General features: G+C 46.6%; 2 protein-coding genes across 4 annotated transcripts; both read left to right on the forward strand.

Moving 5' to 3' along the window:
* The first annotated feature begins 30,265 nt into the window (after nucleotides 1-30,265).
* On the forward strand, nucleotides 30,266-196,485 carry TXNRD3 (thioredoxin reductase 3). 2 transcript variants are annotated; one of them, XM_029601336.1, is made up of 17 exons: nucleotides 30,266-30,845; nucleotides 30,930-31,072; nucleotides 46,964-47,024; nucleotides 49,845-49,954; nucleotides 52,301-52,408; nucleotides 52,944-53,016; nucleotides 63,570-63,689; nucleotides 64,144-64,286; nucleotides 73,408-73,523; nucleotides 105,434-105,659; nucleotides 105,827-105,919; nucleotides 107,063-107,139; nucleotides 142,103-142,259; nucleotides 151,955-152,062; nucleotides 164,032-164,127; nucleotides 183,963-184,097; nucleotides 194,552-196,485. In XM_029601336.1, exons 1-17 carry the CDS (start codon nucleotides 30,281-30,283, stop codon nucleotides 194,612-194,614), a joined length of 2,394 nt encoding a protein of 797 aa, XP_029457196.1. In that variant the 5' UTR covers nucleotides 30,266-30,280; the 3' UTR covers nucleotides 194,615-196,485. The 2 variants fall into 2 exon arrangements, with proteins under 2 accessions (XP_029457196.1, XP_029457197.1); XM_029601337.1 differs by lacking the exons at nucleotides 30,266-30,845; nucleotides 30,930-31,072 and adding an exon at nucleotides 31,441-31,461.
* Nucleotides 196,486-208,522: 12,037 nt separating this feature from the next.
* Nucleotides 208,523-239,770, forward strand: LOC115089556. Of its 2 annotated transcripts, none has more exons than XM_029597609.1 (7): nucleotides 208,523-208,837; nucleotides 215,521-215,574; nucleotides 219,291-219,377; nucleotides 225,634-225,785; nucleotides 237,593-237,725; nucleotides 239,050-239,196; nucleotides 239,483-239,770. In XM_029597609.1, exons 2-7 carry the CDS (start codon nucleotides 215,531-215,533, stop codon nucleotides 239,661-239,663), a joined length of 744 nt encoding a protein of 247 aa, XP_029453469.1. In that variant the 5' UTR covers nucleotides 208,523-208,837; nucleotides 215,521-215,530; the 3' UTR covers nucleotides 239,664-239,770. The 2 variants fall into 2 exon arrangements, with proteins under 2 accessions (XP_029453469.1, XP_029453470.1); XM_029597610.1 differs by having other exon boundaries at nucleotides 215,526-215,574.
* Nucleotides 239,771-255,710: the final 15,940 nt, after the last annotated feature.

Genomic DNA, 255,710 nt, shown 5'->3' on the forward strand with positions numbered 1-255,710 from the left:
AATGGCCAAGTGAAAACGCAACTCATGATACCATGAATTGGGAGGCTATGTTAAATGTTTGTATAACAATGCCCACAGCCAGTGCAATTGCTGCAACTGAATCCTGGAGCAACCTCACCTTGGACATTACAGACAAACACTGCCCTCTCATCAAACGTGAACTCAATCCCACGACCAAAAACCTTAAACCATGGTACACTGTTGAACTGAAACAAAAAAAGAATGACCTTAGACAAAGAGAGAGCCTGGCGGAAAGACCCTTCCCATCAGAAAGCTTCCATTTTCAAATCCGCACTTCACACTTACAGATCCTCCACACTAAATGCCCAACGTGATTTCTACTCTGCAAGAATACACGATTATATCTACAATCCAAAAGCTCTCTTTTCATACGTCTCCAAACTCCAAACCGGATGTGCTCAGTTATGCGCATGGGGTACGCACAATTTTGCACACGGGATAGAAAAGATGTGCGCAAAACTCGGTTGTGTGCGCTGCTGTGTGCACAACTATTTTGTTCTCAAACTGGGAAAAGAAAGGTGTCTATAAATATGACCAGATCTGCGACCCACAGGGAATGCTGGAATTTAGGGTTTTACAAGATAAGAATAATTTACCATCTTCTGAACTCTTCCATTATATACAGCTGTGCCACTTTCTGCAATCCTCTGGTCTGAAACAGGAATTAACTCGAAGTACCATGCTGTTTGAATCTATGAGTAAATTTGCTGACAAAACACAGAAATCAATGTCTAAGATATATAAATTGTTAAATCAGGAAGTAAAACAAAAGTTTTCTTTTGTCAAAGCTTGGGAAACAGACTTGGGAGGGGAGCAGAAGGAAGATTTCTGGGCAGAAATGTATTGTTTAATTGGCAATGATTTAATCTCTGCCTAGTTGATTGAAAATGGATACAAACTACTCTATCACAGGTTCTACACTCCTCCACGGCTCCATAAAATCAATCCTATGATACCAGATGAGTGCTGGAAGGGCTGTGGAGAACGAGGTACGTTCTTCCATTCTTGGTGGGCCTGTACCTTAGTACAAGAATATTGGCAAACGATAACTCGATGGCTTGGTAATATATTTCAAACTGTGTTGATACTGACTCCTAAGATCGCTTTGCTTAATGAACCATGCCCCTCAGTAAATACATTTCAACAAAGATTAATTAAATTTGTATCCACGGCTGCCAGATGTGAACTAGCACACGTCTGGAGAGGCACACGTCTGGAGAGGTAGAGTGGTCTCCTCCATTATAATTGTTCAGACTCGAACAGAAGAGCTTTATTGCCTGGGACGGATAACGGCCTACAAGAATAAACACTTTCTCACATTTCAAAAAATGTGGTTCCCCTACATAAATTGGAGAACAATGCAGATCTATCATGTTAGGCTCCTCATAATATGTTCAGAGGATTAACCCCCTCTCATGGTTTCCTTTGCGTAGGGAAGCAGGCAGGTAGAGGGAGGGGGGGATTAGTTGGGGGAGGAATACTATAAAATAAGAGACAGACTTTTGTTTGAAGAATTTTTATTGCAACATATCATTGTTAAACAATGTTTGAAACATATTATACACAGACACTGTGGTCCACATTTTAGTATTTAGAGAATAGCCTTACTGTATTGATATGAAGTTATATGAAAATAGCAATATTTCTTGTTCAACACCTGAAAGGTGAGATTCGTTGTTACTTTTTCTGTTATGAACCTTGTATCATTGACTATGATCTCACATTCGTGTATTTGCTCCTATTTATGTTTGAAGTCTCAAATAAATGTTGAATTAAAAAAAAAAAAAAAACAAAAAGAGTCCTGCGAATGGAACATCACTATAAGCGTTCTGTGATAAGCCCCTTCCCTCCTAGGGAAGGGGCTTATCACCAAGTGGGAGTTTTGTCTATTTTCATCAGGTGACTAATTCCTCAGTAAGTGAATCACCAGTTTCATCAACCAGCATATGCCTGGGGAAGAGAAAATCATCAATTACTTGTGACATATTTGTCTGGCAAAAGGGGGGAGGAGATGGCTGAGAGAGTTGACACAGGGGCAACCCGGCAAGTGACATCTTCATTTTGTTTGCCACAAAATGTGGGGTGGGGTAGATGCCTGAGAGAAGAGCAACCAGGTGAAGGAAGAACATTTTTGCAATTTTTGCAGTGGTGCCTTTTCATAGGTAGGGTTGTTCCTGTTTGAGTTCCATAATGCAGGTGTAACTTTGTGAGCATTAATTTGTGTACATTATATCAATTCCTGGAAGTCTGATAGGTGCTATATTTTTGTTTTGCATAGAATGCAGAGTGGCTTTTTTGGGTTTCCATTCCAGTTTCTGTTTCCATATTTGTAATTTGTGGGCTTTCTGTACTTGGTGAAGGTTGATTTTATGTGTGTAACCGAGGGGAAGTATTTTACTAGCATGTAGGCATTTGTATCAATATTATTTGTTATGCTTTCTCAATAGAACATGCATGGTGGTAAATTACTATTTTTTCATAAGGAGGACTTTTGCACCTGGTAGAAGAGAGTGTTTATCGGAGAAATTACTTACCTGATAATTTTGTTTTCCTTAGTGTAGACAGATGGACTCAGGACCAATGGGTGTTGTGCTCTCCTGATAGCAGATGGGAAACGGAGTCAGATTTCAAAGCTGACGTCACTCTACATATACCCGTGCAGGTAGCTTAGCTCTTCAATATTCTCCTTGAAAAGCTATTGTGGAAATATGTGGGCTTAAATAACTTGATTAAACATAATTAAACTTGGACTGGTTAAACTGATTTCCAAACTGGAGATCACCAGTGCACTCAACCGATTAACGCCGACACTGGACAAACTAAGGGTGTCTTGAACTAGGAGTAAGGCCTGGCTTACCCATACTTGCTTTAGTCTCAAGGTTTGTTATCCAAGGTTCTCAATTTCTGGGGCAGCCGTGGGCGGGATGCTGAATCCATCGGTCTACACTAAGGAAAACGAAATTTATTTATTTATTTATTTATTTGCAATTTTTATATACCGACATTCGTTCGGGGAACATCATATCGGTTTCCATATAACATAAAAGTAGCCAACTGGGCTTTACAATGAACTGATAGGAGAACTGGGTATCAGGGAAGGTGGGGGGAAGAGAACAAGGGTAAGCTGTACAAATTAACAAGAGATATAGTAGGGATGTATATATACAAGGAGGGCATTATGTACAGGAGACTTATTTATAGAAAGCATCTGGGGGGGGGCGTTTAGAGGGAGGGATAGGATGATTACTTAGGGGGACGAGGGGAGGGAGCAGAAGGTTGGAGGGGGAGTGGGGTGTTCACGTGAAGGCTCGGGAGAAGAGCCAGGTCTTGAGGTTTTGTCGGAATTTTCTGGGGCAGGCTTCCAGGCGTAGTTGGGTGGGCATGGAGTTCCATAGTGAGGGTCCAGCTAGGGATATTGCACGTTGCTTGGTGGAAGATAGGTGAAAAAGTTTGGGCGAAGGAGTGTGAATGTATGCTGTGTAGGGTGTTCTGGTGGGTCTGGAGGAGGGACGGATGATAAGGCTGTCTGGGAACCAAAGCATCTCGGGATTGTGGATGGCTTTATGTATAAGGGTGAGGGTTTTGAATTGAATTCTGGCAGTGATGGGGAGCCAGTGGAGTTGTTTAAGAACAGGTGTTATGTGTTCGTTTCTACGGGAGCCAGTTAAAATGCGTGCTGCAGCGTTCTGGAGTAGTTGGAGAGGTGCAGTGCTGTTCTTTGGGAGACCTAGGAGTAATGCATTGGCGTAATCTATTTTGGATAGTATGAGGGCTTGAAGGGCAGTTCTAAAATCATTGTGGTGCAGTATGGGTTTCAGTTTTTTAAGGGTGTGTAGTTTGAAAAAACAGTCTTTGATGGTGGATGTAATAAATTTCTGAAGGTTGAATTGTGGATCTAAAGTGACGCCTAAGTCTCTTACGGTTTGGGAGAAAGTAGGGGCAGAGGGTGATTTGGCTGGGGGGGTGGGAATGGGGTTGATGGCTTGCGGGGAGATGATCATGAGTTCAGTTTTTTTAGGGTTCAGAGCTAGATTAAGTTGAGTGAGGAGATGGTCGATGGACGAAAGAGCAGTGTCCCATCTTTTTAGGGCGTTTGGTATGGAGTCGGTTATGGGAATTAGGACTTGTACGTCGTCTGCGTATACGAAGTGTGGGAGATTGAGATTGGAGAGAAGCTGGCAGAGGGGGAGGAGGTATATGTTAAAGAGGGTGGATGATAGTGAGGAGCCTTGTGGTACGCCCCTTGTGATGTCAATTGGTTCGGATTCATGGTTTTCGATTTTTACCTTGAAGTGTCTATCACTGATGTAGGATTTAAACCAGAGAAGTGAGGTCCCGGCTATGCCTATGTCAGCTAGTCTTTCGAGTAGGATAGAATGGTTGATAGTATCGAAAGCTGCTGATATGTCTAACATGGCTAGTATGAATGTATGGCCTTTGTCGAAGCCTTTGATGACAAAGTCTGTGAGGGAGAGAAGAAGCGTTTCAGTGCTGAAACGTTTCCTGAAGCCATGTTGTGATGGGAATAGTATTTGGTGTTGGTCTAAGTAGTTTGAAAGTTGGGTGTTTACAGTTTTTTCTAGGATTTTCGCGACAAAAGGGAGGTTGGAGATGGGGCGGTAGTTGGTTAGGTCGGACGGATCGAGTTTAGGTTTCTTGAGGATGGGTTTTACAATAGTTAGTTTGAGTTGAGTCGGAACTTCTCCAAAGGAAATGGAGGTGTTGATGATGTCTGCTAGCGGTTGTGAAATGCTGTCAGTGATGGTTAAGAGAGTTTTAGATGGAATCGCATCATGGGGGTGTGTGGAAGGGCGCATCTTCTTGAGGATTGTGGCGATTTCAGTTGAGGAGGTGTTTTCGAATGTGTCCATTTTGAAGTCAAGTACTTTGAGGGTATAGTTGGTCAGTGGATGAGTGGTGGGAAAGCGGGAGGCAATCGTTGTAATCTTATTGTAGAAGTATTGGGCGAGTAGGTTGCATTTGGTTTTAGGGTCTTCGCATGGTGAAGTTGGTGTGGATGTTTTGGTGAGGTTCGAGATGAGAGAAAACAGGGCTCTTGGGTTAAATTGGAAGTCGTGGATTTTGGAGGCGTAATGGTCACGTTTGGCTTTGAGGGTGTTGGTTCTGTAGTTGTGTAGTAGATTTTTGTATTTGCTGAGTTGCTTGGTGGATCGGTCTTTGCGCCATATTTTTTCTTGGGTTCTGAGATTGTGTTTTTGTTGCTTTAATTCAGGGGTGTACCAGGGTTGCTTTGTTTTTGTGGAGGAAAGGATCTCTTTGGTCATTAAGGGACAAAGTATGTTGGCAGTGTCTTCCGTGATATGGTTCCATGTGGTTAAGGCCGTTTGGGGATTAGAGAGGTCAAGGTTTTTGAGTTTGTCGGAGAGGGTGTCAATAAGGTCTTCTCTAGGACAGGCTTTTCTGTATTGTATTGTGGTTTTTGAGGAGGGTTGGCTGGGGATGTTTTTGATGGTGCAAGAAGTTTTGATTAGGAAGTGGTCTGACCATGGAACGGGAGTGTAAGTAGTGTGTTGAGGGAGGAGGTGGGAGTTCACGAAGATGAGGTCGAGGGGGTGTCCACCTTTGTGTGTAGGACTGGAGATGATCTGGTGAAGGTTCATCGCTTTTAGAGATGAGAGGAAAGTTTCACAGCTGTGAGAGAGTGGGAGAACATCCCACTCTCTCACAGCTGTGAGATGGTAGCAAGAAGGAAATTATCAGGTAAGTAATTTCTCCATTTCCTAGCGTGTAGCCAGATGGCCTCAGGACCAATCGGATGCACAAAAGCTACTCCCGGACAAGGCGGGAGGCTGCCCGTGGCCCACTTAGTACTGCCCTTGCGAAGGCTGTGTCCTCCCGGGCCTGAACATCCAGGCGGTAGAACCTGGAGAAGGTGAGTATGGAGGACCACGTTGCTGCTCGACAGATCTCTGCAGGTGACAGCAGCTTGGTTTCTGCCCAGGATACTCTATGTAGGCTGCCTTGATTACTTCTTTGATCCAGCGGGTTATGGTTGCCCGCGAGGCCGATTCCCCTTGGTTTCTTCCTGCTGTGAAGGACGAATAGGCGGTCCGTTTTGCATACCGGTTCTGATCTTTCCAGGTATCGGACTAGGAGTCTGCCAACATTCAGATGGCAAAGAAGGCGTGCGTCTTCCGAGTCCTTATGTTCATCTGGAGATGGTAGCAAGAAGGTTTGGTTCAGGTGAAACTGGGAAACCATTTTCGGTAAGAAAGAGGGGACCATGCGCAGCTATATGGTTCCAGGCGTGAACCTGAGGAACGGTTCCCGACAGGATAGTGCCTGAAGTTTGGAGATGTGACAAGCTGAACATATTGCCACCAAGAATGCCGTCTTCAAGGTTAGGAGACATAGTGACAGACCGCGAGTTGGTCTGAAGGAAGTTCCCGCTAGGAAATCTATTACTAGATTGAGATTCCATAGAGGCACTGGCCACTTTAGGGGTGGTCAGAGTTGTTTAACCCCTTTCAGGAAGCGGGACACATCTGGATGGGTTGATAGTGTGATGTTGTCCACTTCGGCAACTTGGACCTTGAGGGAGTTGAGTGACAACCCCCTTCTTCATACTGTCCTGCAGAAATTCCAGGATCATGGGAATTTTGGCTGTCCGCGGGAGAATCCCGCGGTCCTCACACCAGGCTTCGAATACTCTCCATATCCGTATGTAAGACAATGATGTGGAGAACTTGCGTGCTCGGAGCAGGGTGTCAATCACAGCTTTAGAGTAACCTCTCTTCTTCAAGCAAGTCCTCTCAAGGGCCAGACAGTAAGAGAGAATTGAGACGGATCTTCGTGGAGGATCGGACCCTGCCAGAGAAGGTCGCTGTGTGGAGGTAGGCACAGAGGATTCCCTGCCAGTAGTCTTCGTATGTCTGCATACCATGGTCGTCTTGGCTAGTCCGGGGCTACTAGTAGAACTAGTCCCCTGTGATGCCATATCTTATGGATGATCCTGCCCAGTAGTGGCCATGGGGGGGAAGTGTAAAGTAGGTCTTCCTGTGACCAGGTCTGGACGAGAGTGTCGATTCCCCGGGATTGTGTTTCTCGTCTGCGGCTGAAAAACCTGGGAACTTGGGTGTTGGAACAGGTTGCTAGTAGATCCACGGCTGGGAGGCCCCAGCGAACTACTATCAGCTGGAAGGCTGTGGTCGACAGTGTCCATTCACCTGGGTCTAGGCTCTCTCTGCTGAGGTAGTCTGCTGAGACGTTGTTTTTCCCGCGATGTGGGAGGCTGAGATTCCTTGTAGGTTTATCTCTGCCCATGCCATGAGTGGTGTATCTCCAGAGACACCTGTTGGCTCTTGGTTCCTCCCTGGTGGTTGATGTAAGCCACCGTTGGCGCATTGTCCGACATTATTCTGATTGACTCGCCCTGGAGTCTGTTGTTGAACTGTAGGCACGCTAGTCTGACTGCTCGAGCTTCGAGGCGGTTTATGCTCCATTTCACCTCTTCCTTGTTCCATTGTCCCTGGGCCATCAGTTCCTGACAGTGGGCTCCCCACCCTTGCAAGCTAGCATCTGTGGTGAGCAAGATCCAGTTCAGTGGGGATAGGCTTACTCCTCTGCTTAGATGGTCTTCTTGTAGCCACCATTGGAGCTGAGCCCGAACCTCTGCTGGTAGTTGGAAGTGAAGTGAGTAATCCTGGGACAGTGGGTTCCAGCGCAATAGAAGAGAGCGCTGGAGCGGTCACATATAGGCCCTTGCCCACGGGACAACTTCCAGGATTGATGCCAGGAGACAGAGGACTTGAAGGTAGACCCATACTCTGGGGTGTACCTTGGACATCAATTGTTGCAATATTTCCATCAACCTCCTTTTCCTCGAGGGGGGAAGGAAAACTTTGTTCTGTTTGGTGTCGAACCGGGCCACCAGGTACTCTAGAGACTGAGAAGGCTGTAGACTGCTTTTGCCTGTGTTCACAACCCATCCGAGATCCTTCAGTAGGCTCTTGACTCTGTTGATCACCTGCCGGCTCTCCTCCGGAGACTTTGCCCTGATCAACCAATTGTCCAGGTAAGGATGTACCAGGATCCCTTCATTCCTTAGGGTTGCCGCCACGACTATCATAATTTTGGTAAAGGTCCTTGGGGCGGATGCCAGACCGAAGGGCAGTGCCAGGAACGGGTAGTGTAACCCAGTATCGCAAAGCGCAGGAAGCGCTGGTGGTCCTGATGGACTGGGATGTGAAGGCAGGCTTCGGAAAGGTCCAGGGAGGTTAGTAACTCCCCGATTGTACTGCCATTATAATGGAGCACAGGGTTTCCATGCGGAAGTGTGGTACTCGTAGGTGGCATTTTACGTTCTTGAGGTCCAAGATGGGTCAGAATGACCCTTCCTTCTTGGGAACAATAAAATAAATGGAATAGCGCCCAGTATTTTGCTGGGGCATGGGCACTGGAGCTATTGCCTTCAGGCTGAGCAGTCTTGTTAATGTGGTTTCTACTGCCAGTCTCTTGGAGTGAGAGTGGCAGGGAGATCTCATAAATTTGTCTCGAGGAATGCTGTGGAATTCCAGAGAGTATCCTTCTCAAATGTTTAGGACCCATTTGTCCAACGTTATTTCGACCCATCTTTGGTAGAAGAGGGTAAGTCGATCCCCTATGGCTTCTTCCTGTGGATGGGCTGGCGTCTTCTCATTGTTGGGCACGGCTGGAGCCTGCCCCTGTTCCCCTCTTGGAGTGTCTGCTCCAAAAGGACTGGGGCCTTCCGGATGGGTGAGATGCCTGGAACTGTGTGTTCCTGTAGGGTCTAAAGTGTTGTGATCCTCTGCCCTTGGTCTTTCTGGGGCAGGAACGTTGAGGTCTTTTATTCCTATCCTCTGGTAGTCGGGGCACTGGAGATTCGTCCCATTTGTTGGCTAACTTCTCCAATTTGCTTCCAAACAAGAGAGATCCTTTAAAAGGCATTCTCGTAAGATTCGCTTTAGATGTTGCGCCCGCAGACCAATTTCGTAGCCATAGTTGTCTTCTGGCTGCTACTACCGAGGCTACGCCCCTGGCTGAGGTGCGTACTAGATCTGAGCTTGCGTCAGCGAGGAAAGATGCCCCCGGTTCCATGGTCTCTCCGGTCATATTTGCATCTCTTGAGAGGAGTAAACAGGAACTTGCCACCAGAGTGCAGCAGGAAGCAATCTGCAGTGACATTGCTGTTGTGTCAAAGGCCTGCTTAAGGATAGACTCCAGTCGTCTGTCCTGCGTGTCCCTTCAGTGCCGTTCTTCCCTCAATGGGAATCGTTGTTCGCTTTGATACCGCACAGACCATAGCGTCCACTTTTGGGAAATGCAGGCGTTCTTTACTCATAGGTTCTACAGGATACAGGGCTTCCAATGTCCGCCCCCCTTTGAAGATGGCCTCTGGAGCATTCCATTCCAGGTCAATCAGCTCCTGGATGGCTTCCATCATGGGAAAGTAACATGAGGCCTTTCGAAGAGAAACCAAGATGGGGTTCTTCTTTGGTTCCGCCATCGGGTCAGTGCCCGGGATACTCAGCATCTTCAGACTCTGAGAAACAAGGGCTGGTAATTCGTCCTTGCTGAAAAAACAAAGCATAGTTCGGTATGGTTCCATCCCTGGGGGGATTTCCCCTTCTTCCAGGGAGTCACTCATCATCTGAGGTGTCTGGATCCCTGTTTGGGAAGTACTTGGTTAGGCGAAGCATCCAAGTAGTGCTGGGAGGAACTTGCGCCTCCGGCATGGGTTGAGCCTGTTGCGCAGCAGGGGCTGGGTGTGCCTGAACGAAGGTCTGCAGTCCTTTGAAAAATTCCACCCAGGAAAAGGTCCCTGGGTCCATGTTGTTCCCCGGAGGAGTTGGATTAAGGCCCCCAGAGGTGCCCTCAGGTGTGGGAACAGAGTTAGATATACATAGGTTCAGTGTGGCCAGGTCGGAGCCATCGTCAATGGTTCCAGACCCCCCCGACAGTAGGGGGTCGGGGCTTTGGTTCCCCTTGGGCCTCTTTGCACTGTGGGCACAGGCAAGACTCCATTCAGGCTGCGCGGCTCTTATGTGACAGGGGGAGACCCTTGGCCTTCTTGGGTGGCGGTGCCATCGTTTGTGTGTGAGGCAGCACAAACGCGATTGTGCACGCAGCAGTGCGCACGGCTACACCTAGTTGTGTGCACCGGATGTGCTCAGTTATGCGCATGGGGTACGCACAATTTTGCACACGGGATAGAAAAGATGTGCGCAAAACTCGGTTGTGTGCGCTGCTGTGTGCACAACTATTTTGTGTCCTTATGGACACACTCAAGTTAGGCGCCCCAGCCGCTCGGCCTGCCCCTCGCATACCGCCGATCAAGGGAATATGGCGCCGGCAACACCACTCGCAAGATGGTGCCCTCCGAGGGTCTCCACGTGCGTGGACCCTTGCACCAGATCGGGGCCTAGCACAAGTCGGGCTGCTCAACCTGATCGGTGTCTCTACCTCATCGGATGAAACGATCGGTACGGCTATTCGAGCTCTGGAGTCCGGAGCTTTAAAGTTAAGGATTTCTACCTTACCTGGTCTCCGCGCTTACTGGTTGTGTGCCGGGCGGTCTCCAGCTGCGGAGGGAGAGGGAAATACGTTCACTGCTGCGCTCGATTCTGCACCCACTGCCTTTCAGCCACACTGGGGGCTAAATCCATGCCGGGAACCGGCTACCAGACACCAAGGCTTACCTCTGAGGGATCTCGGAAATCACCTCAGGAATCTCGACTGGGGGAGGGACCCTTAGGTGTCACCACAGGAGAACGGGGCTAGTCTTCTTTTGTTGTAATTTTCTAACACTATTCTAGTGTGTGGGATAGTGTCCGCATCTGCTAAGGAGACAGAGAAATACTGAAGTGCTAAGCTACTTGCACGGGTATATGTAGAGTGATGTCAGCTTTGAAATCTGACTCAGTCTCCCATCTGCTATCTGGAGAGCACAATACCCACTGGTCCTAGTCCATCTGGCTACACACTAGGAAAGTCGCTGTTATTGAGATGTCACCAGAAATATCTTTTTTTGTATGGTAAATTGAACGGGGAATGTCCTAGTTCTGGTCTGCACCCATTGTTGGGGGGGGGGGTCGAGGGGGTTCTTGTGGAATGCAGAGTGTTTGCTTACATTTAGCCTGGTGATGATCATATGTTCAGTGTGTCACGCATGTGAGAACCGTCAGGTGTGTCCAGACAGAAAAAAGGTTGAGAACCACTGCACTGGACTATCGTAGTCCGCACCACCAGCTCACCCTGTTTACTCCCACCGTGGAGTAAAAACAGCCAGTCCGTCTTCCTGAGAAGTTTAAAAACCTCCAAATACCTCATGATATGCCTCTTCGCATCCAGAGTCTAAAACAAACGATATTCATCCACATCTCTCTCCCTTATCCAAAGTTGGCAGGAAAATTGATTGATTCAAGTGAAAATCCGAGACCACCATTGGTAAAAAAAGACTGTATGCGGTGGCCATATGGGAGTATATTTTATATTATGTCATAGAACACTCCACACACAATCTGATAAAGCAAAACTGTTTACTAAATGTTGCTAATATATGGATAATGAATCAGCAAAAATAAGTAATATCAAAATTGAGTACAGTATCACATTAAGCCATATATGTCAATACAGGTAAATAGGATTAAATTAATACAGACAGAAATAAATATAAAATATTACACAAAGAACACTTCCCCTGTACATCTTCCCTCTACAAGACAGTGTCCTTGAAAAACCTGGAAGACTGTGAGCTTGGGGACCACAAAAAGAACCAGCTGTTTTGCTCTTTGCTCCTTTCATATCATCCAAATAAAATGAGTAAATGCAATTCCATATATATCTTTTTTTCTCTGAACTAACCTCAGGGTCTGCAAGCACACTAAGTATTTCAATTTGCTCTTTTTACAACCAGGAAGGCTCTTCAGTACAAGTCTTTGATCTTTGTTAAGAGACACCAGATGTTTTTATACAATCCTTGTATTATTATACAATATTTTGTTCCATAATCATTAATCATTAGAGCCTGTTCTGATCCATCACAAAGTCTTCTGGGGATCTAGCTAAGCTGCCTAAAATTATCTTCTTATAAAGATGGGACAGTATGCAGCTGTATCGCCCCTGGAGTCACTCGCAGAAACTGCTCCTGGCAAGACAAGGCCTGCAATTCAGAAAATCTATGTGCAGATCAAATTGCCACAAGAAATACAATCTTCAAAGTAAGTACTCTCAAGGAGAGGCTATGCAGTGGTCGATAGGTGGGACCCACCAAAAAAATCCAAAATCAAGATTAAGACTCCGCAAAGGACGAAGATGCTTCACCCTTTTTAAGAACTGGGCCACATCCGGATGGGTTCACCATTCACTTGACCTCGGAAACAGGCAAGAGCCACTACCTGAACTTTCAAGGAATTAAGAGCCAACTCCTTAATTAATCCTGCAAAAAATCCAAAATGATTGGGATCTCAACCAAACAAGGATGAATCCCCTTGTTCCTCACAGCAAGCCTCAAATACTCGCCAAACCCGAGCATAGGCTAAGGAAGTGGAGAACTTTTGCACTCAAAGCAAAGTGGCAATTGTAGCTTCAGCAACTAAGCCCTCTCAAGGACCATACCGTAAGACAAAATTGAGTCGGATCTTCGTGAAAAAAAGGCCTCTGCTGCAGTAGATCCCCGTGGACCGGTAATCTGAGAGGCAAGTCCACCAGGAGCCTTTGCAGATCTGCAAACCACGGCCTCCTTGGCCAATCTGGTGCCACCAGAAGCACTATCCTCATGTGATTCAATTTTCTGAATCATTCTGCCCAACATGGGCCACAGGGGAAAGGCATATAAAAGCTTGCCTTCCGGCCACTCCTGCACGAGGGCATCAATCTCAAGGACTTTAGATCTCTCCTCCGACTGAAGAAGCAAAGAATGTTCACATTCTATGATGTCGCCAACAAATCTAAAAACGGGAGGCCCAGTGGTCCATTATGAGCTAGAACGCTCCTTTGACAATTGTCATTCTCCTGGATCCAGACTGACTGCTGAGAAAGTCTGCTCTTACACTGTCTTATCCTGCAATGTGTGAGACCAAGGTTTCCTAAAGATATATTTCCACCCATTTCATGAGTTGGGCTATTTCCTGCAACACTTGCTGACTCTTGGTTCCTCCCTGGCGATTGATGTAAGCCACTGTCACATTGTCTGATAGTATTCGGACCACTCGATCCTGCAAGCATGCCAACTGAATGGCACGAGCTTCCAGCCAATTGATGCTCCAGTGAGTCTACTTCATCAGGTGCAACTAAAACCTTGCTGGGCAGATTGGAAAAGCAATGTGTGTTCTGTGGTCATTTCTTTCTGTTCCTATTTCCAGCCTTAGCAACATAAATGTATTTTCAGCTAAGGTCCACTAGATGGCAATATTTTCTCACATTTCCATGAACCACAGGGCTCCTGAAATCAGTCCTCCATTGTATGCAGACATTCGGCACACAATTTCATAACGCATGCACCAAAAACAAATGTAACTCATATAAGCCGGTGCACTATTGGCGTGTGAAAACAGATGCTCATGATTGAGCAACCGCTCTCCTAATACACTCCAATCAACTTCTCCGGGACACCCATGGGCTGCCACTGTAAAAATGAGGCGCTAGGAGAAATTGTGCGGCCCTAGTGCTTCCTTGGCAGCAGGCGCCCAGGAAAGGTGTCTGTCAGCAGGTTAGGAAAACAGACGCTCAATTTAAAGAGTATCCCTTTTCCTAATCTGTGCATAGCCACAGGTTAGGAAAATGGATGCTCGTTAATTGAGCGTCTGTTTTCCTAACCTGACTGCCAGCACACTTTAAAAAAAAATGTTTTTAACGTTCTCCTTTTTCTGTTCCTCCAACTTAAGATTGCCGCAATATTAAGTCAGAGGAAGTTCAGAAAAGCAGTATTTTCTGCTTTTCTGTCAACTTTTTGGGCTCCTCAAAACTTAACGCTTGCTCGGGGCAGGCGTAAACTTTTGAAGGTAAAAATGTGCACGTGGAGCACATTTTTTGCATCCTGGGGAACTAGCAATTCATATTGTTGACGCTATTACGTCAACAATATGAATTTACATGCAATGAGCACTATTAGCTATGCTCGTTTTGGACACACTAAGTCCTGTTTTGCATCATGGATTATGGACATGTGTCCAATCTGGTGTTAAGTCGTGCACTGCGGCCAGTGCATGGTATTGCATCTGCCTGTTAATGCAGTAAGCAAAAAATATGCTCATGCATCAGGAGTTACAAATGTGCACTCAGGGAGTCTCTCAGACAGGATTTGTGTGTATAAAAATCATGTTTATGGGCATAACAGACTTTTATGTGCACATAAAATATGGATTTATGAACACAAAAATGCTTTCAATGCAGAAAACACTTAATGCACACATATTTATGAGAAGAAAACATTCTTCATGCATGCAAAGATTGCTTTGTGCACACAAATCTCAAATACAGGTTCTAGCACCAGAATTCCTTCTTCTGCCCATTGACTGACACTTGTGCTGGAAACTTTACTCCAACTCAGACCAGGAATAAAATTCCCAGCAATAATAAAACATGAGTTAAACCAGCGCACCTTTCTGCATTAGGGTTTAATAGCTACTGGCTTCATTAGCATGAGATTTCCATGCGAGGGCGCTAAGCAACATGCACAGTTTTACTCACATTTTTTGTGCACAAAACTCCTGGTTGCATCAGGAGTACAGTTTGTGAACAAAAAAATATGGGGTAGATTTTCAAAGGGGTACGTGCGTAAGATACACGCCTACCCCCCGAAAACCTGCCCCAAGCTCCCCCTGCGCGCGCCGAGCCTATGTTGAATAGGCTCGGCGGCACGCACAAGCCCCGGGATGCGCATTAAGTCCCGGGGCTTTGCTAGGGGGGGGCGTGTCAGGGGCGCCACGATGTTCCGGGGCGTGGCCGAGGCCTCCGGACCAGCCCCCGGGTCAGGTGATGGCGCGCCAGCTGCCCACTGGTGCGTGCGAGTTATGCCTGCCTCGGCCAGGCGTGAGTTTTCAAACAAAGGTGGTGGGGGTGGGGGGGGGGGGGGGGAGGGAATGGAGGGAATGGAGGCAGGCTGTGCGGCTCGGCGCGCGCAGGCTGCCGATTTTGCGCAGCCTTGCGCCGACCCCGGATTTTAAAAGATACGTGCGCCTATGCACGTATCTATTAAAATCTGGCATACTCTTGTTTGCGCCGGGTGCGCGAACAAAAGTACGCGCAGGTGTACTTTTTTAAAATCTACCTCTATGTGCACAACTGGTGGTAAAACTGGGCGCTCCACCCAGCATACCTTAATACATCAGGCCCATTACTAGTATAGCTCATTTATGGAAACTACTCACATCTATTTGTAAGACAGAAAGGGAACTTGGCATAATTTCAGGTTTCTCATGCCAGCTTTTATCAACTTGGCTCATTTGGTTTTGACTTTGGGTTTCACATGTATGAGTTTTTACCCACCAGTGAGAGATTGTATGTGTGCACTGGTGCAAGGAGTTCCTGGCTCTCAGAGAACGAGTCCGATCTCTGGAGGCTAGAGTGGCAGACCTGGAGGAGCTGAGGCAAGAGAGGTACATTGATGAGACCTTCAGGAACATAGTAGCCAAATCCCAAATTCAGTCTAGCAGCCCCAGTGCCGCCTTGGATCAGAAAGGTCTCCCAGTAGGAGAACATCACCCTGGTGTAGCAGGAAGTGATCCTGTAGCAAGGACCTGCTCTCCAAGTGATGTATTGTCCTCTCGCACTGAGGACAAGTCTCCCAGGGCTACTGCCCAGGAGGAAAGGGTTAGGCTGGCCATCATAGTTGGTGATTCAATTATTAGAAATATAGATAGTTGGGTGGCTAGTGGACGTGAGGACCGCCTGATAACTTGCATGCCTGGTGCAAAGGTGGCGGACCTCACGCGTCACCTAGATAGGATTATAGACAGTGCTGGGGAGGAGCTGGCTGTTGTGGTATATGTGGGCACCAACGATGTAGGAAAATGTGGGAGAGAGGTTCTGGAAGCCAAAATTTAGGATTTTAGGTAGAAAGCTGAAATCCAGAACCTCCAGGGTGGCATTCTCTGAAGGGGTTCCCTGTTCCACGTGCTCCCCAGACGCAGGCAGAGCTTCAAAGTCTCAATACGTGGACGAGGCAATGGTGCAGGGAAGAGGGATTCAGTTTTCAAAAGAATTGGGGACGTTTAGGAAAGGGGGAGACTTTTCCGAAAGCTGCTGGCACTAACTTTTAAAAAGGAGATTCAGCAGCTTTTAAATTAGAACATAAGAACATGTCAAACATGTCATACTGGGTAAGACCAAGGGTCCATCAAGCCCAGCATCCTGTTTCCAACAGTGGCCAATCCAGGCCATAAGAACCTGGCAAGTACCCAAAAACTAAGTCTATCCCATGTTACCATTGCTAGTAATAGCAGTGGCTATTTTCTAAGTTAACTTGATTAATAGCCGTTAATGGACTTCTCCTCCAAGAACTTATCCAATCCTTTTTTAAACCCAGCCACACTAACTGCACTAACCACATCCTCTGGCAACAAATTCCAGAATTTAATTGTGTGTTGCGTGATAAAGAACTTTCTCCGATTCGTTTTAAATGTGCCCCCTAGTCCTTCTATTATCTGAAAGAGTAAATAACTGATTCACATTTACCCATTCTAGACCTCGCATGATTTTAAACACCTCTATCATATCCCCCCCTCAGCCATCTCTTCTCCAAGCTGAAAAGTCCTAACCTCTTTAATCTTTCCTCATAGGGGAGCTGTTCCATTCCCCTTATCATTTTGGTCCCCCTTCAAGGGGAAAAGCCAACAGTCACTCAGCAGTGTATGGTGCGGAGGAATGTATCTTTGAAGGATACTAATGAAACAGGAGAGTTAGGGCATCCCCACAGAGAGGTTCCAATAAATGCAAATGCAGTCCCTGTGCCCACAAGTAATGAATCACCTGAGCTAAAAAATTCCAAATTATCCATAACAACTGAAAAGCAGGCTGATAATACAAACAAAAAACTCACTTTGAAATGTTTGTATGCCAATGCCAGAAGTCTAAGAAGTAAGATGGGAGAGATAAGAGTGTATAACAGTAAATGATGAGATAGACATAATTGGCATTTCAAAGACCTGGTGGAAGGAGGATAATCAATGGGACAGTGCCATATCAGGGTACAAATTACATCGCAATGATAGGGAGGATCAACTTGGTGGGGGTGTGGCACTTTATGTTCAGGAAGGTACAGAGTCCAATGGGATAAAGATCATACAAGAGACCAAATGCTCGGTAGAATCTATATGGGTAGAAATCTCGTGTGTTGGGTAAAACAATAGTCAGACAGATGATGAAATGGTAAGAGAAATCAAGGAAGCTAACTAATTTGGCAGTGCAGTAATAAAGGGAGATTTCAGTTACCCCAATATTGACTGGGTAAATGTGACATCAGGACATGCTAGACACATAAAATTCCTGTGTGGAATAAACGACTGCTTCATGGAGCAACTGGTTCAGGAACCAGACAGAGGGAGCTATTTTAGATTTAATTCTTTGAACGCAGGATTTGATGAGAGAGGTAACGGTGATGGGGCCACTTGGCAATAGTGATTATAACATGATCAAATTTGAACTGACTGGAAGGGGGACAATATGTAAATCTACAGCTCTACCACTAAATTTTCAAAAAGGAAACTTTGATAAAATGAGGAAAATAGAAAAAAACTCAACGGTGCAGCTGCAAACATTAAGTGTACAATAGGCGTGGACATTGCTTAAAAATACAATCTTAGAAGTGTAGTACAGATGTATTCCACACATTAAGAAAAGTGGAAGGAAGGCAAAACGATTACCGGCATGGTTAAAAGAGGAGGTGAAAGAGGCTATTTTAGCCAAAAAATATCCGTCAAAAATTTGAAGACGGATCCAACTGAAGAAAATAGGAAAAAGCATAAGCATTATCAAGTTAAGTGTAAAATATTGATAAGGCAGGCTAAGAGAGAATTTGAAATGAAATTAGCCATAGAAGCAAAAACTCATAATAAAACCTTTTAAAAATATATCCAAAGCAAGAAACCTGTGAGGGAGTCGGTTGGACCGTTAGATGACAGAAGGGTTAAAGGGGCTCTTAGGAAAGATAAGGCCATTGCAGAAAGACTAAATGAATTCTTTGCTTCTGGGTTTACTAATGAGGATGTTGGGGAGATACCGGTTCGGGAGATGGTTTTCAAGGGTGATGAGTCAGATGAACTGAACCAAATCACTGTAAAACCTAGAAGATACAGTAGGCCAGAATGAAACTAAAGAGTAGCAAATCACCTGGACTGGATGGTATGCATCCCAGGGTTCTGAAGGAACTAAAAACTGAAATTTCAGACCCATTTCAATTAATTTATAACCTATCATAAAAATCATCCGTTGAACCTGAAGATTGGAGTGTGGCCAATGTAACCCCCAATATTTAAAAAGGGCTCCAGGGGAGAACCGAGAAACTATAGACCAGTAAGCCTGACTTCAGTGCCAGGAAAAATTCTAAAGATCAAAATCACAGAGCATATAGAAAGACATGGTTTAATGGAACACAGTCAACATAGATTTACCTAAGGGAAGTCTTGCCTCACAAATCTGCTTCATTTTTTTGAAGGGGTTAATAAACATGTGGATAAAGGTGAACCGGTAGATGTAGTGTATTTGGATTTTCAGAAGGCGTTTGATAAATTCCCTCATGAGAGGCTTCTAAGAAAATTAAAAAGTAATGGGATAGGAAGCGATGTCCTTTCATGGATTACAAACTGGTTAAAAGACAGGAAAGAGAGAGCAGGATTAAATGGTCAATTTTCTCAGTGGTAAGGGTAAACAGTGGAGAGCCTCAGGGATCTGTACTTGGACCGGTGCTTTTCAATATATTTATAAATGATCTGGAAAGGAATACAAGTAGTGAGGTTATCAAATTTGTAGATTATACAAAATTATTCAAAGTAGTTAAATCACAAGCAGATTGTGATAAATTGCAGAAGGACCTTGTGAGACTGGAAAATTGGGGATGCAAATGGCAGATGAAATTTAATGTAGACAAATGCAAGGTTTTGTTTATAGGGGGGAAAAAAAAGCCATGCTGAAGTTACATAATGGTAGGTTCCATATTAGTTACCACCCAGGAAAAAGATCTAGGCATCATAATGGATAATAAATTGAAATTGTCGGCTTGGTGTGCTGTGGCAGTCAAAAAAGCAAACAGAATGTTAGGAATTATTAGGAAGGGAATGGTAAATAAAAGAGAAAATGTCATAATGCCTCTGTATCGCTCCATGGTGAGATTGCACCTTGAGTACTGTGTACAATTCTGGTCATCGCATCTCAAAAAAGATATAGTTGCACTGGAGAAGGTACAGAGAAGGGTGACCAGAATGATAAAGGGGATGGAACAGTTCCCCTATGAGGAAAGGCTAAAGAGGTTAGGGCTGCTCAGCTTGGAGAAGAGATGGCTGAGGGGGGATATGAGAGAGTATTTAAAATCATGAGAGGTCTACAATGGGTAGATGTGATTTGGTTATTTATTCTTTCAGATAATAGAAGGACTGGGGGCACTCCATGAAGTTAGCAAGTAGCACATTTAAAACTAATCGGAGAAAATTATTTTTCACTCAATACACAATTACACTCTGGAATTTGTTGCCAGAGGTGTGGTAAGTGCAGTTAGCGTAGCAGAGTTTAAAAGAGGTTTGGATAAGTTCTTGGAGGAGAAGTCCATTAACTGCTATTAATCAAGCTGACTTAGAAAATAGTCACTGCTATTACTAGCATCAGTAGCGTGGGATATACTTAGTTTTTGAGTACTTGCTAGGTATTTGTAGCCTGGATTGGCCACTGTTGGAAACAGGATGCTGGGTTTGATGGACCCAGAGTGACTCGCTGCTCTCTTGATTAACAAATATTGGTACCTAATCAAACCAAATCACATTACCTCAACACCTTTCCAAGGTGAGTAACTGAACTTTTCAACCTTTTTACTTAGGTATACACTGCTCCTAGCTTATTTCTAGCTTCTGGATACTTTTTTGTTTTTTAATTCATACTTTATTAATTTTCTCATTAATACAATCTTAAAAAGAATCATAAATCTTATGTCCAAATAGGTAAATTAAAAATAAAGTAATACATTACATATTAAATTTCATATTTGGCATAATCATAATTGGGGGATGATCCAATATAACTATATATATACAAATTTTAACACATAATATTTGGAGGAAGTGGAGTATTTATTCATTTTGGACGCCTGCCTCTAAGATCGGAGCTAGAGTTTTATCTTTTAGAAATGTTTCCAGATGCATCGGATCATTAAATCCAAATTTTTTCCCCTGGTAATTAATAAAACAAGAACAAGGAAATTTCAAGAAGAAAGTCGCACCCAGAGCCACCACTCTAGGCTTTAAGGAAAGAAAATATTTCCTTCTAGCCTGGGTTGCTCGGGCAACATCAGGGAATATTTGGATTTTCTGACCACAAAAGGGAACATTTCTATTCAAGAAAAATGTTTTGAATAATACATCTTTATCCTGTTCTGCAATAAAGGACACGAATAAAGTTGCCCTATTTTCTATTAGATCTATTGACTCTTCTAGAAATTTTGTTACTACTAAAGTTACATCATTTAAATTTTCCCTTTTCTCTGCAGTGTTTGACACAACCTTTTCCGGAAAATAATATATCCTTTTCCTCATAGCTTAATACCTCCTTTAAAAATTTCTTGAACATCTCCAAAGGAGACAGCAACCGTGTTATAGGGAAATTTAACAATCTCAAATTTTTAACTCTCAAGATATTTTCAGTAAATTCAATTTCCCTATGTAGGATTAAACTGTCTTTCATAAACGTATTACCAGAATTAGAGATTAATTGTACCTTAGCATTCAATCCCATTATATCTTTTTCACAATTTTCAATCTTTCTCTTTTGTTCTCCTAAGGCCAATCTATTATCATTTATCACAGAAGATAAAGTGTTATTCATCACAGTAATATTTTTATCCAGCTTCAAAATCATACGCCATAAATCTAGTAAAGTAATATTGTCTGGATTAATTCCAGACTCAATACTACTTTCTATTTGAATTTGAGGAGAACTAGGTAAACTAGGTAATTGATTTTCTAAAGGTAATACATTTACCATCATAGGTAACTCTGCCTGTGGATTTAGGCCTAAGTTACCTTGGGCTAGCCCTACCATTTCTTCATTAGCCTTCCCAGTGGATGGGGAACTGGATGGCTGAGGTGGAGACGTCGGTTCGCCTGGACTCAAGGAGGCTTGTGAATTGCCTCCCAAGCTGTCCATCGTTGGCATTTCCATCTGTCGGAAGACATGATGGTCCATCGGGCCAGTTCTTGGTCGGTATGAAACTAGTGAAGAAGTGAAGATTTTCGCCTCTCTTTTCCTCCCCATCAGTATAAAGAAAGGATGAAAAAGTTCCATCCAGACCCCAGACTACCCCGGACTAAGCCGGACCAAGCCACGCACGGCTTAGGCGACGCGGCGGCGGCTGCGGTGCGCCGCTGCCCCGCCGAGGTTATAGGGTGTATCCCCGCCTCCTCCGCGTCATCAGTCAGCGCCGATCTTCTCACCTGCAGAGATGTAATTAAAACAGGTTTTCCCGCACTTCCTCCCCTCGCTCCCCCTTTTTTTGTTTTTTTAAATACAAACACTCAGTTCTGCTTACTAGCTGCCTTACTGACTATTTAAAAATACAAACTCTAACTTCTGTTTATTCACTGCCTTACTGACCATTAAAAGCACAAACACACTAAATAATATTCCCCAATACTTTTAAAAAGACAATGTCCCAAGCAAAAACGTACTGATTCCTTTCAGCCACCAGCAAGGTGATCCTCTCCTCTTAGTGCTCTCAACTTCTTTTCTCCTACACTAACACAAGAGAACTCCAATCCTCCCAAATGGCTCTTCTTTCTTTCCCTCCTCTGTCAGATTGTCCTGTACAAGAGACTCTGTGCTTTCAGCTGTTATCCACCAAAAACTTTGGAACAAAGTATCACTTCCTCTATGTCTTGAACTGTGCTAACTCACTTTCAAGGTAACAGCAAAGGCATGGCTTTTCAGCCAGGCCTTCCTTGCAACACCTTCCAACCTACTTAAGATTTTTAAGTTATGCATCACTGGGTTCTCAATGCTATTCTAATTGTAAATTTGATTCTATAAAGTTGATTTCAATGTGGCTTTTTTTTTTAAATTTAAAATGTATTATAAGCCACCTTGAGACTATTCTCAGGAAAAGGCAGAAAATGAAATATCTATAAATAAATAAGTAGTCGATATTTCCCTGCTCCAGCAGGCTTGCAATCTAAGAGCTTGATTTATTAAGCTTTTTCACACAGATACAGAATTGAAAAAAAGCTTTAGTAAAGCAGGCCTTACGTTTATACCTGAGGCAATGGAGAGGGAAGTGACCTATGCCCAAGATCACAAGGATCGTGAGTGGGAGAAGCAGGATTTGAACCCTGGCTCCCAACTACTAGAAAGCTACTTATTGCTGATTATGAGGCCGATTCAGTAAAGTCCACGGGAGAGTGGACGAACACCGGCAAAGGGCCGGTGCGCGCGATTCTGTTTTTAAATTAGGTGACGTGGTAAAAACGGGGAAAAGGAAGCTCTAGGGACACTAGCGCGTCCCTAGCGCCTCCTTTTTGACAGGAGTGGCGGCTGTCAGCGGTTTTGACAGCCGGTGCTCAATTTTGCTGGCGTCAGTTCTCGAGCCCGCTGACAGCCATGGGCTCGGAAACCGGACGCCGGCAAAATTGAGCGTCCGGTTTTCGGCCCGACAGCAGAAAAGCAGTTTTTACTGCTTTTCTGTGCACTTTCCTGGCACTGGAAGAAATTAGTGCCGACCTTTGGGTTGGCGCTAATTTCTGAAAGTAAAATGTGCGGCTTGGCTGCACATTTTACTTTCTATATCCCGTGCACATACCTAATAGGGCCATCAAAGGAAAATTAGTTCTTACCTGTTAATTTTCGTTCCTGTAGTACCACGGATCAGTCCAGACAGTGGGTTGAGCCTCCTTTCCAGCAGGTGGAGACAGACTAAAATTTGAAGGATGCCCTATATCAGGACAGAGCCTATCCTCTACCCCTTCAGTATAACGTATGTCAAAGCATAAAACAACAAACCCAAGAATAGGATCAAGCAAGTAACTGTAAAGCTCAATGGAGCAAATATAGAATAATGTAGAAAACATGGTATACCTATACGCTCTTGCATCAACTTGGTATAAGAAAACGACCAAGGCTTCCGGTGTAATTGCTCAGTAATCTTGCACAAAGAAATATATGGAAATCTGCAGACCTGCAAGAAAACAAGCTTCGAGAGGACAGAAGACAGACAGGGAAGGGCGTCTGGACTGATCTGTGGTACTACAGGAACGAAAATTAACAGGTAAGAACTAATTTTCCTTTCCTGTACGTACCCGGATCAGTCCAGACAGTGGGATGTACCAAAGCTTCCCTAAACTGGGTGGGACCGAGACAGTCCCGCTCGAAGCACTTCCCGCCCAAAGGAACCGAACACCGGAGCGTGTACATCCAGACGGTAGTGCCGAGCAAAAGTGTGCAGAGATGTCCAAGTGGCGGCCCTGCAAACCTCCTGCGGGAAGACAGATTGACTCTCCGCCCACGAAGTAGCCTGAGAACGCAGAGAATGGGCCTACAGACCCTCAGGAAGCGGACGACCTTGACAAAGATACGCCGAGGAAATGGCTTCCTTCAACCACCGCGCAATCGTGGTCTTAGAAGCCTGTTTACCGTGGTTGGGACCACTCCAAAGGACGAAGAGATGGTCCGATACCCGGAAGTCATTGGAGATAGCGAAGCAAGACTCGTTTTACATCTAGCCGACGAAGGTCGCCACCCGCCGTACCCGCAATCTCCTCCGGAGAGAACGCTGGGAGTTCAACTGACTGGTTGACATGAAAAGCGGAGATAACCTTAGGCAAGAAGGAAGAAACCGTCCTGAGAGAAACCCCGGAATCCGAGAAACGCAAGAAGGGCTCCCGACAGGACAGCGCCTGAAGCTCGGAAATACGGCGAGCAGAGGAAATAGAGACCAGAAAGACAAGTCTTTAGAGTAAGATCCTTGAGCGTAGCGTGGCGAAGAGGCTCGAAGGGAGCCGCACAGAGAGCACGAAGGACCAGGTTGAGACTCCACGAAAGACACGTGGACCGAGAAGGGGGGGCGGAGGTGTCTAACAGCCCTCAGGAAACGAATCACGTCAGTGTTACGGCTATGCCTGCTATGTAGCCGCCTCACCACCAGAGGTCATCCACGAGCATGTCCTTCTGGCTGGCCCACTCCTTCCTTCCTGTCTACTCTATACACCAGTCTTGTCTTTATAACCCTGTCTAGCAGTACCATCGGCGCTTCAGCATCGAGCTCCTTTGGGCTCCCTGCTCTAGCCTCCCATGCTTGGCCTTCTGTCCTGTTCTGTATTGTCTTGCTTGTGGTGTTTGGCCTACGGGCCTTCTGTCCTGTTCTTATTGCCTTGCTTGCTGTGTTTGGCCTACGGGCCTTCTGACCTGACTGCCTTGCTCTGTGTGTGTGTGGCCTACGGGCCCTCTGCCTTCTGTGTGTGTGTGTGGCCTACGGGCCCTCTGCCTACAGTGTGTCTGTGGCCTACGGGCCCTCTGCCTACCGTGTGCGTGTGGCCTACGGGCCCTCTGCCCCGCTTTGCTGCCTTCGGGCCTATGTGTTTCATGTTCATTGTCAGTGCTGTCCTGGTTTGTCTGTACCGTTCTCTGTCAGTCTTGTTTTCTCATCTCAGTCACTTATACCTCCAGCCATTATCACTCTTACCTGCACGCTTCCTGAATTCATCCTTACCAGCACTCAGTTCCAGTTTCCTGTACACCTGTACCTGCATTCACATTCACACATACCTCCATGCAGTACCAGTACTCAAGTTCACCCTTACCTACATGCATCTGATATTAGGTATCCCCAGTCAGTGTGAAACTCCATTTGCCTATTCCACCTTCCCACTTGCCCAAAGGGTTCATTCATTCCTGCCTGCACCAGCCAGCATCTGGACTCTTCTGCAACCCTGCCTCTCTCCACCCGGAGACACCCCTGTTAGTGGTGTTCGACTCCTGACCGGAGCCCATTCGTGACAGTCAGGGTGAGCTGCTAAGGCATGACCGTCCACCCGACCCAGGAGAGAGCCGAGCGCAGAGACTTGAATGCGTAGAGAACTGAAGGAGAGGCCCTTAGAGAGACCCTTCTGAAGAAAAGAAAGAATCAAAGGAATCGAGGCGGAGCGCACAGGGACACCCGCCTCCGTACAAGCGGACTCAAAAACCTTCTAGATGCGCACATACGCCAGAGAAGTCTACTGCTTCCGGGCTCGCAGCAGGGTGGAGATGACCTCCTCCCTATAACCTTTGCGCCTCACGAGATGCCGTTCAAAAGCCAGGCCGCAAGACAGAAGCGATCGGCCTGGTCGAAAAATACAGGCCCCTGCCGGAGGAGACGAGGGAGATGACCGAGGCGCAGGGGCCCATCCACCACTAGATTGATGAGATCCGCGAACCATGGCCTTCGCAGCCACTCGGGAGCGACGAGAATCACCGGTCCCCGGTGGACCTCGATTCTCCTGAGAACTTTCCCCACCAGTGGCCACGGGGGAAACACGTACAGAAGGACGTCCGCTGGCCAAGGTAGAGCCAGAGCATCCACGCCCTCTGCGCCGTGCTCCCTCCAGCGGCTGAAGAACCGATTGGCCTTGGCATTGCGCAGAGTCGCCATGAGGTCGAGGTGAGGAGGACCCCACCTGTCCACTATCAGAGCCATGGCCGCGTCCGAGAGCTCCCACTCTCCCGGATCGAGCAACTGCTGGCTGAGGAAGTCGGCTTGAACATTGTCTTTTCCGGCGATGTGAGAAGCCGCAAGGCACTGTAGGTGACGCTCCGCCCAAGCGAGGAGACGGCTGGCTTCTAAGGCTACCAGGGGACTGCGAGTGCCCCCTTGGCGATTGATGTAGGCCACTGTGGTGGAGTTGTCGGACAGGACTCATTCCACCTTGCCGCGGATCAGGGGAAGGAACTCCTGAAGCGCCAGGCGGACCGCCAAAGTTTCCAGTCGATTGATGTGCCAGCGCGACTAAGTCTGCGACCATGTCCACTGGGTGGACTGAGAAAGCCAGACCACACCCCAGCCCAACAGGCTGGCGTCCATGGTCACTATCGTTCACTGTGGAGCTTGAAGAGGCATCCCTTGCAGAAGATGAGGAAGAGACAGCCACCACTGTAATTCGTCGGCAGTAGAATCCAAGAACGGAATGACTACATGGAACTGCTCCGACACTGGCTTGAACGGGACAGCAAAGCTTTCTGTAATGGACGCATATGAGCAAAAGCCCAAGGGACAAGGTCGATGGTAGAAGCCATGGATCCCAGGACTTGGAGATAATCCCAGGCTGTCGGGGAGGGTAGGGCAATCAAAGTCTGGACCTGATCGATCAGCTTGAGGGCTCGCGTCCGAGGTAAGAAAACCTTGCCTACTCGGGTGTCTAAGTGGGCTCCCAGAAATTCCAACTCCTGGGAGGGCTGAAGCTTGCTCTTGGAAAAGTTCACTATGCACCCCAGAGAGGCAAGGAGCTCCAAGACGCGATCCACCGCCCGCCGGCAAGAGGTCTCCGACTTGGCACTGATGAGCCAATCGTCCAGATAGAGATGGACGAGAATCCCCTCCCGGCGCAAGGCCGCCGCTACTACTACCATGACCTTCGTGAAGGTGCGAGAAGCGGTCGCGAGGCCGAAGGGGAGAGCTCGAAACTGGAAGTCCTGGTTGAGAATGTGGAATCGGAGATACTTCTGATAGTCGTGGTGAATGAGAATATGAAAATAAGCTCCTGCGAGATCGAGGGAAGCAAGGAACTCTCCAGGGCGGACCGCCGCAATGACCGCCCGCAGGATTTCCATGCGGAAGTGGGGTATCTTGAGAGCCCGATTGACCCTCTTGAGGTCCAATATTGGGTGGAAGGACCCGTCCTTTTTGGGCACGGTGAAGTAAATAGAATACTGGCCGGCGCCAATTTCCCTTTCCGGGACTGGGACCACCGCCCCCAGATCCAGAAGCTTGGAGAGAGTCTGGACCACCGTGTCCCTCTTGGCCCGGCCACAAGGCAAGAAAAGAAAGAGATCTGGAAGTTCCCTGACGAGGTCGAAAGCGTACCCGTCTCTGATAATGTCGAGGACCCACTAATCCGATGTGATCTTGACCCATTCCTCGAAGAACAGGGAGAGGCGTCCACCGAGGTAAGGAACCGAGGAATGGGTCGGCTGAACTTCCTTGCGTGGCAGGTTTAGCGGCGGCATGCATGGGCTGGCCCTCGCGAAAGGGCTGTCTGCCACGAAAGGACTGCGACCAGGACTGCGCACGAGAAGACCCCTTCACAGAACCGCCCCGCCCCTGAGAAGCGAAGCGACGCTGGCCCCTGAAGCGAGAGCGAGAGGCCGCGAAGGATCGGGAAGACTTAGGGCGGTCCTCTGGGAGCTTATGGACCTTGTTGTCAGCCAAGGAGTCCATAAGCTTCTCAAGATCCTTGCCAAAGAGCATCTTACCTTTGAAGGGCAGTGTGCCCAGCTGAGTCTTCGAGGACTGATCAGCCGACCAGTGGCGTAGCCAAAGGAGCCTCCGGGCCGCCACTGCCGAAACCATCGCCTTCGCCTGGACACGGACCAGATCGTAGAGGGAGTCCGATACGTAAGCAGTGACTGCCTCCAGACGTTCAGCTTGTTCTGCCTCACCTGGCGGAAGCTCCCAGGCGCAGAGTAACTGTTGGACCCACTGGAGGCCCGCTCGCATCATGAGACTGCTACAGCAAGATGCCCGGACCCCAAGGGCCAGAATGTCGAAGATGCGCTTCAGGTGAGCCTCCAGCTTACGAACTTGTGAATCCTTCAAGGCCGTGGAACCTTCCACCGGAATCGTGGAGTGCTTGGCCACTGCAGAAACATAAGAATCCACCGATGGATATCGCAACAGCTCCAAGCCCTCCTCTGGGAGGGGATAGAGCTTATCCATCGCACACCCCACCCAAAGCGCACCCTCAGGAGCCTCCCATTCCCGCAGGATAAGGAGCTTAAGCATGGGGTGGACGGGAAAGGCCGAGGCTGGAGCCCTCCCAGAACCGGGTTCATATCCTTAGGGAGCGAGGCCATGAGATTATCCACGGAGGGACTCTCCAGACCCAGCTCCTGCAAAACAAAAGGGAGGAGGGGCTCTAATTCCTCCTTACGAAAAAGATGGAGGGCTCTAGGGTCATCCCCCTCTGGGGGGGGGGCATCCACCGAATCCGAGGAAGCAGCGGGGTCCGAGGACACGGGAGACACCGGGGGGGGGGGGGGGGGCACCCCCGGGACCACCTGCACCCGAACTGGTCCTTGGGGATCCGCGGCCAATCCAGTGTTCAACGGTGCTGAGCGAGGGATTTTTGGCGGGTGGGGGGGCTTTCATCCAGCTCATGCAGGCTAGCTAGATAAGATTTGTGCATGAGGAGGACGAAATCCGCTGAAAGAGGGACCCTGGATTTGATGGGGGGGGGGGGGGGGGCCGAGGGAAGGTCAGGACCCCCTTCCTGGGCACCCGCGGGGGCCAAATCGGGTGTTAAATCAAAAAAATCTGGCCCCCCAGCCCCAGGGAGCACTGAAATCGGCCCCGATGAAAAATCCAAGATGGCAGCCGTTCCCGGGCTCTGCCGACCCGGGAAAGGCCTAGCCATGCCGGGAGGAGTGGAGCCCCGGGCTAAATTTGCTTGTCCTGCCGAGGAGGGACCTTCCCCACCTGGCAGGCAAGCAGTGCAGAGGCCCTGCCGCGAAAAACGCGAAGAGGGCAGCCCACAAGAAAGGCAGGCTGCCAGCCGGGAAATAGCTAAGCTGCGGCTGAAGAAAAAAAGGCTGAAAAAAAAGCTTGATTGACAGCCTGCACAGCAGGCGGGAAACCTGCTGCCTTCTGCTTCTCTGGCTGCCGGTTCTAGCCCTACTCTGACCAGAAAAAAATAAAAAAGCTGGTCAACTGCTGCAAATAAGTTAGAGGTAGGTGAGTACCTGCAACTTATTGAAAGTTTGAAACTTTTAAACTCCTTTTTTTTTTTTTACCGAGCGCAGCAGCGGGTTAAAAACCCTCTTGGCAGCCGGGGGGGGGAACGAGGCCCAGAGAGCGTCGGTCCCCACACCTGGAAGCGTCCACGGACTCAGGACTATGTAGGGAACCCCCTCCTGCAAAAGGGGCAAAGCCCCCCTGAGCCAGGCAAGAGCTGGGAGACTGACATCTCCCACACAAAAACAGTAAAAGCACTAAAAGAAGGCAAAATTTCCTTCATAGGTTTTTTTTTTTCCCTTTGTTTCTAAAACAAGCGGGAATCAACTACTTGCTTGAGCCGAAAAAGAAAGAAGAGGCTGACTAGCCTACAGCAGAGAACCGAAGGGGAGATGCTGCACCTGCTGGAGACAGACGAAACTGAAGGGGTAGAGGATAGGCTCTGTCCTGATATAGGGCATCCTTCAAGTTTTAGTCTGTCTCCCTCCACCTGCTGGAAAGGAGGCTCATCCCACTGTCTGGACTGATCCAGGTACGTACAGGAACATGCATTTGCATGTTGAGGGCGCTATTAGGTGCTGCGTTATCCTGGAAAACCAAAGCTCAACCGTGGTCTATGGCACTGCACCAAGAATGAAATTGGGCAGAGGCTAGATGGTCCTCATCTAACTGTAGGTTTCAGTTTAAGCACTGATGGGAGTGGAAGGGTAGAATGTCGTGAGCTTCTGAGGCAGGCTGCCTGCTGGGAAATCCTGATTCCTGAGTTAAGTTCAGGCTCAGGTTGGTAGCTCACCCGTCTGCCAGCAACATGTATTCGAAGGGATCACAGACAAAGAAACATTTTTTATCCATTACTTTAAGAAACAAAAGAATTCAGTGATTTCAATCCTATTACGTAAAATCTCCCTACACCAAGCTGTTTCTAGTATTATCTTCATATGTTGGAACATAGCCTCAGATGAAATAGCTCCAATAACTTTTGAGTTGAAACATTTTTGGTGACATAACTGCAAGCAGACACATAACCAAGTGCAATAAACATTGTCATGTAACTGAGTGTAGTTTGGCGGCACCGTCTCCCGTATATAGCACCTCAGGAGGGCCCGGTGAAGCTCCCAATCCCCTTCACACAAACGTGTGATCTTTTTGGTTCAGTCCAGGCCGGCAATGCCAGCCCGTCGCCGCTCCTCGCATACTCGGCGTGCATCTCAAAGCCCAGCGGAAGCAACCCAGCAGGAAGCAACCCAGCAGGCGACCCCGCTTCCAGTGGAAGCGGGGCAAGGAAGCACCATAGGAAAGAGAAAAAGTCGGCGTCTTCTGCGGCAGGAAAAGTCACAGCAGTCGGGAGCGCGCGAGCACAAGCCAAAGGGCTCGCGTGTAAACGCACGACGGGTGGCCTCAGGAGGGGAGGTCGAGGACGAGGCACCGAGGGGAAGGGGCAAGGCCCCGCGGAAGGGGCCACGGCGGGCCGATCGTCCTGGAGGGGAGGAGACGGGAGGAGAGGGAGAGTTGAGCGAGGGGACGGCGCAGAAGGGGCGGGGTAAGGTTACGCGACGCCATGCGGGCCGGCGGGTGCGTGATGAGAAAGCGAGCGGGAAGAGGAGTTCAACAGATACAGTCGCCGGAAAGGCACTTGCCGCCGGTACTGTGATTGCACATCCGGCCGTCAGGTTTCTCGCCGAATACCCGCAGCTCTTAGGCTATACAATTCCCTTCGGCTTCCGAGGCAGAGGTGAGGCGTCTAACAACGCGCGTGTGTGAGGGAACGCTGGCCGACAGGCCGGACAGTGACTTACTCTCTCCTCGCTTCCCTCAGAGAAGGAAAACCCGGCCGCGGAGATCATGGCGCCCACCGGCAGCGCAATAGAACGGGCCACGATCACCAGCCGAATCCGGGCGCTCGTCGACGCCAACCGCGTGATGATTTTCAGCAAGAGGACGTGCCCCTACTGTAAGAAGGTGCGTCATGGGTCGGGGTGAGTGCGACACTGAGGCCCCCGGGGTCTAGGAGCAGAGCGGAGAGTGAGGCTGGGCTCCCCGGGAACAGGTGGGGAGGTCGTCCATTCTTCCCGTGATAATACAGGGAAACGTTGCTCTGTCCGCCTGGCGGCAGTTCGGGAGCCGGGCACGTGTAAGCGTCCCCGGGGGTGATAGTAACGTCCTGTATCTGTTAGGAGTTTTAACAGGAAGGAAACGGACGCAACCGTTGAGGAGAGGGGGGCGCCCATCACCTCGCCGGCTGCGTACACAATGAAAAAGTCCACAGTCCGCTCGAATGTACGGAAGTAAGGCCATTCCTCTTTACCGGATTAACTCGATACATTTCTGGGCTAGCGTCTGGTTTTTAGGTCAGTACAGAATGAGTATGTAAAGGCGGATGATGTTGCCTGAATATGCAAGTGTTTCATAGATTACATTACACTGGTGAGAGGGATGGTGCTGTGTTAACAGAGAAGACAGGATTATGTCTGGTAATGCGTGGGGAAACCCTTGCCCTTACTGAGTCATCATATATTTGTTCTGAACATAATGTCCCTCTTCATAGGCCTGGATTAGGAATAGACAATGTAGGCCAGGTACTTGTGATTTGGATTTGATGGACCCTCGGTCTGACCCAGTATGGCATATTACTTAGGGCACCACATTTTGAAGGTGTGAAATATACAGGCCACATAAGAGCCTGCTTCTGCTTGTTTTAGGACCACAGACTCATTCTTCCCATGGGTGCCAAAATCTTAAATCTAGCTCTGCCTCTTCACATTTTCTACATTAATTATATCTTCTACATTAGAGGAGGAGCATGAATTAGTTTTTTTTTTGGGGGGGGGGGTTGTTTTGCTTCTTGGTAGCTTTTACTTCAGGTTCGGTTAACTTTACCTGCTTATTCTGTTTTGTTCAGATGATGAGAGTATAGCACTCAAAAGCTAGTCAAGAGATGTTTTAAGCTAATCTAATGATTATCCTTTGTATGTGTCTGGTTATCTTTTTTTGTCCTTATTTTCAGCTCGTAAACTAAAAGGTCCCAAACTTATTAAATCCTTTGTCTCACGATGATGATAAATCACCTGTGGCCTGACCTATCATCCATTTACTTAATAGGAAAACGAATGATAAAACTACTAGCACTACTTATTTTTGGAGTGCTGCTAGATGTACATAGAGCTCTGCTTATTTCTGTTGGACTCCTAGATGCACACAGCACTGTATACATATGAGTACACTGTACTTGCATGTAACTCGCTTTGAAGTGGCTGACCAGGCATGAAAGGTGGAATACAAATTAAAAAGCCCTTGCTCTGTGGAGCTTATGGCTTCAAGAAACCATTTGGCTATCACCAGAATGACTGACTGGGAAGGACGAGTTGAAGATCAAAAGTAGTTGTTAAAAATTACAGTTTCAGGTACAGTTCATTGGTATTGCAAGTGATGAATTGTTAATGCATCCTTGAGCAGCTGGCCATATCCTGGGGAGGTTGCAGTTTCCTCTTTATTTTCTGTGGCTTCTTTACATTTTATTTTCCTTATGCTAATTTTGTGCAGCCTTATTCTTTTCTGAAAACCACTACCACACATGCCCTACGTTATTCATCTTATCTACCATTCTGTCAACTGCACTGTCATACTGCTTTTGAACTTCAAAGTTTTCTTCCTTTCATCTAGCCCATCTCCATGTTCCCTGACAGTATCTCACCCTTGTAGTTGTCATTGCACCTTTACCTCTCTTCTCCTCCTGCTGTTGCTCCTACTCTCAGTTGGGAATATCTGTCCCATTCCTGGCCCACCGAGGCTGATTTCATCCCATAGATGCATATCAAACTGTTACCCCTCCAATCTTACTATTCCCCTTTCTCCTTCCCTCTTCTCTTCCTTTCTCATGCTCCTTGTGGCATGTCCACTCTGTTTACAAGAGTTTGTCTATATTTATGACCTCTTTATTTCTCATACTCTTCATCTTCTTGCCTTGACTACAACCTGCCTTTCCTCTGAGGATTTGTTGCTCTCTCATGGAGGTTATTTTTTCTCCCATACACCTCACACAAGAGGCTGTGATGGTGGTGTTGGACAGCTGCTCTTCCCCCTCCCTCCTGTAGGCTTCAATGAAGCCAATAGTATTGGCATCTGTTCTTTTCTTCATCCTGACGGCTTTTATAGATCGCCTTCCTTTGTGTTTTTTGGGCTTCAATCCCTTCTTCCACCTTAATCCCACCCTTTCTTCCTTTGAGGCCCATTGCCATCTGCCTATTCACCCTACTACCTCTCTAGATAGCTGTCATCTTTCAACCTCCTGATAAATCCCCCTCCTCCTTTCTCACCGATTTTTGATTCCTGGCTCTCTTTCTTTGACCCATTTTCCTGTCTCTTATTCTTGAGGTCTTTAACCTCCATGTTGATGACCCCATTTGACTCTCATGCCTCAAAACTCCTTTCCTTAGCCTCATTTGATCACCAACTCTGCTTTTCCTAGCGTGTAGCAGATGGACTCAGGACCAATGGGTATAGTGTACCCCTGATAGCTGTTGGAGACGGATCAGATTTCAGTCTGACGTCAGCCCTAGTACATATACCCCTGCAGGAAGTGCAGCTCTTCAGTATTTTCCGTCTCCATAGCAGTTAGGGACTCTTTGCACGCTCACACAGCGTTAGAGTAATTTTACCAAAGAAAACCAAAATAAGAAATCTTACCTCTACAGACGAACCCCGCTCTCCTGCGGTGACACCCATTGGGTCCCTCCCCCAGTTGAGAATTCCCGAGGTGATTTCCACGATCCCTCGGAGGTAAGCCTCGGTCCGGCGGCCGACCCTCGGCAGGGACCTAGCCCCCGATATCGGGTGAGGCTGAGAGGCAGCGGGTGCAACTTCAAGCGCGGCGGTGAAGGTATTTTCCCTCTTCCCCCCCCCCCCCCCCCCCCCCGCAGCCGGAGATCGCCCGGAATGAGACCGGGAAGCGCCGAGACAAGGTAAGGTAGAAATCTATTTAAAAGTCTCCGGTCTCCGAAGCTCAAGGAGTCGCATAGGTTGCCAGCCGGAACCAGTGCCACTGGGTTGATCTGTCCTAGCAGGGCTAGACCCCGGTCAGATCGAGGGTCCTCCCATGTGGAGACCCTCCGAGGTCGTCGCCATATTGTCCGCGTGGTTGCCGTCACCATTTTGATCTGTCTGCCATTCTGATCCGTGTGCACAGAGGCGAGCCGTGCGCACAAATACCTTGTGCATACAATGCCGCGCCCAAGTACCATGCGCACATGCGATGCACATAGCCACACGCTTACTGTGCCGGGCGCATAACTTCGATCTGTGCGCATAACAGCGTGCACATCTCCCTGAGCACGCATCAATTCTACGCGCACAACTTCGACACATGGGAGTGCACAACTGTCTTCTACGCGCACAAGCCATGGCACCACCAGAAAAGAAACTCAAGGCTCAGGGCCTTTGCCCAGCATGCCAGATTAGAGTTGCACAACACGAGGAGGCCACGGCCCTGTGTATACAGTGCGAAGAAGCCCTAGGGGATCCAACTCATGGCCCTCCCCAGCCGGTACCGAGTTACAGCCTCTCGAGCAGTACGCCGGACCTAGCATTGCACAGTGGGACCCCCCTCAAGCAGGGCTCCCCAGGGACACCGCGCCCTTAGTCTAGACCCAGCATCTATCTCCTGGGTGGAATTCTTCAAATGTCTGCATACCTTCATCCACATGCAACAGGGGCCTCCTATAATACGGCCACAGGCTCCACCAGAGGACCTCAACATCCCGGGACCCTCTATGCCTAGGGAAGTGATCCTACCGCCCAGAAGCTCCATCTTCGGGACACGGACAACTCTGATGAGGATTCAGAACCCGTGGAGGAAGGGGGAACTCCCTCTGGGGACAGAGCCCCATAGAACCATGAGACACTTCTTCACCAAGGACGAGCTTCCAGACCTGGTCACACACAACTTAAAAGAGCTTGCTATCCTGAGCACAAGTGCCTCGGGGGAACCTAGATGAACCCCCTACTAGAAGGACTCCTTCAGACCTCCTGCCATTTCCTACTATTATAAGCCATCCAGCAACTAATTGACCTGGAATGGGATGCCCCAGAAACTACGTTGAAAGGGGGGCTGTGCTGTGGCAGCCATGTACCCTCTGGACCCAGCCGCCAAAGATCTCCTGGCATGTCTGAAAGTGGATGCCATGATCTGCACGGTCTCGAAGCGCACTACTATCCCGGTAGAGGGAGGAGCAGCACTCAAGGAGGCTCAAGACAGACGTCTGGAATCTATCCTTTGACGTCTCCGCTATGTCTTTACAGATCGCGGCCTGCTGTGCCGTGGTGAGATGCGCCTGCTTATCACAGACCAGGAACAACACTCCTGGGGAGGCTCTGAAACCAGCAGTATCATTCCTTGCGGACGCCGCTTCTGATCTGGTACTCATCGCAGCTAGAGGAGTGTCATCCACCATGGCAGCCAGAAGACAAATCTGGCTCCAAAACTGGTCGGCCGACTCATCCTCCAAAACAAGACTCAGAAGGATGCCTTTCAAGGGAACACTTCTGTTTGGAAGCAGCTACCGGTGGACAAGAATAAGAGAAACCAGCGATCCTTCCCTCGAACCTCCAGGGGCAGAGGATCACAGTGCTTCAACCCATATAGAACCACATATCAAGCGGCCCACCCCGCAGGCCGAAGCCAGTCCTTTCGGAACAAGCACAACAAAGGGGGAGCCAGCTCAGGCCTCAGCCGCACCCCATAATGAAAATCAGCCAACCCGTCCAAAGGAAGAAGCCATAGGGGGCAGACTTGCCCTATTCTACCAAAGATGGGTCAAGATAACTTCAGACAAGTGGGTCCTATCCATCATTCGAGAGGGATATTACCTGGATTTCCACCACTTCCTCCGGACATATCTCAAATACTCTAAATATATGTCGTTTCTTTCTAACATCACCAAAATCTGGCCTTTCCTTTCTGAACATGCTGCTAGATCCCTTATCCACTCTCTCATCACGTCTTGTGTAAACTATTGCAACTTGCTTCTTGCAAGTCTCCTAGCGAGCCAGCTCTCTCCACTGCACTGTATCTAAAATTCTGCTGTATGGCTTATCTTTCACCAAAGTCGCTACACCCATATAACTCCTCTTATCAAGTCACTACATTGGCTCCCTGTCTGTTCCCGCGTACAGTTCGTGCTCCTCTTATACTTATCTACAAGAACCTTCACTCTGCAGCTCCTCACTACTTTTTCTCTTAACTCTCTTCACCCCTTCTTGTGGATGTCGCTCATCAGGCAAGCCACTCTTGTCTATGCCCTTCTCCTTTACTACCAGTTTCAAACTCCCTGCTTTCCACCTTGCTGCACCATGTGCTTAGAATAAACTTCCTGAGCTGGTGTCATGTTCCTTCTCTTGCATTATATACATGTTTTGAATGTACTTTTAAATCTTAACCCCTGATTGTCTCACTTACAGATTCAATTTTTAACCATTGTTGTACTAAATGAAATTCTCAGTGTCTCTCTTCCCATGTATATTTATCTTGACCAAATTGTAAGCTCTACTGAGAAGGGACTGTTGCTTACATTTTTATACAATGCTCTGTATGTTGAGTAGAGCTATAGAAGTGTTGCATAATAGTAGAATTGCATTTTGTGCAATCCTAAACCAAGTTAGAAGTTCACACATTTTATTACCATGTATTTGTGTCCAAGAATTTAATCAGCAGTTCTGTGCTGATATTGCTTATCAAGTTAGACATTTTATTTTACAAATGGTTTAGTTTTAAACTCTGGCTAAGGACATTCATTTTCATTTTTTTAAATTTTCCCAGTAACATATCAGTGTTTATTGCAACAAGAACAAAACTATTTTCTTGGAAAATAAATCATTTGTTTCTACTGATTTCTCCCATTTTTATTCTTGTAACAATCACTGATAAAACTGAAAATGAAGGTCCCTGGCCATGGCACACAGTTTGCTTTATCCACATTAATATCAGAAGAGAGGGTTTAAGGACTTAGACCTATTTTGAAAAGAGTTGTTAGGAAGCATACTCAAGCATCCTTTATTGCCATTTATTTACTCTTTTAGCCCGCAAACTTCAATACAGTCGTTCAGTGCGGCTTTCAATAAAACATACATATTCAACATAAAACCAATGTAACGTATGAATGTATTGTAAAAACGGAATACAAAATTTAAATCAAGAAAAGGCCTGACCTAACAAAAAAAGCCTTTACCTTACTCCATTGTTTTATGAAAAAAATTTGGTCAGGTATGCCAGATACTTGCTAAATATGGTTATACTTCAGGTTGTCCATTCATATTAGGAGGATGCGATATGTTTTTGGAAGGGTAAGAAGAGCCTGGAAGCATTTGCCCCTTTCCCAGAGTCGGGGGTGGATTGGCCTATCGGGGGATCGGGCATCCCCCGGTGGGCCGGTTGCTCCCATCACGTGATTTTTTTTTTTTAAACTTCCCGGCCAAAGACAAGAAGAGGGCACTGCGGCCCGAAGAGAAACCTGTGGGCAGAGCCGCTGGAAGCACTAGGCCTGGGGCACCGCGAGCAGAGGTATACCGAGGGGAACCAATGCTCCCGGGTGCAGGGAGGCTCATGCGGTGCTCTGACAAGCAGATCGGCAGGGCGTGGTGAGGCACACATCACAACGACCTGAAGAAAAAGATCACGTTTAAACGCGCTGCTGCTCCTCCTCCTTCCTGCCTGTGCGGCCCCGGAAGTAAACGTTGCTGGAGCCACATGGGCAGGAAGGAGGAGGAGCATCGGCGCGTGCAGAAGAGGAGCAGCGCTTACGGGCCGAATCCCAAGTCGCAGTGGCCCAAGAAGAGGAAGAAGCCCGGTAACAGGGCCGCCGCGGCCCGAGAAGATCAGGGCCATTGCAGAGCCCATCCTGCGGCGACCCGCGAAGAGGAGGCCCAGAGGTGAGAGAGAGGCTGAGGGTCTGTAGAGTGTGTGTGTGTGCGTGCGATGAGTTGAGAGACTGTGTGTGAGAGTGAGGACCTGAATGTTTGCAGAGACAGCATGTGAGAGCCTCTGTGTGTGTGTGAGAGAGAGAGAGCGAGAGCCTCTGTGTGTGTGTGTGTGTGAGAGAGACAGCATGTGACAGTGAGAGCCTCTGTAGAGCCTCTGTGTGTGTCAGACAGCATATGCAAGAGAGAGACTGTGTATGAATGATTGTATGAGAGAGAGCATGTGAGAGTGAGAGCCTGTGTGTGAGAGAGAAAGCATGTGAGAATGAGAACCTGACTGTGTGTTTGAGGGAAGAAGATAGATGGAGAGAAAAGAAATAGAAAAAAAGACAATATGAAAGGAATTGGCAAAAAAATAAGAAAGGGAAGGTGGGGGGAAAAAAAGCCTGTCACCAACCAATTAGAAAACTAAGATCAAACAGTAAAGGTAAAAAAAAAAAATTACTTTTTAGTGATTGGTACATGTAATCTTTGGGAATGTGCAAGAATAGCACTTTCTCCATGCGGATCTCACAATGTACGAGATCAGCATGGAGAAAGTGCCTGCACAGAGGAGGCAGCAGAATGGGCTTCAGTGTCAGGAGCAGCATTCGGCACCTCCCCAATAGCCACGCAGCAGCAGTGACAGTGGCAGCAGAGGAATGAGAAGGGGTTCCGAGGTTGCTGGCAAAAGAGAGGGGGGGGGTCTGCCTTTAGTGTGTGCATGTGTATGAATGGGACTCTGCCTGGGGGTGGGTGTGTGTGTGAGAAAATGACTGGGAGCTTGCCTGGGTGTGTGTTTGTGTGTATGTGTGAGAGCATGAGTGTGTATGAGAAAATCCAAGGGAGTAAGAGTTTGTGTGTGGAGGGGGAGAGAGAGTGTCTTAGAGCTGAGAGCGAGAGGTTATGGTGGATATAAGAACATGAATGTGTATGTATGTGAGAGAGAATGGACATGTGAGTATGTATGAGAGAGAGAGGATAACCTAATCCTCAACAATATTAGGGTGACTGGAAATCAAGAGCTCCCACAGAAGGGGACAGCAGGGGCTTTTTAAAATCCTTATTAGTTTTAATTATTGAATATTATTTGATGTCTGCTCTTTTTGAAATATTTTATTGTTATATACAAATTTTTGAAAATTTCCCCGAGTTAAATTACTGAAGGTTCTATTCATCAGCAGTTTTGAAATATATATTTTTAGTATGATTTTCCTATTATGTTTTATAGTTCTTGATTTTATTATTTGATGTTTTATGAGGAATGATGGTATTTTCTGTTTTTCCATTGCTGCATTACATACAGTCTAACTTGTTGTGATTTCCAGTTCAGTTTGTCTGTGCATATTTTATGGTCCCTTTATTCTGTATTTGGTGACTCACCAAATTGTATGTGTAATTGGGTACCCATGGGCCAGTATGGAGAAAAATCCCTGGGCCACTATTTTCCCACAATCCGCCCCTGCCCAGAGTACAGCCAGCTTGGAACCTGTTCCACCCACTTTTCCAGTTTTTTGCTTTGTCATTGTGGCAACATTTCTTTTATGGAAAAGTAAACTGCTTTCTGCAGTGCCATCACAAGTGTGCCCTTGAGAGTAAGACTGTCAACTTCCAACTCTAGTGGGTGTAAAAGAAAAAAAAAGGTTCTCAGTGTCTTTTTATTTATTTTTTTTTCTTTAAAAAATACTATTTACTGAATTAAAAAAAAAAAAAAGAGCAATTTTAAGTTATATCTTGATTATGCTCTGTTCATCTGTTCCATGCCTTTTAGTAGGGTATAATCAAGTTTTATTTTATTATAGGAAGTAAAGGGAGCTCCAAACAGGGAGTCTTAATGTAGATATAGGGCCAGCAATATGAAAGGCTTTTTTTCTTTTATGTTTACAAAATATTTAGTATACTTAGTATATTTAGAAAAATTGAATGAGAACACATTTCAACGATCACAAGATTCAAACAATTTTATTGGCATAACAATTTTACATGTTACCGAAGTAATATACAGAGTACGGTAATTAAAAATACAAGGGTAGGAAAAGAAGGAAAATTACATTTCCAGGTAGTTTGACAGGAATGTCTTCTTTGGGAGTGTGGGTTTTTGTGTCCATGTATGATTAGTAACTTCCTCTCATAAGGTTGTACCTGGTTGATTACATAATCATTGGCGCTACTGCTACTATTTCTATAATGCCACCAGCCATGCACAGAACTATACAGATGAAAAAAATGGATGGGCCCTGTTTCATTCAGAGGTAGTTTGGAATTTATTCCGTGTTATTTATTTATTTTTTATTTAGGTTTTTTATATACCGGCATTCATGATACAATCACATCATGCTGGTTTACAGTTGAACAGGGTGCAAAATAAACTTCAAACTAGACTATGGTGCGGAGAAAGCACCATACAAAAGTGTTACAAAAACTAATGTGCACATAGAATGCAATTTTCAAATTGTTTCAGTGAGACAAAGACGATGTGTGCTTTTTCCTGCAGGCTTTGCAGCAATTTTTTCAGAACAAAAGTATGCAAGTATTTCTGCTTCAAAACTTGTTGCGGGTACAAAGTGTGCACAATTATATGTGCCCCTGCTCTTTCTGTGCTTGAAAGTAGATGTATGCATATTTACCCCCTCCCCCCAACCTAAACATAACTCTGGAAGCGCCATACTGCAACGCAGCTATGACGTTTGGAGTTTTAGCTGCATATAGGAGGGCAATTTTCCGATGGGAAAAGTGATATTAACCTTTTATTTCATCTGTGTAGAGATTTTCAAATTGTCTACATTGTATTTAAAATATTTACTCAAAAGCCATTACTTATGTGATGGTGCACAAAGCAAGCTCAGAACTTTGGGAGGACACTTCTCAAATTCATTTCCACAAGTAAAAAGCATTTTCTCTGACAAGCAGGATGATAGTCCTCACAGATTGGTGATGCAGAAAACTTGTCAAAGTTTCTAGAACTTTGACTAGGCACACTGAGAATGCCCTATTCTATGCGTCCCCGTGGCGTCCTCTCTGGTCTCTCTCTTTCCGTGGAGCTATAAGCCTCATGGTGTTTGAGTTCACTTGGACTGTGGAAAATCTGCTTTTTTTTTCTCACGTCTTTTTGAGTTTTTTCTTGTTCTGTCGCTGGGTCCCCCTCAGTGCCTTCCCATAGTGTCTCCTAGTCAGGGTTTTCAGCAGTTCAGGTAAGTTTCCTTTTGCAGTCTATTCCCTGTGGAGGCGGTGCATCGGTGTCTGCCAGCCATCGATGCCTCACCACCAGTGTTTTCGGTTCGTGCCATACTTGTTTCGCCCAACATGACCATGTCTGGTTTTCGGTGATGCCCCTTGTGCCCGAGGACCATGTCCATCACAGATCACATGAGATATGTATCTTTTGCCTGGAGGCATAGCATGATGTCCAGGGTTGCTGTTTATGTGCCCAGATGACCCCCAAAGGGGGTGTCTGCTTCGATATGACAAGATGGAGCAGCTCTTCGGGTTGACATTGAAAGACCAAGGAGCCGCCCAGATGGATACCGAGCCATCAACATAGGCGGGACATTTGGTTCCATTGATGCCGTCGGTGGACCGGGGAGCCAGAAATTGACCATTGTTGATCTCCTCCAGGTCAAGGACGTCTGGTTCTTCGTCATCTGCCTCTGCTCCGGGGAAGGTCTGGGTGGAGCATTGAGGAAAGCTGAAGAAGCATCGGCACTGGTCATTGCCTATGCAAAGTGCTGGGCATGGGATGCATCAGCTTTGGCAGCAATGCCCCCAAAGTGACCCTACGGTGAGGAGTGCCAATCCTCCAACAGTGCTGAGGTCTGCGACAATCTCCACCAGTCCTGATGCCAATCACCGATCCACCTCCATCTGAAGAGGATCTGGTCATCTCTCCTTCCTCCCAGTCGGAGCTGGTATCAGCAGCATTCGAGGAGGAGCTGACGTGCCGTGTCCAGCTAGCGGTGGACCAGGCACTGCAGGGCTTCAGTCCTGTGGCAACGGTAGCACTGGACCTGATGTCACTCATCCTTGTATGGCTGCTAGAGAAGCTTGGTATGCTCATCGGTATGTACCAACCCAGGTGGCGTCGATTCTTGGGACAGCGTCTGTGCCCTGCAGGGCACAAAGGCCTTGCCCTACTGATACGGTGGTTGTTGCTGATTCCGAGGAGGAAGAAGCTCAACAAAGGCTGGCAGAGACGCCAAGGCTTGCACCCCCCAGTCCAGTTTTACCAGTGCCTGAATGTCTGGACAAAAGCCGAGGACCTAGTGACCCATCCCTTGTGGCTTACAATGGGGATGAGGAACCATATGATCCCTGTGGGGGATGATGTTTCTGAGTCCTAGGAGGGCTCAAAGGGTCTCCCTTCAGACCCTCTTTTTCCAGAGGAGCAAAAGAAGTCCTCCGCCTTAGGACTTGATCTTTGCAGGTTTTGTGAGGGTAATGGTGGAAGCCTCCCTTTTCAGTTAATAGGGGAGTGTGTTAGGCACAGAATGCTTGAGATCTGCCAGTTCGTGGAGCCTCCTTAGGAAATCATAGCAGTCCCAGTACATGAGATCCTTAATGAGTTGCTGCTGAGGACATGGGAACACCCCCTTACGTTGAATCCCGTTAAGGCAGACAAGATCTACCACCTCCAGAAAGCTGTCTGATTCGATAAGAGTTAGCTGCCCCACCAATTGGTTGTGGTCGAATCCACTCTCTAGGCCCAAGTGCGCTCATATACATTCCTCAGCACTCCCAGGGATGGATGCTCTTGGAAGGAAGGTATTTCAAGGCGCCATGCTCATGGCCTGCATTGCTGCCTTCCAGCTCTACATGAGCCAGTTCTCACGGGACATCTGGAAGCATGTGCAGGAGGTGGCTGAGCAGCTGCCTCAACAGCCACCCTCATGTTGGTGGTGCATAAGGGTCTGGAGTGTGGAATACATGAGGTCCGTGCAACCTACAGTGTCTTCGAGACGGCATCAACAGTCTCTGCAGTAGGAATCGATGCCCACAGAATGGCATGGCTGTAGGCCTCGGATCTCTGACCAGAGGTATAGGAACTACTTGCTGACATTCTGTGTACTGGGGAGAATTTCTTTGGAGATAGGGTAAGGGATGTTGTGGCCCAACTTTGGGACCACCATGAGATTCTCTGCTAGCATTCTGGACCTATCCTCTTCTAGGAGGCTGGTGAGACAGGGCTAAGGAAGTCTTTCTTTCGCCAAAGGAAATTCTATCCTCTTCCCCCTCGCTCCCGTCAACACAAACAGGGCTCCTGCGGCTGTTCTAGGCAGCAGAGAGCCCCCAAGTCCCAGCTGGCTCCTCATTAAACTCCAGGGATGGGGTTTTAATTGGATTGTGGGGAGCATAGGCCAGTTACCCGTACCCGGCATGATGGACCTTCCAGTCGGGGACAGGCTGCAGTTTTTTGTTTTGTTTTTTTTAACTTTTATTGAAATTTCAAAGATTATAGACAAGCATATAACTTGCAGCAATTAACATGAGAGGTGGTTACCAGTAATACAATTATATAATTATAAAATAAATTAAGAAAAAAATTAGTCTTGTAGACACGAACCAGATCCCATACAATATTAAGGAAAATAGGGAGATCCAAGATGAGAAAAGGAGCGGTATATATTATATGATTCAAACCACTAAAGCAAATGTAGGCAGCACCTGATTCTACTAAATTCCGACTAATAAACACTAAGCAGAATTAGCTGGGGGATGGGTATCCAAGAAACTACATAAATGAACAGGATCAAAATATATTTAGATCCAAAGTAAGTAATGAAACATCGACAGAGAAATTGCAAAATAAATTTTGCACCAAGTGCCAGGACCTCTAAACACATTGAAAGAAATTTCTTATGGCATTCCTGGGTGGAACATGTAATATCTGGATATATCCAGACTCGCTGGCCAAAAAAAGACTATGTTGAAAAAAAGATCTTAAAACTAAATCCGTCTTGGGGGAAAAAGCAAAAGAAATAGTCCCATGTTTAGAAATAACCGTATCCATTGAAGATTCCAGGAATTAATTCAAATTCAAGTCCAAATCTTGAGCATGTTCAGTCAAATTCAGATCTGAAGACTTGGTCATGTATGCTTTGATGGTAGGTATAACTTCAGGCTGCAGTTCTTTGCAAACCAGTGGCCTGGTATAATCTCAGACCAATGGGTTCTATCCATCGTCCATCAAGGGTATCAATTGAATCTATTGGGTGTCCCATCATATTGCCCTCCATGCCCATCTTGGGGGCCGATTGCGCATAAGGAAGTACTACTAGTAGAGCTCTCCTCCCTCTTAACTGCCAGAGCGGTTGAGCCCATACGACCAGGGTAAAGAGGGTGGAGATTCTACTCCAGATACTGCCTGATTCCAAAGAGAACAGGAGGACTCTGTCCAGTCTTGGACCTAAGGGCTTTGAACAAGTTTCTAAAAAAAAAAGTTCAAAATGGTTTGAACCATTTTGAAAATGCTTGATCTACCTTTTGCAACCTAAAGGGCGCATACACAGATATTCCCCGGTCACATGAAGTATCTTCGATTTGTGGTGGGGAAACAGCACTTCAATACTGGGTGTTGCTGTTCAGGTTCGCATCAGCCCCACAGGTCTTCACAAAATGCCTGGCTGTGGTGGTGGTACACCTTCGGAGGCTGGGAGTGCATGTCTTCCTGTATCTGGATACTGGTTGGTCAAGAGCACGTCTCAGGCAGGAGCCACCAGGTCCATGCACTTGATAATCCTGGTGTTGTAGTCACTACAGTTCGTTCTCAACTACCCAAAGTCCCATCTTAGCCTGTCACTTTAGTTGGACTTCATAGGAGCCCTGCTAGACATGGCTCAGGCCAAGGCCTTCCTGACTCGCCAGAGGGCTGCCAAATTGACGACCATTGCAGTAGAGAAGCAACAGAGCCAGCAGGTGTCAGCCTGGCACATGTTGGAGGCTGTTGGTCCATATGGCTGCAACCATATGGACCATGTCACTGCCTTGGCATGTTTACTCATGCGCTGAGCCCAATGGACCCTAAGATTGCAGTGGCACCAGGCCACTCAGAACCTCCAGGATTGCATCAGTTGCCCCCGCTCTAAGGGACTAATTGTCCTAGTGGTGGGTACTTTTAAAATGTGGAATGGGGGATCTCTTTTCAAAGTCTTCCTACCCAAATTGTCCTAACTATGGATGCATCCACCCCAGGGTGGGGAGCTTGTGTAGATGGGCTCAGCATTCAGGGTCTCTGGTCTACTCAGGAACGCTTTTCAAATCAACTTTCTGCAGCTTCAGGAGTACAAACCAGATTCTTTCTGTAATGAAGGAAGTACCTCTATGGCCTGATGGAAAAGGAGATTTTGCACTTCTGTCTGAAATTGGTGGAGATGATGAGAAGCTGGTGTGCTTTGTCACCAGATTTGGTAGTTGTGGAATGTGAGATAAGTTGAGATGGTATCCCTGCTGCATGATGGAAAGGATCCATCGGTCCTTGGTAATGGATTGTCATATGGGTAAGAAGGTATTTATTGATGCCAGAAAACAAGCTGGAGGGCCATGATGGTGACATGAAGATGAGCATGTTAGCTGCGAGGCCTTACTGTTTTTACTTTGAGTTGGTTTGCGTCAAAGATGCCCTTAGAATGAAAAGGCAAAGTGCAGGTTTTTCCTCACGAGACCCAGTATCTTTCAGGCCAACAGCAAAATTACCTGCCATACATTCAGTTTTTTCATAATAAAGTGGTGCTGCACACCAACCCCAAATTTTTACCCAAAGTGGTCTATAGTTTTCACCTGATCATTCTCTCGACATTCTGCCCCAGACCCTCACGCTCAAGGAGAAAAGCGGTTGCATACCCTGAATTGCAAAAGAGCAGTAACCTACTACAAAAAGAAGACAATCTCACACATCACAACTCATCTCATATGACCCTAATCATCTGGGCTCAGCATGACTAAGCATTCAGCACTATTAAGATGGAGCACAGTTGCAACTCCATGGTCAAAGGCTCATCAGATATGAGCAATGGCAGCTTCAGCAGCCAATCTGCACAGTCTGTCCCTTGAAAGCAGCTACATGGTCATTCATATATTCCTTCCAATCTCATTGCTGTCTAGACAGACAAATGGTGCTGGTGCCATAAGTCTGGCAGTACTAACTCCATGTTCTTCCTCACTAATCTGCTTTCCACTGGAAGGGGGACACTGCTTCTGCCAAAAAAAAAAAAAGGTATGCACTTCTCGTACCTCACACACATCTTTTTTGACAACCCTCAGCTTGGGATTCCTCAGAGATCATGGCTAATTCAGACTGCTTATAGACAGAAAAGAGCAGGTTTGCTTACCGTAAATGGTGTTTTCCATAGATAGCAGGATAAATTAGCCATAAGCGATCCATCCACCTTTCACTTTGTTTAGCTTGAATATAATACGATGAGTCTGCAGAGTACTGACCATGCAGGAACTCCTGTACATGCTCATTAGAGCTAAAAGCTCTGCTAACTATGAGAGAGAAGTCTGTTTGTTGCCACCAGATAGTATCAATCCAGAGATCATAGCTAATTCATCTTGCTATCTATGAAAAAACTGTTTATGGTATGCAAACTTGCTCTCCTTTGGCACTAGACAAGAGATTTTTTTGGAATGTTTTCTGTATGGTGAATGATTATTGATTTGCAAGTGTATATTTTTCTACAGGGGCATATCGCTACTATTCAGCCTTTTGACACACACGTGCCCACATCAAAATTGTGTGGGTTTTCAAATTTTTGAAATATACTAAAAAATGTGACTGCTATTAGTTGATTAATACATGTTTTGTATTGTATTTTATTTTCTGAAAATTAGCTTTCAGATTACTTCTAGTGTTTTGGGAAAACTTTCATTTTTGCATTTTTCTTATATCCATTCTAATTTTATTTTTTACAGGTGAAAGATCTTTTTGATAGCCTAAATATAGAATATTGTGCTTTTGAACTTGATGACTCTGGTAAGAAACATTTCTTTCTATGCAAACTGCATGTAGAGTACCACACAGTATAAAAATACTGCATGTGACACTTAACAGAATTAATTCACACAATTTCAGGCTTCTTGTTCAGTCATTGCTTTCAATTCAGTAAAACCTGAGTGCTTACTGTCATTTGGTGTAGAATTAATAGAAGGCTTAAAGTGAAAGATTAAGTTATTGCTTATGAAGAGTATTACAGGGTTATGCTACACAGACCACTAAAATGTTACCAGTTTCTGTGGAAATTTACAGGCAGCTGCATGTGTCCTGAATAAGGATGCATGCAGGGCTGGAAAAATCCTAGGGGCCAGGTCACATGGATGCCTACAATTCAGGAAAGCATAAAATATAAAGGAAACAATTTTAAAATATATTCAAGACCCAATTAAAAGGCCAATTAACACTACAAACAAAATAGCCATAACAGCAAGTGAAAAAATGAGAGAAAATAAACTTTTGTTGGCGCCTAAACATTTTACACTAGCACCTAAACTTTTCTAAATACATTTTCCACTCCTAGAAGATCTGACCAAGCACTAGAAACCAAGACATCAGTTGGATTAATAAATCATGCTTGATAATTTTGAGTGCATGTCTTCTCAGAGGACAAGCAGGATTGTAGAACTCGTACATGGGTGATGTCATCAGATGGAGCCCCGTTGCAGAAAACCTATGTCAAAAATTTCTAGAACTTTGACTAGGCACATTGAGCACAGAATACCCTATACCATGTGTCCAGCGGGGTCCCTTTCCAGTCTTTTTTCCATGGAGCTGTAAGCCTTGCTGTGTGATTGAGTTCACTTTGGCTGTATTTAGCCTTATAGAAAACTTTTTTTTTTTTTCCACGGTGTTTTCTCCAAATCCATCGCCGGGATTCTGTGCCTTCCCGTAGTATCACTAGTCAGGGTTTTTGGCATTTGGGGTAAGCTTTCTTTTTGTGGTCTGTTCTCCCTGTGGCAGCGATGTCCGCCGATCATAGACTCCCGCCGCCATCACTTTCGACTTTGCAGCCCTTTTGTTTCATTCCATCCTGGTGATGTCCAGTTTTCGTCAGGGGGACCAGAGTTTTCAAAATTTGGGATTTAAGTAAGCGGACGGATGTCAACTGATTACTTAAAAGTAGATGTGCAGCTCAAACCACGGCAGTGACTGAAACACCAAGGCGTTGAGGGAATCGAAAGCACTTCGAAATTTGAAGTCCACGGGGACTTTCTCATGTGTTAAAACTGCACGATCGGAAGAGGTACCTTTAGACAGACCAAGAGGTCTTACGAATCTGTAGACCTCTTGGTCTGTCTAAAGGTACCCCTCTGATATATTTCCCAGTGTGGTCATATCCCGCCGGTTGAACATGAGAAAATCTTCAAATCCATAAGTTGCAATATTGGAGACCTTCGGGTCTGGTTTACAGTTTGCTTTAAGTAAACCTTGTCCCGCGATGGTCCCAGCGATGGCACTCTTTCGATCGTGCAGTTTTATTAACACATGAGACAGTCCCCATGGACTTCAAATTTCGAAGTGCTTTCGATTTCCTCAACGCCTTGGTGTTTCAGTCACTGCCGTGGTTTGAGCTGCACATCTACTTTTAAGTAATCAGTTGACATCCGTCCGCTTACTTAAATCCCAAATTTTGAAAACTCTGGTCCCCCTGACGCAAAACACGGCCGTGTCGGGGTCTTCTAATTAATAAATATTCTACTGTGGTATTGAACACTTGTGCACAAACAGAATAAAAAAATCAATCTTTTGTTAAATTGTTATTGCCCAGTATAATTATTTGCCGCACATTATTTTTTTGCTAATTACCTATATGTGTGCATGTTCAGTTTTCACCAATGCCCCCAGTACCCGAGGACCATGTCTGTCTATCACTGATCTTCATGGTGTCTGAATGAATCCTTTGCCTGGGGGCATCGCATGATGTCCAGGGTTGCCACTTATGTGCCCAAATGACCCCGAAGGGGAGTAGGCTTCGACATATTCATTGTGTATATCCTGAAAACCTGACCTATTTGTGGCACTTGAGGATAAGACATGTCATCCAGGCAATTCAACTATTAATCCTAGTTTCTGCCTGCAGTTTTTCTATTACAACCCAGGAAAGACTCAGCAGCTGGGCTACTGAGAGAAAAAGGTGCAGCTGCAGCTTGGCAGACTCTCAGCAGCCAGGTCACAGACTGGGAGGAGCAGCTGTGGACTGTGGGTAGAAAAAGAAGTGGGGTTCTGGGGAGGGTGAGGGAGGGACAAGAAGAGGAAGTGATTAGTGGATGGGAGCATAGAGCAGCCAAAATTCCAGAACAGAAAATCAACAAATTAAAAGCAAAGTCCCTTCTCCTCCCTTCAGCCCCCCCACCCCCCCACCCCCAAAAAACAGACAAAAAGGCAGAAACAGAAAAAATAGAGCAAACCAAAAGAGAAAATGCAAGTAAAGAAAACCAAAAGTAAATTTATAAGTGGGTGGGGGGGGGGGGTGCGGGGGTGGGGAGACACAGTTCCTCAGGAGTCTAAATATTTCAGAGGGTGCTTTTTTTTTTTTAAGTATTTTTCCACTCCTCGTGATTGTACTAAAACCTACCATGTATTTTCTGATTTTCAACAAGTTCTGTGTGATATGGATTGCAAAGGACTGTATCTTTGAATACCGTTCATATTTGACCCAGAAGGTAAATACAAAATAAAGAAGGCAATTCATATGGAATAATTGAAACATACTCTGACTGTACAGATTCTCTTGCCTGAAACCTGCATTTTGCAGGCCACATGGTTGTTAATGGATGCTGTTTTGAATGTTTTCTTTAGAGGCTGGATCCATCTTTCAGGACGTGCTGTTCGAGATGACTGGACAGAAGACTGTCCCCAATGTCTTTGTGAACAAAACCCATGTGGGTGGAAGTGATAAGACTTCAGAGGTGAACATTCCTTTGCTTGTTATATGCACTGTTTAAAATATTGTCAGCAGTGAGCACTACCAATTGCCAGTTATGAGCCTGATAACTTTAAACTTGGTCTCCATTTACTTCAGGTATGTAGTTGCTCATATTAAGCCCCGTCATCCTTTCTAACCAGCTTGGTTTGCTTTAATGGTTTTTAAGAGTTTAAAAGAGGTTCACATTTCTAATGCAACAGCGAACCCAGTCCTATATTTTCCATCTGGAAATCCTTCTCCTTTTCTTCTGTGGTAGTAGCAGTCGGCATCTGCTCCTCATATCTATTTTTGAATTAGATAGCTTTTTATTACAAAATATTTCTAGAATTTTTTGAAAGCTTTTTATACGGAGGACAAAAGTGCAGAAACCTATTGGCATTTGGCCATAATTGTTGATTTCTATCATAAAGTCATGTCACAGCCCTCCCCTCTCACTTATTCTGAGTATTTTTTCATTTTGTGATTCATTTTTCATTACAAGGTAGCCCTCTTGTCATTAGGTTTTGGAGAAATTTGCCATCCTTTTGTATCTAATTTGTCAGAGCACACTGATCTAAGCGGTAGTAGAATAGTTATACTATTCTATTTTGTAAAGGTGATTTTTAATACATTTCAAAACAGAAAAAGTATTAGATTTAGATATTAACAGAATTCAAAAGAGCCTGAGAAAAGCACAGAGGGATCTGTAGTTAAGTGAAGGGCAAGCCAGAGATGGGCCTTAATGGTCCTGATCTGCCTTCATGTCTCTTGTTTCTAAATTTGTACCTCTGCAGAAGAGATTTTTGTAGAATGCCTATAAGATCGTATTGAATCACAATAGAGGGTAAAGTATCATTGTGTACAAATGGTGCTGTACTTTGCATTGCAGATGGAAGCAGAGAGTACTGTATATGGGGGCAGTTTTGTAATAGTCCACATAAATTTGAAGGCAATTGTCCGCAAACTTCATAACAGTTTTCAAAGGGAAAGCAATGCGTACTTCCCCTTGGAAATGTATCCTGTCAAAATTACCCACACACAATTATTCCTGCTAATTTGTGCATAAGTGGAGGGGGTCCCCCCCCCCCTCAGTAAAATTTATGTGCATACTTTTAGAAATACAAAAATTATGTAAGTGCAAATTTTTCTCCAGCCCCGCTCCAAGGAACTTCTCTGCCCACTGTAGGTAAATGTACATGTACGCAGATATTCAGGCACAAATCAGGTGAGCAAGCTCAGAACAGGCCATTTCTGTGGGTAAAGCAATGTTTTTCTCAGAGGACAAGCAAGATGGTAGTCTTCGCATATGGGTGACATCAGATGGAGCCCCGATGCAGAAAACATAGACTTCGGCGAGACTGTCAGTATCGGCGGGACCATTGATTCCGTTGAGGTCATTGGTGGATAGAGGTGCTAGAGACTGTTATTGATCTCCTCTGGCCCAAGGACACCGGGTTCGTCTTCGACCTCGGCAATGGGGTAAGACCGGACCCAGCATCGAGGGAAGCCTGAGAAGCATCAGCACTGGTCCCTGTTGATGCACGATGCCGGCCACAGGGATGCACCAGCTTTTGCTGTGATGCCCCTGAAGCAGCCCCATGGCAAGGAGCGCCCATCTTCTATCAATGCCTAGGGTCCATGATGGTCTCCACCAGTCCTGGTGCCAGTACTCCTCGCAGGTCTGATGATCTGACAACTCCTCCTTCCTCCCAGTCAATGTTGGCATCGGCAATGTTCAAGGAGGAGCTGGAGCCCTGAGTCCAGTTGGAGCAGGTGCTGCAGAGATTTGGTCCTGTGGCATGGGAGTTGGTGCCACCCATTCTCATACCACTTCTAGATAAGTTTAATGTGCTTATTGATGCGTTACCAACCCAGCTGGTGTCAGCTCCCAGGCAGCATCTGTCTGGCGGGGCACTCCGGCCACATCCTACCCCATACGGTAGTCGTTTCCGGTTCCTCTGAGGAGAAAGCTCAGCCATGGCCTGCAACCCCCGTCCAGTTCTGCCGGTACCTGCACCTCATGATGTAGGCTGAGCACCTACTGCCCCATCTCCTGTAGCATACAGTGAGGATGAGGGTCCCTCTGACCCTTGGGGGAATGATCCAACAGATTCCTCCTCTGAGGATTCTGATGCTCTCCCCTCAGATCCTTCTCCAGATGAGCAAAGGAAGTCTCTGCCTGAGGATTTAACCTCAGGGTGATGGCTTACAATCTGTTTATGAAGGGCCCTCTTCCCCCATCGCCATGCACTAGATCATGATTTTCAAAATCCGAAATACTTTTGACATCTTTCATGACCTATTTAATAGTTTTAATGTGTATAGCAATGTCTCTTGGAATTCCTTCTAGGCTCACCAGACTGGTTTGCTGAAGAAGCTCCTGGGTGAAGGCATAGTGACATATGATTATGATCTCATTATTCTCGGTGGTGGCTCTGGGGGGCTTGCATGTTCAAAGGTATGAAGATTAATTTACTTTTGGTATTTCTTCTACAGCATGTTCTGTCTGTAAATTATTGAAAAAATGTTGGCAAATACAATGAACTCTCACCACTGTCATGTCTGTGTGTGGTTTTTTTTGTTTTGTTTTTGGGGGTTTTTTTTAAACTAAATTATCAGATTGTCATGATGGAAAAGGTTTTCATACGGCTGATAAAAAAATTTCTTTTAATATATTGGTTTCCATATGTTCTGTGATCTCATTACATTTACATTTTTGGAAGACTGAGGTCTTGAAGGTGGCATCCAGTATACCTAAAACATTTAATATTTAAATTTTACTGTTTAAAGCTTTGTTTGCAGAAGCTTAAGATACTGTGAACTGTACTACAACTGTTTATTATATAAAAATGTGTTAAAGGTAAATTAAAAATGTCAGACCTATCCTTGGTTAGAGGTACTGTTTTATCAATGATACTTTAAATGGAGGTGTTACTGACAGAAGGTTTTATTGGAAAACAATGAAATAGATTTGAGTGTTCTTTATTTTGTAGGAGGCAGCTGCACTTGGAAAGAAGGTCATGGTGTTAGATTATGTTGTACCAACACCCCTTGGTACTTCATGGGGTAAGGTTCATAATTACCGTTAAAGTGCCAGTATTTTGGGCTCGCATGGCTTTTAGTGCTTTTAAGCTCTTTTTTTTAATTGTGAATGTGTTCTGATGAGCAGCAAAAGCAGTTCCCATATGTCATGTATTCCTTTCTTGGGAAATGAACCCTATGGGATCTAGAATGCATTCTGTACATCTTACATAATACACTCAGAGGTAGATCTTAAAAACATACGCTGCTTGGCCGAGCCGCGCAGCCTCAGAGGGAACTTTCCTTCTGCATCCCCCCCACCCCCCAGCCTTACCTAAATCCCCCCCCCCCCACCACCACCACCACCTTTGTTGGGCAAGTTACGCCTGCATGAAGCATGTGTTGCCAAACACCAGCAGGTGTGTTGTGTCTCCCGGTGTCCCACTGCCTGTTGCACTTCCCTTCTCCCTTTTTCCAGCCCCCGTGGGCCAATTGGAAGCCTCCTTTCTTCCTATCCCCATTGCCCAATGGGAAGCCTCCTTCATTCTGCCTGCCCCCGCGCAGGCCAGTCGGAAACCTCCTGCCTTCTACCTACCCGTGGGAGTAGGAAGAAAGGCGGAAGCTTTTGATTAGCGGGTGAGGCAGGCATCAGAATGCCCGGGGGTGGAGTGGGAGGAATAGAAGTGTTGAACTCCGAAGCGAGGCCACCACGGGAGCCCATTCCCATGGTGGCGCAAAAAGAAGGCCCGCCGGAGTAAAGCCGCGGCGGAACTGGAGCCCATCCCTGCAATGAAGAAAAAATGTTTTTTGTGAGAGCGATACAGTGTGTGTGTGTGAGCTGGTGTGTGTGTGAGTGGGAATGAGTGCCTGGGTGAGAGCTGGAGTGTGTGGGTGGGAATGAGTGCTTGGATGTCTGTGTGTGAAGGGGTGCCTGTGTGAGAGCTGGTGTGTCTGTGTGTGAAGGGGTGCCTGGCTGAGAGCTGGTGTGTTTGGGTGAGAGCTGGTGGGTGTGAATGGAAGCCTGCGTGAGAGCTTGTGGGTGTGAATGGATGCCTGGGTGAAAGCTGGTGTGCATGGGTGCTTGGGTGAGAGCTTGTGTCTGTGGGTTTGAATGGAAGCCTGGGTGAGAGCTGGTGTGTGTAGGTGTGAATGGAAGCCTGGGTGAGAGCTGGTATGAATGGGTGCAAGAGCATTTGTGTGTGATTGAGAGAGAGACTGGTCAGTAAGATGACTGGTGTGAGAGAGACAGAGACTGATTATGGGGTCTAATTGGAGGTGTGTGTGTGTGAGTGACTGGTTGTGGGCGCTAAGGAAGAGGACTGTGAGGACAGAGCTTCAGCAGCCCTTGCTGCTTCTGGTGAGTGCTATTGGCCTGGAAGGGAAAGGAGGAGTAGGAGAGTTGCTGGAGAGGGTAAGTAAAGGTGGCTTTTTAAACTTATTTTTCTTGATTGACTGCCATTTTAATTATTGGGTATTATGCGAAGTCTGCTGTTTTGAAATATTTTATTGATATTTGGACATGTCTTAATTTTTATGAGTTTTTAATTGTTGGATATTATTCTGTTCAGCAGCTGTTTTGTAACATTTTTAGTATAGCTTTACAATTATTTCTGTGTGGGGCTCTATAGCAGCTTGGCTTATTCTGTTTTCCCAATAGGAAATGTATTAGTGTTTAGGGCCTGGTTTAATAGTTGTATTTCTTAGGATTGTTACTTTATTTCAAGGGGGTTTTTTTACCGACATTTGTAGGTACATCTGTTTTAGTGTGTTCCATAATACAGGAGTAACTTTGTGCGGGTTAGTTTGTGTGCATTATTGCAAATCCTGAGTTTGTTAGGTGCTATATTTCTCTTTCCATTTCTCCAGGTTCGCACTGCATGCAGAGTGGTTTTTTTTTGTTTTCCATTCCAGTTTCTGTCTCCATATTTATAATTTGTGGTTTTTCTGTACTTAGTGAAAGGTGTGTGATCGAGGTGAGGTATTTAACTAGCATGTAGGCATTTGTATCAATCTTATTTGTTGTGTTTTCTCAATAGGATATGCATTAGTGGTAAATTTACTGTCTTTTCATAAGGAGGGCTATTGTGCCTGGTAGTAAAGGGAGTTTGTTTTGCTTTTACTGAGATGTCATCAGAACCAGAATATCTTTTTTGTATGGCGAGTTGTACAGGGTAATGCTCTAGATCTGCTCTGCACTCATTGCTGTGGGTTCAGAGGATTTCCTGTGGATGCAGAGTGTATGTTTACATTTAGCCCTGTGATGGACACGTGTTCAGTGTGTCAAGCATGTGAGAACAATCTGTCAGGTGTGTCCCGGCCAAAAAAAGGTTGAGAACCACTGATCTAGAATATTGTGACAGATAAGGATTATGGATCCCATTTAGTCTGCCTAATTGCATTTCTAGTACAGTGCCAAAGATCAACTGATCTCTGGCTTTCCTCTGTATTTATCTCGGGCTTTTTGGCTTTTGTACAACTTTTTGTCTCCACTCCTTCCCCTGGAAGGCCATTCCATGCATGGCACATTTTCTGATGTTTCTCTTGAGTCTCCTCTGAAATTCTTACCATGGTCTCTTCATCTGGAGTATTCTTTCTCCTAGGACAAGCAAGATGGTAGTCCTCACATGAGGGTGACAACATCCGATGGACCCTGGCATGGAAAATGTTTTGTCAAAGTTTTCAGAAGCTTTCATCAGCACACTGAGCATGCCTAGCATGCCGCTATCCGCACGTCCAAGCGAGGTCCCCCTTCAGTCTATTTTCTGCGCTGCAGTTACCTCGCAGTTCGTGGAGTTCCTTTTTCTGTGTTTTTTTCCAGAATTTTGGGTTTTCCCGAGGGGGGGGTTCCATAAGCATGGCCATCGGTCGCCGTCGAACACTACTCCAGTTCCGGAGTGGCACCAGCGGCCACTGGGCTGCTACCAAAGCGACACCGGCCATTGGAGGCCCCATCCTCTGATACCCCCAGTAGTCCGAGGCGTTCCCCACAGACACTGGTGCTGGGCACTGTACTACCTCGGAGACCTGAGGAAGAGCCGGTGACGCCTCATCCTGATCCCTCGGTCCTAGCCACTCCGGACTTTCAGGAGGAATTAGATCACAGGGTGTAGTACGCAGTGCTTAAAGCTCTCCAGAGCGTCGAGCTACCGGTGTCCGAGCCTCTGCCATCAATGCTAGCACCCCGATGGAGCGTCTGGATGTCTTCCTGGGCACCCAACCAATGCAGCCTGTGCCCATGGGACCTTCTGTTACCCAGAGGCCACTGATGCTCTCTACTGGAGCGATCCTGATTCTCGGGTCTTCCAAGGAGGGAGGATACAGCCAGTACCATGTTTCCCAGACCACAGTTCCTCGAGCCATTGCCGGGTCCTTCCGGCCTTCTGCAGCCTCCAGTCCCCTTGATGCCAGGAGAACCATCCATTCCTGCGGTGCCCTCAAGGCCCCTGAAGCCATCTGAACCCAGATCTGATGCCCCTCACTGACCTCGCCCACGGCACGCTGGTCCTAGTGAGGAGGAAGAGCCTTACAACTCTTGGGGTGCTGACTCCATGGAGTCGACCTCCATTTATTCGGAACCCTCTCCTCCAGAAGAAAGGCACTGGTTGCCGTGGCCCCCCCCCCCCCCCCCCCCCCCGAGGACCTGTCCTTTGCAGGATTTGTCAGGACCATGGCTGAGGCCATCCCCTTTCAACTGCTCACCGAAGAGGACCAGTGACATAACATGCTGGAGGTTCTCCAGTTCGTCGACGCTCCTAAGTAGATCGTGACAATTCCTATCCACAACATTTTCAAGGACCTCCTCCTCATGTGGGAGCACCCCATTTCTTTCTCCTCTGTCAATACAAAAGCTGATGCCACCTACTTCAAAAGGACGGCGGGACCATGATTCTGGTGGTGCCCTTCTAGCCATATCAAGTCTGGTTCCCGTTTCTGCAGGACTTGGTGCAGGCCCCTTTCCTGCTGGGGACAGTGCCCGATCTTGTCTCTCAGAATCAGGGCGCCCTGCGCCATCTGAACCTCCAGGCGTTGCCTTGACTGCTTGGATGTTGAGAGCGTAGTTCTTCAGCCTCTGGCACTCTCGGACTGCATCTCCCAGGTACTGGTGGCATCCTGAAAACCCTCCACCAGAAAGTCCTACAGCTTGAAGTGGAAAAGATATTCTCACAGGACAAGCAGGATGGTAGTCCTCACATATGGATGACATCACAGGATAGAGCCCAATCATGGAACACTTTTGTCAAAGTTTCTAGAACTTTGACTGGCCCCTACTGGGCATGCCCAGCATGGCACCAACCCTGCAACCAGCAGGTGGTCCCCCTTCAGTCTTCTTTTTTCCATGCAGCCATAGCCACGCGGTTAAGGAGCTCCACAGAGATTCCTGACAGGAATTTTCCTCACGGAATTACTACAACCTTTCTTACCCCACAGAAGTCCCTCCTTCAAATTTTTCAAGCCGCGTTACTCCGGTAAGTTTTCTGCCCGTTTTCGGTCGATTCCCATCGAGTTTGGCCCTCGCAGCCTACTGGCCTCGACCGTACCACGGCTCAAATTTTTCATGGCCATGGCGTTGGGTTTCCATCGGTGCCCGGACTGCAATCGCACCATGTCCATAACAGACCCTCATAAGGTCTGTGTAATGTGTCTTGGATGTGAGCCCGATGTCCTGACCTGCACCAAATGTGCCCTAATGACACCAAAAGGTCGCAAAGCCAGAATGGAGAAGATGGAACTTCTCTTCCGTGCTCAAACCCCGACGCCGTCTATTGAACCGGCACCATCAACTTCGCGCCAGTACTGACCACCGACCGGTGACCGTCCGGCATAGACGACTTCTTGGCCTTCAACCTCCTCTACTCCCCCTCAGGACCAAGGGGATCGTAGAGAGAAACATCGCCACAGACATCGGAAGTCTCGGACCATCAAGGGAGCAAAATCATTGACCTCGCCATCGTCCGAGCCGCCGTCAAAGAAACCCCGTCCAGAAAAGGCACCGACCTTTTCGGCGACCAGGTCACCGAGGCAACCCTCACCCAAAAGGGGAATGGGAGCCGCGACTCCGCCTTTAACGGTGGTCCCTCTGGTTATGCCTCTGCCTCCTTCTTCCGTTCCTGAGCCGGGGCTGCTTGCTCCAGGTCTCCGAGAAGAACTGGACCGGCTGGTTCAGGAGGCCATCGACAAGGCGATGTATCGACTCCAAGTTCCTCTGGCACAGACACCTGTACCGATCGTGGAACAGTCCACTGACCCGATTCTGGCAGCATTGGCACCGCTGCTCTCGAGGATGGAAGCGCTCATTGCCGCTTTTCCACCGATGTATCCCGGGTCACCAATGGCTCTGGTGCCCTCTCCTCTTACCTTGTCATCAGGAGGAGAAACACCGTTCCACATCCCTCCATCAGGAGTCCTACCGATGCCTCAGCCATCGATGCCGATGCATCCGTTAGCACCACCGATCCATTCATCGACGCCCTCGATGCCTTCATTGGTGCCTCCAATTATTCCTTCGGAGCCTAGACCAGGACTTTCAGGGATTCCACAGTCTCGTCCCCCTCGGGCTCCTAGAGTGGCAGGTGCTGATCCCTATGATACCTGGACTGATGATTCTTCACCAGACACAGATAACCTGCCTTCACCGCCTTTTCCTACTGAAAGCAGAAAGCGTTCTCCTCCTGAGGACCTTTCCTTCCTAAATTTTGTGAAGGAGATGTCTGACTTGGTTCCCTTCCAATTACAGACCGAACAAGATGACAGGCATCAAATGATGGAGCTGTTGCAATTCCTGGATGCTCCCAAGGAAATAACCTCCATCCCTGTTCACCAAGTTCTTCTGGATCTCCTCAAAAAGTACTGGGAACACCCTGGCCCTGTTGCTCCAGTCAACAGGAAGGCCGACACCACTTAATTGGTACAGTCAGCCCCAGGTTTTCAAAAACCTCAATTGGATCACCAATCTGTGGTTGTAGAATCTGCCCAAAAGAAGGCAAAGAGATCAAAACCCCACACTTTCTTTCCTCCAGGCAAGGAGCAAAAATTTCTAGATGCCATTGGTTGCTGGGTCTTCCAGGGCTCAATGCTCATCTCCCGAATCGCCTCTTATCAGTTCTATATGACCCACTACAACAGGTTACAAGACTTGACAGACTCCCTACCTCAGCAATTTCAAGATCAGCTCCAAACTCTAGTAAACAAGGATTTTGAGGAGGGCAAGCATGAGATAAGATCATCTTATGATATCTTTGACACTGCTAGCCAGGGTATCTGCAGCTGCTATCTCGGCAAGAAGATGGGCCTGGTTCAAGTCTTCGGACCTTCGACCTGAAGTGCAAGACAGATGATCCGACCTGCCCTGTGTAGGAGACATTCTGTTCGAACAGATTCAACGAACGGTGGCGGAACTCAAGGACCATCATGAGACCCTGAGACAGCTCTCTCTGATGCCTTCTGAGTACTCCTCAAAACAGCCTTTCCGAAAAGACACTAAGAAGTCCTTCTTCCGTCCGAAGAAATCCTACCCGCCACTGGCTAGAACTCACTCTACAAGACCATTTCAAAAAACCCAGTCTCATCACATACGAAAACAAAAGTCGCAAGCAGCTCCTCAGCCGGGCCCTGCTTCCAGTTTTTGATGCCTGCATAGAGAGCAGCAGCCAGCTTCCACTGCCTCACATACCAGTGGGAGGTCGATTGTGCCATTTCAACAACAGGTAGCACTCAATCACCTCAGACCAGTGGGTCCTAGCGATAATCGCTCAAGGTTATCATCTCAACTTTCTCTCCATTCCACTGGACTCCCCATGGAGAACATCCGATCACTCCATCCTTCTGGAACAGGAAGTTTCCCTCCTTCTCCAGTCCAGGGCAATAGAACCAGTGCCCTACTCTCAGCACGGCCTAGGGTTCTATTCCCGGTACTTCCTAATCCCCAAAAAATCGGGAGGCGTTCGTCCAGTTCTGGATCTATGTGCCCTCAACAAGTACCTCCATTGAGAAAAGTTCAAAATGGTAACCTTGGGTTCTCTTCTTCCTCTTCTACAAAGAGGAGACTGGCTCTGCTCTCTAGACTTCCAGGACGCATACACTCATATTGCGATAACTCCATCTCATCGCAAATACTTGAGATTTCTGGTAGGCCCCAAGCACTATCAGTACCGAGTGCTTCCATTTGGCCTCGCGTCTGCACCACAAGTCTTCACAAAATGTCTCGTAGTAGTTGCAGCCTTCCTCAGGACTCAAGATGTTCATGTCTACCCCTATCTAGACGATTGGTTGATCAGGGCTCCCACTCAGCAGACTGCTCTGTCGTCCCTACATCTTACCTTACACACTCTGATTTCGTTAGGATTTCTCGTCAACTACGACAAATCCTACTTGGTCCCATCTCAAACCTTATCATTCATAGGGGCAGACTTGGACACCTTGCAGGCAAAAGCTTTTCTACCTCGACAACGAGCTCTCACTCTCGTCTCTCTCGCACACCAGCTGCAGTCTCAGCGCTACACGACTGCATGCCGTTTTCTCATCCTACTGGGACACATGGCATCCTCAGTTCGGGTCACCCCAATGGCCCGTCTAGCCATGAGTCATGCAGTGGACTCTAAGGTCACAATGGACTCAATGCATTCAGCCCCTGTCGACCATTGTCCACATCACCGACTCACTCTGTCAGTCTCTCGCCTGGTGGAAAAATCAGATCAATCTCCTCCCAGGCTTGCCCTTCCAGGCTCCAGACCCTCAAATAACTCTCACCACCGATGCTTCCAACCTCGGCTGGGGAGCCCATGTGGCCAATCTGTAGACACGAGGAACTTGGTCTTCTGAGGAAGCCAATCACTAAATCAATTTCCTGGAGCTTCGAGCAATCAGATATGCTGTCAGAGTATTTCAGGATTGCCTCTCCAACCAAGTCATCCTGATTCAGACAATCAACCAGGTGGCCATGTGGTACATCAACAAACAGAGAGGCACGGGTTCCTACCTCCTGTGTCAGGAAGATGCGCAGATATGGGAGGAGGCCCTCTCCCACTCAATGTACCTCAGGGCCACCTACTTGCCGGGAGTGGACAATGTGGTGGCAGACAAGCTAAGTCGCACCTTTCAACCGCATGAGTGGTCTCTCAACCCATCAGTAGCAGACTCGATCTTCCAACAATGGGGTTACCCTCAAATAGACCTCTTTGTGTCACCTCCAAAACCGCAAAGTAGAGAACTTCTGCTCTCTCACTTGCAGCCAACACTATTAGCCAAGAGATGCGTTCTCCCTCTCATCAGATCTCATGGGCAAACGGTCTCCTATATGCATTCCCTCCACTTCCTCTTCTCTCGAAGACTCTCGTGAAGTTACGTCAGGACAAGGGAACCATGATCCTGATAGCGCCTCACTGGCCACACCAAGTGTGGTTTCCAATACTTCAGGATCTCTCCATTCGCAGGCACATTCCCTTGGGAAAGGACCCACTTCTGATTATGTAACACGACAGGTGCCTGCGCCACCCCAATCTTCAAGCCTTGTCCCTGACGGCATGGATGTTGAAAGGTTAATCCTTCAGCCACATAACCTTTCTGAATCCGTTTCCCGTGTCTTGATTGCTTCACGGAAGCCTTCCACAAGAAAATCCTACCTTTACAAATGGAACAGGTTTCAGTCATGGTGCTCTTCTCAATCCCTTGACCCCTTTACCTGTCCAATCACGAAGTTTCTGGACTACCTCTGGCACTTGTCTGAGTCCGGTCTAAAAACTTCCTCCATCAGAATGCATGTTAGTGTGGTGGCCGCCTTCCATAAAGGTGTCTGGGATGTTCCCATATCAGTACAATCCCTTGTAACACGTTTTCTGAAGGGCTTGCTTCATCTCAAGCCTCCACTGTGTCCTCCTGCCCCTTCTTGGGACCTCAACCTGGTTTTGGGTTGCTCATGAAACCACCATTCGAGCCTCTCCAATCCTGTGACCTACCCACCATATACGAAGTTCTTCCATAATCGTGTGGTGTTGCTTACACATCAGACGTTCCTGCCCAAAGTGGTATCAGATTTCCACCTTAATCAGTCCATCATGGTGCCCACCTTCTTCCCCAGGCCTCATTCTTACTCGCGGGAGCAAGCCCTTCATACCTTGGACTGCAAAAGGGCCTTGGCTTTCTTTGATCGTATAGTAAGCTACAGGCAGTCCACCCAGCTCTTCGTATTTTTTGATTCCAACAGACTGGGAAGGGCGGAGGGTAAGCAGACCCTGTCGAACTGGTTGGTGGTCTGCATTGCCTTTTCCTATCAGCAGGCAGGCCTCCTGCTCGCTGGTAGAGTAAAGGCTCACTCTGTGCTGGCCATGACGGCATTGGTAGCTCATCTGCGCGCAGTTCCCGTCACTGAGATTTGCCGGGCCGCAATCTGGAGTTCTCTTCACAAGTTTGTGGCTCATTACTGTTTGGACAAGGACGGCCGTAAGGACAGTGCCTTTGGTCAGTCCGTCCTCTGCAGCCTGTTCATACTGAACCCAACTTTTCACTTCGTGCTCTGTGGGAACCAGACAGTCCCTTTTCGGCCCACAGCGCCACAGTTGTTGTTGTGCCCATTGGCACTTTGGTCGGTCGCTGTGGTTCCTATGGTGGCCCGGGACAGTCTGGAGCTTGGTACTCACCCACATGTGAGGACTACCTTGTCCTAGGAGAAAGCGCAGTTGCTTACCTGTAACAGGTATTCTCCTAAGATAGCAGGATGTTAGTCCTCAGGAATCCTGCATACCTCCCCATGGAGTTGAGATCTCCTTATGGTTTGTTTTATTTTTTTGCTCGTATTTTCATCTGTTACGAGACTGAAGGGGCACTTTGTGTGGATGTGTGGATAGCAGGCTGGGCATGCTCAGTGTGCTGGTCAAAGCTTCTTGAAACGTTTGACAAAAGTTTTTCGTGCCAGGCTCCATCAGATGTTGTCACCTACATGTGAGGACTAACATCCTGCTGTCCTAGGAGAACACCTGTTGCAGGTAAGTAACTGCATTTTCCTCTGAATGAAATGAATATTTAACTCCTCACCAGCTTTGCATTGCATATGTGGCACTAATGCTTTTGAGGGAACATTGCTTTCTGGTCATAGCAAGTAGAACAGCCCATACTGTATTTTTAAAGGCAAGCAATTGCTTTTTCTAAAGCAATTTCAATACAAAGAGTTAACATCTGAAGAAGGGACTATATGGTCTGAGAAGTTCATACTACAGCATTTTCTTTTTTTGTTGATTCAATAAAAGATGTTAGGACCAAGTTAACAAAGGACAGACTACCAGCCTTCCTTCTCTACTTATGTCTATGGCAGTCAGTTGAATGCTAATTCAGGAGCTCTGCCTTTAGTTGTTAAACTAGCCATTACTTTGAGATCTTGCTGCAGATTAGATCAGTGTCTTTGCATATTAGGATGTGTTAGATTTGGTTTTCAAATTTAAAGTGATGGTATGCTTGACACACATGCTCTTTGAAATAGAAACACACTTCAGACACAGCACCTGCAAAACTATTTTTTATTTGACATGTTTTCAAAGTAATGAATTCTAAATGAGAGGAAGTAGCTTCAAACTAAGTGTAATGTGTGTGGGGTTTTTGTTTCCCCTCAGGACTTGGCGGTACCTGTGTAAATGTAGGTTGTATTCCAAAGAAACTGATGCATCAAGCAGCACTTCTTGGCCAGGCACTAAAAGATTCAGCAAAGTATGGATGGGAATACAAAGATCAAGGTAAATTTATAGTGACTTCACTTGTGTACTGTTTTCACAATCAGTTTGTTACAGAACAGTTCTGTCTTTGCTTTATTGGGAATTATATTCTAAAATGAGACAAAATTAGTTGGGCACATTTTACCATGTAATGCTCAGTATAAAGTGAGTTGTGAGGATTTTTTTTTGTTTTTTAAGGAAGAAGCATAAAACAATTTGTGAATAAATAATGCTATACATATTCATAAAATCACAAGTTGCTCTAATATAAACAAAGCTATCAAACATATTTAGTAAATCTTCACATGAAAGTGATACAAAGTCATGTGACTAATATTCCCTCAAGAATTTATCTTGTTCATGTGAGGGAATCATTAGTGAATAGGATTCTAAAAGTTAATCTAATAGTCATTTGTTAGATGTCTTATCTAGGTGTAAAGGATGAAATGTAACCTTTGTATGTTTTTTAATCTAGTTCAGCACAACTGGGAAGCCATGAGAGATAAAATTCAGGATTACATAAGCTCTCTGAATTGGGGGTACAGGGTAGCCCTCAGAGATAAGAACATTAAATATGAAAATGCTTATGGAGAATTTATTGAACCACACAAAATAAAGGTATGTAATACTATAGCAATGTCTTATATCGAGTTATTTCTTTTTCTGTTCATTATTTCTTCTGGCTACTGGAACACTGGTCTGGAATGTGTCCAGCTTTGCTACATTAGCAAAGATGGAAAATGAAGCAACAGTGAATGGCGTACAGTTTGAGGAAATGGCTCAATAGCTTGGACCAATTGAGTTGCTTCAGTTTATTGCTCTTTGCAGTTATACTGTAGAGAGAGACAGAAGGAAAAACAAGAGATTCATGCAGCACTGTGTAGAATAGCTAGCAAGTAACTTTCATGAAGTATGCAAAAATGTAACTTGGCTCGCTTTTTTACCAGCTTTTTACACGTAGGATTTTCTATGGTGTTACAGTAAATGCAAAGTTTAAAGCAACAGGGTTGGATGATCCAATCAAGTTTCATGAACATGCTAAAACTATAAAAGATCAGCCATTGCAGTGTGATGACATACCAAAGGTCTAATTACCTCAAACCAAAAGTTTGTAAAAGTTAGGCATCACAAATTTTTGCACCTACACGGACTCTCTCCAAAATGATATTCTTTACTACTTTAGTTAATGGTGTATGATGCTGTTTGATTTAAAGACATAATTGTTATGTCATGCTGAGCAGAAAATGGATGAATACATGTCTCAGAGAATCTAGTCTCAAAGTATTCTTGTCTGCTTTAAGAGTGTTTCTGATTCTTATTTGTATTTTTTTAAATCTTATAGATCTTTGAATTTATATTGAATGTTATTGTCATATCAGTTCTAAGGTATACGTACATAGATTTTCTTCTTTAAAATATTTTAGTAAAAAAGCAAGAGCTGTTTTGGACCCAGCATTTTCCTTCTCCTTTTGGACTTTCCAGCTCAATCAGAACCAGGGTTGGCATCTGACACCATGAGTCATCATTTGTAATCACTACTAGGCTGTGTATGGAGAGCATTTGTGATTAATTCTTTGGCATATTTTAAAATGAAGTGTATTAGCTTTGCCATGTCTGTCTGCCTGTCTATCCATCCACATACACACGTTTCATGCGCATCATAGGAATACACCTAATTTCTGCAATGTAAGACGCATGTAGTTTTCCAGCTTATGAATGTTTCTGTCATCTGAGAGAGGGTATATGTGCATGTCATCCTGTTTGGATAATTCTTCTGTTAATGGATAAGGCCAGACAAGTCCAGTTTTCCCCAGGACCAAAATACCTACTGTATTCTACTTTGTCCCCCATGTACTACAAACAAATGAAAAAAGTTTCTCTGGGATGTTACAACACTACAAAATTAATTTGATTAGTGTGTGCAGGGGTGTTCTGTAGCAAATGCAGAGACTGCAACAGTAAATATTAATACATAACTAATTTTTCATCCATAGAAATTCACATCTAGTACTGGATTCTAGAAACCTGCTTTCCATGTACGTACCCGGATCAGTCCAGACTCCTGGGTTTTGCCTCCCTCCAGCAGATGGAGACAGAGAAATTTTGATGGACTCTGCCATAAATACTAGGATGCCATCTACAGTCAGTCAATATTACTCTGTCTCCAGCAGATGGCAGATGCAAAACTACAGTCTGTGAAGTGAATTAGTGTTGGCTTAGGATTAGGGCTAGCATAGATAGTTTTTTTTTTCTGCAGTATTTGATTTTCAGTGTTTAAAAAAAAAACAAAAAAACAATCAGGAGACAGTCTTTTCGCCTCCCAGAGGGTTGCTAAGTCCTGAGGGAACCATCCTCTCTGGTTTTCGAGGCCGCTGATGTTCAGGGTTGAGAACCCTATTTCCAGCTACTCACTGTACTGGGGGTGGTACTGCGGAGCCCGGCTCACTCCCCTCAGTAGGATCAGACCCAGAGGCTCTGTGACAAGTAAAAAAAAAAAAAAAAAAGTTTTTCCTTTTCTCTTTTTCTGGGCTCTCCTTTTCCTCCGACCTCTTTGGGCTTTCCTCGTGCCGCTTTCGCCACGCCATTGGGAGGTGCTGAAGGGAAGTTGGGGGTGTGAGTATTTGGCCATGCCGAGGAGAGCCGCATGTAAAGCTTGCGGCGCCGCGCGTATCCAGCTGTCCAAAGAAGGACTTTATGCCTCTTGCCTCTCAGGAGGAGAAGGGAGCCTCTGCAACCCTAACGAGGGTCGTCATGTGGGTCCAGACTGACTCCGGCGCATTCGGAACCCTGACGGCCCCGAATTTCGTCCCGTTCCCGCTGAGCACGAGAACGGGTGCCATCTTGAATTCGCTCACGGTAGCGAGTGCGGCAACGAATGCAGCGATGGGGGAAGGGAATCTCCCACCACGCTTATCCCCACAAAAGATAGCCTCTGAGGGGGGGCGACTCGGGGTGGGGGGCTGGCCCACGTGATTTGGGGAAGTCCCGACAGGAGATGCTGAGGATACTTCCTCAGATTCTTCGTTTAATTCTGACTTTGTGCTTCTGATGCACAAAGCTTTCAAAGCCAGAAGGCCAGGCAAGAAGAGGGGCAGAGATGCCTTGGGATTTTCGGACCCTAAGGCCAGGCCACAGAAGAAGGTGAAGCATGTGGAGGAGACAGGTCGCCCACAGGTGCAGAGACCTCTGAGGTTTGAGGCACCTCAGGAGGTCTCGGCTACTTCTTCGGAATCTGAGGATCCGGATGATCCGCATTTACCTTCCCAGCCTCCGAGGGGGGGGGTGAAGAGGAGACAGACCCCATCCCAGGAGTTCTGTGTGGGGCTCATGGGATGGATGGCGATGATCCTAAAGTCATCAGGCATTTTCGTCGGTATGAGTTAGGCCCTCTTATCCCTGTCATCTTACGAGAACTGGGTATTGAGGCCCCCCCCCCCCCCAGGAAGAGCCTCGGCTGGGGGCTACGGACCCGGTTGTGTTGGGCTTGCGGGGGCCACCTTCCTCCTTTCCTTTTCATTTTCATTTTTCAGCCTCGGACTTACTCTTTCGGGAGTGGGATACCCCGGATTTAGGGCTGAAGGTAGCCAGAGCTATGGATAAGCTGAATCCTCTGCCGGAGGAGGCCTCAGAGCTCCTCCGACTTCCCAAAGTGGATTCGGCAGTTTCGGCTGTCACAAAAAAGACCACCTTTCCGGTTACCAGTGCAACGGCACTTAAGGACTTGCAGGATCGGAAGCTGGAAATTCAGCTCAAGAAAATTTTCGAAGTCTCAGCACTTGAGGACCGTGCGCCTATGTGTAGCAATTTTGCTTTGCGGGCAGGCCTTCGCTGGGTCCAGCAGTTGCTAGCCAACAAGGCATTATCGGAGGAGGAATCCCTCCAGGCAGGGCGTCTGGAGGCAGTCATTGCCTATAGTGCAGATGCTTCTCATAACTTGCTCCACACTTCAGCCAGGTCCAGGTCTGTTATGGTTGCAAAACTGGGCGGCAGATGTCTCTTCCAAGTCCCAGCTGGGATCTCTGCCCTTTAAGGGCAAACTGCTCTTTGGTAAGGAGCTGGAGGACCTGATTGTTGCGACTGTCGCTGCCCGACTGCTTCACTCAGTCTACCTTTTCTTTTCTGCGGCGACTCCTGCTCTTCATGGACGCCTGGTTGCCATGGCGTCCGTCTGCCGTCCTCTCCGGCATCCCCGGACTGACTTGGGCCCTGCCTTCCGCCATGCTTTTGAGGTACCTTAGGGCGTGCGCGCCGCACGGCCCTCATTCTTATTTCCTCATTGGCGTGTTCCTCAAGGATGGCGTCCTGTGATGAAGTCACGCTGCCCGGATATTTAAGCCTACTGTTTTTTGCTAGCCGTTGAGTTAGCAAGGGTGATCTTACGAATGGGATTCGCTCTCCGTACCCAGCTACTCTGCCTTCCAACTTCCATTGGACTCTTTCTGCTAATGGGGTACCCGCTCCTCGGGGGCCTCTTTGCTTGTTTTAGGTCGCTATCAGGTAACCGGTACTCGCTCCTCGAGGGCCCATGTTCCCTGACCCGCTGCCTGCATCTAACTCCTCTTCTACTTGCAAGAATTCACTACAGACACCATCAGTGAGTACTATTATCATCTACTCCTCAGAGCTGTCTCCCTGGAACCGGGTACTCGCTCCTCGAGGGCCTGCCCCCGTTCCAGTGCCATCTCCTACGTGGAACTGCTGTGTGAGTACTTTGCCAACAAGTCTCTACCTCCAGGGATTTGGTACTCGCTCCTCGAGGGCCAGCTCTCCCTATCTCGGAGCTTCTCCATATTTGGGACTCTGTGAATGTTCTATTGTACTCACTTTCTCAGTTCTGTCCACTACAGCACTGCTACCGGAAAGACTGCTGTTCTAGCGCCCTGGGGAATACTAGCCCAGCTGGCCACATCATCTACTCACTACTGCCACCTCTGGTGGCTTCTCAAACTGTCTAACTAAAGAACTATCTGTGTTTGTGTGTCCAGAGCTGAACCTGACCTGTGGCCCCTCACAGGACTACCCCCCCCCCCCCCCCCCCCCGTGGGCATGGTCAGCTGCCACAGTGTCAAAGGGTCCACCCAAACCTCACTAATTATAACACTGATACAGTCCCTCGGTGAGAATAAAGTACACTGCTTGCCTGAGGACAGGCCGAAGTCTAGAGAGTCGTTTGGCTTCAGATCTCTGTTTCGTGGGGGCCGAAAACCTTGGACATCCTGGCCACCTGCTTCCTCCTTTTGCCAAAACTCCAACCGACAGCAGTCTTGGTCTCAGTCCTTTCGGGGACGGCGGTTTGCTAGGCCCGGTAACACCCAGTCTGTTCCGGGTGGCAAGCCTTCGCAATGATGGGGGGCTGGTCCACTCCTCTGTACCGGTGGTCGGAGGCAGACTGTCTCTGTTCTACGAGGAGTGGGCCAAGCTCACGTCGGACCAGTAGGTTCTATCAGTGATAAGACACAGCTACGCTTTAGATTTTGCAATGCGGCCTCGTCATCAGTTTCTCTTCTCTTCCTCTGTAAACGCCACCAAGCACCGGGCAGTCAGGGAGACTCTTCAACGCCTTCTAGATCTCGACGCGATTACTCCCGTCCCTCTGGCGGAACTTCTGCAAGGTCGGTACTCCATTTATTTTGTAGCTCCAAAAAAGGAGGGAACCTTCCGGCCCATTCTCGATTTAAAACAGGTTAACAGATGTCTTCGGATTCCCCATTTCCGCATGGAGACATTGTGGTTGGTGATTGCTTCCGTACGGCGGGGGGAATTTCTATCATCCCTGGATCTGACAGACATATCTAGACATCAGGATCAGGACCGATCACCAGAAGTTCCTGTGGTTCTCTATTCTTGGACAGTATTACCAGTTTCAGGCTCTGTCTTTCGGACTGGCCACCGCTTCCAGAACGTTTACCAAGATCATGGTGGTGGTAGCAGCTCAACCGCACAGGGAAGGATATTTGGTGCATCCATATCTGGACGATTGGCTGATTCGGGCAAAGTTGGACATCCTTTGCCAGGAGGCGATAGACAGGGTACTTCAGCTACTGCGTGCCCTCGGATGGGTGGTCAACCTGTCCAAGAGTCATCTGATTCCCTCCCAGTCCCTGGAGTTTTTGGGAGCTTTATTCGACACTCAGGTAGGCAGAGTTTTCCTCATGGCGGAACGCATTACCAAATTGCAAGAGCAGGTGAGAGCCTTCTTGTCCAAACATCTGCCGATGATCTGGGATTACTTGCAAGTTCTGGGGTCTATGGCCTTGTCCACATGCGGCCGTTGCAATCAGCCTTGCTTTCTCGCTGGAATCCGGTCTCCGAACAATTTCATCTGCTGTTGCCTTTACCAGACACAGCACGGGTTAGTTTGGACTGGTGGCTCCTTTCGACAATCTGAACCTTGGGATTCCCCTTGTCGTTCCGGATTGGACAGTCTTGACTACGGATGCCAGTCTCTCCGGGTGGGGAGCGGTTTGTCTGCGACAGTCTGTGCAGGGACAGTGGTCCCAGGAGGAATCCCAATGGTCCATCAACCGCCTGGAGACCAGAGCAGTATGCTTGGCGTTGCAGGCCTTTCTCCCACTTGGGGGAAAATCAGTCAGGGTTCTTTCCGACAATGCAACCACGGTAGCCTACATCAGTCGCCAGGGCGGAACCAAGAGTCTGCCGGTAGTGTTGGAGGCTCGACTGCTGATCAGCTGGGTGGAGCAATACCTGGTCAGTCTTGCAGCGTCCCACATAGCGTGGGTCGACATCGTTCACGCGGATTTTCTCAGTCGACATTGTCTCGATCCCGGAGAGTGGGAGCTCGCTGTGGGAGCCTTTCAACTCATTTGCGACAGGTGGGGCACGTCCTGCATGGATCTGATGGCAACGTTCCGGAATTCCAAAGCCCCACGCTTCTTTGCTCGCCGCAGAGAAACGGGGGCAGAAGGAGTAGACACTCTAGCGCTTCCCTGGCTGATGAATGTGTTGCTTAATGTTTTCCCACCTTGGCCACTAACCAGAAAGGTGATCAGGAGAATAGAGCTTCATCCGTCCGAAATAATCCTAGTGGCTCCCGAGTGGCCGCAGCACCCATGGTTTGCGGATCTAGTCAATCTCGCGGTGCAAGGTCCTCTGCGGTTCCTGGATCTCCCAGACCTGCTTCATCAAGGACCTGTATGTTTCGACCAGGTCGATCGCTTTTGTCTAGCGGCATGGCTTTTGAGAGGCAACGGTTGAGGGATAAAGGATATTCCGATGCAGTAGTCTCTACGCTCTTGCGATCGTGTAAGACTTCGCGTCCCTGTCTTATGTTCGCATATGGAAGGTGTTTGAGGCTTGGTGCGTAGAGAGGAGGATTTTATCTACTCGAGCGTCCGTGCCGGGGATTTTGTGTTTTCTTCAAGCTGGTTTGGCAAAGGGATTATCATGTAGTTCCTTGCAGGTGCAGGTCGCAGTGCTTGAGTGTTTACGTGGTACCGTTCAGGGAGTCCCGTTAGCAACGCACCTGGATGTGTCTCGTTTCCTTTGTGGAGCAAAGCATCTACAGCCTCTGATGTCCCATCCTTGCCCATCCTGGAATCTAAATTTAGTGCTTTCGGTCTTGTGTGCTGCACCATTTGAACCTTTGAAAAGAGCGACGTTGAAAGTGGGGTTCTTAGTAGCAATCTCATCTGCTCGACGGGTTTCTGAGCTTCAAGCTTTGTTGTGCAGAGAGCCATTCCTGTGGATTTCGGATTCGAGGATATCCTTGCGGACAGTTCCTTCCTTCCTCCCGAAGGTAGTCTCCTCTTTTCATTTGAATCAATCTGTGGAGCTTCTTTCCTTTTCGGATTTGGACCGTTCTGATCCTCTCTCTCAAGACTTGAGGAAATTGGATTTTTGTAGGGCGTTGCTGCGTTATCTTGAGGGTTACTAATGGTTTTCGGGTATCGGATTATCTCTTTGTGCTCTGGAGTGGTCCTAATCGAGGTAATTTAGCATCAAAGATCACTATCGCCCGATGGTTGAAGGAGGCTATCAATTCGGCTTACTTGCTGAAGGGCAAGTCTCTACCTCAAGGGCTTCGGGCACATTCTACTCATGCTCAGGCTACATCGTGGGATGAATATCAGCATATTTCGCCACAAGATTTGTAGAGCGGCTACTTGGAAATCGTTACATACGTTTGCCAGGCACTACCACCTGGATGTCCAGGATCCAGGTGCTGGGGGCTTTGGAGCAGGTGTGCTGAGAGCAGGCCTCTCCGGATTCCAGCCCGGGTAAGAGAGCTCTAGTACATCCCAGGAGTCTGGACTGATCCGGGTACGTACAGAGAAAGGAAAATTGGTTCTTACCTGATCATTTTCGTTTCTGTAGTACCACGGATCAGTCCAGAGTCCCACCCGTTTGGCGTTCGCAGGAATCGAGATTCCGCTCATTCAGCTTTTCTTGGTTTTAATTGAAAGATCTTTGTTTACCGTGTCTCACAGGCTCTGTTCCCGTTTGGGGGTTTAGTGAACCAGTTTGAGTTGTTAGGTTATTGTATATAGTTGTTTTGGGTTAGTACCATTCTGCTTTGTGACTGAGCAATACTGACGGACTGTAGGTTGCATCCTGGTATTTATGGCAGAGTCCATCAAAATTTCTCTGTCTCCATCTGCTGGAGGGAAGGCAAATCCCAGGAGTCTGGACTGATCCGTGGTACTACAGGAACGAAAATTATCAGGTAAGAACCAATTTTCCCTTCTAGTCTTCCAAGTAATTCTGCTTTTTTTAGGTTGGGATGGGGAGGAGGTAGAGCTGCAGGCAGCAGCTGTATGTCCTTTCCTCTCCTCTCAGCATAAAAATACCTCACAGTCAGGCCGAGCGCACCGTTAGCCCCCGTTTGACGCGTGTTTTTTGACGCACTATTACCCCTTATATAGTATGGGGTAATAGCGCGTGGAAAACGTGCGTCCATTCCCCCCCCCCCCCCCCCCCCCCGAAACTAATAGCACGCTGAACATGCAAATGCATGTTAATAAGACTATTAGTTAGTCCCGCTCGATATAGAAAGTAAAATGTGCAGCCAAGCCGCACATTTTGCTCTCAGAAAAAAGGCAGGAGTTAATTTTGGCCGGCACCAGGAAAGTGTACAGAAAAAACTGCTTTTCTGTACACCCTCCGACTTAATATCATAGCGATATTAAGTCGGAGGCCCAAAAAAAAAAAATCTGCCCGCGAGTTGGAAAACGGACGCTCAATTTTGCCGGCGTCCGTGTTCCGAACCCATGGCTTTCAGCAGGTTCGACAACAGATGCCGGTAAAATTAACCGTCTGCTGTCAAACCGCTGACAGCCACCGCTTCCGCCAATAAGGCACTAGGGATGCGCTAGTGTCCCTAGCGCCTCCTTATTAGCGCAGGCCCTCATTTGTGTACTGAATCGCGTGCCCAGGAGAGTGGCCTGGGCGCGCATTGGGAGAGTGGGCGCTTACCTCGGAGCGCCAGCTCTCCCACGCGGTTTACTGAATTAGCCTGAGTGGATGCAGATCTCGCAAAGAGTGTGAAGTGGGTAAGCCAGCAGAGGAAGCGTGCAGTGCAAGGAAACATTTTTTTTTTTTTTTTAAAGCATTTGACTGTTTCTATAAGAAATATTCTTCATTAATAATCTGCATACATGCGAGGGGCTCAGTCCCTTGGTATATGAAATTGGAGACTTCAAGAATGGCAGTTTGTGGTCAGAAAAAATGTATGGAATTTTATATGCATATTTGTAATTTTGCTCATTTTTCTGGATACCAGGCAACCAACAAAAAAGGAAAAGTAGCATTTTATACTGCAGAGAACTTTGTCTTGGCAACAGGTGAAAGGCCCCGCTATCTGGGCATCCCGGGAGATAAAGAATATTGTATCACAAGGTGAGAGCAAAACCCTTATGGACGATTTACCTATGTTAGATTTACAGGACTCTTAAGGCCCAATCACTTTGAGGCTATATGAATCTTGGATTTGGTTGGAGTTGCTAATGCTCTGATTGTATACAAAGGCAACATACTGGGCAGTAATGAGATAGCAGCACAGAATGAAAACCAGGATAAGCATGGAATAGATCTGATTTGTTTGCTCAGATAAGCCAAAGTTATTTTATTTTTTCTAATGAAAAAAATAAACAAAGTACAGAGCAGTTACTTGAGTTCTGCAATGGAAAGGATGAAATGTAAGTGTCCATTCTATTCTGGTTTCAAATTGAGAGAAGCTTCAACCATGGTTCCCTGGACGTACCCGGATCAGTCCAGACTCCCTGGTTCTGCCTCCCCACCAGCAGATGGAGACAGAGAAGTTTGACGGACTCTGCCCTATATCCTGAGGGTGCCACCTACAGTCCGTCAGTATTTCTCTGTCTCCAGCAGATGGTGGAGGTGCAAATCCTACAGTCTATAGACAGGGTTTAAAATAGAAGATTAACCAGGGAATTTGGTCTTCAGCTGGTTTAATTTGGTTTATGATGCTGGATTGGTAATAGAGTACCTGTTTCTTTAAAAAAAAAAAAAAAAAAAAAAAAAGCAGAGAAAGCAAGTGCTTTCCCCTTAGCCTCCCAGGGAGTAGTCAGGTCTTGAGAGGGCCATCCCCCTTGGTATTGAAGCTCAGCTCTTCGGGGGTTGAGAACCCCGATTTACAGCACGGTTCTTCGCAGGGGGTGATACCGGGGAGCTCGGCTCACTCACCCCGGGACAATCAGGACCCGTTTTTTGTCTGTTCAAGTGCAGGGCAGTCAGCCACCGATTTCTACTACTGCCGCCGTTTTCTTACCGCCGCGGCTGCTGAAACATTCTTAACCTTATTTTAACCTTTTTTTTTTTTTTTTCTCGGCTTGGAGATGCCTCGTGGCGCGGCCTGCAAATCGTGTGGAGACGCGCACGTACGGCTTGTGCGCAGCCTGCCTTCCCGGTGGGGAAGGAATTTCCAGCGCAATTGGGGGAGCCGGTGCACGTCCCCGAGGGGGGTGCGGCAGCATCAGAGCATTTGCGGCAACTGCTAGCAGACCTGTTCCAGCTGAGCGCAGGAACGGAGGCCATTTTGGCCACGTTTTGTGAGCTGGAACCAGGTACTGAAGGGGGGAGGGAATTCCCCTCCTACTCTTTCCCCCATGGACCCTGGGGGATGCTGTTACCCCGCTAAGTCTCCTGGCCTGACAGAGGAGGGCACCGAGGGAGCCTCAGACTCCTCCTCAGATTCTTTTTCATCTGACTTTTTATTATTGCTGCATAAGGCCTTTAAGGCCAGGAGAACAGCTCGTAAGTGCTCTGGGGGGCGTGTGTTGCAGGAACCCAGAGCTCCAGATAGCCATAGGAGCAAGAAGGCTCAGGCGACTAAGGTAGTGCTGGATCTGAAGCCCAGAGAGGGTTCCGGACTTGTCCTCGGGAAGATTCATCATCCCAGCATTCAGACCAGGATGCCCCAGATCCCAGTGGGGCTTCTCAGGAGAAACAGCCTGACGGCGACCAGGATCTGACTAACGATTCTGGAGGACCACAAATTGTGGACAGAGATGACCCTAAGGTGGTCCACCTTTTTCGCAGAGATGAGTTGGCTCCCTTAATTCTGGCCATTCTGAAGGAGCTAGGTATTGAGACTCCACCAGAGGATTCTCGGATGGGTTCGGTGGATCCGGTCATGTTGGGCCTGCATGGTCCAACTAAGTTGTTCCCCTTTCATCTCTCAGATACTGACTTGCTGTTCCGAGAATGGGATACTCCTGACCTGGGTTTGAAGGTCAGTAAAGCTATGGACAAGGTGTATCCCTTGCCATTGGAAGCATTGGACCTGCTCAGAGTTCCTAAGGTAGATGCAGCAGTTTCGGCTGTCACAAAAACGACTACGATCCCTGTGACGGGAGCAACGGCTCTCAAGGATTTCCAGGATCGTAAATTGGAGGTGCAGCTCAAAAAGATTTTTGAAATGTCGGTGGTGGGAGTCAGAGCTGCCATGTGCAGTAGTTTTTCCTGGAGAGCAGGCCTGCACTGGGTTCAGCACCTCCAAAATAGCACTGCCCTGTCAGAGAAGGAAGCGGTGCAAGTGGAACACCTCGAGGCGGCGATCGCTTATAGTTCAGATGCTCTTTATGATCTTCTGCGTACTTCGGCCAGGTCTATGGTTTCAGCAGTTTCAGCCTGAAGACTTCTCTGGCTAAGAAATTGGTTTGCGGATGTCTCCTCCAAGGCTCAATTGGGCACATTGCCTTTCAAAGGAAAATTGCTTTTTGGGAAAGATCTGGAGGACATGATCCAATCTTTGGGCGAAAAGGTACATCGGCTGCCTGAGGATCAGCCAAAGTCGAGGGGCGCAGTTTCAGCTCGCTCTTGCTTCCGAGGGAATCGCAGATTTCAGTCTTCCAGGTCTTCTGGATCTTCCTTTTGACAGCCATCGGGCAGGTAACTGTCCTGGCCCCAGTCCTTTCGAGGCTGGCGCTTCAGCAGACAAGGCATTCAGCAGTCCTCCAGTGCACTCAAGTCCTCCCAATGATGTGAGGCCGGTCCATTCCTCTGTTCCAGAGGTGGGAGGCAGGTTGTCTCAATTTTACGAGGAATGGACTACTCTGACATCTGATCAGTGGGTCTTCACTGTGATAAGGCAAGGTTACGTGTTAGATTTTGCACGGCGCCTTCCAGATCATTTTCTCGTCTCCCCGTGCTCGTACGCTGAGAAGCGCTGGGTGGTAAAAGACACATTGTAGCGTCTCCTCGACCTCTGAGCAATCATGCCGGTTCCGCTGGCTGAACAGCGCAGGGGTCATTACTCCATTTACTTCGTGGTGCCCAAGAAAGAGGGGTACCTTTCAGCCCATTCTCGACTTAGAGTAAACAAGTGCCTCCGAATTCCACTGTTTCGCATGGAAATTTTGAGATCAGTTATCGCATCTGTGTGAAAGGGAGAGTTCTTAGCGTCTCTGGATCTCACGGAAGCGTTTCTGCACATAGGCATCCGATCAGACCATCAGAAATTCCTGAGGTTCACCATCCTGGGACATTTCCTGTTTCGTGCCCTGCCATTCATCCTCGCCACAGCGCCCAGGACCTTTACCAAAATAATGGTCATTTCCTGGCGTGTAGCCAGATGGACTCAGAACGAATGGGTATAGTATCCGCGTGCTAGCAGTTGGAGACGGATCTGACGTCAGCACGGGCGTATATATACCCCCACAGGAAGCGTAGCAACTTAGTAATTTCCGTCTCCAAAGCAGTTTGGAGAGCCTGCACGCTCGCTGAGCGTGTTTTCCAAATCTACTTTCTATTTTCTACTTTCTACTTTCTTACACCATCGAGCCCCGCACTCCTGCGGTGATACCCTAAGGTCCCTCCTCCAGTAGAGTTTCCCGGGGTGATTTCCGTGATCCCCTGGAGGTCTAAGTCCTCGGTCCGGTGGCCGAATCGCGGCAGGGACATAGCCCCCGGGCGAGGTTCGGGTGAGGCATACGAGGCGCCTCGGTCCCGGCGTGGACGAGGCAGCGGGTGCATATCCTCAAACGCGGCAGTGAAGGTACTTGCCCTCTCCCCCCGCAGCCGGAGACCGCCCGGGTTCCAGCCGGGAAGCGCCGAGGATCAGGTAAGGCGTACATCTCTTATTTCTGGTCTCCGAGGAACAGAGGATCGGCGGCGTGGCACGCTGTGGAGGGCGCCATTTTGTGGGCCTTGTTCAGGTATTGAGCGCCCGTAATAGGCGCGGCTCTATTTCTCCTTGTGCGTATATTGCCTTCTTGCTGAGAGAATATTGAATGCCATTGAGCGTGTATTGCTAACCACATATTGCTGACAGCCTGTTGAATGTCATTGAGCGTGTATTGTTAACCGCTTGTTGCTGAGAGCCTATTGAAAGCCATAGAGCGTGTATTCCTAACCGCTTATTGCTGAGAGCCTATTGAATGCCATTGAGCGTGTATTGCTAACTGCATATTGCTGAGAACATATTGCATATTATTATTGTGTGCCTGTTGTATTAAGCGCATTTGCTGCCGCATATTATCATTGTGCGCCTGTTGTATTAAGCGCATATTGCTGCCGCATATTATCATTGTGCGCCTGTTGTATTAAGCGCATATTGCTGCCGCATATTATTATTATTGTGCGCCTGTTCTATTAAGCATATATTATTGCCGCTTCTCATTCAGCGCATACTTTTCAATGGAACAGAACGCTTCAGCGGCGCCACCTGCCTCAGGCATTAAAGCCCTGGGCCCCTCTGCTCTGCATGCCAGCTTAGAGCCACGCACAGTGAAGAGCCAGACTCCCTATGTGCCCAATGTGAGGAGGCCGTGGGACTCTCGGGCCAGGACCAGTCTCAGCCACGATTTGCTGACAGTTCCCCAGGGGCTACCCCGGATTTAGCGGGCAGTCTCGACCGATCGGGAATCCCGGGGGATCTTGTACCCCGGCGATTAGAGACTACTTCCATTTCCTGGGTGGATCTCTTTAAGGGGATTCATGCCTTTGTACAGATGCAAACGGCTTCCCGTCCGGGCCCTGCGGTTCCTGCTGCTCCTGTTGTTCCTGCGGTTCCTGCGGTGGCTGCGGCGGCCGCTGCGGTGGCGGCTCCTGCGGATCCTGTTCCTGGACCCTCACGCCCTTATCGTGAGCGGGATCTTCCGCCGCTGGACAGTCCAGATCAGTCAGACCAGGAGGTTTCACTGGACGAGTCCGAACTCCCGGACGAGGGGGAGCTTCCCCCAGGGATTGTGAGCCATATAGAACCATGAGGCGGTTCTTCCCCAAGGAGGATCTCTCCGACCTGGTGTCTCAGTGTCTGGCGGAGTTGGATATTACAGGTCCCAGCGCTATGGTACCCTCTGCACAGAATCCCCTGCTGGAAGGTCTTCGTCCTACAGCCCGCCATTTTCCATTCTTGCAAGCAGCACAACAACTGATAGATTTAGAATGGGCGGCACCAGCGGCTTCCTTCAAAGGGGGCCGGGCCCTGACGGGCATGTACCCATTGGCACCGGCTATACAGGACCTGCTGACGTGCCCTCAGGTGGACGCCTTGATTAGCGCTGTGGTCAAGCGCACTACCATTCCAGTTGAAGGGGGGACGGCCCTCAAGGAGCCTCATGACTGGCGACTGGACGCCATTCTGAAACAGACCTTTGAGGTGGCAGCTCTATCTTTGCGGATCGCGACCTGCTGCACAGTGGTGACGCGTGCCTGTTTGTCACAGGTTAGGAACAACGCTCCAGCAGCTGACATGGAGTCAGCTCTTTCATTCCTCACGGATGCTGCATCAGACCTAGTCCGGACAACAGCTAAGGGGATCTCATCCTCCGTAGCCGCCAGGAGGCAGCTCTGGATCCGGAGATGGTCAGCTGATGTGCCTTCAAAGACACGCCTCACCAGATTTAAGGGCTCTTTACTATTTGGCAGCGACCTTGATAAACTGGCCAGCACATGGGGCACCTCTCCAGTGCCTAGACTGCCGGAAGATCGGTTCAGAAAAGGCCAGCGCCCCTTTCCAAGGCCCTCCAGGGGCAGGAGTTCACAGCGCTTTGTTCCTTACAGGAATCGCTACCAGGCACCACGTCCTCAGGCCAGGAATCAGTCCTTTCGGACCAAGCAGCGCAAGAGGGGAGCAGGCCCGGGCTCAGGTCCCGGCCGCGCCTCCCAATGAGAATCCGCCGATTCATCTGGGGGACGGAGCCATAGGGGGCAGGTTAACCCTCTTCTACCCCAGATGGGTCGAGATCACGTTGGACCAGTGGGTCCTCGCCATTATCCGAGAGGGATATTATCTGGACTTTCATCATCTCCCTCCGGACAAGTTTGTGGAATCGTCATGTCCCATACACAAGAAGGCAGCATTGGAAGCTACCTTGGTGAGGCTCCTGTCCTTGAACGCTATCATCCCAGTACCTGCCTGGGAAGTGAATTCTGGACACTATTCCATTTATTTCATGGTACCCAAGAAAGGGGGCACCTTTCGGCCTGTACTGGACCTCAAGTCCGTCAATCGATACTTACGGGTCCCGAGGTTTCGCATGGAAACTCTGCGCTCCGTCAAGACCGCAGTACAGCCAGGAGAATTCCTCACGGCATTAGACTTGTCAGAAGCCTACCTGCATATCCCGATCCATCCGGTTCATCAGCGCTACCTACGCTTCAAGGTTCTAGGACGCCACTTTCAATTCCGGGCTCTGCCCTTCGGATTGGCCACGTCACCGTGGACCTTCACCAAGGTGGTTGTCGTGGTAGCAGCGGCCCTCAGGCGGGAAGGAATTCTGGTCCATCCCTACCTGGACAATTGGCTGATCAGGGCGAAATCACGAGAGGAGAGTCATCGGACAACCGACAGAGTGATCGCCCTTCTGGAAAGCTTGGGCTGGGTAATCAACCTCAGCAAGAGTTGCCTACAGCCTTCCCAGTCACTGGAAAACCTGGGAGTACAGTTCGACACGCAGGCAGACACAGTCAGTCTCACTACCAAGAGAAGGTTGAAACTTCAGACACGTGTCCAGTACTTGATGGGAGCCAGTCGGCCCATAGCGTGGGATTATCTGCAGGTTCTTGGTCTCATGGCATCCACCCTGGAAGTGGTACCTTGGGCAAGGGCCCATATGAGACCTCTACAACACTCCCTGCTCTCTCGCTGGAGCCCTCGTCTACGGAACTATTCCACGCACCTACCTCTGCTTGCCAGAGTCCGGACACAGTTACGGTGGTGGCTGCAGTCCGACCACATGAGCAAGGGGTCGAGGATGTCCTCCCCCAGGTGGACCCTGCTCACCATAGATGCCAGCCTGAGCGGCTGGGGAGCACACTGCGAAGGACTCAACGCACAAGGGCGGTGGCGCAGAGAAGAGTCAGCGTGGAACATCAACTGTCTAGAGGCTCGGGCAGTCCGATTTGCATGCCTTCGATTTGCTCACAAACTGAAGAACAGAGCAGTCAGAGTGATGTCCGACAACGCCACCACGGTGGCATACATCAACCGTCAGGGCGGAACCAGAAGCCGACAAGTATCTCTGGAGATCGCCCCACTGATGGTTTGGGCAGAGGCGAATCTGCAGGACATCTCCGCCGTCCACATTGCCGGGAAGGACAACACCACGGCAGACTTCCTCAGCAGAGAACGTCTAAATCCGGGAGAGTGGCAGCTGTCACCCACAGCCTTCCAGATGATTGTGGATCACTGGGGGATTCCGGACATGGATTTACTGGCGGACAAGTCCAATGCTCAAGTACCCAGATACTTCAGCCGCAAGCGTGACCCGTTCTCCCACGGAATCGATGCCCTGGTTCAGCCGTGGCCTCCAGGAACTCTGCTATTCGCCTTTCCTCCGTGGCCTCTGCTGGGCGCCATCATCCACAAGATTCAGAAACACCGGGGCCTAGTTCTTCTAGTGGCACCAGACTGGCCAAGAAGACCCTGGTACGCAGACATGAGAAGACTTCTGGCAGGGGAGCCTCTTCCCCTGCCTCCTTTCCGGGACCTTCTACGTCAAGGTCCCATCCTCCACGAGGATCCAGCTCAATTCTCTCTTAAGGTCTGGCCATTGAGAGGGCTAGACTGAAGAAAAGAGGTTACTCGGAGCCCGTGATAGATACACTCCTCTGAGCTCGCAAGTTTTCCACATCCCTCACCTATGTAAGGATCTGGAGAGTATTTGAAGCATGGTGCGACACTCACGGCACCAATCCACATGTGACCTCGATCCCTATTGTGTTGGATTTCCTGCAAAATGGGCTTCAGAAGGGTCTCTCCCTCAGCTCCATCAAGTTTCAGGTGGCTGTGCTGTCTTGCTATGGCCCCAGGAGGGATGGCAAGACCATCGCCAAGCACCCAGATGTTTCTCGCTTCCTGCAAGGCGTCAAGCATATTCGTCCGCCACTGAAGTGGCCAGTGCCCTTATGGAACCTCATCCTTGTTTTGGATTTCCTCGCGGGATCCACCTTCAGACCCCTTCGGGGCCTGTCTTTCCGTTCTCTAACCTTGAAGATGGTGTTCTTGCTGGCTGTATGTTCAGCATGCCGCATCTCAGAGCTACAAGCACTGTCCTGCCGGGATCCATTTCTCAGAATCACTCTGGAGGCTATCCATCTTCGTACTGTTCCCTCCTTTCTACCGAAAGTGGTTTCAAAGTTTCATCTTAACCAAACCATATCCTTGCCTACCACGGTGGGTTTGAAGAAATCTGAAGAAGGGCGTTTATTACGCCATCTCGACATTGGCAGATTGCTGCCCAGATATCTGGAAGTGACACAAGAACTACGAAAGACGGACCATCTGTTCGTCCTGCACAGCGGGAGGAAGCAAGGTGAAGCGGCCTCGCGGCCCACCATCGCCCGCTGGATTAAAGAAGTTATCAGAGCAGCTTACGTGGAGGCTTGGAAGTCTCCGCCTCTACAAGTCAAGGCTCATTCTACCAGAGCACAAGCGGCATCCTGGGTGGAATCTAGGATGCTGTCGCCTGCAGAAATATGTAAAGCGGCGACATGGTCCTCCCTCCATACCTTCTCCAGGTTCTACCGTCTGGATGTCTAGGCTAGGGAGGACTCAGCATTTGCGAGGGCGGTACTACATGGTCCTCAGGCAGCCTCCCGCCCAGGCTGGGAGAAAAGCTTTTGTACATCCCATTCGTTCTGAGTCCATCTGGCTACACGCCAGGAAATGTTGAGATTACTTACCTGATAATCTCCTTTTCCTTAGTGTAGACAGATGGACTCCGCATCCCGCCCAGCTGCCTGTGTACATGGGTTTCACCGATTCAAGGTAAGCCATGTCATTTGTTTACATCAGAGCGTACACTCTACCAGGTGTCAACGCCTTCCGGTTGGGATTGCTGGCGGTCTCCAGCTACTATCAATCGGTCAGAGGAATCCTGTTTCACTTTTCACTGAGCGTCAGTACACACATCCATAACAGCTTTTGCAAGGAAGATTACTAAGTTGCTACGCTTCCTGTGGGGGTATATATACGCCCGTGCTGACGTCAGATCCGTCTCCAACTGCTAGCACGCGGATACTATACCCATTCGTTCTGAGTCCATCTGTCTACACTAAGGAAAAGGAGATTATCAGGTAAGTAATCTCAACATTGTAGCAGCACAGCTTCGGAAAGAGGGTTTCTTTGTTCATCCGTATCTAGACTATTAGCTGATTCGGGCAAAATCAGAAGTGTTATGCCACGCAGCGATCCGTCGGGTGGTTCAGCTATTGGAGTAGTTTGGATGGGTGGTAAACTTTGCCAAGAGTCACCAGTTCCCTCTCAGTCCTTAGAATTTCTAGGAGTCCGGTTCTATACACAACTCAAGCCGGGTTTTTCTGATGGAGGAACGCATTGTCAAACTGCAGGAGCAGGTTCAGAGTTTATTGGGCAAGCAGTCTCCCAAAGTCCGGGATTATTTGCGGGTCCTTGGATCCATGGCATCCACTCTCGATTTGGTTCCCTGGGCCTTTGTTCATATGAGGCCTCTGCAGTTGGCGTTGCTCTCCTGTTGGAGTCCGCTATTGAAACAATTTAATCTCCCGCTGCCTCTTACAGCTTCTACTTTTTCCAGTCTCGATTGATGGCTCAACTTGGTCCATTTCAGCCGCGGGGTATTCTTGGAAGTTCCAGAATGGACGGTGGTTACTATGGACGCCAGTCTTTCTGGCTGGGAAGGCAGTGTGTCAGGACAAATCTGTGCAGGGCCAGTGGTTGAATAAGGAATCTCAGTGGTCAATCAATCGTTTGGAGACCAGAGCGGTCCGATTAGTTCTGCAAGCCCTGCAGTCGAGGCTGCAAGGGAGGTCGGTCAGGATTTTGTCCGACAATGCGACCACAGTAGCCTACATCAGTCGGCAAAGTGGAACAAAGAGTCGTCCGGTAGCGAGAAAAAGCACAACAGTTGATACTCTGGGCAGAGCAATAGCTGGTCAGCCTGGTGGCCTCTCACATCGCGGGAGTCGACAATGTTCAGGCCAACTTCCTCAGTCGCAACAAACTCTAGCCTGGGGAGTGGGAACTCTCTCCAGAAGCGTTCAGTCTGATCTGCAAAAAGTGGTCCAGACCCAGTATGGACCTCATGGTGACGTTTCGCAATGCCAAGGCTCCTCGTTTCCTTGTCGTCGCTGTGAGACAGGCGCAGAGGGAGTGGACGCCCTGGCTCTGGCCTGGCCGCGAAACATGCTCCTCTACGTGTTCCCGCCATGGCCTCTAATAGACAAAGTGCTGTGGCACATAGAGTCCCATCCGTCGGAGGTGTTATTGGTAACCCAGGAGTGACCACGGCGTCCATGGTTTGCAGACCTGGTCAACCTCGTGGTAGACTGACCTCTCAGGCTGAGAGACCTCTCGAACCTTTGGCAGGGGCCCATTTGTTTAGAAGAGTCAGATCGCTTTTGTCTAGCAGCATGGCTTTTGAAAGGTAGCGTTTAAAGAGCAAGGGTTACTCAGACACAGTGGTAGCTACTCTTACAGTCTAGGAAGTCCTCTACTTCCCTGGCCTATGTCAGGGTTTGGGGGATTTTTGAATCGGGGTGGCTCCTAGGGCGGCCTAGGTTCCTCATATTTTGTCCTCCTTACAGGTGGGGCTTGTGAAGGGCCTTTCATGCAGTTCGTAACGGGTGCAGGTGGCGGCTCTCGGTTGTTTCCGTAGTAAAGTTGGTGGATCACCGTTGGCTGCGCATCCGGATATCACTCATTTCCTCCGAGGCGCTAAGCATTTGCGTCCGCCAGTCAGGCCTCCTTGCCCGTCGTGGAGTTTGAACTTGGTACTCAAGGCTCTGTGTGGGGCACCTTTTGAGCCAATGAAAAGGGCTACACTAAAGGATCTTGCGTTAAAGACTGTTTGTTTTTCTGGTGACTATTTCCTCAGCTCGTAGGGTATCGGAGCTTCAAGTCTTATCTTGCAAGGAGCCCTTCTTGAGAATTTCAGACACAGGGGTTTCCTTACAGGACTGTTCCATCTTTTCTTCCAAAAGTGGTATCCTCCTTTCATTTGAATCAGCCGTTGGAGCTCCCATCCTTTCCGGTTGTAGATCGTTCCGATCCCAAGTCAAAAGATCTAAAGAAGCTGGACATGCGTCACATTCTTTTGCGTTATTTGGAGGTTACTAATAGCTTCCAGATGTCCGATCATCTATTTGTATTGTGCAGTGGACGCAACCGAGGGCAAAAAGCGTCCAGGGCTACGGTGGCCCACTGGTTGAAAGGGACTATTGCTTCAGCATATATACTTCAAGGCCGTACGCTCCCGATTGGATTGCGGGCGCATTCTATCCGTTCGCAGGTGACTTCGTGGGCTGAATGTCAGCAGGTCTCACCACAGGAAATTTGTAGGGCAGCTACATGGAAGTCATTGCACACATTTGTGAAGCATTACCGGTTGGATGTTCAAACCCCAGACTCGGAAGGGGGGGGGGGGTTTGGTGACACTGTGATCGGAGTGGGACTCTCAGGGTCCTACCCTAACTAGGAGAACTCTGGTACATCCCAGGAGTCTGGACTGATCCGGGTGCATACAGGGAAAAGATAATTGATTCTTACCTGCTAATTTTCATTCCTGTAGTACCACGGATCAGTCCAGAGTCCCGCCCGTTTTCTCATTACAGTATTTGGCGAGTCTGCTCGTCTACTTTAAAAGTAAAAATTAATTTTCTACAGAATTACTTAGATACTTTTTTCTAGGCTCATGGGTTCTGTTTGTCTTGGAATTTGTGAGCGGATTATCTGCCGGTTTCTTCCCCGCAGTTATGGAGCTGTTACAAATTGTTCTAATAGTTTAGTTAGTTCTGCTTTGATACATATAAATACTGACGGACTGTAGGTGGCACCTCAGGGTATAGGACAGAGTCGGTCATACTTCTGTCTCCATCTGCTGGTGGGGAGGCAGAACCCAGGAGTCTGGACTGATCAGTGTTACTACAGGAACGAAAATTAGCAGGTAAGAACCAGTTTTCTTTTTTCCCCCAAACTAGTCATAATGTCATGACATTTTCTAAACTCTTGATCTGTAAATATTCTTTTCTACATATTTGAAGGATAAAGTGCTTTCACACCTACTCAAAGAGCTTCCATATTAGGTGCTACAACCCAAGAAAGAGATCTAGGTGTCATAGTGGATAACACATTGAAATCGTCGGTTCAGTGTGCTGCGGCAGTCAAAAAAGCAAACAGAATGTTGGGAATTATTAGAAAAGGAATGATGAATAAAACGGAAAATGTCATAATGCCTCTGTATCGCTCCATGGTGAGACCGCACCTTGAATACTGTGTACAATTCTGGTCGCCGCATCTCAAAAAAGATATAATTGCGATGGAGAAGGTACAGAGAAGGGCTACCAAAATGATAAGGGGAATGGAACAACTCCCCTATGAGGAAAGACTAAAGAGGTTAGGACTTTTCAGCTTGGAGAAGAGACGACTGAGGGGGGATATGATAGAGGTATTTAAAATCATGAGAGGTCTAGAACGGGTAGATGTGAATCGGTTATTTACTCTTTCGGATAGTAGAAGGACTAGGGGACACTCCATGAAGTTAGCATGGGGCACATTTAAAACTAATCGGAGAAAGTTCTTTTTTACTCAACGCACAATTAAACTCTGGAATTTGTTGCCAGAGAATGTGGTTCGTGCAGTTAGTATAGCTGTGTTTAAAAAAGGATTGGATAAGTTCTTGGAGGAGAAGTCCATTACCTGCTATTAAGTTCACTTAGAGAATAGCCACTGCCATTAGCAATGGTTACATGGAATAGACTTAGTTTTTGGGTACTTGCCAGGTTCTTATGGCCTGGATTGGCCACTGTTGGAAACAGGATGCTGGGCTTGATGGACCCTTGGTCTGACCCAGTATGGCATTTTCTTATGTTCTTATGTTCTTTCATGGTTGTGATGGATAAGGCTAGCTCTTGTGCTGCACTCAACAGGTAGTGTCTTCTATTTTACCCCACTCTAAGTCCTAAGACTCTTTAGCATTGTAGTTCATGGATTTACCTCGTGCAGCAAATATCCAGAATGCCTTAGTATGATCATATGTCCTGCGATACCCCCATGGTTAGCATACCTTCAAATGTATGAGAATATCACTAAATATCATTTTGGTGTAATTGCAATGAGGGGAGATGAGTACCTTGCAAAAGTTAAGTTTGTATGAAACATGGACACTGTTTAAAAATGCTATCTTGGAAGCCCAGATAAATGCATTCCATATATTAAAAAAAGTTGAAAGACCACCAAACGACTGCCAGCATGGTTTAATGGTGAGGTGAAAGGCAGTTAAAGCCATATGAATATCATTTAAAAAATGGAGAGCAGACCTAAATGAAGAAAATAGGGAAGAGCATGAGTACTGGCAAATTAATTGCAAAACAGTGGTAAAACAGTCTGAGAGAATGAGAAGCAGCTTGTCAGACAAAAACTAGTAACTTTTTCCAAGAACATTTGCAGCAAAAAGCTTATGAGAGTCGAGCCAGCAGATGACCATGCATTGCTCAGAAAAGAAAAGGAAATAACAGAAAAACTGAATTCTTTGCCTCTGTATTTACTGAGGAGAATGTTGAGAATACCTACATCTGAAACATGTTTTGATTCTGAGTAACTAGAACAAATCTCTGATAATGTAATAGATCAAATTAAACTAAAGTATAAAATCATCAGGCTTGGATGGCATCCACCCCAGACTCCAGAAAGAACTCAAACATGAAATTGCAAACCTGTCTCTAATCTGTAACTTATCATTTAAAACGGACCCAATGCCCGAAGACTGGAAAAGTAGACAGTATGATAACTTTTAAATGAGCTCTGGGGTGATCTAGGAAACTAAAGACCTGTAAACCTAACTGCTGGGCAAAATGATAGAAGCCATTCTTCTTTTTTTCCTTAACAGGACAGATATCAATTTACATGTTCAGCAATAATCTGAGGAATTCAATAACAGTACAGAAAGAAAAGCAAATGAGGGACAATAGATTATTTTCTTAGCGTGTAGCCAGATGGACTCAGGACCAGTGGGTTATGTGCTCTTCTGCTAGCAGATAGGAGACTGAGTCAGATTTCAAAGCTGACGTCACTCTAGATATATCCCTGCAGTAACCTCAGCTCTTCAGTATCTCTGTCTCCTAGCAGATGAGGACACTATCCCACACACTAGAATAGTTTTAACAAATACAGCAAAGAAAAAGAAAATGTAACTTTAATGCAACAAAGTGTAGTTCCAAAACCTTCCCCAAATATTGTATATTGTGAATGATCCCTCAAGAGAATGACATTCTTTTGATCCAGGCAATCTCAAAGAACTGAGATCTCCTTTGTCTATAGGGGACTGTTTCCAAAATGTTTGGTAAAAGCTGTTCTTAGAAACAAAATCACTGGCTATGTAAATAGACTGGCATAATGGGGGAAGAATCAAGAAAAGTCCAGTATATTAGAATTTTTTTTAAGGTGTAAATAGAGGTGACACAATTGATTATAGCATATTTGAATTTTCAGAAGGCATTTGATAAAGTTGCCATGAGAAGCTCCTCAGCAAATTGGAGTCCTGGTATAAGAAGCAGTGTCCTATAGTGGTTTGGTAACTGGTTAAAAGGCTGGAAAGAGAGGGTAGGACTAAATGGTAAGTTTTCCAAATGGAGAGAAGTCATTAGTGGAGTACCACAGGGATTGGTACTGGGATCTATGCTTTTTAACATTCATAAATGATCTGGAGAAGGGAATAAGCGAGGTGGTCAGATTTGTATGTAACGATTATTGAAAATTGTTACAACTGTAGCGGATTAAATGGAACTGCAGAAGAACCTTTTGAGACTAGGAGACTGGGCACCTCAATGACAGACAAAATTTAATGTGGAAAAGTAAGAAGATGCACAGATGAAAAAATCCCAACTACATGTACACATTACTGGGTTGTGTATTGGGTGTCACCACCCAGGAAAAGGACCTTGGAATTCACGAGAGCATAAGGCTTTACCATACTGGGTCAGACCAAGGTTCATCAAGCCCAGTATCCTATTTCCGACAGTGGCCAAGCCAGGTCACAAATACCTAGAAGGGATCCCAAGGGGTAGATATCCCAAGAATAAGTGGCTATCTGCAACTCTCCCTTAATAACTGTTAATGGATGCATCTATACTAATAGCTTTCACCCCATCCTCTGGCAATGAATTCCAGAGCTTAATTATGCGTTGAGTAAAAAAACGTTTCTCCTAGGACAAGCAGGATGGTAGTCCTCACAGATGGGCGACTGCATCAAATGGAACCTGGCACAGAAAACTTTTGTCATAGTTTCTAGAAACATTGACTGGCACACCGAGCATGCCTAGCATGCCACTATACGTGAGTCATGCTCACTGGTTATTTTCCATGGTGATGTCCGGTTTTCAGCAGTGCCCGCCGACCATGTCCATTACTGATCCGCACGAGGTTTGCATACTCTGAGGGCTTTGCACGACGTCCACAGGTTTCAGCTGTGCGATCAGATGACTCCCAAAGGCCATTGTGCTCAGCTAGACAAAATGAGAAACTTTTTGGTTCAAAAAAGTGTACTCCATCTATGCTGGCATTGGGGATGTAGAAGCCCAGGGGAACCCTTAGGTACTTTTCCATCTCTACGCCCCCGGTAGGTTCGTCCCATGAGCAATGAGCTGGTGATAGTCCCTCTCCATCACTGATGTTTTCCAAGGCATCGGGATCTTCAGAGTCCTCGGCACTGCCACCAAAGAGAAGCCCCATCCTCCGGTTAAACCAGAGAGTCCCGGATGTTCCCCATCGATATCTGTGCCAGGCACTGAGCCTCGTCCCCTCCATTGGTCCTGGCTTCCCCAGACTTTCAGGAGGAGTTGGACTGCAGGGTACAAAGTGCGGTGCTCCATGCCCTACAGGGCATCAAACTAGCACCAGCCCCTATACCAGTGCCAGAGCCTGTGCCTTCTCTGTTGGGCATCCCTGCTTGAGCGACTGGAAATCCTCCTTGGTGTACTCCAGATGCAGCTGGTGCCCGGAGACCCTCTGTTACCCAGTGGCTACCAGTGCCTTCAAGTGTGATACCAGTTATCGGGTCCTCCGTATAGGAAGATGTACTGCAACCATCTGCACTGTCTGGTGCTTTGGTCCCGCTCCCATGGTTCCCCGAATCCATGCCTGGACAGTCGGGAGCCTCCCTGCCATTGGTGCCTTTGCTGCCCTCGAGACCGGCAGAGCTCCCGATGCCCTCTGTGCCCAAATCAAGTGGCTTGGGCAAAGCCCCACCCAAGCTTCTCTTGGAGCCTTTGCCACAGATGAGAGATGCAGATCTCCACTAGAGGATCTCTCCTTTGCGGGATTTGTCCAGGTTATGGCCAAAGCCATTTCCTTCCAGCTCCTCACAGAAGAGGATGCTCAACATAAGATGCTGGAAGTCCTCCAGTTTGTTGATGCGCCAAACGAGGTGGTGGCTGTCCCAGTCAATGAGATCTTTAAGGAACTTCTTCTAAGGATTTGAGAACATCCAGTGTCAGTTCCTCCTGTTAATAGGAAAGCAGACGCCATCTATTTGGTTCAGCAGGCATTAGGATTTGAGATGCGCCACCTCCCCCACCAATTGGTGGTAGTGGAGTCCGCTCGCAAAACAAACCAAACGCTCCCACACCCATGCCTCTGCCTCTCCAGGCCGAGACCACAGGGAGCTGGATGCCCTCGGTAGGGCATTTTGGCTAGGTGGACAGTAATATACCCCATTACTACGAGTATTTTATTCTCTCTTTCACCTGGAATTTTTATCCATAAAGATTCAACATTGCATTTTGTTTCCTGCAGAACTTTTATCCTGTTTGACTCCATGCTTGCTGTAACATATAGTGCCACCAATTTGATCCATCCTATCATTCCAATATAATTTGTACCCTGGAATCCAGTGTCCCATTGGTTATCCTCCTTCCACCACGTGTCTGAGATGCTAATTATATCTACCTCTTCATCCAGCGCTTTACACTCTACCTCTCCTATCTTTTTTTTTAGACTTCTAGCATTTGAATATAGACACTTCAAAGTATATTTCTTGTTTGTATTAACAGCCTGCTCATCAGTTGACAGGGGTAATTTTAGAGTCTTTCTGCACTTTACTTAAAGGTACCTGATCCCCTTTGGCATTTATTGCAAACTCTCTACTAGGATGCCCTATTTTCCCTGTTCTCTTAGTATCCTTCAAAGATACATCATTCCGAACCATATGTTTGAGCGACTACTCTTTCCCCCATCATCTAAGCTGCACTATCTCCTTTTTAAAGGTTAGTACCAACAACCTGGTTCCACTCTGGTTAGAGTGGAGCCCATCCTTTTGGAAAAGCTCCCCCTTTTCCCAAAATGAAGCCCAGTTCCTAATAAATCTAAAACCCTCTTCCTTGCACCATCGTCTCATCCACGCATTGTGACTTTGGTGCTCTAACTGCCTCTGGGGTCCTGCATGTAGAACAGGGAGCATTTCTGAGACTGCAAACCTGAAGTTTCTGGACTCCAGCTTTCTACCTAAAATCCTAAATTTGCTTTCAGAATCTCCCTCCTGCACATTCCTATATCATTGGTACCCATGTGTACCAAGACAGCCGGCTGCTCCCCAGCATTATCTAAAATCATATCAGTGTGATGCATGAGGTCTGCCACCTTTGTACCGACCAGACTAGTCACCAAGCGATCCTCGTATCCACCAGTCGCCCAGCTATCAACTTTCCTAATAATCGAATCACCAACTATAACGGCTGTTCTAACCCTTCACTCCTGGGCACATGCCCAAGGTGACCTATCCTCTGTGTGAGAGGATGCTACATCATCTCGAGGACAGGCCCTAGCTACAAGATTTCTTCCTGCCTCATTAAGCTGATGATCTCCTTCCAAGTGAACTTTCTCTTCTCTTCCAAATCACAGTGGCTACCAGATTGGAGGTGAGTCTTACCTACTATGTCCCTGAAGGTCTCCTCTATGTATCTCTCTGTCTCCCTTAGCTCCGCCAGGTCTGCCGCGCTAGCCTCCAGAGAACGGACTCTTTCTCTGAGGGCTTGGAGCTCTGCACTTAGTGCACACATATGACCAGCTGGGAGATAATCATACATGTGGCACTTGGTGCAAAAGTCTGGAAAGCCTCCCTCTCGCTGCTGGACTACTACCTGCATCATAATTTTGTTGATTTCTAATAGATTTAAATTTTCTAAATGAGCAGGGATGTAAAACTAACCTAAAATACTTTGGTCTATGGATTTGTTTTGTCTGCCAATGACCCTCAAAACACTCCAATTTCCTAGCGTGTAGCAGATGGACTCAGGACCAATGGATATAGTATACTCCTGCTAGCAGTTGGAGACGGATCAGATTTCAATCTGACGTCAGCCCCTAGTATCTATACCCCTGCAGGAAGTGCAGCTCTTCAGTATTTTCCGTCTCCATAGCAGTTAGGAACTATCTGCATGCTCTCACAGTGTTTGAACCAAATTTAAAGAAGAAAACCGAAATTTAAAGGAGAAACCTACCTGAAGACGAGCCCCGCTCTCCTGCGGTGATACCCTTGGGTCCCTCCCCCAGTTGAGATTCCAGAGGTGATTTCCGTGGTCCGGCGGCCGAATTGCGGCGAGGACCTAGCCCCCTATCCTCGGGCGTGGCTGAGAGGCAGCGGGTGCACCCCTTGAGCGCGGCGGTGAAGGTATTTGCCCTCTCCCTCCGCAGCCGGAGACCGCCCAGGACTAAACCAGGAAGTGCCGAAGACAAGGTAAGATAGAAGTCTTCTGTTTGAATCCGGTCTCCGAGGATCGAGGAGGAGCACAGGTCACCAACCGAGACCAGTGCCACCAGGTTGATCCGCCCTAGCAGGGCCAGGCCCCGGCTATTTTCCAAGGGTCTACCCACGTGGAGACCCTCCGAGGAGGTCGCCATATTGCCTGCGTGCTCGCCGTTGCCATCTTGGCCCTATTCGCCACGCCGCCCGCCGTTCGGCCCGAACGCACAAACCGAGCTAGGTGCACAAAGCACTCGTGTGCATAAGTTGAACGCACAGAGCCGGGCGCATATCTACGGCTAGACGCACGGCTGCTCGCACAACTCACACATTCATCTTAAGCGCACTGGAGCGCACAAGAGCTTATGCGTCGACAGCCATGGCACCACCAGAAACTGGGATAAAAGCTCAAGGCCTCTGCCCAGCATGCCACATCAGAGCCGCACAAAGCGAGGAGGCCGACGCCCTGTGCACACAGTGCAAGGAGACCCTGAGACCCTGGTTAGGCAGGAGGGCAGCATTAAGCCTGGGGGAGTCAGTTGCCTTGGCTCGCCGGGTCCAGTTGCTTGCTGGCAGGTCTGTTTTTTGTTTTTTTTTCAGTCTTCTTCCCTTCTGTCTACCTTCCTTCAGGCTGTGTGGGGTAAGTATGTGAATTTTGTCTTTAGGCTTGCCTCCCTTTTAGTACGTTTCAATATTGCTGTGGGCTGCTTCTGACCGCAGGGGTGTAAGTTGGTAGTGCTGACCCCTCCCCCCTCGGTGGAGTGAGTAGATCGTTGCTGACCCGCGGCCCCGCAATGTGCCATTCCCCAGGGCCGCCGGCCACCGGGAGGTTAGATTCCTCGGCGGCTCCTTCGGGTCGGTGGGGGCGGGCGGTCTGTGTTTTTTTCTGCAGCCAGCCACTGAAGATTTCGCCGCGCTCTCGCGCCCCCCCCCCCAAGCTCACAATGCCGCAATCGGCGGCCTGTTCTGCATGCGGCTGGCGGGGGGGGGGGGGGGGGGGCGGTGGCAGCTTTCACGGGAGGGGCATTGCGCGAGCTGCCTCCCCGACGGAGAGGACAGCTCTCAACAGGGGGACGCCACACGCGGACAGGACTGTGCGGCCAGGAAGCGGCAGGCCCCGTTCCCTCTGAGCGCGGGAATGGTGGCCAGGGGGTGACGATGGGGTATCCTTGCGCAAGGTACCATCTTTTCTGCCCAAGGTGGTCTTGGCCTTTCACCTCAACCAGTCGGTTGAGTTGCCTTCCTTTTCCTCGTCGGACTCCAGAGATCTTCACAAGCTAGATGTTGAGCGATGTCTGCATTATTTGGCAGTCACCAATGAGTTTTGGCTTTCGGATCACTTGTTCGTCCTTTGGTCAGGATCTAAGAAGGGTCGTATGGCCTCCAAACCGACCATCGCCCATTGGCTGAAGGGAACGATTGCCGCCGCATATCTTGGGGCTGGATGGCACCCGCCGCTGGGAGTTAAAGCTCACTGTCTTCGCTCTCAAGCTACGTCCTGGGCGGAGAGTACTTCGGTGTCCTCGCAGGAGATCTGCAGGGCGGCCACTTGGAAGTCGCTCCATACTTTTGCGAGACACTATCGCCTGGATGTCCGGGCGCCAGCTTTCGGTTCCTTCGGGGACAGAGATGGGACAAAGATGGGAAAGAAGGGAGAAGTGGTGATCGTTGGAGACTTTAATATGCCAGATGTAGACTGGAGAATCTCATCTGCAGAATCTAATAATAGAGAAATAGTGGATGCCCTGCAAGTAGCTTTGTTCAAACAAATGGTTATGGAACCCACGAGAGAAGGAGCTATACTCGACTTAGTGCTCACTAATGGAGATAATATCTCTGAAGTCCAGGTGGGCGCCCATCTCGGCACCAGTGATCATCAAACGGTATGGTTTAATATCACAAAAAGGATACGGAAAAGAAGCACAAAGACCCGAGTTTTGCAGTTCAAAAACACGGACTTTGATGAAATGGGGAAGTACCTGGAGGAAAAACTAAAAGGCTGGGAGAACGAGAGAGATGTGGATCAACAGTGGACCAATCTAAAAGGAGCAATTACCAAGGCAACTAATCTATATGTTAGAAAAGAAAAGCAAAAGAAAAATGAAACCTATCTGGTTCTCAAAGGAGGTGGCTGACAAAATAAAGGCTAAAAGAACAGCATTCAAGAAATATAAAAGATCCCAAAGGGAGGAGCACAAAGAAGAATATCTGGTAGAACTGAGGGAGATGAAGAAATTAATCAAGATGGCAAAAAGTCAAGCGGAAGAGAGGATTGCCAAGGAGGTAAAGAGAGGTGACAAAACATTTTTCAGATACATCAGTGAAAAGAGAAAAGTTCAAAGTGGTATAGTGAAATTGAAAGGTGGAAAGGATCAATGTGTGGAGAGAGACGAAGAAATGGCAGAAATATTAAACGAATAATTCTGTTCTGTGTTCACTAAGGAGGACCCTGGAGAAGGACCGTCCCTAGTTAACAAGAAACTGGAGGGGAGTGGAGTAGATGTAACTCCATTTACAGTAGAAAATGTATGGGAAGAGCTGGAGAAACTGAAAGTGGACAAAGCCATGGGGCCTGATGAGGTTCATCCCAGGATACTGAGGGAGCTCAGAGATGTGCTGGCGGGTCCGCTGTGTGACCTGTTCAATAGATCCCTAGAAACGGGAGTGGTGCCGAGTGATTGGAGAAGAGCGGTGGTGGTCCCGCTTCACAAGAGTGGGAATAGAGAAGAGGCTGGTAACTACAGACCGGTTAGCCTCACAGTCGGGAGAATTGATGGACCAGAGGCAGCATGGATTCACCAGGGGAAGATCCTGTCAGACAAATCTAAATCTGATTGACTTTTTTGACTGGGTAACCAAGGAATTGGATCAAGGAAGAGCACTCGATGTCATCTACTTGGATTTCAGCAAAGCTTTTGATACGGTCCTGCACAGGAGACTGGTGAATAAAATGAGAAGCTTAGGAGTGAGTGCCGAGGTGGTGACCTGGATTGCAAACTGGTTGACAGACAGAAGACAGTGTGTGATGGTAAATGGAACTCTCTCTGAAGACAGAGTGGTTTTAAGCGGTGTACCGCAAGGATCTGTGTTGGGGACCGGTCCTGTTCAATATCTTTGTGAGCGACATTGCGAACGGGATAGAAGGTAAGGTTTGTCTTTTTGCGGATGACACTAAGATCTGCAACAGAGTGGACACGCCGGAAGGAGTGGAGAGAATGAGACGGGATTTAAGGAAGCTGGAAGAGTGGTCGAAGATATGGCAGCTGAGATTCAATGCCAAGAAGTGCAGAGTCATGCATATGGGGAGTGGAAATCTGAATGAACTGTATTCGATGGGGGGAGAAGGGCTGATGTGCACGGAGCAGGAGAGAGACCTTGGGGTGCTGGTGTCTAATGATCTGAAGTCGGCGAAACAATGTGACAAGACAATGGCTAAAGCCAGAAGAATGCTGGGCTGCATAGAGAGAGAGGAATATCGAGTAAGAAAAGGGAAGTGATTATCCCCTTGTACAGGTCCTTGGTGAGGCCTCACCTGGAATACTGTGTTCAGTTCTGGAGACCGTATCGCCGAAGAGACAAAAACAAGTTGGAGGCGGTCCAGAGAAGGGCGACCAAAAAGGTGGAAGGTTCATCGAATGACTTATGAGGAGAGATTGAAGAATCTAAATATGTACACCCTGGAGGAAAGGAGGAGCAGAGGTGATATGATACAGACTTTCGGATACTTGAAAGGTTTTAATGATCCAAAGACAACGACAAACCTTTTCTGTTGGAAAAAAATCAGCAGAACCAGGGGTCACGATTTGCAGCTCCAGGGAGGAAGACTCAGAACCAATGTCGTCAGGAAGTATTTCTTCACAGAGAGGGTGGTGGATGCCTGGAATGCTCTTCCGGAGGAAGTGGTGAAGACCAGAAGTGTGAAAGACTTCAAAGGGGCGTAGGATAAACACTGTGGATCCATAAAGTCTAGAGGACGTGAATAAATGTGGAAAAAAGGATCTGCATTCACAAAAAAGCGGGGAGTAGCTTGCTTGTTATGGCAGTTACTACCCCAAACCAAATAAGCCTGATACTTCACCTTCAATGCATATCCAGCATAACTCTCTGCTTCAACGGCAGGGGAGAAAGACTGATACTTCTCGCATATCCAGCATAGCTCTCTGCTTCAACGGCAGGGGGAATGAAGAAAAGTGGATCTATATACAGACAACCAACAAGGACTGAATTACATAGTCTGGGTAAACAAATAAGCATGGGTGTAGCTTGCTTATTGCGGCGGTTACTACCCCTAACTAATTAAGCTAGATATTTCACTTAAATGCAGCTCCAACACTGCTCTCTACATTTAAGGTGGGGGTGGAAGGGAAATAGAACCAAAAGGTTACTAAGAGCCAAGAGTAACAGATAAGTATGAGAAGAAAAAAAAAAGTGCGAAACTTGCTGGGCAGACTGGATGGGCCATTTGGTCGTCTTCTGCCATCATTTCTATGTTTCTATATGAGTCATTCGAGCGGGTCTGTCTACGGCCCACCCTTAGTAGGGAAGCTTTGGTACATCCCACCGTCTGGACTGATCCTGGTACGTACAGGGAAAAGAAAATTATTCCTTACCTGCTAATTTTCATTCCTATAGTACCATGGATCAGTCCAGACGCCCTCCCTATTTTGGGGATTTTGATGGGGTAAGCCTCTGCTCAAATGTCATTTCCGGCTCTCCTGTGTACTCCCTGGGGATCCAGGGTCTCTTTGTCTTACAGTTCTGTTGGCAAGTTCCAGTTGGGGTTCTTACTGTAGTTACAATTTTGTCTGACGATACTTTGAGAGCGTTTAGTTATCCCAGGACAAGCAGGATGCTAGTCCTCACATATGGGTGACATCAGTAATGGAGCCCTAGGGCGGGAAAAACTTCCGTCAAAGTTTCTAGAAACTTTTGACTGGCCCTGTGAGGCCACTGAGCATGCCCAGCATGCCATGATATTCTCTGCCACAGGGGTCTCATTCTAGTCTTCGTTTTTCCGCACTGCTGTCAGCATCACGGTTACCGGAGCCCTCTGAGATTACTCTGTTTTTGACTTAAAAAAGTCATTTTTTTCATAATCTCTCCTTCACAGGATCTCACTCTTTTTTTTATTCTTCAACGGCTGGTGAGGTAATCTAGCGTTTAATTTTATTAACAACGCTTTTTTGAATTTTCTCAGTCATCGACGGCCGTCGGTGACATCATGACGTCGGGATTAAAAAAATGCCCGACTTGTAATCGCACAATGTCGATTACAGATCCGCATCTAGAATGCGTACGCTGCTTGGGTGAAAAACACGACAGCTCCTCTTGCCAGCAATGCCAAGAGATGACACCCAAGGGACGAAAATTGCGACAGGAAAAAATAGAACAACTTTTCCGTCTACAGTTGATTCCTTCACCATCGACTTCATTGAAGTCATCACCAGTAGGAGCTTCCAAAAAAGTTTTACTAAAAAAAGCGCCGACCGGACGGTTTGGGAGACAGCTCCTCGCCCACACCAACGACGGCATCGATACGTTCGGCTACGGAGGTAAGGCCTCGACATAAACACCATCATCGGCATGCCTCTGCATCACCGTCCATATCTTCCCACGAAGAACCGAGCGAAAATCGGCCTAAGCACAAGGACACCTCGATGCCTACTAGGCCTACCGCAGTAGAATCAGTTACACCGTAGGTAGTCATGTCTCCGCCTCCACAGGTGCCGATTGCTTCCCCGATACCGCAAGACTTGACATCATTTATCAAGGAAGCAGTATTGCAGGCCATAAAAGACCACCCCACATACCGGTGACGTCTCCCTTACCTACGACGTCACCGATGCCGATGACCGATGTAATGCCGATTGACGGCATCGATGCCGGGAACCTTCCTGAACCCAGGACCCTCCCCGATTCCGCAAGAATCATGGATGCAACGAACATCAAACGTTCCTTCGATACCGATGTCGATGCCTCCTCTCTCTTCGGAGATTACATCGATGCTAACTACAGCCTCGGTTCAAATATCAATGCCTATTCCTACTACTATGCCGTCACATAGAAGGACTGGAATATCGACGATACCATCGATGCCACACACAACACAGACGATGCCGCTTCCTGCTGGAGCCCCAGTATCATCTGAAGCAGCATTGTATTCAGTAATACAAAAGAAATACCAGGATTTACTGGACTCTTTGCCCTTAAATCCACAGGAAGAGGACTCTTCTCCTCAGGAACCCTACCAGGGCCCTCTGGATTGCCTCCTCCACCAACAACTGGGAAGACACTACAGGACACTCCAGACTATGACACATGGAGTGATACTGCATCAGATACTTCTGAAACCTTCATGTCTGATCCTTCCCCACCACACCCTAGGAAACAATCCCCACCAGAGGATCTTATCTTCTCTGTTTTTGTACAAGACATGGCTGACTCTATCCCTTTGAAGTTAGTCAGAACAGGATCTCCGCCATCAAACACTTGAGGTGCTACAATTTGTCGACCCTCCTAAACAAATCATGGCAATACCTATACATGATGTCCTCCTACAGCTTCAATACCGACTGTGGGAACATCCCTGTTCTGTTCCCTCAGTCAACAAAAGGATGGACTCAACATACTTAGTTCAAGCCACACCTGGCTATCAAAAATCACAATTACCACATACTTCAGTAGTTGTAGAATCTGCACAGAAAAAGGCTAAGAGGACAAGACTTTACTCTTCCAATCCTCCTGGGAAGGACAACAGATTTCTAGATTCTCTAGGCCACAAGGTGTTTCAGGGTGCAATGCTTAATTCAAGGATAGTATCCTATCAATTATACATCACCCAATACCAGAGAAACCTCTGGAAGCAAATGGAGGACTTTATCCCATCTCTTCCACAAGAATATAACGAACCTGCACAAAACCTCATAAATAAAGCTTTTGACGCAGATAAACATGAGGTAAGAGCTGCATACGATTCTTTCGAAACAGCATCAAGAGTTGCAGCTTCGGGCATAAGTGCCAGGAGGTGGGCCTGGCTTAAGGCCTCAGACCTTAGGCCAGAGGTCCAAGATAAATTGGTAGACCTCCCCTGTACAGGGGACAATTTATTTGGTACAAAAGTACAAGAAGCGGTGTCTCAATTAAAGGAATATAATGAGACCTTACAACAGCTATCCTCCCCTCCCCTCAGGACCCCACTACACAGGCCACCCGCAGAACTCAAAGGAGGGACGTAAGAAGACCCTATTATCGTCAGAAAAGATTTTATCCTCCTACAGCTAGGCCTAGACAATCCAGAACCCAACAAAGAACACAGCCTCGTCAGCAGAGAGCACCTAGGCCCCTACCTGCTACACAAACAGATCCTGCGGCGGGCTTTTGAAACTATATCCAGGGAACTCAGCCTTTCCATAAATCCTCGACCAGACCTCCCAGTAGGAGACAGATTATCCAAATTTTCAACAGTTGGATAACAATAACAACGGATCAATGGGTTCTGTCCATAATATCTCGAGGATACCAACTCAATTTCCTCTCAATTCCCACAGAATTTCCTCCAACTCAGGTTCATCTCAGCAAACATCACATGCTTCAGCTACAAATAGAATTATCCACCCTTCTGAAATCCAGGGCTGTAGAACCGGTGCCCCAGTCTCAGCAGGGCAGAGGATTCTACTCCCGTTACTTCCTCATTCCAAAGAAAGCAGGAGGCCTATGTCCCATCCTAGATCTCAGAAATCTCAACAAATTTCTCAAAAAAGAAAAGTTCAGGATGGTTTCTCTGGGCACCATGCTTCCACTTCTTCAAAAAGGGGATTGGCTTTGTTCTCTGGATCTTCAAGACGTTTACACTCACATTCCAATATTCCCTCCTCATCACAAATATCTGTGCTTCATGGTAGGCCATCAACATTTCCAATACAGGGTACTGCCATTCGGACTTGCCTCTGCCCCCAGAGTATTCACCAAATGTCTGGCAGTAATAGCAGCACACTTACACAAGGAAAGTGTCCATGTCTTCCCATATCTAGACTGGCTCATCAGAAGTCAATCTCAAAAAGAAGCAATAGCTTCCCTCAACCGAACAATTGCTCTACTTCACTCCATGGGTTTTCTCATCAATTATCAAAAGTCCCATCTCACACAGTCACACCTGCTTCAATTCATAGGAGCAGAATTGAACACCATCCTCTCAAAGGCCTTCCTACCCGAGGATCGGGCAGAGACACTTTCTTTACTGGCAAACTCAATTCACTCACAGAAAGAATCAACAGCTCATCAGTTTCTAACCTTACTAGGACACATGGCCTCCACAGTTCATGTCACTCCTATGGCAAGGCTCACCATGAGAGTTACCCAATGGACTTTAAGATCACAATGGATCCAAGCCATTCAACCACTGCATTCTCCAATTCAAGTAACCCACCAGCTACGTTCTTCTCTACTTTGGTGGGCGAACAAGGACAATTTGTGCAAGGGCCTACCCTTCCAACAACCAGTCCCACAGATAACTTTAACTACAAATGCATCCACCTTCGGTTGGGGAGCTCACATAGACAATTTCCAAACTCAAGGAACTTGGACAAAGCTTGAAGCAACATTTCAAATAAATTTCCTAGAGCTTCGAGCTATACGTTATGCACTACATGCATTCAAGGATTGCCTTTCTCACAAGACTGTTCTCATACAAACAGACAACACAGTTGCCATGTGGTACATCAACAAACGGAGGTACGGGCTCGTATCTCCTTTGTCAAGAAGCCGCTCAGATTTGGGACTGGACCCTGAATCATTCAATGTTTCTCCGGGCCACTTATCTAGCAGGCATCCACAATTTAGTGGCAGATCGACTCAGTCGTCAGTTCCAACCAAATGAATGGTTCCTGGATCCCCTCAGTAGCGACCAGGATCTTTCAACACTGGGGACAACCAACAATAGACCTCTTTGCATCGCACCTGAATCACAAAGTGGACAAATTCTGTTCTCTACACAAACAGAAGAATCAGCCAGCCAAGGACGCCTTTGCTCGGCCCTGGAACTCAGGCCTACTATACGCGTATCCTCCAATACCGCTCATAACCAAAACTCTAGTGAAGCTACAACAGGACAAGGGGTCCATGATACTCATAGCCCCATATTGGCCTCGACAAGTAAGGTTCCCCACACTTCTAGACCTCTCAGTCAGGGATCCCATTCGCCTGGGAGTAGCCCCCACTCTCATAACTCAGGATCAGGGTCGGTTGCGCCATCCCAACCTCCAATCCCTATCCCTGACAGCATGGATGTTGAAAGCTTGATCTTACAACCACTCAATCTTTCAACCCATATCTCTCAAGTGATTATAGCTTCACGTAAACCTTCCACATGAAAGAACTATGCTTCCAAATGGAAGAGATTTACTTTGTGGTGCAAACAAACTGATATTGATCCCTTCACCTGCCCCACGACTTCATTTCTAGACTACTTATACCATCTTTCAGAATCTGGTCTCCAGACTTCATCTATAAGGATACAGTTAAGTGCAATTTCTGCTTTCCATAACAAGATAGCAGATGCACCAATCTCCACACAGCCTCTTGTCAGCAGGTTTATGAGAGGCTTAACTCAACTCAAACCACCAATTCGGCCTCCAGTCACAGAATGAGATTTGAATTTGGTATTGACAAGACTCATGCGTTCCCCTTTCGAACCCATAGATTCCTGTGATCTTAAATTTCTCACCTGGAAGACTATCTTCCTCATAGCCATTACATCAGCCAGAAGGGTTAGTGAGTTACAAGCACTTGTCACGTACTCATCCTATACAAAGTTCCTACATGACAGAGTGGTTCTCCGTACACATCCAAAATTCCTCCCCAAGGTAGTTACGGAATTCCACTTGAACCAATCCATAGTTTACCCACATTCTTTCCAAGGCCTCATTCTCACTAGGGGGAACGGGCCTTACATACCTTGGACTGTAAGCGTGCGCTAGCATTTTACTTAGACCGCACTGCAGTCCACAGGAAATCCAATCAACTCTTTGTTTCCTATGATCCAAACAAACCGGGTAAAGCAGTGGGAAAACATACTCTCTCCAACTGGCTGGCAGATTGCATACAATTTTGCTATGAAAAAGCAGGCCTTCCTCTCCAAGTGCGAGTAAAGGCACATTCAGTAAGAGCAATGTCAACATCAGTAGCACACTATCGCTCAGTGCCAATCCTTGACATTTGTAAAGCAGCAACATGGAGTTCTCTTCACACGTTTGCAGCTCATTACTGTTTGGACAAAGAAGGTTGACAAGATTCAGCCTATGGACAATCTGTCTTAAAGAACTTGTTTCCAGTTTAATCCCAACTCCTTCCACATCCTACCTGCTGTAATCTTCGGCTGACTCATTTTCAACAACAATGCTTCACTGTTGCTTCACTACAAAATGACTCAGCCTCTAGCTTGCTAATCACCCATATGTGAGGACTAGCATCCTGCTTGTCCTGGGATAAAGCAAAATTGCTTACCTTGAATTAGGTGTTATCCCAGGACAGCAGGATGTAGTCCTCACAGAACTCACCCGCCTCCCTGCGGAGTTGGGTATGTTACCTTTTCTTATTCTATTTTTTGCTGAAGCTTATTGCTAAATACGAGACTAGAGTGAGACCCCTGTGGCAGAGAATATCATGGTATGCTGGGCATGCTCAGTGGCCTCACAGAGCCAGTCAAAAGTTTCTAGAAACTTTGACAGAAGTTTTTCCCACACTAGGGCTCAGTTACTGACGTCACCCATATGTGAGGAATACATCCTGCTGTCCTGGGATAACACCTATTACAAGGTAAGCAGTTTTGCTTTACTTGATCCCTCCGTCTCTTCTCTTCTTGGCTTTGTTAGTCTAGTTACTGAGAATTGAGGCAAGGGAGGTGAGGTTATATAGGACCTCCCCCCCGAGCTTTTTGTTCTGACTCCATCTGCTGGACGGGGGACATAACCCACTGTCTGGACTGATCCATGGTACTACAGGAACGAAAATTAGCAGGTAAGGAATAATTTTCTTCTCTCTGTACCTGGGGACTTTAGACTCCAGTCACCCCGAAATTGTCATGGATTAGGGAGGGTTAGAAGGGATAGAAGGTGTGTGTGTGTGTGTATATATATATATATATATATGTGTATATATATATATATATATATATATATATATATACACACACACACACACACACACACACACCTTCTATCCCTTCTAACCCTCCCTAATCCATATATATATATATATATATATATATATATATATATATATATATATATATATATATATCCCAGAAGAAAGGGGGAGGCCTGAAAGCTGTAAGTGTGTATGAGAGTGCCTCACACACACAAGCATACACACCTACAGCTTTCTTCTGGGCCTTGTCTTTGCTGCTGTTGGATGGCAGCGCTGCTCCTCACTGCCAGAAGGGAGGTGGGAGGAGGCCACTGCTACTGTGAGGCTCCTACAAGATTAGGGGATAGGATCACATGACCTTGCAGATCTGTCTCTAGCAAAGGCAGGATGGGCTCTGCCGTGGCCTTGCAGGTCTCTCTCCCGGCTGCAGCAGGTTGGGCTTTGCCGCAGGCCGCAGGCCCGCAGGTTTCTCTTTGGCCACAGCAGCCCCTCTTCCCTTTGGCTGGAAAGTTTAAAAAAAAAAGTGATGGGAGCAACTGGCCCACCGGACAAAACCTGATATCATGATAGGCCAGTCTGCCCCTGAACGGCTCCCTTATGATGAGAGGTTACATGCATTAGGGCTCTTCAGCTTGGAAAAAAGATGTCTGATAGGGGATATGATAAAAGTTCTAAAATTATGAGTTGGATGGAAAAAGACAAACAAGGATGATCATTTACCTTTTCAAATATTAAAACAAGAGAATAAGCCATGACACTAATAAGCAACAAATTAAAAAAAAATTGTAGAAAGTACTTTTTCACTTGGTGCACTGTCAAGCTGTGGAATCTGTTACTAGAGTATGTTGTCAAAGCAACTAACTTACACAAGTTAGTTGCTGGAGGAAAAGTCCATAACATATTAGAACATAAGAACATGCCATACTGAGTCAGACCAAGGGTCTATCAAATCCAGCATCCTCTTTCCAACAGTGGCCAAACCATGTCACCAGTACCTAGTATATACCTAAACAAATAGATATCAAGCTACTATTCTTTACCGATTTAATAGCAGTTTGTGGATTTTTCCTCTACGAACCTATCCAAACCTTTTTTAAACCCAGCTACACTAACTGTGCAATAACCACATGCTCTGGCAATGAATTCCAGAGCTTAACTATGTGCTGAGTGAAAAAGTTTTCTTTGATTTTGTTTAAAAATGAGCTACTTGCTAACTTTATGGAGTGCCCCCTGGATCTTCTATTTTCTGAAAGTAAATTTAAATTAACCTGTTTAAGTCCTTTTATGATTTTGTAGACCTCTATCATATCTCTCCTCCAGACCGAACAGCCCTAACCTCTTTAGCCTTTCCCCAAAGGGGAGCCATTCCATGCCCCTTATCATTTTTGTCGCCCTTCTCTGCACTTTTTCCAGTGCAACAGTCTTTTTGAGATATGGCAACCAGAATTGCACACAGTATTCAAGGTGCGGTCTCACCATGGAGCTATAGAGAGGCATTATGACATCCACCATTTTATTTGCCATTTCCTTCCCAATAATTCCTAACATTCGGAAGGGGATGGCAAATGTTAGCCAGGGAGGTTAGGGAAAGCTTTTTGCTTTGCGTAACAAATCTGTCTTTGGTATCTGCCAGATATTTCCTAGAGATCTGGACTGGCCACTTTCGGGGACACAATACTGGGTTCAATGGACCTTGGCCTGATCCAGAATGGTATTTGTTCTTATGTGATGCACAGTGCATCTGCTAAAAAGCTGCTGATTTATGTGGGTGGCTTGCAGGTTATCACAGGAAACAGAATGGCTCTCTATGGAAATTCATATAATTCTGCAGTGTCATAAGTGCTGCCATGTCTTATGAGAATTGGTATCTAATGTGTTTGGAATTCCAGCAATTAGATCTCTGCTGCTGTCTGTAAATATTGTAGCGAGAACTCCTTGCAGGAAAAGTATATTTATTGAGATTTCCCTTTACTTTGTCCTTTCTTTTAGCGATGACCTCTTCTCACTAAGCTACTGTCCAGGCAAGACTCTGGTTGTGGGAGCTTCTTATGTAGCTTTAGAATGTGCGGGGTTTCTTGCTGGCCTTGGGTTAGATGTCACAGTGATGGTTCGCTCCATCCTTCTTCGTGGCTTTGACCAAGAAATGGCAGAGAGAACAGGTGCATACATGGAAAAGCATGGCGTGAAATTCATCAGAAAGTTTGTACCTACACTGGTAAGTGTTCTGTTTTATCACTCAGTACAAAGTAATCTGTTTAGGTGGGAAGAGTTGTTTCACATGTAGGCACTTTTTTATCTTTGAGAGGGAGTTCAGTTTAACAGATGTGAATCAAGTGTAGAGTTTAATGCCATATTCTGACTCTACTAATGCTATTCATATAGGTTAAATGTTTGGAAGAAGGCACACCTGGGACATTGAAAGTGACAGCAAAGTCCTCAGAAGGAGAAAAAATTATTGAAGGAGAATATAACACTGTGAGTATTTTGTGGTTGATATTCCAAGCTCTAGCTGTTGAACTGAAAAACTTCCATTTCTCATTCTACTCTGTAACAAACATTTTGTATGAGAGAGAAAAGCGCGTGGATCATTGCCACCAGCCAGAACATTTGTGCTTATTTCAGTTAGAGCCTAGGGAAGTAGTTAGCAGATTGGAGAATGACTATGGTCATTTCTTTTGAGTGATGACAGCAGAATAAAGTCTTGAACTCATCTGTCTGACCTTTTAAAATTTATTAAACCTCCCTGTGCTTCATTGTTTGGAATTGTTTCTTTTGACCTAGTTCAAATTGCTCAACAGTTGCCCTTTTCTCCAAACCACACACATCTTAGCTTGTAACAGTTAATATAGCAAGTTTCCTCTTTCCAGAGAGGTGATGAGGAACTCATGTTTCAGAGAGGGGACTGATGTAATGAAGACACGGGATAATTGTTTCATAGTAACTGTTTCAGGGGCAGTATGATGCCTTAGTCTGTAAGTAACCAGTTGATTATTAGCAGATGAGATTTTTCAGGGGAATGAGTGATCTGCAGCTACCCTTAATATCATCAATTTCCATTGACAGGTAGAAGTAGTATTGATTTTAGATTTCCTCATATTCTCAGCTTTTATTAAGCACCTCTCTGCCCTCTTGCGTGCAATGGTACTGGCGGAACTTCCTAGGCGTATAGGTCAAATGAAAAGATATTTCTCATAGCTGCTGATTTGCATGGTATTTTTTTATTTTGTATTTTTGAGCAAATGTTTGAATCAAGACAGTGCTATCACAGCTCTTGAAGAAATCCCAAAATCATAAGATTGTATAACCATCACCATGATTCTGTTCTTGATGTAATTTTTTTTTTTTTTTTTTTTTTTTTAATGCTTGGTTTTGTGTGAACTGGCAATGGTTTTTGGATCGGGGCTTGGGAGGGGGAGGAGGATAGTGTTTGCTGTCTGTTGAAAAATACATATACAAACTAAGTGCTAATTTCCATGTTAGCTTAAAAGTCATTTGCTTTATTTCAGCATTTCCTTTCAAGCATTCTTGAATCAGTTGTCAGGTTTTAACTTACTAAATATATCAGTAAAGGTGACATACAGAAATAAGTTGTCTATTAATGTCTGTGCTTCTGTGCAGGTTGTTATAGCAGTTGGTCGTAATGCGTGCACTAACAATATTGGCTTGGAGAAAATTGGTGTTAACATCAATCCAAAGTAAGTTATTTGGTTTTTGGGGAGAGGAGGAGTTAGTACTACTGCCAAACTTTGAATCAGTTTTAGTCATCTCAGTTTTTATAATTTTGTTTCCCTTTTTAACAGACAAGCAGGCATGAATTAGTCATCATTTGTGGGTGATGTCATCTGACAGTACTGGCACGGACTTAGCTCTCGGAGCTCAGTGTCCCTCAAGTGTCCTCAAGTCCCTCATTCTTTTTTTATACGAGCTACTGCGCAGACATGTCCCAGTCCCTTTCTCTTAAGTTTTGTGGGATTTTTGGGCCTTGTACTCTTATCTGCCGAATTGTTTGCTGCTGCCTTGGCAGCCCCTCAAACAAGTGGATTTTTTGTTTTGTTTTGTATTTTTTTCAAGAACTTTAAAAAAAAAAAAAAAAATATGTCGTTCCTGTTCGTACCCCAGATCAGTCCAGACAGATGGGCTTTGAATCCCTACCAGCAGATGGAGGCAGAGAACTAAAAATGTTAAGACACTGCTACATAACTGAAAGCGCCACCTGCAGTCCCTCAGTATTTCTGACTCCAGCAGATGGTAGAGGTGCAAACCTGCAGACAAGAAAAGAAAGAGAGAAGGGACAGAAGAAGAGAAGTTAGAAGATGCTCCCTGAGGTATTAGGTTCCTTTGTGGACCATCCATCAGGTTGAGCCGCGCCTGCTGGGGATTGGTAATCCCTGATCCGCTTTAGCCCGCAGCCAGGGCTCCTGGTTCCCGCTTATCCCCTGAAAGCTCCTTCCCGGGGTATTCCTTTTTTTGCTTGAATTTCTTCCATTGCTGTGGCTGCTGTTTCTTTTAAAGAAAAAAAGTGTTACATTTCTCTTTCAGCAGCAACCGCTTGGGCTGTTTCTAGTTTTATCATCTGGGCAGGGCCAGGCTGGGGAAGGGAGCAGAATAGCTCCTCTGCAGCTTTGGGCTGCTCGAGGAGCCAGAGGCTGTGTTGGGCAGTTTTCCCCTCCTCTCCCATGTGCTGTGATCATGCGGCTTCTGTTCCTCTGCAGCAGGCCCAGCCGCTTGGAGACAAGATGGCGCCGACAGCGGTTTCCTAGTGCAGGAAAACGTCAGGCCGGTGGCCTGGTTTGGGGACAGCTGAATGCAGTGGTGCTATGCCACGATTCATTTCTGGAGGGGAGGGGCCCTCGGGAGTGGGGGGGGGACGAGGCTGGTAGGAGATCCACAGGTTCCCAAGGCTCTGTCAGGATCAATACTGGGAGCCTAAACAGCCTGTCACGCAGGAGAAGGGCTACAGTTTGGAAGGTGACGGACTCCCAGGAGCCCAGGGACTCCCCTCCCCCATTGTCTCTGACAATCCTGTCGGGTGGTGTGGGGGAGGAGATGTGAGCTCTGGGTCAGATAGGGGAGAGGATGACATGGAATTTTGTCTTGCTTATGAATAAGGCCTTATTCTTAAAAGTACTGGCTATAAAAGGGCATTCCCTGTACGTACCCGGATCAGTCCAGACTGTGGGTTGAGCCTCCTTTCCAGCAGGTGGAGACAGATTAAAACTGAAAGGATATCCTATATGAGGACAGAGCCTATCCTGTAACCCTTCAGTATTCGTCTGTCTCCAGGAGGTGTAGCAGCTCACCCTTCGGTTTCCTGCTTTAGGCTAGTCAGCCTTTCCTTTCTTCCTTTCTTCGTGGATCAAGCAAGTACTTATTCCTTAGGGATCTAGTGTGATCTTCCTGTAAAAAATAAATAAAACAGGGAGTTTTAGTTTTTCTTTTGTGCAGGAGACGGTTCCGCCTCCTGGCTCATGCCGGACTCAGGGGGGCTTTGCCCCTTGTGCAGTGCATAGCCTGAGTCCATAGCAGCTTCCAGGTGTGGGGACCGAGTCTGGTGTCCAGTTCTCGTCTCCCCCTCCTCTGGCTGCCGAAGGGGCTTAAAAGCCCACTGCTGTGCTCAGTCTGTAAAAAAAAAAAAAAAAAAAGTAAAAAAATAAAATAATTCTAAGATATGGTGTAAAGTTAAAAGTATTCAAGTGCTTTTCTAACTTACCTTACAGCAGTAGACCCATTTTTTCTCATTTTGGTCTTCGGAGGGCTTGAACCGGCAGCCAGAAAGGCAGGAGTCAGCAGGTTTCCCCCCTTCTTCATTCCAGGCCTGCAGGCTGCCAATCAAAACTTTTTTTCTGCAGTTTTTTCCTTTAGTGCGGCTCTCCCTATGCCGTGGCAGGCAGCCTGCCTCTCCTGTGCTCAGCCCTCGTCGCGATTTTCGCGAGAAGGCCTCTGTTCTGCTTGCCTGCCGGGTGGGGGAAGGTCCCTCCTTGGCAGGACAGGCAAATTTAGTCCGGGGATCGAGTACCCTTAGCATGGCCAAGGCCGTTCCTGGTTCGGCAAAGCCCGGGAACCGCGGCCATTTTGGATTTTTCAACGTCTCCGTTTTCGGAGCTGCCTGGGGCTGGGGGGCTGATTTTTATCAGATTCTCCCCCCGATTCTCCCCCCCCACGGACCCCCAGGAAGGGATCCCTGACCTCCCCCCCCCCCCCCCCCCCCCGGGGAGTTTTAGGACCCATTTTTTTCCACTGTATTGGTCCTCCTGCATAAGTCCTATTTAGCTAGCCAGCAGGAGGAGAAGGAAGGTTTCCCACCTGCCCCCCCCCCCCCCCCCCAAAAAAAATTTTTTTTTTTTTAAATTCCCCGCTCTGTGCCATTGTCTACTGGCCCGGTTGCGGAGCCCTCGGGGTCAATTCGCGTGCGGGTGGTCCCGGGAGTGCTCCCCCCCTCCCTGATCCCCCGATGGACTCGGTAGCCCCCTGGTCACCAACTCAGTCTTGCTGGCACGTGCATGCGCGGAACGGCATCAGCAGTGCCTGGCGACCTCCCACATCAAGGGCATAGACACTTGGGTTCTTCCATGGCTGACAAGGAACTGCTATACGTGTACCCTCTGTGACCGTTAATAGGTTGAGTGTTTAGGCACATCGAGAGGCATCCAGGCGAGGTGGTACTGGGGGTGCCGGAGAGGCTGTGAAATCTGTGGTTCGTGGATCTGGTTCAGTGCATAATTGACAGGTCTTAGAGATCAGCTCATTTGCAGGGGCTGTTAAGGCAAGGTCCTATTTTCTCAGATTAGGTACATCACAGTTGTCTTACGACTAGACTTATGGGAGAGCAAGCGCTTGCGACAAAAAGGATACGCTGAGTCCATGATTTTCAAGGACTTAATTTACAATTCCTTGCAGGTTCAGGCGGCAGCCTTGGGGTGTTTCAGAGGATATACTCCTGGGAAAAAGTTGTTGGCCTCGCATCTAGATGTTAGGAGGCTTTTGAAGGGGGTCGAGCATCTGCGGCCACCGGTGCATAGATTGGGTCCGGCATGGAGTTTAAACTTGGTCTTATGGGTGCTTTGTGGGCCTCTGTTTTGAGCTGTTGAGGAAGGCATCATTAAAGGGCCTCATGCTGAAGTGGTATTTTTTATGCCAATTAGTTTGGAAGGATCTCAGCGCTGCAGGCTTTGTCCTGTAGGGAACCATTTCTGGCTTTTTGAGACAAGGGGGTGTCTTTGTGCACCGTACCTTCGCTTCTATCTAAGGTGGAATCTTCGTTTTACCTGAATCAGACTGGAGCTCCTACTTTCCCGAATAGATCTGCTGAGTCGCCGGAGGCAGAGGTCACAAACAGTTTTCTGTGGTTGGATCATTTGTTTGTATTTGGAAGTGCCAGAAATTTGATGCAAGGCCTCCAAGGGCATGATAATGCGTTGGCTGAAGGAAACTATATTGTTTCAGCCTACCTTTGTAAGGGGAGAATTCCAGAGGGGTTGCATGTGCACTCTGCTAGAGCGCAGGCAGTGTCATGGGCCAAGTGTCAATTAGTGTCGCCTCAGGATACTTCTAGAGCGGTGACGTGGTCTTCTCTTCACACTTTATCTTGCTGTTACAATTTAGATGTTCAGGCTCTAGGAGAGCTGACTTTTGGCAAAAGTGTGAGAGGGTGTCTTTCACCGGCCCACCCAGTGTTGGAGTGCTGTGATACATCCAACGTGTCTGGACTGATCTGGGGTAAGAACAGGAAAGGAAAATTGGTTCTTACCTGCTAATTTTCGTTCCTGAACTACTACAGATCAGTCCAGAGATCCAGCCCCTTAATGTTAAGAACATGAGAAATTGCCATACTGGGTCAGACCAAGGGTCCATCAAGCCCAGCATCCTGTTTCCAACAGTGGACAATCCAGGCTACAAGTACCTGGCAAGTACCCAAAAACTAAGTATATCCCACGCTACTGACTATTTTCTAAGGCAACTTGATTAATAGCAGGTAATGGCCTTCTCCAAGAACTTATCCAAACCTTTTTAAACCCAGTTACTCTAACTGCACTAACCACGTCCCCTGGCAAGAAATTCTAGAGTTTAATTGTACGTTGAGGGAAAAATAATTTTTTCTGATTAGTTTTAAATGTGCCTCACATTCACATTTACCCGTTCTTGACATCTCATGATTTTAAAGACCTCTCATATCCCCCATCAACCATCTCTTCTCCAAACTGAACAGTCCTAACCTCGTTAGTCTTTCCTCATAGGGGAGCAGTTCCATCCCCTTTATCATTTTGGTTGCCTTTCTCTGTACCTTCTCCATCGTAACTATATCTTTCTTGAGATGCAGCAACCAGAATTGTACACAGTATTCAAGGTGCAGTCTCACCATGGAGCGATAGAGGCATTATGACATCCACCGTTTTATTCACCATTCCCTTCCTAATAATTCCTAACATTGTTTGCTTTTTGACTGCCACAGCACACTGAGCAGGCGATTTCAAAGTATTATCCATTGTGATGCCTAGATCTCTTTCCTGGGCGGTAGCTCCTAATATGGAACCTAACATCGTGTAACTACAGAATGGGTTATTTTTCCCCTATATGCATCACCTTGCACTTATCCACATTAAATTTCATCTGCCATTTGGATGCCCAGTTTTCCAGTCTCACAGTTCTCAAGACCGTTACGGCAAGTCTGTGTTCTGTCATGCTTACTGGGAAGAACTGTCAGAATGTGTATATATATACAGAACCTTAAAGACCTTTGCTAGATTGAGGTTAGTTCCTTGGGTTGATTTGTGTTTTTTCTGTTTGGGGAGGCTCCAACTTTTGGGTTTGGTGTTCCCCCTTATTTAGGGGGGGTGTTGGGTTGTTACTCTATAGTTGGCTTGGGTAGAGGTCAATACTGATGGACTACAGGTGGCATTCTCAGTTATGTGGCAGTGCCTCAAAGTTTTTAGTTCTCTGCCTCCATCTGCTGGTAGGAATGCAAAACTCACTTGTCTGGACTGATTTGTGGTACTTCAGGAACGAAAATTAGCAGGCAAGAACCAATTTTCCTATGTATGGAGAAGGCCTAGAAGCCTGCAGTCAATAAGTGTGATACCAAGCAGAAAAGCCGCTGCTGTCTGAGCAAAGCTTCAGGGGATCCTTGACCCAAGTTGATGGGAATCTTACCAGTCTTTTATGCAAGCACAGGAAGATTCCCTATCTTCCTTTCCCCCACCCAGTTCCAACTCCTGGATCCACCTCAGATCATGGGTTTGAGTGTGATGCAGTTGCCTATGGCGCTTAGAGGAAGCACTGAGAAAAGCACCTAAGTGTTATGGTGTCCCCTTTTAATGTAGTTTCTGCAGGGCTCAGCTGAAGCAGGCTTCTCTACACCAAAGTGGGAGATAGCCTCCTTGGTGCAGGTCTCATCATCAATCATGACACTTAAGTGGATCGGCACCAAGGGGAACTTATTTTATTCAGAATCTGGAAACTGTCCATGTCATTAATGCAGATCTCACATTCTAAGGTGCCATTAGTGGTGGTGGAGTTGAGCACTTCTTTGCGTAAATCCAAGTGTCCTACACTGTGTGTTATGGCATGGATGAAGGTCCCATTGGCAAAGAACAGGGCACTGATCAGTATGAATTGTTGATGCCACTGGCACAGAGAACCTATGAGCTAGCTTCCTGTTCAGCAGTAACCACAGCAGCGGGTTCCTCTTCAACTTTACCAACAACACTGAATGAGCATGAGCCAATCTGGGTTTCAAAAGAGGATGTTTCTCCTCCAACTCTAGAGCAGGATCCCCCAGCCATTGGGAGCTGAGCTCATCCAAGTTAGTGAAGAATTTTGAATTACTTTACTCCTTTATGCCCTGAAAACCATAGAGGGAGATTAGAACCTCTCCTGTCCGAGATGGTGACATTTTTCCCATAGTGGGAAAAGTCCTAAGTCTCACACCATTGTATACGTCTGAGAAGCTTCCAGGATTGGAAGTAAGTGCTCACTGAGATGATTTCATTTCATTTTCATTTTATTAAAATTTATTAAATGCCCTACACAAAAAAGGTCTGGGCGATTACAGAAAACATACATAATATTAAAAAAAACAAAAAAAAAAACTTGACAAACTGTCTTTGACAAGTCATTTAATTTCATCGAAATCATACATTTCACACATGTTCAAATAAATTCCATAAAGTTGTTACGAGGTTGGCAATATATCATACATCATACCTTACAGAAAAACTCAATCTTGATGTTAAAGACTCCTCCTCTTGGGAGGAGTCCTTTCACAAATCAGAAGGGGAAGAATTGAGTTTAGTCCATTCTTTGGGATGTCTCCTCCACTGATCTGTGGAAGTGTCCTCCGTTGCCACCTTCATCAGGGTCATGGCTTAGTGTTCCCCTGTGGTCAGGAGATAAGGAAGATTCTGTAGGATTCCATCTGATTCCCTGCTGGAATTGCCTTAGCATGCCTTCCTTCCAGAGGATCTCTGCTGTTCCTGGGTGTTAAGTAAGCTGGCAAAGAGTGTCCATCAGTATTAGGAAAAAAAAGGACCTGAGAACAGATGTCTTTGGGCTCTTTTAATTGCTCCAACCCACACCGGATTCTATGGCTATTCTGGTTCACAAACTCCTGAACCTTCAGATGAGGATTTGGCTGACACCTAGATCATGTCTTCTAGTAGTCTGAAAACTGGATCTGAAGTATAAAGTTCAGACCGCGCTGGGATTTCAGATGATAGAGTTGGTATTGAAGCATGCTAAGTGCACTTATCACTCTGATATGCCCCCTGCAAAGGATCCTAAAACATTGTATGCATTTGACAATGTATGGTGTGCCCAGATTGCAGCTCACCAGCCCCACATGGTACAGTATTTGTGCAAACATGTCGAAGGTGAAAACCTTTGATGGAATTGTTGGACCCAGAGCTAATCTTCCACCAAGCACTGGAAGACTTGAAGGAATGTGAGAATCCTCTTACCTGTGCTTTTTACAAATCTTTTGATACTGCATTAGGATTTCAACTGCTTCCATGGGAGCCCAAAGGCTTATATGACTGTGAACAAGTGGCCCCCGTGAAGATGTGGATATGCTCTACAGAGGACAACTTGTTCAGTGACACAGTTCAAGAGATGGTAGCTCTAAGAAGCATCAATCCACCTTAGTCATTTCCTGTGGCAGGAAATCAACCTGCTCCAACCCAAAACCAGTATTTTTCATACAAACGTCCAGGTCTTTACTGCGCTGTGAGAGCTGGGTCTGTGTTTGAGCTGTTGAATGATGTCACCCATGTGTTATGGCTAATTCATCCTGCTGTCTATGGAGAACCCAGATTACAGGTTAGCAACATCACTAGACTATTCTAATATTGTTGGTTTTGGCATATATTGACACTTTGTTTTATTTGCATGTATAGCCTGTTTTTCCACAACAACATGCTCAAGGTGGGTTCACAGAGGTATAAACATTAAGCATAGTTTTGCCATAAAGAACATTAGAAATGGCCACCAGTGTAAGGAACTGTGGAATAAAATATTTAAATTCTATATTTCTAGTGTCTGTCTCTTATTTTGTTGATATCTGTAGGCTTGCCGTATTTTTAAGTTTAATTTGTGATTGACACAAGTGAGTTTTAAATTGCTGCTGATCTGAGAAGCACTTCATCCAGGAATGAATGAAGTTGTCAAGTAGAATACTAATTGTACTTGAATTTCAGCTGAAGTTAGTCTACAGGTTGGACGATTAATTGCTGGATATTTGGTAGCCTGCCTTCAGATGAATGGTAGTTCATCATTTATATTAAGCCTTTACCAAAGATAATTTTCAATGCTTGATCAGAAATGTAAAAAAAAAATGAATACAACCAGTCAAATGTGAAAGGCATCTTGGGTGGTGGTGAGAAGACATGATCTATAATTTACAAGGTGGAACATTAGTAAACAATTACAAAGAAAACTGCAAGGTAGGATGGAGTTTGAAATGTAATCCTGCTCTTTAAAACGTCAATGATTCAGCAGTTTAGCTTACTTATCTGCCGGATGTGTGTTGAAATTAGTTTGTCATACTCAGCTTTCCAGTATCTGTTTCAAAAGACTCATGTATATGTATGCATATTTTTCTCCATTTTTAGTCTTACAAGGAAATAACTGCTTAAAATAACTGAAGCGTGTTTGCTTTGAATTTGCATTCTGTACACTTTGCTTGAAATTCCAGGAACCACCTTTTCACTTTAGCTACAGATATATTTCTAATGATTATCCTCATAACTGTCTACTGACCTGAACTGAATTTGCAAGAGAACAAAAAGCAAAATCCTATTCTCAAGTTTAACCCACTAAGTTCTGATAACTTGTATTTAATGCAGTCACACTCTTGCCTATGTCATTAACCCCATACATAGCAATGGCTGCCATTTATTCTTTTTAATAGTATTGCAGACCTTGCTCGTATTGAACTTTTAACATAGAAGTGAAGGCAAAAAAAGACCAAATAGTCCATCCAGTCTGCCCAGCAAGCTTATGGTAGCATCTGCCATGCCATACAGGTCACCCCCATACTTAAGTTTCCCAGACTGTCAAAATCAGGGCCCTTGTTGGTTGCTGTGTGAGTCCAGTTCCCTGTTACCTCTTGCCGTTGAAGCATAGAGTAATGTTGGAGTTGCATCAAAAATATCAGGCTTATTGGTTAAGGGTATTAACAGCTTCATCTGGAGGTGACCCCCATGCTTTTGTTTTCCCAGACCATAAAATTCAAAGTCCTTGTTGGTTTCTGCCTGAATCTAATTTCCCTTTTCCTATGTTCCCCCTGCTGTTGAAGCAGAGAGTAATAATGGAGTTGCAACTGCAGTATGAAGGCTTAATGGTTAAGGGTAGTAACCACAACACTAGCAAGTTACCCCCATGCACTCTTCATTTCCATCCTCTAGCCTTTAGGGATCCACAGAGTTTATCCCATGCCCCTTTGAAATCTTTCACTATTTTTGTCTTCACCTCTGGGGAGAAAGGGCATTCCAGGCATCCACCACCCTCTCCGTGAAGAAAATGACCCCTAGTTCTACCGATTTCATTCCAACGGAAAAGGTTTGTCGATTGTGCATCATTAATACTTTTCAGGTATCTGAACGTCTCTTATATCTCCCCTGCACCTCCTCTCCTCCAGTGTATACATATTTAGGTCTTTCAGCCTCTCCATCATTTTGATGGTCCCTTTTCTGGATAGCCTCCATCCTGTCTGTCCCTTTTGAGATACGGACTCCAGAACTGAACACAGTACTTTAGGTGAGGCCCCACCAAGGACCTGTATTGAGGGGGTTATCACCTCCTTTTTCTTACTGGTTAGTCCTCTCTATGCAGCCCAGCATTCTTCTGGCTTTAGCTTACACCTTGTCACTTTAGCGATCTGAAGATGGCAAAGCAGACACCATCACCCCAAGGTCTCTCTCTTGCTCTGTGCACAACAACCCTTCATCCCCCATCACATACAGCTCTTTTGGATTACCATACCCCAGATGCATGACTCTACACTTCTTGATATTGACTCCCAGCTGCCATGTCTTCAACCACTGTTCAAGTTTTCTTAAATCATGTCTCATTCTCTCTACTCCTTCTGGCGTGCCCACTCTGTTGCAGATCTTAGTATCATCCACAAATAGCCAATCTTTACCTTCTATCCATTCCACAACGTCGCTCACAGATATTGAACAGAACCGATCCCACACTGAACCTAGTGGCACTCCGCTTAACACTGTTCTTCTCTCTTCAGAGTAGGTTCCATTTACCATTATACACTGTCTTCTATCCGTCAACCAGTTTGTAATCCACGTCACCACCTTGGCCCTCACTCCCAAGCTTCTCATTTTATTCACAAGCCGCCTATGCGGGACCATATCAAAAGCTTTGCTGAAATCCAAGTAGATCACAACGAGTGCTCTTCCTCAATCCAATTCTTTAGTCACCCAATCAGACAATCTGATTTTTTTGACAAGACCTTCCCCTGGTGAATCCATGCTGCCTTGTGTCCAGCAGTCGTCCTGAGTGTAGATAGTTCACTATCCTTTCCTTTAGCACTGTCTCCATTAATTTTCCGTCCACCAAGAGGTGAGGCTAACCGGCCTGTAGTTTCCAGCCTCCTCTCTGCTACCATTCTTGTGAAACCGGGACCCCCACTATTCTTCTCCAATCACTCGGCACCATTCCTGTTACCAGGGTTCTATTGAACAGGTTATGCAGCGGACCTGCCAGCACATCTCTGAGCTCCCTTAGTATTCTGGGATGAACCTCATCCAGTCCCATAGCCTTGTCCACTTTCAGTTTTCCTAGCTTTTTCTATATATTCTCTTCTGTAAACGGAATCTCTCCCAGGACAAGCAGGATAGTATTCCTCACATGTGGGTGACATCAGATGGAGCCCAGCACGGAAAACGTTTTTGTCAAAGTTTCTAGAAGCTTTGACCAGATACTGAGCATGCCCAGACTGCTGCTATCCAGGCATCCACGTGAGGTCCTCCTTCAGTCTCTTCTTTTCTGCGGTGCAGTTGCCTCAGTTTGTGGAGCTCTCAATTTTCTTGGTTCTTTCTCGATATTTTTCGCACTTCTCCTAATTTCCTCATCTGGTCCCTCTTCGTGGTCTGTGCCTCCAAGGTGTGGTAGGTTCTTTCTTGCCTTTTTTTTTCTACTTTGCGGTCGATTCCCGAGTTTTCTCCTCACAGTGACCGCTGGTCATCAACCACACGCCAGGTGTTTTTTCATGGTGTTGACCAGTTTTCATTGATGCCCGCCGACCATGTCCATCATGGATCCGCATGAGGTTTGCATCTTCTGCCTGGGGGCCTCGCACGACAACTGTGGGTGCCATCTGTGTGATCAGATGACCCCCAAAGGGTGTTGTGCGCACCTCGATAAGATGGAGAAACCTTTTGAGGCCCCGAAGTCTGCTCCTTCTACTCCTGCGTCTGCTCCATTGACACTGAGAGGTCACTGGGAAGCCCCTTGACACACTTCCCCTGGCTGTTCCTCTCCCCAGTACTTCCAAGGATCGCGGGGACGGTGATAGCTCCTCGATTTCACCACTCTCTCAGACCTTGGGCTCTTCCGCTTCTTTGGTGCTGGGGAAAAACTGGACTGAGCACTGAGGGAGATCCTGCAAGCATTGCCACTGATCGCAATCGACGAATCGCTCCAGTTCTGGAGCAGAACTGGAGGCCACTAGGCCGCCATCGAAGCGACACCGGTCATCGGAGGCCCCATCCTCCAATGCCCCCAGTAGTCGTAGGTGTTCCCCAACACCACCAGTGCCGGGCATCGTGCCACCTCGGAGACCTGAGGAAGAATCCGTGATGCCTCATCCCCCTCCCTCAGTCCTGGCCACTCTGAACTTTCAGGAGGAGTTGGACCGCAGGGTGCAGTCCGTGATTCTTAAGGCTCTCCAGAGCGTTGAGCTGCCAGTGCCACCAGCCTCCATACCACTGCCTGAGCCCCCACCATCAATGCTCGCAAGCCTTTTGGAACGTCTGGATGTCCTCCTGGTGCCCTTCTGATGCAACCAGTGCCCAAGGGACCCTCTGTTTCCCAGCGACCACCAATGCCCTCCACCAGAGTGATCCAGATTCTCTGAGGAGGAGGATACGGCAGGTACTGTGTTTCCTAGACCATGGTTCCCATAGCCCTTGCCGGGTCCTTCTGGCCGCCTGCGGCCTCCGGTCCCCTCAATACCAGGGGAACAGTCAGTTCCCGCGGTGCCCTCGAGGTCTCAGAAGGCATCTGAGCCCAGGGCTGGTGCTCCTCATGGACCTTGCCCACAGCACACTGGTCCCAGTGAAGAGGGAAGGGCCTTACGACCCTTGGGGTGATGACGCCATGGAGTCATCCTCTGTTTATTCGGATGACCCCCCTCACGGAGCCCTCCTCTGCGGATGAACGGTGCCGGTCGCCCCCCTGAGGACCTGTCCTTTGCAGGATTTGTCAGGGCCATGGCTGAAGCCATCTCTTTCAAATGCTCACCAAGGATGGCGTGCGACATAAGATGCTGGAGGTTCTCCAGTTCATTCCTAAGGAGATCGTGGAGGTTCCTATCCACGACATTTTCAAGAACCACCTCCTCCACACGTGGGAACACACCATTTTCTATCGCCCCCCGTCAATAGAAAGACTGACTCCACTTACTTGGTGAGGCAGACCATGGGGATTGAGAAGTGGCATCTCCCCAACCAGTCAGTGGTTGTGGAGTCTGACTTGAAAAAGGCCAAGTGCTCCCCCACCCATGCCTCCGGAACGAGAGCACAGAGAGCTGGATGCCTTTGGCAGGAAAATCTTCCAAGGTGTCATGTTGGTGGCCCACATTGCCACCTTCCAGCTGTATTTGACTCAATGGGTCCAGGACTTCAGAGAGCCTACCTCAACAACAAGAGGCCCTCTCGGCCATTGTCCTCCTGGGAAGTATGAGGTGCGTTCCATCTATGATGATTTCGAGTCGGCGGCCCGCATAGCTGCGGATGGCATGGCTCAGAGTCTCCGGCCAGAGGTCCAAGTCAGGCTAGCCGATCTCCCTTGCACAGGTAAAAACCTCTTTGGGGATAAAGTCCGGGATGCGGTAGCGCAATTGAAGGACCATCATGACATTCTTCAACAGCATTCCACTAGCGCTTTCTTTCGCCCCGTCCTCAGCCAGGAAGACCTCTAGGCCAGGATCCCAGAAGCCCTTTTACAGGCAGAGAAAGTATTATCCTCCAGCCTCCAGGGCTCACGCCAGCTCCAGGGGCCGCTGTCGCCAGCAGCAAGCGCCTAGCCCCCAGCTGGCATCCAAGCAAGCCTCAGCCACAGCCTTTTGACTGGCGGTGAGGGAGCAAAAGTCAGTTGACAGTATTCCTGACGTTGGATCTTCTGGTTGGGGCAGGTGCTTGAGCTTCGCCTATCGCTGGGAAGACAACATAAGAACATGTCATACTAGGTCAGACCAAGGGTCCAACAAGCCCAGCATCCTGTTTCCAGTCCTGGCAAGTGACTAAAAACTAAGTCTGTTCCATGTTACTATTGCTAGTAATTGCAGTGGCTATTTTCTAAGTCAACTTAATTGATAGCAGGTAATGGACTTCTCCAAGAAGTTATCCAATCCTTTTTTAAACACAGCTCCTTTTTGATGGAGCCGTCTCCCGGAGCCCCTCGGAGGCCTCAAATCGGCCCTTGCTCCCCCACACGGCCACGAGGTGAACATCGCAAGTCTCTGCCTCCTACCTGTGTCGTCATAGACACGATGAGGGACAAGACTTTTAATTCAGCGCCAGTGAGCCATAGGCGCCGCATGCCGAAGAAGTATGACAAAGGGGCCTGCCCCTTAGTGTGCCCCTTTGTGCTGCCCGCTCCCAGCAACTTCAGACATTAATGTAATCCCCTTATACAACTTGCAATGTATTTGATAGCATTAATAGATATCCTGTTCACCTCTTCCTCTAACCAAAAACCCGCCCTCCACTGCCGCCTAATCCTCCTCCTTTCCCTTGCTTCTAGCACCGGCCACCCTGCGCCAGGTATTCTCTCCTATGCTAAGAGAACACTACCCCCCAAACCATTCTCTGCTTCAACTTAGCTCTCATTTCAACCCACTCACCACCTCTGCCATTGCTTCCAATTCCCATCAACTTAAGACACTCCATAGAATCTGCCACCTCAAACATGCAGACATACCCAGTACCTACACTCGGACACGACAATCCCAAGCGCTACGCACCCTACCATACTTACACCCACTCTCAGCCCAGATCACTACTACCAATCACACTAAATCCACTCACTCAACTCCTCGGCCTCGCAACATTCACACTGTTTCTAGTTAACTCACAATCCTTAACCAAAAAAACCTCCTATATTCGATGACTTATTACGCAATGAAAAACCAGACATTTGTTCCATAACAGAGACATGGCTTAAGATCTGCTAAACCAACTCCCTAACCACACATATGATATCTTTTCAATACCCAGACCCAAGAAAAGAGGCGGAGGAATACTACTCACCGCTAAAAAAAAAAAAAAAAGACTTCAAGCTGATACTGCAAACTGTCAACCTCCACCCCCCCCCCCCCCAAATTTGAAATTGGAGTGTTCCAATTTGCTTAGTCTACACTCCCCCAGGTATACTAGACTGGGACTCTTCACCCCTTATTGAATTCATAGCCACAAATATAATAATTGACACACCCGCCATTATCCTTGGAGACTTTAATCTCCATGTTGACACCCTCCCGCGAAACACTCTTGGCTTCTCTCAACGCCATGGGATTCAAACAGATCATAACAATCACCACCCATAAAGCAGGCCATTCCCTTGATTTAATCTTCACAAATTCCCTACTCCTTCCTGACGCCCCCTCCTACACTCCTGTTCCCTAGTCTGACCACTTCCTCATTCGTGTACTACCTGTTCCATAAAAACACTGCCACGAGGTGAAGCGCAAAAACAACCATCTACTTTAGAAAACCTTGCACCAGGGATGATTTAATAGGTGCCCTTTCCCGATCAGCTTAAAAAACTTGACCTGACCGATTCAGAATTGGCCCTATCATCTTGGAACCACCTCACCAACAATATCGCCAACAAGATTTTCCCTTTAAGAACAAAAGAAATAAACCCTGCACGTAACACAAAAAAACCCTGGTATTCCCCAGAATTAAAAACTATGAAACACAATCTGAGATCTCAAGAAAAGAAATGGCGCAAAGAATCTTCACCCACACAATTATCAAAAGTATAAATCCCTTCTACACACTTACTGTGAGCACATTCTTAAAACCAAACGAGACTTCTATGCGCAAAGAATCCACAACCTTCAATTTAACCCCAGAGCCCTTTTCTCATTTGTATCTGAACTTACTAAAATGTCGCCAAGGCCAATCCCCAGTGAGGAAGCCTACCTTTCATAGCAAAAGTTCTTGAAAAAACTGTTAACCGCCAACTAACTGATTACCTAGAACAATACCACCTCCTCTGCACATCTCAACACTGCTTTCGTAAACATTGTAGTACGGAGACACTGTTGACCTCCCTTACTGATTAACTCCTTAAAGGCCTAGACAAAGGGCAGTCATACATTCTGGCCCTACTCGACATATCCTCAGCCTTTGATACCATAAGCCATAACATTCTAATCGAACGGCTCACTGAAATTGGCATCTCTGGAATCCCACTGCTCTGGTTCAAATCCTTCCTAAGCAACAGAAAATACAAAGTCAAAATAAGTACCAGTGAATCCAAGGCTATCAACATAACATGTGGTGTGCCTCAAGGCTCCTCTCTATCCTCCACACTCTTTAACATATACCTACTGCCCCTCTGCCACCTCCTCTCAGAGCTAGGTCTCCCACACTTCGAATATGCAGATGATGTGCAAATAATTATTCCCATCGATGACTCCCTACCCAAAGCCCTTAAGACTTGGGAAACTGCCCTCTCTGCCATCAACAATCTCCTTACTAATCTCCACCTAGTCCTTAACACCAATAAAATAGAACTCATGATTATTGCACCCCAACACAACGCTGTCAACCCCCCCCCCCCCACCACCACCACCACCACCACCAATACTCTCCCGTCTACCATCACATTCTCTCAACACGTACGTGACCTTGGTTTCACTCGTGACACCCAACTCAATCTAAAAAAATTCATCAACACCACACTAAAAGTATGTTATTTCAAGCTCCACACACTAAAAATAACTAAAACCCCTTCTGCATCTCAATGACTTCCGCTCAGTACTACAATTCATCATTCTTTCCAAACATGGCCTTCCCAAAAATACCATAGCCCCCCTCCAAATGCTTCAAAATGCCGCCGCACGCATCCTGACCGGCACACGCAAAAAAAAAGCATATAACCCGTATTCTCAAACAACTTCACTGGCTCCCAATCTTTGCCAGGATTAAATTCAAGACTCTCTTCCTCATACACAAAGCCCTTCACAACCCTAATATGCATTGGTTTAGCGACTCCTTACAGTATCGCTCCACCACTAGACCCACCAGATCGCAGTACTTGGTAACTCTACAAACCCCATCACCTAAACTCACCCACCTTACTTCCACGAAAGAACGCTCACTATCCATTGCAGGACCCACACTATGGAACAGTATGCCTTCTGATTTACACCAAGAACATTGTCCTAAAAAATTCAAACAAAAACTCAAAACATGGTTGTTTAAGCAGTGCTTCATAAGCTACACCTAACTCCCGCATTCTTCCCTCCACCATCGTCCTGGTCTCTGAATTGTTTTGCTATTTGTTGCGTTTTGTATTGATCTCTGACTTGCTCTTTTCTTGTTATAGTTTTATAACGCATCTCCCCCCCTAGTTTGTTTTAGTTTTATTGTAAAGCCTTGTTATGCTGCATTATTTGTTATCTGGAAACCGATGTGATGTTCCCAACAAATGTCTCTCTATAAAAACGTTAAATAAATTAAATAAATAAGCTGCACTAACCACATCCACTGGCAACAAATTCCAGAGTTTAATTGGACTGCTGGGTCCTTTCTATCATTCATCAGAGGTACCATCTAAACTCCAGCCAACTCCCAGAGGCCTCTCCCCCATGTCCACCGTGGGTTTCCTCTGCCCAACTGGTCATACTTTGGACGGAGCTCTCCGCCCTCCTTGTAGCAGGCACAGTAGAACCAGTCCCTCTCCATCAGCAGGGCCTGGGGTTCTATTTGAGGTATTTCTTAATCCCAAAGATGAATGGCAGTTTATGCCCCATCCTCCAACCTCTGGGCATTGAATAGATTTCTCGCAAGAGAAAAGTTCAAGATGGTCTGTCTGGGCATGCTTATCCCCCCCTCTGACAAAGAGGAGACTGGCTTTGCTCCCTCAACCTCAGAGGCTTATGCTCACATAGCAAATTCCCCCCCCCCCCCCCCGTCATCGGAAGTGCCTCTGTTTGTGGTGGGGAAGGACCATTACCGGTACAGGGTACTGCCCTTCGGGCTAGCCTCTGTCCCCCGCATATTCACCAAATTCCTAGCGGTGGTGTCCGCCTCTCTCAGGTGTCAGCCGGTGCATGTCTTCACGTACTTAGAAGACTGGTTGGTCAAGAGCAATTCCCATGCCAACGGCCTTGGATGCTTTGGCCCTAATGGTGCAGACGCTACAGACATTGGGGTTTGTTATCAACTGTCTCAAGTCTTATCTCTGTCCTTCTCCCCAACTGGACTTCATAGGAGGCAGATTGGATATGATGCAAGCGAGAGTGTTTCTGCCCAGAGATCGGGCTCTTGCCCTTGCCTCACTGGCCACCCTTGTATGGAACAGCCGACAGGTGCCCGCTCATCTTCTCTGCCTGCTAGACCACATGGTGGCTTCCGTCCTCATGACCCCTCTCACCCACCTGTGCATGCAGAGGGTTCACTGGACCTTGCGGTCCCAATGGTGACAGGCCTCCCAGGACCTAGAGACTCGCGTGGCAGTCACAGACCCTCTGCGAGTGTGTCTGTCCTGGTGAGAAAATCTCTCCAACTTGAAAAGGGGGCTCTCCTTCCAAGCTGCTCCGCCTCGGGTGGTCCTCATCACCGATACTTCCCCTTAGGGCTAGGGAGCCTATGTGAATGGTATCCACACACAGTGTTTCTGGACCACCTCCAAAGCCCACTGTCAAACTTCCTGGAACTTCAGGCAATCCGTTACACCTTGTGGGCATTTAGAGACCAGTTGTCGCACAAGGCAGTTCTGATTCAGACGGACAACCAAGTCACAATGTGGTACATCAACAAGCAGAATGGCAAGGGCTCGTTCCTACTCTGGAGGCAGTACCCGTGTGGACCTTGGCCTTGTCACAAGGTAAGTCCCTGTGAGCCACGTACCTGCCAGGACAAATGAATGCGCTGGCGGACCGCCTAAGCCACTCCTTCCAGCCTCATGGTTGCGGCCAAACTGTTCCGCTGGTGGTGCACACCGGATGTGGACTTGTTCAACTCGCCACACAATTGCAAGATGAGCAAGTTCTGCTCCCTGTTGCGGGGTGGGCTGCCAGCCTGCGATGCCTTCTCCCTTCACTAGGGGAAGGGCCTGCTATATACCTACCTTCCTCTGCCTCTCCTCTTGAAGATGTTACTGAAACTTCAACAGGACAGAGGGACCATGATAATTGTGGAACCCATTTGGTCCTGACAGGTCTGGTTTCCACTTCTGCAGGACCTAACTGCCGCCCTCGTCTGGTTGGGGACAGCACCCGACCTCAACTCTCAGAATCAGGGCACCCAGCGTGATCCAAACCTCTGGGCGCTGACCGCATGTATGTTGAGCACGTAGTCCTTCATCCTCTGATGCTCTTGGACGGTGTCTCCCAGGTCCTGGTAGCAATTCTGAAACCTTCCATCAGGAAGTCATACAGTTTAAAGTTGAAAAGTCTTTCTCCCAGGACAAGCAGGATGGTAGTCCTCGCATATGGGTGACGTCACTGGATAAGGAGCCCTATCACGGAAAACTTTTCTGTCAAAGTTTCTAGAAACTTTGACTGGCACACAGAGCATGCCCAGCATGCCATGATCCCTGTGTCCACAGGGATTTCCCTTCAGTCTCTTTTTTTCCGCTCTGCAGTTTGCCTTGCGTTTAGGAGCTCTGTGAGATTTTTCTCAACTTTTCGTCACGGAAACACTTGAAGTTTTACTTCACAAATATTTTTCCTACACGGGTCTCCCTTCGTGTACATTTCATCGACCCTAGGAGAGTACTATAGTCACCGCCACGGTAACCGTCCGTTACCGACGCCATTCTGGACATCTGTGGCAGTTTCCTCTGTGCTGGAGAATGACCGGGCCGAGCACAAAGGGAAACATTGTTGCCAGCACTGACGTGGTTCCGCGTTTGGTGCTGGCACTAATACTGCACCAGCATCACTGTCCATTGAGCCAATTGCGAAGCAGGCCCAGGTACAAGAGTCTCCATGCACCGAGGCGTTCCCCCCACCGACACCTGTGCCGGGTACTGAGTCCACCACAGATTCATGTGGAAGTGCCAGTAACGCCTAGCCTGTCTCCCCCTTAAGCTGCGCTACCTATACCAGCTTCCAGGGAGGAGCTGGACATCCTCGTCCATCAGGCTGTCTTTAATGCCTTCCGGAATCTACTAACACAGGAGCCATCGATACTGGCACCGTCTCGTTGTGGCACCTACCAATGACAGCCTAAGTCATCGATGCCGACTTGTCCTGAGCCTCTACGGACCGCTATACTTATCCTGGGATCCTCGAACAGTGATGGGCACTATAATCCCGCTTCGGCACCGATCCCAACAAGACCTAAGAAGAGGATGTGTCTTGAAACCATCCCTTTCGACCTGGTCACTAAAAAGTTTTCAGGAGAGTCTAGGTTGTAACTTCTTCCAAGAACTATATTGGTGTATTGCTATTTACCAGCTACATTTGACACAACACCAAGAGAACCTCTCTGCCATCCACATGACATTCGAGCAACATGTGATTTCCTAGCATGTAGCAGATGGACTCAAAACAAGTGGGTATAGTGTGCTCATGCTAGCAGTTGGAGACTGATCTGACGTCAGCACGGGTACATATACCCCCACAGGAAGTGTAGCTATTCAGTAATTTATGTCTCCAAAGCAGTTTGGAGCTACCCCACGCTCGCTGAGCTTGTTTTCCAAATTCTAACGACTAAATTCATAGAAGAAACCTACTGAAGACGAGCCCCGCACTCCTGTGGTGATACCAGGCGGTCACTCACCCAGTTGAGTTTCCCGAGCTGACTTCCGTAGTCCTTCGGAGGTAAGAGCCTCGGGCCGGTTCGCGGCAGGGACCCAGCCCCCGAGTGAGAAGGGCTCGGGCGCGGCTTGGCCCCCGAGCGAGACGGGTTCGGGTACGGCCTAGAGGCAGCCTCGGTCCCGGCGAGGACTTGGCCCCTGAGCGAGACAAGTTCGGGCGCGGCCTAGAGGCAGCGGGTGCACTTCCTTAAGCGCGGCGGTGAAGGTATTCCCCTCTCCCCCCGCAGCCGGAGACCGCCCGGGTCACAGCCGGGAAGCGCGGAAGACAAGGTAAGGCGTACATCTTTACTTGGTCTCCGAGGAAGTGTGGACTAATTGGGCCTGCCTACGTGGCCGCCCGCCTGGGAGGTCGCCATATTGCCTGCCTACTCATCTTTTCCAATTAAGCGCACTTTGCTTGCTAAAGCGCTCGCGATAGGCGCACGCGATAGGCGCACGCGGTTAGCGCATGCGATAGGCTCACGTTAGTGCACGCTACTAGGATACACGCACATTGATAAGACGCCCGATTATAGGCGCACATTGATAAGATGCCCGATTATAGGCGCACATTGATAAGACGCCCGTTTATAGGCGCATGCTGTTAAGCGCACGTATTAGGCGCACAGCGTTGGGCGATGCCGCATTTCAGGCGAATGGAGCATATAAGAAAGCCCAGGCATCCGCAGAGCCGGCACCTCCAGAATCAGGCATGAACGCTCTAAGCCTCTGCTCAGCATGCAACCTCAGAGCCACACAGAGCAAGAAAGCAGACTCACTATGTGCCCAATGTGAGGAAGCCATGGGAGTTCCAGGACAAGACCGGTCCCAGCCCAGCGGTTCCTCAGGGACCACACCGGACTTCACAGGCCGCGGCGAGCAGCCAGGGAACCCGAGAGACCTGGTGCCCCTGCGGCCAGATCCGGCTTCGCTTTCCTGGGTGGAATTATTTAAGGGGATTCACGCCTTTGTCCAGATGCAGTCTGCTCCTCGAATGGGTCCTCCCGTTCCGGCTGATCCGGTCCCTGGACCCTCGAGAACTAGGCGCAGCCACTCACCACCCGACAGCCCCGCTTATGGGGATTCGGATTATTCCCAGGTAAGTGAGAAGCCCCCCGAGGAGGGTGAACTTCCCTCGGAGATAGAACCATATCGGACCATGAGATGCTTCTTTCGGAAAGAAGATCTGCCAGGCCTGGTCTCACAATGCTTATCGGAGCTGGCCATTCCGGGCCAGGACCCCCCCCCAGGGGACCCTATAAAGAACCCCCTGCTTGAGGGCCTGCGCCAACCGGCTCACCATTTTCCCCTATTTCTAGCAGCACAGCAGCTAATCGAGCTGGAATGGACGGCACCGGAGGCCTCATTCAAAGGGGGTCGGGCATGTACCCTCTGGATCCGGCGTCCAAGAAGCTGCTGGCGTGCCCCAGGGTAGACGCCATAGTTAGCGCAATTGTGAAGCGCACCACCATTCCGGTGGAGGGGGGAGCGGCCCTCAAGGATACGCATGGGCACCATTCTGAAACAAGCTTTTGAGGTAGCAGCCATGTCCCTTCAAATAGCGACTTGCTGCACCGTGGTGACGCGCTCCTGTTTGTCACAGGCAAGAAACAACACCCCGGGAGAAGACATGGAATCAGCTCTCGCATTTCTCACTGACGCAGCCTCCGACCTCGTCCGTACGGCAGCCAAGGGAGTGTCCTCCTCAGTGGCAGCCAGGAGACAGCTTTGGCTAAGCAATTGGGTGGCCGACGCGTCCTCCAAGACACGACTCACCAGCATGCCCTTTAAGGGCTCCCTACTGTTCGGCAGCAACCTCGAGAACTGGGCTATTAAATGGGGTGCCTCTCCATTACCCCGTCCACCAGAAGACAGGTCGAGGAGGAGCCAGCGTTCTGTTTCTAGACCAGCCAGAGGTAGAACCTCGCAGCGCTTCAACCTTTACAGGTCTCGCTATCAAGCACCTCGTTCTCAGGCCAGGAATCAGCCCTTTCGGGCTAAGCACACCAAGAAGAGAGCCGGCCTGGGTTCTGGCCCCGGCCGTAACCCACAATGACAATCAGCCGACCCATCCGAGGGTAGCAGCCATAGGGGGCAGGCTAACCCTCTTCTACCGCAGGTGGGTCGAGATCACTTCGGACCAGTGGGTCCTCGCCATCATCCGGGAAGGATATTACCTGGATTTCTTTCGGCTTCCGCCAAACAAGTTTGTGGAATCTCCTTGTTCGCCATTCAAGATAGAGGCACTAGAAGTGACCTTACAGAGGCTCCTGGCCCTAAAAGCCATAATCCCAGTACCTGCGGAAGAGGTAACTTCTGGGCATTATTCCATTTATTTCATAGTACCCAAGAAGGAGGGCACCTTCAGGCCCGTCCTGGACCTCAAGTCAGTCAATCGACACCTACGGGTTCCCAGCTTTCGCATAGAAACTCTACGGTCTGTCAAGAATTCAGTACAGCCAGGGGAGTTTCTCACCTCCCTAGATCTGTGGGAAGCCTACCTGCATATCCCAATCCATCAGGATCACCAGCGCTATTTACGCTTCAAAGTCCTGAATCAGCACTTCCAGTTCCGGGCTTTACCCTTCGGGTTAGCCACCGCGCCGCGGATCTTTACCAAGGTAATAGTAGTAGTGGCGGCGGCACTCAGGAAGGAAGGAATCCTCGTCCATCCCTACCTGGACAATTGGCTGATCAGGGCAAAGTCACCAGAGGAGAGTCACCGGGCAACCAACAGAGTTATAGCTCTTCTGGAAAGCCTAGGATGGGTAGTCAACATAAAGAAGAGTTCCCTACGGCCATCCCAGTTGCTGGAATACCTAGGGGTCCAATTCGACACCCAAGATGACAAGGTCAGTCTGACCTCCAAGAGACAGTCCAAACTCCAGAATCATCTGCAGGTCCTGCTGAGTGCCAGCCGGCCCACAGCTCGGGATTACCTACAAGCCCTCGGCCTCATGGCATCCACTCTGGAAGTGGTGCCTTGGGTGCGGGCTCATATGAGACCATTGCAACACGCCCTCCTATCTCGATGGAGTCCACGATCGCGGAACTACACCATTCACCTACCTCTGCCAGCCAGAGTGCGGACTCAGCTACGGTGGTGGTTACAGCCTGGCCACATAAGCCGGGGGTCAAGAATGTCCTCCCCAACCTGGATTCTGCTCACCACAGATGCCAGCCTGAACGGATGGGGAGCGCACTGCGAGGAACTCACCGCCCAAGGGCGGTGGACCAGAGAAGAGTCAAGGAGGAACATCAACCGACTAGAGGCACGGGCAGTCAGGCTTGCATGCCTGCGATTTGCCCACAGACTTCGCGACAGAGCGGTCAGAGTGATGTCAGACAGCGCCACCACAGTGGCATACATCAATCGACAGGGCGGAACCAGAAGCCAACAAGTGTCCCTAGAAATAACTCCCCTGATGATTTGGGCAGAAGCAAATCTTCAGGACATCTCCGCCATCCACGTTGCCGGGAAGGACAACACGACGATCGACTTCCTCAGCAGAGAAAGCCTAAACCCGGGGGAGTGGCAGCTGTCACCCACAGTTTTTCAGATAATTGTGGATCGATGGTGGGCGCCAGCCATGGACCTATTAGCGGACAGGTCCAACGCTCAAGTTCCCAGATATTTCAGCCGCAGGCGGGATCCTCGAGCCCAGGGGATCGATGCCCTGGTACAACCATGGCCTCAGGGGATCCTGCTATACGCCTTTCCTCCGTGGCCCCTGCTGGGCGCCATTATACACAGGATTCAGCGACACAGAGGCCTAGTTCTTCTAGTTGCCCCGGACTGGCCAAGAAGACCCTGGTACGCAGACATGAGAAGACTACTGGCAGGGAATCCTCTACGCCTGCCTCCACACAGGGACCTGCTGCAGCAAGGTCCCATCCTCCACGAGGATCCAGCTCAATTCTCTCTTACGGTCTGGCCATTGAGAGGGCTAGATTGAAGAAAAGAGGATACTCTGAGCCGGTAATAGATACACTCCTCCGAGCATGCAAGTTCTCCACATCACTGACATTTATCAGGATCTGGAGAGTTTTTGAAGCCTGGTGCACGACTCTCACAGCATCAATTCACATGCCGCTAAGATTCCTCTCATCTTGGACTTCCTACAAGATGGACTTCAGAAGGGTCTGTCCCTCAGCTCCATCAAGGTTCAGGTAGCAGCGCTGTCTTGCTACGGTCCCAGGAGTGATGGCAACTCTATTGCCAAACACCCAGACACTTCACGCTTCCTGAAAGGAGTTAAACACATTCGCCCGCCACTGAAGTGGCCAGTGCCCTTGTGGAACCTCAACCTAGTATTGGAATTTCTAGCGGGATTCGCCTTCAGGCCCCTTCGAGGCCTGTCCCTCCGTTTACTAACCTTGAAGATGGTGTTCTTGCTGGCTGTGTTCAGCACGCCGCATCTCAGAGTTACAAGCACTATCCTGTTGTGATCCATTTCTCAGAATCACTCCAGAAGCCATCCATCTTCGTACAGTTCCCTCCTTTTTACCCAAAGTGGTCTCACACTTTCACCTCAACCAAACTATATCCTTGCCTACCACAGAAGGTTTGAAGAAGTCGGAGGAAGGTCAAATGCTACGCCATCTCGATATCGGCAGACTGCTGTCCAGATACCTGGAAATGTCTGAAGCAGTACGAAAGACGGACCACCTGTCCGTCCTGCACAGCGGGAAGAGGCAAGGGGAAGCGGCCTCACGGCCAACCATCACCCGCTGGATTAAAGAAGTTATCAAGGCAGCCTACGTAGAGGCAGGAAAACCACCACCTCTACAGGTCAAGGCTCATTCTACCAGAGCACAATCAGCCTCCTAGGCAGAAGCTAAGCTGCTGTCGCCTGCAGAGATATGCAAAGCAGCGACGTGGTCCTCCCTCCATACCTTCTCCAGATTCTACCGTCTGGACGTCCAGGCCAGGGAGGACACAGCATTTGCGAGGACGATCCTACACGGTCCTCGGGCAGCCTCCCGCCCAGTCCGGGAGTAGCTTTTGTACATCCCATTTGTTTTGAGTCCATCTGCTACACGCTAGGAAATGTTGAGATAACTTACCTGATAATCTCCTTTTCCTTAGTGTATGCAGATGGACTCAGCATCCTGCCCGGCTGCCGGTATACATGGGGATTCGCCGACTCACGGTAAGCCATGTTTTGCTTATAATAGGGCTTCCACCCTGCCGGGTGTCGACGCCTTCCGGTTGAGAACACTGGCGGTCTCCAGCTACCATCAATTGGTCAGGGTAATCCTGTTGATTAATCGATCGGTCAGTCACACATATATCCATAAAGCTTTTGCTAGGAAGATTACTGAATAGCTACACTTCCTGTGGGGGTATATGTACCCGTGCTGATGTCAGATCCGTCTCCAACTGCTAGCATGAGCACACAATACCCATTTGTTTTGAGTCCATCTGCATACACTAAGGAAAAGGAGATTATCAGGTAAGTAATCTCAACATTGCTTCGAAACGTCCTCCTGCTGCCAGCAACAGGACTCGGTGCTAGATGGTGAACCTGGCTTATGGCCCCTGATTTATGGCCCAAAGTCCAAAATAGACTAGCTGATCTGCCATGCACCGCAGATAATCTCTTCGTGCACAGGGTCCAGCAGACAGTGACTCATTTGCAAGAAACTGCGAGACCCTGCGACAGCTCTCTGTTTCTTGCACAGCAAAGAGGGATGCTAGAAGGACCTTTTATCGCTCACGCGTGAGACCAACTGATATCCAGATCACACCAGCTCCACCAGTCGGGCAGGCTCCTGGATTCTTCAACCTTGCCAGAGAACAGAACAGTCCATCCCACTGAGGACCAGGGTTCGGGATACCGTTCCCCGGATGCAACAAGGCAGAGGATTTTAATCCCGCTATTTCCTACTTTCAAAGAAAACAGGTGCCCTCCGCCTATCCTGGACTTCAGAAATCTCAACAAATTTCTTCAGAAAGAAAAGTTCAAAATGGTGTCTCTCAGCACCATGCTTTCCTTACTACAACAAGGGGATTGCCTCTGTTCTCTGGACTTTCTATATACGCTTCATAGTGAGTCAACAACATTTTCAATACCAAGTTCTGCCATTCGAACTAGCTTCGACAAGTTGTGTATTTCACCAAATGCCTAGCAGTGACTGCCGCTCAACTACAAAGAACAGCAATGACATGTTTCCTTACCTGCACGACTGCCTAATAAGTAGTCAATCCAAACAAGGAGCTCTAAATTCTCTAAGACTCACTATAAATCTACTACATTTGGCTGGGAATTCTGATCAACTACCATAAATCCCATATGGATCAGATCTGGGCACTACAGTCGCAATGGCCTTCCCTCCTAACAACCGCGCAGACATCCTATCAAGTTATCCACATCTCTGCACACATGCAACATAGCCTCAGCCCATCAATTCTTCCATTGCTGGGCCACATGGGTTCCATGATCCACGTCACTCCTATGGCCAGACTAGCCATGAGAAACTCAGTGGATTTTAAAATTTCAGTGGCTCTAAGCTGTTCAACCGCTTTCGTCCCTGATCCATATCACCGATCCAGGAACCAAATCCTCAGATGATCTTGGCCACAGTCACATCCAACTTGGGTTGGAGAACTCGTATCAACACCCTCCAATCCCAAAATCCGTTGACTCTACTCCATGAAATGTCTTAAATAAACTTCCTGGAGCTTTGAGCCATGCGTTATGCCCTTTGTGCCTTCAAACACTGCCTCTCACACAAAACTTTAGGGATACAGACAGACAACTTAGTGGCAATGTGGTACTCGAACAAACAGGGACCACAGGCTCTTATCTGCTCTGCCAGGAAGCCACGCAGTTCTGGGCCTGGGCCCTTGCACACTCCATGCATCTCAGGGCCACTTATCTAACAGGCATACTGAACATACTAACAGACCATCTCAATTGATGTCTCCATCCCCACAAGTGGTCTCTGAATCCATGTGTAGCGAGTAAAATCAGCGCTGAGGTCAACCAACTATCGACCTCTTGTGTCCGAATTGAACCACAGAGTGGACAGATTCTGCAACCTAAACAGGCTTCGAAATGCGTTAGCCATGGACATCTTTGCTCGCCCCTGCAACAAAGGCTGCCTATATGCGTCTCTTCTGATACCGCTCATAGCCAAAACTCTCGTGAACCTACAGCAGGATAGGTTTTCAATGATTCTCATAACCCCGTACTGGCCTTGACAAGTATGCTTCCCCACACTTCTCAACCTATCACTCCAGGAACCAATTCACCTGCCCACAGGTCAACCTCATAACACAGACTCACTGATATTCTCGGGTACTGGCAGCTTCACGAAAATCTTCCACACGTAAATGTTACCATTCGAAATCAGCAAGATTTACCAAATGGCGTGCACAAAAAGTAATGGCCCCTTTTTTCCTGCCCCACTCTATTAGGCTATCTAGGATACCTTTTGGATTCTGATCCCCAGACATCCTCCACACGGGTACGCCTCAGTTCCATCTCGGCGTACCATCAGGGAGTAGGGGATGCCCTGTTAATGGCTCAACTCCTTATGAGTCGGCTTATCATGGGTTTTCTACAACTTAAGGCTCCTCTACGATCACCGGTTACGGAATGGGGCCTAAATGTGGTGCTTACAAGGCTCATGCGTTCCCCGATCGAGCCTTTGCATTCCTATAGCATTAAAATTCTAACATGGAAAATTCTTTTCCTCATAGCAGTCACCTCTGCTAAAGGGTCAGTGAGTTACAAGCCCTTGTTATATACTCACCCGACACTAGGTTCCTCCGTGACAGAGTGTCCTCTGTACTCGCCCTAAATTTCTTCCTAAGGTGGACACAGTCTCTCCCCTTACTCATTCTATAGTCTGCCCACTCTTTCTCAAGGCCTCACTCTCACCAGGGCTAGAGTTTATTGCACACCTTGGACTGTAAGCGTGCACTTGCATTCTATCTAGACCGCACCTCACTCCATAGGAAATCCACCCAACTCTTTGCTTCTTTGACAAAGACAAGCTGCGAGTTCCAGTGGGCAAACAAACTCTCTCCAACTGGCTAGCAGAGTGTATCGAATTTTGCTATGAGGAAGCAGGCCGTCCTCTCCAGGGGTGAGTGCAGGCACATTTTGTAAGGACCATGGCAACATCGGTAGCACACTATCATTCAGTACCAATTGCCAACATCTGCTAGGCTGCAACATTGAGCGCTCTCACACATTTGCAGCCCTCTACTGCTTAGATAAGGAAGTCCATGAAGACTCTGCCTTTGGCCAATCTGTCTTGCAAAACTTTGGTCCAGTATAATCCCCAACTCCTTCCACAACCACCTGCTGTGATTTCAGACTGCCTCATCATTGCCAATAGCACCCCAATTATTGTGCCACGAGTTGTCTGCTATTGGCTTGTTGTAATATGAGTCAGCCTTAGCTTGCTAATCATCTATATGTGAGGACTACCATCCTGCTTGTCCTGGGAGAAAGCAAAGTTGCTTACCTGTAACAGGTGTTCTCCCAGGACAGCAGGATGTAGTCCTCGCGAAACCCACCCGCCACCCTGCGGAGTTGGGTCCGAAACGTTTTATTTTATTTTTTCGTTCGCATCTTTTGTTACAAACGAGACTGAAGAGAGACCCCTGTGACACAGATCTTGACAGAAAAGTTTACCGTGATAGGGCTCCATCCAGTGACGTCACCCATATGTGAGAACTACATCCTGCTGTCCTGGGAGAACACCTGTTACAGGTAAGCAACTCTGCTTTCCATCTAGTGTGCGGGGCATGACTTGGATCCTTTCTCATACCCCCTCCCTCGACTGCAGGACTATCCGTGGCACCTTTCCGAGTATGGGCTTCAAACCAGCGCTATCTGCGCATACCACAGAGAGGGTCGCTGGCTTGTCCACCGACCTCTCTAACTACTGCCCCATTTCTAATCTACTGTTCATATCAAAAATTGGTGCAAACCTTTGGTAGGCATTTTCATGCGGGGCTCTCCTCCAACTGAAACACCCCCCTCTCGGCCTCCTGTAATGTCCTGGGATCTCATCGTTGTCCTGGCACGAGTCATGTGCTCTCCCTTTGAGCCGCTGCAGTCCTGCGATCTGAAGTTCCTCACCTGGAAAATTACATTTCTGGTGGCAATTACGTTGGCTCGCAGGGTAAGTGAGCTGCAGGCTGTGGTGACATACCCGCCCTACACAAGGTTCGTCCACGATCGTGTGGTCTTGCGTACGCATCCTAAATTTCTGCCCAAGGTTGTAACTGATTTCCACCTCAAATCAGTCCATCGTTCTACCCACCTTATTTCCCAGGCTTCATTCCCACTCAGGGGAACAGGCCCTGCATACCTTGGACTGCAAGAGGGCCTTGGCTTTCTACCTAGACCAGATGGCCCGCCACAGGAAGTCCACCCAGCTCTTCATATCTAGATCTCACAAATGCTGACACTGCCCTTGCTACTTGGAACAAACACACACTTACAGTTGCTAACAAGGTCTGCCCCCTACAATCAAGACAACTTAATTCCCTTAACACTAGAAAACCCTGGTACACTCAAGAACTAAAGAAAATGAAATACAATCTTAGAAAATCTGAAAAGAACTGGCGCAGAGATCCTACCCCTACCCTCCTCGCTCGATACAGATCATTACACAGCTATAGAGACATGCTAAATGATGTCAAAAAAACCTTCTATGCCACCAAAATTCACCAATACCAATTTAATCCACGAGCCCTTTTTGAATATGTCACTTTGCCTACCAAGCTAACCTCAGCTGCCATTCCAGAAGATGAAGCCAAGGCTCAATGCGAGGACCTCTCTTCCTTCTTCCACAACAAAACCAACGAACTGCTAGCACATTTTCCTTCTTTCCCCCTCACCCCCCCAAAAACCCACGCCCTCTCCTCAAATAATCCCCTAACAAACCTTCCATCTTTAGAGCTCACCACAGCCCTTGAAATTGAGTCCATTCTCAAAAAAGCCAAGCCATCCTCCCACCCTTCAGACACCATCCCCACAAAACTCCTTATTACCATTCCCAGCGCAATAGCCCAGCTCATTGCTAACATAATTAATCTATCAAATCAGTAGTACCCAGCCCACTTAAACAGGCAATAGTCAAGCCCATTCTAAGAAAAAAAAACCTAAGCTTGACCCCACCGACCTCTCTAACTACTACCCCATTTCTAATCTACTGTTCATATCAAAAATTCTAGAGAAAACATCAATCGGCAACTCACCGAATACCTAGATGACCATCAAATCCTCTCCCCTTCCCAATATGGTTTTCGTAAATTTCACAGTACAGAAACCCTCCTCTTGTCCCTAACTGATCACCTCATCAAAGGACTAGATAAAGGGCAATCTTTTATCCTAGCCATCTTAGACATCTCAGCGGCCTTTGACACCATCAGCCATAATATCCTCCTCCAGCGACTCAACGAGATCGGAATAACTGGAGTCGCCCACAACTGGTTCACCTCATACCTCAGCAATAGAAACTTCAAAGTCAAAATTGGAAACCACGAATCTAAAGAAATCCCCTTCAACCAAGGTGTCCCACAAGGCTCTTCTTTGTCATCTACCCTCTTCAATATATACCTCCTACCATTATGTCAACTCTTATCCAATCTCAAGCTCCCACACTACCTTTACGCAGACGATGTGCAAATCCTCATTCACATCACTGACTCTCTTCCCAAAGCCCTCAACACCTGGGAAACCACTCTTAGTTCAATCAACAAACTCCTAAACAGTATCCATCTTGCCCTCAATACCGCAAAAACTGAGCTCATGCTTATATCCCCTACAACCCCCTCCCTACATTACATGCAGCCACCCCACATCTCCTTCGCTCAACAGATTCGAGATTTAGGGGTCACACTAGACGATCAAATCAACTTCAAGAAATTCATCAACTCAACACTCAGAGTGCTTCTACAAATTACATACTCTAAAGAAACTTATTTATTTATTTATTTAATAGCTTTTATATACCGACGAACGTTGGGAACATCTCGTCGGTTTACAGAGAACAGAACTGAGCAACAGGCTTTACAATTATCATATAATTATATAAGGAACATTAAAAAACATACAATTAACAGTGTAGAATATACAAGGAACTTAAGCCCCTGCTTCATTTCTCTGATTTTCGCACCGTCCTACAAGCTATGCTATTTTCCAAAATTGATTACTGTAATTCTCTCCTTTTAGGTCTACCCAAAAACGCAATCCACCCGCTACAAATCCTGAAAAACACTGCCGCCCGAATTCTCACCAACACACGCAGCAATGAACACATTACACCGGTTTTAAAAGAACTACACTGGCTACCTATCACCTTCCGCATACAATACAAGACACTTTCAATCATTCATAAAGCACTATACAACCCTGACATGAACTGGTTTAAGGACTCTCTCCATTTCCACTCCTCCTCTAGACCGACTAGAAACAAATACCACGCCTCTATTCATACTCCCTCTCCTAAACTCACTAACCTCGCATCCTGTAAAGCATGAGCACTCTCACTAGCCGGTCCTTCATTATGGAATGCAATGCCTACTGATATACGTCAAGAAATATGCTCAAAAACTTTCAAACAAAAACTCAAAACATGGCTATTCACACATGCCTACACCTAATATTACTCCCCGGCCTCCTAACTTCCATTGTACCCCCTCACACTAGATTTTCTTTACTCAAATGCAAACTCTATCAAACTCTTCTTCAGCCTCAATGCATTCTGTTCTTCCTCATATCTTGTACATATTACATTGTGCTGTTATATCTGCTCACCATTGATCGTGACCATATATATATCTCACTGTACTGTTACCTTTAAAAAAAAATATGTATTACTGTTTTTATTCTGTAATTTTCTTCCATTTTTATTAATTTTATATAATGTTTTACTTATAGTTATTCCCATTTTACCCAACGAGTTTCTTGTCAAACGCCTACCGGCTTAATGTTTCTATTCAATGTACACCGACGTTATCTTTGAATGCCAGTATATAAAAAACTGTTAAAATAAATAATAAATAGATAAATATCCTTTGATTCCAACAGGCTGGGAGTGGCAGTGGGTAAACAAACCTTGTTGAATTGGCTGGCGGATTGCATTGCTTTTTGTTATGCGCAGGCAGGCCTTCCACTCACCGGCAGAGTAAAGGCTCACTGTGTGCGGGCTAAGGCGATGTCTGTGGCCCATTTGCGTGTAGTCCCCGTCGTCGAAATTTGCCGAGTCGCAACCTGGAGTTCCCTTCATACGTTTGCAGCTCATTACTGTTTGGACAAAGATGGGCGCCAGGACAGTGCTTTTGGTCAATCCGTCCTGTGCAACTTTTTCCAGACTTGAACCCAATGCTTCCTGTCTGTGTTTCTATGGGAACCAGACAGTCCTCAGCTGACCAATATCTGTTGGTCTTTTCTGTTGGCAAGGACAGACTGGAGCTTGGTACTCACCTACGTGAGGACTACCATCCTGCTTGTCCTAGGAGAAAGCGCAGTTGCTTACCTATAATAGGTGTTGTTCTAGGTCAGCAGGATGGTAGTCCTCAGAAATCCTGCCTGCCTCCCCACAGTATCGGGTTCTCCTCGGGTTTATTGTTTTTTCGCTTGTATTTTTCTATGTTACGAGACTGAATGGGGACCTTTTGTGGATGTGTGGATAGCAGCAGGCTGGGCATGCTCAATGTGCTGGTCAAAGCTTCTAGAAACTTTGACAAAAGTTTTCCGTGCCAGGCTCCACCAGTTGTGAGGACTAACATCCTGCTGTCTTAGGAAAACACCTGTTACAGGTAAGCACCTGCGCTTTCATCTACCCCGTCTCCATCTATGGGCTTGTCAACCAGTAATGGTCTTTCTCCAGAGTTGTCTTAAAACCGAACTGAAGTATTTGTTTAATATTTCTGCCATTTCTTCATCTCTCTCCACACAGTGCTCCTAGTCACTTTTCAATTTCACTATACCAATTTGGACCTCCCTTCTTTCTCCTTACCTCTTTGGCAATTCTTTCTTCCACTTGACTTTTAGCTTTCCTGATTTTTCTTCTTTTCCCTCATTTTTAACAGATAGTGTCCTTTTTTTTTTTTTTTTTTAAGATCCTTTATACTTCTTGAATGCTGTTCTTTTTGCCTTAATTTTTTCAGCCAGCTCCTTAGAGAATTAAATCGGTTTCTTTTTCCTATTACTCTTCTTTACATTTCCTAACATAGATTTATTGCCTTTGTAATAGCTCCTTTTAATTTAGCCCACTGTTGTTCCACCTCACCCATTTCTTCTTCTCCCAGTCTTCCGGTTCTTCCTCCAAGTACATCCCCATTTTGACAAAGTCCATATTTGTGAACTTCTCTGTATTCTATTTGCAATATCTAACCATACTGTCTGATTACTACTGCTCAGGTGAGCCCCTACCCGAACATCAGAGATACTATCTCCATTATTGAGCACTAGATCGAGTATCACACCTTCCCTCATGGGTTCCATTACCATTTGAGCAGAGCACCTACTTTTTGTAGATTCCGCAGAAGAGATGCTCCAGTCCACATCCGAAAGATTAAAATCTCCAACAAGCAACACTTCTCCCTTCTTTCCCAACTTTTGGATGTCCTCGATCAGGTCTCTGTCCAGTTGATCTGTTTGGGTTGGAGGCCTGTAAATCACACCTGTAAAAATGGAAGCACCATCTTTTTTTTTTTTTTTTTTTTTTAGGACAGTCCATAATGCTGCTTCTTTTCCCTACATCATTTGCAATTCAGTTGCTTGGATATTGTATGTGACATAAAAGAGCTGTTACACTCCCCCTTTTCCTGTCCTCTGTCCTTCCTTAAGTTATAGCCCAGGATGGCCACATCCCGATCATGAGATTGAACCATGTCTCCCTTAACAGCAACAATGTCCAATTCCACCTCTACCATTAGGGCCTGCAGGTCTGGGATGATGGTGCTCAAACTACCAGCATTTTTGGTCATAACTTTCCAACTGTTCTTCCTAGTTGCCTTTTCTGTGGTTGGGTTTTTTTTAATTGAGTGATTTTGTAACTTTTGTCTTACCACTTCTTGTATTGCTTGGGGGTGACATTCCAATTTAACTGGTCACCTCCTGCCACCCCCACTTCCCAGTTTAAATGCCTGATAATTATGATCTGAATATTTCACTTAGCATCCTCGTTCCTGCCACAGACAAATGTAGGCCATCCTTACCATATAATCTTTTTATTGCTCCATACACGGCCCCAGCCTCCAGTGTATCCAAAACCATTTTGCTTACACCAGGTTTTGAGCTATTAGCTTCTAAGGTGCTATATTATATAAACTGGTACAGTGGGAGAGCACAGCTCAATGTGAAATTCTTGGTATTTGTGAAGCTTTAATCCAGCTCTGCTTTGGCTAACATTACTAACTTAATTTAAAGAGTATTTGTGTAGACAGGGTTCATTTCCTAGCTGATGGAGATAGAGATGTACTACACTTAAAGATTAGGTGAGCAACCCTATTACCCAGCTCATGCAACTACGGCTCTGGCAGTACTCGTAGGCAAGGACACATAATTATTCTGGTACTTGGGATTTCTGGTGATAGAATAAAAAAATAATAATAAAAGAAGCAGGAACTACAAGCTTATAGAAGCAATGGGATAAACCATCATTGGTATGGAATCTGGGGATCCTGCTATGAGGAGGAATTTGCAGCTTTTAACAGTCTTAAGCTGAGGGTCTTCCAACTTCCAGCAGTACAGCTTTGTGGTATAAAATGACAATTTGTGATGATAGCTTTACAAAGCAGAGGGTGTTTAAATCTCAGCATGCTTGACATGACTGTTTTGTCTAAGGTACATACATTGAGTACCAGTTTTAACTATCTCTATATTGATCATTTAACCTGTCTGAGATGATTTCATATAGGACTGCTGATGTACAGTACTATTATGTAATTAATCTGAGAAATATATTTTATACTAGCAACGGCAAAATACCAGTTAATGACAAGGAGCAAACTAATATCCCTCATATTTTTGCCATCGGCGATATCTTGGATGGAAAACTGGAACTTACACCTGTTGCTATTAAGGCAGGCAAGCTGCTGGCACGGAGGCTTTATGGCGGATCCTCTGTCAAGGTAATAATCTGAGTTGGTTTTTTTTTTTTATCAGTATGGCAGAATTTTTAATAATTAGTTCTACTTTATTCATATACAGTAACATAGTGAATGATGGCACATAAAGACCCAAATGGTCCATTCAGCCTGCCCAGCAAGATGTTGGAATAGTAACTGGCACACTGAATTTATTTCCTTTTAAACTTTCTCCCCATTTTTTGGTTAATGTAATAAAGTTACAAAGATTGTGGTTTTACACTATATATCTTTGGTCAAGTGTTGAAATTTAATTTTCTTAGCGTCCAGTCAGATGAATCCAGAACAAGTGGGTAATGCACTTCTACCAACAGATGGAGATGGAGCAAACTGATGTCACAGTATATATATACCCTTCAGTGACCTCAGCCTGCCAGGATTCTCCATCTCCAGCAGATGGTGGACATGCATCTCCCTTCTGGGGATTGCTTCATTTTGAAAAAGGAGAATTAAGGTGGTTATATTTGCCCTGCTCTCCTGCGGTGATATCAAAAGGTCCCTCCCCCCAGTTGAGAATCCCTGAGGTGATTTCCGTGGTCCCTCAGATGAGCACCTTGGGCCCATAGCTGGTTTTTCAGCCAGTGTGGACTGGCTGTGAAAGGCAGTGGGTGCAAAAATCAGAGAATGGTGGTGACGGCATATGCCCTCTTCCTCCACAGCTGGAAACAGTCAATAAGGGTTTCTGTGGTTGGCTGTCCGTTTTGATCTTCATCCTGCTCCATAGGAGGTCGAGTGATGTGGACAGCCTGGCGGGTTGAGCAGCCTCTGTAGGCTAGGCCCTGCTTTGAGGCTGTTCCCACTATGTACTGCGTGGGAAGCCTCAATGGCTTTTTGCCCGCTTTTTAAAGCTGCTCTCTACAGGCTTGGATCTGCATATGGATGCCAGTTTTTGGACGCTTAGTGGTGCCTTATATTCGGTGCATCTAATCAGCACCTTAAGTGGCCACGTGCTTACCTGTGTGCACAAGTTTTATTGTGTGCTTAAATTATGGCACTCATTTTTGGGATGCCTAGGTGTCGGACACCTACGTTTTTTCAATATAAAAAAATTAAGCTAGACGCACGCCTCTGGCCGCTGCTTAAGGGCTCTGTTGGCCATAATGTCTATACATAAGAAACCTTAAGTGCCTTTCTGCTTGCACTGCCTGTAATAATCGGGCATCTCAGCCAGGAGTATCCACTAACTTGTGTCGGCGCTGTTTGAAGGCTCACGAAGAATCATCCTCCTCAGATTTCACTAAGCCTGGTTCTTCCCAGCCGGATATAAGCCCGGGTCAAGACAGCTCAGGTGGGGCGCCTGAATTTGGAACTCCTCTAACTGGTTCCTCAGCAGAGGATGGTTGTTCAGTGAGTACGCCTCAAGTGCCTCCAGGATTGGATGCTCCTACTTTTTCATGACTAGAGCTTTTCCAGGGATTGCAATCCTTTATCCAGATGCAATCTTCAGCCCTCTCTTAACACTCTAGAGTAGATTCGCAGATAGGATCCTTGCCGGGACCTATTGTTAAGCGCCAGAGTACTCCTAGAGAGGTAACGGGACTTCCGATGGAGGTCCGGATGGCATTGATGATGACGCCGATACTGACTCTCTCTTGAGGATGGTGAAATTCCTTCAGGATTAGAACCATATGAAACTATGCTATGGCTCTTTCATAGATATGAACTGCCAGCTCTGATTTCCCAGACCTTGAAAATGCTCAGAGTTCCTGGGACAGATGCTGTATCTGAGTCGAAGAGATGGAGGCCATTCAGGAGTTGATTGATCTTGAATGGGGGGTGCCCCAGAGGCTAATTTCAAAGGGGGTCAGGTTTTGGAAGGCCTGTACCCTCTGGCTCCAGTGGAATGCGAGAGTTTACGTTTTCCAAAGGTAGCTTGCACTTGTATGTGCAGTCTCCAAGCAGACTATTATTCCCGTGGAAGGAGGACCAGCCTTGAAGGATGCACATGATAGACTCAATCCTATCCTTAAGCAAGCATTTGATGCAATGGCAATGGCCTTGCAGATCGCTTCTTCTTGTTCCCTGGTGGCTTGCTCTTGTGTGCTTCTCTCCCAGAAAGTTGATGACCCTGGGGTGAACTCCAGGGCAGTTATGGAGCCAGCTGCTGCTTTTTTGGCAAATGTGAGCTGTGATTTGGTCTGCTCTTCAGCCAGAGTTATAGCTGAGAAATTGGCTGGCCGACGAAACCTCCGTTTTTGGCTGAGGCAGCAGTCTGGTTACATTGAGTGCATGGGACAGCAGGAGCTGTCCGTGCTGGCTGGAGGGGAAGCTTGGGGTGAATGCCCTTCTCCCTTTGCCCCAGGGGGCCCGGGAGTTCAAGAGAGGCCTCGGTCGGAGTGGTGATGGCACACTGTCTGCAGCTGCCAGGGTGGCTTAACTTTCATTTTAGTGCCACCCGGGCTGGCGGTGCAGCGGAGCTCTGTTTTTTTGCCGCGGCTGCAACATTGTTTATTTTTTCCCATGCACCAATCGGGGCTGTTTTTGTGGCGCAGCATGCTCATCAGTGTGGGCGGCCTGTTGCTGTTTCTCAGTGGACCGCATGGTTTATGGCGCTAAAGCTGCATTTAGCGGCCTGTGGTCAGTACAGATCAGTACTAGGTCCCTGTGCTTGGGCTGTGAAGCAGGAGATGAGGGCACCTCGGTATGGGTGGCCTCACAAAAGAGGGTCATCCACTTAGGGGCCATGGCTGTGGGCCTGGGGGAGCCTCAGGGTGCAGCCTCTCCCATGGGGGGGGCACAGGCAGGAATCCGTGGCAGCCAGGGATTCCCCTCCCCTCCCCCCCTGCCTCTGTCGCCTGCGTTGCAGGAGGGACGGGGTGGGGGAGAGGACCCACGTGATAGTCTTGACAAGCAGGAGTCTGAAGACTCAGACTAATTCTCGCCGCAGTTTATTCTCCCACTCCATAAGGCCTTCCTGGCTAGGAAGGGGATGGGGATTGGGTCCAAGCAGAGACCACCCGAATGCTCTTCTAAGGCTCCTAAGGTGGTTTCTTCAGGATGGTCTGGGTATCTGCTGCGACACCTGAACCTGGGTTGAGCAGGTTCGATAGCTGATCCCAGAGATGTGGGTGATTCCGATGATCTGCCGGAGGACCCTCTGGATGCGCATGGGGCAGATCCAGATGTGGACATGAATGCTGCTCCTAATGCATATCTGGATGGGCATAAGATGATCTGGATCCAGACGAGTTCCCAATGTCGGAAGGAGATTGATCCTAGGTTGGTCAGTTTTATTTAAAAAGGAGTTGTTGCGTCTCCTTATTCCTCGGGTGTTGCAGGAACTAGGGATCAAAGTGACTCAGGAGGAGTCAGATAATGAGGCCGTGAATCCAGTCCTAGATGGTCTGCGGGGTCCTCCTAGTGCCTTTCCCTTGCCTAAGAAGATTCTGAAATTAGTGAACTGGAAATAGTACATTGCGGAAGCCGGGCTAAAGGTCGGCAAGGCCATGGCTAAGCTGTACCCCCTGATAGAGGAGACTTTGGAGCTCCCACGGTTGCCTGAGATGGATGCTGCTCTAGTGTGCCCTTGGCCGGGATTCTTCTATATGTTTCCTCTGTGGCCACTCATCGAACGAGTTCTGCAGCGCATAAAATCGCATCCGGGGTCAGTGGTACTGGTGGCGCTAGAGTGGCCGAAGTGCCTGTGGTTCGCGGATTTGGTGCATCTTACAGTAGACGGACCCCTCAGGATGGCCCATCTGCCAAACCTGCTTCAGCAAGGTCCCAAATTTTACAATCAGGAGGATCACTTCTGTCTCGCGGCTCGGCTTTTGAAAGGCCGCATTACGTCTGAAAGGCTGCTTGGAACAGTTCACTTCTACCCTGCTCCAGACACAGAAACACTCTAAGTCTCTGATGTATGTTAGGGTTTGGAGAGTCTTTGAGTCGTGATCCCTATATCAGAGTTTGGATCCTCTCTCTGTGGACTTTCCTCAGATCTTAGCCTTTTTGTAGGAGGGATTGTCTAAGGGTCTGGCCTTTATAGTTCTCTCTGTGTTGATATATCCGTTTTGAGTTCCCTTAGGGGGGGTAAGTTGTGGGCGAGGTTATTGGCCTCCCATCCAGATGTGGTTTGATTCCTGAAGGGGGGGTCAAGGATTTGTGCAGAAGTTTTGTCCAGATTGGAACCTCAATTTAGTTCTGCGAGTGCTCTGTGGTGTGCCTTTTGAGCCTTTGAGAAGGGCAGTGGTGAAGGATCTGATGTTGAAGACAGGGTTTCTGGTGGCCATAAGTTCTGCCAGATGGATTTCGGAATTGCAAGCACTTTCATGCAGGGACTGTTTCCTTCGAATTTCTAATGGGGTCACGTTGTGGACGGACCCCTCTTTTTTGCCGAAGGTGGTGTCCTCTTTTCATGTTAATCAGGCGGTGGATCTTCTGGTGTTTCCAGAGAGGTCTAAGAACTCTCCACAGGAGAGAGAGTTGTATCTTTTGGATGTTTGGCGGAGTATGTTGCGCTATTTGGTGATCACTAATTCCTTTCAGCAGTCAAATCACCTTTTTGTGTTCGGTGACTCGAAGAAAGGAGACAAAGCCTCAAAAGCCACGATTTCTCGTTGGCTGAAGGAGGCCCTTTGCTCTGCTTATATTTGTAAAGGGCGCAAGATTCCAATGGTGCTGAAAGTGAATTCTACAAGAGCGCAGGTGGCCTTTTGAGCAGTATATCAGTTGCTATCTCCTCAGATTTGTAGAGTGGCGGTGTGGTCCTCGCTTCATACTTTCACCAGGCATTACCATTTGGATGTGAGGGCGTAGAAGGATGCATCCTTTGAGAGTGGATTGTGTGTGGGTCTTTCGTGTTCCCGCCCAGTTTAAAGGTGCTTGGGTACATCCCACTTATCTGGACTGATCTGGGTATGAATGGGAAAGGAAAATTGGTTCTTACCTACTAATTTTCATTCCTAAATACCACAGATCGGTCTAGAGACACTCCCTATCGCTGCAGAAAAGCTGTTTGGAATATATTACATCAACTATCAGACAGAGTTTTTTGCAGTTTTCCTTATGTTTTGTTTTTGGTTTCTAAAGGTGACAGAGGCTCCAGTGCAGGTGGTTCCAGCCCTGCTTTACCTGTTCACCCTGGAAATGGTTTTAGATTCGAATCTGGTTTGGGTACAGATCAATGCTGAGGGACTGCAGGTGGCACTCTGTTATGCAGCACTGCCTCGAAAGATTTTGTTCTCTGCCTCCATCTGCTGGTAGGGATGCAAAATCCACTTGTGTGGACTATGTGGTATTACAGGAAAGAAAATTAGCAGGTAAGAACCAATTTTCCTGTGGTTCCAGTGCCCCTTCTCAAGAAAATACAGGTGTGTATTCCATTTATTTCATTGTGCCCAAGGAGGAGGGCTCCTTTCGGCCCATCCTGGATCTCAAAGCTGTCAAATGTCATCTGTGGGTGTGATGCATTTTCACATGGAACCTTTACGCTCTGTAATAATGGCCATACAGTCAGAAATTTCTGATCTCTTTGGATCTGTCTGAAGCATATAGTCATATTCTCATCCGACTAGAGCATCAACGCTTTTTGTGGTTTGCAGTTCTGAGACACCATTATCAGTTTTGGGCCCTGTCCTTTGAGCTGGTCACCGCTTCAAGGACCTTTTTTAAGGTAATGGTGGTCATGGCGCCAGATTTGAGAGAGGATGGGATCCTTGTACATCCGTATTTGGATGACTTCGTTGGAAGAGACTTCGTTATTATTATTATTATAGTCTATGTAATATTTAAATTTGTATTATTTATTTATTTATATTTTTATATGGTATGTTATATGTTACTCATATGTTAAGAAACGCTGTTTAATGTAACGCCTTTATTACGACAGTTTTGTTCTATGTAAACCGACCTGATTCGATACTTGTATTGAGAATGCCGGTATATAAAAATCCGAAATAAATAAATAAGAGAGCTGCATAGTGATTCGCAAGGTGATCTCCCTATTGCAGGAGCTCGGCTGGGTGGTGAACCTGACAAAGAGCAGTCCTCAGCCTGCTCAGTCATTGGAATACCTCTGGGTTCGGATGGACACGAAACAGGGTAAGGTTTTCTTGCTGGAAGCTCAAATTCAGAAGTTGATGACAAAGCTACTTCTGTTGAATTCTCTGTGCCTGATCATATGGTCTTACCTGCAAGTACTTGGCTTAATGGCAGCAGCCCTAGAAGTGGTCCAATGGGCGAGAACTCGTAGGCTTCCTCTTCAGCGCTCCCTTCTGTCTCTGTGGAACCCACGGTCTCAGGACTATTCGATTCAGCTCCTGCTGATAGAGGTTTCCTCACAACTGCAATGGTGGCTGCAGGTGGATCATCTAAGGAAAGGGGCTTCCCTAGCACCACTGGACTAGCTAGTACTGACCACAGATACGAACCTCCTTGGTTGGGGTGCTCACTGTCAGGAGCTGACGGTGCAAGGGCGCTGGAATGCGGAGGGGTCTCTCTGGAATATCTATAGGCTGGAAAGTAGGGCGGTCAATGCACAATTAAACTCTGGAATTTGTTGCCAGGGGATGTGATTAGTGCAGTTAGTGTAGCTGGGTTTAAAAAAGGTTTGGATAAGTTCTTGGAGGAGAAGTCCATTACCTACTATTAATCAAGTTGACTTAGAAAATAGCCACTGCTATTACTAGCATCAGTAGCATGGAATAGACTTAGTTTTTGGGTACTTGCCAGGTACTTATAGCCTGGATTGGCTACTGTTGGAAACAGGATGCTAGGCTTGATGGACCCTTGGTCTGACCCAGTATAGCATGTTCTTATGTTCGCACTTCAGCAGCAGCTGCAGGGTCGGTCGGTCTTGATAGTGTCAGACAATGCAACGACTTTGGCTTACATCAATCGGCAGGGAGGAACCGAGAGCTAGCAAGTGTTGCTGGAAATAGATCAGCTGATGGAATGGGCAGAAGTGATTCTCCAGATGATCTCAGCCTCACACATAGCAGGAAAGCCAGTGTATGAGCAGACTTTCTCAGCAGGGAGAGTCTGGACCCAGGAGAATGGGCATTATCAGATGAGGCATTTCAACTAATTCTGGATTGCTGGGGTCCCCCATTTCCAGACCTGCTGGCAACTTCTCGCAATGCGAAAGTTCCATGATTCTTCAGTCGCAGGAGAGAGCTGAAGTTGTTGGGGATCGATGCCCAGGTGCAGGAGTGGCCGGAAGATGAGTGCTGTATGCCTTTCCTCCATGGCCCATGTTGGACAAATTGATCCAAAGCATAGAGTGCCACAGAGGGATGGTGCTCTTAGTTACTCCAGACTGGTCCAGGAGGCCGTTGTATGCAGATTTGCAGCAGTGGCTCCTAGGGACTCATGGGGACTCGGCCCTTCGACTTCTGGTACATGGGAACCTGTGAAGACAGGATCCAGTTCTTCACGAAGATCTGACTCTGTTTTGTCTTACGGTATGGCCCTTGAAAGAGCTCTCTTGCTGAAACGTGGATACTCGGCAGAAATTTTCACTTTGCTTAAAGCTAGAAAATTCTCTACTTCCTTGGCCTATATGTGGTTTTGGCAAATGTTTGAGGCCTGCTGTGAGGATTGAATTACTCTTTCTCATTCGGCCAAGATCCCGCTTAGTTTGGAATTTTTGCAGGATGGCTTGACTAAAGGTTTGGCCCTTAATTCCTTAAAGGTACAAGTAGCGGCTCTTGCCTGTTTCAGGGGCCAGATAAAAGGTGGTTCATTGTCTGCTCATCCTGATGTGACCTGTTTCCTGAAAAGAGTGAAACATCTTCGTCCTCACTTGCGGTTTCCGGTACCCTTATGGAGTCTTAACATGGTCTTGGATTTCTTTGCGGATCCTAAGTTTAAACTGATGCGTAACCTGTCCTTGCAGTTGCTGACCTTAAAAATGGCGTTTCTTGTAGCAATTTGTTCTGCACGTAGAGTTTCCAAGCTGCAGGCTTTGTCTTGCTGGGAGCCATTCCTCCAAGTGACTCCAGGGGTGGTACAGCTGTGTTCTGTTCCTTCCTTTTTGCCGCAGATGGTCACTGAATTTCACTTGAATCAGTCCATCTCCCTGGCGTCTCTGGACAGAGAGTTGTAGAGGAGTATAGTCTGTTGCGACCCTTGGATGTCAAGAGTCATATTGTCCAGTATCTGGAGGTTACTGAGCCTTTATGGAAAATGGATCACCTGTTTGTCCTTTACGTTAGTAGTAAACAAAGAGCTGGCCTCGCAGGCTACAATAGCTCACTTGATTAAGGAGGTAATCACGGCAGCATAGATTAATGCTGGCAAGCTATTACCTAGTCAGCTTAGGGCTCATTCCACTAGGGCTCAGCCGGTGTCATGGGCGGAAGTTATGTTGCTATCTCCCATAGACATTTGCTGAGCTGCAACATGGTCCTCCTTACACACCTTTTCCAGGTATTATCGTCTGAGTGTGCAAGCCCGAGAAGATGCAGCCTTTGCACGGACGGTTTTGACAGGACCGCAGGTAGCCTCCCGTCCTATTCGGTAGTAGCTTGGGTACATCCCACTTGTTCTGGATTCATCTGACTGGAAGCTAAGAAATGAGAAATTACTACTTATCTGATTCCTTTTCTTTAGGACAGTTAGATGAATCCAGCCTCCCTCCCTTGTCTGCCGAATGGATTGTACTATGGTCCTTTTGTGTGAATGTTACAGGGATTATTGGTGTTAGACTAGTGTTAATACGTTTCTTGTCTGAGCTCAGTGTTTCTTGTTTATTTATTTATTTGCTTTTATATACCGACATTCATTTGGGTATATCACATCTGTTTTATTTATTTATTTATTTATGGAGTCTTCTATGCCAATATTAGTAAAGACATCATATCGGTTTACATCAGTTTTCTTGTAAACAAGGAGAATAAAAGGACAAGGAGTCGCATTATTTTTACATTGTAACAGTATGGGACTCAAATAACTAATATTTTTTAATTAAATTTAAACAGTCATAATATTATTGGATATAATATTGTTGGATGAGTATTGACATGGTTATCTGTTTTTAATCAAGTTTTTTGCTAGTCTGTCCACAATTGGCTTTTGAAGAGAATACTGTGGCAGGCTGATGTCACTGCAGTGGTATATATACTTTGACATCAGTTTGCTCTGTCTCCATCTGCTGGTAGATGCAATACCCACTTGATCTAGATTCATCTGACTGTCCTAAAGAAAAGGAAATTATCAGGTAAGCAGTAACTTTTCAATCTCCAGTTTTTGTTTAGTAAATATATTGGTGGTAAGCCTTTATTTGATGGCTGCTGATATTCAGGCCAGACTGAGTAATTTAGGATTGGGGTTCATTGCTAGGGTTATGAAGCTTGTATCATTTGCTTTTTTTTGCCAGTTCTTCCTTTTCATAAACACTAAAACAGTTTAAACAAGAACAAATGTGAATATTTCATGATACCCAGTTTTCTCCTTTGGTACAAATTTACATGGTTATGACAGCTAAACAACTTTCAAAATGCTTGACACTGTGTTTATCTTCCTGAGATTTCAGCTGAAGGGAGCTGGTTGTTTTCCTATAGGAAGGAAAACAAGCAGAGGATTGTGTATGTAGGGTCAGTGAGCGCTACGTTACCTGTGGCAGGGTCAGACAAAAGCGCGCACACGATTTCATAAGGCCAGTTTCCCTATAGAAAATGAGGTTAACTTATGTGTTTTCTATCCTACATTCAGAGGAAATCAGTTTTCTTTTTCTGTCTTAGTGTGATTACATCAATGTTCCAACTACAGTCTTTACTCCTTTGGAGTATGGTTGTTGTGGGTATTCTGAAGAACGAGCCATTGAACTTTGCGGAAAAGAAAATATAGAGGTGAGAATGTTACCTTGTATCTTAATATCAAAACTCCTTATTTCCCTGCCCCTGATTCTTATGGTGGTAGGCATTGAGTCCCATCATATTTTATCTCCCTATAAACCTCAGTCTTTTAAGTTTTTTGGCTAAAGTAATGCTAAAGCACATTTTCCTCTCCTTTTCAGAAAATCCTTTCTCTTGCCTTACATTTTCTTAAAAAGTAACATTGCTTACCTGGTTTTGAGAGAGGCCAGGTACAGGCTTTGGTAAAACTGGAACGGCATTCCCTTTGTGCTTTGCATTGTATATTCTTTGGGTGACTTACAGTGGTCCTTCTGTAAAGTTCTCAGAAAAGTAGTTTTAAATACTGACTATTCCCTGGAATCCCCTCATTAGGACTGGCTTTTTGATAATGTTTGTACAGGTAATTCTACAGGAAAACTAGAGTTGGGGTATTTAATTATAAAGTTAGCATTCAGTCAATCCTAATAATGAACAGAACTGGTTTAGAAGTCTTGATGAAGAATGAGATAGTATTTTGCCCCAGAGCTGCACAAGTTGTGTGAATTCTGGAAGATATGTTTGTAGTGTAAAAAAAAAAAAAAAGGGGGGGGGGACAGTTTGTAGAATGCATGAAGATCATAGTACATGCCTTCTCATAATCTGTGAGCCAAAGTATTTGACATTTGTAATTTCCTATTCATACCAGATCAGTCCAGACAAGTGGGTTTTGCATCCCTACCAGCAGATGGAGGCAGAGAATAAAAACTTTTCAGGCAGTGCTGCATAACAGAGAGTGCCAACTGCAGTCCCTCAGTATTTTGTCTCCAGCAGATGGTAGAGGCATAAACCTGCAATGTGAGAGAAATTGAAAAAAGAAAATTTAGAAGAGATTGAAGATCTCTCTGAAATGTTAGGCATCTTCGTGGGCCATCCCTCAGGTGGAGCCGGGCAAGTGGGGGTTGGTGATACCTGGTTGTCTCAGCCTATGTCATCCAGAGCATTCGAAAGCCAGGGGTCCTGGCTCAATCGTTCCCTTTGAGGCCTTCTCTCCTTCTATACCAGCCAGAACAGGGAATTATGCCCTTTTCTGGGGATACCTTTTAAGGTCGCTGCTCGGTTGGGTGGTACGTGCAAGTCACAGCTCGCAGGAGGGAGAAGGATCACAGAGTCCCTGGTAGCATCTGAGATTCGGGGCTTTCAGTGGCAGGGACTTGAGCCGATTGTGTGAGGTTTGTGCAGTGTGGCAGAAGCATGACTGCGCCATGTGGTCGAGGCAATGGTGCCGGCATCGCGGCGCTTGACAAGTTCTGTGGATCGCGTCAGGGGCACCTCAGTTTGAGAGCACTGCGCATGGACTGTGGGGGGGGGGGGCAGGGATCCTCTGGTGAGGCAGCAAATTCAAGGAGAGTCATGGGATTGGCAGGCTAGGTGCCAGAGGCTCCTGGGGGGGGCTCCGCAAGCACTTTGGTTTCTCAGGAGGCACTTGGCAGAAGGCAAACTGCTAGCGAACCCAGGGTTCCCTGTACGTACCTGGATCAGTCCAGACAGTGGGTTATATCCCCCGACCAGCAGATGGAGTCAGAACATAGTTTGAGAGTGTCAGCATATAGAGTAGTGCACCCTCTGCTGGAGCTCAGTATTCTTCTGACTCCAGCAGATGTGAGTGGGGGGATCCACTAGCTCCCCCAGATTGACAGGGTTTCTTCATTTTTGGTTATTTCTTTCTTTTTCTCCACAGTATTTCCCTGTCTTATGTTTCTCTTCATTTTGGATCCTTAAAATTAAAAAAAAAAAAAAAGACTTTTCAATTTTTGAGGAGGCGTGTGTCTGTGGCTCTGCCTTCTCTATTCTGTACTCCTTCCTCTTCCGTTGGGGTAAGTGGAAGTTTTTTGAGTTTCTTTCTCCACAGGTTTGCTTCTTTTTGGTGGTGCCCCGTGGATGCCGGTGGTTCCGGCCGCTCCACGCGTCGTTTCTGGGTCCCGTGGTTCGCAAGCTCCGCCCGCGGGTGTGTGCTCAACTGAAACGGGGGTTTCCCCTGCAGTTCCTGGACCCCTTCGGCGGGTTGTTAGGGCCATTCCAGGGCCCCCCCCCCCCCCCCCCGCGGCACTAGCTCGTTTTTGGACACCCCCCCCCCCCCCGAGGCTTTTTTCCTGGTGCTGACATGCCGCGGTCCTCGAGGTGTGAGGCCTGCGGCGAACCGGGGAATCAATTTCTGAGGGAGGGGCTTTGTGAGCGGTGCTTCCCCGATGGGGAAAGTACCCTGCAGTCCTCCGGTGTGATTTCGGACCTGCCTCCTCCTCAGCCCAGGCGGCGCGGGCCGGCCACGACGCCGCCTTTGGCGGGAACGGCGGCCATTTTAGGGGGACAGCGTGAGACGGACTCGCTCCCAGATGCAGACAGGATTGGTTGCACTGGCTCTCAACAGGCTTTGCCCCCGGCGGGGGGTTTGCCAGACCGGGGCTCCCAGGACGGTCCCCCCCCAGGGATTCCAATCAGCTCCCCGTTTTTCTCACCTGATTTTATTCTGGCAATGCACATGGCTTATTTGCAGGGTATGGGAGCGCAGGCGCCGAATTCCCTGGGGGCCCCTCCTCCCAAGGTTCCTAAACTTGCTGTTGGTCTCACCGCCTCGCCCGTTACGCCTGGATCCCTGCCGGGTCCCTCTCCCGTGCCCCCCTGGCGTACCACGGGGGCGGCTTCGCTGGTGAGAGACGACTCCCCGGAACCCCCGGAGGCGCATCCGGATGGACATACGGAGGGGGACGACCCTCGAGCCCTACGGATTTTTCAAAAAGAAGAGCTGGATGAACTCATCCACCATATTATTCAGGAGCTGGACCTTGACCCACCTCCAGATCCGCCGATCCCTGTGGCTCCTGCCGTCGCCACCTCTTCTCGCAAAGGGGATCCAGTACTTGCCGCCCTCCGTCCTAGGGCAAGGGCTTTCCCTATCCATGAGTCCTTCCTACAGCTTCTCACCAGGGAGTGGGACACTCCCGAGGCGTCCTTGAAAGTCAAATGCGCCATGGAAAAGCTATACCCGCTCCCTGAGGATTTTTTGGATCTTATCAAGGTGCCCAAGGTGGATTCAGCGGTGTCGGCAGTGACCAAGAGGACGACCATCCCGGTCACGGGTGGAACGGCCCTGTGGGATACGCAGGACCGTAAACTAGAAACCTTCCTCAAGAGGGTCTTCAAAGTCTCCGCCCTAGGTATGCGGGCCGTGATGTGCAGTTCGCTCACGCAAAGGGCCAGCTTACTCTGGGTACAGCAGCTTCTCACCTCTCAGGAGTTGCCCCCCGAAGAGGCCGCCCAGGCGGACCGTCTGGAATCTGCCATAGCATACGGGGCAGACGCCTTGTATGATCTCTTTCGCGTAATGGCGCGGTCCATGGTTTCGGTTGTAGCAGCCCGACGGCTCTTGTGGCTTCGCAACTGGGCGGCGGATGCTTCCTCCAAGTCTAGCCTTGGCTCCCTCCCCTTTTGGGGGAAGTTTTTATTTGGAGAGGACCTGGATCAGATCATCAAGTCACTGGGGGAAAATTCGGTGCATCGGCTGCCGGAGGATAGACAGCGTTCCTTCAGGTCATTTTCTTCCGGTAGAACCAGGGCCAGGGCACAGCGACGTTATAGGTCTTACCGGCAGTCCGGTTCCCGGACACAGCCGACAAGATCCCAGCCTTGGTCTCGTTCCTTTCGTGGGCGGAGGCCCGGGAGAGAGGGTCCAGGGCAGGGAAATCCGCCCACAAAGTCCTCCCAATGATGCCAAAGGAGCCCACTTCTCACCTCCCCGGATCGGAGGCCGCCTCATGGACTTCTACGAGGAGTGGGCAGTTATCTCCACGGACCAGTGGGTGCTGGACACCATAAGAGATGGTTACGCCTTGGAGTTTGTCCGCCCCCCCGAGGGACCGGTTCATCTTCTCCCCCTGCGGTTTGGATCTCAAGAGGATAGCGGTTCAACAAACACTAGACCAACTGCAGGAAATAGGGGCCATCGTTCCCGTCCCCTTCAAGGTGGGCTTGGGCCACTATTCCATTTACTTCATCGTTCCCAAAAAGGACGGTTCCTTTCGGCCCATCCTGGACTTGAAGGAGGTAAACAAGGCCCTCAGGGTCAGCCGGTTCCGCATGGAGACTCTTCGATCAGTGATTGCCTCAGTGCACAAGGGAGAATTCCTCGCTTCACTGGATCTCTCGGAAGCATACTTGCACATTCCCATCCTGCCGGCTCACCAGCGGTATCTTCGCTTCAAGATTCTCGGTCAACACTTTCAGTTCAAGGCGCTTCCCTTCGGTTTGGCGACCGCACCTCGGACCTTCACAAAGATCATGGTAGTGGTGGCGGCGGCCCTCCGCAAGGAGGGTATCCTAGTACATCCGTACCTAGTCGACTGGCTGATTCGAGCGAAGTCCTTCTCACATGGTCAGACCTCAGTGGCCAGAGTAGTACAATTCCTACGCTCTCTGGGCTGGGTGGTGAACCTTCCAAAGAGTTCCCTTGTGCCCTCGCAACACCTGGATTTCTTAGGAGCGAGCTTCGATACCCGGCGGGGTATGGTGTTCCTGCGCCAGGACAAGGCGCAAGCCCTGAGGGAGCAAGTGTCTCGGTTTTCGGCTTTGGAAGAACCAACCGCCTGGAATTATCTGCAGCTCCTGGGAGTAATGCCCTCCACCATCGACATGGTACCCTGGGCGTTTGCACACCTGCGTCCACTGCAGGCGTCCCTGCTATCCCGTTGGAAACCAGTCTCCCAGGAGTATCAGGTGATCCTGCCGCTTCCACCATTAGCCAGGAAAGGCCTGGATTGGTGGCTTGTCCCCTCGCATCTGGCTCGGGGAGTCTCGCTCGAGGTTCCCAATTGGGTGGTGGTGACCACCGATGCCAGCCTCGCGGGATGGGGCGCCGTCTGCGAAAGAAGCGCCACGCAGGGGACTTGGACGCCAGAGGAGGCAAAGTGGCCGATCAATCGCCTGGAAACGAGAGCCATGCGTTTCGCTCTCCAGCGTTTTCTTCCCCTGGTGCGACACAGAGAGGTGAGGATCCTCTCGGACAACGCCACCACCGTGGCCTAAATCAATCGTCAAGGGGGGACAAGAAGCAAGCATGTCTCCCTCGAGTCAACTTCCCTGATGGAGTGGGCGGAGAGCAATCTCGTCCGCATAGCGGCCTCTCACATCGCCGGGGTGGACAACGTTCAGGCGGACTTCCCGAGTCAACAGCTAGACCCCGGCGAGTGGGCTCTCTCCGAGGCAATGCATCTCATCGTCCGTCGTTGGGGGACTCCACGCCTCGATCTAATGGCGACCTTTCTCAACGCCAAGGCTCCACGCTTCTTCAGCCACAGAAGAGAGCGCGGCGCGGAGGGGGTGGATGCCCTCGCCCTTCCGTGTCCGTCGGATCAACTGCTCTATGTGTTTCCTCCTTGGCCTCTGGTCGGCAAGGTTCTCCGCAGGTTGGAACATCATCGAGGGACTGTAATTCTCGTCGCCCCGGAATGGCCCCGTCGGCCATGGTTCGCAGATCTACTTCAGATGACTGTGGACGGCCCACTTCGCCTGTCCCATCTTCCTCATCTTCTGCGTCAGGGGCCGGTATTTTTCGAGCAGGCAGAACTCTTCTGTCTTGCGGCCTGGCTTTTGAATGGCGCCGTCTCCGCCACAGAGGCTACCCGGAGACAGTGATCTCAATGATGCTTCGTTCCCGCAAGCCTTCGACCTCCGTCGCTTACGTTCGAGTTTGGAAGGTCTTCAAAGCCTGGTGCTTCGACCGCGGGGTCCAAACCATGGAGGCGACTGTCCCGCTGATCCTTCATTTCCTACAGGATAGTCTGGATAAGGGTCTCGCCTATAATTCGCTCCGGGTTCAGGTGGCGGCCTTGAATGTCTTGGTACAGAAGGACTGCTCTCTACCCCTTCAGCCGGATATCGCACGTTTTCTGAAGGGTGCCAAACACCTACGGCCACCGGTCAGGGATCCTTTCCCTTCTTGGAGCCTCAACTTGGTGCTGCGAACGCTGTCGGGCCCTCCTTTTGAACCCCTGAGGGGGTCCTCCCTCAAGGACCTGACCCTCAAGACGGTTTTCCTGGTAGCCATCTCTTCTGCTCGCCGGATCTCAGAGCTCCAAGCCTTGTCCTGCCGGGACCCTTATCTGCGTTTCTCCAACTCCGGGGTTTCCCTTCGTACGGTGCTATCCTTCCTACCAAAGGTGGTCTCGGCCTTCCACGTCAATCAAACGGTGGAGCTTCCAGCGTTCACTCCAGAGGAACCCCGGTCTCTCCGGCTCCTGGACGTCAAGCGTGTGCTCCTTCGTTACCTGGAGGTTACCAATGACTTCCGGGTATCCGATCATTTGTTTGTCCTCTGGTTAGGACCGAGGAGAGGTTCTCAGGCATCCAAGACGACTATTGCGCGCTGGATAAAGGACGCCATCTCATCGGCTTACATTGCGGCGGGGCGGGTGCCGCCTCGCAGCGTGTCGGCTCATTCCACGCGATCGCAAGCGGCGTCCTGGGCGGAATCTCGCTCCGTTTCCTCCCAGGAAATCTGCCGTGCGGCGACGTGGAAGTCATTGCACACTTTTTCCAGACATTACAGACTACACCTGGCGCCTCAGTACACGGGTTCTTTTGGCGATCAAGTTCTCCGAGCAGGTCTCTCAGGACCCCACCCGGTTTAGGGAAGCTTGGGTACATCCCACTGTCTGGACTGATCCAGGTACGTACAGGGAAAAGAAAATTATTCCTTACCTGCTAATTTTCGTTCCTGTAGTACCATGGATCAGTCCAGACGCCCGCCACTAGGGGTTTCATTAGGTCCTGCTCGGATTCTTCCAGGTAACTTTCATTCTGTTTGTCTCTGATCATTGTTACTGTTCACAGCTCCTCACAAGTTGACTGTTGGTGGTCCCGTTGACCGTTTGTTTACTTATATCTTTCTCTGTTCCTTTTTGGGGACGGATCTGGATCCAAAATGTTGTGTGTTGCTTTTGGGCTTTGCTATGCGTAATACTGAGCTCCAGCAGAGGGTGCACTACTCTATATGCTGACGCTCTCAAACTCTGTTCTGACTCCATCTGCTGGTCGGGGGATATAACCCACTGTCTGGACTGATCCATGGTACTACAGGAACGAAAATTAGCAGGTAAGGAATAATTTTCTTATTCCCTTCCTCTTCTGTCTCCCATGAACCTGGATAATTCTGAGGAATTTGCTGGTGCAGGGGAGCCTGAGGGGGACGTGCCATGTGACAAATCCTCAGATATGGAGGATTTTTCTACAGATTTTGTTCTGCTCCTGCATAAGGCTCATTTGACAAGGAAGGGGGCAGAAGGGAAGCTGCCCTTGGCGGGGAGATTGCAATGTCCCCCTAAAGAGGCCTAGAGTAGCTCTGAAAGAGGGTTCAGGGAGTCTCTTGAATCAGCTGAATCTGGAGGTTGGCTTGGGAGTTGAGGAAAATGGTCGCAGACCTTGGGAGTAGTTATTTATTTATTTTAAAGTATTTATATACCGTTTTTACAAATGGAAGTTGTATCAAAACGGTTCACAAAGATAATGTAAAACCAAACATAAATTTAAAAAATAAAAATTACACAAAATCGGTATAGTAAACAATCAAAGTAAACAAATTTTATAAAATTAAAAGGACTCTTAATATAGAAAGAACTTGAATGACCCACTAGATGCAGGGAGCTGTATTCCCACTCATGGCCCCGGAGATGATCCAGTGGATAGTGATCCAGACACTGGCCCACAGGCTGATATGGTCGTGTCTGATCCAGTTGAATCTCTGATTTAGGAGGGGGATGATCCAAGTGTTATCTTGTTCTGGAAGAAAGAGTTGAGACCACTCATTCCTCAGGTCCTGGAGGAGCTGGGTATTAAGGTCACCCAGGAGGACTCGGACAATGAGGGCATGGACCTAGTCCTGGATGGATTTCGGGGGGGGGGGGGGCCCCCACGCCACCATAGGCTTTTCTGTTGCCCAAAAAGATGATATACCAGGAATGGGATTCCCCGGAGGTTGGCTTGAAACTTAGCAGGACAATGATAAAATTGTACCTGTTGACAGAGGAGGCCTTGGAGCTCTTGAGGCTACCTAAGGTAGATGCGGTAGTGTCAGTGATCACTCAGATGACAGCCATTGATTTGGCTGTATTGAAGGATGTGCAGGACAAAAAGCTGGAGATCCACTTAAAAATTATGTTTGAGCTTTCAGTGTTGTCTCCAGGCAGCCATTTGTGGGAGCTGGGTGTAAAGGGCCTACTTGCCTTGGATGTAGAATGCACAGGAGGCGGAGCATGCTGCAGTGTATAATTCCAGAAAGGTGGCCCGATTGGAGGCTATGGTGGCCTATGTGGCAGATGCATTCTATGATTTGGTGCACACTTTGGCCAAGAACATGGTTTCTGCAGTGACAGCTTGCAGGTTCCTGTGGTTGCACAATTGGGCTGCAGATATTTGGTCCATGTTGCAATTATGTAATGTTCCCTTTAAGGGAAAGCTGTTGTTGGAGAGGATTTGGAACAGCTGATGAAGCATTTAGGGGAGTCTAAGGGGAATAAGCTTCCAGAGGATAAGAAAGCAGTCAAAAAGACCTTTCAGACACATACTCACTTTTGAGAGATGAGGCGTTTTCGGTCTGGCAAGGGGGGTGCCAGCCTAAGGACAGAAGCAAAACTTTGGATGGTAGCAGTCCTTTCAGAGTTGCCCACAGGACTCCTAGGGGAGAGTTCCAGTCAGGGGACCGGAGCTGGTAAGGCCTCATAATTAAGTCAGGCCGGTCCACTCTTCCGTGGAAGCAGTGGGAGGATTAACCCTTTTCTGTGAGGAGTGGACCAAGAATCACGTAGGACCAGTGGGATCTACATGTGGTAATTGTTATGCCAGCTGAGAGAGGCTTTTCTGGTTTCCCTCTGTATTCCGAAGCAAGCGGGAGGCGGTCCAAGAGACCTTGCTTTGTCTTCAAGATCTAGAGGCTATTTTTGCCAGTGCCTCTGGCAGAGAGAAGAAAAGGCAGGTACTCCATTTATTTTGTGATTCCCAAAAAGGAAGGCATGTTCAGGCCTATTCTGGATCTTCAGAAGGTCAACACTGCACTGCGGGTGCCGTACTTCCGGATGGAAACGTTGCAGATGGTAATAGAGGTGTGAAAAGGAGTTTCTGGCATCCTTGCATCTGACGGAGGCATATCTGCATATATCCATAAGGGTAAAGCACCAGAAGCTTATGCAGTTCATGGTGTCAGGGGGCAGCATTTTCAGTTTCCGGCTCTTCCTTTCGGGCAAGCAACAGCACCATGGATGTTCACGAAAGTGATGGTAGTAGTGGCGGGAGCTCTGTGAAGGGATGGTATTCTAGTTCGTCCTTATCTGGATGATTGGCTTATCCGAGCAAAGTGGTAGATAGAATGTGCTCAGTTTAGTGCAGCGCTTCTCAACCGGTGTGTCGCCAAACACCGGCAGGTGTGTCGCGTCTCCCCATGTCCCACTGCCCCGTTGTACTTTCCTTCTCCCATTTTCCAGCCCCCGCGGGCCAATTGAAAGCCTCCTTTCTTCCTACCCCCACTGCCCAATGGGAAGCCTCCTTCATTCTGCCTTCCCCCGCGCAGGCCAATCGGAAGCCTCCTCCCTTCTACCTGCCAGTGGGAGTAGGAAGAAGGGAGGAAACCTTTGATTGGCCGGTGAGGCAGGCATGGCATAGCCCGGGAGTGGGGTGGGAGGAATGGCAGTGTAGAAACCTGATGAAGCAAGGCCGCTACGGGAGCCCATCCCTGTAGCGGTGAAGAGGAAAACCCGACCCCGACAGTGCAAGGCCGCTACGGCTGGCCTATAATTTGCTTCATGTTCAAGTGGCAGCTTTGGGTTGTCTCAGAAATAAGCTGCACTGGAGAACCTTGATGTCTCACCTGGACATGGGGTGTTTTCTAAAGGGGGCAAACATTTGAGAGCTCCAGTTCGCAGGTTATGTCTGGCTTGGAGCTTGGATTTGGTTCTGCAAATGCTTTGTGAAGAATCTCTTGAGCAGATGTGGAGAGCGACCCTGAAGGATCTTACCTTGAAAGCAGTCTTTCTGATGGCAATTTGTTTGGCCAGGTGGATATCAGAGCTGCAGGCTTTGTCCTCTTGGGAGCCTTTCCTATGGATAATGGAGGATAAAGTAATGAGTACAGTGCCCTCATTTTTGCCGAAGGTTGTCTTCTTTCCACCTTAATCAGAGGGTATAGCTTCTGGCATTTCTAAACTGGGCTTCGGAGAAGTCGCAGACTAGGAAGCTTCACTTGTTGGATGTGCAATGGATCCTGTTACGCTCTCTGAATGTCACTAACTGCTTTTGGCATTCGGATCATCTGTTAGTCTTATTTGGTGCGGCAAAGAAAGGAAGCAATGTGTCTAAGGCTACAATTGCTCTGTGTTTAAAGGAGGCATTTTCTCGGCCTATCTTTTTAAGGGCTAGAAGGTACCAGAGGGGTTGGGGGCGCATTCTACTAGGGTGCAGGCAGCTTCCTGGGCAGAATGTCAGTCTCTCCACAGGAGGATCTGTAGGCCAGAAACGTGGTCTTCCCTTTACACTTTCGCTTGGCGTTACCGACTGAATGTTCAGGTGCTGGACAAGGGTACGTTTGGCGAGTGTGTGTTGCGAGCGGGTCTTTCAGGAGCCCGCCCAGTGTAGAGGAGCTTGGGTATATCCCACTTGTGTGGACTGATCTGGGTATGAACAGGAAAGGAAAAATTTTGGTTCTTACCTGCTAATTTTCATTCTTGTAATACCATAGATCAGTCCAGAGGCCCATCCCCTGGTTGAAAGAACATATAGACTGTCAGAAATGTTCTGGTATATATTCAGAACCAGTAGAGTTACAAGGGTTTTCAATTCCTTTGAGGGGGGCTCCAGTTTTTTTAGATTGCAACTCTGGGTTCTCTGTTTATCCTGGTTAGGATAATTTGGTGTTTTTATTCTACTTGGCTTGTGTACAGGTCAATACTAAGGGACTGCAGGTGGCACACTCTATTATGTAGTCATGCCTGAAAAGTTTTTATTCTCTTCCTCCAACTGCTGGGGGGATGCCAAAACCCACTTGTCTGGACTGATCTGTGGTATTGAAGAAACAGCAAGGAAGGCTGTCTAACAAAGCCGTGAGGGCAAGAAAACAGGATTAGCAGCCAAATGTCCAAAAATTGGAATTCTTTATTGCGGGGTAACACGAGTGTGTAAAAAGTGCCCAACTCTGGCCGAGTTTCGCCCTCTTACAGTGGGGCTACATCAGGGGCTCAACTCAATTCGTGTATCGGATGAAAGAATCCACGTCTTAAAAAAGACTATGCATAGATATTTATTGGATTGGCTTGAAAAAACTTATTGGCAGCGATATCTCTGTTTTCTCATGTACAACACAAAGGTAGTGAATGTACCGGTATGCTTTAAACTTGTGACAGCAAGCATAGACGGCAGCATAGCTTTCCCTTGCTGTCACAAGTTTAAAGCATACCGGTACATTCACTACCTTTGTGTTGATGAATACATGAGAAAACAGAGATATCGCTGCCAATAAGTTTTTTCAAGCCAATCCAATAAATATCTATGCATAGTCTTTTTTAAGACGTGGATTCTTTCATCCGATACACGAATTGAGTTGAGCCCCTGATGTAGCCCCACTGTAAGAGGGCGAAACTCGGCCAGAGTTGGGCACTTTTTACACACTCGTGTTACCCCGCAATAAAGAATTCCAGTTTTTGGACATTTGGCTGCTAATCCTGTTTTCTTGCCCTGATCTGTGGTATTACAGGAACGAAAATTTAGCAGGTAAGAACCAGTTTTTCTTTCTATAGTACAGATCACAATGTTTGCTGTAATGTTGGATTAAATGACCTTTGATTAATTTCATTATGCTAGTAGGGAAGGGAGAAAGTAAATTTTAAAAAAGGATTGAAGCAATAAACTTTTGTCTTTCACGCCCCCTACCGCCTCCCCTTTCCTTTTCTTAGGTGTACCATTCACTGTTCTTGCCTCTCGAGTGGACCATTTCTAGCCGAGACAACAATCAGTGCTATGGGAAGATCATCTGTGATAAACGTGACAATGTATGTACTACAACAGAGCACAAAATGTGTGCAGCATGCAGGAATACATGACTGTAAAAGGCAGTATGTTGTGGAGAGTTTCTGCTCTTGGTGTGGTCATCTCTCTGTATCCTATTGCCTGTGATGAACATTTAGTTCAACAGTCAATAGCAAGTAGGGTGGCAAACTTTCCCACAGACTTGGACTAGATACTGGAGGGGGAGGGACCCCCTCATTTGCATAAATTTTCTCCCTATGCCTTTCAACCTACATTCATACTAACTACCCCCTGTTCCTGCTATTCATGCTCTTACTCATAAATACAGTTCTTTCTCTCTCATACACACAGACAAGCACATGCTCTCTCCCTCTCATTGAGACCGAGCCTCCCCATATGAAATTCACTTGCAACTGGTACTAGGACAGAAATGGAGTACAAGTCTGAAGTGCCATCACCCTGCCTGCTGCAGGTATTCCTCCATGGCATCCCAGACACATGAACTCCTAGTATTGGTCTGCACCTCCTTCCATTGGCTGCATAGCATCATGGCTGATTGGCTGACACATCTACCCCTCACTCAAGGGGAGTGAAATTATTGGCAGGAATGTTGAGTGGTGGGTGCCTTCCTCCTTTGGCCACTTTGATAGGGTGAGTTGGAGTCTGCGAATCATTCCCTCTCCCTACTGAATGCCAGGTTAGGCACTGGTCTGTGTAGCAGATCGAAAATTAGTGTCCAGTTACCTTTGTAACCGGACACTGTGCAATTAGTTTAAAAACAAGCCTGTCCGGTTCAAAACAGGGCAGTTGGCCACCCTAATAGCGGACGTTTCATTATTTGGTTTTTATAAATTAAGTACTTAAAAATGGTTTGTAAATACTTAAATGTGTTTAAGATTTGCATGCCAGATCTGTTTGGGACTATAGGAAGAGTTCTTTTATTGGCATTGTAGACCCGTTTGTGATCACTTCCCTAGTATTTTTCCCCTATTTAGTTTTTGTCAGCAGCCTGCATAGCTTTTTTGAATATGGGAAATTTTAGACTTAATTTGATTTATATTCCGCCTTTCAGACATTTCAAAGTGGTTTACATTCAGGTACTTTGCAATCCGGTAAATTTTAGTAGAATTGAGTGTTGCAAGCTCATCCTGTGGACAGTTAGATTGCTTGAATGACTTCTGCTTGCTTTTACTGATTTGTTAGTTCATTCAGGTTAATACTCATTGTAGGTGATGCATAAATCCTTAAGCAGTCTTTGGTAAAATTTGTATTTTAACATTTCTGCAGAACATTTGGAGGGTAATTTTAAAAGCATACCAGGGGGTGGAGCGGATAACGTATATGTGTGTGTATATATAATTTTTATTTGCATTCATGTGTAGGCTGCTCAGAGAATCTGCTGAGCTGGATACAATATAATATAAAACATAACTGCAAGCAATATAACATACGGCAGGGGAGAAAGACTGATACTTCACTTTCAATGCATATTCAGCATAACTCTCTGCTTCAACGGCAGGGGAGAAAGTCTGATACTTCACTTTCAATGCATATCCAGCATAACTCTCTGCTTCAACAGCAGGGGGAATAAAGAAAAGTGGATCTATTATACAGACAACAACCAACAAGGACTGAATTATTTAGTCTGGGTAAACAAATAAGCATGGGTATAGCTTGCTTATTGCGGCGGTTACTACCCCTAACTAATTAAGCTAGATATTTCACTTAGATGCAGTTCCAACAATGCTCTCTACATTAATGGTGGGGGTGGAAGGGAAATAGAACCAAAAGGTTACTAAGAGCCAAGAGTAACAGATAAGTATGAGAAAAAAAAAAAGTGCAAAACTTGCTGGGCAGACTGGATGGGCCGTTTGGTCGTCTTCTGCCATCATTTCTATGTTAAAAAAGAATAAAACATAAAATCTTGAAGGTGTAAACTGCATCACTAATCACTTCAGTATACACAAAGATGGTGATGCTAAAACAGTTCAATCATTTATCAATAATTATCCAAAGAATTTACACATCTGCATGAGGACATGAGAACTGGATCATTCATATAACACACTTCCCTTAGGCAGAAAGGAGTTATCAACATATATTCGGTAATCTTTAGCTAGTCATTACTTTCCATAACAAACACTCCCCCTTCTTTTAATAATTTTTCTCCTAGAGCAACCAGGATGGTAGTCCTCACACATGGGTGACATCTTCGTTTGGAGCCTGGCTCAGAAAACATGTCAAAGTTTCTGGAACTTTTTGATTAGGAGCACTGAGCATGCCCACCATGCCCTATACCACGCGTCCATGCTGGGGGGACCTCTTCATATATATTTTTTTTTTCCTGCGGGGCTTTAACCTTGCGGTTAAGTGAGTGCGAGGCTTTTCCTTTAGAAATTGCCTCTGAAAACTTTTCACTGGTTAATTTTGGGGGTTTTTTGCATCCTTCTGATGTCTGGTCCCTCTCTTGTCTCCCCCCGTAGGCTCCGTAGTCAAGCTTTACGGTATTTTTAGTATGTGTTTCACATCATTCCCCCATGGCAGTGGTGCCTCTGTGCCCGCCGTCACCACTGTTGTTTATCTCCCTCTTTTCATTCATCATGGGCTGGGGTCTGACACCTGTTGGTCTCTTCCAGGTCGAGGACATCGGGTTCATCATCTACCTCGGCACTGGGGAAAGACCAGGCTGAGCACCAAAGGAAGCCAAGAAAGCATCGGCACTGGTCACCTTCGATGCATGTTGCCAGGCTCGGAGAAGTGCCGGCTCATGCTGTGATGCCCCCGAAGCGACCCGGTGGCGAGGAGTGCCAATCCTCCATTGATGCTGGGGGTCTGCGACAGTCTTCACTGGTCCTGCTGCCAGTCGCCAATCCATTTCAGGGATCTGAGGAGCATCTAGCCAACCCTCCTTCCTCATATTCTGTGTTGGCATCAGCAACTTTTGAGGAGAAGCTGGAGTGAAGAGTCCAGCTGGCTGTGGAACGAGCACTTCAGGCGTCATGCCTGTGGCATAGATGGTACCAATGCCAGAGCTTTCCATTCTGGAACTGCTGCTGGAACGGCTCAATGTGCTTATCGGTGCATTGCTGACCCAGTTGGGAGGGCACCGATGCTTCCCCCAATCAGTGCGGTGCTCATTGCCAGTTCCTCCAAGGAGAAAGCTCCATTGAGGCCGGCAGGGATGCCAAGGCCTGCAGACCCCTGTCCAGTGCTGCCAGGGCCGGCATCAGTGCCTATGCCTCTGGACAAAGGCCTAGCACCTAGAGCCTCAGCCCCTGTGGACTACAGTGAGGATAAGGCTCCCTATGATCCGCTGGGGGGTGACTCTGCCGATTCCTCCTCAGAGGACTCAGTGTCTCTCCTCAGAGCCTTCTCCTCCAGTGGAACGAAGGAAGTCTACACCAGAGGACTTAACCTTCGCAGGTTTTGTGCTGGTGATGGCAGAGGCCGTCCCTTTTCACTTGTTGACTGAGAAGGATGCCAGGTCACAGGAAGTATCTCAGATTTCTGGAGGAAAAACAGCATTATCCCAGGACAAGCAGGATGATAGTCCTCACATATGGGTGACTTCACTGGACGGAGCCCTATCACGGAAAACTGTCTGTCAAAGTTTCTAGAAACTTTTGACTGGCACACTGAGCCCACTGAGCATGCCATGATCCCTCGACCCACAGGGGTCTCCCTTCAGTCTTCGTTTTTCCAGGCTGCAGTTAGCATCGCAGTGAAGAAGCCCTGTGTGAATTCCTCACACATCTAATTTGAGAGAAAAAGTTTAAAAAATCTCTCATTTCATCCCCTACATAGGGTTCTCCCTGTCTCCACCAGCCGGTGAGTACATTTTTTTCCCCGTTTCGACCGGGTTAAAAGAAATTTTCTGTCAGAAAGCAGTTGACGGCTGTCCGGCCTTCATTATGTCAACGGGCTTCAAAAAATGCCCGATGTGCCCTCGCACAATGTTTATCACCGACCCACATGTCGAGTGTGTTCTGTGCTTGGGAGAATCTCACAATGTTTCTTCCTGCCCTCAATGTGCAGAGATGACCGCCAAGGGCAGGAGAGCCCTACAAGAGAAGATGGAACATCTCTTCCATATTCAACTTATTACGTTGACTCAGTCGTCTCCGGCTGGAGCATCTAAAAGGTTAGTCATTCGAAAACGTCGCACTGACGGCTCCAGAGACCGACTATCACCGACTCTGTCCAGGGCATTGGTAAAATCGACGTCCGTGCTTGAGAAGAAAAGCACAGAACATAAAGAAAAGCATGGTCATCAGCATCTGTGGGCGTCGATGCCGGAGGCCTTACTATTGCCAAGAGAGCCATCACCGAAGAGGTCTAGTCTACAAAAACCATCGAGGCCTACTACTCCGAGGCGATCCCCCCCTGCAAAGGTGCCGGGTATCGAGCCACCACAGGGACCTGTGGAAGTGCCGATTACGCCTTCTCTGCCACCACCTATAGCTGCTCTGACCTCACCAGCTATAAGGGAGGAACTGGACGGTTTTATCCACCAGGCAGTGAAAGAAGCTCTCCGGGATCTTCGGCCATCAACACCGCTGGAGCCAGTGCCGTCACCGATGGCTATGCCTGTTCCGATGCCAGCTCCGCTGCCAATACCGATACCGGACCTCTCAGTTTTTCAGCCAATTCTGTCAAAGTTCGACTCCCTCATTGAATCTTTTCCGGTACAACCATTGTCACCTAAAACTCCGATTCCCGTCAATGATGACGATGCCTCGGGGACTTCTCTGCCATCTGAATCCATACCATTGCCCTCCGGACTTTCTCGGCCGAGAATCCCGATATCTCCATCGATGCCTTTATTTCCTCCATCGATGCCTCCACAAAACCCACCGATGCCATCGATGCCTCTTTTTATACCTCCACCACGGCACCCTGCATCGGACACTTGGGATGACAGAGACATTGATACTTCTTCAAAAGATGTCTTGTCTGAGCCGTCCCCACCTGAATTTTGTAAAGGAGATGGCTGATACTGTTCCCTTTCAACTAGTATCAGAAGAAGATACCAGACAGAAGACCTTAGGAGGATCCACAAACTGCAGAACCTCTAAGGAGGTACTAATAATCCCGGTATGTGAAGTTCTGGTGGACCTGCAATACAGGCTGTGGGAACACCCATGTTCAGTAACACCGGCGAACAAAAGAATGGATACCACCTATCTGGTGCAACACATCCCTGGTTATCAGAGGGCTCAACTTCCACACCAATCTGTGGTGGTAGAATCCGCCCAGAAAGTCAAAGCGAATACGCCCACGCTCATCAGCTCCTCCTAGCAAAGAACTAAAGTTCTTAGACACTCTAGGAAGAAAAGTTTTCCAAGTTTCAATGCTGGTATCCAGGATAGCGTCATAAAAATTGTATATGACGCAATATCAATGTAACCTCTGGAAACAAATGCAACAGCTTGCTGAATCTTTACCTAAACAATACCAGGATTCAGTAAATGACATCATACACAAAGGTCTGGAGGCAGGTAAGCACGAGGTACGTGCTGCCTATGACAGTTTTGAGACCTCTTCAAGGGTAGCTGCAACTGGAATCTGTGCACATCGCTGGGCCTGGCTCAAGGCTGCTGACATCAGGCCTGAAGTTCAAGAGAAACTAGCAGATCTGCCTTATGTTGGTGATAACCTTTTTGGAACAAGGGTTCAAGACGCAGTAACTCAACTAAAAGAACACTCAAACTCTGCATCAACTGTCTGCTATCCCACAAGATACCTCATCTGCCACACGTTGCACAGTGAGAAAGGACACCAGAAAGCCCTACTATAGACCACATAGGAACTATTCACCAGCATCCCATGGTAGAGCATCCAGACCAGTGCAGAGAGCCCAGCCTAGACAATCGAGAGCTTCTAGGCCTCAGCCTCCTCCTCAGACAGGCCCAGCATCAGGGTTTTGAAAACCTGCCAGAGGATAGCAGCCACTCCACCAACCCGAATCCAGAGATACCAGTGGGAGGTCGGGTCTCTCTCTTTCAGCCCCATTGGTCAAACATTACAGCAGATCAATGGGTGCTATCAATTATAACGCAAGGTTACCATCTGGATTTTCTCACAGTACCAAAAGACTCTCCACCAAAGTCTCTTTGGATACACAAGGATCAAATTACTCTTCTGCAAGCAGAATTATCCACCCTTCTGAGAGCCAGGGCCATGGAACCAGTTCCCCGACCTCAGCAGGGCAGAGGATTCTACTCCCACTATTTCCTCATTCCAAAGAAAACAGAAGGCCTGCGTCCCATCCTAGACCTCCGAAATCTCAACAAATATCTATGGAAAGAGAAGTTCAGAATGGTCTCCTTAGGCACCATGCTTCCCCTTCTTCAAGCAGGAGACTGGCTTTGTTCTCTGAATATGCAAGATGTTTACGTTCACATTCCAATATTCCCTCCTCATCACAAGTTTCTGCGTTTCCTGTTGGGTCAGCAGCATTACCAATACTGGGTTCTGCCATTTGGACTTTCCCCGAGTATTCACAAAGTGCCTAGCAGTAGCAGCGGCTCATTTGCACAAAGAAAGTGTACACATTTTCCTTACCTGGACGACTGGCTCATCAGAAGCCAACCAAAGCAGGGAGCTCTCACCTCTCTGATTCATAATCAACCTGCTCCACGTGTTGGGATTTCTAATCAACTACCAGAAATCCCACCTCATACCATCTCGCCTACTGCAATTCATCAGAGCAGAGTTAAACACCATAATATCAAGAGCCTTCCTCCCAGAAGACCATGCGGAGACACTCTCCTCATTAGCAAAATCTCTGTGCTTAAAGAAACAGACGACAGCACATCAGTTTCTAACTATGCTTGGCCACGTGGCCTCCACAGTTCATGTCACTCCTATGGCAAGATTGGCCAAGAGAATAACCCAGTGGACATTAAGATCACAGTGGATACAAGCCATTCAACCACTGTCGTCTCCAGTTCAAATAACCCACCAACTACATTCATCTCTCCTCTGGTGGGCGAACAAGAACAACTTGTGCACAGGCCTACCTTTCCAGCAACCAGTTCCGCAAGTAACTTTACCCTCAGATGCATCCACCTTAGGTTGGGGAGCACACGTAGACAATCTCCAAAGTCAAGATACTTGGACAAACTCGAAGCAACATTTCAAATCAATTTTCTGGAGCTTCGAGCTATACGTTATGCTCGATATGCGTTCAAGGACTGCCTTTCACACAAGATTGTTCTTATACAAACAGACAACACAGTAGCCATGTGGTACCTGAACAAACAGGTGGGTACGGGCTCGTATCTCCTATGTCAAGAAGCCGCACAGATTTGGGACTGGGCCCTGACACATTCCATGTTTCTCCGGGCCACTTATCTGGCAGGCAGTTACAATGTAGTTGCAGACCGCCTTAGTCGTCAGTTCCAACCTCACAAGTGGTCCCTTGATCCTTTAGTAGCGACCAGGATATTTCAACGTTGGGGGTCAACCAATAATGGACCTCTTTGCATCCAAGCTGAATCACAAAGTGGACAGATTCTGCTCCCTGCACAAACAGAGAAACCACTTAACCAGGGATGCCTTTGCTCGTCCCTGGAATTCAGGTCTTCTATATGCGTATCCCCCAATACCGCTAATAACCAAAACTGTGAAGCTACAACAGGACAAAGGGTCGATGATACTCATAGCCCCATGTTGGCCATGACAAATTTGGTTCCCCATACTTCTCAACCTCTCGATCAGAGAACTGATTCGCCTGTGTACAGTTCCCACTCTCATAACTCAGGATCAGGACAGGTTGCGCAATCCCAACCTTCAATCCCTATCTCTAACAGCCTGGATGTTGAAAGCTTGATCCTGCAACCACTCAATCTTTCAACTAATGTCTCTCAAGTGCTTGTAGCTTCACGTAAACCTTCCACACAAAAAAAACTATCGTTCTAAGTGGAAAAGATTCACCAAGTTGTGTGCACAGAAAAGTATTGACCCTTTTTCCTGCCCCATACCATCTTTATTAGACTATCTCTGGCACATTTCAGACTCTGGTCTCCAGACTTCGTAAGTAAGGGTATATCTAAGTGCTATCTCAGCTTACCATCATACAATAGGGGATGCACCGATATCAGTGCAACCCCTTGTCAGTAGATTTATGAGAAGTTTAATTCACCTTAAACCGCCGTTATGGCCACCAGTCACAGAATGGGACCTTAATATAGTACTAACAAGACTCATGCGTTCTCCTTTTGAACCCATGGATTCCTGCGATATTAAATGTTTTACATGGAAATCTCTCTTCTTAGTAGCTGTTACATCTGCTAGGAGGGTTAGTGAGTTACAAGCACTTGTCACATACCCTATACAAGATTCCTACATGACAGAGTGGTACTCTGTACACACCCGAAATTCCTTCCCAAGGTAGTTACAGAATTCCATTTGAATCAGTCCATAGTCTTGCCACATTCTTCCCAAGACCTCACTCTCACCAGGGTGAGAGGGTTTTGCACATCTTGGACTGTAAACATGCACTTGCATATTACCTAGATCGCACTGCAGTCCATAGGAAATCCACTCAACTTTGTTTCTTTTGATAAAAACAAACTGGGTAAAGCAGTGGGCAAACACTCTCCAACTGGCTTGCAGATTGTATAAAGTTCTGCTATGAAAAAGCAGGCCTTCCTCTCCAAGGGCGAGTAAAGGCGCACTCAGTAAGAGCAATGTCAACCTCAGTAGCACACTATCGTTCAGTGCCAATAGCTGACATATGTAAAGCTGCAACATGGAGTTCTCTTCACACCTTTGCAGCTCATTACTGTTTGGACAAAGAAGGAAGACAAGATTCAGCCTACGGACAATCTGACTTAAAGAACTTGTTTCCAGCATAATCCCAACTCCTTCTACATCCAACCTTCTGTGATTTTAGGCTGCCTCAATTTTTTCCAACAGTACACCAGTTGTGCCCATTGCACAAGTTGTTTGCTGTTGGTCCAATGCAAAAATAACAGCCTGTAGCTTGCTAATCACCCATATGTGAGGACTGTCATCCTGCTTGTCCTGGGATAAAGCAAAATTGCTTACCTTGTAATAGGTGTTATCCTCAGGACAGCAGAATGTAGTCCTCACGAAACCCACCTGCCACCCTGTGGAGTTGGATCAGATACGTTTTATTATTTTATTTTTGCTAACGCTTATTGCTATACACGAGACTGAAGGGAGACCCCTGTGGCTCGAGGAATCATGACATGCTGGGCATGCTCAATGGGCTCAGTGCCCAGTCAAAAGTTTTTAGAAACTTTGACAGAAGGTTTTCCATGATAGGGCTCCATCTGTGACGCCACCCATATGTGAGAACTATATCCTGCTGTCCTGGGATAACACCTATTACAAGGTCAGCAATTTTGCTTTTCCAGCACAGTATTTTGCCATTCAGGCTCACGTCAGCCCCACATGTTTTCACAAAATGCCTGGCCATGGTGTGGGCACACCTCCGCAGGCTGTGTGCATGTTTTCCCTTACATGGACGATTGGCGGGTCAAGAGCACATCTAAGGCAGGAGCCACTCAGTCCTCATGCTTGACCATCTAGGTGTTGGAGTCACTAGGGTTCGTCATCAACTACCCAAAGTCTCATCTCAGCCCATCACCTCAATTGGACTTCATAGGAGCCCTGCTAAACATGGCTTGGGAAAAAGCCTTTCTGCCCCAAATCCAGGGCAGTCAAATTGATATCCATAGTGGCAGTGATTCAACAGAGCCAACAGGATTCAGCTCGGCACATGTTGAGGCTGTTGGGCTACATGGCTGCAACTGTCCATGTTACTCCCTTGACCTGTTTGCAAATGTGTAGAGCCCAATAGACCCTGAGGTCACGGTAGTGCCAGGCCATGCAGAGCCTCCAGGATCGCATCCAAATCACCCCATCTCTCCAGGACTCTGTCTTGGTGGCGGTACTCTCAAATGTGGAACAGGGATTATCCTTCCAGAGGTCCCCTACCCAAATTGTCTGGCATGGATGTGTCCACCTTAGAATGGGGAGCTCATGTAGAGGGGCTCTGTACCCAGGTTCTCTGGTCCACCCAGGAAGCACATTGTCAAATCAATTTCCTGGACCTCCGGGTGATCAGATAAACGCTATGGGTTTTCAGAGTTTGGCTGTCCAACAAAGTTGTCCTGATCCAAACAGACAACCAGGTAGCTATGTGGTATGTCAACAAGGCAGGGGGGTCATACCTCCTGGTCAAGAAGTGGTTCAGATCTGGTCCTGGGCCCTGTCCATCGGGATTGTTCTCAAGGCAGGAACCAAGATCATGATAGCAGACAGACTGAGTCATGCTTTCAGACTCCTCGAGTGGTCTCTGGACCAGGGGCAGCGAACCAAATCTTCTACCTCTGGGAGAGCTCAGATGTGGATCTGTTTGCATCCCCCTGCAACAGAAAGGTGACTGTCTTCTGCTCCCTGTACAGAACAAAAGGCAAACCAGCCTCAGATGCCTTTGCCCCTTTGGGGCAAGTGTCTTCTGTATACGTATCCTCAGATTCCCTTAGAGGTGAAGACTCTCTTGAAGCTTCACGAGGATAGAAGGACTATGATTCTCATAGCCCTCATTGGCTGAGACAGGTCTGATTTCCACTTCTTCGGGGGTTGTCCATCCAGAGACCAATCAGTCTGGGGACTTTCCCAGAACTCATCACTCAAGACCTAGGCAGGTTGCGACATCCCAACCTCCAGCCTTTGTTGCTCACAGCCTGTATGTTGAGATGTTAATTCTGCAACTGCTCATTCTCTCAGAGGATATGTCTCTGGTCCTGGTGGCTTCCAGAAAGCCTTCCACTAGAAAGTCCTACGGACTGAAGTGGAGGAGGTTTTCCATGTGGTGTGAGCAGAAGGCTTTTAGATCTGTTCTCCTGCCCCACACAAAAACTGCTTGATTACCTTCTGCACCTATTGGAGGTTGGCTTGAAAACCAACTCTGAGTTCATCTGAGTGCGATTGGCACATACCACCATGGTGTAGATGGTACACCATCTCTGTACAGCCTATAATTGTATGTTTCATACGGGGCCTGCTTCAATTGAAGCCTCCCGCTGTGTCTTGGGACCTCTATGTGGTGCTATCTCAGCTGATGAAAGTTCCTTTTGAGTCACTTCATTCCAGTGACCTGAAGTACCTGACCTGAAAAGTCATATTTTTGGTGGTGGTCACCTCAGCATGCAGGGTCCATGCTGAGGTGACCACCACCTTACACTATATATCCACTATATATCCACCTTATAGTGGATATATATATATATATATATATCCACCTTATATATCCACCTTCAACCTCTCCCTTATCCCTCTCCCCTCCACTCCTCCCACCGGACATACCATGTTAATAACCGCTGAGGATAAATCTCTGTTTATGTATTACTAATTTATTGTTTTTTGTTGATTATATTTATCACTCCTTATTGTTATAGTTTAATTCTGCCCTATCTTCCATGTTTTACGCTCCCTGTTTTAATGTAAGTTTTCATTTCTACCTAGATGTTAATTGGGTTTTCCCCCTGTTCTATTGTAAACCGGTACGATAAGACCTGGTCTTGAGTATCGGTATAGTAAAAGAAGTTAAATAAATAAATAAATAGTGTAAGGTGTATATATCCACCTTACACTATAAGTTTTTTTTTCATGACAGGGTGGTCTTGTGTTTGCACCCTAGGTTCCTGCCTAAGGTTGACAGATTTCCATCTTAACCAGTCAATTGTCCTGCCAACATTTTTTCCAAGGCCCCATTTGCACCAAGGCAAATGAGCACTGTACAGTTTGGACTGCAAGAGAGCCTTAGCCTTCTATCTGGCGTGGACAAAAGCCCATAGACAGTCCACCCAACTTTTCATTTCTTTTGATAGAAATAGATTGGGAGTTGCCGTTGTCAAACAGGCACTGTCCATTTGGTTAGCAGATTGCATTTCCTGTTATGCCCAGGCGGAAACTGCATCTTGGGGTCATGTCAAGGTTCATTCTGTCAGAGCCATAGCAATGTCGGTGGCCTGCTTGTGTGCAGTTCCCATGGAGGAGATGTGCAAAGCTTTGATGTGGAGTTCTCTCCACACATTCACTTCCTACTACTGTCTGGATAGGGATGGCTGATTTGACAGTACATTCAGCCAGTTTGTCCTCAGGAATCTCTTTGAGGTGTAGAACCCAACTGTCCCTGCCTGGGGCCCATTGTTTGGGTTCAGGCTGTCTTCCCCCTCTTACGGTTGTTTTGTCCGTTGGTGCCTTTTGATCCCCTTTTGTATTGGGGTCAGACTGTAGCTAGGGATTCACCTATGCGTGAGGACAACCATCCTGCTTGTCCTAGGAGAAAGCAGAGATGCTTACCTGTACAGGTGTTCTCCTAGAACAGCAGGATGTTAATCCTCACGAAACCCACCCGCCACTCCACAGAGTTAGGATTCTCCTATTTTTTAATATTTTTATCGTAACGTGGACACGTGACATTGTGGTTACGCTGGGCATGCTTAGTCAAAGTTCCAGAAACTGACATAAGTTCTCCATGCTAGGCTTCATGTGATATCACCCATGTGTGAGAACTACCATCCTGCTATCCTAGAAGAACATCTGTTACAGGTAAGCAACTTTGCTTTACAGATAAAACTTCTACCATTACATTACATTCCTTTTGTAAATGTTTTGTGTGAAAATTATTATTAGAAGGTGGAGTGTTTGTTTCCCGTCGATAGCAGGGCTGAATTAGCCATGCTGTCATGGGAACTGTCCATCAGGCCCGGGAGACGGAGCTTCACTAGTGATGTCAGAACTTTGCTCTGAGGCTGCACGTGGTTTCCTGCGCTGGAAAACGAATCTCCTCAGTCTGTTTTTCCACGTGCGGGATCGCACGTGGAGCCTCAGACCTCCTCAGTTTCAAAGATTAAAAAAGAGAAAAATCAGCGATTTCACAGGAAAATGGCGGATCGTGGCCGGAAAGAAGGACCCCGGCCATCAGGATTCAAGCCATGTAAGTGTGGGAAGATGATGTCCATCATCGACAGCCACGACTGCTGCTATCGGTGTCTGGGCCCAGACCACCCGATGCATTCGTGCCCCTCCTGCGGACGGATGTCCCCAAGAGCAAGGAGGCAAAGGGCCAAGAAGATGGAGGCCTTAAAAACAGGTCGGGGTGGCTCGTATGTGCCCCCCTCCGAAGCACGCTCTTCCCCGGGACCGACTGCGCCGACAACCCCACCGAAGCGTTGAGCAGTGTCGGTCGAATCCGACTCTGCGCAGTCGGACCACGAGCAGAGGAAACGACGCAAGGCTGAGGACCGGCTACGACGCGACCCGAGCAGATCGCAACATAGACACCTGGAAGTGTCGACAGCGTCGAGGCCTCGAGCCACTCCAGATCCGGGAGCGTTGACCGTAGTGGAACTACGTGACGCGGCGCACAAGGGTGCCGATCGAGGCGACGCGTAGAACCGACTCAACGCAGGGGCCGACGCATATGGTGCCGGTGCACGACGCGGCGCCGAAAAGGAAGAAGAGGGTCACCTCTACGGCTCAACATAGGGCTCCCACGTCAACAATGACACTGGTGCAGACGATGCATATGGCTCATGCGTCAACGATGCAAACGATGCGTACAGAGCACGAGTCGACAACTCACAAAACACACAAGTCGACGACGCATCCGAAGCAACGGAGCAAGGTGATTGGCCAACAGTCAGTGGGTCCTTCCTCTCATGCTACGTCGCCACACAGGGACGGCGCTCCACCACCAGCACCCACTGTAGTGCCGCGAGGACTGCATAAACAGAGCAGTTACAAACTCAGCTAGCGACACATGGGCCTCAATCTCGGGCCCACAAACGTCCTCACATGGTGGAGCCAAGGCTCCAACTGTTTTCGACTGCTTTCTCAGCATCTGAGAAGGAGGAACCACAGACTCTATCGTCACAATCTCCATCGTCCTCTCACTCATCCGACAGAGTCTACTCAGATTTATCAATGGCTTCGCATCGGCGATCAGACTACAGTTCTTTACAAGAGCCACTGACCAAAAAACGCCAATTGCCATCAGAGATTCGGACTTCTCGTTCCCCGACTGAAAGACGAGATGCAGATATTCTCTTAGCAGCAGTACCGGTGTGATCACCGACCCCAGCCCAGAAACCAGCAATGCCCCCGCAGACCAAGGACGCATTTATGAATCTGTCCCTAGCGTTATCTGGATTCTTCGAGGTTATACAGGCATCGTTCCACATGCCGACACCTCCGCCGGCTACCGGGGCGGGTTCTCCACATCCTTCGACACCCTCCCCTACACAGCTGGAGTCGCCCCCACGGACTGTACTGCCACCAGATCCGATACCGTTGGCAACTCCACAACAGGAATCCCCCCTCACCGTCCTACCAGACTTATCGGATACTTCTCCTGATTCATCCACGGGATATCCTTCGGATCCGGCAGAAGGCCCGGCAGAGCCTTACTCCCCGCCGGAGGACCTGACATATCCGAAGCTTTTGGAGAAGATGGGGAAGGTCCTCAACCTGCCTATTCAAAAGCTTCCAGACCCGAGATCAGATACACTGGATCTCTTAAAGATCGTTGACCTACCTGCCGAACCTACAGCTTTGCCGCCACATACGGTCTTGGACTCAGTCCTATAAAAATGGTGGGATACCCCTTTCACCTTACCACCAGTGTCACGGAAGATCGACTTGAAAAATCCCCATATTATACAAATCCCCAGCTACCACATGCATAGTTAGTCGTGGAATCTGCAATGGGGAAAGAGAAAAAGACCAAGCTGTACTCCGTGTCTCCCCCAGGGAAGGATCTCCGGCCTTTGGACGACTTTGCCAAGCAAGCCTACCAAGCTTCTATGCTCTGTGCACGGATTAACCATCACCAATTTTATTTGGTTCAATACCTGTTTGAATGTGTGCAACGCCTAAAAGACGACCAACAATCCCTCCCAGACGCCAACCCCTTACAGGATATGGAAGAGGCGATTCGGCATTTACTTCGAACCATCTATGAAGGTTTCGAAACGACCTCTTGGGTATCAGCCAGCGCAATCGCATCACGCAGTCTGGCGTGGCTCCAAGCCAGCTCAATACGAGAGGATGTCCACGATAAATTGGCCAACCTCCCCTGTCGGGGGAACAATTTATTTGGTGAAAAATTACAGGAAACGGTGGCCCAACTCAAGGAACAATCGGTAGCTGTGCAATCGCTCACTGCACCTCACGCTTATCCCTCTTCACAGAGATACTATGCCCCGTATAGACGGCAACCGTTCCAAAGACTGCCGTTCCGACCCTATGCATCCTATCGTCCACAGCCATATCAGCCGCCTCCCCGCCAACAGCCCGCTCCAAATCAAAATAGACGGGGGAGTCCTCGCCCGCAACGGGCGCAAAGTCAACAGCAGCCATCATCTAATAAGCCAAACCAGTCTTTTTAGAACTACCTATGCCACCATCACAAAGGGTATTCACAGGAGGCCTCCCATCCCACCTTCAACAATGGGAGTCCATCACTTTGGACCAATAGGTCCTGGCGGTAGTACAGCAGGGGTACCAAATTCCGTTCCACACACCCCCACCCCTCCCTCAACTGTCAAGCAGGGAAAACCGATCCAATCTACATCGACTGGAGGAGGAAGTGACCGCCTTGTTACAACAAAAAGCGATCCGCCGCCTCCCAATCCCCCTACACAACAGGGGATTCTACTCCCTGTATTTTCTAATCCCAAAGAAATCCGGGGACCTCCGCCCGATCCTGGAACTCCGGGACCTCAACAAATACATAACCAAAGAAAAATTCAAGATATCTCTCAAATCCATCTTACCCCTGATTCATCGCAATGCATGGATGTGCAGTATCGACCTCAAGGATGCCTATACTCAAATTCCCATGCACCCGTCTTCTTGGCGATACCTTTCCTTCCAAGTCAATGGCCGGCACTTTCAATACAAGGTACTTCCGTTTGCACTGTCAGCAGCACCCAGAGTGTTCACCAAGTGCATGGCAGTGGTAGTGGCATACCTCCGGCAGAAGGGGATCATCATTTTCCTTACCTGGACGATTGGTTACTAGTAGCATCCAATCCCAAGACCCTCCAGCTACACCTCACAGACACAATTCAGTGCCTCAATCGTCTAGGTCTGATTGTCAACTATCAAAAATCACACAACCCACGCAGCGGCTCCAGTTCATTGGAGCACTCCTGGACACTTCGAAACACGGAGTCTTCCTTCCGCAGGATCGCAGACAAACAATGCCACACATTTTCCGCTGTCTAGAGGCCACCCGGGCTCCAGCAGCCCGGCAGGTCCTGGTGGCCTAGGACATATGGCGGCATCCATCCACGCAGTCGCACACACGCGCTTGCACATGCGAATGCTACAGTGGAACCTCAAGCGCCAGTGGAACCAACACACACAACCACTCCATTGGAAAGTCTTACTCACAAAGACAGTGGCCTCCGAACTCCAGTGGTGGCTCAAGAGACTAACCCTGACGAGAGGAGCACCTTTCACCCTTCTGCCTCCCAATGCAGTGCTGACGACTGATACCTCGCGCAAAGGTTGGGGGGCTCACCTCGACCACTTGCAGACGCAAGGCCTGTGGTCCCAGCACGAACAACGATTTCAAATCAATCTATTGTAACTCAGGGCGATATGTTACGCATTACACACCTTTCTCCCATACCTCCAAGGTCACCACGTCATGGTTACACGGACAACCAGGTGGCCATGTTTTACATCAACAAGCAAGGGGGCTCGGGATCCTGGACCCTCTGCAAAGAAGCCCTCGACATCTGGACATGGGCCTGCGACCATGCTATCCACCTGCAGGCTACCTATATTCCAGGGATTGCCAATACTCAAGCGGACAAATTGAGTTGAGTATTCCACCCACACGAGTGGGCCCTTCACCCAGATGTGTCAGAACTGATCTTCGACAGGTGAGGACGGCCGACAATCGACCTGTTTTGCCACAGAACACAACAGGAAAGTGACCCGATTCTGTTCAGTGTGGCCCAGCCAAATACGTCAAGCCCAAGATGCATTCCTCCTTCCCTGGACAGAACCGCTAATGTACGCTTTTCCTCCCATTCCGCTGATCACACGCACCCTACAAAAGTGCATGTTGGATGCCACGCAGCTCATACTAATAGCGTCCGCGTGGCCTCGTCAGCCGTGGCCTCCTCCAATTGTCCACGGAACCACTGTTTCGCTTGCCACTTCATGCGGATCTCCTTTCACAATACGAAGGAGCGCTGTTCCATCCCTCCACGCCTCTCTACATCTCACAGCTTGGAGGTTGAACGGATCCTTCTCTCGGAACAAGGTCTCTCCCTCACACTTCAGGAGGTAATCCTAGCCTCGCAGAAACCACCTACATGCCGAAATTATCAATTCCAATGGAAACACTATGCATTATGGTGTGCTACTGAGTGACTAGACCCGTTGTCCTGTCCTCCGACGCGTCTCCTGGTTTACCTTCATACATTATACCGGTCAGGCCTTGCTACAGCCTCTGTGCGAGTTCATCTCAGTGCGATCGCGGCCTTCCACAGACCGCATGAAGGACAACCTATTTCCCTCCACCCTATGGTGTCACGTTTCCTGAGAGGCTTTACTCATCTTCACCCTCCGGTCTCAAAGCCTCTGGTGCCTTGGAACCTCAACTTGGTCCTGGAGCAACTAATGCAGCTCACGTCAAGTACCTCACGTGGAAAGTAGTCTTCTTGACGGCTATCACATCAGCTCCTCGAATCAGTGAGTTACAGGCCCTAGTACATTATAGCCCGTATCTCCAATTCTACCACCACAAGGTACTCTTGCGACCACACCCATCCTTTCTTCCAAAAGTAGTTTCTTCGTTCCACTTGAATCTATTGAATTACCAATGTTCTTCCCAAACCCTCATGCTACAGAACATGAAAAGCTGTTGCATACATTGGACTGCAAATGAGCAATAGCTTACTATAAGCAGAGAACGCAATCCATTACTAGACCATCACAACTTTTCGTTTCTTTTAACCCAAATGCACCGGGCCTTCCAGTGGCGAAACGGACCATATCCAGTTGGATTGCCCAATGCATTCAATTTTGCTATACAAAGCAAAAGGAGTCGTTAGCTACACGCCCAGCAGCACATCAAACACGAGCGGTGGCTGCATCTTTGGCTCACCTCAAACAAGTTCCACCATTGGACATCTGTAAAGCAGCCACTTTGGCTTCCCTTCATACCTTTACAGCCCGTTACTGTTTAGATCAACAAACAACCAATGATGCCAAATTGGGCCCGTCCCTTCTTCAAGCATTTGCAACAGATACTACTAAGTCGATGGACACTTAATTACATCACACTCCATTGAACTATAAACTCTAACATGTTAATATAGTGTGACGGGAGCTTAGGACTCCAATGACAGCATGGCTAATTCAGCCCTGCTATCGACGGGAAAAAGCAAGTTTGCTTACCGTAAACGGTGTTTCCGTAGATAGCAGGATGAATTAGCCATGCTGACCCTCCCACCTCCTTGTCCAATCAACTTCTCTCTACACGACCACGCTTGCTTTATCACAGACTGAGGAGAGTCGTTTTCCAGCATGGGAAACCACGCGCAGCCTCAGAGCAAAGCTCTGACATCAATAGTGAAGCTCCGCCTCCCGGGCCTGACGGACAGTTCCCATGACAGCATGGCTAATTCATCCTGCTATCTACGGAAACACCGTTTACGGTAAGCAAACTTGCTTTTGTGGAATGGTAGAAGTTTTATCTGTAAAGAAAAGTTGCTTACCTGTAACAGATGTTCTTCTAGGATAGCAGGATGGTAGTTCTCACACATGGGTGACCTCAGATGAAGCCTGGCATGGAGAACTTATGTCAGTTTCTGAAACTTTGACTAAGCATGCCTAGCGTAACCCCAATGTCAGAACATCAAATACATGTTAGTGATTCCTTTCTGCCTCAGTGCAGTGTGTTTATATGAATGTTCCCATTCTTACTCCCTCTTTTATATAGATATGTATATTCTTTAGATAATTTTTTATGAATCACTGAGCCAAAAATTTTAGCATCACCTTTTTTGTGTATGGTTGGGTAATTTTAAAATCCATTTCTTTGGCTAAAATGGTATTAACCGCAGAAGTGGCCCTTACAAAATTGCCAACCTATTATGCAGGTAAACCTGTGCATGTATGACCTGTACATGCATAAGACTACCAGCAGTGAGCAGAGGTGCTCCCAGGAGTGGAGTTGGAGAGGGTTTGTATTTACGTACCTACTTTCATATTTTCAAAAATATACATATAGGGGTAGATTTTTAAAAAATCGGAGTGGCCTCGGAGGGAACTCTTTCGCCCTCCCCTCACCTTCCCCTACCTTTGTCCACGGATTTACGCCTCCCGGAGGGAGATGTAAATCCACGTGCGCCAGCAGGCCGCTGGCGCGCCGAGACGCAACCCGGGGACGGTTCCGGAGGGCGCAGCCACGCCCCCGAAATGCCGCGTCCCGCCCCCAAAACGCCGCGTCGATCGGCCACGCCCCCGACAAAAAACCCCGGGACTTACGCGAGTCCCAGGGCTCTGCGCGCGCCGGCAGGCCTATGGAAAATAGGCGAGCCGGCGCGCAAGGCCCTGCTCGCGTAAATCCGGGCGGATTTACGTGAGCAGGGCTTTTAAAATCCGCCCCATTAATTTTCACCAAAAGCCTATGCACATAAACTAGTAGGTATAAATGTGTATGAGTACTTTTGGTGGGATAACTTTCAAAACGAAAGTACCTATGTTCATTCCCTTTTATAAATAGATATGTGCAGGCTGTTATAAAATTACCCTCTTGATATATTCTGACTGAAGTTTTTACATTTTTAAGGACAGAGTGGTAGGATTTCATGTTCTTGGTCCAAATGCTGGAGAAGTTACCCAAGGTTTTAGTGCTGCCATCAAATGTGGTCTTACCAAGAAGGTGCTTGATGACACAATTGGCATACACCCGACATGTGCAGAGGTAAGTGGCCCGACACATGTGCTCAGCAGTCACAAAGTGACCACTGTTGAAAAGTAATAATTAGCTGGTGGTTTGCTTTTCTGTATTTTGTCTTTAATATGTACTATGAAATGGATATATATCCCCTTAGAAATCCTTTTCATTCCTCCTCAGCAAACCAAAGTAATCTTTGTAGGAGGCAGAATTCTGAGTTTTGTGTGCCATCATGTAAACATAATTTCCTTTCTCATCCTGCTACTCCAGTTCAGAACAATTGGGTTATGTTTCCCTTCCAATAGATGAATACAGATCATCTGACTTTCTGGGACATCACTATTTACATATAATACAGGACAGTTAAAACCAGTAAAGCCTCAAGCAGATGGAAAACATACTGGTAGTGCAGCAAGAATTTCCATAACTGTTTTTATTTCTTTTGAGTTAAATAGCTCAGATAAAAAGTGAAGCTTTATCAACAACTTATATACTGTCTGTTAGCCAAGCATCTGTCTGATTCAGTTTGTGAGACCTGATGTGTAAGCTCCCAGTCCCATTGAGAGTCTTGGTTGACCTCAAAGGGGAATGTATGTGAAGGATTTAAAGGAAAAAGTTGAGCATCTAAATTAGTTTCCCTTTCTAGTCTCTAGGGATGTGCATTGCTTCATGTGGTACGCACATATCTCGCAGATTTATAGTATGTGTGTAAAACAGTATACACATTTATTAGAGTTATTTGCATACCATCCATTCTTGCACATGTACTATAAATCTGTGAGATATGCACAAATTGCCGTAATGAATGCACATCCCTACTATTCTCTTTTTATTTTTCTCTCAAAAAAAGTTTTTTTCTATGGGCTTGATTTAAGTGAATTTTGATAGTAACTGCATATTAACTCTTCTCAAGAGAGTAAGTGTTAAATATTAAAAGCCCTTTGTGTTAATAAGGTGCCAATGTTGGAGCAAAGCCACCATTGTCTCCTGCAGTGGCAGATGAGCTGCAGGTGCAATCACCTCTCTGCCCAGCTTGCCTCCACATTGAAAATGACTCTGCAAATTGATACATCAGAGTAGATTTTTCACAATCCTCTTGAGTCTCTATTTATGGACCTTGAGGATCTATAGGAAGGGGAGTAGCTCTGCCTCTCTTGAGGAAAGGGAAGTTCAGTCTGAAGGAGTGGAAGATTCAGTTTTTAGACTCTTCCATAAGGATGAGGTTGCAGCATTAATTTCTCAAGTAATTTAATCTTAGAATTTTGGACAACAAATTGGACAAAACCCCAGATTGGGATCAGCTTATTAAAGGGCTTTTCCCCTTCATTCTGAAATAGAAAATGTTATTTACTGTATGAGAGTCACCAGAGTCTGGACACAGAAGACCAAAGTCCATCTCAAAGCTATATATCCTTCCTCATGATGGTATGGTCTCAGCATTAACTAAAAAAACACTATCCCTCTGGAAGGAGTTGTAGCACTTAAGGATCCACAGGATAGGAAATTAGAGAGATAACGTGTTCTCAATAGCATTTTCATTACAAATTGCCGATACAGTAAGGACGCGTAAGAAAGAATGCGGCAGTGCCGGGCGCACCCTCGTTTGACGCGTGCATATTTTGGTTCACATACCGCTCGATTCAGTATTCAAATTAGAGGCAAATCCAAGTGGCGTCCAAAGCGCGTCAATGAACCGGTAGGCGTGCGCAATCCATCTTACTGTATACTGTATACAGCGCCTATACAGTATCCAGGGTGCGCTGGTATCTGTCATTACAAATGTCATTTGAAATGTCATTCCACCAGGTAAGTGGATGGTTCTTTCCTACAGACCCCACTGCCTTGAGCGCCCGGCTGGACGTCCAAGCCGGGCGCTCAAGGCAGCGGGAAGGTCCATGAACATTTGTTACTCACCGAAATTCTCTTTCTTCATGTGCAGCTCCAGCTCCTTCTCCAGTTCCAGGGTCAAGGCTTCCAACCTCCTCTCCCCTGGCTGGGTCCGCTCTCCCTGCACGGAGTCACCTGGTAGGGGAGCTGGAACTTGTGCAGCGTGGCCGATCCTCGGTCGGGATGGGGGGCGGCGGCGGCTGCACCGGCAGTGGCGGCAACTTGTGCCAGCACACACTCCGAAGTCGGGCGGGACGGGCTCCAGGTTGCCGAAGGAGCCCGTTCCAGAAGACCCCCATGGACAGGCTGGGGGAGGGGGTCCTTAATCCAGGCGCCGGCAGGAAGCTCAGCAGAGGGCTCCATTCCCGGGCGAAGTTAGTTCAGAGCCGCGATCCTCCGCCCGCCACGGCCCCCTTCCCTCCCCCCGCCAGAAGCGATTACCCTGCAGCTCTCTCCCGCCAGGGGCTCTCCTCCCACGCTGGGCTGGCACAGCACAGCAGCATGGTCAGGCCGAGGGGCCGGCAGGCCAGCCCGCTCCCCGGCCCCTCAGAACGCGCATCACACCTCCAAAAAAAAAGCCCGAGATTGATTTTTTTTTTTTTTTTTTTTACAGTCCAGGTCCCGAGCCTCCCCCTCCTGCCACCAACTCAGATCCACCAGCGACCTCTGACGCTCAGGTCGCGGTGTCCGTTCATGGACCTTCCTGCTGCCTTGAGCGCCCGGCTGGACGTCCAAGCCGCGACCTCGGACATCTGGCTTGGAAGTCCAGCTGGGCGCTCAAGGCAGCGGGAAGGTCCATGAAAGGACGCCGCGACCTTGGACGTCGGTCGGACATTAGAGGTCGCGGCTTGGACGTCCAGCCGGGCGCTCAACCCCTGCACCCCTTCTCCCACTCTCTCTGGTGCTGGCGGCCGCCATTTGCCTCTGCTCGTTTATTGTTTGCTGCCTTCCTGCTCGGTTCTTCCCCCCCGCCCCCCCTCCGCTTTTCCTTCGACATGTTGGTGAATATGGAGGAGCTGCGGCACCAAGTCATGATCAACCAGTTCGTGCTGGCGATGGGGTGCACGGCGGATCAAGCCAAGCAGCTGCTGCAGGCGGCATACTGGCAGTTCGATGTTAGTGTCCCGAAGTCCGGTTCCAATTGGGGGAGGCAATGCGATCCGTCTGTCGCTCCTTGCCTATTACCCCTCCCCGCCGAGCAGTCCAGGATCTGAAGCTCTAAATAACAACAAAAGAGGAGCGTGGCCCAGCGGCCTCTGCTGCTGAATGGGGAACATAATCGGTAATTACCACACTAACGCCAGGGTCAGGGTAGGTGGTAAATATTCAGGTTAAAGACGCGGCAAAGCTGGTTAAAAAGGCGATAATCTGGGCGCACGTTACTGTATCGCAGGGAATAGCTAAATCGATCATTAACATAACATATATACATGCGGTGGGCGGAGACGGATACGCGTCCATTTCGGCAAGCTGTAAGGACACGTAAAACCGGATACTGAATCGCGGGTTCACCTTACATGTCCAAATTGTGTGTCCAAAGTGGGTTAGAAACCGGGTAACCGCGGCCGCGCTTTACTGTATCGGCCTGATAGTTAGCAGTCCAGCATCTCCTGGAAAATGAAGAATCAACTCAACTGGAATCAGCAGCAGCTTGTTTTTCAGATACCTTATAGACATCTTATAGAGACTTCTTCAAAGTCACTAGCTTCAGCTACTCTGGCTTTGTCAGTGGGTGACTAATTCTTTGTCAAAAACACACTGTAAGCTTCCTTTTAGGGGAAAACTTTTGTTCAGAGAAGAACTCAAAAAAAAAATCAAAAGCTTGAACATAACATAAGAAAATGCCATACTGGGTCAGACCAAGGGTCCATCAAGCCCAGCATCCTGTTTCCAACAGTGGCCAATCCAGGCCATAAGAACCTGGCAAGTACCCAAAAACTAAGTCTATTCCATGTTACCATTGCTAATGGCAGTGGCTATTCTCTAAGTGAACTTAATAGCAGGTAATGGACTTCTCCAAGAACTTATCCAATCCTTTTTTAAACACCACTATACTAACTGCACTAACAACATCCTCTGGCAACAAATTCCAGAGTTTAATTGTGCGTTGAGTAAAAAAGAACTTTCTCCGATTAGTTTTAAATGTGCCCAATGCTAACTTCATGGAGTGCCCCCTAATCTTTCTACTATCTGAAAGAGTAAATAACCGATTCACATCTACCTGTTCTAGACCTCTCATAATTTTAAACATCTCTATCATATCCCCCCTCAGCTGTCTCTTCTCCAAGCTGAAAAGTCCTAACCTCTTTAGTCTTTCCTCATAGGGGAGCTGTTCCATTCCCCTTATCATTTTGGTCGCCCTTCTCTGTACCTTCTCCATCACAATTATATCTTTTTTGAGATGCGACGACCAGAATTGTACACAGTATTCATGGTGCAGTCTCACCATGGAGCGATACAGAGGCATTGACATTTTCCGTTTTATTCACCATTCCCTTTCTAATAATTCCCAACATTCTATTTGCTTTTTTGACTGCCGCAGCACACTGAACCGACGATTTCAATGTGTTATCCACTATGACGCCTAGATCTCTTTCTTGGGTTGTAGCACCTAATATGGAACCCAACATTGTGTAATTGTAGCATGGGTTATTTTTCCCTATATGCATCACCTTGCACTTATCCACATTAAATTTCATCTGCCATTTGGATGCCCAATTTTCCAGTCTCACAAGGTCTTCTGCAATTTATCACAATCTGCTTGTGATTTAACTACTCTGAACAATTTTGTGTCATCTGCAAATTTGATTATCTCACTCGTATTTCTTTCCAGATCATTTATAAATATATTGAAGAGTAAGGGTCCCAATACAGACCCTGAGGCACTCCACTGCCCACTCCCTTCCACTGAGAAAATTGTCCATTTAATCCTACTCTCTGTTTCCTGTCTTTTAGCCAGTTTGCAATCCACGAAAGGACATCGCCACCTATCCCATGACGTTTTACTTTTCCTAGAAGCCTCTCATGAGGAACTTTGTCAAACGCCTTCTGAAAATCCAAGTATACTAAATCTACCGGTTCACCTTTATCCACGTGTTTATTAACTCCTTCAAAAAAGTGAAGCAGATTTTTGAGGCAAGACTTGCCCTGGGTAAAGCCATGCTGACTTTGTTCCATTAAACCATGTCTTTCTATATGTTCTGTGATTCTGATGTTTAGAACACTTTCCACTATTTTTCCTGGCACTGAAGTCAGGCTAACCGGTCTGTAGTTTCCCAGATCGCCCCTGGAGCCCTTTTTAAATATTGGGGTTACATTTGCTATCCTCCAGTCTTCAGGTACAATGGATGATTTTAATGATAGGCTACAAATTTTTACTAATAGGTCTGAAATTTCATTTTTTAGTTCCTTCAGAACTCTGGGGTGTATACCATCCGGTCCAGGTGATTTACTACTCTTCAGTTTGTCAATCAGGCCTACCACATCTTCTAGGTTCACCGTGATTTGGTCAGTTCATCTGAATCATTACCCATGAAAACCTTCTCCATTACAGGTACCTCCACAACATCCTCTTCAGTAAACACTGAAGCAAAGAAATCATTTAATCTTTCTGCGATGGCCTTATCTTCTCTAAGTGCCCCTTTAACCCCTCGATCATCTAACAGTCCAACTGACTCCCTCACAGGTTTTCTGCTTCGGATATATTTTAAAAAGTTTTTACTGTGAGTTTTGCCTCTACAGCAAACTTATTTTCAAATTCTCTCTTAGCCTGTCTTATCAATGTCTTACATTTAACTTGCCAACGTTTATGCTTTATCCTATTTTCTTCTGTTGGATCCTTCTTCCAATTTTTGAATGAAGATCTTTTGGCTAAAATAGCTTCTTTCACCTCCCCTTTTAACCATGCCGGTAATCGTTTTGCCTTCTTTCCACCTTTCTTAATGTGTGGAATACATCTAGACTGAGCTTCTAGAATGGTATTTTTTAACAATGACCACGCCTCTTGGACATTTTTTTACTTTTGTAGCTGCTCCTTTCAGTTTTTTTTCTAACAATTTTTCTCATTTTATCAAAGGTTCCCTTTTGAAAGTTTAGCACGAGAGCCTTGGATTTGCCTACTGTTCCTCTTCCAGTCATTAAATCAAATTTGATCATATTATGATCACTATTGCCAAGCGGCCCCACTACCATTACCTCTCTCACCAAGTCCTGTGCTCCACTGAGAATTAGATCTAAAATTGCTCCCTCTCTCGTCGGTTCCTGAACCAATTGCTCCATAAAGCTATCATTTATTCCATCCAGGAACGTTATCTCTCTAGCGTGACCCGATGATACATTTACCCAGTCAATATTGGGGTAATTGAAGTCTCCCATTATTACTGCACTACCAATTTGGTTAGCTTCCCTAATTTCTCTTAGCATTTCACTGTCCATCTCACCATCTTGACCAGGTGGACGGTAGTATACCCCTATCACTATAGTCTTCCCCGACACACAAGGGATTTCTACCCATAAAGATTCAATTTTGTATTTAGTCTCATGCAGGATGTTTATCCTGTTGGACTCTATGCCATCCCGGACATAAAGCGCCACACCTCCTCCCGAGTGCTCCTCTCTGTCATTGCGATATAATTTGTACCCTGGTATAGCACTGTCCCATTGGTTATCCTCTTTCCACCATGTCTCTGAGATGCCAGTTAAGTCTATGTCATCATTTACTGCTATACATTCTAATTCTCCCATCTTACTTCTTAGACTTCTGGCATTAGCATACAAACATTTCAAAGTTTGTTTTTTGTTTGTATTTTCTGTCAGAAAAATATTTGTTCTGTATGAGAGAACATTACCAATTCATTCCCTTTTAAATTAGCAACAGCTCCAAAAACATTCATAAGAACATAAGAAATTGCTATGCTGGGTCAGACCAAGGGTCCATCAAGCCCAGCATCCTGTTTCCAACAGAGGCCAAAACCAGGCCACAAGAACCTGGCAATTACCCAAACACTAAGAAGAACCCATGCTACTGATGCAATTAATAGCAGTGGCTATTCCCTAAGTAAAATTGATTAATAGCCATTAATGGACTTCTCCTCCAAGAACTTATCCAAACCTTTTTTGAACCCAGCTACACTAACTGCACTAACCACATCCTCTGGCAACAAATTCCAGAGCTTTGTGCGTTGAGTGAAAAATAATTTTCTCCGATTAGTCTTAAATGTGCTACTTGCTAACTTCATGGAATGCCCCCCTAATCCTTCTATTATTCGAAAGTGTAAATAACTGAGTCACATCTACTCGTTCAAGACCTCTCATGATCTTAAAGACCTTAAAGACCTCTATCATCACCAAAGTAAGAACAAAAGAAATTGCCATACTGGGTCAGACCTAGGGTCCAGCATCCAGTTTCCAACAATGGCCAATCCAGGCTACAAGTACCTGGCAAGTAATAGTGGTGGCAGCATTTTTAAGAAAAGATGGGATTATGGTTCATTCATACTTGTATTGATTGGTAAGAGCAAAATGCTATCAAGAAAGCATCATAATATCCAACAGGTGCAATTAGAAAGTTAAGGCTGGATAATTATGCAAAAAGCAGTCTTATCCCTTCCCAGTCTCTGGAATTTCTGGGCAACCTATTCAGTACCATGGAAGGCTGCATATTTATAATTTCAAATAGTGACCAAGATAATAGAACCAGTTAAACAAATTCTCGATACAAGGAGCTCCAAGAGCATGGGACTACCTTCAACTTCAAGGAACAATGGCAGCAATTCTAGATCTAGTGCCATGGTCCAGAGCTCACATGCAACCTCTACAAAATTCTCTCCTTTCCAGTTGGTCTTTTCAAACTCAAGACCACGCATGTTGTCTTTTCCTCCTTCCTGTTCAAGTGTGAGAGAGTCTGATTAGGTGGTCAGAGGTAAAGAATCTATTAAAAGATGTGAGCCTAGAAGCACCATTTTGGATTTTAGTCTCCATAGATGCAAGTCTAACAGGATGGGTGCACATTGCCAAGATCAAGTTTTCAGAATAAATGGTCAAGGAAAGAAGCTACTTGATCAATCAACAGGTTAGAAACCAGAACAATAAGATTAGTATACTTACCACTTTCAACCTATTGTGAATGAGAGAATAGTGAGAGTTCTGTGTAACTGCAGTAGCATATGTGAATAAACAGGGAAGAACCTGAAGTCAAGGAATATCAGAGGAGACAAATCTCTTGTTCAGTTGAGCAGAGAGAAATCTTTTACAAATTTCAGCACTACACATTGCAGATCAAGAAAATGTACAAGCTGATTTACTCAGCTGAACTCTTTTGGATCTAGTCTAATTGGAACTCAGTCAGGAGGCTTTTGAAAAGAGAGTTAATTGATGGGGCATACCTCGGATCTTATGGCAACTCACAAAAATGGAAAAAAAAAATCATAGTTAATGCAAAAAACACAGAAACAAAGGTTTAAGCTCCATTGATTAATCATGGCCAAAACTGGATTTAATGTATTTATTCTCTCCATTACTACTGATAGACCTGACAAAAATAGAAGGAAAAGTCAGGTTGTTCTAAAGGCTCCAGCTTGGCCAATGAGACCATGGTACGCATACCTAATGAAGTTATAAATTGCCCTCTAAACCCTTCTGGTTCCTGAGGTCGTTTATTCCAGGGTCCAATAGTAATGGAAGACATGTCTCAATTTAATTTTACGACATTGCTCTTGAAAAATCAAGATTACATTTAAAAACAAAACAAATCCTCTTCCTCTATAGTTTCTACTTCTTTAAAAGAAAGAATTCACATGTGGGGTTTGAGGAACATTGTAAAAATTGTTATCCCCTTGGTAGGCAGATATACTAAATATTTTAAGCTTTATACAAAAAGGTTTAGAAAAGGATCTAGCATTAAAGCTTTTAAAAGTTCAGGTGGCAGCAATATGTTACAGAGAGATTTATTTTTTTAGACTTTTATATTCCACTTTTCAGCACTTTTACACCATCAAAGCGGATTACATTCAGGTGCTGTGGGTATTTCCCTATCCCCAGAGGGCTTAATGTTTGTACCTGAGGCAATGGAGGGTAAAGTGACTTGCCCAAGGTCACAAGGAGCAACAGTGGGACTTGACTCTGGTCTCCCCGGATCATAGCTCACTGCTCTAACCTCTAGGCTACTCGTTTCCTGCATGGGGGTCAAAAGTTTACATCCCCCATTTCAAGCAATTGTACCATAGTGGAGTCTAGATTTGGTACTAAAAGCTCTTGTATCAGAACCTTTCAAACCACTAAAGCATGCACCTATTTAGGATCTTACATTAAAGATCATCTTTCTGGTTGCAGTATTGTCAGCAAGGTGTATTTCTGAGATTCAGGCAATTCAGGATCCCTGTAGGGATCCATTTTAAACTTTATTCAAGATTTAGTAATAATTTGTCCAGTTCCTTTACTTTCACTGAGTGATTTCAGGATTTAATTTAAATCGGTCTGTATCTCTAATGGTTTTTTCAAAGGAGAAATGTGAAGGGAAAAAGTTTGAGGTGTCTGGATATATGATGTACCTTTATCAAATATTAATTTATTTTGTAAATCAGATAAATTCATTTTATTTGAAGGACCACGGAAAGGTGCATCAACATCAAAAGCAACCTTAGCGAGGTGGATTAAGGAAACTATATCTTCAGCATGCATATTACAGGGATGACAGGCTCCAGAAATTATCAGAGCCCATTCCACGAGTTCAGTTTTCCTCTTAGAAGCGGTGGCTATACCATCATATCATCCAGTTCAGGATAATTGGGCTTTAGGACTTCCCAGCCATTCTGGACTGATGCAGGAGGATGAGAAAGGAAGGAGAGATTTATACTTACCTGATGATTTCCTTTACTTTTAGTCCTGCTACACAAGTCCAGAAACCCACCTGGGAAGGAAAATAATTGATTGCAGATTTTAGTTATTGGGCACAGAAATTTTAAAAAAATCATGATTTGACATTACTAAAGTTTATTTCAGAAATATTAGATGTTCATCTTCTAAATGTTTCTAGTTACTTTTGAAAAGAATCTTTAAATACAAATTTTAATATAAGGTTAATTTTTAAAAGTGTAAAACTGCTTTGTCATGGGAATACTGGCTTTAATAACTGTCGTGTACCACATGTAAATAGTGATGTCACAGAAAAAGTTGTGTGATCTGCCTCCATCTGCTGGAAGGGGAACATAACCCAATCATTCTGGACTGGTGTAGCAGGACTAAGGGAAAGGAAATTATCAGATAAGTATAATTTTTCCTTACCACCACTGTAATAATCTTGAGAAAAATAACACACGGATGGTGTTGGTAACTGTCTGATGTATTCTATAGAAAACATGCTCAAATTGTTTTAATATTCACATTTTCTTGCTATTTAAAATAAAATCACAATGTTCTAGTTAGACTTGGTATCAGATTTTAGTGTTTTGTTTTTGTTTAGAATAGAAAGTTGTGTGTTGCTTAGGAGTAGTGCCAGGTAATAGATGAGCGTAGTTATATATGGAGTCCTACATATTGTTCCATATTTGAGTAGTAAATGTAATGTTTTTAGCATGTTGTCTGTTGTACTTTTACAGGTGTTCACAACACTGAATATAACGAAATCATCAGGAGCGGATATTACTCAGAAGGGCTGCTGAGGTTAAACCCTGCTGTTAACTATTGCCTGGCACATTAACGTATCTGTGGATGGTGTATAAATGAAGTGTTGTAATATCCTCAGGTTAAAACAGAGACACCAAATATGTCTGTAGCTGCAGCAATATATTTTAGTCATCCACATCAGAGATCGTTGTCAAGGCAGATAGTATGACAGCAGGGCAACCCAAGACTTCATACTCTGACTTGCTTGGAGAAGCCTTTTAAGTGCTTTTTTTGAAGCCCTGGCTCACAGCCCCAATTTGGGGTGAGCCAAGACTGATGACTACCTTGCAGAGTCAGAAGATCATTTCCAATCAGCTGACTGAGATTACTTCTGGAAGAACTTTCTTCACACAAAGTTAAACTCTTTAATTCAAATTTATTGGCTGCCAGTATCTTACATAAAACATGTCCATATATTAGTAGATATAAGAAATGTAATTGTTACTTGTATAAACATGTCAGCTTTTACATCTGCATTTGTCCATATTTTAATATTGCTTATGTTATTGCCTTTTGATCTTGGTTAAAATAAATATCATGGAATTGGAAGTTTTAACAGAGAAATTTTTAAACCTACAAGCTGGATTAATCCTATAAGAGAATTTATATCTCTTGCTTTGCACACTGCTTTTGTCTAGATCATGCTGGTCAGTTTTAGAAAGGCAGTGGGCTGTAACTCTCCCTAAAAATGTAATTTTGACTCATTCACGATGTCTTGTATGTTGTAAGAGTGAATGCTAAAATGCTACTCTGTTCTCTGTACCTGTCACACCCTTCTTTTCAAGGAAGTTCTTTATTACAACATAGTTTCTGTGATTTTCTTAAGTTGTCAGCTACACTTTTTGATAACTTCTAGATAAGAGCCTTGGATTGGACATACCATAACACACAAAATATGGTCATAACACAAGTTTGAAACTTGTGACCAGCTGAATTAACATTCACTCATTTTTTATAATCCATAATTGTTTCCTTTCAGAAACCCACCTTTTGTACACATTGCTGCAACTCCTGCTTACAGCACCAGCTGGGGTTCATGTTTCCAGCAAGGGCTGGGATTGGAAAGTAATCTGGAAATGCTAGTTTATCGTTTAGACTAACTATATACTGGAGAATTTAAAGGGATGGGAGTTTAGAGGTGTGATAGTCCAATGAGGGAATGTTTGGGAGCTTAGGGTCAAGTAAGATCTGTTTCTCAAGCTGGCTCTGGCATGCCCCCTAGCAGATATGGTTTTCAGGGTATCCACAATGAATATGCATATGAGAGATTTGTGGATATCCTGAAAACCAGACCTGATAGGGGGGCACACCAGATCTGGCTTCAGAAAAACTAAGCTAAATAAGTAAAAGGAAAAAGTGGCATAGAGGACCAGCTTTTAGTGATTGCATTCAATTCCCTGCTCAGGTCTTCCACTTTCCAGGACAGCTGGGGTTGGGGATGCTGCAGAGTCTGTTCACAGCCACTGGGGGTGGGGCACAGTCGGTCATTGCAAAACAGTGATACCTCTTTGGTCAGATGTAGGGCCCATTATTGCAGAGTTCCAGAAGGAGTTGTGTGTATGATCCCAGGACGACTGTCATTACAATGTCTGGACTAAAGGGGTTATAATAGGGGAAAATTCCTGAATAGTTGCAAATGAAGACTCGTGGCACCTGATTCCATCCCTTATTCCAGTTGAGCTGGAAGATCCCCCCCCAAAAAAGAGGAAATTGTAGGGTCAAAATAAATCGGCAGAAGACTGACTGTGTATATCACCTACCTGTATCATAAATGTAGGTATCTTTAAGACCATGCTGCTTTGCGTCACTGTATACTTTATGACTTATTCTGAAAAAGCACTGCATTAAATTTAAATTGAAACACTTATTTAAATAACTTGTTTCCCTTTAATATTGAGCAAATGAACAGTAGCTTGAATAATAGTCACTGACAAATACTAGTTTAGTCAAATGCATAACTGAGAGATATATGGGCAGGCACAATGCAGAGCATCCTTAAGATACAAGTGTTTTGTAAGAATGGTATGCTCATTCCATTTCAATACATGGCAGATGTTGTATTGTGATAATGCAAAATGTAATTAGTCATCCAAGATAGCATATCTCAAATACTGTTCAAAGCAGTTGCTGTGTATTTTATCACAAAAACATGTACAAAATCTTTTGATAATTTATCTAAGTAGTAAATGGTATTGCAATCTCCAAAAAAATTTGACTGGAAAGCTCAAAACAGTCTGTACCAATATTAACTGTTTCACAGTGGGCTAAAAAAAAACCACAGTTCCTTAATGTCCATACCAGACCAATCCAGACATGTGTGTTATGTTCCCCAGCCAGCAGCTGGAGACGGAGGAAATAAACCTCACAGCTGGCTTCACTCCTCTCATTAGAGGTCTGGTGTTGCCTTTAGCTTTTTACTATTTCTCTGACTCCAGCGGATAGCTGCAACAGCAAGCTCCATGTCTCTGCTACGCTAGGAGTGGGTTGCTTCTGAGAAGTCTGTAGCTCAGATTGCCATTAGAGCATAGGCTGAGTCTTGGAGGTACTCTGGGACTGCCTTTCCCTTTCCCCTTGGGAACCTCCTCAGTTGGGGGTCTGAGTTCCCACACATATGTGTTAAATTGTTAGGTGGTCCCTCTGGTCCAGCAACAGGATCTACTGACAACATACTCTCCCACTATTCTTGGAGAGCAGTGGGAAGGCAGTAGTTAATTTAAAAAAAAAAAGTCTTGCGCCATAGGCTTTTCTTCATACTGCTTCCTGGAGGCAGAACACACACTTTCTCCGTAATATCACCACTAAGTATAAGTGGTGCAGCACAGAGAAACTCCAGTATTCTCTGCCTTAAACAGATGGTAGGACTCACTGGTGGTGCAGCAGGATTTCCAGTGCAGACTTGATGCAACTGAGGGCCAGGCTCCTGATACTCCCAAGAGAGCGAGCCTGCTTGGAAGCTCCCAGTCCTAGTGGGGATTTAGTAGAGCCTGGAGGTGGGTTCTCCTTAAATTACAAAATAAATTATAGTTAAGATTTTTTTTTTTTTTTTTTTGGTCCTGCTGGTGCTGTGGAGAGTCTTCTGCAGCCTGCCTTCCCTACCCCCTTCTCATTTACTACCGACTTGCCTTCCCTATTTATGCCTAGCCCTTTAAGAAGTTTGCAAAAAAAAAGTGTGGACCATTTCTAAACAGCAGGAACAGATAGTTGTCTTTTGGGGATCTCAAATATGGAACAGTTTGCCTTCCCTGTTGGGTAAGTTTATTTCTGCGGGGCCTTTTGGAGGTGTTCCATATAGCAAGTGGACAGGAAGGACAGCCGCAAATGGAGAAGCAAGACAGGAATTGCCATTGTGGCTCATGTAAGAGCAGATGGTAGGCTGCTTCTTTGGGGCCGTTATGTGCAGCCTGTATTCGTGCTGGAGAGGTCCCAGGGGAGTGTTCCCAAACCTCCCGTGGCTACTGTTGGGCCACCTCCGCAGTCAGGAAGGAGTTCATGGCCAGTTCGGGAGCCCATGGATGCCGCCAGTGTACCAGCTTTGGCAGGAGCATTGGCCATTTTGGAGCAACTTCCCATGGTTTTCCCAGGCCCACAGCAAATATGTGTAGATTTGGAGGGAGACTTTGCTGGTTCCTCCATTGCTGGCTCTAGTGGAAAAATCACAGCAGGCCTGATTTTTAGTTTTCTACATCAGGCCTTCTGCGCTATACAAGTTTTCCTCTGGCTCTTCTGTTCAGGTTGGAGGTCCAGCATTTCACAAAAGGAGACGGCGGTTCCACCTTCTCTAGTGTCGAATACCCCTCTGGGGGATCCTGATGATCCAGCAGGCTTCATTAGCAGGGCTTTCACAGAGGAGGGTGAGATTTATTAGGACAAAGGATGTAGTGATTCTCCTGTTTGGCATGGAGAAAATGGTGTCCCTGATTCTCCAGATGGTTTCATGTCTCTGGATTATGGATCCTAAAGTCGAGGAGCTCATTTGGTATTCAGTCATTAAAGGGAAAAGTCATCCAGAGAGGAGTGAAGAGATGGTCTTGGTAGCTGGGAGGCCCCTAAGAGTGGCCCCAAGGAGGAGAAGATCCACCTTGAGTTATACCCTCTTTCACAGGATGCAATGCAGTGGCTATTTCAGATGCCTAAACTGGATGCTTGGGTCACAGTGGTCCCAAGGACTACACTTCCAGTTGAGCGTAGCAGTGCTCTCAAGGATCTACAGGATCATAGGATAGAGCTCTCTAGAACATCTTTTCTGCTTCAACTTTAGCAGAGAAGTTCTTATCTGTAGCGCTACGGTGGTGCGTGCGCTTTTGTGCTGCTTTCAGCAGCTACCTGAGAGTAAAGAGTTTGCTAGAATGGAGTCTGCAACAGCCTTTTTGGAAGATGCTTTGATTTACTTCTCATCTCTTCCATAGCTGTGGTTTCCTCTATGGCAGCCAGGAGGCTTATTTGACTTTGCAACTAGTCAGCGGATTACTGGTCGAAATGCAACTCTAAAAGCTCTCATTTAAGTGTAAACTGCTTTTTGGAAAATATTTGGAATGGCTTGTTTAAAAACGTGGAGGATCCAATGCCTGTGAAGTTTCCTGAAGATAAGTTACGGTCTGTTTATGATCCAGTAGAAGTTGAGCAGTTTAGAGATTCTAGGCACAGTAGGCGGGCCTCATCTATTCCTTTTGGGGCTCACAAGCCACTAAAGGAAAAGGGCAGTCTTTTCATGCCTTAAATAAATCCCATGCTACTAAGGTCGACAACATTCAGTGGCTATCCAAACATACAAATCCCAGACCTTAGCAGAAAAATAGCCTCAAATATGTAAAATGGGCAGTAACCCATGGCAAAGGAAAAGTGCCTGCCAGATAGGTGGTGTAGAGGAATCTGGGGCCAAGGCTTCCGATTTCTTCAAAAAAGGTCTTAATAATTGGTACAGATTGTACCAGGTTGGCTATAAATGGCAAAATGTCTTCACTACATCCTGCTCTGCCTGCCTCAGCTCCGCCAGGTTTACCATTCTGACCTCCAGCGCTTGGACCCGGACTTTGAGACTGAAGGAAAGTAAATGTCTTCCTGTTCCATCCCCAGACCTCTGCAGAGCAGCTGAAGCAGGGGCAACTCCTGCCTATGTGTGCATTTGAATAGCAGGAAGCTTTATTTCCTTCTTCCTTTAGGGTCACTGCTGGCTTATTCCTTTCACAATCCCTTTGGAGTTTGGTAATCTGCCTACTATCATGTTGTAACCTGCCAAGCCAATGTAGTACTGGAACTTCTTGCTGTAGCACACTCCCTTTTATTAGCTTTTCTCATAAGCTCAGACTCATGCTGCCTCACCCATTTCTTCTCCTTACAATTCATCTCTATTATTTTCAGAAACTTCCACCCTCTTTTCCCCTCTTCTCATATATCTCCTTTGTAGGAGAACCAGCACGGTCACCTGCTATCTAACCTCTTAAATTTCTCTTGCACCCTACACTTTGGTTAAGCTCATGCAGTCACAGGACTGACTGACTTGATACACTAGCACTAGGATGAAAAGTCTGGTGTTTTGGTGATTGCCAGCATATGGTCATTGTGATGGGAGCTGCAGTTTGTAGACCTTAAAAAGGACATCATGCTTTATATTATACACTGAGCAGAGAGACCACGGATTGTGAACATGGAAACTAAACTTCCTGTCTTAATGCTACAGAATGTGGTCACTCCTGAGCCCAAGCTTATCCCCCTTAGGAAGTCAGGTTGGAAACAGGGGTACTGCTTGTACCCCACATTGTAAGTGGGTGTGTAGATGGCTAGAATACTGTACTGTGCTTCCTGATTTATTTTGAAGGTTCAGAGCTGTAGCTACCCAATGATATGGCAGTGGTCATAGATGCTATCCACTAGTGGGTGCCATAGCTGCTTCCTAATCCTGCTGCAATTTTGTGCCTCTCTTCATCATATTGTCCTGTGCCCCCCCCCCCCCCCCCCCCCCCCCCCATATCCCCTGGATGACAGGCATGGCCCAATACTACCTATGGCTGTTTCCTCCTGGCCTGCAGCCAATGAACAGTTGTAACTCCTGACACTCCCCTCAGAGGGCCTGAGGGGCAAAAATCAGCTGTTGTGCATCCCCCCTTCTATCCCCTGTGGTGTGACTGGCAGGAGAATAGAGCTGGCAGTTGTCACTTCTTTCTCTTGCCATTGGCTCCTTCTTCATCCCACATGGTTCAAAATCTGATCTGCACTGCAGCAGGAGCAATTTAGAATTATCAGCCAACATTTCCTTGCTCCTGTCTGTCCACTGTGGGGGGAGGGAGGGTTGAAAGGTCAGGGAGAAGAATGGGTGGGTATGGGGGTTGGAAAGTGAAGGTAAAGAGGTGCAGAGGATGGAAGATTGGCGAAAGGAGAAGGAAGGATGACAGGTATGGAGGGGGAGGGGAATTTGAGTAAAGAGGGGTGCTTTAGCTAGCAAGAATAGAGGCAGGTGCTCAGAGAGAACAAGGGGAGCAGATAGCTGGAGATGGTAAAGGGAACAACCCAACAAGGGGGAGCTGGAGCGCTAAGAGGGCAAAAGAAGAACTGGGAGGTGTAGGCTCGCTTGTGCTATAGAGAAGTGGTGAGGGGGCAGGGGCAAGGAGGGATAAAATTGAGCTATGAGTTAATATTTAGGCAGTACGAGAGCCATGTAGGAGAAGAGCTGAAGAATACAATAGAAGAGAGAAGAAACAGAAAATGGACAGAAGGTGCTGAGAAAAGAGGTGACCAACAAGAGCAAAGCAGAGGGAAAAAAAAGACAAATTACAAAAATGTCCAGACAACATAGAATAAAGCATTTTGCCTGTGTAGTGAATTGAATGTCAACCTTGGCTGCACAATCCCACCGTTTATCTTTATATTTTGCACAAGAGAAGAGGAAATGCATTTGTTTCTATTTCTCTAGCATCTTATTGTATAGTGTTCAATTTTCTAAGTCTTTTTTCTCATTCACTGCTTATAGCAAAAAAAAGCATAGTAAATGAGGCCTAGTCAGTTTTTGATTTTATGTTTCTGTTTCTAAGTTGTGGTCACTTATTCTGTATTGGTTGAGGATCTGTCTGTGGATGTGTTGTGTCCGTCGCTGTCCAGCGGCTCTGCTCCGCCCACCTTACCTCGTTGGCGGCGACTCCCTCCGGGGTTGATGGAAGACTAGCTGCGGTGTCTCCTGGCTGTCGTCCTCCAGCGTTCCCAGACCAGCTCGACACTGCAAGCCGCCATGTTGACCAGATGCCTAAGGGCGTGTGTGTGGCCCGACTGATGTACCGGCTTTGGCGCGAACCTTAGGGGCGTCCCCCTGAGATGATGTCATCAGCTCCAGATATTTAAGGTCTCATTTTTCGCTAACAAGTTAGCAAGGGTTCGCTTCCTCCAGGTCGCTGCGGATGGGATTCGCTCTCCGCAAAACCAGCTACTCTGCCTCCTTGGACTTCACTAGAGGTACCCGCTCCTTGGGGGCCGGCTCTCTCTTTTTCTTTTCAGGTCGCAGTCCGGAACCGGTACTCGCTCCTTGAGGGCCCATGTCCCAGACAAGCTCCTGAATACCACTTCTGCTAAGAAGTCATAGCTGCTTACAACATTAGTGAGTTTCCATCTATCTCTCAGAGCTTTCCCTGGGACCAGGTACTCCCTCGTTGAGGGCCTACTGCATTCCAACTCCTGGGCTGCCTTAAGAGACTATGGTGTGAGTGACATCACCAAGGACTTGTTCCAGAACTCTGCATATCCTATCTACTCACTTTCTTAGTTTCTCTACAGCTCAGCCACCTTGGGATCGCTGTTCCATTACATGAGGGACTACAGCCCAGCCGGGTGCTTCCATCTCACTACTGCCACCTTTGGTGGTTTAGTATACTGCTTACTAAGAAGTCTTTGTTGCTTATAACATCAGTGAGTTTCTATCTATCTCTCAGAGCTTTCCCTGGAACCAGGTATTTGCTTCTCGAGGGCCTAATGCATACCAACTCCTGTGCTGCCTCGAGAAACTATTGTGTAAGTGTTACCATCAAGGACGTGTTCCTGAACTCTGCATGTCTTGCCTATTCACTTTCTTAGTTTCTCTACAGCTCAGCCACCTTGGGATCGCTGTTCCAGTACCTGAGGGACTACAGCCCAGCCGGGTGCTTCCAGCTCACTACTGCCACCTCTGGTGGTTTACTATATTGTCTAATAAAAGAACTAGTGTGTGTCTGTCTCCTACACTAAGCCTGACCAGTGGTCCCTCTCGGGAGCTCCCCCGAGGGTGTGGTCACCTGCCACTGGTCCAAGGATCCCCCCCACAACTATTCTAAATAATAACAGATTGCTATCTCTCAGCTTTAACAACAGAGCTTTAGTAACAGGATGGCATCATAGTGACCTAAAAGGCTCACATTCCTTTTTAACCCCTACTGCTTAACAAGGTAAAGATTACTAAACAGTTGGGTAGAGGTTAAGGCTCCGTTCTGGAAAAGTTTAAGAATCACATTCATACACAGTTGAGGGCCACACTTTCGGGACCAAGGTCACACTTGTCCACATGCATGCATGTGCTACAATGCTTAGCTGGAGCCTTTCATCTTTGTATAATACAGAAATAGTTTAAAACACTGGTTTAAAAATTTTGATTTTTTTTTTTTCTATAGTCAGAGGTATGAATCTTTATGAAAATATGCATCTTTGCCACCTAATGCAGAATTTAAAAAAAAAATCTTCCAGAGAAAAAGAGGGGGCTCTGCATGTATTGTATCATAGCTGTACAGCTATCTGGTGTTTCCCTGACATCTGCTGGTGTTAGTATAATGACAAGGAAACGGAAAGCTGATGCCTTACCTCATTTATGAGGAATAGGGGATCACCATATTTTTTTTCCACTTTAGCTACCTCCTAAATTCATATGCAGACACACAGAGTGTTTTATTTAAGAGAGAACAAAAAGCAGAAGAAAAATGTGACCAAATAGGAATAGGAGAGACAAAGAATTTAAGGCATCTTACATTTCCTAAGAGCATAAGAACTTGCCATACTGGTTCAGATCAAGGCCAGAGAGCGGGAGATCGTGCCGGGACCCCCCCACTGGACCCCAGGTAATTTAAAACATTTTGGGGGGTTCGGGAGGGTGGGGGATTTATTTTAAAGGGTCGGGGTGGGTTTTAGGGTTGTTTTGCTGTGCCGGTTTTCCCGCGCCCTATTTAACGATACAATACAAATGCCCCTGACGATAAATCGGGGGCATTTGTATTGTATCGTGCACTCTAACGGTTTTGGATGATTTTAAAATTATCTGACGATAATTTTAATCGTTCAAAAACGATTCACATCCCTAATACCCAGCAGGGAACCTCATTGCATGGCAATTTGAACCAGTCAGACGCCGGCCTTAAATACTTGCTGGCGTCTGACGTCACTCCAGGGGGCGGTCTGGCGGGAAAAGCCCTTTAAATTGCCCCTCCTTGCACGTGCCTAGGAGGGGAGGGGCCAAGTTCCGAGGCTCGGCAGCGTCTCCCTCTTGGAGACGCCGCCGAGAGACAGACAGAGCAGGCCCGAACAGCAGCAGACCCCGCCGTCGGTGTGCTGGGACAGAGGGAGAGCCCCGGCGGCGAAGGTAAGGGCTCGGTCGTGAAACTCGCAACCGAGACCGCAACACGTATCCACATTACATTTCATCTGCCATTTGGATACCCAATTTTCCAGTCTCACCAGCTTGTGATTTAACTACTCTGAATAGTTTTGTATCATCTGCAAATTTGATTATTTCACTTGTATTCCTTTCCAGATCATTTTTAAATATATTGAAAAGCATGGGTCCTAGTACATATCCTTGAGACACTCCACTGTTTACCCTTTTACACTGAGAAAATTGTCCATTTAATCCTACTTTTTCTTTCTTTTAACCAGTTTGTAATCCATGAAAAGACATCGTCACCTATCCCATAATTCTTCTTAGAAGCCTCTCATGAGGAACTTTGTCAAACGCCTTCTGAAAATCCAAAAACACTACATCTACTGGCCCATCTTTATTTACATGTTTATTAACCCCTTCAAAAAAGTGAAGCAGATTTGTGAGGCAAGACTTGCCTTGGGTAAAGCCATGCTGACTTTGTTCCATTAAACCATATCTTTCTATATGTTCTGTGATTTTGATCTTTAGAACACTTTCCACTATCTTTTCTGGCACTGAAGTCAGGCTAACCGGTCTGTAGTTTCCCAGATTGCCCTCGGAACCCTTTTTAAATATTGGGGTTACATTAACCACCCTCCAGTCTTCAGGTACAATGGATGATTTTAATGATGGGTTACAAATTTTTACTAGTAGATCTGAAATTTCATTTTTGAGTTCCTTCAGAACTCTGGGGTGTATACCATCCGGCCCAGTTGATTTTACTACTCTTCAGTTTGTCAATCAGGCTTACCATATCTTCTAGGTTCACATGATTTGGTCAGTTCATCTGAATCATTACCCATGAAAACCTTCTCCAGAATGGGTTTCTCCCCAACATCCTCTTCAGTAAACACTAAAGCAAAGAAATTGTTTAATTTTTCCGCAATGGCCTTATCTTCTCCAAGTGCCCCTTTAACCCCTCGATCATCTAACGGTCCAACTGACTCCCTCGCAGGCTTTCTGCTTTGGATATATTTTTTAAAGTTTTTACTGTGAGTTTTTTCCACTATGACCAACTTCTTTTCAAATTCTCTCTTAGCCTGTCTTATCAATGTCTTATATTTAACTTGTCAATACTTTCGCTTTATCCTATTTTCTTCTGTTGGATCCTTCTTCCAATTTTTGAATGAAGATCTTTTGGCTAAAATAACCTCTTTCACCTCACTTTTTAACCATGCAGGTAATTGTTTTGCCTTCCTTCCACCTTTCTTAATGTGTGGAATACATCTGGACTGTGCTTCTAGGATGGCTTTTTTTTTTTTTTTTTTTAAACAATGTCCATGCCTCTTGCACATTTTTTACCATAGTAGCTACTCCTTTCAGTTTTTTTCTAACTATTTTTCTCATTTTATCAAAGTTTCCCTTTTTAAAGTTTAGCGCTAGAGCTGTGGATTTGCTTACTGTTCCCCTTCCAGTCATTAATTCAAATTTGATCATATTATGATCACTACGGCCAAGCGGCCCCACCACCGTTACCTCTCTCATCATATCCTGTACTCCACTGAGAATTAGATCTAAAATTGCTCCATAAAACTGTCATTTATTCCATCCAGGAATTTTTTCTCTCTAGCATGTTCTAATGTTACATTTACCCAGTCAATATTGGGGTAATTGAAATCTAGTAATCAAAAAATGGGAACGCAAATATCAATATTATAAATAGCCTCCATGAAGGTGTCAGCAAGCCAGTCGCTGTGTTTATAATCAAAACCAGCCGGTCTTCTCTATCATCCACCTTCACACAAATTTATTTCTAAATCACTTTTTTTGAATTTTTCTTGAATTTTTCTCTCTCTTTTTTTTTAAAAATCCCAATCCAGGAATTTTCATTTTTTTAAAAAAATAGAGAGAAAAATTCAAGAAAAATTCAAAAAAAGTGATTTAGAAATAAATTTGTGTGAAGGTGGATGATAGAGAAGACCGGCTGGTTTTGATTATAAACACAGCGACTGGCTTGCTGACACCTTCATGGAGGCTATTTATAATATTGATATTTGCGTTCCCATTTTTTGATTACTAGATTATTGCTTGGGTAACCTAGCCTACTCTATTTTCTATTGTGGTAATTGAAATCTCCCATTATTACTGCATTACCAATTTGGTTAGCTTCCCTAATTTCTTTTACCATTTCATTGTCTGTCTCATCATCTTTATTAGGGAGACGGTAGAATACTCCTATCACTAAACTCTTCCTAGTGGATATTCCATTCCCTTCTCTCTGCTTACCCCCAGATTATGAATAAAGATGTGGATAAAGGTGAGCCCGCTGCTATATTGTATCTGGATTTTCAGGAAACATTTGACAAAGTCCCTAATGAGAAACTCTTAAGGAAATTAAAAAGTCATGGCATAGAAGGCAAGGTTCTATTCTAGCTTGAGAACTGGTTAAAAGATAGAAAACAGAGTAGAGCTAAATTGTAAATTTTCCCAATGGAGAAAGGTAAATAATGGAGAGCCTCAGGCATTTGTTCTGGGACCTCTGCTTTTTAACATATTCATAAATGACCTAGAGGTGGGAATGAGTGCAGTAATCAAATTTGCTAATGATACAAAATTATTTAAAGTTGTTAAATCACTAGAGGATTATGAGAAATTGCAAGAGGATCTTGGGAGACTGGGCATGCAAATGGAAAATGAAATTTAATTGGACAAGTGTAAAATGATGCACATAGGGAAGAGTCACCCAAATTATTGCTACACCATGCAAGGTTCACAGTAGGAGATACCACCTAGAAAAAGGATCTAGGTGCCCTGGTGGATAATATGTTGAAATCTGCTCAGTGGCCAGGAAAGCAAATAGAATGCTAGGGATCATTAGGAAAGGAATGGAGAATAAAACAGAGAAGCTCATAATGCCTCGGTATTGCTCCATGGTGAGACTGCACCTTGCGTATTGTGTGCAGTTCTGGACACCACATCTCAAAAAAGATATAGCAGAATTAGAAAAGGGTAATAAAGGAGATGGAATGATTCCCGTATGAGACAAGGCTAAAGAGGTTAGGGCTCTTCAGCTTGGAGAAGAGGTAGCGGAGAGCAGATATGATAGAGGTCGATAAAAGGAGCGGATTGGTTGTAAATTGGTTGTTTACTCTTTCTATAAAGACTAGGGGGACCATACAATGAAGTTACTAGTAGGTAATGTGTTTTTTTGTTTTTGTTTTTTTTACTTAATTTATAATTAAAACTCTAGAATTTGTTGCCAGAGGATGTGGTAAAAGCTATATTAGTGTAGTGAGGTTTAAAAAAGATTTGGATAAGTTCCTCGCAAAATAGTCAATAAGCCATTATTAAGGTGGACTTGGGGAAATCCACTGTTTATCCTTGGGCGCCTGCCAGGTACTTGTGACCTGGATTGGCCACTATTACAAATAGACTATGGAGCTTGATGGAACTTTAGTCTGACCCAGATGTATGGCACATCCTTTGTTCTTATGTATGTCTAATACATTTCAGAGGGCCTTAGCCACATGACCTATAACTGTTGGTTGCACCTGTGAATGTTGCTTTGATGTGGTGCCTCATTGCCAAGTATCCTCCAATCATTTTGCTATCTAGTCCATAAAAGATGTCTCTATGAGTTTTGGCATTGAGCAATGAAGTGACTTAGTACTTAGAGCAATGGGCTGAGAGCCAGGGCAGCAGGGTTCAAATCCCAATGATGCTCTTGTGAGCCTGGGTAAGTCCCTTCATTCTCTCTTGCCTCTGTTGGAGCAGGCACCACCCTCTCAACCTGAAATATAATTCATCTTGAGCTCAGATTTGGAAAGGTGAATAATTTAAAGCTAGTGATGTATGCTTCATTTTTCTATATTTTTTAAGTGAAACAAAATAAACATAAATTGTAATAAAATGAAAGAGGGAAAAAATTTTTTCCCACCAACCTTCCCATTCTCCCACTGCCATCACAAAATAAATAAATACAAATAACCATGCCCTCCCCCCTCTTTAAGCAGTAACTTACCCCAGCGGTGGGAGTCATAGCAGTCCAAATGGGGCAGGAGTGATCCCCAGTTGTGCTTGCCCTGCCAGGTTCCACTCCAGGCTGAGACCAGCACCGCTCTGGTGTACAGCCATCTAACAAAATGGTGCCAACTTTGGGGCTAGCTGATGCCATTCTGCAACCTGGACCTGGCAGGGCAGGTTGCATTTAAAAGGCAAGGATTGCTTTTTTTTGTTTGTTTGTTTGTTTTTCATGCTTTTTCATTTCATTTGAAAGCAAATGCGCGCCACTGGCTAAATGCAAATCCTTCAGGGTAGCCAACGATCTGGCCCAAAAAAAGCCATCAGTTTCTCCACTGTGTGCTGGATCCGGATAGTATCAATTGACTGCCACGCCCTCCAATCGGACTGTGAAGCTTGTGCTGGCTCTCGCCACAAATGTCTTGCAATCTACGGCTTAAACACCCCAAACCCCAACCTGGAGGGAGCTGTGGCTGACTGAGGAGGATGACACTTTTACTGTGATGCAGTGTGATGACCTCGTTTTCATTCTAGCACCTTGAGGTTCTGAGGGACAGAAAAGCATTACACATGAAGAGCTCATTGCATCAGGACTTGCAGACACGCTCGTAAGCTCCAGGTACAAGCCTTTCCTTTTCTTTTTTTTGAATGAGATGGGAACTTTTCCTGGCTGTATTGTACTTGCTATATTAGTGTTTTTATTGAACTAATCCAGATTGCTTTAAAGGTCTTGCTCTTTTGGTACATAAGGAAACCAAAATTACAGACTTTCTAAATCAGTTACCATCCTGCAGATGGTGCACACGAGTTACTGTATCTCAGCATGGGCTGGAACTGGGTGATAGCTTACATTAATGCCACAGAACTGGAACCAGTTTCCAGACCTCATCCCGACCAGCCTACTTCACTGAAAATTCATGAGTATTTTTTCTTGACACTGGAGGTCCCTCTGGTATCTTTTGTTTCATAGTGTTGTACTTTGGGTGGAGCAATGCTGAGTGCAGAACATTTCCTGCTGACAGTGAGTGATGGCAAGAACTCAGGCTCTCTTGCCTGCTGCCAGTCTCCTCTGCCATGATGCCCTTACTCTATCCAATGCTGAGGTAGTAGGGACTTGCCCAGTGCCAGCTCAGAAACATCTGCCTCTTGGTGTATTATACTTTTTAATCTTGTGAATTGTTAGTGCTCAACCGTGTGTGGCACTAATATCATAGCTTCAGTGGAACAGATATTTCAATTGAGTTAGAAGGCAATAGTAGTACGTATATGTGGAAAAAGACAGACATGCACATATAGATGTGTGTACATTAAAAATCTAAATATATATTCGCTTCAAAGCAGATTACATTCAGGTACTGTAGGTATTTCCCTATCCCCACAGGGCTTGCAATCTAATTTTGTACCTGAGGCAACAGAGGAGGGTAAAGTGACTTGCCCATGGTCACAAGGAGCGACAGTGGGATTTGAACCCTGGTTTCCCTGGGTCATAGCCCACTAGGCTACTCCTCCACTCACATGCATACAAAAATGACAACCTATGGTATATAAGGTCCTGGGTTGGCAGATAAAAAAAAAAACACACACATAAAATATTCAGCAACAAGTAAGATAAGTGGGCAGGGACAGAAATCTTCTCCTAGATTTCTTCCATAACTTTCAAGTGCCATACTGACACATTCCTATCCATAATAACGCAAACAGCTGAGCAATAACCTGAAGACTTCTCATGAAACCTGTTTTAGCCTATAGCTTTTCATAAGAGCTTGGTGAAGTGCTGCACAGGATTCACTTTCGTTAGTGGGCTGATGAGTAGGGTTGGGCTTTCTACTGGGTTTAGGAGAAAAGATGGTCTCAGTTATGGAATCTAAGCCTGTAATTTCATTTTGGCAGGTGTTAAGCCTTTTCCGAATCTCAGCCTTGCAGAACTCGGCAAGCAAAGAAATGCCTCCTAGGGGTTTTGCTTTTTTTTTTTCCTCTTTATTCTTTATTTTTATTTCATATTATAACATTATTACAAAGCATGCAACAACTTATTAACACTTATAACAAAAGAATAACATGGTACCAAAAAACTCCTGGGTACTTATTCTTTGTGCAATAGTCTTTTGGACCAGGATAAACGGACAGGTGCACCTGAAAGACGCTTTGCAGCAGGATGTTGACAGATCCTGCTGCACTGCTGAGGGCAGTCATACTGGCAAATGATAGCTGTGCCCAGTGGCATAGTGAAGGTCTCCGGTGCTCATGGACCATTTGTGTATCATTTGTGTACCTCCCTTAAGTCCCCCACCACCTCCATCCTTCTTATATTAATGTTTAAGGTTACAGAAAGTCACACTAATACCAACCCCAAATAAGAAATTAACTGAAAGACTCTCAGAAACAGCCTATGAGGCGAAAGCTTCTCTGTGCCTTCATTAGTGGCTTGTGAGCCTGGCCAAAACACTGAAGATCTGCAGCAGCCTGGCAGCTAGAAAACCTGGTGGGGCCAGGACGCTGGTGGTTCATCCCATTCCAGTGCCTATGCTCTCCCCTCGCCCCAGACTAAGCCCAGCAGCACTCCCCACCCCAGTACCACAAACCAAGGCCAAAACAGAAAGACAGTCTCCCCTCACGTCTGAACTCGAGCGCTGCTGCCCATTTGCATAGCCAGAATTGAACATTTTTATTTTTTTGGGGGGGGGGGGGGGGGGTGGGCATTGGGCAAGGTTAACTTGGGTGGGCTGTAGGCATACAGTTGTGATATTATAACTATGATACTAAGCTGTGAATATCCTAGGATGCAGAAGTAGAAATTGTCTCTATTTTTTTTTCTTTTTGCTTGGCTTCCCCACATCAGGAAAAATTCTAACCTTAAAGTTCAAAATCAGCTCTTCTCCATGTTTGAAAAATCTCAGAAGCCAATCCCTGTCCAGCCCTACTACAAACTTCACTACCAGAGGTGCAGAAGTAGCCTGATAATCTAGCTTCAGACTATAATATGGGTAGCCAGGACCTCTTCATCTCCCAGCACCCACCCTCTCACAATCAATAATAAACCAAGACTTAGGCAGTAAGTGGGGATCAAACAGGCCGCAGCTTTAATTATACAACAATCAGGAGCCCGAGCCAGGAATTTACATGGGCCTCACTTTGAACCCACCACCCACCAGCAACGTGCGCAGATCCGGCCATCCCAACTTTGAACCATTAATATTCGTAATATACACCCCCATGACCCCCGCCACCATCCGGCAAGGGGTCGTGTCTTCCAGCTCCCACCACCCTCCAGCAAGGAGCCTCCCGCGGGACAACTGCACCCAATTGTCCCGCCATAATTCCGACCTGACACCTGTCGGGTCATTTCCCTGTTAAGCACCACATTGCATCTCTATCGGTTCGGGCATCCCGCCAAAATTATGAGGGTGGGTGGGCGGGAAACGTGGTCGGGGAGCATCGGCAGGCAAAGAGGAAGCTGCCGAGGCTCCCGGGTAACCAAATTGGCTGGGATCCAGCCGATTGGCTACCCCAACCCGGAGGGAACCAATGGGTTCCCGGCCCACCCCCTCCCCTCACCCCCGAGGATCGGATTCATCCTTGGGGACGGCGTCCAACGGGCGAGCACGCCAATGCGGGCATGCGTGTGCGGCAGCCTGTTCCCCCTCCCCCGGGTGCTGGCATAGTTTGTGCCTGGCACTCACATTATGCCCGGGCACCCCGATACCTATCAGGGTGCCTTTCTCAACTGAGGACACTTCAGACTGCTCCCCAGGTTTAAACGTGCTCCTGGATGCAGGGGCAGAGCTTCAGGTTTAGCCCTCACATTTTCTAAAAGCTATTTTTTAAACATCTCCGGAGCCAATTTTCTATCAGAAAAATGAATGTGTAACCCCACCTGTGGGAACAAGCTACTCTCTGCTAGTGCCGTAAAAGTTTGCAGGTCTCTTTGGGGCTGGAACCTCAGGCTAGCTCTCTCATTGTCTCTTTTCCCCAGTGCCTGGGTCATTTTTCTGCGAGTGGAGATGAACAATTTGTGCTTTCAGGGCCCTGAGTGCTAAGGGTGACTAGGACGCACATCTCTCAACTCCTGGGGAGTGGTGTCTTATTCACTGTGGGGTAGGTTTTCAAAAAAACCCTACCCCTGTCTCCCCTAGCCTATCTTGCATAGGCTCGGCGGCGTGCGCAAGCCCTGGGACGCGCGTAAGTCCCGGGGCTTAAAAAAATGGGCGTTCCGGGTGCGGGACCGTGGGCGGGGCTCCGGCCCAGGGACGTTCCATGGGCGGGACCAAGGCCTCCGGAACAGCCACTGGGCCGGGAGATGGAGAGCCGGCGCGCGCAAGTTACGCCTGCCCAGAGGCAGGTGTAATTTCTTCAATAAAGGTCGGGGGGGGGGTTTAGTTAGGGCTGGGGCACGGGTTAGATAGGGGAAGGGAGGGGAAGGTGTGGGGGGAGGGGGGGTGGTGGAAGGAAAGTTCTCTCCGAGGCAGGAACGGAGGCAGGCTGGTCGGCTCGGTGCACGCAGGTTGCACAATTGTGCACCCCTCTGCGCGCGCCGACCCTGGATTTTATAACATGCGCGTGGAGTTTTCGGTGCATGGTAAAGTCTCCTGCCGATGTTGACAATGATGGGGTGAACACAAGAGAATTATTGTCTTATATACACGGCACTAAAACAAATAAGATTGAAACGTATTAAGAATCATGCCTGTTTGCCTGCTTGTGATTTTGAATAAATAACTCAGTATATGTGGGACTTACTGTATCCACAATAGAGATGAGCTTCGTTTTTTTCTACCGGGTCATTTTTTGAGTCGGACGCTTTGGGGTAAAGTTTGTTTTTCCTCGGTTAGTTTTTGGAAAAATGAACAAAAAACGAAATGGGGAAAAACGAAATGGGCCCAAAAAACGACGCGGGAAAACGAAGCTCAAAAAACCCCACCCCAAGCATTAAAATTTAGTGTAATACATTAAATACAACCCCCCCCCCCCCCACCATCCTGATCCCTCCCCAAAACTTACTAACATCCCTGGTGGTCCAGCAGGGACCCGCGAGCAATTTGCCCCTCCGGCCTGCCTCGCATCAAAATGGCGCGATAGCCTTTGACCTACTATGTCACAGGGACTACCGGTGCCACTGGTCAGCCCCTGTCAAATGGTAGGAGCAATGGATGGCCGGCGCCATCTTGTGCTCCTACCCACCCTCCCGAACCCCCCCCAAATGTCTTAAGTTACCTGGGGTCCAGTGGGGGGGTCCCGGTGTGATCTTCCACTCTCGGGCCACGGGTGCGTTAATAGAAATGGCGCCAGCGCTACCTTTGCCCTGTCATAAGACAGGGCAAAGATAGCGCTGGCGCCATTTTGGTTCCTGTCCCCCGACGTCACGAGCGCAGGAGATCGCTCCCGGACCCCCGCTGGACCCCCAGGGACTTTTGGCCAGCTTGGGGGGCCTCCTGACCCCCACAAGACTTGCCAAAAGTCCAGCGGGGGTCCGGGAGCGACCTCCTGCATTCGAATCGTATTGCCGTATTGCAAAATGGCTGGCGCCATTTTGCAATACGGCAATATGGCCATACGGCCGGCGCCATTTTGTATTGCAAAATGCAAAATCGATTTACGATTTTTGATGATAAATCGGGGGAATTCCTATTGTATATCGCCTCTAACGATTTTTGACGATTTAAAATATATCGGACGATATTTTAAATCGTCAAAAAACGATTCACATCCCTAATAACTGTGCCAACCATCTTCCGGAGCCGCTTAAGGCAGACACAGAAGGCGACTTCACAAGTTGGATCCCAAATCTGCCCAACCTACTGTGACCGCTGCATACACTCGGAGTCTAGCACTCCCAACTGGGGTGTCCTTCAAGATGAAGTGCCTGGGCTCCGGGTCCTAGTGCATCCTGTCTTGCTCCAGCAAACATAAAGCATTCTGATGCTGCACAGAGGCCACCAAAACAGAGCAATTGCGGCATCCATCGCACTATGAGGGATGCGCTCATCATGGACATTCGTGAACCGCTATGCAATCGTTGTTGCATGCCTTACACATTACACCGCTGCTGATCAGCAGGTAGCCACAAAGGGTAGAGAGGATCAACCCATCCTCTGTCAAGGACAGGTGAGAGACTGTCCGTGACCACGGGTCAGGTTGATAGCGTCATTGGAAACTGGAAGAGGTGGTACACTGCCCCCAGGGGGCACTGACACTCCAACCTTCCAGCTTGGGACTCCCCAAAGTCATGGCTAATTCAACCTGCTTATCTGCGGAAAAGAGCAAGTTTGCTTACTGTAAACGGTGTTTTCCATGGATAGCAGGATGAATTAGCCATGTAATTCCCGCCCGCCTCCCTGGACAGTCTCTTATCAGACTCCGTCCAGAGCTTGGATAACAGACTGAAACAGGATGGGAGTCACATGGGAGATACTCCCACATGGGCACATAAAGTACAGCTCCGAGTGCTTTGAGAAAGCTCCACCACCTAGAAGACTGGAGGATGTTCCCCAAAGTCATGGCTAATTCATCCTGCTATCCACGGAAAACACCGATTACGGTAAGCAAACTTGCTCATACGTGTGCACATGTAAAATGTGTGTCACAAAGTCGATTCTTATCTGGATAAGTCAGCTAGCCAGATAAGTAGCACGTAACTGTTATACCCTTGTATTTTTACATCTATCTTTTAAAATGTACACATAGAGATTTTACCTGTGTAATTTACACACATTTGCCCCCCTGTAAGTCAGGAGATTTTCTAACATATGCACGGCAATGAAATTACCAATTTTACCAATTAGTCTAACAGTTTGCCCAATCCAGCTGCAGGGCATTCAGACCCTCCTGGTTCTTCAGCCTCAACTCTCCCCATTTCACCCAGGCCCCTCACCCAGTCAGTATTTCACTTTTAATACATTTACTATCACTTACTCCAGATATAGAGCAGGTGTGCATATACGCAAGTAAGATACCAAATCTACACACATAAGTCTCTTATAAAATAGCAATTTACACGCTCTGGAATGCCCCCATTTTACACACAAAGATTGTAGACGCTTACCCTTATGCATGTATTTTGAAGTTTATAAAAATAGCATATACCCAAATATATGCTATTTACATGTGTATGTGCAGATTTATACACGCACGACTCTTTGAAAATTCACCTTTTAGATTGAAAGCCCTTAGAGAACAAGGATATTCTTATAGTTCCTGAATGTATTCTGCCTTGGGCTACAAGTGATAAGGCATGAGCTGAATCCAAATAGAAATGTAAATTGTAAAAGCTGACAATAATACTGCCTCTATTATATTACCATGCAGCCTAGACACAATGGAAGAGGAAAAGGGGACCTGTAGAAAGAAGAAGCTGGATAGGTAAGTCAATCTTGAAGTTTCTGACTTAACAGTATTTAAAAGCAAGTCAAGAACAGGTGTCCTGACCCCTCTAGGATCAGCGACTTTAAAGCTGGATTTTGTGGCTTTATACAGAACTTCCGAAGGACAGTGGGGCATTATTCTGCTTACTACTATTTATAATTTCCAAAGTGCTATGAGACATACACAGCTCCCTAATTCAGCTAAGCACAGGTAAAGAACAAGGAGCAGAGTTGCACTGAGATTCCTAGGCTCTCGCCAGCCACCGCTGGACCATGAGTGCCATGAATAATATCCTCCCTTTCAGTTCTGTTTCTACAAGGGAAGAAAACAGAGAGGCAGGCTTATGTTTAGCATTTGTTTAGACTTGAAACTATATGCTGCTGAAGGCTGTGAAACTGTACAACCCTAAGGCTGTGAAAGAGCCTGTACCCGATGGACCTGCGTATCGGATCAGAACCATTAATGGCTTTAAAGTTTGTCCTATTCCTTTCATATACACACACATGCAGTGTAGGTTCACATCTCAATATATGAATCTGTACAATGTGTAGTAGGGTCCTTAAACTGACTGACTGGGAGGTGACAAAGGGAGGTCATTCCAAGGAGAGAGACATTACTAGTGGTGTGCCTCAGAGATCGGTCCTTACATAGATTCTTTTCAACATATTCATAAGCAATATGGCAGAAAGGCTATCAGGAAAGGTTTTATCTCTTTGCTGATGATACCAAAATCTGCAACAGGACAGAGACACCGACAAAGCTGTGGATAATCTGAGGAGGGATCTAGCTTACCTCAAGGAATGGTCTACAGTCTGGCAGCTAAGATTTAATGCTAAAAAAAATGCCCAGTCATGGATTCAGGCTGCAAAAACCAAGGGAATGGTACAGTATAGTGATGAAATGCTTCTAAGCATGAAACGAGAGCGGGATCTGGGACTGATCGTATTGGATCTTAAAGTGGAGAAACAGATGGATAAGGCAACGGCAAAAGCCAAAAAGATGCTTGAGTATGTAGGGAGGGGAATGGTCAACAGAAAAAAAAAAGAGGTGACATTACCCCTGAGTAAGTCCCTGGTGAGACCTTATTTGGAATGTTGTGTACAGTCTGGAGACCATACCTTCAAAAAGATATAAACAACAGTCCTGAGGGTTGCTAACTTGCTACTAAAATAGTCAGTGGTCTTTATTCTAAAGCATATCTAGCTATGTATGTATATCCTAGAGCAGCGGTTCTGAACTGGTGTGTCGCCAAGCACATGCAGGTGTATCGCCACACTTCCTGGTCCCCCGCTGGCCCAGCTGCTCCCCCTGCCCCAGCTGATAGCCCGGGCGGAATGCAGCAGGAGAGCTGGAGTCAATGGCACCAGCGTGGTCTCTTCTTCCCACCTCCCCGTGGCTCGGAAGAGGAAGTGGTATGCAGCAGCCACGCGCGTGGGAAGAAGAGACCATGCTAGTGCGGGCAGCATCGACCCAAAGAAGAGAAGAGAGGCACGGCCTTAAGAATGAGCAGTGCGGCGTGGAGCAAAAGAAGAGCAATGTCAGCCCCCGCAGACGATGGGACTCCTTTCTCGAGGCCACAGGGGCTGTAAGTGGAGGAAGCTGCTGCTGCTGCCGCTAGTTCAGTGGGGGGAGAGAGTGCATGAGCAAGCATATGTGTTTGAGATCCTGTGTGTGTGTGAGAGACAGCATGTAAGTGAGTGATTGAGAGCCTGTATGTCTAAGTGTGCGATTGGAAACCTCTGTGTGAAAGAGTATATGTGTGTGATTGAGATTCTTTGTGTGAGAGAGATAGCATGAATGTAAATGTATGTTTGAGAACATGTATGTATAAGTGAGAGAGATCATGTGTATGTTTGAATAAGAACCTGGGTGTATAACTAAGACAGAGCATGTGAGTCTGTGTGTGACTGAGAGCCGGTGTAGGTGAGAGAGTATGTGATTGAGAACCTGTGTGTAAGTGAGAGAGAGAGAGAGAGAGAGAGCATGTGTGTAAGTGTGTGAGAGAGAAAGACAGCAATTATGTAATGGCGTGATTGAAAGCCTGTGTGTGAATGTGTGAAAAGACAGCATGTGTAAATGTGTAATTAAGAGCCTATATAAGTGAGAGAGAAAAAGTATGTGTGTGAGAGAGAGAGAGGAGAAAGTTGCAAGCAACCATCCCTCCTCCTACTAATTCAAAACAATCTCAGGGCACCTGGATATCAAACATTCCCAGGTATGCAGAGCAAAGCATTTTTTTAAAATCCTTATTTTTCATTATTGGGTCTCTGTGCCCGCTATTTTGAAATGTTTTATTGGTATTTAGAAATTTTTATATGAGTTTTAATTATTGGATATTCCATCCATCAGCTGTTTTGAAATAATCTGTTCTTTTTATTATGGTTTTACTGCTATTGATTTTATATTTCTTGATTTGTTTTATGAAGACTGGGGATGTTTCTCTTTTTCCTTTGTTACACTGCATACAGTCTCTCTGGCTTGTTTTTGTCTGCATGTTTCTAGTTATGCTTTATAGGGATGTGAATCGTTTTTTGACGATTTAAAATATCGTCCGATATTTTTTAAATCATCAAAAATCGTTAAAGAGTGCGATACAATAGAAATTCCCCCGATTTATCGTGAAAAATCGTTAATCGGATTTGTGTCCACTAACGGGAGTTATTTGGGGGGAGGGCGGGAAAACCGGCACACCAAAACAACCCCTAAACCCATCCCAACCCTTTAAAACTGACCCCTTAGTCTCCCCCACCCACCCCACCCTGGGGGGCGCCAGGAGCGATCTCCCGCTCTCGGGCCGTCGGCTGCCACTAATAAAAATGGCGCAGATGGCCCTTTGCCCTTACCATGGGACAGGGTATCTGTGCCATTGGCCGGCCCCTGTCACATGGTAGGAGCACTGGATGGCCGGCGCCATCTTTAAAGATGGTGCCGGCTATGCCCGTGCTGAGCGCACTGTATTGCATCGCACTGCATTGCATCGGCTCCTATGCAGGGCTCTTTAGCAGCCTGCCTTGCTCCATTTTCCTAATAGGAGGAGTATTGGAGTTTTAAGGCCTGGTGTAATATTTTCAGTGTTGCCTTTTCTTAGGTAAGGTGGTTACTGTTTGAGTGCTAGAAATTGGTGCTGTTTTGGTGTGGGATGTTTACTATTTATACAATTTCTCTTCAGACAGATTACTTATCTTTCCCTTGTGTCATTCTTAACAATAAAAATAATACTGGACCTTTATTTTTTATTTCCACCATGAATTGTAATGAGCAGTGTGTCACACATGTGAGCGTGGTCTGTCAGGTGTGTCACGATGGGAAAAAGGTTGAGAACCACTGCTCTAGAGGAAAGGCAGTATGGGGGGACATGATGGAGACATTTAAATACCTCCAAGGTTTCCATGCACAGGAGGTGCACCCTTTTCAACAGAAAGGAGGCTCTGGAATAAAGGTTGTGGAATGAGGGTGAAAGTCGTAAACTCAGGAGTAATCTAAGGAATATCTCTTTAGTGAGGGTGATGGATGCATGGAACAGTATCACAGTGGAGGCGGTGGAGACAAGAACAGTATCTGAATTCAAGCAAGCATGGGACAAGCACAGCTCTGAGAGAGTGATCGGGATTGTAGAGATGGGCCCTTGGTATAGATGGGCCAGCTAGATAGACCTATGGTCTTTTTCTGCTGTCATTTTGGTATGTTAAATACAATACAATATTTCCATTCAGGACAGTTCAAGGAAAGAAATGTAACTTCCACTGTCAAAAGAAGATAGACAGCTATGCTGAGGACTGGACTGCCAAACAGCTTCAGAGGTACACAGAATCACAAGCGTACAAAAGTATTATTTATTTAGTTGTATTTTTGCTCGCCTTACTTATGTTAGCTCAAGGTGAGTTACAAGGAGGATGGATAATGTACATAAACACAAGAATTAGCATAATATTACCTAACACATTATAACAAAAAACTGTTTAAGATAAAGCATAATAAGCAATAAGAATTGCCTGGAATAGTAAAGCTTCCTTCAGAAATGAGCTCCAGAGTGGCCAAATAAAACCAAAGGAACCACAAGTTATTGGCTCAGCTAGTTGGCTAGAAGCCAGCAGAGGGCGTATCGGTTCTTGTTCAGTTTTGAGAAAGCCTTGTGGAAAACTCCCGATTTGACCATAGACATGAAGATCGGGTAATCTTTTATCAGATGGAATTCTTCAGGAAGGGAGTTCGATATAGATATATACAACAAAATTCTCTTTTACAAGTTCCTTCCAGTCTTCTCTCTCATAGTAATGGTAGAGATAGCAACATATCGTTTGAGGACTCGGGGTACGTGTTAGTGTGTAAAATTACTCTCAAATAAGTTGGTCCCATCTTATGGAGTATCTTAAAGATCAAGGTAACTGATTTAAACTGCACCTGAAAGGTGACTGGCAACCAGAGTAATTCTTTTAATATTGGAGAGATATAATCTCTCATGTGGCTGCTCATCAGGGCCATATTCTGTATGCTGGCATGCAGAGATACTGAGATACTGCATATGTATGCAGGTACTCTGAGTACACAGGTATACAAGGGTACCCAAGTATACAGAGATACAGAGATGTATGCAGGTACACAGCTGTACACAGGTATAGATGTGTATGCAATGGTACTCACAGCTATGCAGGCATGCAGAGGTTTCACAGATATATTTAAATATTCAGAGATTCACAGAGGGTACACCAGTGCATAGACATAGGCAGGTGCACAGAGGTATGGAAAGGTATTCAGAGGTATTCAAAGCAGTGGTAATTTAAAAAAAACAAAAAACAAAACAAAAACCTACTAAATGGGGTCCAGCATTGGCCTCCACCTTCTACTTTTCACAATAGTGAAAAAGAAGCAAATTCAAAAAGGTTCTGGGTTAGTGATAATGCAGAAAATCACCGCTGATTCAGAGGTATGCAGGTACACGCAGGTGTTCAGTGGTGGTACCCAGTACAAAAGTACACAGTACAAAAGTACACAGGTACAGAGCTATGCAGGTACATAGAGATAGGCAGACACACAAATACACAGAAGTATGGAGAGGTGCTAAGGTACGCGGAGCTATGTGGGCACACACGTATACATCAATATGCTTTGCAGCCTAATGCCAAGTTCTGCTCTGTCCTGTGTCAAATGGTCAAATACTGGCATGTTAGTGTAGGACAAAAGATGCTGGCACAATTTGAGTCTGGGAAAGTACCACATTTTTCTGTGCTGATTTTTCTGCACAGATATTTTTGGCATGCATGGAAAAAACCAGGGGAGCATGGGATGTAATAACAGCCCTGTATGCTAATTAGATGCGTACATAAAATCCGCACGCACCAAACATACGCACCACAATGTGCGCAGTAACGCGCACTAATGGCCCCATGTAGTAAAACGCACAGACATCCGCGTGGACACCCATCAGCATGTGAATGCTTAGGCTTTCGCCCCGAGAATCAATCATCTCTTTTTCAAAAAAATAAATACATTAGTGCTCCAGAAGTTGATGTGAAGGTGGGTAGAGTAATATCTAACTCCTTCATGATTGGACTTCGACCGCTGGCGAGAGCGTGAAGAAATGCAGATCAGTGATTCTGCCTCATTGAGAAGCTGCCTTTTATCTACCCGTTCTGTCCTCCGCTTGACTGACTCGCAAAAGCATCAAAAAACCAGTCTCCGTACCAGTGCTTTCGCTTACCTCCTGCCCTGACCCAGGCACTAAAAACCTGCACTAAAAAAACCCCACACTAACCCTATCTCCCTGCTAGCATGGCTTCCCACATTCCCATGAATAGATAATCGCCTCCTTTGCATGCCATTAGCATGTACTCATGCAGAAAAGCCGCGGCTCTATGATCACGCTTCTCCATGCTTTTTTCCCATGTGTAGGAAAACATGCATACAAACACACACAGAAGCACGCACAAACCTGCGGCAGCTTCCGCGCACCTTATTTCATCAGCCCCTTTGTATGTTACTATTAGGGGGAAATTTCCTAACATACTGCATAAATTAGCAGCTTGTTATACACCCAAGTTACACCATTTTCTAAGTGAACTTACACCTGTAAATTCACCTTTTTGAAAATTAACCCATGAAATCTACCAGCTCAAAGTCACACCTGCTGGGAAGTTTACAGGTTAATTCAAAAGTATGCGTGAAAATGCCAACCCTGCCAGGCTGCCCCCCCCAGGAATGCCTCTCCCCAATGCCCTTTAAAATAAGGCACCTACAGGGTGTATGCATGTAATTTTACACACATGGCAGCTTGAAGATTTTCAAAAAGGCCATTTCTGCAGGTAAAGCACTGTTTTACCTCAGAGATCCCAGTCAAAATGACCTTCCCGATGGCTATTCTTAGGTTGTACTAAGGGGCTTTGTTGTGTCTGTAAGCCCCTCAGCCTTCCAGAAGTGCAGCTAGAGCTGGACACTCTGGCATCATCCCAATGCAAATCCAGGAAATAGGAGAGCCAGACACTGTGGGAAAGGAGAAGACCGGGCCGGGCGGTGACTTGTTTCCGTGGTATAACATCTAGCAGAATAATGATGACTCCGAGCCCTTGGTAGGCACCATTCTATCTATAGATGCACTGTACACCGAAGCGGCATCCTGTGTTGTTATTTTCGGGCTGTGTGAGGAGTTGTTTCAGCTGAAACTGTGTGAGATAATGAGGAGGCCGAAATGTTCCTGCCTTCCACAATACATGATTTCCATGCAGTTGGGGCAGATTTTGACCCTGTCTGCAGAAGATGACATATAATCCAAATGTGGAATGTGACGGGCAGAATGTACAATTGCACCCTTCCTACTACAATCTAAAATTAGGTTTCTTGTGGAATTCTATAAGCATTCCAGGCAACCAAACCTAGATTGTGCAGGAGCACCAGTTTATACACTGCGTAGCAGAAAAGCACTGCTTCTGTCTGTGATATTTCTCTGGGCAGCCAACCCTAGGACGGAAAGAACAACCAATGGGGGGGGGGGGGGGGGGGGATCAAGAGGTTAGAGCAGGGGCTTCTGACTCTGGGCCTCCAGAGCTGCAGACAGGTCTGGTTCTCAGAACCAAACTTTGCAAATTAGCCTGACTCTTGGACCAAGTGTATGCAGATACATCTACAAAACATTAATTGTGGATATGCTGTTGGCAGTCATTGAGGGTCAGAACTGAGAATCCTAGGGCTATAACACGTGGATAGACATGAAACCGAACTGTGCTAGCATAGGCAAGGTTCCGTTTTGAGCAACCATGGTTTGAAAAGCAGCCAGTTTCAGAAATGACCCTGAACAAACTGTGAACAAGCTATAGAGAAGAAAAAGAGGTGGGGAGTGCTAATAGAGAGGAAGGTAATTTACAAACAGTGACAATATCTGGATTTTTTTTATTTCATAGTATAGGTTATTACAGTGTAGCCTTCACAGGCTCAATGTATCCTACATCTGTGCAGAAATCCTGCCCAATATGTTAACCAGCGCTTCAGGACAAAATGTAACAATCATTTGTATGTGTATGTGTGTGTATGCACTGCACTGCTGACCTGTTGGATTTGAGCCTTTGAATTGAGCAGGGATGCAGCAGAATGAGCCCTCAGTTTTCAGAAGTTGTGTTCTGGACAGAATAAATCCCTGGATTCCCAGATATTTTGTCTCTGAGGCCTACGTCCAATCCTTCCAGATTTCCAGGGCTTGTCACCCTCCTGTCTTAAATTAAAATGCAGAACTACAGATCTCAGGACTCTTGGAGTTGGGAATAGTTTCTGTTACTGACTCAGCTTTTTCAGGGAAGGCTCATTCAGTTCCTGTTTTGCCCCATGACGTGCAGGGACTCTTGTAAAGAGAGCCTAAAGGATTTCTGCTAAAGAGGATTGTTCCTTTGTTCAAAGGGGAGCAGGACTAGGGATATTGTGGTTTGTAGCTCCCCCATGTGGGAGACGCTTAAATAAAACGATGTCAATTGACTAAGAAGTCCACACCTTGAAGTGGTGGCATGAGTTGCTATACCGGGGGGACTCAGCCATATAAGAGTCTCCAGAGTATATAAACTCATGCCACCATTTTTATGGTGTGGACTTTTTGGTCATCCCTTGAAGGGGCAGCGTGTCTCCATGCTTGCTCCCGGCTTGTTTAATTTCCTTAGAGAAGGTCCCTTGGGCCTCTAAGGATGAGACCTGGGTATGGAAAGGTAGAAAAGGTGCCTTTGCTTAACTTTAACTTGTCTTTTTGGGAACCTTTTGTTTTCCAGAGAGGGAAGTGTTTCCACCCTTCTTTTCCCTAGCATTCTTCCCCTTTACCTAAGATTTATTTAAGGTATATTACCTACCTGAGTACCCTAGGGCTCAGGGGCTCAAGGTGGTTCAGCTAAAAGGAGCGGTGTCGGTCAATCAAAAACCACGGGTGGACGATTTGTAAGTCCTGGTGGAGGAATGGCTCCGGATTCATTCCTGGAGAGAGGGGAGAGTGTGAAGAAAAATTGTGGCACCCATCCGGTGTTAATCACATCTACATCATGAAGATGTTGCGTAAAGGATCATGGAGATACCCTCCCAGTACCAAAAGGGAAGTAAGGAGAATGACTGAATAAATGGACGAAGGTATGAAAAATGGGATTTTTTTTTTTTAAGTGTCTCTAAAGTGGAAAAAGAACATCCTATCCACCAAATTCTGGGAGGAAAGTCCAAAACTACCCCACAAATTGGAATGAAATAGGATTGAGAAATATCGATTGAAATCAGTAGCAGACTATCTTCAACTGGAATCTTAAAGTAACATTTTTATTAGAAGATCTGGAGCTGTAAAAATGGTATGTAAATAAGAACCTGGACTGGACTTTAATTTTTCATCATTCATTAAGCTAGAAACCAAATCAACTTCCAGCATGATTATTAGTGCTGTGCGCAGCAGACAGTAATGTGGAATTGATTGGGATGGTCAATTAATATTGAACAATGGTCAGGGCCTAGAAGATAATCTTCCCACCAACAGGGAATCTTGAACTTTCAGAAAGGTCTAACATCAGAAAAAGAAAATGACTCACTTAAGCACTAAAGGGCCGATACACAAAACTTCGCGGCAGAGCAGTGAGCGCCCGCTCACCCGACGCATGCCCAGGCCACTCTCCTGGGCGCCCGATTCAGGAAGCCCAGATATGCAAATTAGGGCCCATGGTAAAAAGGAGGCGCTAGGGACATTAGCGCATCCCTAGCTCCTCCTTTTTGACAGAAGCGGCGGCTGACAGCCAGGGGTTCGGAAAACGGACACCGGAAAAATTGGGTGTCCATTTTCCAACCCTCGGGCCACGGGCAGATTTTTTTTTTTTAGATTTTTTTTTTTTTTTTTTATCTTTGGGGCCTCCGACTTAATATCGCTATGATATTAAGTCAGAGGGTGTACAGAAAAGCAGTTTTTTCTGCTTTGCTGTACACTTTCCTGGTGCTGGCTGAAATTAACGCCCGCCTTTGGCAGGCGTTAATTTCTGAAAGTAAAATGTGCAGCTTGGCTGCACATTTTACTTTCTGTATTGCGCAGGAATAACTAATAGGCTCATCTACATGCATTTGCATGTTGCGGGCGCTATTAGTTTCGGGGGGATTAGATGCGCATTTTCCACGCGCATCCCCTTAACTGTATAAAGGGTAAAAATAGCGCGTCGAAAACATGCGTCCAAATAGGGGCTAATGGTGCGCTCGGCCTGAGCGCACTTTACTGCATCGGCCCGTAAATGAGGTATGGTTTTTGGAATCCTGTAAGAGGATAGTAGCCCAGGGATTACACACACAAATCTCAATTTCACTAAATAAAGCAGAACTGCAAAGCTATGCATGCAATGAAGTCAGGACTGGATCAATTGGTCTTGAAAAAATGAAACCGATGTGTAATCCTTCTTGAGACTTAAGTGTCCCTACCGGACTGGAGTTAGTTACGAGGCATGCTGAGTGCAAGAGCGTGAATAGTGGGATATAAAGCTTCAGAGGCAGAGAATGGAGCAGGTTAAGATCTTCAGAAAGAGGAAACAAATGCTTTTAATCCACTAAATTCTGGGTGTTTGTATCTTCATCTAGACATGAGACTTTGCGTCTCAGACATTCTGAACGAGCTAGGAGTGCCCTAGAGAAGAGAACCTCGATAAACATGCAGCGACAGGAGTACTTCCAGCATCTGTTGCGTTCCAAAGTCAGTGGAAAGATTGCACCGCAGAGTTCTTCCGTTCAAGGTATGACAGGGGAGAAAGGGGGGGGGGGGGGGGAGGAAGCTTTGAGGGATGGATGGACCTCGGGGCTGGGGCCAGGGAGAGAACCACTTGGAGAGGCACCAAAATTCTTGACTTCATGGCCAGTGACAGGGTGCTCTCTACTCCACAGCACTCAATGCCAAGTGCAGCGGGATGATGATGTGTATGGGCTGGATGTTTGGCTCGAAAAGATTTGTCCCCTTTTTGTACAATCTTATGATTAACTTTCAGAAAGAAAAAAAAAAGGGCAGTGCTACTTTATCAATTGAAAGGGCTGTGAAGGAAAGCAGTACTGAAATGGAAAGTGGAGAAATAAAAAGTGTCTGCTAGAGGGAAAACCCTTTGGCTTGTTTAAAGTTGTTTGATGTTCCAGAAGAGAATTGTGAAAGCCATTTACACGGGTATAGAATAATGTATGTGCATATATATATTAGAAAATTGCCTTCCTTCAGTACAGCTAAACGTTCACACAGGGGTCAAGGGCACAAGGGACTGGAGAGGGAAGGTGCAACCTAGTGGTGAGAGCAGCGAAGCCGCAACTGAAATCCCGCTGCCAACCTTTGTGACCTTGGGCAAGTCCAGGGCTGCATTTAAAATATACTGAGGAGCAAAGTTATGTCAAGTTTCAGAGGTCCTGTAGGAGGGCCAGATTTAAGATTATGGCGCAAATAGATAGAGAATCGGGCACGGGGAGGTGGGTTTGTCCCGGAAATCAGAGAGCAGCATGGGAGTTCTAGGTTTGGGGTGCCTTCAGAATTTGGCGCCTAGGCACATGCCTATGTTGCCTATGCCTGAATCCAGCCCTGGTCTATAGCGTAACCTAGAAGTATGAAACTTGAAGTGTAGTAATTATTTTTGTATTTACAGGCTCTTCATTATCTGAGACCTTACACTGTAGTTTAGGTAGCTTGTGCCTAAATTCAGCACTGGGCAAGTCACGTCACCCTCTGTTGCCTCTGGGTACAAGGAAATATCTACAGTACCTGTATGTAACTCACCTCAAGCTACCACTGAAAGGGCCTGAGATAAGTCTAAATAATGGTTTTAGCCATATTTAGAGGGTAATCTTCAAAAGGATTTATGTATGTAAAAGCAGCATATATCCTATCAATTTTCAAAAGCCCACTTATATGTGTGAAGTGCATTTACATATGTAAAGCCCAGCTTTAAGTATGAAAATCCTTTTGAAAATTATCCCCTTAGTGGAGACATTCCCAGGGTATGTTATGGGCAGGATCGGAGAATAACAAACGTACATTCCATTTTCAAGTCTACGCGTGTTAATTTTCTATAGAAATTTTACCTGCACAAATCTCAGTTGCAAAATGCCACAGTACTCTGCAAGTCTGAAAGTGAAAGAGCATGCATACTTTCTCTCTTAAACTTGATGCAAAGTCCGTGGGTAAAAAGCACCTCTTCCAACATGGATAGTCCGAAACCTGCCTCCCAAAAGAGCACCAGAGCTTGTGTAATCCAGATACTGTATACCAAGGGCAGAACTGTTGGACCTGGTGATATTTTGTCTAGGGGCATCATTAGCACTGGGCACACACAGTCCATGCTCTAAATCTATTCCATGGTGCTCAGCCATGGACTGAGCATTAAAGGCCCAGCTGCTGAAGAAGAGGACCTGTGGGACCACTGGCATTTCCTGGAGCCAGAGGCCAAAGAAGAGGCCCTGCAGAGCCAATGGTATTTCTTGGAGCTGGCATTCAAAGAAGTAGGCCTGTGGGGCTGCTGGCAGCCAAAGAAAAGCCCTTGCAGGGCCATTGGTGTTTGCTGTAGCCAGCAGCTGAGGAAAAGGAAGAAATCAAGAAAATGTATCTGTGTGTGTGGAGAGAGTGAGCCTATGTGAGAGCGAGAGAGCCCGTGTTCTGAGTGAAAGAGAGTGACTCTGTGTATGTGTGTGAGAGAGAATACCTCTATGTGTGAGAGAGAGTGCCTGTGTGTGTGTGTATGTGTGTGTTTGAGAGAGAATACCTATGTGTAAGAGTGCTTGTGTGTGTTTGTGTGAGAGTAACTGTGTGTATGAGTGTGCCTGTGTGTGTATGTATGTGTTTGAGAGAGAATACCTATGTGTAAGAGTGCTTGTGTGTGTTTGTGTGAGAGTGAGAGTAACTGTGTAATGAGTGTGCCTGTGTGTGTGCATGTAAGTGTGTGAGAGAAAGAATAAGTGCTTGTGTGTGTGTGTGTGTGTGTATGTATGAGTGTGCCTGTGTGTGTGTGTGTGTGTGTATATATGTGTTTGAGAGAGAATATGTGTAAGAGTGCTTGTGTGTGTTTGTGTGAGAGTGAGAGTAACTGTGTAATGAGTGTGCCTGTGTGTATGTAAGTGTGTGAGAGAAAGAATAAGTGCTTGTGTGTGTGTGTGTATGTGTGTGTATGTGTATGTGTGTGTTTGAGAGAGAATACCTATGTGTAAGAGTGTTTGTGTGTGTTTGTGTGAGAGTGAGAGTAACTGTGTGTATGAGTGTGCCTGTGTGTGTGTGTGTATATATATGTGTTTGAGAGAGAATATGTGTAAGAGTGCTTGTGTGTGTTTGTGTGAGAGTGAGAGTAACTGTGTGTATGAGTGTGCCTGTGTGTGTGTGTATGTATGTGTTTGAGAGAGAATACCTATGTGTAAGAGTGCTTGTGTGTGTTTGTGTGAGAGTGAGAGTAACTGTGTGTATGAGTGTGCCTGTGTGTGTGTGTATATATGTGTTTGAGAGAGAATACCTATGTGTAAGAGTGCTTGTGTGTGTTTGTGTGAGAGTGAGAGTAACTGTGTAATGAGTGTGCCTGTGTGTGTGCATGTAAATGTGTGAGAGAAAGAATAAGTGCTTGTGTGTGTGTGTGTGTGTGTGTGTGAGGAAGAGTTAGAGTACCTGTGTATGTGAGAGAAAGAAAGTGAGAGTGCCTCTATCTATGTGAGACAGTGCCTCTGTATCTGTATGTGAGAGTGGAAGAGAGTGCCTGTGTGTGAGAGAGTGACATTTAACTATGTTGTATGATAATGTCTCTGTGTCTGTATGACAGATATTATATATGTGAGTGAGATAGTGTATGTGTGAGAAAGAGAGACTGTGTGAGTTTGAGAGTGAGAGAGAAAGCCTGTCTGTGTAAGAAAATTTATATATGAGAGAGGTTAATGTTTGTGCCCCCTTCAATTTACAAAAATCTCAGGTAACTGGAAATCTAAAGTTCTCAGGTATGGAGATTAGGGGAATTTTATTTTATCCTTATTAGTTTCAATTATTGAATGTGATGTGTCTGCTGTTTTCAATATTTTATTGGTGTTTGGTAACTTTTTTTTAAACATTTTTGTATGCATTTTTAATTATTGCATATTCTATTTATCAGCTGATTTGACATATTCTTTTTATTGGTATGCTTGGTTTTATATATCTTGATAGTATTTGATGTTTAATGCGAAATGGTGATGTTTATTTTTTTTTCCATTGCACTGTATAGAGTCTGGCTTGTTGTGGTTTCCATTTCAGTTTTTGCCTGTATATTTTTTTTTATATTGTATTCTATATTTGGCAAGGATCTGTCTGTGTTCTATTTGTGGCTGAGGTGAGGTATTTTGCTAGCATGTAGTTTCTGTGTAGAGATCTTTAACATTCTGACTTGTTCTGTTTTCCTAACAGGAGGTGTATTGGTGTTTTAGGACCTTCAGCATTGTCTTTCCAAGGGTAGGGTTGTTACTGTTTGAGCCTGGCAGTTAGTAGGCTATGATGTGGGAGGTTTGCTATAGGTTCTGAGTACATTTTTTTGCAGAGTTTTGAATTATTGTACAATGTTACTGAGGCGCGTTAATGCGTTGCTGTTACAATGAGGTGACACCAGATTTTGGATAGTAGTATTTTATGGTGAGTGGTAAAGGAGAAGTGTCCTCATTCTGCTCTGCCTCCTTTGTTGGGGGAGTTTCTATGAATGCAGGGTATTGTAGAACTTGAGGCACTGGGTTTATACTGGGATTCTGTCTTATCCTGTATAGAACACCCCAGACTTCAACCCCAAAAGAAGAAGCTTATTGATTGACGCTGTTGAATAACTGTCGTGGTAGTTTTACTAGCTGGTTAAAACTGGTCAGGGGTTTCTTTGTTGCATAGAAAGTCCTTCTTTCTAGAGATGCCCCTAACATATGGGCCCAGCACTTTGTGACATTGGTGCAAAATTTTTGTAACGGTGCCTCCTGCTTTATGAGCGGAGGTGTCCTGTCTCCATATGGACAGAGGTAAGACAAGGGTATGGAGAGAACCATGGGATCCCCCGCTGGGATAGAAAATAACTGGGTGGTTTCCCTGTCACAGTTCATACAAGATGATTCTCTGATGACAGCTGCATGGGAATGTAGAATAGCGATTGCGAATATTTAAAAGTGTGTTGTCCAGTTATGTGCTTTTCTAGGCTGGTTCTGAGGAAGGGGGAAGCTGCTGACCAGGATGAGTTAATTATCAAAATCTTGGGAAAGGGAAAGGGAGATCTTTCAGAGACCTAGCAAGGTCCCTGGTTTTGTTCATGTAATGCATTTACCCCCCTCCCTCCTGAGGATATGTTTCCTATCTGTAGAGAGGACAAAATTCAACTCTGGTACTTAATACCCAAGTTGTTCTGTGACAGGTTACAACCCTGCTGTGTGTGACTCAGGGATAACATGACATTGCTTTCCAGAATCACAGTCAGTCTTGAGTTCCCTAGAAATAAGAAATAACTGTAGTCTCAAAGCAAGTTGGGGAGTGGATCATTTCCTAGCTTCTGACTGGAGGAAGACATTACCAGCAGCACCAGCCGTGATGTGGCCTTGTTTTATCATATATAATTATATGAATTGCACATATTTCCCAAATTGCTTTTGACAACCTATAATATCCTTCACTAATTTGCTCTAACTTCATTTTTCTAAATTTAACTAACTGCCACTCCCTACCTCCTACCCCCACACAAAAAAGTACCTTTTTTTTTTTTTTTTTACTTCAAACACTGAAAATTAAAAATCAATTCTTAGTTTCCAGCAGAATTTCTTAGCTGAAACACAAGTATAACTGCTGGGCCTATGCATGCAGCATTTTCTCCATGAGAAACCCTTTAGCAAAAGGGTAGGCAAACTACGTCCCACGGGCCAAATCTGGCCATCACCATGTTTCATCCAGTGCACCTATCTCTAAAAAAAAAAAAAAAAATTTTACATTTTGAGCAGCCCACGCCATATGTCAGGCAAGAAGAGGGCCTGTCCTGTACTGCAGCGCTATGGAGTTGATGCGCTGGCAGGGTTCCCAACCCCCACCAGCAAGAAGAGCGGTGTCGTGCATGACTTGCTGGCAGGGTTCCCAACCCCCACCAGCAGGAAGAGGAGTGGCTCCATGGACTAGTTCCCTCATTCCCTGTCCTCTTCCCCTCTGTCAAGGATCCAGGCCTGCCTCATGGAAAGGCTCTTCTGCAGGGAAATATTACTTGTTTTGCCAAACTTTACTTTTTAGTGGCTATATATCTTTAAGAGCTTCAAAAAACCCCAAGTAGTGCATCAGTCAGAAGAGCCGTTTAGGCCAGGCAGCACAAGTGGAGTTGTGGCATTCTCCTGCAGTGCGGGGTCCAGCTGGAAGCTGATTTAGTTGCACAGAGAAGAGAGAAAAGAGCTTAGACAGTTAAAACTGTTTTGTTCCCCGCGCAGCGTTAAGCCATGGCCATTCACGTGCAGCACAGAAAGCAGTGCTCTGTATGTGGGGATTGCAAGGCCATTCTAGTACCATCAGGGCTGTTCAATATGTGCATGAGTGGTGAGGAGGGTCCCTCAGGAGAAGTTCTTGCTACTTTGGAGGTTACGTGAGCTAAAAAACAGCAGCCCCGGGAGTCAGTCCCAGGACCTCAGGCAGAGCCGGGAAAAGTGAGAACAGCAGCCATTTTAGAAGAGGCGCCAAGGAGAGATGTGCTGGCGGAGTTCTCACCTTACGCCAACAAGAAAAGTCCCTGCACGGTGGTGGGCCCAAAGTTGACCTGCCGGCGCGCTTCCAGCACCCAGCTGGCAGGAAGAAGACAATGATGCTGGCAGGAAGGGCGAGTCAGATGGTGGGAAGGGAAGGGAAAGGAAGGGGTATGAGGGTGGGAGTGACTGAGAGGAGAGAAGGGAAGGGAGTTGAAAGGGAGGAGGGATAGGGAAGGGAGTGAATGGGGGAGGAAGGGGCTGTGAATGAGAGGAAAGCAAGTGAGTGATAGGAGGATGAATGATTGAATAGGGAATGAGTGGGGGGAAGGAGAGTGACTGAGAATGGAGTGAGTGAGGGGGGGGGGAGCCTTCACTGAAAGGGAAGGGAGGGAATGGGGGGAAGGGAGCCTGACTTAGAGGGGAGGGAATGAGTAAGTGGGGAAGGATCCTGACTGAGAAGGAAGAGATTGAGTGGAGGGAATCTAATTGAGAGGGAAGGGAGTGGGGGGGGGGGGGGGGAGAGCCTGACAGAGGGAAGGGATGGAGTAGGGGGAGGGAGCCTGACTGAGAGGGAGTGGGGAGAGAAAGCCTGACAGGGAAGGGAGGGAGTGAAGGGAGAGAGCATGACTGAGAGGGAAAGGATGGAGCCTAAAAGAGGGAAGGGAGGGAGCCTGACTGAGAGGGAAGGGGATAAGAATGAAGGAAAGGAAGAGGATTGAGTGGGAGGGTGAGTGACTGAGTGGAGGGGAAGTAGTGAACGACTGAAAGGTGAATGAGAAGGAAGGGAGGAGGAAGTGAAAGAGGGTAGTGAGAAGAGAGGGTGGAATTGTGTGTGTGTGTGTGTGTGTGTGTGTGTGTTAGAGAGAGGAGAAAGTGTGTATTCCCTTTCTGCCCCTCCACTAATGCCCTATAATCTCAGGATGACTGGAAATCAAAAGTTTATAGGAATATAGAGGGAAATTTGTATCCTTATTAGTTTTAATTATTGGGTGTTTGTTTGATATATCTTCTGTTTTGAAATATTTAATAGATTTTTGGGAAATGTTAAACCTTTTTTATCCTTATTCTTAATTATTATGTTTATTCTTAATCTGTTTTAAAATGTTTATTGATACATCATGATTGATTTTATATTTCTTGAGTTTGTTTTATGAGGAATGGTGATTTCTAGTTTTGCATTATTGTACTGGCTTGTAGTGGTTTCCAGTTTAGTTTGTCTGCACCCTTGTTTTATACTTTATGGCCTTTGTATTCTTATTTGGTGAGGGTCTGTCTGTGTTCTGCATTTGTGACCGAGGTGAGGTAGTCTGCTAACCAGGAAAATGCCTTGCACCTCTTAGGTTGAAGGTCTTGCTGATTTTGTTAGAGGCTGGAGAGAGGCGCGTGCCCGCACCTACGGAGAGGCCAGAAGAGACAGACACGCTGGAGGTATCCCTGCCATGTGGAGAGCCCGAGGAGGAGCGACTCCCTGCTGTAAAGACGGGGAAAAGGGCAGGCACCGGGAGAGATGGCCTCCCTGCAGCTCAAGGACCCTGGCAGCAGCTCCAGCCACAAAGAAGCACATCAGGCGGCTCAGTCCTGCTGCGCAGCATAGGAGACGGCCGCGGCCTCCAGGCCGCAGAGGATGGAATCGACAGTGGCCTGCCATAAAGCAGGAAGAAAAGAAGGTAGGGGGACTGCCTGCACTTGTCGCGAGTAGGCCCACAACACTTTTGTGCATGTAATTGCAGAGATTATGAGATTTCACTTTTCTAATCTTTCAGTGTTTCATTAGAATGCAAAGAAGCCCTTTTAAGGCTCTGCTGCCTCACTTACAGGACAATTGCTTTGTGGCCACTACAGATAAGATGACCAGAAAGACAGAGGCCGAGCCAGCCCTCGTTTTACCCCATTGAATGCTGAGTCCTACTTTTCTTAAGGGAATCAGAAATTCCTATCTGAGTCAATCTAAGTTAACTTCAGTGTTTCACTTAATGCCATAGCGTCAGCAGCTACAGGGCGTCTTTTCAGTGGTGCTCCAAATGGAAAACGTATTTATTTATAGACATTTGATATTCTGCCTTTTACCAAGAAGGACCTCGAGGCGGATGACAACAAATTTAAATCAGACAATTACAGCTGACGTAACTCACAGTGGGGAACACATTTACAGGAGAATAGCATTGGGAATCAGCGGAGTATAACTTAAAGTCCATAATTGGAAGGTCAGGTGGTTAGCTCATGGAGAAATCCCTGCTGTAAAAATAGCAAAACTTGACATAACCAGGAATCAGGCATTTTCCATTGCTGGACCCAAACTCTGGAGCACATTTCCAGAGTCTCTGCGAATGATGACGGATCAAAAAGAATCTTAAAACATATTTGTTTAATCAGGCCTTCAATACAAAATGATGAAATCAGGAACTTTTTTGATTTTATAGGATGCAGAATTTTCTTTGATTTGTTTTTATTTATATTAACTGTCTTTTAAACATTGTTTTATTGCTTGTTTGTCATTATAATTTGAATGTCATCTTTGTAAAGTTCCCTGAGCCTAATTCTGTAAGTAGCAGTATATAAATCTTTTAAATAAATAAATGAATGGTGTCTCCATAAGGAAAACCTGGCTGAATTATGTGGGTCTTTTTAAGCATGCACAAAAATCAACTCGGTTCTTGAGTGAAGGTGTAGCCTTGTTCTTAGAGCAATGGGCTGTGAACCAGAGAAGCCAGGATTTAAATCCCACTCATATATGTTAAGCAAATTATATCATCCTCCAGAACAAAAGAAAAAGAGTAAACTGTTGGAATGGAGGAGTAGCCTAGTGGTTAGCACAATCGGCTCTGAGGAGTTCACATCCCACCGATACTCACTTTGCCCTCCATTACCTCAGGTACAAACTTAAAGGCCAGATTTACTATGGCTTTCTCCCATTCTGTGTCTATTGGAAGAAAACTTAGTCAATCAGGCCCTTAGATTGTGAGCCCTCTGAGGACAGGAAAATACCTAACAGTACTTGAATATAGTCTGCTTTGAAATGGCTGAAAAGCACAATATAGATCAAATACATAAATAAATCAATACAATGTTCCCACATCAATTTGTTTGAAATATCAGGACATTGTATGGCTAAATATACATGTGTAACTTTATCTTTTACAGAACGGGGAGTCAAGGTATTGCTTTACTTGCATAACTTTTGCATACTTAAGTTCCCTGAAATGTCCCTCCAGAATTGGTTTTTTTTAAGGTGGCCAAATGTATGTGTGTCAGGAACTTACAGAATGCTTTTATTTATAGGTGGTTGAAAATCCACTTAAATGCACACAAGTTCTTATTTTTCTGCATTTAAGTCCTCATAAAGCACATACATTTACATTTTACCCCAGGCTGAAGAGAGTGAAGCATCCTTTATCTGAAGTGGCAGAGTTACTAATTTAGGGATGAAAGTGACTAGCTTGGGGGGGGCGGAGTCAAGATGGCGCCGAAGTAGGTTGCATTGCGTTGCTGCTCCAGCGTTTCTTTCTGCCGAAGAAGGCTTAGTGCCGTAATTTGTCTGTAAAATGCCCTCTAAACGACAGGGCAGACAGAGAGCGTATCCCTCGGCGCCTCCGTTACCCCCTGGGCAACGTACAATCAGACAATGCACTCCAAAAACCGAAGGAAGTAGGCTGGTTTCTCCGGCTGTCGGGCCGGTTGTAGGAGAACACGACCCGACCACGGAACTGTTTTCTCTCAGCCCGCTAGATCAGCGACCACCTCCAGCGGAGCGGGAACCCTCAACACCGAGCTTGGAAGCAGGATCCGAAGCGGGTGCCATGACTTTTCGGCCCGAGGGAGAAGTGTTGAATGAGGAGAACGCCCGGAGTCCCAGTTTGTCTGGAGAGAATGGAGCCGGAGGCTTTGAGCTGAGTGGGGAGCTGAATCAGATCAGCGGAAGCGGTGAGAGTATGCCATCTTTTACCCCCCTCATACCCGGTGAAATTATTAATATCAAGAAACCAGAGGTAGTCACGATGGAGTCCTTGTGGACACTAACATCAATAATGGTGAAGTCTTTGAATGAATGTTCAGTGAATATAAGTACTTTGTCATCACAGCTATGCACAATAAATGAAAATTTTGGGAAAACTAAATTTGAAACCATAGAAAAATTGAACAAAATGGAAGAAGAGCTGAAACAAGTTAAACAAGTGCAGACTACTAGGGTGCAGAACTTTGGGACTGTGAATAACAAGATTGAATACTTAGAGAACGCGAACAGACATTTAAATCTCAGAATACTGAATTTTCCAAGGGTGGTGGGAGAAATCCCTCGGATTACGATTAAGAGATATTTCTCGGAAGTTCTAGATATTTCCTCAGATAATTCTCCCCCACTCGACAAAGTTTATTTTCTACCTGCTCGCAGATCTCAACGAGGACAGTTAACATCTCCCAATGTCCTGGAAAATCTTACAGAATTCCTGGAATCTTCTGCGTACGAGGTGGTGGAGAGAGTCACTCTCCTGATCTCCTTTAATGATAAGGACTTGGGAGTAATAATGAGGGCTTATTTTAAGAAGTCCAATAAAAACTTCATGGGGGCTAATGTTGCTATATACCCAGATGTATCGAAAATTACCCAACAGAGAAGGAAGGCTTTCCTAGAGCTAAAAACAGAAGTTTTGGCTCTAGGAGCATCCTACTTCTTACGCTTTCCATGTAAGTGCATAGTTAGGTATGGTGAAAATACTCATATATTTTACCAACCTGAACATCTCAAAAATTTTGTTGAAGGGAAAAAGGTTTCCCTCCAAATAAACACCAATGTCTGATCTATATATTAGATTAAGGTTAACATCTTTCAGCGCCGCTATTTTATTAAAGATATTTCTTTGAGAAACTCCTATTTTTCCGCAGTTACCTGCCCCCCCCACAAGTTAGTGGTAAAATGGGTTTAAAAAGACAAAAGAGTCTGATGTAATATTTCCTTTATTGTTATTCTCAATGTGATTTGATTTGATACTCTTTTGTAAACCATATTTCTGATTTCAAAGTGGATGCTTTGTATATTATGTTTGGAAAATTGATAAATAAAGAATTAAAAAAAAAAAAAAAAGTGACTAGCTTGGGACCTGGCCTCAAGGGGAGGTTGCCTGAGGTTTGAGAGAAGATAACTACATCTAGTTTAATTCTGTCTATTTCTGTGGAGTTTAATGACCAAAGTACTCTACAAGTTTAATGAGTTTAATGACCAATGTACTCTACAAGTCAAGCATTCTGCAGAAGAATGCAACAAACAATGGCCAAAATAAGAAAGATTAACTGGAACGATTGCACAGGAAAGATGCAGGTGTATCACCATTTAGGAGCTCCTGAGAGGGAAACATAGAACCATACAATATAATGACCGATAAGAGCCATGAGGTCCATCTAGTTTGCCAAATAAATGTCACCACTTTGGGCAGCCTATTTAGCTTGGGAAGAGAGTCTGTAAGAATGATAGCTAGATAGATAGATAGATAGATATTCTTAGTGAAATGCCAAGAATAGGGGGTAGGACAAAAAGGATATACTTTAATTTACTACTAAAAGGCATGCATGGGATAATGGAAAAATGGTGACAGATTTGGCCTATAAAAGACTGCTCGCCAAGGCATGTTGGCAGCTGAAAAGGTAAAATTTTCAGAAAGGTTTGAAATTGCGGCAAAATCTTAGCTTTGCCTTTATCTCCAGTGCATATCAGCACTATGGCCTTTGGAGCCAGAGGTCAGCTCATAACATCTTCACACACACACACACACACTGGTAACTTCATTTATTCCAGCTGCTGCACTCTGTCCTGATATCCAGAAGTGGCTTCGTTGAAACTTCTCATCACTTCTTGTATTGTTCTGATGCTTCTCTTTTTTTTTTTTAGGCCTTTATAAGCCGCATCCGCGTAACTGCTGGCCCCTCGTTTCCCCTCAGGACCACAGATGCTTCACGCCTATCCGCCCTCACAGTGCGATACAGCAGTCGGCATCGCAGCCCCCAGCAGACTTTCCGTACAGGTAAGCAGCAGACAGCGTGTCATCTCATTGACACAGGGCCCCGGGATCTGAGGGGAAAAGTCATCCTCACTCAGAAGCTGAAAGAAGGCGATGCGAGAGAGCCACAAGACAGCAACAGCATGGCAGTTTTATGTGGCACATGATTTAAATTTGGGTAAGGGGGGTAGGATGTGTAATAAGAGCTCCTGTCTTGCCCGAGACTGGAGGGTTGGGAAAGGGGCTGCCTAAGGCAGCTATGAAGCTGAAGGACTGGGGACTCATGGCGCATGTCACAGGCTAAAGGTGTCCCTAGCCAATGGAGCACTCTGGTCCTGCTGGAAAGAAGCATGGATTAATAGGCACATGGGATTAGTGGCATGTTCATGAGCACACCAGCAAGACATGTTCCTAAACTCAGCATAAAAATGATATGACTTTTATATCAGACATATGGAATGAAGTCAAATCCCAGTTCTGACATTGCACGGCTACTGAGAAGATGCCTGGCAAGTGACAAAAAAACTGGTACCACTGTCACGGACCGCTTCAGACCTAGCCTATGCTACAATGACTGAGATGTCACCATTTAATGCCAGTATGATGGCTTCAGTCAGACGATGCTTTCAGTCCCTTGCCCAAATCACTTATTAAGATACAGCAATTTGCTTATTAAGATACAGTAATTTGTCATCCAGGAAAAATACCACAGGATTCATTAATCTGCGGTACACGGTACCACGGCTTAGTAAAGCCCATGATATTTTGCTTGGTGGTAAAATACCGCCAGAAAAACTACTGTGATGAAGTAGCCCCAAGTGATGGCTGCTCTACATTCCAGGGCTGCGATCTTTTTAAAGGCCCCCATGATCCAGTATTACCAAAATCGATGATGGTCTAGTGAAAGCCCCCACTCCCAATCCCCTTCCCAAGCCTCCCCTCCAACAGCCTCTCTGACGTGGTCAAAATGTAAAACAAATAGAAAAGAAACGTAGAGCCCTGGCCCTTCTTCCATCCTACACCACACCTCAGGTGTACACAGTTAACCCTCCTTCCCCCTCCAGCCCCACTCAACCCTTCTGGACCATTATTTTGCTTTCCATGGTAGTTCATTGGCTCTCAGAAAGTCTGCTAGGGCTCCCAGTCTGGCGGCATTGTTGTAAAAATAGCACCGGCCAATTTCGGGCACACTTTTGTACTCAACCCACATTTCTGATTCTATAGAAGCATTAAAACTAAAGAGAAACATTCCATCTCGATGGCAGTTCCACCATTTTCTGCTCAGCTGAGTGAGGTTAGTCACTGGACCGAGCCCACTTGCTCATCCCATGAGACTGTCTTGTCCTAGGTTATCTTACAGAACCATGCCCGACAAGGCCTTCAACATACAGCAGCTGAAGCTGGTAGACAACAGGTGCAACAGAAGACGAATTGACTACCAGGAGCTACAGAAGTTCCTAAAGCCAATGAGATCCATCCCTTCCAAAAGAAATGGGTATGTTGAGACTACTGGCTTGGATGATCCACAGATGACCAGTAATGTATATGTCTTTTACTTTTACCTCTGTCTATGGTTGGACCCCGTTACAGGCACGCTGCTGGTGTCTGCCTAATATCCTCTCTAGTTGAGAAACTGGCATTGACGTTGAAATCCATCAGGAACAGACTAGTTTAGGTTATCGCTCTTTGCAAGTTTTTCCTTCCTGTGTAGGCCTCTCTTACTCATGAGCAATACCCAAGGCCCTTATCTCCATGTCATCTTTCCTGTTTTCTCTCTGCAGACAGTTTATTCTATTGAAGGGGACGAGCACGTCAGATGTGCTTCCACCCACCTCATTAGAGAAGCGGTTACTAGAAGCTCGTTTTCCAAATCATGAAGTTTGGTGTAGCCATCGACGGTATCCTTTCCTCACACAGAAGCCTGAGACGGCAGTCTACGTAGTTCCAGAATGCCCAATCTGAATTCTTCTCCATCTGTTTGTTTCTTATCCTGCTGAAACACTTTTGTGTACAGCAGCACCCATGAAGTATCAAAGTGTGTTTCCAACTTATCTAATAAAATTATTGGTGTCAAGCCTCCGGGAGCCAAGATTCTCTGAAAGTTGACCATAACTTCATGTGTTCCTACAAATGCCCCCTTTTTTTTTTTTAATATAAGTAAAGCCATGATTACCAAAGGAGGGTTACATTGGGTGCTATCTTACCATTTTCACAGATAACTGGATAAAGTAATACAGGTTTTGCTATTCAGGAGCAGCTTTCTGCAAAAACAATAGTAATACCCAGGGAATCCAAGAAAATATCTAATTTCCTTCAGGTCTTTTGAACTAGGCCATGGATAAGTGGAACATGGAGCAAAAGGTACATGACAATACAGTTCTTGCTGATTCCAGTTCTCTGAATATATAGAATGACGTTTGTGAATCAAATAACCACTGGTATAAACTTAATTTGGCCCTGTGATCAGCAGGATCTATCACTGGACTCCTAGGATTATGTCTCACCAGACCACATGGCTGAGTTACCAAAGTATTTTGCGCAGAAGCCTCTAGTGAGGTTTTCATGTGTCAGAAACAATTGTGTTTTAAAATGTAATGTTTAAGGGGTAATCACGGTGTCCTGTGCTGTTCTGCACCATGAAGAGGGAGCCCTGAATTTAATTCCTGGCACAGGTGGTCACTATTCAGACTGACTAGCCATGATAATGTTACTGGGGAAATGTTTACAACTCCAGAGGCGAGGCAAGGACAGTGCAGGGACCAAAAGGCTCTGAGGGGAACTGACCCTTTCTCTTATGTCCACTGGAAGGCACTGCAGTCAGGACCAATATTATCAGACATACTGGGGCCCAGAGCGGAAACTAAAGAGCAGGTCTGGCCAGTGCCCGATGCCCTTATGCTCTGACTCAATACCATCATTCAGCTTTGCCAAGGGGCCATCTTGTGATGCTGGGGCCCTGGGCAACTGTTCTCCTCCCAAAATAAATTGGCCCTGGCTACAGTATTCAGTCCACTCATGGCAGGGAGGTGGGAGACAAATAGCGATGCACTGGAGACTGCGTGCAATGAAACCCAACTGATAGCCACTCGGGAAGGAGTAAGGAGAAAACCATGCAAATGAATACAGTAAATGTGTTTCAGATGAGTGTATTACAGCAAAAGGTAACCCCCTGCCTAACTGAATGAGTTGTGGCTGCATTTGGTATCGCTTGCTCATCATTTCATGAGTGTGGGAGTCCACTGCCATGTTTCTGTTTGCCACTTAACTGGTGGCTTGCTGGCCCAACTAGCATTACTTAATTAACATCTATTGGCCAATATTTCTTGCTTTATTCTCATTTCAACTGCACTTTCTAGCACACTTACCGGATTTTGCAGTGGCCAGTCTGGTATTTTTAGAACTTTCCAACAAGGTGGCAAAGGGTTTATGCATTGGTTGAGACCCTCTGTCTGAAGCTATGATAACTTGCCTACAGGAAGACCTATTTGGCTGCTATTTGGGAGTGGGGGAAGTTGGACAAGCGTCCTGTGATCTACCCTGTTGAAAAGAACCTTGCTCTGATACAGGTGAGGTTATTTCTTTCTTCTTTTTTTTTTTTAAAGAGTCAAATTTGAAAAGTGCTCCAAGACTAAGAGCAGGCACGGATTGCCCTCACTTGTTTCCTTTTGAGAAAATATTTATTCCTTGACTTACCAACACCAGCTTTGGATTTTATTCTCTGGGGGTCTCAATTCTTGGCTAGATAAACTGCTAAGTGCTTGCAAGTAATTTGTCTGCAGCAATTTCTCTCCAGCTGCAGAAAAGATATTGGGGCTGCCTCTAGGGATATTTACTTTCTGTTCATAATCCTCTGAATGTCATAAACTGGAGCCCAGGGATCTGTCAGAGGCATGGAACGGATTGTGATCCTCTGTGAAGAGGGTCCCCACTGCATTCTTATCTCACTTTAATTTGTTTTCTGGTAAGTAGAGTAAGAGGTTAGGCTCTGCCAGAGAAGGTTAAGAATTCCTGGTATATATTTACTCCTAAATTACAGAGAAAGTAATTTCTTCTTGAGGGAGTATGTTAATGTATAGAGTATCTTGGGGGAGAACTGGGACTCAGCTGTGTTGAAGCTCTGTTTTAAGCACCGTCTGCAGCTGAAGAAAATGTCTTGACAGCGCCTCACTTCCAGCATTTCAGCTCATCTGCCATTTTCTAGGGATGTGAATCGTTTTAGGACGATTAAAATTATCGTCCGATAATTTTAATATCGTCTTAAACCGTTATGGAACACAATACAATACAGATTCTAACGATTTATCGTTATAAATCGTTAGAATCGTGAGCCGGCACACTAAAACCCCCTAAAACCCACCCCCGACCCTTTAAATTAAATCCCCCACCCTCCCAAACCCCCCCCCCCCCAATAACTTAAATAACCTGCGGGTCCAGCGGCGGTCCGGAACGGCAGCGGTCCGGAACGGGCTCCTGCTCCTGAATCTTGTCGTCTTCAGCCGGCGCCATTTTCCAAAATGGCGCCGAAAAATGGCGGCGGCCATAGACGAAAAAGATTGGACGGCAGGAGGTCCTTCCGGACCCCCGCTGGACTTTTGGCAAGTCTCGTGGGGGTCAGGAGGCCCCCCACAAGCTGGCCAAAAGTTCCTGGAGGTCCAGCGGGGGTCAGGGAGCGATTTCCCGCCGCGAATCGTTTTCGTACGGAAAATGGCGCCGGCCATACGTGTATGGCCGGCGCCATTTTCCGTATGGAAAATGGCGCCGGCAGGAGATCGACTGCAGGAGGTCGTTCAGCGAGGCGCCGGAACCCTCGCTGAACGACCTCCTGCAGTCAATCTCCTGCCGGCGCCATTTTCCGTACGAAAACGATTCGCGGCGGGAAATCGCTCCCTGACCCCCGCTGGACCTCCAGGAACTTTTGGCCAGCTTGTGGGGGGCCTCCTGACCCCCACGAGACTTGCCAAAAGTCCAGCGGGGGTCCGGAAGGACCTCCTGCCGCAGGTTATTTAAGTTATTTGGGGGGGGGTTCGGGAGGGTGGGGGATTTAATTTAAAGGGTCGGGGGTGGGTTTTAGGGGGTTTTAATGTGCCGGTTTTTCGATTTTTCGATTTTTCGATTTTTAACGATTTTTCACGATTTTTCACGATATTTTACCCCCCCCAAACGGCAACAATACGATTCCCTCCCCCTCCCAGCCGAAATCGATCGTTAAGACGATCGAGGACACGATTCACATCCCTACCATTTTCCTTTCCATTCGCCTGCTGCTAACTTTCTGCCGCAGACACACAGACTTTGATACTGTATAATATGACACAAATAAAATGTAAAAAAATGTGCTCTGAGCTTCATCACAGCTTTTCTTTACTCAACTGTTCAAAAAAAAAAAAAGTTAAATCCCAATGCAGTTAAGCTAATAGTATGTAAATGCATCGGAAGTTAAAAAAAAGGATACTTACACCTAAAAATGTGTGAAAGAAAAAAAAACCCGAACTGTACAAAAAAATCACATTTAGTGCACACAAAACACACTTCATGGTTAGAGACCTTTATTTTCAATTTTTATTTTATTTTGTCCGGGAATTTCAATGTTAGAACAAAAAAAAAAAGAAAATGGTGGAAAAAATGACTTTTCCACTGATTTTTCCCAATGACTAATTTTGTTAGCATTGCAATTCCCAGGCCAAACTCAAATAAAAACTGAAAACAAAGATCCCTAGTCATGGTTTACGTGCGGAAATGTCAAGTACAAGGACACCAATCTCCCAAACTCCAGGTCCTTCTCAATAGACCAACAGTGGCCCCAGAAACTTTACTCCATCTCTGACCAGGGTCTAAAATTCCAGCGTTAGGAAATCCTGAATTAAGCCTACGCATCTCTCTGCATGGGGGAGTAAATAGCTAGCGCTTTGATGAATATGGGATTTGCATGAAGGAGCTCTAAACTGCGCATGCATTTTTTTTGTGCATAAAACTGTTGGCTACATCAGGAGTACAGGTGTACACACAAAAAAAAAGTGCACAGAACCAAGCACGGTCTTGTGCACAGCCTTGTGTACTTTATTACAGCAGGGCCTCCCAAAGCTTAGTATAAATGATGGAGCCCAGATGTGAGCCCCTCAGCTCTCAATGATCTCCTTGTCCAAGACGGCACTTAGTCTGAGCCCCTGTTTAACTGCCCCTGCCTTAAAGCAAAGCCATGTAGCTCTGCTCTCAGAAGACCTTTCCTAGGGATGAATAAACTGTTCTTTTCATGGAATTTTTCCCAATCAGCTGAGAATGGTCATGGGCTGGAAGGAAAGGAGTGTTCTGCACAGGATCCTTATCCAGGTGGGAGCAGACACAGCTCTGCTAGCAAAGTATCTACTGTACCTAAACATAATCCACTTTGAACTACCTGAAAGGTGGAATATAAATATAAATAAATGTTAACAGTCTTCCTGTCTGCATCACATGTTTTCACAATAATAACTCAAGGACTTCCTTTAGAACAGGGGTGGACAGTTTTGATCCTGGAGAGCCACAGACAGACCAGGCCTTCAGAAGATCACAAGATATATATCAATATGCATACTTTAAGGAATCCCTTCCTCTCTATGGCATAGAAACATATCCTGTAGCCCGTACCACATAAAGGTAGACCAGCTGATGTGGTTCCAAACTGGCCTGGCTTTATTTACAAGGTTGTAGATAGATACACAAGTCGCCTTCCACAGTAAGCAATGAGTTGTAACAGTTCTCAATTTCTGTTGAGCAATTTAATTATTGATACAGACTTCGATAAATAGGAATGGACTTACCAATAGGCAGAATAGGCAAGTGTCTTTGGGCATCCACCCTAGTGGAGCAGCTGCTCTGCTGTGTGAGCCACTTGTTTTATCTCGTCAGCTGTGGTACTCCACCATCTTGTGAGCTGGGGGAGGAGCCAGTCAGGGGTATAAATCCACCAATATCCATAGGGAACTCCTGAGATAGAGCTGTATCAGCCTCCACTTGCTCTTACAGATAATTTAGGGCATGGGTTCTCAACGCAGTCTTCGGAACACACCTAGCCAATCAGGTTTTCAGGATATCCACAATGAATAGGTATGAGATAGATTTGCATACAATAGAGGCAGTATGCGCAAATCTCTCTCATGTATATTCATTGTGGATATCCTGAAAAATGTAACTGGCTAGGTGTGTCCTGAGGGCTGGGTTGAGAACCCCTGTATTCCTCGGTATAGGGTTACTTTTCTCCTCTCATAAGGGGTTCCACTTTACAACCATACACCTGGGTTTCATTTCTACTCCAGTTACTTGTCTATTGGCAGGCTCCCACTGTACTCGCAAATGGTTGTAGACATGGAGAAGTCTTCCAGAATTAAGATATTACAGATACATATGTGTCATAATCCTCCTCAGGAGCTTCAGGCAGCCATTCCAGGGATCCAGTTAGCTTCTACCTAGTCTGGATCCTTTCCAAAAAACAGGCACTGGCTGCGCCTGCTTGCCTCAGCCTCTTGCCACGCCTCACAGACCTCCAAGGCTTTTTATGGCTGACGTTTGGTAGCTCCTACTCCTCCCTCTAGCTTCTGGTCCTTCACTCTGTGTCCTACCACTAGGAGTCTATAGGCAAGGGCACCGTGGGACTTGCCACTTTACGGCAACCTCATTGCAACCAATAGTTGCTTCTAAATTACTGACTGCTGGTGGCTTGTGATTTTGTTTCCATTCTAAAATCAGTTGTGATCCCCTCACCCCCAACTTCCCTCTATGAGAAACATTAAGGCAGTGTGGTTTAGGGGGAGAGGCCCTTGGAGGTTCAGCACAATAGTCTTCTCTGGAAGGCTAATATTATGTTCTCTTTTTCTGCTCTATAGGATTCAGGGGTATTCGAAGTTTAGTAGTGGGAGGATTATGAATACTTAAAATCAAGGAAAACCAGTGCAGTACTCATTGATTTACACTCATTAAGAAAAATGTTAACTTATTGGTATTACTTACTCCGTCGTGAGGTGGAAATAGCAGCAACATAAAAGGAACATTCAGACAGCCAACTGAAGGAGTTTGTATGGCCCAGATCCCAACAGTGAGTCCCATTGGACTACCTAAGTCACTTTACCCTCCCTTGCAAAGCTTCTTACCTTTCCATCCAGTTATTACTATGGTGCCCTTCCACCTTCCCCGTCAGGTAGAGGAAGCGCTGTGATAAACTGCTGTAGGAAGTCAAGGACCCCCTCTACTTCTCATAAACCAGCTGGCCATTAACTGGCAAGGAACCAGCAGCACCGTGCCAGCTGCAGACTTCTCCTTACCTCCTTCCTCCCCAGAGCCGTCAGTCTCATTTAGCACCCTGGGCCTGAGAAGCAGGAGCCCAAGGTAGGAATCAAAACCAGCTCCACCCCTGGCTGCACAACCAAGCCCTGGCTTACACATTGCCCACCACCGCCAGGGTTTTGTAGGCTAGCACAAGGGGCCTTCGTTTTCAGTTTTTATTTTATTTTTTCTAAGGCATTTCTCAGTATTATTACAGACAAAAAAAAATGAGGGCACATCAGTGGAGGAAAAGACAAGTCATTTTTCCTCCCCACTGTTCTTCTCCCATTTTTTGTTTGTTTTAATAATAAACAATGAGAAACTCACAGGAAAAATAAAGTAAAAAGCTGACAAGAAAGAGCCCCCCCCCCCCCCCCCAGTATCACTCACAGCACAGCTTCCAGGAGAGCTCAGCAGGCCTGGCCAGCTGTGTGCGGCTGAGGCAGACTCCTGCCCTTCCGCTCCCTCCCACCAGCACCGCCACAGGGAGATAATTACAAGGATGGGGCTGCAGTTTGATTTCTTGAAGAGGGGCGTGGGCCTCTTGGTCCGTGGGCTGTTCATGTGCTTCCCACCCAAAAAAACGAAAGACAAATGGTAGGTTCAAATGGCAAAGCAATTATTCAGGGTTAGTCCAAAGAAGAAAGGCTTGGTCAGTCTAACTGTACATTATTTTTAGTCTTAACCACTGTATGCAGACTAAAATCCTCCCCCCCCCCCCCCAAAAAATAAATAAATAAATAAACACCTCCTAAATAGTAGGGCATTATCAGGGTTTCTGTCTGATGACTTATTCTACAAATGAAGTCCGCCTTTTTTTTTTCTTTAAAAAAAAAAATAAAAATGCTCTGGATACATTTTCTGGTGCTCAGGAGTGCAAGTGGATGCAGAGAAATGCTTGGGCAATCCTGTAGCTCCACGCGGAAATGAATTCCTTGTATCGGCTGAAAGTGCCCCCCTGCCAAGTCCAGCTTCACAGCCTAAAAGAGGATTTCCTGCCTTTCCGAGGCAATGCTCCTCCACTTTAATTTCTATTTCTGAAATCCACGCGTTGCTGCTAATTTGTTGGTTCCCCCTGTTGATTTATTTTTCCACGACATCATTTCTGACGTGGAGGCACCGAGGCCTATTTAAGCAAGAGGAAAAGAAGAGAAAGGCTCGAGTGTCTGACTGCATTTTCTCCAGGCTCCTACAGCCCTTCCAACTGGAAGCAGCTGGGATTTGTGCTCCTAGACTCCAGCGCTGGCTGCCGCAGCCCTGCTAATAATAGCCCCGGAGTAATAACGTAATACAGAAGGCTACGCGGGATCACGGTGCTCAGTCCAGATGGATTCAGTTCAGGGGGAACTTCTCCTGCTCTGGAGCTTTTCCTTTATGTCATCTTTTTTTTTTTCTTTAGAAGCAAAATGAAGTCCATTTTTTTTTCTTTTTACAACTGAAGTTGGAAGTCAAGTGAGGATAGCCATGATCTGAGATGTTAAGGAAATTAATTTGGCACTAGAAGGTTACTTACTGCACAGAACTGGGGCTCAGAACCACAGTTAGGCCGTGGAGTCAGTTTACCTGGGCTTATTTTTTTTTTTTTTTTGGTCCCAACAGGCTCCTCGAGTCCTCCCTGCTCTCAATTGGAACTGGTGCTGGGATCCGGCAGCAGGAGCCTCCAGTGGCAATGACATGGGCATTTTCTCCTTAATCTCTGTCCCCTCTTCAACCTACTTGGTCAGGTCACTGCAGCTGTGTCCCCTCTCCAACCTATCAGGTCAGGTCACTGCAGCTCAATGAGAGTCGTGACTGGACTCCAAGGTGCCCTTCAGAACTGAAATCCAGCCACCAGGTGTCACCATTGTACGGTGACTGGGACACCTCCCCCCCCAGGAGCTGTGAACACTGACTCCATAGCCAGGGCCGGCCTTTGGAGTGTGGGAACTGTGCAATTGCACGGGACATCAAGCACTAGGGGGTACCAGCAGCACCCCCCTCCCGGTGTGGTTCCGGGCCAAAGAAGAGTTGCTGCTGAGTGCTGCTCCTTCTTCCAAGGCCCGTGGGTCCGAAGTACTGCTGCTGTGGCTCCCACTGACAGGAGAGCAGTGCTGGGGGCTTGGCATTTTTAAACACTGCTTCCTGGCACTGTCGCCTCTCTCCCAGGCAGTCTTCTAATTGACCCACACAGGAATGAGAGAGAGGGGCTGACAGAAGGAAGCAGCATTTAGAAAGTTTCCCGTCGTCTTAAAGCCCGAGGCACACTCACTTTAATAAAAATGACGTGATGCATACCAAACTCCACGGAGCAAGCAGTGTGGATATGGAGAGGTCTCATATGGCCAGAACAAGAGCTAGAGAAGCGCTGAAAGCCCCACCAGTCTCTCTTCCAAATTTTAAAACAAAGGAGAGAGAGGACGGAGGCACCCAACACAAAAACACATGTGCACGTGTGTGTTTTTGGAAGTCACTTTATTAAATAGATTGTTCGGCTGTGACATCCATGCTTTGAGGGACTGCCTTCAGCAGGGCTGTACGAGTCTCTTCCTATGTAATGGAGGTGCCACTTCTGCTTGTAGCAAGCTCTCTCCATGCGAGGTGCCTGGTATTGATAATGGCTTTATACACATGTGCAGATGTTAATTTGTTCTTTGGAAGTCAGCCTGATGCAATGTTAATGCAGATCATTCATAGTAAGATAGTATTCTAAAGGAGTGCAGCAGAAATCCAGAGGCCAGGTGGCCAATGGCAACCATAAAATTGTTTGGACAACTAATTTTGGTCAATAGGTGAGCAATTGGCCACAAGGTCTGAGAGATTTCTGTGAAACTGCTCATAGATTTTTTTTGTAGGTCAAATTAAACTCTTAGGTGTGCTGGACATAGTGCTACCCACTAGTGCTACACTTTATGAGTCCTATTTGTAGATTGGATGAAGGTGCTGAAATGTTCTAACTACTCAATCTGCTCCTTGTCCTCTGGAAGGATTCAGAGGTAGATCAGCTAATGGAAGAGGCAGGTTACCCTTTGGGAGCACTAACACAAAAGAAAGAAGGGCACCAGGAAGTCAGCTTTATAGTTTTAAGAACCTGAAACACAGACAGGGCTGTTTAGATGTGCAGTTACAGCAACTAGTGGTGTTCAACAAGGAAAGTGGCACAAACAAATATTATTCAAATTTGTTTTACTGAGCAGATGCAAATACAGCATAGTACAAATACATTTCACGCTGCCAAACCCTTTGATTTTTGGACCCGCTCTGACAGGCATACAATCCCCTGCCAAGGAACCAGCATGCCTAGACTTTCAGCCAGATGTTCTACCCTGAGTCCAGCAGGTGGCGCTCTTACCCACCTGCAGATAAAATGCTGCCACAGCAGTTTTGATGCACAGGAAAGGCAGAGACCTAAGTGAGGCAACTGGAAACTTTCTGCATCTTAATTACAAAACAGAGATCAGCTGGAGGGGTTCGAACCTCTCCCAGAAACCACTCCAAACCTGTAAACTAGTCATTTCAATTTACATGTGAACAGATAAAAGACCAGGGGTACAGCGTCATTTTGGAGAAAGAGAAGGGAAAAAAATGAATATAAGATATGCCATACTGGGTCAGACCAAGGATTCATCAAGCCCAGCATCCTGTTTGCAACAGTGGCCAATCCAAGTCACAAGTACCTGGCAAGTACCTAAACATTAGATAAATCACAAGCTACTAATGCTTATTAATTACCATAATAGTTTATGGGTTTTTCCTCTAGGAACTTATCCAAACCTTTTTTAAACCCAGTTACACTAACTGCTGTAACCACATCCTCTGGCAATGAATTACAGAGCTTAACTATGCACTGAGTGAAAAAGAATTTTCTTCGATTTGTTTTAAATGAGCTGCTTACTAACTTAATGGAGTGCCCCCTGGTCCTATAATCTGAGAGAGTAAATAACCGATTTACGTTAAGTTGTTCAAGACCTGTCATGACTTCTATCATTTCCCCCTCAGTCGTCTCTTTTCCAAACTGAACAGCCCTAACCTTTTTAGCCTTTCCTCACAGGGAAGCCGTTCCATGCCCCTTATTATTTTGGTTGCCCTTCTCTGCACTTTCTCCAGTGCAGCTACATCCTTTTTGAGATGCAGCGACCAGTATTCACAGTATGCAAGGTGCGGTCTCGCCATGGAGCGATACAGAGGCATTATGACATTCTCCGTTTTATTTGCCATTCCCTTCCTAATAATTCCTAACATTCTGTTTGCTTTTTTGATCGCCACAGCTCACTGGGCCGACGATTTCAATGTATTATCCATTATGACGCCTAGATCTCTTTCCTGTTTGGTAGCTGCTAATATGGAACCTAACATTGTGTAACCACAGCAAGGGTTCTTTTTTCATATATGCATTACCTTGCAACCACGTTAAATTTCATCTGCCATTGGACATCCAATCTTCCAGTTTCACAAGGTCCTCCTGTATCACAATCCGCTTGAGATTTAACTACTCTGCATAATTTAGTGTCATCCACAAATTTGATCCCCTCACTCATTGTACCCCTTTCCAGATCATTTATAAATATATTGAAAAGCACTGGTCCAAGTACAAATCCCTGAGGCACTCCACTGTTTATCCTTTTCCACTGAGAAAATTGACCATTTAATCCTACTCTGTTTCCTGTCTTTTAACCAGTTTGCAATCCACGAAAGGACATCGCTCCTATCCCATGATTTTTTAGTTTTTTAGAAACCTCTCATGAGGGACTTTGTCAAATGCCTTCTACCGGTTCACCTTTGTCCATATGTTTATTCAACCCTTCAAAAATTGTAGATTTGTGAGGGAATAAAACAGAAGTGGTTCTACCTGAAGGTTCAAGATATTTCTTTCATGCTTATTTCCTGCTGATGTGTTCATGTAGGGAAGTTCTTTGAACACCTCCTATGGATAACATTTTTAAAAAATGCCCCTCCCCCCACTATCCTCCTCATTTCATGGGTGGAGTCGTTGCTCATTATTTGCACTTAAGCCCTGAAGGAAACATTCCAAACTGAATTTTGTGCCGAGATAAACTCTCAGATTCTGTACAATTTTCTTCCATTCTCCACCTTCCTGCTATTAAAAAAAACCCAAAAACATTCCTGCCACCAGTCACCCATGGGACCCCCGAGACAGTACTCAGAGGGGCTGATATAATAAACTGGGCATTAAAACTATGTACAGTTCCCTAATGCACACACCAAAAACGTGTTTAGCCTCGATGCAGTGAGCTAAGGGCATGTTAATGCATTGGGAGTTAAAAAAAAAGGCATACATAACCAAAAATAGGCATAAGGAAAATGCTTAGCCTGCATAAAAACATGATTCATGCACACAACAAGGGGTTTTTCCTCTATAGCACCAACTGAATGGAACAAACTGCCTGACAATCTTCAAGTGCAGCATGATTTTAAAATGTTTGGAAAGGCATTAAAAACATTACTTTTTGAGAAAGCTTTTGCATGAAGTAGTTTTATGAACTTTTAAAAACACATAGTTTAGATTGTTTGTGTGTATAAGTTTTATTTGTTTGTAATGTCCTGTACATGTGTTTTATATTATTTTATGATTGTCTTATTGTAATCCATGCCGAACAGATTTATGGAGGTTGCGGAATCTAAGTATTTGTAAATAAATAAATAACCCCTTGTTTTCTGCACAGAAAGGATGTTTTCTATCTATACAATCCCAATTACAGGTCCTAGCACTAGAAGACCGGCTTACACCCGTAAACTAACAATAGCCCTGGAAACCTTGTTCCATGTCGGACAAGGAGTTACATTTCCAGTGCTAATAGAAGGGTTGATTCAGTGGCGACTGGACAAGAAATGATTTCCTGACTGAGGGGCTGATGCAATAACACTAGGATTAAAGCTGAACCCGTGGCTGACAGCAAGTTCAAAAACCGACAGCGGTAAAATGAGTGTCGGTTGTCGGACCCGCTGACAGCTGCCTCTTCCACTAATAAGGAGGTGCTGGGGATGCACTATTGTCCCTAGCGCCTCCTTATTAGCGCTGGCCTCATTTAAATACAAAATCGCATGCCCAGGAGAGGGGCCTGGGCTCACGTCATGAGAGCGGGCGCTCGACTCAGAGCACCGGCTCTCCCGCACCTCTTATTGAATCGACCTGTAAGAAAACCTGCGTTAAGCAAGTGCACCGGTCTGCACTGGGAGGTAATCGTTATTTGTTAATGCCTTCATTTGCATGGGATTTCCATGCAAGTGCACTAAACAGGATGCACACTTTTACACACAGGTTTTCTGTACACAAAATCCTTGCTGCAGCGGGAGTAACACTTGTGTACAAAAACTGTGCGCACAGCAGTGGGTAAAACTGTGCACTCTGCTGAACGCAGCTTATTGAGTTGGCTTCTGAGATTGTAAATGAGCAAACACCATCAGCAATTCCACCAGACAAACTGAAGGGCCGACGCAAAAAAAAATGCACTGAAAGCGGGCACTGAGTGTCAATTATGCGCCCCTAGCGCCTCCTTGGCAACGGGTACACAGGAGAGGTCAGCTGTCCCTAACTTAATAAAATGGGCACTGAATTTAACAGCATCCATTTTCCTAACCAGCACATAGCCACAGGTTAGGGAAATGGACGCTGGTTAACTAACCTGACCGCCGGCATTCTTTTTTTTTTTAATCTTTTAAACTTTTTGTTCCTCTGACTTAATACTGCCACAATATTAAGTCGGAGGATGTACAGAAAAGCTCTGCTTTTCTGTACAACGTTTTGGGGTGCTCAGCAATTAATGCCTGCTCTGGGCAGGTGTTAATTTCTGAGTGTAAAAATGTGCGGCTTTGACGCACTTTTTTTTTTTTTTTTTGCATGTGGGGTGACTAATAGCCTCATCGACAAGCATTTGCATCTGGAGATGAGCGCTATTAGTTCCGCTGCGTGTTGTACCCACATTGTGGATGCGCTAATCCCCTTATAGCATAAGGGGCTGTGGACGCGCGTCCAAAACACGCGTCCGACCACTGGTTAAACAGTGCACTCGGCTGCGCGCGCTGCTTTGCATCGGCCCCTGACCTTGCAAGTTGCAGTGTTCATAATGCTAATTACAAACTGGAATTGGAAGAAGGTTGCTGCATGTGTTTGTGAGAGCTCTTCATCAGCACTGCGGTATGGATTGGGAGGAGAACGGGTCTTTATCCCACAGAATTGAGTTAACACCAAGCGAAGCCAATTTGCCATTTATTTTGAAGAGGAGACAGTTTCCTGTGATTCCTGCTTTTGTGTTTACAGCAAATAAATCACAAGGACAGATGTTTGCTCCAGCTGGAGTATTTTTAGAGGAACCAGTCTTTGCACGTGGAGGCTGGATATGCTGTGGACAAGAACAAGAGATAAGAGGATCCTGAAAATTTGTGTCACTGACGGAAAAAACAAAACAAAACAAGGAAGAGTTTCTATGAGAAATGTTATAGTGCTGGAGTAGTCCTTCCTGTCACTTTTGACTGGCCTATAAGCTAATGTGGGATATTTAGTTTCCAGATCAGGCAGGTCCCTTCCCACTGGTGCAATTACAATCTTATTATGGCTTCCACCCCCAATCCATTTCTGACCTGCGGCTCCTGCTCACCTTCCAGTAGCTCCTGACTGAGCAAGGGGCACGAGCAAGACACCAGACAGCCTTTCAAAAGGCTTCTGGAAGGACATCCCTGGTACAAGGAATGCCTGGAGGCAGCCGGAATGTTCCACCATACTCCCTGCCTCTGATCCTACTGTAAAAACTGGATCTAAAAAAACAAACATGGATGCTTTTTAAAATTTTAATGACAATTAATTAGAAATGTATGTATTGAAATATATATGAACTCAGGATGCAGGTAAAACTCACTAGCCTGAGTAGCCTCAGGGCTCATTATAGGTGAATCACATAATTCTGATGTTCTATAAAACAAAAGAGGTGTTAAGATTCTGTGCTGAAAAGAGACTTTTAAAAAATTAAACGCAGAGCAGGCCTTGCTTAGTAAAACATTTGCAACTACCCGTAATTTGAATATGGCCCTCACAGAATTCCCCCACTCTCCTCGTATTCTGTTTGGCCTCATTTTGCTGCGATACAAAAGTACATCTTCAGGGTATTCTGGAGCTGGACAACAGACTCTGAGGTTCAGTGCAGACACAATTTCACTCAAAAAAAAAGGTGAGGAAAAAAATCCTCAGAACTCTGGAATTTCACGACATAATCAGGCCAATACAATACAGTGCGCTCAGTTGAGTGCACTGTTTAACCCGCGGTTGGACACGCGTTCACAACCCCTTATATCAGCTATTCGCCCCAAAAAACAAACAAAAAAAAAATGTGCACCCGATCCACACAGTTTAGCGCTCAGAAATTAACGCCAGCCCAGAGTAGGGGTTAAGTTCTAAGCAGCCCAAAAAAGTGTCCAGAAAAGCAGAAAATACTGCTTTTCTGTACATCCTCCGACTTAATATCCTAATGATATTAAGTCGGAGGAACCAAAAAGGTTAAAAAAAAGATTGTGCTGGCGGTCAGGTTACGAAAAGCGACGCTCAATTAACGAGTGTCCATTTTCCCAACCCTTGGCTGTGCACAGGTTAGGGAAAAGGGATGCTCGTAAAACTGAGCATCTGGTTTGCTAACCTGACCGCTGGCACACTTCCGCTGCCAAGGAGGTGCTAGGGGCGCGCAATTGTCCCTAGCGCCTCCTTTTTAGCTCAGGAGAGGTGGCTGGATGCTCGTTAGGAAAGCGGGAGCTCAACACTGAGCGTCTGTTTTGCCCGCGTATCAGCCTGAACATGGGGAAATGAAGGTTAACAACTGGCTGATGCAGTAATCTGCGCGTTAAGAAACCGTGCGCTGGATTTCAGCTCATGGTTTTGACACTCAGATTAAACAGTTTTTAAACTCCCAATGAGGTAAGCTAATGCTATGTTAGGGCATCAGGAGTTAAAAAGAAGCGTGTTGACTGCAACATCGGTGTTCATCAGAGGCCAAGGGCACATTTTAACTTGACAAGTGTGTGTGTGTGTGGGGGGCGGGGAGCTTTGCTTGAAACACATATCGCTGATTGCCACTTAGCCGGATAAATCCATACTTATCTGGCTAACTGCGGCCAGCTAGCTGGATAAGTATGGACTGCCTGGCCAGCCTCGAAAAAATTTTGTTTTAACCTCTCCCATTTTGTTTTCATGCTGGCATAGCCAACGTTGGAAACTTTTCTCCATCTCTGCCCAGGAGTAAAGTTTCCAGTGTTAAAAAAAAACCTGGGTTAGGGCCAAGGGCATCTCTCTGCATCAGTGAGGACTGCTCAATGCCCTCATTTACATGGGATTTCCATGCGAAGGCGCTAAGCAATATTACTCACCTTCTGGAATGTACATTTTCTGCGTGCAAAACTCCTTGCTGCATCTGCAGCAAATTTTGTGCGCAGAAAACGCACCATTCTGCATTGGCCACAACAACCTTTTTACTGTACTAACTTGATCCATTTCTTGACTAATTTTAGGGATCTAAGGCTCCCTTCCTCAGGTTCAGATGTATTAAAGGGTTTTCCCCATTTTATGTCTGGAATAATAGCTGAATACATCTTCCAAACAGAATGTACATAAAACCAAAAGAGTCCCTTAAAAAGAACATTGGGCTCTTCCACCCTGCACCCTTTTCTGCAGATAGGAAGTTACCCCTCCTGAGTCGTCAGGTTACTGATTTGTGGCACCCAGCCCTGGCTCTAGAA

Source organism: Rhinatrema bivittatum, chromosome 4 (assembly GCF_901001135.1).
Source record: "Rhinatrema bivittatum chromosome 4, aRhiBiv1.1, whole genome shotgun sequence".
Classification (NCBI taxonomy): Eukaryota; Metazoa; Chordata; class Amphibia; order Gymnophiona; family Rhinatrematidae; genus Rhinatrema; species Rhinatrema bivittatum.

Bases quoted from the DNA above. Each gene is read 5' to 3' on its own strand.
- TXNRD3 (XM_029601336.1), top strand. From the start codon at position 30,281: ATGCCAGCCCGTCGCCGCTCCTCGCATACTCGGCGTGCATCTCAAAGC. The intron at 31,073-46,963 runs GTGCGTCATGGG...TATTTTTTACAG, and splicing joins CGTGCCCCTACTGTAAGAAG to GTGAAAGATCTTTTTGATAG. The intron at 105,660-105,826 runs GTAAGTGTTCTG...CTATTCATATAG, and splicing joins GAAAGTTTGTACCTACACTG to GTTAAATGTTTGGAAGAAGG.
- LOC115089556 (XM_029597609.1), top strand. From the start codon at position 215,531: ATGGAAGAGGAAAAGGGGACCTGTAGAAAGAAGAAGCTGGATAG. The intron at 237,726-239,049 runs GTAAGCAGCAGA...GTCTTGTCCTAG, and splicing joins CCAGCAGACTTTCCGTACAG to GTTATCTTACAGAACCATGC. The intron at 239,197-239,482 runs GTATGTTGAGAC...TTCTCTCTGCAG, and splicing joins ATCCCTTCCAAAAGAAATGG to ACAGTTTATTCTATTGAAGG.